Genomic DNA, 288,358 nt, shown 5'->3' on the forward strand with positions numbered 1-288,358 from the left:
CATTTACTGAATACGGGAAGAGGCGAACCAATTAAAGTGATCAAATATGAGGGGAATCCGTGTTTGTTGAGAGACGGGTTGACTTCTCCCCGCTGGGGTTGTAATGGTGTGTGCCAGGGTATGGCTGTTGATAGCCTATAAATATGCAATGTTTAATCGTCAGGAAGCAGGAAGCGTACTCGCGTATGATTTGACCAATACGTCGGAAGTTGGACGAATGAAGACAAACTTTTAGACAGGTGAAATAATCGTATTGAGTAAAGACAGCTAGCTTAACCAAGCTTAGCAAAATTTAAATAGCAGCTTTGACACTTGAATATACTTGAGAAGATAAGTATAGATAAGTATTTTCAAATTATAATAAAGTTCCAGACTCTAGAGTAAAGACAAAGGAAGCGATTACTTCTTCTATTTTTTAATATTGTATTCTGTTCTTTGCTACTCAAAACAAAAGGAGTCTCTACTTATAGAATTACTTTACAACCGATTCAACATTTACTTAAATATATACGTAGACACCTATATCTGAAAACTTTTATTGGATTTATAGGGGCAACCTTCGAGACAAAGTGTCCAATAGTTTCGTAACTCCACAGTCCATATTGAAAGAGGATTCATTCGCGACAAAACGAAGGCAGGAACCCGCATTCACGTTCCGCACGCAGCTATTACAAAATTTAATACTCCCGTATCAGCACTGGCAGAGCCAACAAATGCAAAAGGGTATTCCATTTGCAATATGATTTCATACAGACGGATACCCACAATGACTGAGTAGCAATTAGATTGAGCAAACACATGAAACCACTCGTGTGGAACAATATGAGAAAGGGTGCACAACCTAACAAACAAAAGCTTTATTGGAGCTTATGGTTGTATTGTAACCTGTGATATTGTGTATCGAATTTTCAACAATAAACGACCTTATTCCATTTCAATAAAGGTTAAAGTAGCAAATAATCATGCGATTACACGCGCTTTTGTGCTGATTCAAAAAATAATAACTTGATCGTTTCCACGTTCATTGGGTTGAGAGCAAAATTTGTGCGATTATTGCGTCGGTAATTATTTTGCATACGCAAAATGAAAGGTTCTGTTGTTGTTTGGATGCGAGTTTAATCATATTACACTGTGGGTAGTAATTAACAACAAAGGGAGATACGACTCATTAATTACAATTACTATGACAATTGCAAAACCAACTAAACTGAACTATAATTTTCGTAAGGCATTATTGTCAGAAATTCATCAAAAACAAATGAAAGCCTACATTATAACAACAAAACGTCTAATTTTAATAGAATTTGATCACGAATAAACTTGTAACTGAAACATTAACTAATAGAAATTCTATTTTCGAAAAGGTTGTTACAGCTGAGACAACCAAGTTACAATTACGTCTAACACAATATAAAATCCAAATCCTATTAGGGTAGAGAAAGGGTACAATTTGTATCGTGCCAGCATCTCGCTGCAGATGAAGCCTCAACAATGAAAGCAACTGTTAAGAACGAATAAAGCCAGTGGAACGGACGTAGTCTAAGAAATGTTGACAAATACAATATTATTGAATTGTTTTAGAAATTATATTTGTTATTACTCGGTATGTTTTTGACAAGATTGCAATTAAAAATAATTTAATTTGAAATGTATTATTTCCTTCGATAATTCCCTTGCGTTGTTTTCTCTAGCTCCATTTTTGCACTATTCTATCATAAATGATTGTGATACAATTTTTACACTTAACTTAAATTTGATGTAAACTATTTTGTTGTATTGGAGTTCTGTAAAAAAATCTACCAATCAAGGACCAGCATCAGAATATTAAATAAAAATAAATTAAAAAAAATAGGATTTTGCTATGACATCAAATTAACATAAACGTAACATTTTAAAAGTATTTTTTTAGAAGACCTATTTTGATGTAGACATTAATTTCTCATGGGCTTTCCCTATTTATGAGTTGTTTCACAACATTCGAATATCAAACCATTTAATTACATATCCAACACAAAACGCACAACGAAGTACGCTCCCCAGCGCCTCCCCTACAAGACAACCAGCCTTTGTTGGTCCGTCCAACGTAATACGTTCTATGACAAATTGGAATTTCAACTCGTCGAGACATCAGTGCCATTCTTGAGAGCCTCGATAATTAGTCTCGTGGACTATTTCTGTCGTCTTCGCCACTTTGAAATTTTGCTTCAGTTTCATTTAGCTGGTACAATAGAGAATTGTAGTAGTATTGTATTGTATTGAGAATTTTTAAGTTTATTTCGTTTGAAAAGAATTACTTTAAATTTGTTTTTGCTGTCTCAGGATTTTTAGGAACACAATCCGTTTGGTGTTTTATTTTTATCACGATACTGATAGAAACATTTTAGTTTAGCGTTGAAAGAAAATTTCTCACGTATTGAATATTTTTTTTTAAGAAATTTGTATAAAAAACTGATACTCTGTTCAATAAAAATGGTTTTAAAAATAAACTTAAAGAATGTATCCGTAAATCCAATAAACAATTAGAAGTCTGACCACGAATGCACCAGTCTGTAGGTATGTGTACAGATACCGGGACTGGACAGTATAATCCCGATTTACTTGCTACGTATAAGCCGGGAGTATCAATGTACGGCAGTGTCTGTAATGCAACGTTTATATGAATTCCACGATGCAGCTCTTATCGTTCTTATATCGGAATCCGCTCCATTTCGTTGGAACAGTATCCAATGTTTGCTGGGGCACGGTTTGCCTAAAAATGTAAAACCATGAATGAATTATATAGCTGATGATGATAAATAACAAATGAAAATCGAATGAATTTTCAAGTGAATATTTATCAGGCAATATCGTGTTTAGTCTTAGTTAAGAACAAACTTTTCAAATATCCAACAAGTATGAAGAATGGAAAGGAGTCATATAGCAGGCAGTGGAATATCATCTTCTTGATAACAAAAGATAGAATTCCAATGATATATCCAAAATAAGTAAAAGTATCCAAAGTTTAATTCACTGTAAAAACCTGGATAATCCATCAAAACGAATACTCCACAGCCAAGATTAAGTTCTCGTAGAAATTAAATGTTTCTTTTTTTACGTAAATCAACATGACATCAAGTCAAGAAATAGCTTAGAAATGTTACCAAACATCCTTAAGTAGTCTAAGTCTGTCTTCTTGTAGACGTATGCAGTCTTCAAGTTCTTTTTGGCAGTGGAAACGTGTTCTTAGCGCATCTCGATAAGTGCTGAGGCCAGCAATGGTTTTCGTTACACTCAGACGAAATCTAATTTACTCTTCAAAGTTTTACACAAGTCTAGACACTTGAGGTACGATAACACAAGTCTTTATGTTTAGTTTCAATCGAGATTAATACAGTTAATTGTTGGTGAGCCAATGATGTATAAAAAGTTATTATTGTTGTTGAGTGCTGGGCAAAAGTTACCATACAATGGGAGACTGCGTTGGCAGGTTCCATGTGGCCAGGATAGAGAATAGTGGAAAGATTGGGGGAAAGCCTTTGCTCAGCATTGGGACGCAGTGAGCTAGATAAAAACGTTGTTATTTTGAATGTTATGAGATGTATTAAGCTTCATTATTTAATACATAGAAAGTGCTGCGAAACTTATAATATTTGCAAAACAATAACGAAAAATTCAAATAACATTTTCTATCATTACTTTTTTTAGCCTTTCACTATTACTCTTACTATACATGTAACCAAAAATACACGTGTGTAAATAATCGGTCGTACTTATACGACTTTTACCATGGACATCTCTATAATAACCGTGTCTTGTTAAGAAATCCATAAGATAATATCTAGTTGTAAAATGTTTACTTTCAATTTAATAGTCAAGTATCAATCTACATTGGTTTTTAAAAATCACAAAGTCTACGCTAGCAAGTCTTTAAAAGTTTTTTAATAAACAAAGTTTGTACAAATCGAGGACTATTCGCCGACAATTTTGTTAAGAATAAACATTTTCAAGGATCGATGCATCTGCGACGATTGATTTGCAAGACGAAGGCAGTAAATAGCGAACGGTATGAAAGTGGACTCCTCTGGGGCCGGGGGGTTATTCTCAAAACACGCCTGAATTATTTATTACTGAAGCTTTTTTATTTGAATTAGTTTTCTTTGTGATTTGCGTTCGGTTCATCGGGTTCAAGTACATTTTTGTTTTAATATAAAACTATTACAAAGTCTATATAATCAACTATCGTTTTTAATGGTGCTTGAGACAAGATTATGGTTTAACAGATAAACTTTGAAGTATTTTTGTTTAATTTTTAATTGTAGTTCGCCGCTTTAATTATTGATAATTATTTGGTGCCAAGTTTTTTTTTATAATTTAAGTTTATGAACAAAAAAAACTTATTTCTTAATAATTTTGATAAATAATATAACAAGGTTAACATTCGGATTGGTAACATAACGAGAAAGGTTATTTTTATAAAGTCACCTTTCATCAAAAATGAATGTGGTAATCCGATTTAAAAATCACTTTTAAATTTCGAGAGCTACCATAATACGTCACCTTAAAAGGGGAAGTTTCGTCTAAGCTATCACACACTCCGCCCGACTATTCCGCCAACACTAGCGAGCTACAAGGATTTGCAAGCTCTTTTTACGGGTCTACTAAGAATAGAACTCAGTATAGGATACGACACAAGTTTCTGAACTTATTCCGTAAGTGAAAATAACCAGCTGACGATACTCCACTATCGGATATTGTTTCTTGAACGAAACGATTCGTTTGATAGTTTATGAAGCTGACGTCTTTAAATCGAGCTTTGTTTTTATTAATGTATTGAACTTGTGTTTGTTTTAGAGTTTCGAATTGTATTCTGCTTTTGTACGAACCATTTTCTTGAGCGGAATGTTTTCTTTTTTTGTGAATGTCGTTGTTTAGATATTTTGATGTCTAGACTTGGAGTTTCTTAGATTGTGTTTTTATAGCACTTAAATCTTGATTGTCTTTTTTTATTTACTTTTTAAGCTTTAGTCTAGTACGTTTGAGAATCGTTTCAATCGTAAAACTAAAGGGCAATCTAAATTGAGAAAGGCAGTCACTTGTACCCATAACATGTTTTTATTAATATTTCCTTTAAAACAACAATGTAGCGCTACTAATTAAAAAACACAACCTAAGTGAAAAAAGCAAGCTCTATATCAGGTGCAAAAATCGTAATAAATACAACGCGCCCAGTGCCCTACAAAGCCATGAATGTTAATTTATTAAGTGTAAAATATCTGCAGCGAGACACGCACACATTAGCACGGCCAGTTTGCCCGGCTCTACCCTGTAAACAACTTTCCTAGAAATAAAATACTCGTATTCGTCAGACAGAATTAACTTATCACGTTGACATACGGCACTTCCCCCCAAAATGGACATCGTAATCTGCATTAATTAATTAAGCCCTTGTTTAATATTGCCGCAGTATGGAAAAATGGAAATGTTTTTTTCTTTATGGTTTAATGGCGCACTGTGTAACTGTGATTTAACTTAGTGTGGAATATGAATGTATTTTGCAAGTCATGATTCTTTGTTTGTTGTTACAGATACAGAGTGTACATGGCGGCGGTATTTTTGTCGAAAAAATCAAATTGAAATATTATTTATATTGGGCCCGCTATTGGGCACAGGCCTTCTTCCGTGTAGGGAAAGTTTAAGAATTGATCACCTCGCTAACTCACCGCGGGTTTGCGATTTCGAATCCAGGTCTCCTCATGAAGTTTCCACCGTTTGTCATTGGTGTCTAATAATTATTAACAAATTAATTACATATTACTTCAACACATGCATATTATACCTTCATTACAATTATAAAGCTGAGTCATTAGTAATCAGGATCTCCTAACATCGATCTATCCATTTCAATCACTTAAAAATTCAAAATCATGACTAAATTCAATATCACGTAATAAACCTGAGCAATATACCAAAGAGGATACCATACAAAGGCAATAAAAGCTCAAGTAATTTAAACTTAAATCAAACATCGGTAACAGACGAGTTCGGACATCGTCAGAGCAACTACTGTCGCGGAATACTGATGACCCCCCGTGGTCGCATGCATTATGTATCCGCCTAAGCCCGCCCAAATGAATGCAACACCCAAGAAAAACAACGCAGACATGACAATCGAACAAATAATGCTGGAAGTGAATAGATTTGCTGTGGTAAAAAAAACCACCACCAGCGCGACGTGTCGCAGATTCGATCACAGTGTTTGACAAACGGACAAACGTTTGAGTGATCCTGGTTCAAAAGCCTGGGAGTCTGGCTGATTAAAATTCTTGTGTGGAAAGCGTATAAAAAATAATTTATGGGTTCTTCAGATCTAGCAGCTGGTATTATAAAACAATTTTAAATCATACAGATCAATATTCTGGTAGCTAAATTAATTTTAATGTTACACTAAAGTTAACCAAATATACAAACAAACCTAAATGCTAATGTATACAAAAATACCCAAATCAAGAATAGGCACTTTCAAAAACTCGCCAATTAAGAGCTTGTAACACATCTAGTAACATTCTAACTCTTGAAACATTGTCCCCTAGCTCCGTCTGTCGACGTGTATCTGAGGCTAAACGACGGAAATAAAAATCCTATAAATATTGAACAACCATATTTTTCTCACTTTGTCGCGTCGAGAACCCGCCGTGTCGTCCGTTTGTCGCCTTATATGGCCGTTGTAGACCATAGTAAGAGTGTTTACACACGACGTTGACTTCCCGACGACTCCTATCGACCGGTTGCCGACTGCAATGGAATTCGCTTTTTTGTATGCAGACGTTTAACGAGAATGCGACCAGACCCAAAATTAGTTATGCAGTCGACTGCGAAATTCACCTAACATGATTGCAGTAGAGAATTGAATTTGGCTCCATAAAACGAAATGTTATGGTTTTATTGGAAACATATTTGCTACTTAGTGAACTTTCCCAAGGTCTCATTGAGGTTGATCGTAATTCTTTTACGACACCTCTTAGTAAAATGTATGGAAACTTTTCAAATTTTAAATTTTATATTTGATATCGTTGAACGAAATCGCTGCGATTTTCTTCAGTGTGTTGCTCCTTTAGAAGTTAAGTGTATGCACTGCGCACACTGAGGCTTCGAATTCGATTTTTTAGGGTTCCACAGGGACTGCATTTGGTTTCATAGGCGATCATTTTCGGGGGATCAGAAGAAAATTGGCTGCCTTTGTACATGCGGCGGGTTTTACAAACGAATGGGACGATATCTTACAATATACCTGATCCTCTGAATGCAGGGGGACGGAGTGTTGATGAATGTTTATTGTGAGGCCATTCGCGTCAACTCTAAATTTTCTTTATAGAAATTGATGTGCGACTTCCAAAGACATCATTCTAAATCAAGTAACTAGCAAATTAGGAATCAGTTGCATGGATCCAGTTTTGTACCAATTTAGAGCAAGCAAGAATTCAAACAGATAAAAGGGAAGAATGGATAGTGGTACCAGGACTTAAGAACTTGCAGAAGAAGACCATACAAAGTTATCCAAAGAATAATAAATAGTCCGCCACGAACAGTGCACACCGGTGGTCGTAAATGATAAACTCGTCCTGTGGATTATACAGTAAATTGGAAGTTAGATTGTAAATCAATGTGGCCATGTTTTGGAATCACAGACGGATAAATAAATAATTTCGTAAATGTCACAAAAGTGTACGTTTAAATACACCTTATAAAATAAAATAAAGAAATCATTAAAAGCTAATCTAATTAAGTTATTTACAAGTCAACTTCTAACATAAGCAGATTTATTCACGGAGTACAGTTTAATGCTGCGAGTTAGCCTATGTACTTTATTTAAAAAGCCTAAGATTACAAAGAAACTTAAATTAGAGTAAAAATTCTAATACTATTTATTTGACAAGTCATTTGTAATATAAAAATTAGCACGCATATAAAGTAGTCCCTCCATTGTGGAAGCGAGACACCACTACGTGAGTTATAGAGCGCCATCTCGCTTTCTCAATAGTTCGCTGGACATAAAAGGTGTAGATGTAAAAGTTCATTGAACATTAAATCAGGTTTAAAAACAACATACTTTTTTTCCCAAAAGAAGAAAAAAAAAGTTATTAAAATTATCCGGAATCTTACAAAGAGTTGGTCGCCCTACAAACCGCGGCGGTAGTCCAGTAAACATTACGACTTAATCTCGACTAAATTGCCAGTTATCTGTTCTGGGGCACTGGCTTGCATAATTGCAACTTTTTAGTTAGTCTTATGCGGTTTAATTAGAAGACATTTGCCTTATAAATAAGATAAGTGTGACGTAATCGCTAGATGCGAAATTAATTACTTAATTCTGTTTAGGTCTGTGAACACATGTTTGTTTTGTGATCGTATTTGTTTGTATAATGGAGATTGTTCTTAATGTCGGTGTTTTGCTTTACAACATAAAGTACTGAAATATTATGTGTACCTACTAGTAAAAATAAATCAAGTTACTACTTCTATCATAATTCAATAATTATTTTGCAAAAAAAAGCTTTGTATAGCGATGAAATGCATAGGAAAATAACAATTTCACCTGGAATCTTACCATGTCTTTAAACAAACATTAAATAGATTTTAGATTCCTAAAACACAAGTACAAATCCGATAAAATAATAAACAAAATCATCGACGATAATCCCAAAGGAAACTCATAAGTAGAATTCCAAATAGCATTCATTTTAAGACATATTCACGTTACGTTAAGCGTGGAAAGCGATGTCTAATCAGCCGAGCGACAGAACGAAGAAGGCTTTTTACAGTAATGGAACTTCCGAGATATGATAACACTTGAGACAATTTTGTAGCAATTTAAAAATGTACTCCGCGCTGGCGTAGAATGGGTTTCTTGTCACACATTAAGCTGAATTGTTTCATTGAAAAGATTATTATGAAAAACAATTTGTGAATGATTTCAACTGATATTGATAAGTTTTTTTGATGAATTTGGTGGAGTTTTCCATGTTTTTATTTTATTTTTACTGCGTCTTTTGCCGCCTTAGGATAATCAGCAATGGATTCTGATTGCGTTTTTACCATTTGCACGCCATCCTATTCATATATAATAAACGTACTTCAAAATCTAAAGTAGGTCCTTACTGTCGTCTAGAAAAATTTCGATATAAGGTAATAGATATCGGTTGTCAATCTTATCATCCAGATTTTCTGAGTAAATATTTGGAATGTGACAGAAAAAGTCAAGAAAATCCATTACTAACACTATGAATATTGGGTATTTTCCAATCTCTTAAGTTCGAAGAAATCGAGTACATTTATGTTAAAACCGCTTTTCCTAATACAGAAGAATATTCCACTAATTTCACTCGTATTTATATAATGACTCATTAGGAAAACGATGGTTTTAAAATTCTGCGAATTGATTTGTTACGGTTTTTATTTCTATAAAATTATCAGTACCTCTACCATGAGTTGCTATCGAAAACGTCAATGACTTTACTACAGTCGATAGCGTATAAACGCGAATCGAGTAGTTTTCGCTTGGACTCATACCATGAGTTTAAAAAACCTTGACGCGCTCGCTATCGAGAGCTCGATTGTTATTGTAGTATTCGTGTTGTCATACTTGTCATGTTGTCGAACGTGCCTAACTTCACGCCTAATGTAGTTGTTTCTTTCTAACGTTGCTTAAAAGACAGAGTAAGATATATATTCCCGAAAAAGCTTCAAATCTACATTAATAATTTCATGCAGGACTACGGTAAACTCGATCGAAACCTTATATGAATAACAAAACATAAAAATATATTGATTTTGAGTCGACAACATATATCCGCAGATTTCGGATTATGGAGAATTTCGTTAAATTCCGATGGCAAAAAACAAACCGTTCAAGTCGCCATCTTTACCGTTGAAGTTTCGCAAAGTTTTTTTTTAATTTATGCGGTTGATGTAGATATACGAACTCTTTTAGTAATTTTAGTAATTTTTCATTATTAAATTGAAAGCGGTGTCGTGGGTACCTAGGAATGGTTATGTGGCGAAACTTTGGGGAGTACCTATGTCTTGCGATTGATCGCGATAGTTTTGTTGAATTGTTTCCTATACCGATAAACTGTGCATCTATTGAAACTAATATTATAAAAGCGAAAATTTATCTGTCTGTCTGTCTCGCTTTCACGCCAATCCAAATGAACCGATTGTATTGAATTTGACAGATAGCCTGATGGCAACGGGGACCACCGAACGCTATAAACTGAAGTCCACTTGGACGCAGTCCTGGGCTACAGCTAGTGTTTGCATAATCCTAATAATTTTAAACTTCATAGAGCATAAAATATTCAGTATATTTTAATATAATGTAATATTATTTAATAAACTATTGGTTGGGGTGGAGCCCTCTGTGAACGCTGACTTATTTCCAGCGTTTCCTTAATAATGAATTTATGTATGTTTCATTGTAAAAAAGTGACAGCGTGTATTCAATGTAAATTGACTTTTAACTAGTGCTACTTTATTTTAAATACTCTCTTGCCGACATGATTCTCACAAGAAATACTCAAAACTAAACAATTACTATAAACCGAATACCGTTTCACACCTTGTTTAGCAAGTGAGTTACTTAACTACAATCGTAATGGTATTTGTCGATACCATCTGTCAAATTTGTGACTCATGGTACCGTTTTCTTAGAGAAACCACCGCAAAACGTTACGCGCTCGCTACTCGCTGTCGAAGACGTTTTGAATGTTTCGATAGGTTTTATTTGTCAACTCATACTACCGATTTTAATTTGTCAAGTGACCGCTAGGGGCGCTGTACATTTTGTCATAGATATTTTTTACGCAGACGCTAGCGAGCCCGGTCGCTCAAAACTCATGGTAGAGGTACAGATCTCGGAAAGTGTCGGTTTTGGTGTTACTGGGAAAACCCTATGTACAGCAGCGAGCCATAGTTTGAGTTGATTTAATATTGATCTGATCTCTAAAGATCGTGCAGATTTTAAACATCTTAAAAAATATTTAATTTGAATAACGCAAAATATCATACATGCATAGCATACGTGCATAGCATACATGCATAACATACATGCATAGCATACATGCATAGCATACATGCATAGCATACATGCATAGCATACATGCATAGCATACATGCATAACATACATGCATAGCATACATGCATAGCATACATGCATAGCATTACATCGTCGCGCACACAACATAGTGCATGCAAAATTTCAGCTTACAGCAGAAATCGGGACGTGGTTCAAAGTAGACTTGCAAAATTTGATAACAGTTGTATCTCTATCAGCTAAAGTTGTATCTACATTACATTGTAGAGAGCAGAGTAGTACTTAAGAGAGGCAAGGGTTTACTCACTCGTTTTTGTCGGGATTGTCTAATGACTTTCATCAGCTCATGGTCTTACTCTAGTTGGGCCCGAAGCTATTAGACTAAAAAGTCGCATCATTTCAGTAGTATCATCTTCAAGAACTGACGAATATTATAAATTTATTCGTCAGTTATTTAATAACCATGTTTAATGTTATTAATCATAAACGAACTAAGATTACTATTGTAAAAAACAATCTTCAAGAAAGATAAATAATATAGAAAAATGGTAACAATTTCTTTTAAACAAACATTATCATAAACATACATAAACAATTTTTATAGTAGTAATATATTTAATGTCATGTAAGGCTTTGTTAGCACTCGTCAATAATATAACAAAATATTTCTGTAGAATTCAAATAGTATTAAATTACAGGAATCCGTCACGTAAAGGGATGTCATTAGTACTATAGGATTATTTTCATTAAATGCATAGTTGTCCCGAGCATTCGTACGTGTGTTGAATGGAACATGTTGTGACTTGCTTCGACGCCGTCTGCCTTAATTGTTATAGCATTTCTTTTAGAAAAGGCTTTTTCTAACGTGGGAACTATAACATACGCCATATGTGAAATTGCATTCATATTTTGTTAGTCAATAAAGCTATTATTTATCTTGAATACAAATTAGAAACCCAATTAATTTATATTCTACGAAATAGCTCAATTTCGTGTCAAATTCAAAGGCCAAATTTTGAAGCAAAAAAAAATCCAAGAAAATCGTTTACTCATTCCAAAACACCGCAAAATAACAACAAAAACATTTCCCAAGAACTGTCAACATTAAAAACCTAAGAAAAACAAACGCTAATATGACAGAGGAACACACAAAAAGATTCGTTGGAATTTCACCGCAATATATCGTGGTAAAATGAGGTAGGTCGGTCCAAGCCGGTGACACGACGCGGCCTCGTGACATGGGTCAACCTCGTTAAATTTATACGGTAACAAACCAGGTATCTGCGAGATGTGGATACAGAGATTTATGTACAGAAATGCTGCACTCGAAAAAGATACGACGAAATAAGGATACTTAAATCCCCACCTTTCCTATTTAGTTTCGGTTGACAGTGGAGGCAAATGTGAAATGAGATGATATCGAGATATAGGTCTATGCTACAGTAGAAGACTAATGACCTAAGGGCAGAAGTCTATAACTTCGTCAGTACTGACCAGTTCAAGAAAACCTGGACCTTAGTATCCATGAAGCTCTCCAGATCTATAGACCGACGATGATGACGTGGCTGCGTCCAGAATGCGGCTCGAACTCGTCCAGAAACGTCTGAAGGAAGAGGAGGTAGGTACACTTTTTCTTTGAAAAAGAAATGCATTACTATAATATTCTAAAAATGGTCTTATGCACGTAAAATATCCCTAGTAAGTTATTATTCGAACAAAAAAATTAATAAAACTAACATTTACAGAAGAATCTATAAAACGCCTTTAATAATACCTCATTTTATAGAATTTTTCTACAATATTCCTGTGGGGTAAAAGAATAAAGCTTGGGTTCTTGTATTTCTTTATTCGTACGGAAGAGCTCGCTTTGTGACCATCGCACCGAAGTCGTATAAATCTGTTTGAAGAACAAAAAGGATTCTCTTTAATTTCTTTGTAGTACTTAGTTCAAGGATTTAGAGTTCGGCTCGAGTTTTAAATTAATAAGGTTTGCAAAAATACTGTTGGCATGTCTAGTTTTAAATGAAGATATATGAATATTATAAAGCTAGAAAGCTTCTTGTACTTTTTAATTCTGGAACCACAAGGTTTTGTTACTTGTCTTTCATTTGTTGTTTTGTTGCTTTATTTTTAAAATAAACTTTTTATTTTAAGAATTCTTTTGTTAATATGACACAAATGACAGTTTAAAATACTGGGTTTTGTTATATACGGAATTATTTACCGTACAAATAGATAAAGTATTTGTATGGTATTTTGGGCGTAATAATTTGGTTAAAACAATGTCAATATAAACCGTAATTTTCGTATACCTCATCTCCGTTATGTATCTAAATATAATGTTCTTCCTCAACAATTTTTGCGGTTACAAAATAATTTGATTCTGTGTTTAGAAGAAGTTATTTTAAGTAGACCTTTAAATTTGACTTAATTAAGTTATCGCTTCTTAAGACTAAACATTCTGTGCTTTCATTAAATTGAATGTAATTTTATTTTATTGAAATTAGACAGTACTGAAAATGCTTTTAAGGTCAAGCTACCTTTTTTTTTTTTTTTTTTTTTTTTGTCCGGGGTGAAACTCTAATGACTTCAACCCACGCCGAGGGCACGGCGAGGGGATATGTCGGACTCCCACCGACTAAAAACACCCCGGGCCCCTTCAAATGCCTGAGCCAGAGCCACGGGATCGCTCGCGCATGCTTCAGCGCGACCCTGACCGGCCTATGTCCTTTTGGACTTCTTCGAAAGGTTGGTTTAAAAGCCAACCCCTCATTCCTCGTAAGAACGGACGTGCAGGACGACACGTCCGTCTCCTTCTTGGCCTGTTAGCTGGTCGGATGCCAGGGTGCCCTCCCTGCCACCCGCAGGCCCGACCTTACGGTGGTCGCAGGTCGTTTTGTCTTCGACGCACAAGCCGCCTGCGCCGCGACGGGTTGTCTGTAGTCACCTCCCGCTCGCGTTCAGCAGCTTCTTTTGCTGACATAACGGTTTCACAATAGGTGGCAACCGCTAGCCACGCACTCTCTCTCCCGACCATGGCTGAGATGATAGCGGGTAGTGAGAGCGCTTGCCCGTCTAGATTTGCGACCAAGTCGCGTCTGTCATTTGCCCACGCTGGGCAGTCTAATAACGTGTGTTTCGCGTCATCTTCTGGGTTAGCACAGTGGTGACACCCTCCAGTTAATTCACGTCCGATCCGACACAGGTACTTACCGAAACAGCCATGACCGGTCAGCACCTGTGTCAGTCGGTATGAGAAAACTCCGTGTCGCCGCTCCAGCCAGTCCCAGAAGACGGGGCGGATAGCAGCTATAAGTTCGTGCCCAGCGGTAGGACTTCCTAAGCTATGCAGCCAGTCCGTCAAGACTGCCCTACGAAGTTGTTCCCTTTGTTCCTTCAGCGACAAATCGCCGCCCCGAGCTTGGACCTGGCGCCATGTATAAAGCTGTGCCAGGACTCTAGCTTCATACTTCCAGGGCAGCGTCTGTGCGAGGAGTGTTGCTGCTTCCCCTGAGATTGTGCGATAGCCTCTTATAACTCTGACGGCCAGTGCGCGCTGTGGTTTCTGCAGAAGTGCAGCTTTGCGGACCGTCAGGTTATTTCCCCATATTGGTGCACCATATAGGGCCATGGATCGCACGATCCCGGTATATAGTTTTCTGCAGGTTATATTTGGGCCGCCAAGATTTGGAAGTAATTGGGATAGTGCCCCCGCTGTTCGGACAAGCTTGGGTGTTAGGGCTCGGAGATGGGGTCCAAAGTCCCATCTGCTGTCGAGAACTATTCCCAGGTATTTTAGGGTAGTTTTGATCCCGATTCTTACTCCCCCGACCGTAATAAAGGAATCTGGAGGTGGAGCATTCCGCAAGGTCAAGCTACCTAATGGTTCCTACTAAAAGACGAAATTGCATTACTTGTTTGATAAAAATAACCATTTAAAAACGTCATAAAATATTTTCGAAAATTATGAAATCACAGAACACCAAAAAAGTGACGAATTCATTTCGTGAGTTGAAAAACTTGGTCCATTTTTAAAAAGTCCAGCAGGGGCATGTCATTCGTGCCGTGGATAATGATGTGACATTTTAAAACTGGCAAGCCCGCTAATTGTATGTCAGACATTTAATAATATAGATTTTTCATGGCACGGATTTCCGTAACGACGGTAGTAAAAATACCTACCTACGAAAAATCAAGGACTGGTTTTTAGTGCACAAAAATCTGTTTTAAACTTTACGATGTAAAATTGTATCAGTTGCTTTCAGGACAATGTGAATGTCACGCGTCAACAAAATTTTTCGTTTTATTTAATAAAATCTCTAAAAGACAGTGTAAATTTGTAAGCCTTTTAAGAGATTACGTAACAATAGGGCTACATCACATGCATGATGGAAAAACATTATAAATATGAAGCAAAGCATATTCCTTAATTAAGCTTTTCAAGAAAATCGGTTAACTAATTGAATTACGTTTAATAAAATCGCTCAAACATCCAAACGGAAACGCACGAGTACGTAAACCCGGTATTAGAAACCATGATTACACGAAAACCATCCTTGTGTAATCCGCAAACAGGTTTGCATTCCAATTTCCGTACGAAAATTAAACACCAACTACTTTGTATTGTCTGACGTTCAACAATGCAATTTAATTCCCCACTCCAAATAATACTAGGTGGAGTTACCATTTGTCTCTCCATCCCTCAATAGGTATTATTCGATTAGACGGTCTAACTTCACAGTACAAATAAATCCGACTGCATTATTCGCTTTGGGGCGAGTATTGCAAGGGAATCAGGGTTTAATCCGGACTAAATTGCTTACCGTCTGCTTGAGGCCCGACCGATTATCTCCACGATGAGTCTTTAACACCCCGCCGAATATTTAACTAGGTTGTCTCAATTGTAGCGTATCTGTACTCAACCATAATCTATTTAGGTTTGTTTGTTAATACCCCTTTATGCTACTAGCAGATGCGATATGTAAGATATACTTCTTAGAGCGCTTAGTAGTCTAATCTTAAATAGGATGGACTTAAGAATCAGTAAGACAAAGTTCTATACATTTTTCGCTCATGAATCAAACAGCTCAAGTCAATAATAAAGACTACCATTAACGTATATCAATTGACATTTTTTTTAAAAAATACACTTCACAAAATACTTAAACTACTAAATTTAAAAGACACATTTTCCAAATTAATAACTTCCTTTAAAGAAGTTTCATTTCTCCCCACTTGGTTGGAAAACTAACTAAGATCCACGTACAATTATAATTGTTCCTTGTGTTAATATCAATTTCTCAACCACTAATGCCTAAGTTCCTATCCGGTACCGTAAAGAGGATTTTCTCTTTGTTTCTTAATTTTACGCGCTGGCGCACACGCTTGTGTCTACAAACAGCGCCATCGTAGTCGAACAAACGGAGAAAAAGAATGAATACCACTTTAATGTATTCAGGATCAAATAATAAGAAATGCAAGGATTTTAATGTTTTAATTTTGTAGGCGAACGTAAAAGTGCTCCTGTAATTTTAATGACTGTAAAAAGTAATTTACCTTATAGCTTAAGGTAAAATAAATATCGGCGAGGATTACTATAAACGGTTTTTTTTTCTCTCCATAAAACTGGACATTGATTTTGTTTTTCTTTATGCAAAATGTGAATACTTCAGCTTCTCTAACTATTTAAAAAAAAAACGACACCCACCCTAGCTTTTCAATCCTTAATAGCCGCGTGGAGTTTTAGGCACCCATACACAGAACAAGCATTCGTTGATCACATAAATGCTAGTCTTACGCGGAGGTCGAATCTTTCCCTTTCGGCTATCCCTGCAAGCTTCAGTAAATGGAAACTATCTATCATTTATATGGTCATCACCCAATTAAGTCAACTCAAACTACAATCTTCCAACCAACATGCCCATTTAATACAAAATCAATTACGAAAATAAAATAGAATATTATTTAAATTAAAAATAATGACGTAACATTTTATTCTTAGGTCTTTATTCTGAACAAGAATTTAGGTACAACGAAAAACCTTATATAAAGCTAGGCTTATTAGGAAGAAAAACGTAATCGTTGATCAGTTCGTATAAAAGTTGAACCAGAAGTGATATACACCGAGGATTAGCATAAGGGTCTCTTTCAGTAAGCCCGGGTAAAGGCCGTATAAAAACATATTAAAATGCTTATAAAAGCCGCTATCAAAAAGTCGGAGACTTTTCTTTATCCTAACGTATCTCGGGACTATTAATTGTGGTTTCTTTCGTTACGTAATCGTAGTACATTGAGTTTTTTTCCCGAATTAACATCGTTAAATTACATTGACGAAACAAAGTTTCATTTATATTTTCGTTGAATTCCTATTTACACTTTCTTTCAAGTCTGATTTTCAGATTGAACTATTTTCTGTAATTTCTAGGATGCGTGACTTTCCACGTCTATATGAAATCGCGAGACGGGAATTCAAAAGATTTGAATTACCTTAATTTTTCTTCTCATAAAATTGAGAATATTATTGTGTATCACATTTTTTTTTTCTTGATTATTTATTTCAAACAGAATAATATTTAATACTAGCTGTTGCCCGCGACTTCGTCTGCGTGGTTAGAAGATATAAGTTATGACTTTTTCTTCGCTCCTATTGGTCGCAGCGTGATGATATACATATAGCCTAAAACCTCCCTCGATTAATGGTATATTCAACACAAAAATATTTTTTCAATTTGAACCAATAGTTTCTGAGATTAGCGCGTTCAAACAAACAATTAGTATATACATAGTACATACATAGTATATACATAGTAATTAGTATATATATATAGTACAATTAGTATATAGATGCCAACGATATCTTCGCTACGTTTCATCGATTTTTAATTTCTCGCGCGGAGATTTTCATATTACGATAACTCATTACCTATTAACATTTTTGGCGTAGTGTAAAAGGCAATTTTGTTCTATATTACATGCATAATATATCTAACTTATTTATTTGGATAAGGATTAATACTGTATTGTTAAAAAGAGGTTCGTAAGTAATCAATAATTTTACTGTATTAAGAAAACACATAAAAATGGTTATTGTGGGTTATCCTTGGAAGATAGACATATACCACCGCGGACTTTTTTGTAGATCTATTAAAGAGGTACAAACCCGCCATACATTGTTTTGTTGTAACTCAAAAGGTTTTGGCAGCGTTCTCGATGAAAGCTCTCGAATGGCTTAATTTTTTCCGACATGTTTAACTAATATCGCTGTAATATCGTCAGTTTACACAAAACCTAAACTTATTATACACTAAAACCTTCCTCAAGAATTGCTCTATCTATCGTTGAAAACCGCATAAAAATCCGTTCAGTACTTTTCTAGTTTATCGCGAACAGACAGACAGACAGACGCGGCGGGGGACTTTGTTTTATAATATGTAAGGAATAAGGAATGAAGTCGCTTAATTAAAATAGCAACTATTCTTAGAGTCAAATACAAACATTTAGATTTAGTGAAGCAGTCCAAAAACCTCTCCGCAAAATTCCAGCTGCGTATGTCCTACAAACATCTTTATTTATAAGTTCTGAATAAACATTTGAAAGGGCCTTCATAAATACTGCTTTTACTTACCAAGTACCAACATCTTAAACGAAAACTACAAAGAAGTTTCTAACACGGCTATGTCTGGTGTCATATTGCGCCACTTTCGCGTCACATTCGATTACAAAGGGACAATCCTTGTAACAATAACTTTATCCGTGACCTTTATCTTCTTTAGTCTTTTGTTTTGTTACGTCGACGCGTTAAAGTCGGGCGTTTGTTGTTACATGACGTCTAAGGATGAGGAGAATACATTTTCTTGTATACGGTAACGATAGGATTTCACCCATATTGTGTGTAAACAAACGAATACTTTTGACGTGAGTCTTCACGTAATGTTTCTATACATTTGCGAGTGTATTCATTCTATAAGGATGCTTGAAACTTTATTAATAAGCTTTGCCTCAGAGTCGTTCTGTATCAAGCTAAACATTATTTAGATTGCTGAAATTAATAGTTGCCTGTAATTGTAGTAATATCGAGAATATTTCGTGTTACCCAGTTACCTTCCAAACAAACTTGCAAGGAAACGGAACCCGACCTTTAACCCAGAAAGGCAACTGTCCAGTCCCTTTGCCAGTCAAGTCGTCAATAGCAAGGGAAAATTTCCTCCTAACATAGGTAGGTATGGGATACACGTACTAAAGTGCAAGGTTTTATTTTCTCTCGAAGGGAAAACGAAATAGGCTTAGGTAATGTAAATACATGTGTCAGCGGCCTTCTATACACATTGCACTAGCTTCTTTAATATATCTCGTACTGAGAAGTATGAACATTTTCTAACAAGAAGAAAAAAATGTGTAAGGATTTACACATTCGATGAAGCTCTATAAACAATGTCTTCAAAAAAATAATATCGAGAGAAATTCTTCCTGAAAATGGTAGTGAAAGCTAAGTAAATTTCTTTTGCATCTTTTTACCGTATCTTTAGTTATCGGCGAGGAAGTATTGCTTTTTAATGTAATTTCCGAAACGGAACGCCGCTTTGCCGGTTGCCTCCTACGGGAATCGCCTAATGGATTTTGTTCATACTACCCTCGGAACTCAATCTATCAGTTAGACTTCACGCTTTAAGTAGTCCTCCATTTTTCCAGTATCTTTTTTTTTTCTTATGATTAGTAAAATATTGCTTGCCTTTTTTTCTTTTTGTTGTTTTCGTTTTTGATGAAGGGAATTGGATTTGTAGACAGGGAGTTATTTATTTTTGTTCAACATCATGTTTACCTTTTCGAACAATGTAAATAAATATAGGTATTTACAAATCAGCAAAATCCATGTGTAGTTTTTAACATATATCCAATTTTTTTTTTTTGGTTTTCAGAACTACACTTTTGTATATAACACGTTTCATTTTTATAAACAGTGTCCGAGATATAAAATTCACTATCTGAAAAGTCGTAAATTCAGCCGTCATACAGCAATAGATCTGTTCAAAAATATAACTACTCATATATATCGTTCAATTCAGAATTCAATTAAATTATAGTCACGTGTCGCTAAAACAAAATTGTACCGACTATATTGTATCAAGCTCCCTAGAAAACGCTCACCAAGGCTCGCCCAAGTACATTCAGCGAATGAAGCCCAAATTAAATTCCCCATTTTTCAAGTATATACGATTAAAAAAACTCCTACATTTCATTTCCAAGCTATTCTTATTATTGTGAGGACTTTAAACCGGGACCTAATTTGATCTCACAATTTTCTTCCCGTCGGGCGCTTGGGGCTCAGTGTCAACGTTTCATTTGGATTACACATAACCAACATACACCTTCATCCCACAACACACTTATAATAAACTCGTTAAGGTTCATTTTCGTTTGTATAAGTTTTAATTTTATTGTTGCGGTAAGTCGGGATGCAGTGCAGCGGTCATTCTGTTACAGCCGGGACCAACTTGAACATCTTCCAAGACTTTGTGTTGTCATTATTAAAAGAGAATGAGTATTGTTATGGCTGCTTTTCCATTTTTATTAAATCTAAGGAGGTTTAATATAACGCCACATACTGTATTGTATAAATTGTTTTCTATTTATTCGTCGTACGTTTCATTTTCGTATCATTGGTTTGTGAATTTCGGCTTGTTCTAGTGTAAGCATATTCTATATCTAATTTTAGTAATAACTTATTTAATTTCAATTTAATGTTGATATCAATGCAGACTCCAAGTGACTAACTGGGCATACAAATTAGCTGAATACGCTACACTATCAAACGACAATTCCTTTGTTGGTCAAACTAAAAAACAATAGAAAACAAACAACTGACCAACAATCCGTGCGCTAGATAGTTTTAAATATTGATGACAGCTCACCAACAACTCGCCAACAAAATCAAAGACGAGAAAGAATCTTAAAGGGGAAGTAAAAGGAACGGTTTTAAGACATAATCCCTTTGGGAACAAAGGAGACATGAACATGTTTGTATCCCAATTTTACGCTTTGCCGGGTACGCCGAAAAGAATCTACTAGCGAAATGAATTCTCTACTCGTTCCTCGTAAAGTTATGTTACTAGGAGGTTTAATTGAAAAATTGTTCACTGGTTATTCTTTAGACTATTCTGTTGTTTTCTTACAACGATTTTCGGTGTTAAGTTGTTTTTTTGCCGCTAATTTCTAACCATTGTTCGTATTTTTGTTTAAATAATGTAGAAAGATTCTTTCCTCTTCCGTCTTTTTCGTTTGACTCTGGCACTTCAAGGAGTTCTAACAGACCAAACTCAACAATTTTAAACAAATGTTAAGTTGCATTTGCGAATTCAAGAGATTTTTTTTAATGTGGCATGCCCGCCGCTCATCATTTCAATTTCTGTAAATAAACTAGTTTGTTCTAAGAAAACGATTCACTATCTTGAAACTTGCATCGAAGTTTATCAAAAGGAGTAAATATGAGGAGAAGGATAGATTATTGTCTCTTCTGCTAGCGAGAGCCAAAAACGTTTTGAAAAATTCTAAGAAAAAAAATCAGCAACTGACTTAGGTCCTGATCCCAAAGACGACTTCTAATATTTAAAAATATATTCGTATCCTAAGAGAGGTAATGCTTATACTAATTGCAAAATTTCAACCCAAACATTGTTTACAACCACCCACTCTATCTATCTTTCATTAAACACTATAAAAATATTCCTCCCAACTCTATCTCAAGAAAGCCTTTGCACTGATTACCATATAGAGTGACATTTACACTGTCTTTCCTTCAAAGACACGTCGTCTTGAAGCAGCCTTTGAGGCACACATTGATTTTATTCCCAACTGAATAAGGATTGGATTAGTTAGTGAATTAATTGTTAATAGTAGGGAATTTCAGCTCGTCTCAATTGCTTCTGAATTACTAATGTGCGTTGAACGTAGCTTGTCTTGGTGATAGCTAATTTTAGATGTTGTTTACTTGTGAAATGTATCCGTGCGTTAAAATTACAATACTACTTCATTCCAGCTTATTTGAAGGCTTCAGTTCTCTTAAATTATGTGATGTATTAGAACTTATTGTATCCGCGATATTATTTGAGCTGATTTTTGTTGTTTTTGTAAGAGACTCTTCACTGAGTGCTATGATAAACTTATATACCTAATTCGAATTAGACACGTCAGTAATAACCACAAAACTTCTGAAACCCCTGGCATATTTTCTGTTTTGTTTTTTTTTACCGTTTTGTGTGATACATAAACTTTTAAATTAGCAAAAAGTTCTAAACAAAGGAAAAATGCAATAACAGAAAAAAGAAAAAATCAAGCCAGTACTCATTACTAAACAAGGAATTCAATTGCAGTAACGGCTGTAAAAGCACTAACAGAATGTCTAATAAAAACGTAATCAAGGCTCAAGGAAATACAATCGTAGCTACACATACGTGTGCTATTGCGATTATAAATACCTAAGTACTGCAGTCTTACAGTTCTTTTAATACCAGCTTTGCTTGAAGCCTCATAAAAGAATTATTAATGTAAATTCCCTCAAAGCGAGCTATGTTTCTAAGTAGTTACGCATTAGAACGTAAGTTTGTAATTAGTTATTTCCGCATTTGGCCCGAAGCAATCGCTTTATACGGCAGCTCTCGCAATTAACCCTGTTCATGGTTGCACTGTCAGTTCGCACGCATTGCAAACTAATATATCTGTAGCTCATACTTAATAATTAGTTGCAAATATACACGGATTCCGAACTAACGGTTTCACGAAATTGAAATTTAATATTATGACAGCAAATATGGTGTTCGTTCGTGCCGTTTTAGTTCGTAGTTCTAACATCAATAGAGAACTATATACAAACTTGCTTTTATGTAACTCCGTCAGATTATATTCCGTTTGTACGTTTTAAAGAGGCATGTATAGTAGTTGGAATAAAAAAGAAGAAATATAAAACTCTATTTCTCTGGCTTTTTTTTTCACACACGATTTGTCAGAACTAAAGATTTTCAGAAAAGAATATTAGAGGTTGAGTTTGCACGGATAAGCTTTGAAAACATTTTGAGTTGTACTATATTTTCTTTAATTTAAAGCAACAACCAAAAATGAAATAACAAGCAGCCAGACTGCTTCTGCAGAGTATGTACAAGAGTGTGCTCCAAGCTATGAGGGCATTTTCTTTTTTTGGATTGCACTAAAACTTATTTTGCACGACTTCAATAGCGGAGTTTCACAGTTCGTCTATATAATATATAATTTTATGTTTAAAAAATACTGAAAATTGACATAGCGGTGAAGGGTGGGCGATACAGGGAACTGTCTATGTAAAATTTGACGTTCAATTAACACTAAGTAGCCTAGTTTGAATAAATAGTTTCGATTTTGATTTTGAGAATCTTATTATGAATGATACTTTTCATTTTTTAAAGACATACGATTTAAAAGAAAGCCACGTTTGAAGGCGATCAATTTAAAACATTAACACTTTTTTAAGCTTTTAGCCTTTTTAATATTTTATTCAAACTATCAATTATTCTACAATATACCATACACGTCACTCTCCACCACTTACGAGTACTAACCTTATTACAAGGTAAGGATAAATGGAAAGAAATACATTGAATAAATCGCCAAAAGCTCAAGTTAATCGAGAACTATGATAATATTATCTTGACGTTAGAACTCATTACTGAACCGTTAAAAAATACAAGCTGAAATGAACTAGACCCATATTTTAATTTCATGTAACACCGCGGTGCTAGAGATTTTATGGTCGTGCTAAGAACTGAGATGGGAGCGACTTTATCAGCTAAGTATTGCACTGACTAATGTTATATGCAACACCAAATATAACTTGAACTCATCGTAAATTGTTTTTGTTATGCGTACTTTTCGGTTTAGTCAACTTGAGCGTCGGTATCGACTAAAAGTTACTTAAATGCATCTGTCTCTACCATTCAATATAATTCCAAACTAAATGAATAAAAAGAAACAGTTTCTATGATAACGTTGAGTATAAATAAATTTTATTTTGCTCTTCTTAAAAATGAGATGCGAGTTGTATATGGAGTTCTCAGTCGTTTGTGTTTTGTTTCTCGTCATACTAATATCTCAATAACGGATACCACGTAGGAGCATCTTCCTTAAACTTTACATTAACTTACAATATAGAGAACTGAGTACAACAAACAAACACTCACGATTCGTTCAAGAATCGCTTTTGCCTCTAACATGCGCAATACAAGTCGTGGCAAGCTGCAAGCCAGTACGCAACTTCATAATTACCTATTTCCCATTTCGCCCCGGGGCCGCCGGCTTTACTGTGAGCCTTAATTAACTGCACTATGTTGTAATATTCCAAGCTTCAGTTATATTCCAAGGAATATAACAAAACAAACTCCATCGCTGTTGCTCATACGTAGACGTAAGTATGTACAGTTTTTATAGAATAATTTTCGAAAATAATGTTTCAATTAAAATGCTGGTTAGTAGGTAGAAGATTTTAATTTAAAAATGCATTTAAGAAAAAAATACCTTTTCGCTTTCAATATTGAACTAAACGCTATTTATTTTTTGGGGAATAAAACTGCATGGTCTTAAGTCGTTGATTGATTCTACTACGTCACATGGTCATGTGACCAAATACATGTCATTGTTCAAAAGCATATTACATTTACAAATGAGACCGTTTCCTCACATTTAATATACATTTACCTATATTTTTCATTTCTACAGGATTTTATATTTTATTCAAAGTTTTAACAACACAACCGAAATACAAAATGTACAAAGTCCACATTGAATTAATTCAGAAGTAGTTTTCTGCTATCTAAACAACAAAGATGTGACACAGTGTAGGAAGCTAATTGTAATGACTATTTCAGTAGTTGTGTGCATTTGTACGATTACGTAGTGCCTCTGTTTGTATGTGGAGTAATTAATTGCTCTAAGTTGTAACACATTGTGTGAGGAGATGCATGGCATTATTCTGGAGCTTTGCAAGCAAATACTTTTGATGTTAACTTTATATTTTCATTAAAACGATACATACACACAAACTACTTGATTTTTATATAGTATACAAATACATTATAATATCCAGGCAAATCTGTTAGTTGACAATTTTCAACGTCGCTCGGCTGTTTTTTAAGAAACACAGCACAAACAACACGAACAAATTTCTTGCGATTTAAAACTGTTTCTACACGAAAATATTTTTGAAATATAATTGAATATGAAAACAGAATATATAATTTCATAAGACGCCTATTAAAATATTACATAACCATAACACCGATAGCTTAAGCTTATCCGATATATACAAAAATAGATACAAGTTGAACTAAGTACATACACAAGCGAACTGACTTACCAAATAAAGCGAGGCGTTCTTGCTAACAAGTTAAAACAGTGGAGGCCAAAACTTTAATTTAGGAGCACGATATTTGCGAACGGAATACCCCACCCCCTTAACCACCCAACTGTCAACTGCAAAGGCTTTCGTGTAAGGAAATTTAAGATCGGTCACGCGGACCGACGCCAGTCTAGCACAGGATCTATAGATACTAGATTCGTTTGTATTGTTAACACTGGTGTCTACAACCACTATTAATGATAGGGTTGAGCTACACAATGACTGATTCATGCGTGTCGTATTGTTCTAGAGCACTGTAGTGCCGAATGTTATTGTGTGTGTGTTTGGGTGAACCGGCCTGTAACATTTCTAGGATTGACAAAGAAAACAGTCAGGCATTGGCATCAAAATTACGTTGTTTTTGTTCATGTGACTTGACTCGTTTATGAAACTCCCGTGATATAAAGAATGATTTCGCTACTGCGGAAGTCGTTTAAAAATACCATACTTTCTATATTTCTAACATTAAATATCCTAGACTAGGTCCCTGATTTCGGATTGTTTCTTACTAAACTATCAAGTTTTAGTTACAAGGACAATCAATCTTAATACATGGAAATAAAGACGTTAATGTAATGAACTTTTATAGTATGAGTGATTAAGCACATATTACATGCTTAATTCGCAGATAATTATGTTACTCGCAACACTTGGTCAGGAATCTGTAGCGGTTTAGTACAGCGTGTTAATACCACTGGAATTAGATCATTAGATTAATTGCTTAATGAATTGATCGATTACTCGCAAATATAACATTATTAGATATTATACGAAGGTGCGATGTTGATGAAATGGTAAATCGCCTGATTATTGACATTACATTACATTTATGCAGTTCAATTAATTGAGGCCTTAATATATTATTGCTTTGGAAAAGCATCCTTGTTTTGGTTGGTAGAATTAGGTAGAATTTCAAGCTTAGACGCAAAACACATAAAATAAGAGAAGAAAATAGGACAATGATAATGAATTGTTTTTCAGTAATAAACAGTTTTCTCAAAAGTATTAACACTTACTACTTCTAAACCCAACCAAAGCCTCTAAACGTGAGATAAAACTATTCGGGTAAAAAGAAAAAATAAAAAAAATATTTTAATATATGCATATACTTATGTAGGTCGCTGGCAGAAAACAGTTTCGTTATCGTCGAGTAACTTATTACGATTAACTTTTACCTTACGAAAATATTGTAAAAGTATAAAAGTAGTTCAAAATATGTTCGAACATACCTACTTCATTTTAAATGCACAGTATGGCCGCAGGCAATATCTACTTATGACATTTCCATTAAAACTGCAGATCTTTAATACTGTAGGTTAGGACAAACACGCTACGTTCACGTCAAACTGTCTCAGCTTTGAGATTCAGGTTTTAAATTAGCGCAGACTACTCGGAAAACAAGGAGGAAACCAGCCTTAATCTGTTTAGGTCACGCTATAGTAACGTAACGCGAATTGTTACGTTACCAAGTTACAGCGTTTGAATAACCAGATTTGTGGCAAGACGACCGCTGTTTGGACGCGGTTTCCGTTTTGATGCCAAAAAGCGAATCAGACTTAACACGTGGGTTTGTTATTAGCATAAAACACGCAGCGCCCTTTCTTGTCGAGTGTTTACAATTGTGTTTATTGAGTGGAGTATTATTAATTATGGGTTGAGGTTTCAAAAAAAACACAAACAGAACAAAAACTTTTGAACAACAATTTGTACATATTACGTATTTTTTATTACTTTAGAGACCCCTAATGTTTTTAGGTCAGGCTACGATAATATCTTCTTGTCAAAACTTTAACGTGGTACCTATGAACCGAGAAGAAATAATATTTATCGCCACTAATTCTGAATTCTCTTAAAGCGTTAATTGAATTCACACCAATCTAACAAATGATTAATTACACAGCACCAATAGGCAAGGAAACAAAGTGACGCGCGCACGCCTCACGGACCTTCACTGAGTTGACGACTATCCTTGTCTTGGATAAGGTAAATGTGGATAGTCGTAAAAACAAAATAGAATATCATTTTGAAGATGTGTCATGAAGAATATTTTGTATTAAGAAGTTATAATTTCTTTGCGTGGAAATGAGGTTTTAACGTATAATACGATGAAAACGATACTCGACAAAATACAACAGCAATATAAAAAATGTAATCAACAAATATTTAGTTACTCGACGATAACAATACTCTTGTCTGCTGCAAACATACTTTATATGCATACATTAAAAGATTTTCAAATCTTACGTAACTGACTATCCAATTTTTTCAATCTTAGCAAGTCGGTCTCAGTTATTGTCGCCAGCGTGGCGAATACAATCGAGTAGTTAATTACGCTGGCTCCTGCAGGAAGGGCTACGTATCGGAGGGTTATAGCCAATTATAAAGTTTGTACTCCCGCTGCCAGTTTACTCAGACCCCAACACGCTGACAAAACAGAGGAAATAAAAGAAAAAACTGGAAAATATAAAGGTCTGGATATTCTGGTGGTACGTTCTCCCTCTGTTTGCGTTTAGGTGAAAACCAGATCTGAAAGTTTGTCCTAAACACTGTTTCGTGTTTGCATTTTGTCGTTGGGTGCGAAAAGTGTAGTTTCGTAATTTGTGGAAATTTGAGCTGTGAGTTCGCAAGTGGAAGTCAATTTGTAACATGTTTTTGTTATGATAATAATTTTGGAAGGGAACGAAATAAGGTTTCGTATTTTGGTGAGCATGGGTGAATATATGATGTCGAAGTTTTGTTTACCCATTATTCTTGACAGTAACGCGCTTCCCCGTCTATTAATAATGCCTGTTTGTGTACATAAAGATTGAATATCACGTTCACTTATCATTTTATGTTATGAGAATAGTCAGGAAGTTTATAATGCCTGTTGTGATCTTTGTTTACGATTATTTGTGTAAATAATTGAATACTTAACAAAATAAAAAGTCACTAAATAATTTATTTATTTTATTATTTTGTGCGCAACGCACTGTGTCTCAAGTTGGACCACAGAGTCAAAAATATGAGCACAGACTAAGCAAGCGAGAATAATATAAACAAGGTGCGACAAAAAGCATATATCTATACAAGTATAGATTTTAAACCTTAATTACATTCACTGGGGTGACGGAATGAATAGATTATACCTTCACGTAAATATTTTTGACGTGTGAAAGGCCCTAATTGGTGTGGTAAGCCTTAATGTTATCCTCACCCACCTCATTAAAATTAACTTTAATTATCCGATACCTTTAGTGTAACTGATATTTTGCTGGTGTGTTTGAACTTTACGAAAACTTATAACGTTGTTGCTAACGATGTTAACGTAACCGCTTTGTTCAAGAAAATAAATTATATCGGTCAAGAGCGAGTTCCGGATTAATAAGCGAAAGAAACAAAAAATATTGGGTGACAAATAAATAGTGTTTATAATAATTTATGACCGTAATAACGTAGTTGAACCTCGATGTTTATTTGTATTTTAGTAGCTATTTGTTGTTATAGCGGCAAAAGAAATACAGTATCTGTTAAACCAACAACTGTCTTCCTATCATGGTTCTTGAGACAAGCGAACTGACCACCGGACAGACTGCAATGTCTCAGTATTAGGGTGTTCTTTTTATCCTTCGGATACGGAAGCCTAAAAATGATTTTTAATATAAAAAGTATGAAGCCAGAAATGTTAAACTCATGTTTTATAGTGTGATGCATTAGCTTTAAATTGCAGATCATAGAAGAATAAAAATACAAATTAATCTTATTAAATGAAATTATTAAAGGGGAAATTTTTAAGTATATTTAAATACGATTTATATCAACAAAAAATATAAGCAACTTCAAGTAGGCAATGCCTAAATATTAAAAAATATTCCGTAGCAGAAACAACTAAGACACAAAACGTGATACACAAAATCACACAAAAGTCATTACAGGAAATTCATACTCGCTCCATGATATAATAATGTAAGCGAAGTGAGAGCTCTGAAACGCATTATTTTAATTAAACTTGTATAAGACGGCATCGGTTAAGACGGTGCTTTACTTAATTAAAGCGATGTGCTTATGTTTTGTCGTAAAACAATGTCTATGTGTGAACCTAGCTTAGTTTTATATCAACGTTATAATAATGTAGAGCCACAAAAGATGTGATGTTAAAATAGAGCAGAAAATATCTTACGGATACTTTTTTTGCAGGATCCGGGCCCCTAGTAAGAATAATAAACAGATGCTGACTTCCTGCGACACTAGAAGACGAATCGATATTGTAAAAAAATAGATTATAATATAAAGTCTAAACAAAATTATAATTATTATTTACCAAAATATCGCATGGTTATCGCTTGCTGCGGTGCTGTTGCAGCTGTTAGCTGCCGTCTTTGACAAATTTATATGGCTTTTGAACGAAGGTACGCGTCGGTAACTTACCTACTTGCTATCAAACTTTATTAATATACCTGATATTAGTTTTAGCAATATTCGGTGACGTGGAAGTATTCGAGGGCGGATCGAAAATATTGTTTGTGGCATGAAAACAATAATTTTTATTAACGATATTGGTATTATGATATTTATGAAAACCTCAACCATATATACCATTTTTAATTAACCGAACACTTTTTTATTTTTAAGATTGCTTTGACTAACAATTTTTTTATTTATTTATTAAGTTACTAAAATCCCCTGGCATCGAGGCAAAGTAAAAAATCAATTTCTTCATGACTGTATCTATGTATGATTGCTATCCGCCACATCACATACACATATGTACAGCAAAACAAACGCAAGAGTAACATAAAACGGTATGCATACAATATTTCTGTCTAGAGCGAAACAAAACACGCTGTCCTACACTGGAAATAAATTCAACATGGCGTCCAGTTCGCAGTTGATGTAATGTTGGTTCAAATCAATTCATTGCTGGCTCCCTCTGATGTATGGGCGTCCAAGCTCACTCGAAGTACCAGTAAAAAAGGTGCGACTACGTTTTAATTACTTTTCTCTTTAGATTCTCTTATTTAGCACGATATTTTTAAAAACTACAAACTAACATATTTTACATAGATAAACCGTAGTAGCTTTGAGTAGACATTACTAGAAACTGTTATGATTAACTATAATCTAAACAAATTTTCAAACAAATTTAATAAACATTTAAAATAATTATCTCATTGTTATTAACTAAAATCGAAATAGTTTACAAATTCTAATTACCCTGGCTTAATTTGATTCGTTGAGACTCTATCGACAATAACAGAATAATTCGATGGAGCAAACTTCCTAAAGGATCGATTGACCGAGGTCTCAGATTGTTACAAACTATTCCGATATTAGTAATCGAAAACCAATAGAAAGGGCTTCGTTTCGATAGCAAATTAAGCGAAATTAATACTTGTGAGTTTATAGGGCTCGATGGGAGATCCTTGAAACTTGTTGATACAATTATTTCTTATGTTTGAATTTGATCTCTGTATATCCCGAAGGTATTGGTGAAGATGTACTGTCTCACACCCACGCTTAATACAAAATCCAATGTAATAAATGCTGAGTGTACTACTACTTACCAAGAACAATGCGGCAAGAACTTGGGTATTTATAGAAATAAAGAAAGTTATAAGGTCACCTTTAGTTTTCGTAATGACCATTGTTTATCTATAGATACTACAAAAAAATATATTTCTCCTTCTTCGTATCAAGTCGATAGCAACATAATATCGACCCAAAAAAATGCTTCGAGAAAATAATAATCTGCGATACCTACTTTGCAGATAAAGTGCATAGGGGATGGCAGACAAGTCATGTTAACCGTAAAAATATAAAAAATAGTAGTCAGTAATGAAATAAACTATATTTAAAAACTTGAAGCACTAAATGGGCCAAGATTATGCCATCTTCTCCGTTTATTAATGAAAGCAACTACAGACATTTCTCAGCGACGAAGCACTTATTCATTATATGACGTCAAAGGAATTAAAACGACGACGGTCGCGACAGTTCAACTAGTGTACGTTAATGCGTAAATATGCACTCTCTTTATCACATTGAAGACTTAATTGGTACCATGTAGAGTCACGTGGTGGGCAATGCATTTTTTATATAAATTAAGCGAGAACGAAAGCGCCTCCAAATCAAAGTTCAAAAAATCATTTTTATTCTTATAATAGACGTGAAGACTAGACAGAAACTAGTTTAAATAAAAAAGCCTTTTCGTGAAACCAAAAATGTAGAGCTTTGAAACTCAAAGGAGACTGAAAACAAAGCGTTCAAAAATGTCCTTCCAAGAATATGCCTCGATATATTCCGCAGACGGTAAGCTTAGACTATAATTTAGTTCAAAATTTCCTCGTCCCGGTCTCAGGGTTGTTCAATATTAGACGACCGATGTTTGTAGACAACACACAATTAGTATGAGTACATGAAGTAACTTTAAACAAGCTGTGTGCGGTGGGCACACATTTCCTTATGTTATATTCATCAGAGCCTAGAGCTTATTAGTGTAACAGATTTTATGCACTTACTGTTATAATAATTACTGATGAGAAATGAAACTGTTTCTAGCTTAAATTTCGTGTCTATTAAATGTAAGACATTTTAGATTTTAAGAAAAGCTAGCGATTTATGCATTTTTCCTAACTTAAGTTAAATCAATTTGAGACTAAACAAAGCTTGGCGTTATTTCAGTAAATAATCTTTCAATTAAGGTTAGAATTAGAAATGTAGAGTTAAAAATATATTTGTAGAGACATGTTCCTGCATCCACATTTCCAAGATAATCTCAAGATTTCTCACACCTCGATGGGAAAGAGGTCAGGGCACATGAACGTCTTCCATTTACAACGTGCTTAAACAGAATATTATTAGACCGGAATCTAGTTAGGCACACGCGTTCCACCTAACTGGGGACATCACCGGCGGCGGCACTCGTTATGCTGTGGATACATCGAGCTAAGAATATCGCTGTCAAGAACCTGCTCTATATAGATAGAACTCATTATAATATAGATGTTGGTCTGAACCAAATACAAGTGAAGTACTAATAATATATTGAGTACTGAGTATTATTAATTTGGACTTTAAGGAAACCTTGGAAATAAGTGTTTGTGTTATTCCCATTAGTGTTTGTAAAATGATTTAGATTAATGTGACGTATATTTATTGGATACTATAAACTATTTATTTGGACTTTAATGAAAAGAGAAAGTAGAGTTAACAATCCCATAAAATAACATTTTATCGCAAACTATGTACTGGATCAACAATTAAAATAATTTGAACTTTTAAGCACACGTTACACCATTTGCACCATCTAAGGCTAAGTGCTACTGTAATAATAATTTCAAATACGAATTACGTTAGCACTCGAGTGTCTTATTTTCGTAGCTCGTGCTACAAAGGTGACGTGCTACGTCGTAGTACGTAGCCTAAAGGCGTTGTTATACTGTTACTAAATTAGTGAGGACGTGGCATCTTGACCTATTTCAAGGCTTGACACGTTTCCACTTGTTAGTTCCGACACTAACGATCTAAGGCCTAAAGCACACGTAATTTTACCGTCGATTGGTTATTTTAGTAGCGGTTTTGCGCTAAATAACCGGTCGACGTAATACTGAAGCTAACCTTAGCAACACGAAGGGGTACTATTTACATGGCAATATTATTCTCTCCCGAAATAATGTTTTCGAGTTTAGTACGTCTATAGAGGGAACTATGATTAGGGCTAAATGTAGGTGTAAATAGGTGCACATAAAATTATTAAAGTAAATTACAGCAATTATAAATCACTCAAAGTGTATAACTTGCTTACTCTACAAAATTAGGTTAATATTCTCGCTCTACAAAACTGGATATTCCACGTTAATCACCATACACAGACTCTATCGACTCTTGGCCTATCTAGTTTTCTATCTTCCTTTAAAACCACTTTGATCATTTCAATGAACTTTGCTTGGTTCTAACCAATGAAATTGAACTTATATGACTGACCTAACATATAAAACTTTAGCAAAATTATTTTTTATCTTTTTAGTTTGGAATGTAATTGAAAGATCCGTACAATAGTTGTAAAAGAACGCATTTAATGAAGCAGCAAACAGTCTCCTTCAGTTGTATTCGGTCAAAAAAAAAAACCTTTCAAGTTTGACTTATTTTTAATAGAGATAATATAATTAATAAACTATATTAAATCTTAGCATCTTGTGTGTTTTAGGCCTTAACACTGTTATGTGTACACGTAAGCTAAATAAATAGATGCGTTATTTAATTTGGCGCCCCGGCCGGTGACGTCATTTAATGAGATGACGTCACGAGCTACGGATTACCATGGAGATGTCTTTTGAAAGTAAACGGAGGCATTTTATGTGAGAGCTCTTTTGTTTATGAATGGCTTCGTTTAGATGAGGGGTGTACACTTTTAAATTACTATTAGTAGTGAGAATGTTTATATGACTGTGATAGAGGGGAAGTTTTCAATGCATCAAAAACTATTTAGAAAAAAAAATAGGTGTTTTGTGTGAGTTAAATAAATATAACTCACCAAATGTTTGCATTCACATATATAATAAATTGTTGCTTAATTAATTTTAATTGTGATTTTATGTAATTAGACTTTTGGATTATTTGTCTGGAGAAGACTATTTTAGCCTTCAACGCTTAACTTAAAACGTTTATTACTAAAGAACAGTCATCATATAACTCACGTTCAAAGGCACAATCAACATAAGAGGCTCTTTTAAAAAGACCCAAACATTTACCTTCAAATGTTAACATGGGATTGTTGAAAAAATTAAATTTTTCATAAGTGGCCAGGCGGACATCTAATTGCCGGTTATATTGCGGCCTTAGCCAACCTCCCGCTGGTTGGAACAAGGTCTAATTAAAACGTTCTAACAATTACTTTACACGCAAAAACCGTGTGTATTATGTAGCGACGATTACATCAATTTTGTACCTGTAGAATAAAAAATATTTTTGTTTTGCATGTAAGCAAACATGAGCGATAAAAGCGGTCAATACTGTTTTTTTTTCGTTACAAGTAAGTATCTAATCAGAATACAGTAATATATCATAAACCTGTAATTTAGAGTTCGTGTCTGTGAAGGATTGCAACGCATTGCAATACACCGGAACAAAAACGTGGATGACGTAGCACGGCAGTTCAGATTTAGTCAGTAAGAGTCTGGCGATACCCGTTCTCTCCCCCGAGTAAGTGTCAATGAAAATTCCTCCGTCTTACCAAAAAAAAGAAAGGAGTTCGTGTAATAAGGAACACCATTCATCATAAACTCTCTTGGCTACTCACAAATTAGGTTTTAGTAAAACGCATATTTGGTTTTTTTAGGACATTGTATGTATGTTTACAAGATTGGATAACAAATACATTCAAATGTGCAAACTGGAAATCATTCTGTTTATTCCTGTTTGAAAAATCTGTTGACTCTGGTCAACTGAACGCAATTTGAAATTTAAGTTAGTACATATTTTCTAAACGAAAAAAGTAATCAGTAAATAGTGTTTAAAAGTACTAAGAAAAGAATCAAACATTTATATTTATGAGAACAATTCTATTATTATAAGGCTGTTTGATATTACTTCTATTAGCGCTTGTGTTTGTATTCCGAGGCAAATATCATTTTCTGTTATTTTCGTTTATGTTTTTTGTCTTGGACTGTAGCCAAACCGCTCTTTGGTAGAAGTTTCCCAATTGGTAGTGAGATAACGATTATTTCAGTGTCTTTGAGTGACTCTATATTCAAGACATAAGTATGCGAAGGTTATTAAAAGTCCCTAAAAATACTATGGAATTGCGTTTTACTTATACGGATGAATATTTTTTTTTTATTTAAATATTTCAAGATCGTTTCATAACATTATGCAAGTTTTATTAAGGCTGTACGGCCATGGTAATTGCAATGCTTATTTGATGATTGTTAAATTACTACTGACCTATTTTGATACATAAGTGTATACATACAAGTGTGTTTTTATTATTAAAATTGAAAGAGCAAAGTAAATAACTTTATTTGTTCTATTTAATGCCCTAGTATATTTTTCAATTATTATTGTGATTGTACTGATGTTACCGACCCCAACATAGTTGGGAAAAGGCTAGGCCAATGATGATGATGATTGTAATGATGTTTCAGTACACAATTTTATAAGAAAACCTTATATATACCTACGTGTAATTTAATATCTATATGCGGTTTGATATAAATACATAAATTAGCTCAACAATCTTTCACCCAACTAGCCAATACAGGTAACAACTAAGGGAGACGTTTTATGAGCCATGAGTATTATTTGATACAACACAGCGACTTCACGAAAGAGGTTATATATCAAACTATGACTACACGCCAATATAAAACAAAACACAGTATCTTACGCACCAAAAAGGTTTCACTAAGGAAACAACTAACTATGTAGCTACGTTACTTTGAGTTTATTGCGCGTATGCAGTTTATAGCGATCTTTAAGCCATGCCATTAAACAGAGGCAGTTTTATTACGTAAGTTAGCCGGGCGGTTGGTAAGTAACAAGTTGCCTCATCTCTAGCTAAGATGAATGGGGGTAATCAAATTCATAAAAGTGGAATGAGGTTAACGGAAAAAGAATGTATTGGGAAAAGGTGTTTAGTTTTACTGATATCTGTGATTGGATTTTGTAAGTATTGGTTTTTTTGTATGGTTGATGTAATGACACAACCAGGTGTGATTGTGACGTGATGCACACTCTTGAAAAGTGCTCAGATGTGATGGTTTACTCTAAATGTTTTAATTCACTAATTTAGGAAGTGATAATTAATATGAAAAACGCACATAAATTTGGACACATTTCTTCGTGCTGTGATTTGAACCTACAACCTTTGATATGGAAGTTCAACCGTCATACCAGTAGGCTATCACCACTATGACTATATGATGAAACTTTTTGATTTGAATGAAATTCAAAGTTTAATTAATCCTTACATATTATAAAACAAAGTCCCCCGCCGCGTCTGTCTGTCTGTCTGTTCGCGATAAACTAGAAAAGTACTGAACGGATTTTTATGCGGTTTTCAATGATAGATAGAGCAATTCTTGAGGAAGGTTTTAGTGTATAATAAGTTTAGGTTTTGTGTAAACTGACGATATTACAGCGATATTAGTTAAACATGTCGGAAAAAATTAAGCCATTCGAGAGCTTTCATCGAGAACGCTGCCAAAACCTTTCGAGTTACAACAAAACAATGTATGGCAAGTTTGTACCTCTTTAATAGATCTACAAAAAAGTCCGCGGTGGTATATGTCTATCTTCCAAGGATAACCCACAATAACCATTTTTATGTGTTTTCTTAATACAGTAAAATTATTGGTTACTTACGAACCTCTTTTTAACAATACAGTATTAATCCTTATCCAAATAAATAAGTTAGATATATTATGCATGTAATATAGAACAAAATTGCCTTTTACACTACGCCAAAAATTTTAATAGGTAATGAGTTATCGTAATATTAAAATCTCCGCGCGAGAAATTAAAAATCGATGAAACGTAGCGAAGATATCGTTGGCATCTATATACTAATTGTACTATATATATACTAATTACTATGTATATACTATGTAAATACTATGTATATACTAATTGTTTGTTTGATTGTTTGTTTGAACGCGCTAATCTCAGAAACTACTGGTTCAAATTGAAAAAATATTTTTGTGTTGAATATACCATTAATCGAGGAAGGTTTTTCCTTACATATTATAAAACAAAGTCCCCCGCCGCGTCTGTCTGTCTGTCTGTCTGTCTGTCTGTTCGCGATAAACTAGAAAAGTACTGAACGGATTTTTATGCGGTTTTCAACGATAGATAGAGCAATTCTTGAGGAAGGTTTTAGTGTATAATAAGTTTAGGTTTTGTGTAAACTGACGATATTACAGCGATATTAGTTAAACATGTCGGAAAAAATTAAGCCATTCGAGAGCTTTCATCGAGAACGCTGCCAAAACCTTTCGAGTTACAACAAAACAATGTATGGCAAGTTTGTACCTCTTTAATAGATCTACAAAAAAGTCCGCGGTGGTATATGTCTATCTTCCAAGGATAACCCACAATAACCATTTTTATGTGTTTTCTTAATACAGTAAAATTATTGGTTACTTACGAACCTCTTTTTAACAATACAGTATTAATCCTTATCCAAATAAATAAGTTAGATATATTATGCATGTAATATAGAACAAAATTGCCTTTTACACTACGCCAAAAATTTTAATAGGTAATGAGTTATCGTAATATTAAAATCTCCGCGCGAGAAATTAAAAATCGATGAAACGTAGCGAAGATATCGTTGGCATCTATATACTAATTGTACTATATATATACTAATTACTATGTATATACTATGTAAATACTATGTATATACTAATTGTTTGTTTGATTGTTTGTTTGAACGCGCTAATCTCAGAAACTACTGGTTCAAATTGAAAAAATATTTTTGTGTTGAATATACCATTAATCGAGGGAGGTTTTAGGCTTTATGTATATCATCACGCTGCGACCAATAGGAGCGAAGAAAAAGTCATAACTTATATCTTCTAACCACGCAGACGAAGTCGCGGGCAACAGCTATCCTTATCCTTATCCTTATCCTTATCCTTATCCTTATCCTTACATATTATAAAACAAAGTCCCCCGCCGCGTCTGTCTGTCTGTCTGTTCGCGATAAACTAGAAAAGTGCTGAACGGATTTTTATGCGGTTTTCAACGATAGATAGAGCAATTCTTGAGGAAGGTTTTAGTGTATAATAAGTTTAGGTTTTGTGTAAACTGACGATATTACAGCGATATTAGTTAAACATGTCGGAAAAAATTAAGCCATTCGAGAGCTTTCATCGAGAACGCTGCCAAAACCTTTTGAGTTACAACAAAACAATGTATGGCGGGTTTGTACCTCTTTAATAGATCTACAAAAAAGTCCGCGGTGGTATATGTCTATCTTCCAAGGATAACCCACAATAACCAATTTTATGTGTTTTCTTAATACAGTAAAATTATTGGTTACTTACGAACCTCTTTTTAACAATACAGTATTAATCCTTATCCAAATAAATAAGTTAGATATATTATGCATGTAATATAGAACAAAATTGCCTTTTACACTACGCCAAAAATTTTAATAGGTAATGAGTTATCGTAATATTAAAATCTCCGCGCGAGAAATTAAAAATCGATGAAACGTAGCGAAGATATCGTTGGCATCTATATACTAATTGTACTATATATATACTAATTACTATGTATATACTATGTATGTGCTATGTATATACTAATTGTTTGTTTGATTGTTTGTTTGAACGCGCTAATCTCAGAAACTACTGGTTCAAATTGAAAAAATATTTTTGTGTTGAATATACCATTAATCGAGGGAGGTTTTAGGCTATATGTATATCATCACGCTGCGACCAATAGGAGCGAAGAAAAAGTCATAACTTATATCTTCTAACCACGCAGACGAAGTCGCGGGCAACAGCTATCCTTATCCTTATCCTTACATATTATAAAACGCTGCCAAAACCTTTTGAGTTACAACAAAACAATGTATGGCGAGTTTGTACCTCTTTAATAGATCTACAAAAAAGTCCGCGGTGGTATATGTCTATCTTCCAAGGATAACCCACAATAACCAATTTTATGTGTTTTCTTAATACAGTAAAATTATTGGTTACTTACGAACCTCTTTTTAACAATACAGTATTAATCCTTATCCAAATAAATAAGTTAGATATATTATGCATGTAATATAGAACAAAATTGCCTTTTACACTACGCCAAAAATGTTAATAGGTAATGAGTTATCGTAATATTAAAATCTCCGCGCGAGAAATTAAAAATCGATGAAACGTAGCGAAGATATCGTTGGCATCTATATACTAATTGTACTATATATATACTAATTACTATGTATATACTATGTATGTACTATGTATATACTAATTGTTTGTTTGATTGTTTGTTTGAACGCGCTAATCTCAGAAACTACTGGTTCAAATTGAAAAAATATTTTTGTGTTGAATATACCATTAATCGAGGGAGGTTTTAGGCTTTATGTATATCATCACGCTGCGACCAATAGGAGCGAAGAAAAAGTCATAACTTATATCTTCTAACCACGCAGACAAAGTCGCGGGCAACAGCTATCCTTATCCTTATCCTTATCCTTATCCTTATCCTTACATATTATAAAACAAAGTCCCCCGCCGCGTCTGTCTGTCTGTCTGTTCGCGATAAACTAGAAAAGTACTGAACGGATTTTTATGCGGTTTTCAACGATAGATAGAGCAATTCTTGAGGAAAGTTTTAGTGTATAATAAGTTTAGGTTTTGTGTAAACTGACGATATTACAGCGATATTAGTTAAACATGTCGGAAAAAATTAAGCCATTCGAGAGCTTTCATCGAGAACGCTGCCAAAACCTTTTGAGTTACAACAAAACAATGTATGGCGAGTTTGTACCTCTTTAATAGATCTACAAAAAAGTCCGCGGTGGTATATGTCTATCTTCCAAGGATAACCCACAATAACCAATTTTATGTGTTTTCTTAATACAGTAAAATTATTGGTTACTTACGAACCTCTTTTTAACAATACAGTATTAATCCTTATCCAAATAAATAAGTTACATATATTATGCATGTAATATAGAACAAAATTGCCTTTTACACTACGCCAAAAATGTTAATAGGTAATGAGTTATCGTAATATTAAAATCTCCGCGCGAGAAATTAAAAATCGATGAAACGTAGCGAAGATATCGTTGGCATCTATATACTAATTGTACTATATATATACTAATTACTATGTATATACTATGTATGTACTATGTATATACTAATTGTTTGTTTGATTGTTTGTTTGAACGCGCTAATCTCAGAAACTACTGGTTCAAATTGAAAAAATATTTTTGTGTTGAATATACCATTAATCGAGGGAGGTTTTAGGCTATATGTATATCATCACGCTGCGACCAATAGGAGCGAAGAAAAAGTCATAACTTATATCTTCTAACCACGCAGACGAAGTCGCGGGCAACAGCTATCCTTATCCTTATCCTTACATATTATAAAACGCTGCCAAAACCTTTTGAGTTACAACAAAACAATGTATGGCGAGTTTGTACCTCTTTAATAGATCTACAAAAAAGTCCGCGGTGGTATATGTCTATCTTCCAAGGATAACCCACAATAACCAATTTTATGTGTTTTCTTAATACAGTAAAATTATTGGTTACTTACGAACCTCTTTTTAACAATACAGTATTAATCCTTATCCAAATAAATAAGTTAGATATATTATGCATGTAATATAGAACAAAATTGCCTTTTACACTACGCCAAAAATGTTAATAGGTAATGAGTTATCGTAATATTAAAATCTCCGCGCGAGAAATTAAAAATCGATGAAACGTAGCGAAGATATCGTTGGCATCTATATACTAATTGTACTATATATATACTAATTACTATGTATATACTATGTATGTACTATGTATATACTAATTGTTTGTTTGATTGTTTGTTTGAACGCGCTAATCTCAGAAACTACTGGTTCAAATTGAAAAAATATTTTTGTGTTGAATATACCATTAATCGAGGGAGGTTTTAGGCTATATGTATATCATCACGCTGCGACCAATAGGAGCGAAGAAAAAGTCATAACTTATATCTTCTAACCACGCAGACGAAGTCGCGGGCAACAGCTATCCTTATCCTTATCCTTACATATTATAAAACAAAGTCCCCCGCCGCGTCTGTCTGTCTGTCTGTCTGTCTGTCTGTTCGCGATAAACTAGAAAAGTACTGAACGGATTTTTATGCGGTTTTCAACGATAGATAGAGCAATTCTTGAGGAAAGTTTTAGTGTATAATAAGTTTAGGTTTTGTGTAAACTGACGATATTACAGCGATATTAGTTAAACATGTCGGAAAAAATTAAGCCATTCGAGAGCTTTCATCGAGAACGCTGCCAAAACCTTTTGAGTTACAACAAAACAATGTATGGCGAGTTTGTACCTCTTTAATAGATCTACAAAAAAGTCCGCGGTGGTATATGTCTATCTTCCAAGGATAACCCACAATAACCAATTTTATGTGTTTTCTTAATACAGTAAAATTATTGGTTACTTACGAACCTCTTTTTAACAATACAGTATTAATCCTTATCCAAATAAATAAGTTAGATATATTATGCATGTAATATAGAACAAAATTGCCTTTTACACTACGCCAAAAATGTTAATAGGTAATGAGTTATCGTAATATTAAAATCTCCGCGCGAGAAATTAAAAATCGATGAAACGTAGCGAAGATATCGTTGGCATCTATATACTAATTGTACTATATATATACTAATTACTATGTATATACTATGTATGTACTATGTATATACTAATTGTTTGTTTGATTGTTTGTTTGAACGCGCTAATCTCAGAAACTACTGGTTCAAATTGAAAAAAATATTTTTGTGTTGAATATACCATTAATCGAGGGAGGTTTTAGGCTATATGTATATCATCACGCTGCGACCAATAGGAGCGAAGAAAAAGTCATAACTTATATCTTCTAACCACGCAGACGAAGTCGCGGGCAACAGCTAGTTCCAGAATAAAATAGAGAAATGTATTTTGATTTAATTAAATACTATTTTAACACCAAGAGTCAGAGCGAACATTTGTCACCAAATTACACTAAAGTGCAGGAAGATATTTAGGAAAATAGCACAGACAGCATATTAATTACGTGACACATTGCACCAGTCACGAGCTTTCACTTAATTAATAGCGGACTAACCTACTGGTATAATGAAATTTAACTTTAGAACAATCTCAAGTAGAATAGAATTTGATTTATTGTATAAGAATTACAACAACGAATTCACGAACAATGTGGATGGGTGATGTGGTGTTCGTCAAGAGGGTTCGGATAAATAAAAGTTCCAACAACTTCACTACACGTAATATTTATATTGTTCAATCACACATAGTTCACATACACACAGTCTTATAGCACAAGCAGAGCTATAGAATAGAAGGAGTGCTTGAAGGAGAAAGGTGGATAGGCAAGCGATAGTGATGACGAAAATATTAACAATAACACGCTGGTGCGTGCGGTAGCCGTACAGCATTCGGTTAGCGGGCGACACAGGCTTCGCGAGCGAGATAAGTGGCCGACTGGCGCGGCGCGGTGAGTAGCGGCGCGCGCGCCGGACGTAAGACCGATCCGGTTCCAACCGGAGATGCAACGCGTTTCCAATGCGCCTCGCCGCAATGTGTATGCCGTAGTATTAGATAATTAGTAGTTTTATGTGTACTGATATTTTGTTATTATTGTAAATATATGTATATAGGTAATAAGGCTTTTTATGTATAATATATTTTAAATAAATATGAATTAAAAATGAATTTGTTACGTGTAGATATAAATATAGTAAATTATATATGTATTGTTTGTAAATGTGTGACTGAGTAGGCTACAAACAATTCAGGAGCGACATACGTCACTTTACATTTACAAATGACAGCTGGATAGTAGTCTTAAAGTTGACTTAAAACAGACTGACAAATAGTTTACATGAATAAGGTCGAATTAAACAGAAAACAAAAGATAAATAACGAAATGCTAATTTAAAAATAATAGTAGGCTTAGAACTCTACAAATACCGTCGTCGACGCTTCAAACAATCTAATTTCCAGACGAAACAAACACAAAACAAATTGAATTTCGAGTTTTTTACGTCCAGAAAGGGCTTAATCGTGTTTGTTTATTTTTATGAGTAATTAGTAGCACGGAGGAAATTTTGTGGAGTCGTTAGTTGCGCGGAGTTTACGGCGGGCTTGTGTTACGCCGACCGTGGAGTATGCAGCCACCGTGGAGGTTTTTACCGGCTGTATAATTTGTATATAGTTGGTAGGTTTTGTTTACGTTATAGTGAATTCGAAAATATAGTGATGATTCAAACTGACAAGAGTTTAGCATTGAATTTGATGCATAGTTGTCTTACTGTGGCTCACTGCTATGCAAACCCTATTCACTATTTACTGGTTTATCACTTAATGCTTGCTAAACATTAAGATTTAAAAATGTTAATTTAAAAATATAGTTTCATTACATTTTAATTTAACATTTTTTATGGTTTATTACTCAACATTAGTTTATTTTTGAATTGAACATTGTTTATTAAAATACAAGAAATAATCTCATTTTATGTTTAACCTTCTTAATCATCTAAAATTAGTAGTATCTAGGAACTAAACTAAACTAATATTTACATTTTGAAAGCTATATAATATAAAAAGAAAAATATGCATTATTTACAAAGCGTCAAAAAAGATATCCTCATCCCTGCCAAAGTCGGGAAACGTGCCCAGAAGGCTGGCTGCATTGCCACGTTGTATGGCAATGCTAATTCTTTGGGCAAAATATAGACCAGCCTTCTGATCACGTGTAGAGTCGACCAAACGCTTTGCGAGTTCTTTATAAAGAACTCGTGCACCTGGTCCCCATGTCCCGAACGTTTCGACCCCAAACGGCTCAAAAATATAATTACCAACAAGGTTATTATATTTCCGCCGTTTTAGGGCTTCCGCGGCTCCAGCAGCAGCGCCCGGCGAGACCGCTGAACTTAGAACATGGGATGGCGCGAGGGTGTCGACGCATGTCGCGTCCCACACCAAAGGCCGACCCAATTTCCAAGGCAGCAATGACATTCCGTCAGGTCTCTTACCATCGTTGCGTACCAAACCATTGGGTTCTAAAACGGCAGGTACACCAGCAGTGACAAGAGCACGACGAATGATGTCATTAATATTTGCATGACGCGGTATACGCCCCGCGCTCCTGCCGCAGGACAGGCCATGATGACCAAGGCAATCGACTCTTTCACCGCATTGGCAAAGATGAGATGCGACACATTGTACACCCAAACGCAAACCAATGGCGAGCCGGAGAGTATTGTTATCCAACATCGTACCTATGTTGGCTGAAGGTAATGCCTGTAACCAGAGGCCCGATTCCCATTCTCCCAGAGCCAAGAGACGAGCACGCTCTGCAGTATTGAGTGACGTTTCAACTAATTCATTCCGTATCAAACTGCAAAGCGGCTCATCCCATTGCCTCTGAGAAGAAAGTTGTGCGGGAAGATCCGTGCCCGGGCAGGAAATTTTCCAACTATTTACTGCCTCGGACATGCATAGGATCTGAAAATCAACCAGAGAAAATTCTAAAACTTCTCTTGTCAATTTTTCAGTGCTATGGACCGAAGACAGAAACGCTGGCAAACTCAAGTTGGTATTTAACATTTATTTTAAACACAATTAATTTATTTGTAAAAATAAATTTAAATGAGTAAATAGAACAAAAAGTACATCTAATAATATATTGATAAGTAGCGACGCACCAATAAAATGTTGTAAAGGTTTTACAGGAATGAAAATGATCAAAGATTTGTTCAGTTTTAAAAGAATAAAATAGAAAACACTTGGAACGTGACTTCTAAGTCCACCCGCTGCACTGTTGTCGTGACTTACTCCGAGACGAAGAAATATAGTTTCATTTGAAGGTTTGACAGAAATACTAGAGAATTCTATGTCTAAGTTAGTTGTTGAGAGCAGTAAATATTAAAAACATTCGTTTGGTAGAACTTGGTGACGTTGATCCAATAGATTGACTTAAATCTCAAAATGCGTGATGGGTTTGTCAATCATAATATATTGTGTACATTTAAATAATAATTTATAAAAGAAAAACATTTTAGAATGATTAAACTTTAATTTGATTGCTTCATTTTATAAACCGCTTTGAATAGAAATAATAAAGACAATAGTTTGTTAGAAACTAGATATAAAAAATTAAGATTCTCAAGAAAATATAACTTACTTGAACACTTATATTTGAAGTAGAGCTTAATAACATTCGAAATAAGAGGCCCCAGATACGTTCCAAAGATAAACGCTTGAAAGTTGATCATTCTGTGTTGAAGTCGGTCAAAAAATAGTTAAGCATTAATGGTCTTAAGTTTACTTATCCTTATACAGGCTAAACGCAATTTCTCGAGTGACAGCACTTAAAAAGAGTGTTACAGAAAGTCCAACACTTTTAGTTTTCATGAACCTCATGGTAGAATAAAAATAACCTTTTTTGAAAATCGTAAATGATGCCTGAAATTGGTGCTTGAAATAACTCATAAGACACTTAAATGCAATAATAAAATTTTGTGTGTTTTTCAGTTATAACATATTTAATAAAATCGTACTATTCACTAAAATATTAAATGGTAAAATTAAACCCCCGACAAAAAGAAAGCTACGGTGCCACTTAAAAACACTGGCAGACGTATACACAAAAACAAACACTAGCAGTCAAACTTATAAAAAACACCTTTTTAAGTGGGAAATAAAAATACAGTGTTTTAAATAAATATCAAATAATTCAGCATGTAAACTTAAACTAACATAAAACAATAGATTTATATTCCAATAATGTTAAAAGGTGACCCTAATAGGTACAATTCCGGGAAACCCATAACCCTTCAAAGTACTGATTTTAATTCCCACTCAAAGTTAATATCACTTATTATTTGTACATTGACAGATGCTGCTTTGACAATTTAATATAGAAACCATTACAAACGCTAGCGTTTCTAATATCAAACATTGTAAATATAATTTACCACAGGCATCCAATAAACTGGGGGCCTACCACTGACCCTTAAAGTAAGACTGTTACAATGGAGGAAGCGAGATGACGAATGACAAAGCGTAGAGTGCCATCTCTGTCCTACATATACAACATCATAGTTAAAGACGTAGTAGTAGGCTCTCAGTATCGCGTTCCATAAAGTCTCATGTTATCAAGAACAACTGCTAGTGGTGGTAATTAAGCAAGAAACGTGCTCCAAGATTGTGAACTACAATATATTGGTACACCTCAAGGGTAATGCCTATAATATAGATATGAATGTCGCGGTTCTCTTTTACTTCAGTAATTGGAAACAATATAAAACATTGCACTGATTTTGAGTTCCAGAAATCTTTAACGTTTTGTTTGTTAAAGCTATAAAGATAAAATACTTATATATTCATTGGTAAATACAAGTCGAGGAGTTACACGAGAGATGACATTAAAATTGCCATTCAATCGTACTGTACCTACCGTTGGGCATGCAACTGTGCTTTATTAAAAACAGCTCTACTACTGAAACTAAGGCTATATCCTACTCCAGTTCAGCCGGAGAGCATAGTTTCGCATAGGTCACTAACAAAAGATTCCATTATTTTATTGATATACCTTTACTTTGAATATAGGAGACTATAATGTCTTTTTGTCAATGGCAAAATATTGGTGCAACTTGGATGAAATTTGTATCACATTAAACAAACATTCTTTATAATAAACATGTAATAAAGCATTCGCCGTTAATTATCAATGAAACTCCTACTAAATTCATCTGTAACAAAAACAACAAAGATCAACGTTAAATTAAAGAAGCCTAATGAAAATCTTTATAAATCACAATTAGTTCTAAATCTTCTAGAAAATAACGATTTTGTACGATAAAACTGTGTTGTATATTTGACCTCCAAAAACTTATTAAGTCGAGGGCACAATATGGAAAGGTTATAGAATATATTTTACAGTCTAGCGATGTTTCAAATTGATTATTATATTGGATGTTAGTTGCAGAACGTGCGTAAAGACTTCATAGAAAATGTTCGTAAGTTTATTACACTCCAAGATATACAAAGTCGATCGACAAATACAACAGCTGCTCGTAAAATAAAAGGTTTTATTTTAAGTCTGATTACAAAATATACATGAAATTGACTTCTGATCAAAGAATAATGACATCATCTCAACATAATCAAAATACTAGTCAAATTGAGAACGTTAGCCTTCTAGTTTGAATTCGGTTACGAATATTTTAGAACGCATTAATAAGTACTACTACCACTTAAATATGAAGATATCTGAGACATAGAAAAAAATACATCATAATAATGTTGACCGTCAGTCAAAATTGACATTCTCTTAACCTTTGTTCTAAGCAGATCTATTCACCGTCAAACCAAAATCGAAATTCAAATACCTCCCAACAATTTTACACTCAATTCTCCTTTCAACGTTTTGACACGCCGGTAGACCATATTAAACGCTGAAATACATCTTCTAAAACTATAATCAGTTAGAGCGACATACAAGCCACATCGTCACGTCACCGCCCGTCCTGCTCGTACGTGCGACCGCAATATCCTGTCCGATGCAGCTTTGGTATACAAATTAAACCGACGTTAGGGAATCATGCATGTCTACATACATATTGCTAGATATTTATGTATAAGCTGACAGCGGTTTTTATCTGTGACAGTGTGACAGGACAGTTGCTGTTTAGTTGAAAATTTGTTAGTAGTTGTGTTTTGTTGTCGTTTGTTAGCTCGTTTGCGTTTATTTATTTGAGGACCTCCGTGGTCGAGTGGCGTACATACCGGTTTCAAGGTGTCGCTGGCTCTGAGGTCCCGGGTTCGATCCCCGGTCGGGTCAATGTAAATATTCAAATTTCTACATTGTCTTGGGTCTGGGTGTTTGTGGTACCTTCGTTGTATCTGAATTCCATAACACAAGTGCTTTCGCAACTTACTTTGGGTTCAGAACAATGTATGTGATGTTGTCCGCATAAATCGCAAATCGCAAAATTTATGGTGTCTCTTATACTTTTTCAATTCTAGATCTCAGTTTGAGATCACAACAGTTTTGAATTACGTTGTCTATTTTCTCTTTCACATAAAAGAATAGGTTAGGCAACCTATAAAAAAAAATAGTGATACGATTTTATTGCGATTTATCACAATTTATTTCCAAAATAGTTTATCCACAGCCATGTCTAAAAAAATAATAGTATGACATTAAAAACGACATTCTTTTATTCATCCGTTTCGTCTTCTGTGCAAATTATTCCATTAGCACTTTGTTAGTTTGTTCTGTATGACTACTTTACCATTCAATTGTTTTGCATCATACCCTCCTTTACCCAGGCACAAAGAGCTAAGACTTTTCAAAGAAGCCGTCTAATTAAACTTACTCTTAAGATTGTTCTCTACTCTTTGTTTCTTTTTTAATCTCTCCTCATAATTTACATACCAATCTCTAAGTGTTATGAAAGTTTTTAATGGTGCGTCGCGACCTAGTTCCAAGAAAAGACTTGATTCTTGATTAAGGACTCGTTATAAATTGTTTCTTGCATAGTTCTAGTTCATACTTTATAGAAATTAATTAACGTCGGAAAATATTTATGTTGATTCTGCCTGAATGTTTCTTTCTATAGTCGTAATGCAATTGTTATGTATATTTAAATGAGTAGATTATGTAATGAAGGAACTTAGAATTAAAACTTAATAGCTGACTGATTTAAAACATTTCATACTGCGTTGAAATTGTTTGAATAGACGTATAGCCGACTGGTATAGGTCACCAAGCCAAAGCCACTGTATGCAACGTGTCGTGGGTTCGATCCTCGCGCATGTCAAAGAAACTTGTAATCCACGAATGCTGTAAATTTTTACATTTTTTTTTGTTATATCCCCGCGATACAACAATTACTATGGTAAGTACAAGAGTTGTTTAAAAATGATCCCCATATTTGGTGATAGGACGAAACAGATGACGATCGTATCTCTAATCTATTTAAACACCTAATTTCCATAAGAATCTAGCTGTAAACAACATTCACATGAACAAAACCCAAATAACAAATACCGCATCGTGAATTGGCAAGTTTTGTTTGAAATATCTCAAGAAGTATATATTATGTTGAAACAAGTCATAACCTCCGGGATCGGTGAGTGTAACCTAATTTCCCCGGAGCGAATGCGTCGAGACATCACTTTGCACGGAGCTGTCTAATTGATCGTATTTCAAGCGGCACCCTCAAGGGTTTCGCGTCACTAACTCTAATTATTACGTGTTTCACCCAAAACCGCGCTAACTGAACGCAAATAACTTTGGCAGCTTTGTTTCAAGGATATTTTGATGCTTTGTACCGCTGTCGTCTTGTGTTTGGCAACTCCCTAGCTATAGGTCGGTGGCGAAACTGCTATATACCTGAAAAAAAAACATTTCATAACAAAACGTTTACTGTACAAATGTAATTGTTTTCAGATTTAATAATAGTAACATTGCGTATAAAGTCGAATAACAGACGAAAACGAAAACAGAAGCCTCACATTACCCCACTAACTTTTATCTGAAGGAAACCCAACAGCCAGTTACGTCCCAAAATAAATTCCACAAAGAAAAGTCAAATATAAATTCTTCGCCATTACCTTTTGTTGTTTGCGAGAGGCGACATTTTGTTACATACTTATTGTGCCTACAATTCTTTATAAAGCAGTAAATCCATTAAAAGGGGAACAAAATAACATCATAAAAGTTCCGAGAGAAAGGTAATAAGACAGCTCTCATCTAAGAACCGCCAAGGACCATTCCAGAAGTTTTTCGCATTCGTCCTGCCTTCATTTTATATTCTTAATGGACTCACCTGCGGGTTTACGTAATATTATAGAAATTACGAGCATTTTGCTTCCTTTATTCCAACGTCATTATCGTATATAAGGCGTTAAAGGATCCGGGGTTTGTAAACTGATAACCTGGGTTTGCAGATATCCCAAATTATGTTCGTGGCTTAGCGAATAACAAGTCTGTCAAGTTTTTTAATAAGCAAATATTTTTATAAAGTTTTTAGCATAAATATGTTAGCTTGAATTATTCCATATTGAAGAAGATAAATAGAAGAGCAGTGTATATATGCCTGCAGTCAGACGCTTGAAGCAAACAAACTACTGAATGGATATCGTATGTGAGTAAACATGGAAAACAATAGTTATACTATCCAGTAGCTATTTCCAACTGTCTATATTGATCTTCCACTATTCCTATAGAGATAGACAGCACGTAGCACACTTACGGTATCAAATAACCTCAGAGCAAATCACGAAAAAAGGCAAAAGAAAATTAACAATTAACCTCTAGTAATTTTGCGGCAATAAAAACAAAAGCCAACCGTCCCAGACTGTTTACATCACGTCTCGCACCAATCACAAAGGGCGCAAACACCTTTCGAGTGCCAAAAGCAATAACAAGATATCTTATCTAACATATCGTTTATTCTTTAGCTAAAACCATCCCGTGGACTGGCTGTGGGAATTTTCATGAGCACTTAGATGTAACGAGTTCCGTAAATAAGACTCCAGTTCAGTAATAAGAGTATGTTTGCACAAGTTACGCGGTTCTAGTTGAGTACCTTTTTTATTGTTTGCCGTAGAAGATTTTGAGGAGGCTGTTAGAGTTTATGCTGCCCTGGTACTTCTAGTTGGATAAATGAGTGGTAATTAAAACAGGATTTACGCTGATGCTAAACGAACGAAGTTATTTTAAGCTAAAAAGTTTAAAGTTGGCATAACTTAATGTTGCCTTTGATTTAAACCAGGAAATGCAATATCAATATAACATGATATCTAATGAGAAAAAACATCTACAGCTGTTATAAAATGTTACTGCCGTAGCACTATCGTAGAAATATCGTAGAGCCATCGTAGCAAACTCGTAGCATTAAACAATCCGATACTTGCTTTTCGCATTATTTCTTAAACGTGTCGAGTTTCAAGGTACATACTCGTACGCTCCACACATACATGAGTCTCTGCACGTTGTTGATACTTCATGAAGTTCGTGCTTCAAAATAGCCTGGAGATAACTCGAACTGTATAGAGGTCTTATCTATTGTATGTAACAGGCCGTTTACGAGACAAACTTCTGAGTTTAGATTAAGCGTAACAGAGTCGTAACGCGGAACAACAGACGCAATTATACAACTAACTCACTCAAGTCCTTCAGACTTGAAATAGCCTGGAGTATGAATAAGCTAAGGTTAATGGAAGTTTGAATATTGATTTTATTAGTTTGATTCGTCCCATTGAACATTGGAAAGATATTCGACAATTCAAAACAAGTGTCGTTTACGTAGATAAAATAAAATACAAAGAATATTAAATATAATGGTTATGTACATTTTTACAGTAAAGTAATTATGGCTATAAAAGTATGTAAAGTAAAAAATTACAGCAACGCCACTTTGTGAAGTCGGTACGGGTTAATTTAATTATGTTAATTTATTTTAATGAGTAAGCTTATACGTGAAAAACGCCCGTAGCTGGTGCAACGAACTGTATTAACACCTGTGCCCATTACAAAAAAGATACCTTCTGCTTTAAAAAGGTAAAACATAACATCGGTTTTTGGAACATTGATTAATTTGATCATCTGCTTAACCTCAATACGACTGTGATTTTCAGTTTTCTTTTTGTCATGGTGGCGTTGCGGTTCGAAATGTGGAATTGGATGGTAAGGATGAAAGGAGAATCGTTAAGAAGTCTGGATTCTAAATGTTGGCTTTTGCAATCGACAGCCCACAGTAAAATAGCTTTGTTTGATCAAGAATGTTCAAACTTTGTCTACATAGAAAGAGGCAAGTACCCAGAATTTTGAAGCTGGTTTCTTGGCTGGTAATATTTAGTATTTATTATAATAATATTATGACTGGTTAGTTAAAAAATATTACAAGATCATGGTGTGAAAAAGTGCTAATGTTTTTTAATCAATTACATAGTTGGGTGAACTAATAAGGTGTTCAACTAACAGTAATTTTATTACTCAGCTATCAAAAACTGTTTTACTATAAAACTAACTTAAATTGCTTTAAAATGTCTCATATTTTTGAAGCAGAAACATAACACTTTATAAGCACCTCCATTAACAACAACACTCTATACATCTTCATACTCAAAGTATTTTACACTAAAAAGTCCTCAATTCAAGAGAAATCGTTTAATGAAAGGAACAACAACAATACTTAATTACATTTCGAATTGAACAAACTTTCAAGTGGAATTCAATGAGAGTTGTTTCTTAAATACGGGTTTAAACGCAGTTTTATTGGACTCTAGTTTCTTAAATAAAATATAAATCAAGCTGCCCCCTAAAAATGAAGGGGATGACGCCCAACTGTCGCCGTTGTTTTTGTAAACCAAGATGGTGGGCTGAACTTACTTTAAGGAGGTTTTAAATTCGAATCTTTGGATTTAAAATATGATTTTTGAGATCTTCTTTTATATGGTAAGTGGGATTTTATAACAAGATATGAATTCTGTATCTTTTATATGTGAGACATCACTTTGATATATTCCAATGATCGATTGCACCTACTACTCTCATATTGTAAAGCAAAGACGAGTTTAATTTACAACCTGGAATTTCTACACCGCCAAGTTAGGCTGTTTCATATAAAAGATGCAAATAATACTTACGCAAATATCCCCAACTGCTGTCACTTAAAGCGCTCCTAAAAACTCTAAACACGGCGCCTAAAATGTCATGTTTTTTTTACGTTTTCCACAAAAATATGGCGTCGCATTTTAAGATATTAAACTTGTTCACATAATATATGCGCCCCCCTGCGCCTATTTCCTTCGGGAGGAGCCTATTTGTATTCACAAGGGAAGAACAGTGAATGCATTCGCCCGCTGCAAGCCGGAGATTCGTGACGAATTTTTCATATGAAATTTCATATACGAAAATATTTATATTATTTTTGTTTTGAGCTGAGAATACGTCGTATAAATACTCGTTTGTACGAATGCTGCAAGTAACGTGTGCTATCTAATATACGTTAAAAGATTTCTTCATAAAACGGGTCAGTGTTCGTTGAGATGAATGATATTAATACTCTATGTTAAAAAGGGATATTGTAATGTTGATCGAAATAGGTATATACTTTACAGGTAGACGTAATTAACGCCATCCTAAAGTACATCTTAAAATAGTATGCATAAAGTTTTATTTCCACTAAAGCATGGAATTATATGGCTTGAAATAATTCAAAAGCCTCTTAGTTGTTTACCAGCTCATGTTTATGTTGATGCACGCTAAACGCTGGCTGGATGGAGTTACCGATGCTCTTAGGCGAGCACCTAACGAATACTTATATACTTACTTCTTACTAGCATTAACAAACTTTACAGCTGATATATTTTTACTACTTTGAAGTCAACATATTTGGCTATAAAGATAAAATCGTTTGGAAACAGAACGATTATGTTGATGTATGTAAAGTTAACTGTAAGGGCTTTATTAATGACAAATTTTAATAAGTCCCATAAGGAAAAAAATATAATCCCAGTTAAATTAAAATTTTACCTGTGTGCAATTTACATCACTTGCGACTACCAGCAGTACAAATATTATAACGAGGAAAATACCTTATAGTTTGACGTTATTTTCAACAGACAGATATTAAATAATAAACAATAAACAAACAAATAATAAACAACATTCATCATAACAGAAGAAACATAATAGAATAAGCACAGTTACAGAACGGTATACGAGAACAGGAAAGTAAAACGAAAATAATATATCTCAGCGTGTGTTTTTGTACTAGTCAGTGTTTTTCACACTCCATAAGCTGGCTATAATTTATCATCATAAATACCCATTTATAAACAGGGTTCCCCCTAAGGACCACTACAGTAAACGATCCATGGAGATATGGCTATAGCGAGGCTTGTCATGTGGACTCATGTTTTGGTGCAAATTTTATGAAATCTTGAAACATCTGTCAATCGTTAACATCCAGGAAACGTTAAGAAAAAGCTCAAAATGCTATATTGACTCCACATTATTAAACTTTGACACCCATGATCGCTATGATGGTAATAGTCAATTGTTCTAGTGGTCCATCATCGTCCCATCAAAACATTAATTTAAACACCAATTGTCAAGTCACTAAATATTCAGATTATGATAAGATCTATCAAAATAGTTCATTAAAGAATAGGGTAACTGAATATTTATTTTTGGTATCTAGCCCACTGGGTCCCACTGCTGGGCAAAGGCCTCCCCCAATTTTTTTCTGTCTGTCCTGGTCCTCATGGAAGCAGCCCGTGCGGTAAGCGTAACTGAATATTAAAAACATTAAATAAATTTGCTTAAAGGTTCTAAGACGAGCTTGGATAGATTTAGACGCTAACGACTTCCCTGCTCCCACATTGATTTGTCCACACCTACAAAATACGAATGCAGAGGAATGCTTAAATACGTGATCAGTTCCCCGTTTTTCCTGCAACCCTAACCGCTAATAATGCTCTGTCCGGTCCATTGCGTCCGACTTAACGTGCTGGCAAAACTTATTCTGCCAGTTCGAAGCTATCTCGATGTTAAATCGAAAGTACTTTAACTTGCCTAAGCTTTCTGAATTCTTCAACACGATCCATTGGATAGGCCCGAGTTTCCTACTCTGAAATATGAGTTTACCTTCGGAAAAATTGTAGTTGAAGTTTGTAAGACTAAGAAATACTTAAATCTGATTTTTAGATAAAAATACCTGATATTTATGGTGATTTTCTGTCTAATCATAACGGCTTTCAGATTTTACGAAATAAGCTAAAAAGGTTGGTCGGTTTTAAAGCACAAATAAAGAAAAAGAAGTCCAAGTCTGAACTGAAAGGTTTAGAAAAGTAGGTTATATAATATCAGTAGATTTCTTTCACCACGCATCTTTGATGGCAGTAATATAATTTTATTTTCTTCATTTCTCATATGCACATAGTATTTCTCATTTCTCTCCTTCAAATATCCTAAAGCTTTCTCCTCTTCATCGCGTATGGTGTACGTATGGCGGTGTTTTATTACACCAAGTGCAGAAAGGTCTTGGGTAATAACTAAGGGTATAATAATAAAGCATCCCGGTTCACCGCACTTCTTATACCCGAATTAAACCCATACGTAATCTTGTTTTATGACGAAAATATAGACCCTTTTAGACCTATCATTGCCCTATTTCTAAATGTATTGGTTTTATTAAAGTTGCTCGTTGGGATTAAATTGTCAATGTAAGTTGGATTCGATTGAGATGGCTGTCAATATATAAAATTTCTTGATTATTGGAAAATAAATTGGATAAATTAAGAAAAAAACATAGAAATGAATAGCTATTGGAATTTGATCAAAAATTATAGCAATGATAAAAATGGCCTCAGAACTAAATCCTTTTACAAAATCTTCTAATATGTGAATATCAGTAACAGGATTCGCACAACATAATCTCGTTAGATCGCAGAATACGTTCGCCGTACTAATGAGTTTTAGCCCTTTCAATCACCTCCCCTCCATGTAAAAAAGATCAACCCTTGTAAACGCACTTCGCTGATTAATTACCGACTTGCTTTATCCAGTGGATGTAGGGTACGGGGGAGTATGTTTTGACCCTTATTTTATTCTTTTTTTTTATTTTGTTACTGCAGTCATTTATTGGCAAAAGGCATGATTTTAATTTTTGTAATGCGTTTTTGCTGGACTTGCTTGCCTTTGAAGTCATTCATGACTTTTTCATTTATGTATAGGTTCACTTTGACTGCTCGACAAAGATACCCCTTCAAAACATTTACATAATCTGAGGATTAGGAAATTTCGTTTATAGTAAAAATCAAGCAACAATCATAGTCAATCAAATAACATAAAATAAGAAAACTGTTATAAAATACCTTAAAGTAATAAAAACGCATTTAATTATTGGTGATTGATTCTACGTCTCCCACTATTTTCGGGAAAAATCAAAGAAAAGCAATTCACTCTGGTTTGTTGAGCAAATTTCGTGCGGTCCCTAATCTCCTACTTATTGGGGTTAAACCGATGAAGTCATCAATTTAAATGAAATGTACTCCGACCCTCCCCTGTTCCCGTTTCCATTCGGCTAATCAATGAACAGAGGTACACTGCAAAGGCACCATACTCGTTTGAATAACTTAACTGACGCAGATTTTTTAATCCATTTTCACATTACAGGTACGAACACCGTCAGTTGTCTTTTTGTCCGCAATAAAATGATAAAAAGTTTTTGATTTACATCAACACATATTTTAAAATCTATTTAAGAATCTTTTAAAGACCAATTCACACCTTTAAAATCGTATTTTTCATGAAAACCAAATTTTAAAACCAAACTCTACAAATTTAAAACGTACACATCTCCTTTCTATAGCATATACGTAAAGTTACACCATTTTATTATCGAATCAACTCGAAATACAGCGATCACTAACCCTTTAACAACCAAACAACACAATCCATTGTAACTTCAAAGGCGTGAAATTTGACCTCCCAACTCTCGGTCCTCCGTCACTTGAAGGGCATTGACACCTCACCTGCAAACTACAGACTATCCATTGACATATTGTATTTATTCTCATGTTATAAGCAACGTTGCCTATCTACCGAACCTACCAAAACTTCTTCAAGTGAAACTATTCCACTTGTAAAAGCAAGACGTCGCTCTACAAAATGTATTCCTATCTTGCTTCCACAACCACAAGTCACATTTTGTCAGGTAATGGTAGCTGCCAGTTCGGACTTGTGATTTCCCCTGGGTAGTCTTGTTTAATAATTCAAGTCGTCCCATCTCCGAACCTACCTTAGTTACAACGATGCCGAATAATTAATTTACAAGTGCCAGAACAACTTTGGGCTTGACCCACTTGGTACGTGCTTGATTCATGTGTTTGTTTATAGAAGTAGATAAATTATCCACATAATTTAGAACTGAATATATCATCAAAGAAATATCACAAAGATTACTGATATGATTTCAGTCCATATAATCAAATGTAATACCTTCACATTCTGTTCTGGCTGTTGGTTGACAATGCTTCTCTCAAACATGTTTCATTAAGAACGAAAACTTGAACTTTTGCAAAAAACATAACTTGAGTGAAACTGTTAAAACTTTACATCTAAAATATTACAAAATAGAGAAATACCAATTCACCTTCAACGAAAAAATCCGTATGTTCAATAATCATATCAGGGCATGCCAACCCTTGTATTATAATACAAATAAATTTAACAAGGTCCCTTTGAAATGTGTTTCATACATCAATAACTTGAACGCATTACATACAAATGTAGGGAATATGTCATAGGATAGGGTAACCATCAATATGAAATGTGTTGGGACAGGTGTGCTTCCGAACGGACGGCTTAGATTGGATGCCGAATAAGGATTGGTCACATCTTACCTATCATTGAATGACGGAGTGAAGAATGAAATTCTTGATATTTTTTATGTATTTTTTTGTTAGAAACCGAAAAATATTGATGATGATGATTATACTCACATTTTTGCACATACAAAACATAAAAGCGTATATTGTATGTAACGTTTATATCAAACAAAAATACACACAGATATCCGTGTTCTTATTAAGCGTTAAGCTAAGAACTTACAATATTAAACTCATTTAATTGTTAATAATTATTCATATTCGTAAATTTAAAGCTCCTAGATTTAAAAAGATAAAATAACGTTCAATCAAACTTAATTAAAATTAATCACTAAATAAGGAAATTATTATTAATCAGTGAACAAGAAAATTCTTCTCTTAGGCAAAATACTTTGCGCATGTCTTAAACTGTGTCTATATATAAATAGTTAAATAAATAAATACTCCAAAACATAAATTCATAGTCACCTATCTGTTCTATCACACAAGGCCCTTTACCTATAGATATTCAGCCCCCGAATACAGCCTCAGGTGCAATATTGCATGCATATCACATGCGCGCATGACAAAGATACGCCACCTTTACATTACATTTTCACTATAATGTCACATTTATTGCACCTGATTTTTTTAGGTATAAAAATGGAAGGCTTTTTCTAATTTAGAATTCCGTTATTTATCGCTTCCAATTTGGGTATCGGTTTCGTGTCACCCTACTGCATAAATCTTTTTAAATAGTAGGCGTGTGTCCAAAAAGTCTGAATAGAATTTGTGAAACAATATTTCGGTACTTTTATATGTGTGTAAGCAAACTGATATTCAGAGTCAGATATGATAAGAGCTATGCCGAAAAATTAAGACAATTACGACGAACGTGTTTGCCTCAAAAGCCTTCCCCCCTGTAATATTGAAAATCTATACGTAACACCAAAATAACAAAGTTATTAAGTTCATTACCCCTAACCAACCGAACAACCAGTTTGAAGTAAGCTACCAACCAGCGGTACATTACCCCTCAAAAGATAAACAACGCCAAATAACCTTGTATTAATAACACGTTATAAATACCGTAATTATGGTACAAATCGATTGGTTCAAAGCTTCGTTGATTAGTTGACACGCAACCGTTAAAACACTGAGCTGTCAAAGGGAACAAATAGGGGGTTATTTTAATTGGGTCTCAAATTATACTGGACAGTGTCTGTTAGAAAACAACGGGGAAAAAAATGATACAATATTTGTTATCAGACTATCACTAAGATCTTTTGTACTTAGATAATCCTTACATATTATAAAACAAAGTCCCCCGCCGCGTCTGTCTGTCTGTCTGTTCGCGATAAACTAGAAAAGTGCTGAACGGATTTTTATGCGGTTTTCAACGATAGATAGAGCAATTCTTGAGGAAGGTTTTAGTGTATAATAAGTTTAGGTTTTGTGTAAACTGATGATATTACAGCGATATTAGTTAAACATGTCGGAAAAAATTAAGCCATTCGAGAGCTTTCATCGAGAACGCTGCCAAAACCTTTTGAGTTACAACAAAACAATGTATGGCGAGTTTGTACCTCTTTAATAGATCTACAAAAAAGTCCGCGGTGGTATATGTCTATCTTCCAAGGATAACCCACAATAACCAATTTTATGTGTTTTCTTAATACAGTAAAATTATTGGTTACTTACGAACCTCTTTTTAACAATACAGTATTAATCCTTATCCAAATAAATAAGTTAGATATATTATGCATGTAATATAGAACAAAATTGCCTTTTACACTACGCCAAAAATGTTAATAGGTAATGAGTTATCGTAATATTAAAATCTCCGCGCGAGAAATTAAAAATCGATGAAACGTAGCGAAGATATCGTCGGCATCTATATACTAATTGTACTATATATATACTAATTACTATGTATATACTATGTATGTACTATGTACATATATACTAATTGTTTGTTTGTTTGAAAGCGCTAATCTCAGAAACTACTGGTTCAAATTGAAAAAAATATTTTTGTGTTGAATATACCATTAATCGAGGGAGGTTTTAGGCTATATGTATATCATCACGCTGCGACCAATAGGAGCGAAGAAAAAGTCATAACTTATATCTTCTAACCACGCAGACGAAGTCGCGGGCAACAGCTATCCTTATCCTTATCCTTACATATTACAAAACAAAGTCCCCCGCCGCGTCTGTCTGTCTGTCTGTTCGCGATAAACTAGAAAAGTGCTGAACGGATTTTTATGCGGTTTTCAACGATAGATAGAGCAATTCTTGAGGAAGGTTTTAGTGTATAATAAGTTTAGGTTTTGTGTAAACTGACGATATTACAGCGATATTAGTTAAACATGTCGGAAAAAATTAAGCCATTCGAGAGCTTTCATCGAGAACGCTGCCAAAACCTTTTGAGTTACAACAAAACAATGTATGGCGAGTTTGTACCTCTTTAATAGATCTACAAAAAAGTCCGCGGTGGTATATGTCTATCTTCCAAGGATAACCCACAATAACCAATTTTATGTGTTTTCTTAATACAGTAAAATTATTGGTTACTTACGAACCTCTTTTTAACAATACAGTATTAATCCTTATCCAAATAAATAAGTTAGATATATTATGCATGTAATATAGAACAAAATTGCCTTTTACACTACGCCAAAAATGTTAATAGGTAATGAGTTATCGTAATATTAAAATCTCCGCGCGAGAAATTAAAAATCGATGAAACGTAGCGAAGATATCGTTGGCATCTATATACTAATTGTACTATATATATACAAATTACTATGTATATACTATGTATGTACTATGTATATACTAATTGTTTGTTTGAAAGCGCTAATCTCAGAAACTACTGGTTCAAATTGAAAAAATATTTTTGTGTTGAATATACCATTAATCGAGGGAGGTTTTAGGCTTTATGTATATCATCACGCTGCGACCAATAGGAGCGAAGAAAAAGTCATAACTTATATCTTCTAACCACGCAGACGAAGTCGCGGGCAACAGCTATCCTTATCCTTATCCTTACATATTATAAAACAAAGTCCCCCGCCGCGTCTGTCTGTCTGTCTGTTCGCGATAAACTAGAAAAGTGCTGAACGGATTTTTATGCGGTTTTCAACGATAGATAGAGCAATTCTTGAGGAAGGTTTTAGTGTATAATAAGTTTAGGTTTTGTGTAAACTGACGATATTACAGCGATATTAGTTAAACATGTCGGAAAAAATTAAGCCATTCGAGAGCTTTCATCGAGAACGCTGCCAAAACCTTTTGAGTTACAACAAAACAATGTATGGCGAGTTTGTACCTCTTTAATAGATCTACAAAAAAGTCCGCGGTGGTATATGTCTATCTTCCAAGGATAACCCACAATAACCAATTTTATGTGTTTTCTTAATACAGTAAAATTATTGGTTACTTACGAACCTCTTTTTAACAATACAGTATTAATCCTTATCCAAATAAATAAGTTAGATATATTATGCATGTAATATAGAACAAAATTGCCTTTTACACTACGCCAAAAATGTTAATAGGTAATGAGTTATCGTAATATTAAAATCTCCGCGCGAGAAATTAAAAATCGATGAAACGTAGCGAAGATATCGTCGGCATCTATATACTAATTGTACTATATATATACTAATTACTATGTATATACTATGTATGTACTATGTACATATATACTAATTGTTTGTTTGTTTGAAAGCGCTAATCTCAGAAACTACTGGTTCAAATTGAAAAAAATATTTTTGTGTTGAATATACCATTAATCGAGGGAGGTTTTAGGCTATATGTATATCATCACGCTGCGACCAATAGGAGCGAAGAAAAAGTCATAACTTATATCTTCTAACCACGCAGACGAAGTCGCGGGCAACAGCTATCCTTATCCTTATCCTTACATATTACAAAACAAAGTCCCCCGCCGCGTCTGTCTGTCTGTCTGTTCGCGATAAACTAGAAAAGTGCTGAACGGATTTTTATGCGGTTTTCAACGATAGATAGAGCAATTCTTGAGGAAGGTTTTAGTGTATAATAAGTTTAGGTTTTGTGTAAACTGACGATATTACAGCGATATTAGTTAAACATGTCGGAAAAAATTAAGCCATTCGAGAGCTTTCATCGAGAACGCTGCCAAAACCTTTTGAGTTACAACAAAACAATGTATGGCGAGTTTGTACCTCTTTAATAGATCTACAAAAAAGTCCGCGGTGGTATATGTCTATCTTCCAAGGATAACCCACAATAACCAATTTTATGTGTTTTCTTAATACAGTAAAATTATTGGTTACTTACGAACCTCTTTTTAACAATACAGTATTAATCCTTATCCAAATAAATAAGTTAGATATATTATGCATGTAATATAGAACAAAATTGCCTTTTACACTACGCCAAAAATGTTAATAGGTAATGAGTTATCGTAATATTAAAATCTCCGCGCGAGAAATTAAAAATCGATGAAACGTAGCGAAGATATCGTTGGCATCTATATACTAATTGTACTATATATATACAAATTACTATGTATATACTATGTATGTACTATGTATATACTAATTGTTTGTTTGAAAGCGCTAATCTCAGAAACTACTGGTTCAAATTGAAAAAAATATTTTTGTGTTGAATATACCATTAATCGAGGGAGGTTTTAGGCTATATGTATATCATCACGCTGCGACCAATAGGAGCGAAGAAAAAGTCATAACTTATATCTTCTAACCACGCAGACGAAGTCGCGGGCAACAGCTATCCTTATCCTTATCCTTACATATTATAAAACAAAGTCCCCCGCCGCGTCTGTCTGTCTGTCTGTTCGCGATAAACTAGAAAAGTGCTGAACGGATTTTTATGCGGTTTTCAACGATAGATAGAGCAATTCTTGAGGAAGGTTTTAGTGTATAATAAGTTTAGGTTTTGTGTAAACTGACGATATTACAGCGATATTAGTTAAACATGTCGGAAAAAATTAAGCCATTCGAGAGCTTTCATCGAGAACGCTGCCAAAACCTTTTGAGTTACAACAAAACAATGTATGGCGAGTTTGTACCTCTTTAATAGATCTACAAAAAAGTCCGCGGTGGTATATGTCTATCTTCCAAGGATAACCCACAATAACCAATTTTATGTGTTTTCTTAATACAGTAAAATTATTGGTTACTTACGAACCTCTTTTTAACAATACAGTATTAATCCTTATCCAAATAAATAAGTTAGATATATTATGCATGTAATATAGAACAAAATTGCCTTTTACACTACGCCAAAAATGTTAATAGGTAATGAGTTATCGTAATATTAAAATCTCCGCGCGAGAAATTAAAAATCGATGAAACGTAGCGAAGATATCGTCGGCATCTATATACTAATTGTACTATATATATACTAATTACTATGTATATACTATGTATGTACTATGTACATATATACTAATTGTTTGTTTGTTTGAAAGCGCTAATCTCAGAAACTACTGGTTCAAATTGAAAAAAATATTTTTGTGTTGAATATACCATTAATCGAGGGAGGTTTTAGGCTATATGTATATCATCACGCTGCGACCAATAGGAGCGAAGAAAAAGTCATAACTTATATCTTCTAACCACGCAGACGAAGTCGCGGGCAACAGCTATCCTTATCCTTATCCTTACATATTACAAAACAAAGTCCCCCGCCGCGTCTGTCTGTCTGTCTGTTCGCGATAAACTAGAAAAGTGCTGAACGGATTTTTATGCGGTTTTCAACGATAGATAGAGCAATTCTTGAGGAAGGTTTTAGTGTATAATAAGTTTAGGTTTTGTGTAAACTGACGATATTACAGCGATATTAGTTAAACATGTCGGAAAAAATTAAGCCATTCGAGAGCTTTCATCGAGAACGCTGCCAAAACCTTTTGAGTTACAACAAAACAATGTATGGCGAGTTTGTACCTCTTTAATAGATCTACAAAAAAGTCCGCGGTGGTATATGTCTATCTTCCAAGGATAACCCACAATAACCAATTTTATGTGTTTTCTTAATACAGTAAAATTATTGGTTACTTACGAACCTCTTTTTAACAATACAGTATTAATCCTTATCCAAATAAATAAGTTAGATATATTATGCATGTAATATAGAACAAAATTGCCTTTTACACTACGCCAAAAATGTTAATAGGTAATGAGTTATCGTAATATTAAAATCTCCGCGCGAGAAATTAAAAATCGATGAAACGTAGCGAACATATCGTCGGCATCTATATACTAATTGTACTATATATATACTAATTACTATGTATATACTATGTATGTACTATGTATATACTAATTGTTTGTTTGATTGTTTGTTTGAAAGCGCTAATCTCAGAAACTACGGGTTCAAATTGAAAAAATATTTTTGTGTTGAATATACCATTAATCGAGGGAGGTTTTAGGCTTTATGTATATCATCACGCTGCGACCAATAGGAGCGAAGAAAAAGTCATAACTTATATCTTCTAACCACGCAGACGAAGTCGCGGGCAACAGCTATCCTTATCCTTATCCTTATCCTTACATATTATAAAACAAAGTCCCCCGCCGCGTCTGTCTGTCTGTCTGTTCGCGATAAACTAGAAAAGTGCTGAACGGATTTTTATGCGGTTTTCAACGATAGATAGAGCAATTCTTGAGGAAGGTTTTAGTGTATAATAAGTTTAGGTTTTGTGTAAACTGATGATATTACAGCGATATTAGTTAAACATGTCGGAAAAAATTAAGCCATTCGAGAGCTTTCATCGAGAACGCTGCCAAAACCTTTTGAGTTACAACAAAACAATGTATGGCGAGTTTGTACCTCTTTAATAGATCTACAAAAAAGTCCGCGGTGGTATATGTCTATCTTCCAAGGATAACCCACAATAACCAATTTTATGTGTTTTCTTAATACAGTAAAATTATTGGTTACTTACGAACCTCTTTTTAACAATACAGTATTAATCCTTATCCAAATAAATAAGTTAGATATATTATGCATGTAATATAGAACAAAATTGCCTTTTACACTACGCCAAAAATGTTAATAGGTAATGAGTTATCGTAATATTAAAATCTCCGCGCGAGAAATTAAAAATCGATGAAACGTAGCGAAGATATCGTCGGCATCTATATACTAATTGTACTATATATATACTAATTACTATGTATATACTATGTATGTACTATGTATATACTAATTGTTTGTTTGATTGTTTGTTTGAAAGCGCTAATCTCAGAAACTACGGGTTCAAATTGAAAAAATATTTTTGTGTTGAATATACCATTAATCGAGGGAGGTTTTAGGCTTTATGTATATCATCACGCTGCGACCAATAGGAGCGAAGAAAAAGTCATAACTTATATCTTCTAACCACGCAGACGAAGTCGCGGGCAACAGCTATCCTTATCCTTATCCTTACATATTATAAAACAAAGTCCCCCGCCGCGTCTGTCTGTCTGTCTGTTCGCGATAAACTAGAAAAGTGCTGAACGGATTTTTATGCGGTTTTCAACGATAGATAGAGCAATTCTTGAGGAAGGTTTTAGTGTATAATAAGTTTAGGTTTTGTGTAAACTGACGATATTACAGCGATATTAGTTAAACATGTCGGAAAAAATTAAGCCATTCGAGAGCTTTCATCGAGAACGCTGCCAAAACCTTTTGAGTTACAACAAAACAATGTATGGCGAGTTTGTACCTCTTTAATAGATCTACAAAAAAGTCCGCGGTGGTATATGTCTATCTTCCAAGGATAACCCACAATAACCAATTTTATGTGTTTTCTTAATACAGTAAAATTATTGGTTACTTACGAACCTCTTTTTAACAATACAGTATTAATCCTTATCCAAATAAATAAGTTAGATATATTATGCATGTAATATAGAACAAAATTGCCTTTTACACTACGCCAAAAATGTTAATAGGTAATGAGTTATCGTAATATTAAAATCTCCGCGCGAGAAATTAAAAATCGATGAAACGTAGCGAAGATATCGTTGGCATCTATATACTAATTGTACTATATATATACTAATTACTATGTATATACTATGTATGTACTATGTATATACTAATTGTTTGTTTGATTGTTTGTTTGAAAGCGCTAATCTCAGAAACTACGGGTTCAAATTGAAAAAATATTTTTGTGTTGAATATACCATTAATCGAGGGAGGTTTTAGGCTTTATGTATATCATCACGCTGCGACCAATAGGAGCGAAGAAAAAGTCATAACTTATATCTTCTAACCACGCAGACGAAGTCGCGGGCAACAGCTATCCTTATCCTTATCCTTATCCTTACATATTATAAAACAAAGTCCCCCGCCGCGTCTGTCTGTCTGTCTGTTCGCGATAAACTAGAAAAGTGCTGAACGGATTTTTATGCGGTTTTCAACGATAGATAGAGCAATTCTTGAGGAAGGTTTTAGTGTATAATAAGTTTAGGTTTTGTGTAAACTGATGATATTACAGCGATATTAGTTAAACATGTCGGAAAAAATTAAGCCATTCGAGAGCTTTCATCGAGAACGCTGCCAAAACCTTTTGAGTTACAACAAAACAATGTATGGCGAGTTTGTACCTCTTTAATAGATCTACAAAAAAGTCCGCGGTGGTATATGTCTATCTTCCAAGGATAACCCACAATAACCAATTTTATGTGTTTTCTTAATACAGTAAAATTATTGGTTACTTACGAACCTCTTTTTAACAATACAGTATTAATCCTTATCCAAATAAATAAGTTAGATATATTATGCATGTAATATAGAACAAAATTGCCTTTTACACTACGCCAAAAATGTTAATAGGTAATGAGTTATCGTAATATTAAAATCTCCGCGCGAGAAATTAAAAATCGATGAAACGTAGCGAAGATATCGTTGGCATCTATATACTAATTGTACTATATATATACTAATTACTATGTATATACTATGTATGTACTATGTATATACTAATTGTTTGTTTGATTGTTTGTTTGAAAGCGCTAATCTCAGAAACTACGGGTTCAAATTGAAAAAATATTTTTGTGTTGAATATACCATTAATCGAGGGAGGTTTTAGGCTATATGTATATCATCACGCTGCGACCAATAGGAGCGAAGAAAAAGTCATAACTTATATCTTCTAACCACGCAGACGAAGTCGCGGGCAACAGCTATCCTTATCCTTATCCTTACATATTATAAAACAAAGTCCCCCGCCGCGTCTGTCTGTCTGTCTGTTCGCGATAAACTAGAAAAGTGCTGAACGGATTTTTATGCGGTTTTCAACGATAGATAGAGCAATTCTTGAGGAAGGTTTTAGTGTATAATAAGTTTAGGTTTTGTGTAAACTGACGATATTACAGCGATATTAGTTAAACATGTCGGAAAAAATTAAGCCATTCGAGAGCTTTCATCGAGAACGCTGCCAAAACCTTTTGAGTTACAACAAAACAATGTATGGCGAGTTTGTACCTCTTTAATAGATCTACAAAAAAGTCCGCGGTGGTATATGTCTATCTTCCAAGGATAACCCACAATAACCAATTTTATGTGTTTTCTTAATACAGTAAAATTATTGGTTACTTACGAACCTCTTTTTAACAATACAGTATTAATCCTTATCCAAATAAATAAGTTAGATATATTATGCATGTAATATAGAACAAAATTGCCTTTTACACTACGCCAAAAATGTTAATAGGTAATGAGTTATCGTAATATTAAAATCTCCGCGCGAGAAATTAAAAATCGATGAAACGTAGCGAAGATATCGTCGGCATCTATATACTAATTGTACTATATATATACTAATTACTATGTATATACTATGTATGTACTTTGTACATATATACTAATTGTTTGTTTGTTTGAAAGCGCTAATCTCAGAAACTACTGGTTCAAATTGAAAAAAATATTTTTGTGTTGAATATACCATTAATCGAGGGAGGTTTTAGGCTATATGTATATCATCACGCTGCGACCAATAGGAGCGAAGAAAAAGTCATAACTTATATCTTCTAACCACGCAGACGAAGTCGCGGGCAACAGCTAGTTACATATAAACGTATCATAAGAAATTAAAGTTAAGCAAGACTTACATACAATATGTCAAAACTTTTCACATCATCCATTATCTTCATCAAATACTCTAAAATTATGACGTTTGCATCATTCATACGAAGAATACAGAACCGTCAAAACTTTCGGCAAAGATCAACGAACCGTGTATCGATGGGATCACGAAGCCACTCACACTCCATTGATTTTCACAATAAATGTCATACTTCGAATAGTTGTAACAGATGTTATTCTAATCCGCTGGCAAATTATTCTTTTGTTTTCATAAAACAAAGATTGTTCAATTGGTCGTAAAATTGAACAAAGGTAATATCGGAGTCGAATGACTCGACGGAATCGATTAAAGAATTATTCAATTTTGGGGAGACGTTTTCTCTCTTTACTGCAATGTCATGGGTATGTTTTTGCCTTTATCCAATGATCCCGAGCTTACCCTACAGTCAACTGTCAAGTGCAAAATGACAGTGTGCCAAAGGGCGATTGAGCTAATTAAAAGACTCAGTGACCAGTTTCGGGCAGTGACCTTTACTCAGTTAGGGGATAGCCGATAGTCACTTAACAAATAACTTTAACTCGTTCAAGTAATTTGTGGTTAGTTTTGTAAAATAGGCCTGACATCTAACACCGCAAATCAAATTAGTTTCAACTTCTACCAGAAGTTTGTTTTCATTTAATTAATAATATCGATTTTCCAGTTTCAATGATTATTATGATATTTACTACCTAAATTACTATTAGAGCTATATTGCGAGTGATTGCTATAAAATTAAAATATTCACTGAAGTCTACTCAATGTTACTAAAAAGCGTATTTATTCTACATCTCCCTTTCACTCCAGACCTAATAATTAACCCCCGAACGAGGTCTACCGTGTCGAAGGGTGAAAAGGCTAATTAAGAGCCACTGGAATAAAAATGAAAAACAAAACTGGGTGACTAGATTGGCAAGTAAAATTTTTTTCTTAATTTTTGACACGGATTCTCAAATGCCAATATCATGGTTTGAATTTTGAAAAATGAAAGAGATTATGGATATAATATTTTACTTTTTAAATATTTTACAAATATAACTCTTTTTGTCTTGAATTACAAGTTTATTGATACGTTCAAAGTTAAGGGTTTTAAACAATAGGCTACTATTTTGATTACTATATATTTTTCAACGTATTGCTCTCTAAATTCATGCTAAATTGATAGATACCATTAGCATAGCGGCATTTGACAGTTTTGCGGCGAAGACAACTCCTGAATCAAGATGATTCGGTGTCGGGAGTTCACGTTTGCATGCGGTTGTATAGAATGCCGTCGAACTAAACATAATTCCATGAAGAGTGACCGGCGTCTGCGTTCCTGGACTGTATTTCTGTCGGTTAGTTGATCAATATGAAACTATGCGCTTGAGAATTAAGTAACGAAGTATTTACTAGTCTCGAGTTGTATTAGGAACTTGAAAAACAATCGTAGTAATGTTCGTAGCGATTAATAATAAAGCTAAGCTATTAGAATAAAGTTGTAGTCGTAATATTTTCATATTAACACGGGCTTGAAATAATGATTAATATTTTTGCCAAAAACCTTTTTTTAATAAGGAAATAAAAATGTAAACTCTAATACTTGACTACACATGTATTGGACAAGATTTAATAATACGAGTTCTGAAACTTTGTCCAAAACTGGGGAGGCCATTGCTCTCTCATCGTAGGCGTATTGTCAATAAGAGAGGTTATAACCGAAACGGCAGCTTATTTACAATCAAAGTTAGAATAGACTTTACTTAATGTCGGCCAGTTCAAAGACCCATTTAATGCCATTAGCCGGGCTCGTGTACAAAAAACATGCCATAAATTAACAGGCCACAGCTATGTGTCTTCCTCCCCTCTAGTAAATTTCATTGCGAACGATACCCCGTATTTAGTGCTAACCCATCGGCTGTTCGCCTATACGAGTACCATTATTGGATTGATGAAACCATAATAGAAGGGATTTATCTGTGCCATTGTTCGGGAGTATCTTCGTAGTGTATCCATGGGGTGAAGTAAGGTCTGGGTAATATTGATGTAGGGTAGGTAAGATCCTCTCTAAATGACTGCTCGTAAAATGCAGTGTGTTTATTAAAGTGTTTCAAGAAAGAACTTATTTGACAATAGAGTAATGCATGGACCTTGTTTGGGTTGTATTGCGTAATAAAATGTACAAAGTTAGAGCGGTTCATGAATTGATCAAAACCGCTCAAGTTTAATTCAAGACTCGCAACGCAGGCTTTTCTATACAAATAAACAGAGTAATATTGATCACTCATCATATTCATAATCGTACTAGCTTGATTAACTTCATCTATTTTAAGTATTTGTTGTTATAGTTTCGTTCCATGTGAAAATTTCATCGGTAGATATTGCGGTTCATAAGAAAAAGCCTAGTAACAAAGCGAACAGACAAACAGATAGACAGACAACAGAACCTTAGTAACAAGTTACTGTTTTTACCATTTTGGTACGGAATATAGAGGGTCATAATTCAAATCTAAAAGAATATACCTAACCTGGATCGTAATTCTGGAATCCAATAAAGGTGTGACATAAAAGCAGACCGAAATCCTAACAATCACAAATCCGGGTCGCCAATAATATACGCAACAATGGGTAAAGAAAGTCTATTCGTTATATTCGATTTTATATAAGGATCAGTTGGTAGCATTGAATAAATTTCCGCAACTGGATGTCAGGGCCGTGGAGCCGTTATATAAATCTCTCAAATTATATTCATAGACTGACAAACCGAATCTGATGTTATCGTATCACACAACGTACCTTTACCGCCAGCCTTGAATACTAGATTAGCCGTTGATCTGATAAACTAAATTATACGTAATCTTCGAAAAATACTTCCCTTGTAACAAAGAACAGGCGATTTTCCAGCTTTTAATCCTAATATTTGACGTTTCACGGTCGACGTTCAACGTTTTATTTTCGTAAAGTTTTCTAGTAGCCGCGTAAAATGAAATTGCTTGTCTGACATTCAAGTTAGTTTTGAAGATTTATTCATTTTAAACTGGTATCTCTACATCAAAGTAATGGAGCCCGTAGACTGTGTACATAAAGTCTGTTCACCGTCTAGTTCATTGTTTTAATAAAAACGTCATTCTGTTATAAAATAAAATGTCAGAGGACGTGCTCGTGTCTCCAAGTCCACGCATGAAAAACAAACCAAATGACATTTCATTTTATTGAAATATATTATACCTTTGAACTTTAGAAAACTCTACAATATTCTTATTATATTATTGATAAGTGTCTTTTATGTCTAAAACAGATGTTTGTTTATTTGTCCTCCGTACTTCCCGAAAACAATACTCAGTAAAGAAACTTTGTTGTAATTTGCGAATCAAAACAGTAAGTTACCCGAAAAACACTGGATCTGCTACATTCTTAACATGGCATCGCAACACATGTCAGATGCAACTACACAGAAATAAAATAATTTATAACCTTAAAAATTATTTTTCCGCAGTTTGAGGACATGATTTTAAAATTAATTTATTGAAAACCACGTTAAGCAGATTACTGAATTGAAACCATTACAGCGAAGCGATTCCGTTGAATTATTGAGTAGTGTACAAATTAACTGATTGGGGCTGATAAAGATAGGCTTGTTTGTATTCAGCTTTAAAACAAGTATAGTATGTATTAAAAATGACACCCAATGCTACTAAAAATAGAATTTCAACCCTTTCCAGCTTTCTCGGACCATTTAATTGATAGAGTACTAAGCACGATCGGTCAAGCAAAGACTTTTAGTAACTGTTAAATGCCTCACAGGTAAATAAATCAGATTCTTATAGGCATACATCTATTTTAAGAAGCACATCTATCTAGAAATAGAGACACGCGCGACAAAGTTGAGCAAAAAAAATGTAAAATAACTTCTCAACTCTGACTAGAACACATACAAATATATTTCTTTTAAAATTCCATATAAAATAGGACTCCAAAACTACTCAAAGAGCATTCATTCGCTACGACAAACTTCACATACAGTGACGTCAAAAATCAAACGAGACAAGTCAAACATTGGTTACAAACATTTGGTAAACAAAGTCGGGTGAAAGTCAAGGCACGTGACAAGAAGTTCTTATCGTTTGAGGATCGTTTGTTAGTGTCGTGACGGATATGGATCGGGTCGCTGTTACCCGAAACATGTGCTCCCGGTAATGTTAAATGTTACGCAGTTTTTGCGTACGTAGGTAAAATCAAACATTGGGATTGGCAAACATTTGTAATTCGGTAAAAGAGTTGTGTGATGTGGTTGTTCTATTCTTGTTTCTCGTAATAAGACAGTCAAGTGCGAGTCGGACTCATGATGCTAAGTAAAAAAATACAATAAAAAAATAATTGCATGTTTGAAAATCTCGACTGTCTATCTGTTGCGGTTACAAGATAAACCTTTAAGACAGACATGTGGACAGACTGTGCAGCCTTATTAACAGAATCCCGGTTTGACCCCTTGGTTGGTAACAAGACCTATAATAAAAAAGTGGTTTTGATAGGAGTATCTGCAATAATATTTAATTAGAAGAAAAACTTTAAGTGAAGACTGAAAAACAGCCAAAGATACCTAAAGTTTTAATACAACATTGAAAAAAAAAACGTTTTACACCTCTATCGGTCATGTAAGAAGGGTCTTACTGAAATGTAAAAGTTATGTAAATTGTTATAATACACGATGGTTGTGACATAAACATACCCATTCCAATAGGATCACATCAATTTTTCCCCAAAACACAATTCACCATGCAACATAAACAACATGTGAAATATCTTTAAAAAAAGTATCAGTTACTTCGGTAACTACATTTTGGTCGGAAAATAAAATTATAGAGTACCTTTTCGACGGAGGAGAGCGAAACACACTCGGATCGCGATCCGAATACTAAATGTGAGGAAGCACCCACGTAAAGGTTCCTGTATCGATTTCTTGAAATTCTTACCCTAAACACACATGCCCAGATAAAATATGTATAAATACGTTTAGAAAACTACAAGATTTAGCGAAAATAAGACGCTTTGGGACGTGCATCAAATGGATTTCTCTCTATTCCTTAGTTATTATTTACTACAATCTTGTTTTCTTCACTACAATATTCCTTCTACGAAATATCTGGTAGGATACAAGAGTTTAAGTCTGCGAGATTTTTGTTTGCTTATCGCTGGTTCATATTTTACATTTCTATGTGGACAGTATTTTTCAAAATTGGGCACTAAATACACAACATGCTTTGTGATAAATTTTCAACGTTTCCCATTTGAATTAGATGTTTATAACGGACCTCAAAATTCAGACCCCAGTCCAATTAACAAGACCACTTTAATCAGTATTGTCTCAAACACTGTGTAATTCACAAATCCACATTGAATCCACTTAAGTCTGTGGATCTGTCTGTAGTGACCCAAAAACCAACATGTCAGCTGCTTGTTTTCCTACGCTGCAAGACATTCAAGGAAAATGGGTTAGTGTGTTTTTCATGAGCTAACAAACATATCGGGTTTACGGCAAGAGCTCCCCAGTGTTTACTTGAACATCTTAGCAAAGGGTTTGACGATCTGAATGTCCAAATACATGGCAACTGAGGTTTCAAAGCTAGAATTAACTTTAGAGTCTAATTGAATATTGTTAATTCCTCCAGTTTGTAGGTTTATACACGAGAATATATTATCAAACAAAAACTGTCTTATGAGAACTGACTGAATATCGAAATAGAGAAAAAGCCAGCAAAAAGGGTGAGCATATAATCTAAACCATGTATGTAGGTATAAGCAAAATGCAAACATCAACACATTTTCTATTTATCGTATTACACAAACACTTCGCGAATGCTTTGAATTCACATCCACGAGTCCATGACAAAACCCCCGACGAATGCGTGACACATTTTGCAGTCATTCTACATAACGTGAGCTAACTGGCTGCAGGGGGATCCATCGCAGAGTTTCCTTTACAAAAAACAGTCGCCGGAAACGTTCGCACGAGAACTATGAGGAAAAAATAAAGGAGCAAAGTGAAGTCCCGTGTCCACGGTACGTGCTATACCTGAATACAAACGACAAATAACAAAATAGCTGCGGTTGGAACATTCGGCCTTGGCTTGGGGTCAACCCTTTCAAAGCGTGAAATATATGCGACGATTCTTTGGACTTAATTTGATGGCTACGAAAAAAAAAGCTGCAACAAGCGTATTTTATTTCAATGGATAAGGCTAAAGAAACAAAAGCACACGTAGAATGTGTGGTTATTACATAATGATGTATCTCTGAGGAAACATATTCTCATAACATTATGATCTAGAATCAATTTGCTATTTCCCCGAACTGTCAAAAAGAAGTGTCTTGCAGATCAAAGTTCTACTCGTAACGTTTGTCTCCGATCACCGTGGCAACGATTTATTAATACTTCATGCGACTCATATACCCATATAACAATTTCCTCTCATTTTGAGACCGTCACAGATATAACAATAAAAAGGAAAATAAGCGACGAAAAATTACGAAGCAAAAACGTTTTAAGAGTTAAGCTTCGCTCCTGATTGAGTGGGATAAGGTTGAAGGGAAAAGAGCAAAGGTAAATCCCTCCTGACCAAACAGCACTTAAGTATGTCCACTTAACGTGGGAGAGTACGAATGAAAGCGGCCTGAACCCAATAGCTGGGACCGGCCAAAGTAAATAGATGAAATTTCTTTTCACTTGACTAAAGCTAAGTGAATGCGGACTGTGTTAATAAAATAATAGTGCCGCCTTATCGCACATTTCTCCAAAAGACTCCAATATCGGCTCAGAAAGTGCGTTTCGAAACTTATTTCAACGAATTACGCTTCCAAATAGAACCAGACTTTACTCACCAACTTGTAACTTTCAAACTGTAAATTAAATTCGCTTGTTTAACTTACTCTTTTTAACGCAATTTGTAATTTTTATCTTTGAAATAGTTTTAAAATTACCAAGGTTTTATTACCGATCTAAGATTTCCAAATTATTATGAAACAAAATCTAAACTAAAACAGCTATATAACAGTACCGGTAGAAATTGCTAAAGTAAATGGAAAAATACTGCAACCAATTATAACTTCTTCCCTCTCATAAATAAAGGTTGTTATCGCGTAAGCAATTTAATTAACGGTTACATAAACCTAACAGTATTCAGTGGTTTCCTTTTCCTTTAATTACACTTTGATTAGAATCATGAATCTTATACGTTTGACCTCAAAATAAAAAACTACCTGCGTAAGGATGTTGCCTTTTTTTCTTAATTAAGGTCACGTAACTGAATTTACTTAGAGTGAGTGGGACTAGGAAGGTAGAATAAATGAACTTAGGATTAAGGGTGATAGGCACTAACATTCAAACGACAAACGCTAAATGAAAAAAACAAAACTGGAGCAAATGTTTTTTAAAGAAAATACGAGTAATAAGTTTTACTGGAATTTTATTGATAAAAATTTATCGGTTATTTACTATACACGAAAGTACTTCTAATGTAAAACAATATACGAAAACGCTATTTATTATATTTTACTACACAGACTATTAAATACAAAAAAGAAACATTATACAAACCTCTGCAATAAATGGATGATGTACGTCATAAAGAAAACAATTTTCCCGTAACGAAAAACAAAGTACACGAGACAATTACTTTGCCAACTAAACAGAAAACGGGTCACCAAACAATTTTATTAACAGTAGGTACAAACAGGTAATTTAGTATCGTTCTCTTCCCGAGAGATACTGAATGACTACTCAGGATTCGTGATAAAAATTGAGACCTGGGGGCCTACCATTGCCTCTTAAATCAACCAAGTAACAACTTTGAAAGTGATGCCGCTATACCGCGTAGAGCTCTCTTTCTCGCTTCTACAACTGAAATAGAACAGCTTTAAGGTGTATGCTATGGTAGTAGGCCTCCAGCAATGTTCGACATCGCCCCATCACGTCCCAAAACTTAACCTGGGAGAGTTAGGGCGTTTACAAACAAGCCTCTATTTACAGTGGCACGGCCCGGTTCGTACGCGAACTAAATCTTTTGGGAACACACGGCAAACGAGCGATTGTTAAAAATTTAACAGACAATGCGGATAGGAGACATCGGCGTGCCCGATGTGTTTTGTTTTCATTACCGGCTTCGTTTATGTTTTGGTTTTGAATCAATGACTGGCGGTCGTGCGTTATGGTTTTTTTATTTGGAATTCAATATTCGGTTTATTTTCTTTTGTGTATATTTGTGGATAATCTATCGTATGTGTTTTGTCAATTTTTGCAATAGGGTATTTGGAAAAAAAAAATCTGATAGACAGTTGGGGAGTCAGCATGTGCCTTTGCTATAGGGTTTCTTTACTCTAGGTATTGAGACCTAATAAAGAAAACACAGAACAAACGAAGAATGTAATTGCGGTAAATGCACCAATAAAACTAAATCGATTTACATTGTAATCAAACCACAATAACAGATAAATGCATAACCAACTAGAATACTGTATTATTATTATTGTACACCACAAATTATTATTCAAACGTGATTCAAAGGCAGTGTACGGACGGGCACAAACTTGCTAATGAAATTGTACAAGTAATTACATTAGCGTAATACAGTTGTTCCCTAATTGCAATAACTGCTTGTGGAAACGGCAACAGACGTGGCGACAAGCCGGTGTCTTGTTGCGACTATTAACTGATCCCTTAGACGTGATACGTATCGTTACCTTACAGGTTCAATATGAAGTGAAGTGATAGTCAGTCACCCATACCGTTATTGTTATATGTTATATGTTCATTTGACTTCAAAATATAGTCCAAAGTAAAATAAAGACCAAAAAAATATTCCAAATGGTTGATCATTTACGACAAATTATATATTTGTGAATAAATGCCGTAGTAGACTATGAAAAGCATTTTGTCGTTTTTTTTTTTTAATATGCCTTCAGAAAGTTTTGATTCATTTGTATTATTACCAGCATTTTTTTATTCTGTTTATTTTTGAATTTTATAAAATAAAAGGAAGTATAAATATCTTTGAAGGATGTTGAAGTAATTTTACTCCGCCGTTTATTATGAGTTTGCATGCAAGACTCCTTTCTTTTCCCTGTCCGATTTTTAAACAATTGAGTTCAACGCAACACATATTACTTGCATATCTGCAGCAAGCGAACACAGCTAAAGAACCTTTTATTCTTAAATCTAAAACTTCACCCATCTGAAATTCGAATAGCAGATACATTTCTCAGGATTCAAAGAATCAAATAAAATAAAATTCAATTTAAAATTCTTGCTTGTATTTGAATCATACATGGTAACGGAAATAAAGCTTGAACCGTGTCCAAAATGGTGGAGTAGCAGACACATGTCGGTGTTTAGTGCTGGGACGTGTCAACCTGTGTCCTCTGTTAAATCATGGGGCTATTAAACCAGCGGAAGAGTATAGAAGATAGGACTAGGGAGTTTATTAAACGATGTTAAGGTTCATTTATTTATCGGGGTTGCCCGACTAGTTTCGGTCCCAACCGGAGTCCTTAATCATGAGCTGACGCGGCGGAGTCGCGAGCCCGAGAACCGTTACATCGTTTAATAATGAATCATTGCCACGATAGTTAATATCAAATCTAGGCAGTTTTCCTTCAGTAAGATACAGACCGAAGAGTGTGTGTCAAAACATAGACCGTATTAATGTTAACAGATGTATTACAGTATTACATGAGAATAAGTAAGTAATTTTCACTATTTACTTTCATTTGTTTTTTTTTTTATTGTAGGGGATATCCTTCCCTTCCATGATTCTACTCTGTACCTTCAATTGTTTTATGAAGTCATGTTTATAAAAGGTTTAAATAAATTTAATTAAGCCGCTGGTAATCTAAACATGTTTTTAAATATCATACACGCAATATGTTTCCAAAAAATATCGAATCCGCTTATTCTGAAGCCTAAAACTTATTGCTCACAATTGCGGGCAACAATCTCATATAAATATATTACTTTTACGTTTCACCGTTGTTTGTATTCCGCAACACAAAACAGAAATAAAACTAATATATGTCGTTTCTAACAATAAAACGAAAATGATATTATTTTACAAGTAAGCTGTCGCAGTGTACATACTTCAAGACATAAAAATTAAAACAAAACGGCTGAGAAATTGCGTATCGCAAAAGTAAACAAAAAATATTACAGAATTAATTAATACCCAGAATGTTATCGCGATGCTTGTGCTATTTTGACTACAATGATCGCGAAAATCTGGTGAAAGATTAAGTTTAAAGCAATGCACGTTTCAAGAAATACATTTAGTTGAATAAGATACGTCCACCATCAATACATAACTACTTTCACGTGCTCGTTAAATTTTCGTTACAAATGGTATCATTAACTGACATTCGATAATCAAACTTAGCGCGCCAAACCTTTGTCCGACGTCAACGAATCGATTAAAAATTCAAACACTTTTTGGAGACATTTAATTTAAGTTGAAAAGTCTTTAGCCTCTAGTCATGAACTTAAATAGTTTGGAAAGGATTTTAGTTCATTTTATTCGTTCATAGCAGCAAAGTTAATCGATATCGTTGAAAGTTAAAAGCGTTTCGTTTAGCGAGCAACTAGTGAGAGGTGAACGATTAGTGGCACTCAATCAGGTTCCACGCTGACCAGCTAGCTGTGAAATTTTAAACATTCTTTTTTTTTAATTAGTTCTGAAATTTCTGCAATATTCAAAATATTTGCTGCGCTCTCCGTTAACATAATAATTCTACTTTAATATTATTAACGTTTGAGTTTGTTGGGATAGATGGATGTTTGTTACCGCTAGATGGATTTGGACAAACTTTGGTACACATTAGATAGTTTTTATCCTAATTTTATAGTCCCGTATGATCGTTTTTGAAAAATGCAAAATTTATATGTATTTACGTTTACAGGGAAGTTGGAAGCCTCGTTTTTCAGTAACATAAGTAATCAAAGATGCTCAGATAGTTCACTCTCATAAATGTCTTATTGATAAATCAGTCCAAAATACTCGTAAGAAGTTAAAACAACTGTAACTTCCCCTCTTCAATAAATTATTCACACAAAATAAAAGAAGCCGAAGTAGTTGAAACAAAAGCAAAACTACAAACGAAGACTTAATTCTCGCAAACGAAAATAGAGTCAGAAATTCAGTGTTATTGGAGCACCGCTTCAATATTTCGTTCATACTGTATGTGCACTGTGGGTACTTATGTAATTATTTCCTAAATATTTAGACGGGCGGCGAACCTTACCCATAAACTTGGCTAAGTTACGGCCGCCCCGACTCGTAACGAGAACGCCGTGCCAACCATATTGCGTACGCCCCACTGTATTTTTTTAAACCTTCATGTTTTTCCCTAATAACCGAAGTCACTTTAATACCGAAGAGGATTTATGCGCGCCTAGTACTCGAAATATTGTAGTTAGGTTTTGTGAATGACGTTTATAATTAAATTTTAGGTACTTTTCAGATAATCTGGGTTGGTTACAATTATCATTTCTTGTAAATTTCCCAATATTGTCATTGTTTTATATTCTTACATCTTTTAGCTTGTTGCCTAATGGAGTGTATAATCTTAAACTAAATTCTTGCAGGTGTAACGCAAATCGTTCTTCTATAGATTTACGTCTTATTTACTCACCTATTCTTTCATCATAAAGAAGCTATAGTAAGACATTACATTGTAACAATAGGAAACGTTTTATAACGGTGTAGACGTCTAGTCTCTATTTTAATGAGAATAGCAAGCTAGGAAATAAGTGCCAGCTAACAAATTGGTCACGAACTGCGCCGATGCAAAGTTTTAACTGCTTTTCCGTACATCAAGTTTCATTTCCGAGTAAGTTTTAAAAATCAATCGTTATACCTCGCCTTTGCAGTGCTTCTTGATGGCTAAATCAACAATTTATATTCATAAAGATTTGAATAATAAATTGAAATGGATCGACATCATTTTAGTAATAAATATAGCATAAAATTGGTAAGTTTACTTAATTAGATAATCATACGAAAGTGTTTGAGTGTGATTGTATGTTTGTTACTTCTTTCCGCTCAAATGGCTGGAACGATTTCGATAAAATGTGGTATGGAGGAACATACTGTTCGTAAAGAAAGGTAATGATTTTGCAGCTATAACCGACATCCAGGCGGGCAAACAATTGTAATTAAAATAAAAAATTGAATCCATTTTAACATCAATTTAATACGCATAATTAGAAAAAAAAACTTTTAATTTTGTACCTCCGATGACCAAGACAATTTTAGACCATCCACGCTAAGGATAACTAGCAACTCTACAATGTAACTACAACATATTACGACACGCAAAAAAAAGGTACACGCAAAGGTACAAATTGTATCAATGTGCAAATGAACCGAAGCCGCCAGACCAATATATCAGAACTTGGTACCGTGGTTATTAAACTTTATATCACACGTGTATTACGATACTATAAAGCCGGTCATAAATTACGGCTGTACATTTTACGCAACAATTTGCTCCGGCGTCATAGCTTCTCAAGGCCGTTAGGCATGCGATATTTCGCCAGTCGACAGAACCACCTCGTAAAACCATCCCAGTTATGCACGGTCACACGCTCCCGTGGCCACTAGCCCATTCCAAATGTTTACTTTAACATGCAACTACCGGAATTTCAACTTCAGCCAAAATTATTAGTGTCGGTTGTATGAACGTTCTTCATATTTACGTTCAATTCAATTTGAGTTTAGTCTGCACGTGGAAGGTAAGGCGTTACATATTCATACTGGTCTATTATTATTTGAAGTGTATTTCAGAGTCATTGTCAACCTGTTACCAAAAATAAATTTATACGTTCCCGACCCTAGTAATTCGTTGTGAGAGTGCACTGCTCTCATCCTGTTTCAGTACACATTACCCAGGATAGCCGGGAATTGTTCATGTAAATCGTTCTAATAAACACAAGTTTCGCCAGCGTACAGCAATGAGAAGTAATGTCCACAGCGCCGCGCTTAATGCCGCTTAAACAAAAATAACTTTCCAGTGACCACAGCATAAAATGCACAAACGTATGTCCGCAGTTTAGAATATAGTTAACCTAAAAAGTGCAAACGAAAAAAATCGTATCGCGACTGCGAGGCGAGATTAAAACAATCTACAACACAATTCCGGGCGAAAACTCCCGTTTTACGTAGAGGGTTCTGTATGGGTGTGTGATGTAGGCACGGGCTTGTGTTGCACTAACTTAGCCGACTTTACGATTTGCGGCGGCCGCGGTGTCTCCGAAATTAGGGCCGTGGTTGTGTTTCAAAAATAGTAGCGACTCTGCGGGGCCGCGGTGTGCGGTGCCCGGAATTTGTAAGTCGAGGTGAGAATGAAAAAGTAATGTTCTGTGGTCACTTTATAGTACGTTTCGCGTCGAATTATGTGGAATGGTGAGTAAGGGATTTATGTGGGACTTAGTTTCTACATTGTTTGTAAGTTTAACTCCATACTCAGTACTTAAACAAACACTGTGCTTACAAATACATTAACCTGTGTTACATGATTGCTACCAATTTATTTACAAATGATTTCGCCCACTGAATAACAATACTAAATCTGTTCAAAGTATGTGCGGGCTTGTCACACACAGTAAATCCTTTCAAGCTTTGAATTCATATAATTGTTGATACGATATTACGATTCATCTGTATTTTACAATCTAACAATGAGGTAAAATGTTAACAAAGGATCACCTTGATTATGAATATATTTAGGCAAAATTAGTTAAAAAAAGACATGGAATTCTAATTTCAATTTTCCATGAAATTGAAGTAATAATCATATAAAAATAAACAAAATGAGCATCAATTTGATGTATTATTATTGAAAGGCATTTTTAAAGTAATTTCGTTACTCAAACAAAATTAGAAGTTAATTGTAATTTGACAAAACGCTTACTTATCTTCGGCAGGGCCTGGCTATCAGTGAGTTGTGACAAACATCGTCACGCCAGCGTTCGTGTCAATTACACTTAATTCAAATTGAAAATAAGGGACAAAACACCAGAATACTTAATTGGATTAAAGGTTATCGATCCGGGAACACATCGAGGATAATTTACATTAATAGAGAATAAATATCAGGAGACTTTATGTTCATGTTTATAGTACCTGAATTATTGCAAATGTGCGATATTTTACGACAACGTTTTTTTAAACTAGTCGTCTTCTTATTCATTTTCGGACAAATACGTTTATGTTTTTATTATGGCTTTCTGGTCGATTTCCAACTTAAAAATGACATATAATTGAATAAAATGTCTAAAATAAAAGTAATGCAAAAATATAGGCAAACTAAAACAACAATAGACATATTTTCACAGAGATATTTTTCCTGTTGCCTTTTTATTATTTACAAGTAATTTTATTTGTAGTATTACAAACATTTTTACTCAAAGGTCTTGAAGAAGATTGTCTATCCTATATTATTTCTGGTTATCTTGAAGAAAACTTTCATGCACGAAAATGCTACATAAATAATATCGGAGGTCTATTTAAACACGTATGTATATAAAAGCAATCTACTTACTCACGCAAGACATAACAAAATCTGGGTCACTGCAACCCTTACGTGCACATCTCAAAGTCAGGCACGAATAATATTTCGATACCTGTGGGGCAGCCACCACTTCTATAAGAAACTCTTGCAGTTGTAGAACAGAGATGGCACTCTTCGCTGTGTACGCTGTCTCGCTCCCACAGCCGCGACATGTTTTCTTTAAAAGGTGGTGTATAGTGTAAGTCTATATTATGTAATACATATGTTATGTATTAAGGCCGCGTCTTCACTAAGCTATGAATTTTAAGTCGGATCGGTGTCACCTCCAGCAAACATCTCAGATATTATTATATTGAAATATTTAAGGACTAACATGAAGGTGGAAAATGTGAGCGGGAAAGTCATTTTTTGAGAGAGCCTTTGCTTATCTTAGTTTAGGTATCGTAGTCAAAAATTTGATGCGTGAATTTAATGTTTATACGTGACTGTATTATTAATTTTTTTCTACAAATGACGCAAAAAGATGTTGACGTGTTATAATTTTGACGTGTCCTTCTGTCTGTCTATCTTTTATATCATAGATTACGTACGGATTGTTAATTTTGTGAGTAGTTTACGATTCTTCTTAGAGAAAAATACGTTGAACCGTTTAAAAGTTGTGGTGGTGAAAGTGGGCATGAATAACCGAATATCTGCAAAAATACTCAAATGAGAGCGCACTGAAACAGAATATTGATGATTTAATCAAGAGGGTGCTTTGATGATTGTTTGATGAAAAAAATTATATGGGTTACGGTCAAGGGTACTCTTAAGTTTTTCACGCACTTTCCTAAAACATATTGCACAACAATAAAACACAATTATATCACTTGTTCTTCATCATAGGACACTGCAACACTGCCGCCATGACTTTATTTCTTGATACAAACTCAATAAATTCCACTTGCATTTCTCTAAACCTCTCGTGACGTCAGTACAAGAAACATTTCCCGAACCTTTGTGCTCTTTGTACCAGCCGGCACAATCTCGTCAGCCATCATCCATTCTTCCTACCTATTTGTAAGCAATAAAGAATGCAAATTGAAGAATCCAATTTGTTGTACAAAACGGTGTGTTTAAATATGCAACGGGGGCTTGGTAAAAAATGCTGTAGTGTCCTAGAGGGTAACACAAGGGTCATTTGCAGGGGTTCAAATAAAAAAATGGATTTATGAGGTCATTCTATTTTATGCGAAAGGATACCGTATTCATATGCTAATAATTTAATTTCAATATTAGGTAGTGTTTTATTGTCTTTTTGAGGGTTTAATTTAATGGTCGATATTGTTGTTCACGTTGATATTATCCACGATTTTATGTGACTTATTTCGGACCCAACGGGGTCGCAAGTCGAACTATTTGACACCAAAAACCATTTAAATATGAACCAAACCAGAATACGAAGGTATAATTTTACGAATTTCACGAATAATTTTTAAGTGCCTTGTTCCTTGTGAATCTGACATTGTAGCACCGATCTAGCATCGTAGTCATACATATATTTTTATCAATGAATAATACAACTTTAACATTTTAAAAGCTCGATGCGACCAAAAAAAAAACAATATAAGATTACTCGCAGGAACGTCAATCAAAACCGCTTAATGTTACATAGTCTTGTTAACCGTATGATGGATGGGTGAATAGGTGCCACCGCTGGCTTGCTAACTGTGTCACAAATCGATCGCAAAAGACAGAAGGTGAACGACTTGCAAACAAACCTCCCCTTTTAAGTGAACATGTCTTTGTTTCTAGTGTAACATAGAGAGGGTTTGTTTTAACTGAACATTGTACTCCTTTTGAACGTTGACGATGTTAAGTAGCATTCTGTTCTGGGAATTTGAGGAATTTTGTCACGAAATTCATGCTGATATTAACGTTTTTAACGTTTGTTGTGAACAAAAAAACAAACAAATTTTTTGTCATTTTCAAAGAAAAGAAATGCTTCAAAATCTATATGGCTATAATGTCGATCTATATCTCTACATCTCAGTACACATATGGACAAGAGTTCTGCGTATATCTTGATATTTACGAAGTACGCAATATCCAATAGGCAACAGAATATTGACTCCCGCATTACATATTCAGTGTAGCACGTCCAGTAACATTTGACACACGATCCGGTCAAACAGAAACGCGCTCGTATATCACAAAACAAATAATAAGATCCGAAGCTCGGACCCGAACATCATTCTTCAGACGCACTACTGAAGTGAAAGATAAAACAAAAAGAAATAGGTTTATTGTCCCACTGAGATCGAAAGTACGGAATCCTTTTAAGGCACGAGAGTAGGAACGACACCGTTTTGTCAAAACCTTTTTTCGCTTTTTCCGGGTCGAGGATGTGAAATTTTGATAGGGTCCACGCGTTACCACTTAAACCTGCTTCTTGCATATTGTATACTAATCTTGCAGTCAGGTGTTGTGTTAAAGTCTCCTTATGCGACCCTTGAGTTATTTATTCTATTTAAGTTTGCTTTACTACCGGGATTGCGAATTTTCCAAGCTTCAGATTTATTGAACAGATAATTTTCCATTAAGTTAAAGTTAATATTTTTTTTCGATTTCGTTATTACCCAAGAATGCATCCTCCTCCTAAACATTAGCTTTTAAAACATCGACGCCTTGGCAAATCGTAGAATGAATTTCACAAATGTTAATCTTAACTTACAAGCATAAGTGGAATGGCTTTCGGATGAGAGAGTAGAATAGTATAATAGTTTTAGTATCAGACTAGCTGTTGCCCGCGACTTCGTCCCCGTGGGTAGAAATATAAGTTATGATTTAGGTGTACCTGCCCGGCTTTTTTCACATTTTCCATTGTATCTTAGCTCCTATTAGTCGCAGCGTGATGGTTCATAGCCTAAAGCCTTCCTCGATGAATGGTCCATTCAACACAAACATAATTTTTCAATTTGGACCAGTAGTTCCTGAGATTAGCGCGTTCAAACAAACAAACAAACTCTTCAGCTTTATACATTAGTATAGAGTAGGATTTCAAACCAGCAATGACGATTATGTTAAACTGATCTGAATACAACATTATTTTAAAAATGACTGGGCAGTAGACAAAATTGTCAATCACGATAGAAGCCATTTTTAGGTTTTCGTACTCAAATGGTAAAAACAGAACCCAATCACAGGTCCACCGGACCCACTTATATATGGAGTTAACTGGTCATACCTGGAAATACTCAAATGTGAATCAAGTTTAAGTAAGTCTAATACCAACTTTAACACTTTTAGTTGAAATCCTAAACTTCTCCTTTCGGTTATCGGGTTTCGAATCCAGATAAGAAGTCCAATTTCTACCACATAAAATAGAAGTTTCTAGAAGGGTTAACGAAGACCAGATCTCCGAAAGTATTTCAATAAGACGAACTAATTAGGCCGATTTGAAAGCATGTAAACAAACTTCCTTCGATAAGGTAACCTAAGAAGTAACAAAGTCTTTGTATTTATCTGATCTCATAGCACGGATCCCTCTGCCGTTAGGACAAACAAATCACGATTAAAGGGCAACTCCACTTTCATCTCATTAATGTCCGTAGACGCATTTAATTAAAATTCACCCTCTGAAGCTCTGACTTTATCTTGACAGGGTTTTTCGATCTCGTTATTAGCACATTCCGTAACTGAGATAACGTCCTTTCACCCTTAACTTGCCCTAAGCAGCCAATTTTCGGGGAAAATATTTGAGTTGTTTGATTTGATAATAGTTTCGTAAAAGTTTTATGAGTTCGCTTTAATTTTGACGTCGGTAAAGAGTTTTAGGTATAAATATATATCAAGTATCGTAATGAGAGATTGAGATCAGTCCTAAACCTTTTATACGCTAAAATACAATGAACATATTGACTACGAAGAATTTAAGCATTTTGTTCTGTCAAGTTTTCCCAAATCTTTGCAAAGCAAAAACCAATTCTATTGCAAACTTTTATCGCCCGAAACAAAAACATCCTGAATTCGAAACAAAGCCCTGAAAAACTGCTTACTATCCAACAAGAAAACCCCGATCAGAAAAACAAATATTCTAATTTATAAGACGGAGGAAGGATTGTGATTAATAGCGCCGTCCCGTCCTTTCCCGAACGAATACAGCCTAGTATAAGACATATGGCATCGCTTAAAAATTGAGGTCGGCATATAATCCACGGTTACGTTTTCTGTGATTATGCGGGTCTGAGCAAGATTGATGACGACTACCGATAGCTGGACGGACTTAACCCGCAAAATCCCACGGATTATGACCCATAAATAGCTGTTCGTGTTTGTCCTTCTAACAGTTCCTTATTTTTGTAAGACTTTTTTAAGGTATTGACTTAAATTTCTTTGTTTGTACGACCTCGACTCAGGGTTTAGTAAAAATAGGCAAGGTTAAAATAAGTTTCAAGAGTCAAGAGACCATGTTTTGTAAACATTTGTGTGACGTAACCTCCAACTTTTAGCTTAATATTAAATATATTCTTCATTTTAAGATTAGAGAGTTTTCTCGAAATGTTACAGCATTCTTATAAAGGTTAAATTAATTTTACTCAGAAACACTTATTTTATGCTTATACCATACCAAACTTGACTAGCCCTATATCCTTTTATATTACTAACAAGACACCTATCTACCCCAACAATACGAACTATTTAACTTCAAAACCCGTAATCGAAACACGAGAAAATGTCAACTATTTCGTCGCATTCCTACATTGAAAGCCTGCGTTTGAAGTCGGCTAATAAGAGTAATTTTCTATTTCACATCGGTTCTGTACGATACGTGGGTTGGGGAGGGATTACTGGAGCCAACTCTAAGCCTTACAAACGGTGCTCGGAATCGGCGTTATTTAGCAAGCGCCGCCAAGCCTCCCTAATTAAGGAATACCCTAAGTTTTCTTGACGTATCAACTGAAGCATTCGTGTGTCGGTTCTAAGCAGATTGTTTGGACAGATGATGGGCAGACACGGATTTAAAAGGATTTACAGGACTTTGTTTAGAGTTTAGCGCTGTATTTACTGAACTTAAATAGATTTTGGGTTAGAGGATTATCAATCACTAAACGTACTTTGATTTTATTGGTTTATTAATAAACGTAAAACTATGAATAAGACTATGCTTAGACAAACCTTAAGTTTAAAGCGTTTAGAAATTTGAATTCATGGAGACATCCTTTCAGATTTTCGAATTCAGGATTATTCTTAACGAAGTTTGCAACAGCTGGCATTTATATGTCATGTGAAAGAACTACAAGTATTTTTCAAACAATACTCAAATTTTATAAACATAGCGCTATAAATAGGTAAGTACCTATGTATAGTGTTATATTCTTCATAATACAGACATCTTCATACGCCTTCAGCTCTCAGTAAAATCGTCTCGACTTGTTTATTAGTTTGGCCATTCATGCGATTTCTTACATTTCCTTTATGCTCGTCAAAGGCCTCTGGCTGCTCTTTGCGACTTAACAAACATCGTGAACGGCGTCTGACTTCTGTTCAATTGCGACCGTTTTCTGTATTTTATTTTTTATGAAGACGCTTTTAGCAGACGGTAAAGATGCCATCAGTGGCATGATATTAGGGACCTACAAAGAAGTTAGGTATTAAATATTTCTATATTAAAATAGCTGACTATACCTACCTTTAACAGTCTTACATTGAGATCAATACGGGAGACAAGATAAAAAAAAATTGTAAACGAAAACAAACTAAACATTCTCGTGAACAATCTCCGCTATCAAAGCTAACCAAGCACTAAACATGCGAGGGTGTTACAAAAAGTTAATATTATTAACCTTTAGCGAGAAAAAGGTAAATTCATTCTCACAATCACGTAAAAAATGGAACAATTGATACGTGACTGACCAATAGTTTCAATTGAATGCGTTGCTAAATTTTTATAAGGGAACGGGCCTTCGTCTGTTGATACAAAAACCTATATCTGGGACCTCTGGCCCCCGAGGGCGCATTTAACCTATTTTCATTTCGTTCGTGTTTTTATCCCCTCAAAGCGATGCGGTGAGCGATGCGGGCCCGCTGTGGTTTTCAATTTACTAGCTTTCAACTTCGTGAAGTTTCTTCATCTACTTATGTGGTGCCGGTGGTGCGCTACAATTACTGTGCATCGGTTTTTGTTTGTTTAATTAGTTTCGAGGCGAAATATCCGGATTTTGAGGAACGTATTTCCTTGAAAATTTTTAGGTCCTAACACTAATACAAATTGGTGTAATCTCCATCAGAATCTATTATCCGATGTAAACACAAAGCAGGAGGTGAGCGGCCACCGAGCCTGAATACGTACCGATCGATTCACTGTTTGGAGACCCTTGTGTGAATGGGCCTTTACAGGCAAATCTATGTTAGCAATTGTATTACAATTGTAAATGCTTTGTTATCAAACGTGATTATTCGTAGAGGTGCCGATGAATTTGGAAAAAATAAAATAGATATTGAATTAAGGTATAATCCCATAAGGGGTTGTAATTTTGAACTAAAAAATAAAGAATCAAATAAAAATCCAAAGAAGCGCATTATGTAAACCGAGACAAACTTGAACCGAAACGATTACAGATATAGATATATTGATGCCATAGCAACTCAATTCAATAACATCAAAGAGAGATAACCCACGAAATACAATACTAAAAACAAAATTACCAAACCACTTTATCACCAAATTTTTCATTTCTCAAAGCAATTTCACGAAGGGACGCTCGAGTTACTCAATAACCAACGACAAAAGGCATCTGAGTATAAAATTCGCCAATTATACGCAACCCACTCACGAAAACACCAATATTCGAAACGGCGGTATTAAATACCCTCCCGACCAATTCTTCAAAGTAAAGGGATGATTTTAATTTAAACCTAGCCCTCCTCTACAGCGCTCCATATCTGCCCATCGTTATTAGCACATTCTAGTGAAGCGATGTCGTCCCGTGACCGCTTTTGAGAACCACATTAACGATTAGTCCTTTTTGCAGTATAATCGTATTCAGTTTTGCGGGGGCAAAGGGACTGGCGTAAATCAAAGAGCGGGGACCGTGCAGTTGCCCTGGCTACAGGAATTTCGCTCGGTCGGCTAGCAACGGCTGTCCTGTTATAAATTGAATCAAACGGAACACTGACTTCGAAAATTTAAACGAACTAGCGAGCAAAAGGTAATCGATTGTTGGTTCATATGGTACATTTAATGATTTCATTACATGAAACAAGACAACGTGATGTTACTCAGAAATGTCGGACCTATATCACGCGAAAGACGTATTTATTTATATCTAGCTTTTCGTTTCTCTTTACGCATAGGTCCGTCGCTATCTCGCCTGGCTATCTTGAAATATTCATTGAATTGGACGGTCGAACATCAAAGAAGCGCCATATACTATTTTCTCTATTTCTACTCACTATTTTCTTGCGAATACGCATAAAATATGATTTACTTAGACTGGAGTCACCGATTGCTACAAAAAACATCACAATATTATTGTCCGAAACACCCCGCATTTTAAACAAGACCAAAGGCCGGTTTCGACAGGCAAATAGAATTAAAAAAACAAACAATTCGCTCGGGAAACATTCTATAGCACTTTAACGTTATTATCCCAAGACATCAAGTCACATTAAATTCTTTATTCATTTTATTTTTGCGGGGTCACGGGCTCATGGCCGGAATTCCTGCAATGTCTTTGATCTAAGTCAGACGAGAAAAAAAAACATGAACGAAAATGCACTTCAACTGTCTTCATAAAGGGGGAAAATATAATTTATTCACGAGATAATTTTCTCCTCCCTTTTAAGGATAGACGTCGTTTGAAGTGGGGTGGGCACGAATGAATGTTTGCACAAAGCCGGGCTTAGGCTGCACTATGCTCTCGGGAAGACTTTGTCTTCAGTACAGCGCAATTTTTTTATGTATCGCCATTTTAATATTCAAGATCGGGGAGCAGGCGGTATGTTTCGGGCTTATACGTAATTGTCCGGGGCAAAGTTGAAGGAAAATGCAATGTTGATAAGAGATGGTGAGACATTTTTCAGTTTTTTTTTTACGATTTGCAAAGGTAGGTACATATATATAATGTAGAGTTTTAAAACTACCTTCCTACTAACAATCAGACGGGATTCGTTCAAGTTCATTCAAATGAAAATAAATATTTCATAATAAAAATCGAGAACTTGAAATAACGAATCGTTTCGTAGCTAAGCAATCTATAAACTAGCTTTAGCCGGACGTACCCTAACTTCTTCACCAAAAATCCAGTGGCGTAAACAAGCCAAAACAAAATCTTACACAATATTTACTCATTCAATTTCATCTAAACGCAATTTCCATCAGATAAACAACTGAAGAACAAGACAATATTCAAACCCCGAAACTGTTATTATTTATAGCTTAATTAATTTCAATTAGGTACCGATTCGTTTTGAACAACAACTCTCGAACTAGTAGAATAATTCAGACGATTTACTTTCTCACAACAAACGCACTGTGTACCTCTCAATAACAATTAACTCACTTCACTTAAGTGACCTCATCGAGGTCTCGGATAATTAAAAGACGTCTCAACTGGTAAATTAATCAAACCTTAAGTAAGTTCAAGAGTGTTTATATTAAAAACGTGGGTTTTTGGCTACAATGAACGTTTTGGGCCGAAAATAACTTTTTTTAACAAACACTTATTTTGAAAAATAATGTTAACTTAACAGGTATTCCCTTATCAGAGGGTCTACCGGCACCGTTAATTACTACGGCGGTTGTGAAACAGATACGGCCGCGGCGTTCTAAACTGTGTCCCACCACAACTATAGTAAAATTATTGTTCTAAAAATTTCCGCACAAAGAAACGCGCTGTGTCGATGAAGGCAAGTCGCATGCACACGAGAACCAAAATCGGAACAAGCATCCTTGAATAGAAAAACGCTTGTCTTACGCGGGGTTTGAATACGGACATGTATAACAGGGTATTGTTGTGGTGACAACTTGGCTAACCGCCTAAAATGAAAAAATGTGAATTTGGACAAATAATTTATTTTATAAAACAAGCTAAATAACATTCTTCATTTAGAAGCAACATTCATAAAAATATACTGTAAATTGGAAAACAATTTTTGGATGTATCGTCGTATTCAAAGTGTTTTACAGAATAGTATCATTTAAAAAAACCTTTTTCGTTACATACGTCTTTTTACAGAAAAGCATTTATTTTATAATTTTGTAATGTCGTTTAAACACCTAGATTATCTTTAAGTCTAATTTGGCACAACGTAGTCCTACAATATTCATAAATTGTGTATTTTGGGAACATTCTAATGGTTAAGATTAAGAAACCTACCTACTTTGATTTCGTAACAGACGTAATGAATATGAAATTGGTATCCCGATAAAATAGTAGATTGTCAATCAAACGTTCATATGCCAAAAAGACAAATATGTTAAAATGCACCGAACGGTAAAATATTTCACATTGATTTACTTTAAAAAGTATTACTAAACTCGTAACATTTTTCATATAATCCACTACGAAATATGGAAAACTTTTTATTCCTATGAAAATTTTGCATCGTTGCAATAATTTGACATCGATTTAATACACTGACAGCCACAGGTCAATTACGCAGAAATGACATTAACACGCTGTCATATCTGACAGATACAAATAGATTTTCTAGTATTACTTCCATTACATAAGAATTGACCTGTGCTTATTTACATATATTTAATATCCTAATGTTATATTAGGCCGAAACTATGAGGCCACGTTGCTAAAATTCGATATTTTTATTCCAAAAATCCTTTGGACCATTCGTACCACAATCAGTTAAATTCCAAAACGTTGTCAGAAGACACGAAAATTCTAAATTTTATTCGACTGAAAGTTAACATTGGTGTCTTATTTTTGTTTTATTAGGTCTACATAACATGCCTCTAATTTGGCACATAATTAGTGCGTTAAGTCTGTCCAGAATGCTCGCATTTGCAGCACATCTTCCCAAATAAGTTCAGGCCCATAGTCACACCAATTGATCAATCTACCGATAAGTACGGTCGCACCCTTACATTGTTTTTATCGATTTGGTTATACGTATGTAGCGTATACTCTAAACTACACTTGAAGACATTCAGAACAATAAGACTTAATATAAAGACATAGAGTTCATTATTCTAGGCCGTATCGAATATCAACTAAATGACATCATAGTACACGTATATTACACGAAAACTTCGATACACTCAAGACGAAACCAGTATTCAACAACATTTTTATTTACCCTTTCAAATCCGCGTTACGATCATATTCTATACACATATACATACCTACATTAAGTTAAAAAGAACGAACTGTAGCCACTCAAAACTTTTAAAGTTTATCGAAAAAGTCTCGAATATTGATGTTAAATGCTCCTACCACATTGCAGCTATAAAAGGGAGACAGCTCTACGTCATCTCACTTTCACATAAGAATTACTAATTAGCCGCGAACTGATAGACCGAGGCACTGCGGCTATGTCCGAGGCTGCCTCGTGAAGCTGTTCGCTTGATCAGTACGCGGCTAATAGTGGTAGGTCCGTTGAGCTCACAATAGATAAATGTCACGTTAATAATAATTAGCTCAATATAACCTTATATGTGTAATTTTAAATCTAAGAACATTTAACTACCCTATTCATAGGTATGTTTATTTTATTTAACACATTTATTCTTAACTTTAGTATGACTGAGACTCCTTGAGCTCGTATTCCATTCATTTTACTTACTCTTAAAATAGGAAACAAACTAGTCGCGTAAATATTTATAAAAAAAAAACATTCATAATCAAGCCCTTTTCTTCTTTTAAAATAATTATGGCTTTATGCCTCTTTGCTTGGTAGTGGATGTACGTAAAAGTATTAAAGAGCAGGTGTGCGTAGACAGAGTGCACAGACACTGTACTCACTGTTGAGAGACAATAATAGTACACAAATCTTGCTATTGAAACGTTAAAAGCTGGTGCTGCAAATAGAATTACGATAAAAGTTTCGCGTTTTATTGACAACAGTTAATCGTATACAAATATAGTGCATACTCATGATAGCAATCCAATTCAACACTTATGTACAAAAAATTTACAGGAGCTCAAAAATCCAACAAATGCAATTACGCTGAAATACGCGGCACACATGCGCGGTTCAATGCGACTACGACCGTGATAAGAAGCAGTGCAGTGCGAAAGAACAAAGGAACAAACTATTCACTCTCTGTTATTATGCTTGACGATTCAGTTATGAACTTGTGTGGTTGAATTTATTGAATTGCCCACTTAGGACGAGTCGACGACTAAGCACTACACGAAATAACACTAACACACTGTCTGTAGTCTTCCGGCATCACAAGCCAAGCAGGCAGAATGCCAGTAGGTTGGAACATCAGTCATCCGCATCAATCTCTTCATCACTCATGTCCTCCTCGCTGGTGCAGTCCGGCTGGGAGGACTGCAGGCTGCAGCGCTCACACCAACAGACAAATAGGTAGTTTTGAGCTAATTCCTGTGAAAAAAAATTGTATGTAAGTTTAGTGTAGCCCAACTTCTGACTGAAACATTAATTCATTAATGAAAAAAATTATGTGCTCAGCAAATGGAAGACTTGTTATTTTTGATACAAAATGTTATTAGCATTCATATGGCTCCAGTGAATATAGCAACAAACCTTTTGCCTCGAATGCCGCGACCTCTGCAGAGCACATTCGTCTAAATAGCTGATGCATATCTCATCTCCTGGCAATATAGGTTTCAAAGCCTTCAGTTGCACTCTGTGGTTGCCATAGGGAAATGTAGACTCTGCATTAGGAGCACAGCTGTGATTGCAGGCACTTTGCAACTGGAAGAGTCCTGACCCTTCTGTGTTTAGAAATGTGCCAGATTCTGTAAAAAAAACATGACAAGTTATTGTTCACACCAATTCACGTATATATTTGTTTATGTATTAATGTTCATTTAATAAAAAAAACATTAATTTCTTGTTTGTCATATCCCATGTGTCTTTAAATTATTTTTAACCCTCACAAGTCTGATTAATTTCTCATTTAATTGGCTTGCTCTTATTAATTTTTTCAGAATTACAAGAAGAAAAAACAAGATTTACCTTCTTCCACATACTGATACAGTTTATCAATAAACAGATCCAACTGCTGCCTCTCATCATCTGACATGGTGAGCTCCTGCACAGCGTTCACCCACATGGCCAGCGGACTGGTGCCTATGCCTTGCCCATTTGTACCTACTAATGCCATTAATGTGCAGAATCCCTCAGGAGTCAAGAACTGAAATATTTAAATATGATTTAGTATAAGTCAAAATGTAAGCAAACAAATATCGGTTCAAAAAAGGTTTATTTGATTGGTTTCTACAAAATATCATTCTGTTTGTTAGCTTCTACTGAATGATATTTATTTATATATAAGTCTAAGCACTTTTTTTCTGACTATTTCAGTTTGTTCTCACTAATCTTCTTAAAAGGAGTTATAGGATATTGCTGAGAGTTAGGTTGCTTTAAAATGGATAACACAGAGTAATTTTTTAATACAATTATTAAGTAAATGATGCAACCACGGGCATATTGTAAAAAGAAAAATCTTACCTGCTGAATATGTTCACCACTAATAACATTAATAGTCAATTCTCTTAAAGTATTTAGTTGATCTGTAAACTGTTCTCCAAGGAGTTTGTGAACCAACTCAGCATCTTCATTGACTGTGCGGTGACAAAACTGTTTCACTTTACCTGCGGCCGCAGATGGGTCAGGACTCTGAGTGATGTAAGCCAGTATTCTGACCAATAACATTATACTTGTTGTCTCTGGCGGATAGTGCATTTGCCTGAAAAAAAAACATTATTTTTAAATAGGTTCTATTTGAACAACAGCTTGCTACAATAATGCCAGTGCTCACTACTGTTTTTTTTTCTATGTTTTCAAATTACATATCAAAAGATATTAGTCAGTTTTTAAATATTTTCTAACTTTAGACTTAGTATTATTACCCTAATAAATGAACAATATTAAATAAATATTGTATGTTTAAGATTTAAAAACTGTATGGTAAAATTAAGTAGAAGACTGCATTGTATGTGGAGCAACAGCTTATTTAGGTCTAAGTAATAATAATAACAATCATATGAAATCTTCTACTTACTTCCAAGCTTCAACAAGCACAACAATTGGATGTTGAGCATCACTTGTGTCATGGCATAACAGCCTATGGTAGGTCCCATAAGCCCTCTGTCTGCATACCTCAGAGCAGTACTGAGTTCCACAATGATCACACATCGACATACACTCTATATTAGTTTCATAACAGTCAGAATATGGAAGAATTATGTCCGGCTTGCAGGATAAACGTCGCACATTGCGTTCGGGAGTTTCTAGAGGCCTGAAAATTTATATGAAAGGTTAAATTAATTCAATTAAATAATAATGTATAAGCTAAACACGTGTTTTGTATCTATTGTAAGCTAGATAATAAAAAAATTGTACCTCATGCAATGGTCGCAGGCTAAGTATCTGTAGGCTGCATTCCAAGAAAACTGACACGAAACTAAAGGATCCTCCTCTAAAATAACATCTCCTTGGTCATATTTCTTCGTTGCAAACAGCCCTTTACCCTGAAATTCAACATTTACCTATAAAAAACGTTAAAATTAGTAACATAATAATTTCGACAAATATGGCTTACCTTCTTGCTGTTCGATGTTCTAATCTCGAACCCATCCATATTAAAACGGCACTCTACCAAGGAACTTAATCTTTATTAATTTAATAACGCAATAACAAAGTATTCAAGAATTATAATGGAATTGCACTAAACAGCGACAAGTTTAAGGTTAAATAAATCGGAACAACACAATACACATTGACATTTGTAGTAGAATGATGTAGACTAAAAAAATAGACATTGACAGATTAATAATAGATGTAAGTTCGGTTAAAATTCTTGTAAAAGACAAAACAAAGGAAATAACTTATGCGAATATTTACGTTAAATATTTATGAAGATTAAATAATAATCCCTGAGAAGAGACAGATCATCATCGCATATAAAATATACAATTCAGAGTAAGAATTTAACTGGGGCAGTCAGTTATATATATCTCTCTAAAATAACTCAGGAAGTTGCGGCATTATCTTTAAGCAATAAAAAACCTGAAAAATATCGGTAACAATTTAATCGTAAAATTAAGTAATACTTATCTAGGTACTACAACTAATATTAGGCGTCAGCTTTACACAGTATTTCTTCCAAAGCTAGTTGTTTGAAAGCTTCTATTTCAAAATCATAAATTCTTGAACATCACTAAAAAATCTTAAACCATCCTAGTCTATAATTTCGTGGAAAATATAGTGTCATCAACAATCGAGTCATCATTATTTTTTTGTGAAATTTTATACAGTTCAATTTGGGCAATGGTGTCGAACATCGGTAATGATTTGGTTTCAGGTGTAAATATTAACATCACTGCAGAAATCACGGCAGTCAAACAAAACAAGATCGATGGCAATGCTGGGAACTCTGTTATCTGCAACGTAAAATAATTACAACATTAAACTCGTTTCTGTTAAGTGTAAAAAGTATGGAAATTTAGTATAACAATCTAGCACATATTATATATGGATGGTGGCAATTAAAAATTAAATACTTATTGTACAAAATTAAGCGAACAATAACTTAGTTGTGCGCATTTCTAAGAAATTCTACATAATTAGTGCAAAGTTATAGTTGCTAGTCTGCCCTGGTATTATAATGAGTTTTATTCAATGCCATTTGCATGCAAATTGGTATCAATAGATAAGCTAAGTTTACTATTACACCACAATTTTATCCTACGAAAAAAAAAACAGATGTCCGAAATTCCGAATAATATCTAATGTTTGATCACTAAATATCAACAGTCATAAGTAACGATGTAGTTCCAGTTATGTAGAAACTGACGTATTTTTTGTTGAAATACTAGTTTTATAGAACGGGTTATATGCCACTAAAAACATGAGGAATCTTAACATATTTGTTTAGATTAGTGATTTACGTACCCATCAAATAAATTAATGATACGTAAGTGAGCCTGCGTGTGGGTATGACATCGCAGTTAAAACAGCTTTAATCCTTTCTTGAAACTGCATTTTACCCCTTGACGAGACGTACCAAAATGAATTTTTGAAGTTTGTATTATACTAATTTAAAAACTTTGTTTGATTCCGTTTAGAAATTGACATTCGAATAATTAATGGTGGATGAAATGGTTTAAACCCTGGCTTTCATTGTTCCACTTATTATTATAAGATCTAATGAAGCTTACCAATAATGGGGTTAGGGGTGCCAGCACACCCCCGATCCTAGCCGCAGTATTCCCGATACCGAATAATGTTCCTCTGACACTGGTAGGGAACAGTTCCATGCTGTATGTGTAAATTCCGGTGAAACAGATTACCACTCCAAGTTTGGATATCAGGAAAAACAAAACTTTCAACCAAGACAAAGCTGAAAGAAAAAATACAATCAATATAATTAGATTGTCTTAATATAAAATGATGTCTTCACGTACTCGACATTCACGGTTCAGTTTTAAAGTTAATTACTACATATGCTTCTCGGCTATACTTACAGTCAGGACTATAATTCTGAGCAATAAGGAACGAAGCTGATACTAAATAGCCGAATTGCATGGTTATTTTCCTTCCATATTTATTAAATGTGTAATAAGCAATCATCTCTCCTGGGAATGACGTCAGGGCAGACAGAATAAAGTTAACATATTTATCTCCCGGTAGGAGCACACAGTGCACTAATGCGCCGTAGTAGAGGAAGCTGGATGTGAAGAGGCAGAATGACGTCACAGTCAGCCGTGTCATCATCTCCTTCGAGGCTACAATGATCTTGAAATCTTCTTTCTCTTTTTCCTCTACAACATCGAACATTAGACGCAAGTCATCATCACTTGTCCCAGTGATTTCTGCCTCATCCATCTCTATCTTATTAACTTTCGCGATGATCTTCAGAGTCTTCCGCGCTTCCTCCATGCGACCACGAAGCATTTGCCATCTCGTACTCTCTTTGAGCAGAAATATGTACAATACGAAGAGTATCATTGGCGAGTATACTACCAGTACCAGCCATTTCCAATATTTCAGGGACATGGCTAAGAAAGCGAAGACTATTTCACCGACGTAGACCGCATAGGAGAAGACAATGCCTGTCAGTACTCGTTTGGAATTCCCTCCAACTTCAATCACTGAAAGGAGCAATAAAGTTATTAATAAATCCCGTAACAAAGAAACTCTCGATATTCAACAGACTAAAAATATCTTACTTAAAACAACTCCAACTGTATATAGACCGGCCCCCATGACAGCTTCAAGAAATTCTAGTACAATGTAAGGATAGTAATCTGTTACGAATAATTTGAATAATCCAACACTGGCACCAACGGCACAAATAATCAACGTCGGTTTTCTTCCCATTCTAAAACAGTAAAATAAAATTATTATTAGAGAAATAGGCAGTATAAAGTATGTTTATAACATCCTGATTAAATGAATCACTAGAAGCAGTTGATGTAGGTAACAGTCAATGAATTATAAAGATGGGTAAACAGTTCATCTTCTACTTAGTTAGTTCCAAACAGTTTTACCTACATTTAGAAAATTACGGAAAACCAGTTAGTGATAACTATGCTAGGAATTAAGCTAGAATTTACCGTTTTAGAATAAGATAATATTGACTTGTATCTTTGAAAAAAAATAAACCAGTAATGCGCCGTAAGTTCTAGATAAAGTGAAGCAGGTAAATAAAAAGTACGAGACTAAAAAATAAAATGATCTAAGTGTAGTTTAGTATAGAACTAGTCTCGAATTTAGAGAGAAGTATTTACTAGAAAAACGTCAACTGGATAGTCAAAAACAGTAAATTATATACTAGTACGTACTTGTCGGCTAACCAGCCAGCGAACATCATGGAAACTATCATCCCTGTGTTATGAACGCCGCCGACAAAATTAATTTTCAGTGAATCACACGCGAGGTTCAGCTGAAAATAAAACAAGATATAGAAACATACTCGTGACTACTAAAACGTAGTGTAATATTATCTAACTTTGTTACTTCAATTGAGTAATTTTAAAGAAATACTTAGTGTTCCATTTACCTAATCCACCCATTTTCAGGACTGACATTAGTAAAGACTTAATCATAATAGAATACGTTTGATATAAAACAACTATTAACAGATGGATGTTACACACATAGCCTTAACAAACGACACAAATAATTCTGAATTTGGCCATTTTTCGCCTTTGGCCTACCACCCTAAGCACTTGTGGAGGCGAGATAGACAGAGCGGCGTATAGCCTCGTCTCTCGCCGATAACTACATTGACAGGTGATAGGACCACTGTCCTCTGATATAATACATATTTTTGTTCCGGGTCTAATTACAAGAGATATAGAGGAAAAAATCAACTAGGTGCTAAAACGTATTGACAGATATTGCTAAAATTCCTTCAAATATGATTAGCTTCTACTGAATGACGTAATGCTGATGTTTCGAATCTTCTTTTGTTTTTTAAACGTCTACTGTAACCGTCCCGTAAAAAACAGATGAAGTTGTAAAAACCTTGCAATACGCGCAATTAGTAAATGATTAAAAAACTTGCATTAGGAAGTACAACACATAACAAGTGCTGAGTAGGAAATTAGTATATACATAATAATATTGTATAGGAATTAGTATATTATACGTATTCGATACATAACAACCCAAATATTTGTATTATTAAGATAAAAGGCAAGTAAAAGTGAATAAATCTCGAGACGTTGGGGTGACTGTGCGATTGTGACAGCCAAAATTAATAACAACTATAAAACGTATTAATATAGATTAAATATTATGCATAGGACAAATATGCAACAAAGGTTGCAGTTATCAAAATAGAGTCAGCTTTAGCATTCGCCTATAATAATTAAATGGCAAACATTTCTTTATTTGTTAAATGATAAGTTAGCTTAAATATAGTGTATTTAGGAATTATTTTTTAAATCGTCTGAGGGGGTAACCCCACTCACATTTAGATGACTTGATAACCTTTCTTATCGATCACTTAAATTTCTATTGTCTGACGAAAAATCTAGGAGTAAAAGGGGCATTGACACTGGTTGTTGTCATTGGGGATGCAAGTTGTTTAAGACTCAGATTGTAAATACCGTTACGTACGTACTTTGATGTGGGACTATGGCTAATATGCGTAGAAATTGTATATTTTTATACCCTACGGATCTTTGGTGTCCATCTCATGACATGATTCTGCAGGCCTCTCTACTCCCAAAAGCTGAATCGTTTTTGAAACCCATAATTCGACTGGGTTACATTTTTTTTCTGAAATAGAACTATCGAACCAGACCAATATCTAGTGGTGTTCAAGTATTTATTTATTAGTGTCGGTAGCTGCCCATCACGAGTAGATGCAACTCGTATCACTGCACAAATTAGCACTAGTACCGGCTTGAACTCAATTCGATTGATACGAACTCTTCGAACGAAGATCTCAAACCTCAGACAGGAGACGGACTTGTGACTCCTGGCTTAAAGCCTGGCCAAATTATTGCAATTGTGGAAGCTAAACTGAAATTATATCACCTAAAGAGTAGGTGGTAGGCTCTCTTAGGGCCTTCCAATACCTGACTGTTAGCCCGACCCTCCAGTTCTGTCTCTGCTTCTTAATCTTAATCTTACCTCAGCAACAATAGAATCATTGTTCTCATAAATCCATTCCTGGCATTCTTCTATAACACCAGTAAACGAAGTGTTAGAACAGGTTTGATTTGAAAAAATATTTGTTTGATCTTTCAACATTGGCTTATAACATTTCGAATCAACATCAGCTGGCCACCACGATGGTGTTGTTAGGTTCTGGCTGGCGTCTTCACATTCGGGCATGCGACATCTGTTTTGACAATAATTTCGTTATTCGAATTTGCTCGAAGTTCATTATAGCAAGGAGACAATTAATTTACACAATGAGTTCAATTGATACTAACAGTGGAACATTCAACCGAGATCTAGATCAATTGGATCGTTATTAGAATATTCTGCGAATGTTTAGTTTCAAGGAACTTATTATAAGATATAAATGCGGCTGCCATATAAGCATATATTCATACCTTGATTATAATCATTCAGTTTGATTTCAATAAATTTCAAAACGTTGGTAATTACGTAATAGTAATAAATGGTATAGTTTATTATAACATCTAGGTATGTGGTGTATCTGCACTTTGATAATATATACCTCATTTTAAATTATTCTTCCCTCTTGATTTAGAGACATGTACTCTTAAGTATTTTTCATATTAACTTAATAGGACTTCATCGTTATCAGAAAAACAAAATTCTTTCTGGTCGCTTCTATTTGAGTTCATTCTGAGGTAACCCCAAGAAATTGTAGTTATGGACTACTAAAGACGTCCTAAAATGCAACACACCAACTTAACCACCTAATGTACCTAGTGCAAAGCTGGTGGGCCCTATTCGGGAAAAGTTTTCACTACATTCTTAGCTGTTTGCCTGAGTGCGGAAAATTGGAGAGCAATTAAAGGATAAACGGTGGTTATCTAATTAATTAAAGATTTCCTTACCTGTAGTTTACGTGTTCAGCCACAAAAACATAGTTCACATGAGTCATAGAAACCATAAGAAGTGATAAACAAATGTATAAATATTGTATCGTTTGAAATACACCGAATTGCTGGATTTTTGTAAATACGTCGATCTCCTCTTTTTTCTGTATTGAGATGTTTTTCTGGGCCGTCATTTTTAAAGTCAAAGATATGCCTTCATTCACTAATATTATTTTATCCGACTGATTTCCGATTTATGAAACTTGTTCTAAGCGACGCATATACGTCGATATCAAACGTCGAGTCGGTACTAATAAAAATGTTGAATCTAACGTACACCTACTATACATAGATAAACATTTAAGTACTTATACAGAAGACTCAACTTATTATTAATACGACTTCGGAAAACCGGTCAGACGTGAATACGTCGAGACAGAAGGGTTCAGTAGTAAAAACATTTTCAGATAATGTTTTCATTCCTTTTCAGTTAAGTCACACTTTACGGTCTGTAGAGTTATGAATTATGTAAGTATTCATAAAGGTTAGATAGGACGGGAAAATTACAACCATTTTCTTGTCTTGATACCTACAGTGAGTTAGGTTAGGTACCTACCTAATTTCACAATCTAGAAAAAAAGTTACGATACTTTTGTAAATGGAACGCATAAGATAAATAATTGACTGCACGGATAGCCGAGTGGTTGAGGTCACTACGCCAAAATCACCACCGCGGGTTCGATCCCCGCGTATTTGTGTGATCCACAAATGCTTGTCCTAATTCTGGGTATCATTGTGCATGCGATTTGTATTTTTGTAAAATCCCTTTCGACACAAGGATTAAATTACTTACTGCGGCAAACATGAATTGCCTTTGAATAATAAAAATAAATTTAACAGGGCTTTAAGCTAAAACTTGGATTATATTATAATAATATATCTTTAAACATAAGTAAGTAGGTACCTTTTTATTAGTTTTGAGATTTTGTAGTCAATACTTTATTTTATTTTATACCAGAAACCTTAATCTATACTTCTATACTATCTATATCTATACTCTATATACTTATACTAATACTAATATACTTTACTTACTTGACTAATATATAAAGCTGAAGGGTTTGTTTGTTTGTTTGAACGCGCTAATCTCAGGAACTACTGGTCCAAATTGAAAAATTATTTTTGTGTTGAATAGACCATTCGTCGAGGAAGGCTTTAGGCTACCATCACGCTGCGACTAATAGGAGCTAAGATATAATGGAAAATTTGAAAAAAAAACCGAGCAGGTATACCTAAATCATAACTTATATCTTCTACCCACGGGGACGAAGTCGCGGGAAACAGCTAGTAGTTCATATCTGCCGACTACAAAACATCACGCTGGTAAAAATTGAAGTACCTATTGCTGACGGTTTCCGCTCAGGCACGGTGGAGAGATGATCTGCGCAGGATGGCTGGCAGGAGCTGGATGCGAGCAACCACAGACAAATCTCGATGGCGTGCAATTGGGGAGACCTATGACCAGTAGTGGATGAATATGGGCTGATGATGGTGATGATGATGAACTGATTTTACCGAACATGTCTAAGAACACTCGTTCATAATAAAATTCATCTTTTATCCACAACAAACTAAGTTCGATCAGTCCATTCAAGAGCTATGGTGCCACAGACAGATAGACAAACCCCTTTTTTTTCTTAAATTAGATGTAGATCAGTTGGGATTTTAAGACTGCATTATAATGCCATATCGCTGCGAATAATTAAGCTTATTGACATTGACTATTGGTCGTTTCGCAATCGGATCACGGAGAGACAATGTAAATAATTTTTTTTTTTATATATTCTACATCAATTAATATGGATGAATTCCTAAACACATTCCACCTGATCGAGTAAACAGGTATAGATGTATTTTTCCTCTTTTCTTAAATAATCCCATGTTACACCAACGTCAACGTCAATGCTTTCCGGAGACCGTTGCAGGTTTTCGTTGCTCTTATAAAACTTTAATCGTACATACTATTCCTTCTGAAGGCTATATCGCCTTCTATGACGTTGCAGTAACAAATGTGATAAAAAAATAAAGTATGTCGTGTATCCGAACGCTAACATACATATTTTGTTTAATCTGTGAACGGTATGAAACGTCAATTTTGGCATTTCGAAATGGCGGTCAACGTTTCACTACTGTAAACAATAATTAAAGTTATCGTATTAACGAACTATTAAAATGCATATTAAACAGGTAAAACTTCGAGTCTTATATGGCTTCTTTGTAACCAATTAATTACTTCCACGCTCCTGCGTGCAGAATCCCTTGTTTTACAAATGACGCTATGTGAATGCTTCTGTTTACAGGTGATAATCCAGGGTTTTAAGAGTTATCGGGAGCAAATTGTTGTGGAACCGTTCGACAAACGACATAATGTTGTGGTTGGACGTAACGGTTCCGGAAAAAGTAACTTTTTCCATGGTAAGAACTAACTTTTTTAATAACTACATAATAGGCTATATTACTTAAAAAAACTCCTTTGTTTTTGTCCAGAATTATGAATTCTGCTTTTAAATCCATGGTTAGATAATATAGACAGGTTCGTGCATCTTCCTTTACTCATGCTTATAATGCTTAAATCTATTTCAGCTATACAGTTTGTGTTGAGTGATGAGTTCTCTCATCTAAGACCTGAACAGCGTCTTGCTCTACTGCACGAAGGTACCGGTCCGAGAGTCATATCCGCTTTCGTCGAGATCATATTCGACAATTCTGACAACAGAATACCTGTAAGTACAAATTGTACACTACAATATTGTGTCATAGACTAAGTAAATCCAATAAACAATAAGGTCCTCTTTTAATTATTATCTTTATAACAGCTTACTTATGTTTCCAGAATCCCATCAATGATAGTAGACAAATATATTCTAAAACTTTAAGTTTGATTGATAAAATAATAAGATATATTTTTTAAGTTTTTGTAGTGTTCTATTAGGAACAGCAGATACAAGACTCTTTCATAACTTACACATGTATTCATATTTTCAGATTGAAAAAGATGAGATCTTCCTTCGGCGTGTCATTGGATCTAAGAAAGATCAGTTCTTCCTCAACAAGAAAGTGGTGCCTCGGTCAGAGGTACTGAATCTTCTTGAGAGTGCCGGTCTGTCTAACTCCAATCCTTACTATATTGTGAAGCAAGGAAAAGTAAGTAAAATGTTATTTGTTTTGTTCAACTATACAATTACTATTAATTTTAGATTTGCAAATTTAATTTTAAACTCAATTAATATGCAATTAGAAATCCAAGATTACTTTCAAGAGTTAGTAGAATGAGATGTAATTGATTTTGGTGTACTTATAATTGTTATAAATGCAACAGTATTGTTTGTTAGCTTCTATAGCAATATACTGTGTGCTAATTTTTCATATGGAATCAGAATCATCTGTGTTATTTTAAAATACTATTTGAACTAACTAACATCAGCCTTGAATAACTCTTGTTCATGCCATGCTTTTGTCATGTCCTGTTGTCATCTTCCTCCTGTTGTCTTGAACTGGCATACATATAAAAAACTAAAATCATTAAGTCATAATTATGTACACATTGTCATCTTCAATCTTTTACAGATTAATCAAATGGCCATAGCTCCAGATTCACACAGATTGAAGCTATTGAGAGAAGTGGCTGGTACCAGAGTGTATGATGAGCGCAGAGAAGAGTCTGTCACTATTCTGAAAGAGACAGTAGGGAAGGTAGGCTGGTTTTTATTTGTAATATTTATCTTATTTTATTGATAACAAACAGAAAACTTATTTTGTACTAATATAAGTATTTTTAATTCTAATACATTAGATTGCATGTACCTTTTTCATACCTAAACAGTATTATTTATTACCTTCAAATTGAAATTAAATATTTATTAAACTTTTTCCTCACTTACTTTACGTATTTTATGTCATCTCAATAAACACGAGACAATAAGAATGGACTCACACATAAAAGTGCAGAGTATTTAACAGACTTTTTTCACATAGGTCGAGAAAATCAACGAATTCTTGCAAACCATCGAGGAGCGTCTTAAGACGTTAGAGGAAGAGAAAGAAGAATTAAAAGAGTATCAGAAGTGGGACCGAGCGCGGCGCGTGCTAGAGTTCATCATACACGACACGGAGCACAGGGAGAACAAGAGGAAACTGGAAGAGGTATGACTTTATAATATGTTACTATGAAGTTATAAACAAAAATTCATATAGTATTGGGGTATGATGGGGGCTGACTTATTTTTTTAAAAAGATCCTGACTAAAAAATGAAGATTGAAGCTCTTCTAACAAGACATGCTCTAACAACATGTAAGCCACGCACTGTGATGTAGCCCTAGACCTAAGTAATTTATTGTTTTTCCATACATTTACACTATTTTGTTCATACACTATGTATAGTCACTGACGAAAAATGCCATTTAGTTTCAATTTCAAATGGGCGTCGCTTGATCATATTTGCTTACTGACTATAAAATTTGGCGTGACTGAAATCTTTCTGCTTAAAATTATGAATATTTAAAAAATCATGTATTTTTGTTTTTATAGTTGGAGAAAATGCGGTCTAACAGTGGCAAGGAGCAGCAACATTACGCCGACATGGTGAGAGAGGCACAGGAACATGTCAGGGAGGCCAACAGGTAATGTATCTAATGGACACAAACAATATTTGTGGAATTAGTTTGTCTCATTTAATACAATCTGACAAAGACCGTGGACCCAAAAATATAAAAAAAACTGTTTATTTTTTTACTCACTGGTATATCCTCAAAAGTTATCTTAAACTCGAATTAGCCCGCTGCTGTGCGAAATACTCTTCGTTTTTTCTTTGTTATTTTAATAGTCCTAAAGTCAAAGTACTAAACTACTATACAAAATCTATCAAAAACTGTATAAACAACATTTTTCTACTGTAGAAAACTCAAGGAAGCTCGTAAAGACGTGGCCGCGGCTCGTGAAGAGAAAGACATTCTGTCTACTGAACAGCAACAACTATTGAGGGAGAAGACCAAGCTGGAGCTGGGCATCAAGGACTTGTCTGATGATGTGGATGGAGACAACAAGTCAAAGGTACTTTGAAACTAAAATACTGAAAAAAGAATCAAATCAGGAATTAAGTTCTGCATGAAAGGCGCATTCTATGTGAAAAACTATGTCACTGTTTATAATTGTTAGCCATCCATCTGTACATTTTGTTAGGTTGTGTTGGTATTATAAATGTTTCTTACTGGTCTTACATGTTTGCAGTAAAAAATATATAACCATCCTTTACTAATTTTAAGCACTTCTTTAATGTTTTATATTAGGAAAGAGCTGAAGCAGAACTCGAGCGTCTAAGACAGCAGATAGCCGAAAAGGAGCGCGAGCTTGAAGAACTGAAACCCAAATACGAAGAGATGAAGGCGCGCGAGGAGGAGTGCACGCGAGCGCTCGCCCTCAACCAGCAGAAGCGCCAGGAACTGTACGCCAAGCAGGGCAGGGGGACACAGTTCACCTCCAAGCAGGACAGGGACCGCTGGATCGAGAAGGAACTCAAGTATGTATGACCGACGGTAGCAAATTCATTGCTTTTGTGATGATTATAAAGGAGAGATTTAATATACACTAGAGACAATACACATAAGATTAATATGATATTCCATAACTTTCAAACAACGCCATCTAGTCTTAAACTAAGCAAAGCTTGTAAAATAACGTGTAATATTTTTCAAAATTGTATCTGTTTGATTATGTCGATAGTAAGATCTTACTATAGACATTGTATCTCATTTGAACTCAGATAATATTTTTTGTATAATCCGAACTAAATTGTATGTTTTCACCTTCATTAACAATAAATGTAGTCCAAAGAGTATTTCTTTAATGAAAATTTAACCCAAATAATAATTTTCTAACTCCAGGTCTCTAAACAAACAAATAAAAGACAAGAAGGATCACGAGACGAAACTCCGTGACGACCTTCGCCGCGACGCGACCAAGCTGACGGAACTCGAGAAGAGAATAGAAGAGACCACGAAGGAGATGGAGAGACAGAGAGTGGCTATCGACGAACACAACAAGCAGTACTACGAGTGTAAGAAGAGGAAGGACCAGGAACAGAGTGCTAGGAAGTTAGTAGATTTGTCATATTACTTTGTATACTAAGTATTTGTTTGGGAAATATCAAGACTTATTTTTATACAGATTGTGGGCGCGTCAGTCCATTTTCAAATAGGAAATAGCTTGCTTATAGTACACAATTTTGATGGTAACATTTTCGGAACAAAGTGCGATTTTCTGATTAAGAGGAAAAAAAAAACAATTTTTTCCGATTATAAAAGACGGAAGAAGCAAATTGTTGAAATAATATTTTGTACGTTTTTGTTACTACACCAATATTTAGGGCAAGAAAATGTTTTACAATTTTGTTGATAATTTACAGTGAGTTATGGCGTAAAGAAACATCGCTTACACAAAACTTGTCGTCACTGAAAGAAGATTTGGCTAAAGCTGATCAAGCACTGCGTTCTATGGCTGGCAAGGTAATGTTTACTCGTATGACATTACTCATTCTTAAAAGATCCTAGAAAAGCGAAACATACGAATATCAACCATAAAGTATATTCTTTAAATCTAAATTCCTTTGCAGCCTATCTTGAACGGGAGGGACAGTGTTCGCAAAGTACTAGAAACATTCCAAGAGAGAGGAGGAGAATGGGCCAAAATAGCAACACAATACTACGGACCCGTGATCGAGAACTTCACGTGTGACAAAACTATTTACACTGCTGTTGAGGTAATTTTCATCTTTTACTTTTGTAAATATAAATGACTTTTTCAACTAGATCTCCAACTTCTAATCTCCGGCACTTAGCTAAGTTTCGTTCGCATACGGCTGTTAAATTGTCTAATTCTGAATATATAAATATTTTATTAACTTGTTTCGGAAGGCACGTAAAAATGATTATGCTGCGCCTGATCTCTCTCTGATCGGCTTTCCTACCCTTGGGATCGGACCCTTGATCTATATTACAATATGTCCCGCTCAGCTGCCTGGTGACTTACGATATTATCCATCGCGATCGCAAACGGTAAAGACATTATATATTGTGTGTATATACTGTATATTGTAACAGGTGACAGCAGGAAACAGGTTATTCCATCATATCGTAGAATCCGACACAGTGGGTACTAAGATCCTGAAGGAAATGAACAGACAGAGCTTGCCCGGAGAGGTCACCTTCATGCCGCTCAACCGACTGCAAGTCAGAGATATGGTGTACCCTACAGATAATGTGAGTGTTTTAGTTCATGTGAAATGAACCGTAATTCTAAAGTGATAAGGTTTATTTTTGCATGAACGTCGTCAACATGTAGCAAAGTGGGGTCCTTAATGATTTAAGGTATCGTTTTAGTTTGTGTTCAGTAGTTCCATAAAGTAACTAAATAGCTGCTGATTTTAATTGTCCAGTGTTTCAGAAATATCACTACACACAACGTTACTTGGTTTACTTTACTATTATGCCCTAAACCATCAGCTTAACAAACAATGGTCATACATTAATATCTACTTACTTTAACACAGAACGCCATAGCTATGGTTCAGAAACTGAAGTACGACCCAAAATACGCGAAGGCTATGAAGTACATCTTCGGGAAGACTCTCATCTGCAGGAACTTGGAGTGTGCCACCGAGCTCGGGAAACAGTTCCACCTGGACTGTGTCACGTTGGAGGGAGATCAGGTAACATAGCATTTTTATTTCACTTGGATAGAGTCATAAACCTTAGTTTGAGTTTGAGTTGTCTTAGTAAAATCCTACTAATATTATAAATGCTAAAGTTTGTATGTATGGGTGTATGGATGTTTGCTCCTCGTTCGCGGTTAAAACCATTGAATAGATCTAGACGATAGTTTCAGCCAGATTTTATGTTCATGTGGGATAATTTTCGATTTGGGCAACAGCTACAAGATAAAGTAAACTATTTAACATTTAAGTAAATGTCTTGGATACCTATTTTTTTCGTCTACCTAGGCATTAGCAACTAATTTTCCAATATTTTTTATTAGTAATTCTTATAGACAGATATTTCTTGAGTATAAAAAAGGTGCATTAACTGACCATAAATCCAACAGGTCTCATCCAAAGGATCTCTTACTGGTGGTTACTTCAACCAATCGCGGTCCCGTCTTGAAATGCAGAAGACTCGCTCCGAGCTCATGGAACAGATAACGACATTGGAACAAGAACTCAGTACGTTGCGGCAAGAGCTTAACAAAACTGAGACCAGCATCAACTCCATCGTGTCTGAAATGCAGAGAACTGAGACCAAGCAAGGGAAGGCTAAGTGAGTAGTAGTTTACTGTTTTTATGTTCAGAAAGCTATGTACTGTATAAAATAGTTGATGTAATTATCTGAGCAAATAGTTTGGAGGTTTTGTGTTTTACTGATAATTTGGACCTATTGAATTTGGGTGACAATGTCACCCAAATTCGAGAATTTAATTATTAAAAAAATCGTTGTGAAAATCGAATTATTAAATTTGAGTATAAATATTTTTACCTGTACCTTTGCGACTGCAGTTGTTCGTGAAATCTGAGTTATTTCAATATTTGAATTGGGTTTCTCGGTGTTTCGTTGTTTATCAAGACTACCGCTTGTGGAAAGAACGGATTTGATGATTAATTTTTTTATCATAATTTCTACCATCTGCACTATATTAAAGTAAAAAATATTCTCCGTTACTAATAAAAATACCCTCTTCCTAGGGATATATTCGACAAAGTGAAAGCCGACATACGTCTGATGAAGGAAGAGCTGGGCTCAATAGAAAGGTTCCGTGGCCCTAAGGAGCGGTCCCTGGCGCAGTGTCGCTCCAGCCTGGAGGCCATGCAGGCCACTAAGGAGGGACTCGAGTCTGAACTGCATCAGGTAAGATACTGTTAGAAAGATAGATTTTAGACATTGTAACCATTTAGTAAGTAAGTAATGAAAATTAAAAACTGTTACGAGTTGAAATTTTAATATGTGGCAAGACTGCATAAAAATAAGATTGGATTGATAGTTTACCCATGAGATATTCTTAACAAAAATTAAAGATTTTTAGCTGCCTGTTGACCGCTTTTGCGTGCGGATGTAATATCAATCTGCATTTTGATTCTGAATTTTACTCGATGATTTGCACAACGACTAAACAGTTGGCTGTGTTATGCAGTTTTCATCACTGCCAAGAGAAACGTAGATACAAATAGACATTCAAAAACATCACTTAGTAAGGTCTTAAATAACGTCAGTGTCTTAAATGTGCAGTTTTACTCACACCTAAGTTTCAAATAATCTGAATATCCACTCACTTCTAAATTACCCCATTAGGAGTTAATGGAGCAGCTATCGACCGCGGACCAGGGTAAGGTGGACGAGCTGAATGATGCCATCAGGCGGTTGACGCAAGAAAACAAGGAAGCCTTCAGTGCTAGGATGAATCTAGAAGCTACTAAGAACAAACTGGAAAATCTCTTGACTAACAACTTGATTCGGTGAGTTTTGATATCTATTGAAGAATCTTTTTTCGGTCAAGAATTCTTTAAAAGACTGCTCCTTTGGATTGAGCGGAAGAGGCAGTGTCAGACTTTTACTGGCTGTACCCCATGCATGTTACTTCCTTAGCACTTTTGTACTGTACCGCAATGTGTAGGGACTTGAGTTTGTATTTGTGTCACGCCAAAACTCATCTCGATTTACATTTATTGGTTTTACCAAGTAAAAGGCATGGTAGTAAAGTAATCGTTCCACATAAGACTAAAACACACATCGACTAAAAAAGTGTGCGTCGGAAGGTAGACAGAAGTGATAAATAAAAGTAATGTGAGAGAGGGGCTTGCGTACCACTACAGTATGACTGAGAGAGCCAGACAAAGTTGCATCGTAAAGCGTTACGTTACAATGATGTTTCGCTCCCAGAAGAAGTTATCTCTTCCATACAAATTTGAAATCAACAAGTTCTATTTCTAGTGATAAATTAATAAAAAAAAAATCTATATTAACAGACGTAAAGACGAGTTAGTGCAAGCTCTCCAAGAGATATCAGTAGAAGACCGCAAGCGTCGTCTAGCGAACAGCAAGGCCGACCTGTCCGCCACAGAGAAACGCATCAAACAGATCAACAAGGAGCTTGAAGAGGTCGAGAGGAAGGTGCAGGCCGCCGTCAAGAACGAAAAGGCTCTAAAACTTGAACTTGATAAGTGGAGGAATAAGGTTAGAAATTTAATCTGATGCTGAATGTCCGTCTTAGTGTGACTGCACGGATAGCCGAGTGGTTGAGGTCATCACGCCGAATCTACTGTGCACGACGTGTCTCGGGCTCGATCCCCGCGTAGGATAAGCATTTGTGTGATGCGCGAATGCTTGTCCTGAGTCCGGGTGTCATTGTCTTTGTGCATATGATTTTGATGTTTGTGAAACCCCGCGACATAAGTATAAAGTTTCTACTTTATACGTTATCAGTCATTCCAGTTCTACCATCCTTGAATTGAGCAAGAATTACGTTTTATTTTTTAATTATTAATTAATATTAGTTCCATGCCTTATTCATTTTAAATCTAATGTAATTAACTGCAAATCATATGGTGAAAGTTATGCTTCTTTTTTGTCGACGTTTTACATCTCATCAGCCCACTATGTAGAAATAGTATCTTTTGCAGCTGATTTTGATACCGAAACAGAAATGCGGAAAAAAGTCCTTTCAATAATTTAATCAAATAAAAATTCTTTAAAAGGAAAAAGAAGCTCAAGATAAAATGGAAGAGGACGCAAAAGGCTTGGAAAAAATGGCGTCTAAAGAGGTGTTATTACAAGAGAAGATTCAAGAATCTCTGGACAAAATAGCGGCGCTCGGTACATTACCGAATGCGCCAGAACTACACGCCAAGTATCAGAAGCTATCGCTCAAACAGGTAGGGTAGTCAGACTAATTACAAATTAATGTTATTACTAATACCACAGTTACTAATGGATTCAGGAACCATCCTTCCATTTATATCGTTCTGTAGAGAATAGCAGCCAGTTTCGTAAAAAACAATTTACTGCAACTCGCTATTTTGCTATGCATCAGAAACTAAGTCAAATATAGCATTCAAGGTCTTTGAAGTGTCTAATGGTTTTTTTTCCAAATTTTTATACACTCACTTTCTTGTTTGTTTGTGTTTCCGGTTGGATTTTTGTAACTCAATTTTGAGGCACTTCCCGATAAGCTAGCAGGCTGAAATTTTCAGGGTAGCTTCAAACCCGATGACAATGTAATTTGCAACAAAAAACGGCTGGACCGATTTTGATAAAATTTTAATGGAGTGACATTTAAAAACGTGGGCATTTAGATTTTTTGAATCTATTATTTATATTTACAATTAACGTAAAACCATTAAAAATCATAAAAGAATGCATGCAAAATTGTAATTTAATAATACCTTTGTTTACTTGAGTCAGTTTCGATATCATAATTAAATACCGTTCAATGTTTTTAGCTGTTCAAAGAGCTAGAGAAAGCTAACCAACATCTCAAGAAGTATAATCACGTGAACAAGAAGGCTTTGGACCAGTTCATCAGTTTCTCCGAACAAAAAGAGAAGTTGTATAAGAGGAAAGAAGAACTTGATATTGGGTAAATATACTATTTTTACATACTTTTATATAGTGGCTTCTTAGGTTTACGCGAATGTAAGACATTGAAATAGAAACTAATTTTTATAGCGGTTTAATTTTAGATTTTAGTTCCCGACGTTTCGTCACCATTGCAGGTATCACGGGCAGTGACCATGATACCTGATACGATCCGTAAAAGTAGTTTTATTTCAATACTTGTATATACTTCATATTATACAGCGTGGCGCTAAAATGGTGACATTAATGATGACACCATTGTATCTATAATATTTTGTGTCATAGATAATGTACTATACAAATTGCTTTATTATCTTATAACATGATAAAAATGTTACCATATGTTTTATTGTAACATACCACTTAAGAGGTAAAATGAAGTGAACAAAAAGAATGAAAGTTTTCACCCCCAAAGGATCATCTGATCACAATTTTGATTTTGATAAACACCGAACTTCTGAAGTATTCAAATAACAATTACATATTTACGTCGTGAGAGTGGAACATACGATTCATAAATAGATTTTTTTGCCGCTTAATTTTGTGTGAAACGCATTGTACGTACAAAATACAGTAAACATAAAGGTTACTTAAGAAGTTACTCAAACAAGCGATTAAGTATACAACGGTAAATAAAAATCAATGCATTTACAAAAATGAATTCACATTTACAAATATGGTAGGGATAGATAACAATGAACCAACAAATAACGTTGTCTTAATCAAGAGGCTTTATGCTACTGTCATTAGATTCTTTTGTCTTCATACCTCTAGATTTCACATCCAAGTAATGAATACTTTCAGATATTTCAATATGTTCGATAATCTTATCATAAACAACTTCTTTCGCTTCTTCAGCATAAACATAGTCTATATGAGTGAAGTCAGAGAGGTTAGTTTCATCGTACACGTTTGGTAGATGATGCATCAATATGTTGACGTCGGCCGGAGCAGACAACCAATCCCTGTTCCCATGAAATAACACGACTGGCACAACAACATTAGTCAAATTGTAATCTGGTGGATTATTCTGTCCATATACTTCGAAATTTCTAGAAGTACCAAAATCGTACCGACAAAATCGTTTCGATTCCACTAGTTGGCCGTAATGCACGAACTGATACGTCGATGCCCCGGTAGGGTAGTGTCCTAATATAATTGCCAAAAAAGTCGGACTTACTTTGGTTTCATGCCCAGATAAAGAGTGCAATATATTGTCACATCTTGTTGGTATCACAGTGCACACAAAGGATGACATTTTGTTAAACATGTCTAAACCAGAGGTATAAGTATTGAAGTCCTTCAACGCATATGCTAAAACATTGTAAGCAGGTGAGAACATTTTCACCAACGGGCTTTTCACGTTTCCCATCCAGGCCACGGGCGCGAGCGAGAACATCATTCTTATATAATTATTATATTGCGGTCTCATAGCACACAGCACGTAGCCGCTCGTAGTTCCTTGCGAATGTCCCACGTAGTACATGGAGTGTTGTCTGGTCGTTTCCAAGATGTAAGAGATCATCGCAGGTAAATCGTATAAAGCGATCTCTTCCCATGTGAACTCCCAGAAGCGAGACATGGTGGTGTTCATGGAGACGTGCTTGTTGGCGTGTTGGTTCCCGCGCGCGTTGCCCATCCACACGTCGTAGCCCTGCTCGGCCAGCACGTAGGCCAGCGCCTTGCCCGGGCCCAGCAGCACCCAGCTGTCCGAGCTCTCCAGGATGCCGTGCATTAGGAACACGATCGGCCCTCGGTTGGGGATTCTATGAAAATTTATTATGTACCCATCGATCGTATGCACCTGATGCTCTTCAAGCGGGTATTTATATTTAGCCGCCAATTGACTTATGTTCAGTCTTCCATCTTCAGCCGCGTACCTGCTGGCTGTTTCGTCTAAGGCGCCTTTTATAAATGACCACAAACCCCCTTGAACGGTCCTAACCAAAACAACTAGCGACAGCAGAATATAAATATTCATTTTAATAGTTTGCGCCGAGTGTAACACGTCTGCAAACGAAATAAATAGTTCTCCTATATATATGCATATTACTAAAACCCATGCTGTTCAACTTCACCCCATTGTTAATGGCCAATAGGTAATCTTGACACACATTTATTTGGATTTTTAGCACATGTCATCAGTGTTAATGAACTATTCGAATTAGTGTGAGGAGTAATCTACAAGTTATACTATTCCTTAATATTTATACTACTGAGAAAACTGTTATCAATTTATTTGATGTGATTAAATGGTTGCGTTAGGGATTCGATACGCTTACCTGAAACATGGATTTGTTTTTGCTCAAGGAAATTATGCGGAAATCGGTGGAACAATGATTCTTTTTTTGTTATGTAGCCATTGGTATAGCCATTATTTAATAAAATTAAAATAAAAAAATCTTTTATTAAAATATAATAGACCAATTGAATACCACTTTTTGAAAGTCAAATTCGACGTTGAAAAGCACCCTGCTCGCCCACCCGTCACCGCTCCATAATGTTCTAGCTGTGAATTTCGACAACGGCACAAGAGCACAGCAATATTTTTTAAATTATATTTTGTTTTGTGATGGATAAGTAATACAGTTTGTAATTAAGCTGATAAACCACGTAATACACGACACTAAGTAAACTAGAAATGTATTTAGTTGTGTATTTAACGAATTTTATTCCTATTTTACAGTGGCGAAAAGATCCGTGAGCTGATTGAGACATTGGAACACAGAAAGCTAGAAGCCATACAGTTTACGTTCAAGCAAGTATGCAAGAACTTCACCGAGGTGTTTAAGAAACTCGTGCCTCAAGGACGAGGCAGTCTTATCATGCGAGTCGCGACGGAAGATGGACAGGAACCCACTACAGAAGTAAGTTACAATTGACTGCTTAAATAGTATAGAATGTGTCGCTGGTTCGACACTCGCATAGGACAGGTGTTTGTGTGTTCCAAGTGTGAGAGCAGTTTGTAGTTACTTAGACACGTACCATTAATAACTTAGAGTAGAAGAGCTTTTGTTTTTTATGGCCTAAAAGTTGACTTCATCATTACCTTTCAAGGTGAAAACCAAAAATATTACGTCTTATTGGCAGGTAAAATTGAGTACAGTTTCATCTGCCATTTAACCTGCCTGGTTAGAAGTTATTGTATTATACTAAATTGATTTAACGCCAATCATCCTTAATTGTGCTTGACGTATAAGTTTGTATTTGACGTATTTCTATGGTACCTTGTTGCTAACAAGTTCATTATTTGGTTTCGTAATTTACATATAAGCATGGTTGCGCTTAACTAACGCGTGCGTCAAATAATACATTTATTGGATAATGTTAAATTTTACGAAGCTTAAATGTTATTGTTACATTATAATTTTCTTTATTTTTGTCGATAAAAGTATTTTTTTCGAGTTGAATGTCTTGAGACTCCAAAGGATACGTTGACAACAACCAATATTGGCATGACGATTTATGTATGACGGTGTTAACGTTTCCCAAACATCTAAGTTTACATAACACGGCTAAGCATTTAGAAACTAAATCAGTGAAGTGGTCTCTACCACTTCACTGATTTAGTTTCTAAATCTAAAATAAATTTTTACCAACATAGTGAAGCATATATTTATTTTATCTTTCTCTTTTCAGCGTGCAAAAGCGGATCCGTTTACCGGCGTGGGTATCAAGGTGTCGTTTACCGGCGGTGAAGGCGATATGAGAGAAATGAACCAACTCTCCGGTGGACAGAAGTCTCTCGTCGCTTTAGCACTCATCTTCGCCATACAGAAGTGTGATCCTGCACCCTTCTACTTGTTTGACGAAATCGATCAGGTTAGAGAGGACTTCTTGTCATCTTACTTTTGTTTTAAAGTACTGTGGTCGCATCGAAGTCATGCCTTATATCAGTTGTAGAATTGAGACAGCGCCTCTCTTCCACGCCTTCTAAGAGAGAAAATCTAAATTTTACTTAAAGATTATGGTGGCAGTACTAATATAAAGTACCTATTGCTATTGTTTTTGTAAAGAAAAATACTCGTTTTTTTATTTAAGATAACAATCGTTGTTATTCAACAATTTGCCACTTGATTCGCCTTCCCACGATTTTAGGGTCCCACTGAAAGAAATGTCATATTTATAATATTTATTCTGGCTACCAACGCATTCCAAAGGCTTTTTCTTGTGATTGAGCATGTCTTCCTATAGATTTCCATTTATGTCTTTCTGGTGCACATAGCTACTTAACTATTTACCTGCTCCGTAAATAACAAATTTTGAACAGACTAATTAATCAAAACCATATCCTCGAGCAAATGTCATGAGCCAACTTTTCTCTAGTAGACCAATATGGAAACTGCTACTCATCATCATTCCCCTGTCCTTATCCCAATTCTTTTATTTGGAGAAGGCGCAACATATTTTCTTCTTCCATACCTTTCTATCGGACGTCATCTGACAAGAAACATTCTTTGCAGCCATATTGTCTTTACATAATCCATCCATCGTTTCTGTGGCGACAAAACTCCTACTAATTTTAAAATAAATCCCCAGGCTCTAGACGCTCAGCATCGTAAAGCGATAGCCAACATGATCCACGAGTTGTCGACGTCCGCGCAGTTCATCACGACGACGTTCCGTCCCGAGTTGCTGGAGCACGCTCACAAGTTCTACGGCGTCAAGTTCCGGAACAAAGTGTCGCACGTCGAGTGTGTCACGCAGGAAGAGGCCAGAGACTTCGTCGAAGACAGTGCTACACACGCCTAGACATAACTATTGGATACTTTCAACGGCTGCCTTCCAATTGGCTATTGAATTCTCTCTGAAGGATAAGTCGACTGGTCTCATAGATTTGTCTCTCAAACCGATTGCCTCTCAATCTCGAGATCCTTACAGATAAGAAAAAGGGCTAAAGAGGGGGTTTAAGTCACTACGCACATTGTCAAATTCGTTGACTGGTAATTAAGTGACTTTGTTTTTAATATCGATGACGCTAAAAGTACAAAAGCGTTAAATCGTCAGCTGTTTTATATTGATTTAATTTTTGTTATAATTCTTAGAAATTATAGTTATATCTGGACATTAGCAGGAATACGTTTAGCAATGTTCATTACCAAGATTAATTTGGATTTCCGTGACTTTGTTTTGTAAAACCTAGCAGGACTATAGATTTACTTTATTTAATTCCAAATTATAGTTTGGACATATTACTAAATTAAATAACTCCGATAGTATTTTATTTCCATGTCTATAAATTTGTTGACATTAATTTCGTATTAGGCTAAGTAATATTAAATTTGTAAACATCAGATAACGTTTGATAATATAATATTTTTGTACCGGTATGAGAGATGTCAATGCAATGTGAATTAAATTCTCTGTCTTTCATTTGTTTTCGACATCACTGTCAACTGTTATTTTGATGTTTTCTAATGTTTGATGATGAGCGGTGTTAAGAATGTTTGATAAATATTATATAATTAGTATTAGACTCTTTTGGTGTTTTATTTCACCCAAACATAGAACTGAACTAAATCACAGTGTCTGATCAGGTATTTTCTCTATTGGTTTTACTACTCAAAAAACGTAAACAACCTTGGAGTGCAGATGAAGATTAAGATTTATTTATTTTTTACAAGGAGACACACCACGATTGCTTGCCCACTTGCAAGCGCCAATGGAGTATGGGATTGCTGATGATGGATCAAACTATTAGATAACTGAATTGCCTGAATCTGATTGATTGATTACATAAAAAAGTAAAAGAAACATTTATTCAAACAATTTTATTTAAAAAGGAGAATTTAATGAAACCATTAAATAATTAAGTACTTTTTTATTAATAACTCCATCGTTCAGCAGCTTGTGTCACGCGTATTGTCCGTTTGATAAAATATACTATTGCTTTTTGCTTTACACTAATTAAAAGTTCTGTAATATACGGGACAAAAGACATTAGTTTAATTATAATAGTTTATGTATATAAAAACTGTAGAAACAGAACAAAAAAAAATACAAAGGGAGGTTTTAAACTTTATAAAGAGTTTAATTAGGTATTAAGTAGCTTGATAAAAATTTATATTTTTGTCCTGTATATTACTGAACCGAATATCTATAATAATAATATACATTTTTATTTGTTCTTTATACAAGTAACTACATAGACTTGATATGTATAAGAAATCTATTGCAATCTACTTTACCTACTGAATTACGTACTGCAATATAAATGAGTACATTCTAACGTAACAATAATAATAAAAATGTTAATATTTGGCGATTTTAATTTGAAACACGCCATAATCTTACTTTACATATCCTAAAAATAATATCAAGTACCAATCAGTGAATTTTAATAACAGGTAGAGATACATTTTGGAATCGTTAACCTTTTTAAATAACTCCGTCCAACGGTGATACTCTCAATGACCACAGCAAATACTCTGACTGCACGGATAGACGAGTGGTTGAGGTCATCACGCCAAACCCACTTTGTCGCGGGTTCGATCCCCGCGTAGGACAAGCATTTGTGTGATCCACGAATGCTTGTTCTGAGTCTGGCTGTCTTTGAGCATGTGAGTTGTATGTTTGTGAAACCCCCCGCGACACAAGGATTAAATTCCTTAGTGCGGGAGTCGTTTTTTTTTTAATGCTCATTACATCTTTATTTCCATGATTTCTCATTTATATTGAGTCTTTCCAGTAAGTTAACGATTACAAAGATGACACTTAACCCGATAATTTACTACAATATGATTTTAATAAACGTATTTAGGAAGATGCTTGGTTAAGAGTTTTCGTCTCGCTTGCAAATCGACGTTTACTGTATATCGTGTTAGCTAATATTCTACAGTCAATACTGAAAGAGAGCTGACATGAACGAAAACTCGTTGCTAGAAACTGTTTTATAAAAAAAAGAAACTATATAGGAGTGTATAGGTTTTAAGGGACTATTTTATTTAAAAAAAGAACGTAGATAGCTCTCCTTCATAATTTTTGTACAAGTTTATTTTTGTCCTACTGAAAATATTGATCGAACATGATACTAACGAAGTTTATAAAGACAGCTTTATAATATTGAGACGTACGTTCCTTTAAATTTTACATTTATAAATCTAAAAAGATATAAAAATCTACATTCACATATACCCGAAGAATCCATTCGTTCTTCAAACGACACTCGAACTAGAAGGCACAGTCACACAATTATACAAATTGTTTAAAATTTATTAATACTTGATTTTCTTTCATAAATTTGATATAAGTATAATAGCGAATTATATTCCAATAAATAAGTTTTGATTTTTTTAGTTATAATATTATATTTAAGTTTAGAAAGCCTGATCAAAAATTACTTAATTAATTTTAATTCAAAATACAATTTACATTAAAAATTAATATGTAATTATGTACTTCTAGGTACTATTTGGAAACAGCTTTTTTTTCATCAAGTAGGTCACTATGAAAGAAAAATAGAAGATGTTTACTTATCTACTCGAACACAAAATTTCCCGAAACCCGTATTAAAAATTGATCCCAAACAATTATTTAACGTAACAAATTCGTATACACAAACAATAGAGTCATAACGCAAACTTTGTCGCATTATGAAGACATTTAAAACATGAGTCTAAAACCTTCATAAAACGACATAGTTCAGCCTCAAATTGTTCAACTGAAGTATTAAAAATACTCGACTTAGATTTAAAAGCAAGAGAACTCACTAAAGGAAGTTACTTCGACATCACACGTCACACTGTACGCTATAACCGCCTGAGGGGTACCGCGTATGGAGAATTCCAGTCTCTCTCAAACACTTCTTGTAGATCTTTCCTTATGTCTCGAGTAATGTTCTGGAGGCTTCCTTCCGTGTTGAGGTCTTGGAACACGAAGGCGACGCCGGCAGTAGTTGTGAAGTAGTCGCCGGACCAGTTAGACGTGCCGATGTACGCGCTGCGGTCTGTCACCATGTATTTGTTGTGGTTGACGCGCGCGTATGGGATCTTGTCTTGCTCAGGCGTTGACGGAACCACGAAACGTTTCTAGGGATTAATGGTAGATTTACTTAGTTAATTTGAATAGAAATGTGGACATTCGGTACAATTCCTTAACAAAAAAGTTTTAAAAGCTCTGAGAAATAACTAAAAAAATCTATTACAAGTACACATATAAAACAGGTAAGGGTAACGTAAGGTCGCGCCACTAAAATGCCCTCAAATCTTTGTATTACATAACATACTGTTTACCCACTAATAAAAGACATATAGAAAAAATAACTTTGTACAACGCAAAAAACTTTACCGACTATAAAAGAAATACTGACCACTTGCAAGTCAACCTTCGGGTATGCCTGCGACAGGTCAGTGAGGGACCTCAGGAAGTGGTCCTCCGCCGGCGACGAGTGCTTCCACCAGCTGATCAGCAGTTTCACCTTCACGTTGTTCTCGAGAGCCGCCTTGCGAATCGCATCGTCTATGTTAGGCCAGAACCTAGAAGGTATTGATATTGTTGATATTTAGCTGTCCAAGTAAGTAATACAAAATTAGATAAACGATTTAAGCCTGTTCTACTATAGTGATAGTATAGTTGCGTATTAGTAGGTCCAAAATAATGAAGCTCGGAATAATATAACGTTAAGCAGTACGTATTATTAAATGGAAAGAAATACGCGCATCTTAAAACTATCGTTCAAGCTCGTATTGCAAGACATGTAACAACCATTCTAACAAATGTGACCAATAAGCGTATTACTTTTATTAATAAGTACCACTAGTTTATAATTTTAAGTAACTTACAGCAGCTTGTGCGTGAAAGTACACATGGGCTCGTAATCCATGACAGATATGTAGACAAACTCTTCAGCTGAGTCTATGATGGAGACGATGGCTGCGTCGTCATTCGTGCGGCCAGTTGGACTAAAAGGAGGCGGTGAGCTCTGTAATAATACATGATGGCAATCTTTAAAAGAAATAATTTTGCAGTTGTGGGAATGGGATAGCGCGGATAGCGCACTTCATGGCTTAAAGTTGCATCCCTTGCTTTTATACGTAGCAATAGGCTACCAACCAGTTCTGTATGTTTTAAATATGCAAGATTGCAAATATCATGGCTAAGATTACCAATCGATCCTAAATATCAAACATGGTGGCGAAAAAGAAAAGTGGGCAAACAAATTTCATAATGATCAAATATTTTTAGACACTATTATTCGGTTACATGAAAAATGTATAATCCGGTGTTACAAACAAATGTTTACTTTACATGTTTATTTTTCATGTTATTTGACTGACACAAGGTCGTGTCACGTGTTTTTGGTATATTTGAGTGGTTCTCCGTAAAGCAAACGTTTAGGTTGGGGCTAAACAACCCGTAATTTGTAGCATGATGACATGTATTAGGTAAGTAGAAACTATTTGGATAAGTAACCATTTCTGAATTTTCTAAATGGCTTTGCAAAACCCATTCGTAAAGCGTTCAGACGAACCATTTATTATTCAAGGTACATGAATAAAACAATCACGCATAGTTTGCATATAAATTATCTCGTAGGATCTGTGATTTAATATTCATTTGATTTGGATGAGGGAGTAGCAGTACAATAACGTACAAACAATGAACAAAATGTTAAATTATTTTACATGTATAACGAAAGTATGTATATATCTGTTAAAAACTGTTTTATCATAAATCATTTCAGCATAATTACGACACCATTGCGCAATAACGATGTTTATTTCATGTATAACAACGTCTAAAAATCTGCTCAAAAATCCATAAGCACATTTTTAAGGGTTGCCTTTACTAACGATTCGATCGATCTATAATGCCAAACACCACGATGAGACACGCCTACTGCGATAAAAATCGACCATTGGCAGCCCTATTATACACACGCGCTGTTTAGCCGTCACAGTAATTATACAACACGCACTACGATACCAGGTTATCGCATTGCTCTGTTTAGGGCTGCTTGTGAAGTTCTCTCGTTGATTTTTATATCTTTAGTTTAATTTATTCGGAAAAATATGTTTCAGGAGTTGTTAATTTTAGTAATAACTTAGTATTTTTTTTAGTATGTGAGGAAGTTAGAAATTCGTTTTTTTTTTAAACAATGTATACTGGTTTTGGAAACAGATACGAAATAAAAACTCAATGAGAAACAAAATTTTATTCGTTTTCTTCATTTATGCCAGAATCGAAATAAAAAATGAGGTAGGTTAGACTGCGAAACAAGATCCGTTACACTAAAATACACATGAGCATTAATCATTTACTTTTAAATAAAAAAAATACATGTCGAGCTACTTATACAACGGTATTCATGCGCCTGCGCCTCTTGTAATACCACTTCCAGTGAGCACGTGATGAGGCATTGAACAAAACACAAGCCGCCTGAGGGACCAGCCTGAAGTAGAACCAATTTTCCATGAAGTCACTCTCCCAAAAGATAAAAGTAACGAAATATATAACAGTCCCTATATCACACAATATTGCAACTCCCACTAAAGCTATAACATGCACTATATTTCGCTTAGACATACGCCGCTTACAACAAGACATCACTGAGATAATCACTCTAATAAACAAAAGTAAAATAATATGTAAGATTAAAAATAAAGGGTACAAGCCGAACAACATGGAATCAAATAATTCTAAATGGTACATTCGCCTAATTACAACGACGCACACAAATTTGATTCCGGCAGTCAGGGCATACACAAAAATCGTTACGCTCAGTTTTTCACTGTGTAAGTCACTGTTGTGTAGTAATGCTAGTTTCAGGTACGCAAGTATACTCGCCGCCAATGACCAACATATTGATGCTTGAAACAGAATCCCACGGAGCAAGTCGATTATGTTTGAATTAATATTTAAAAAAAATGGTATTGAAGCGATCAAATGCAGAGTACCTGCAGTAATCTGGTTCACACTAATGTAGTTGTTCAAAGTTCGCCAACGGGGTATAAGGTACCAGGACGTCCATAGTACCACGACAAAGGCACTTGAGAGAGCTGCTCCAATGTATGATATTATATTATCATCGTATTCTAAACTCATTTTTTTCGCGTTAGCTCAAGCTCATGTTGATTCAGAGTGATGAAAAAGTTTTTAATAAGCATTATTATGATTACGCCATGTGTTATTTTTTTAATGAAATCAATCTCATTAATCTTGTTACTAAAATTCCAATTAATTATATTCACTGATATTAAATAATGTTGAATATGAGATATGTTTTGGATGGATATGGGACGAGAGAAATCAGAAGCAGCGTTCTCGGATATTATGTCATGTAGCGAATTGGAAACATGAGTTGTCCCGGCGTGAAAGGTCAGGAGTATGGTCTAAGCTAAGTTATACTGTAAGAATGCAAACGACTTCCATGAGAATACCCGTAAAGGTGAGGCCATAAAGTACGAGTGGCCTTGACCTAGCCTAGCAGGCAGTCCACGGGCACCATACCGAACCCCACGAATGTTAGCTACAGTTAATATTTCACTTCGTCAAATAACAATGTGATTCCATAAAGATTAAGTTTTATGAATTTGTGATTAATGATTTTGTTCAATAATCTAAATTAGGCAAAACAAAAGTTTTCTTAAAATTATTTTTTGATAATCAATTAGTAAAGCCGTAATTAATATAACACACTGGCTCTCAGTTTTGAGATCAAGAAATCGATACAGATATTTAAAAAAAAAGTTCAATTGAGAAGCAGTCTTTATTTGTACAAGCCAAAGATGTCTTGTCTAAACAGACGTTTTGCCTAACAGCTATATAACGGTATTTTAAGTAATATCTAGATCTACTTCAAGAAAATGATGACACTATCTCTAGTTTTCCACAAAACGAATAAGGAAAACGACTCGTAGAATTTACGGCTAATAAAACCTTGCCTGTTGCTGGTACGAGCCATTAAATAAACCTTTGCCTTCGTAGATATATTGACTTTAACAGGCTATAAATTCGTCCATTCTATCATTATTAGTTGATCCCACAATTTATTTGAACACTGACCACGTAAATACAGGTAGCCTCGAAGCCGTCCTTCACTTGTCTTTAATTACACTCGGTCTAATTTGTAATCGTTACAAAACTTGATAGGAATATGCGGACTATCATTAAATCTTGTTCGAAATAGTGAAAAAAATTTTAATTCTTTATTATATTTAAACATGAAACACGTGTGGCATATTTTTTATAGTGATATTTCCTGAAGCACTTACTTTTATACATTTTAATGATTTTTTCAACAATTACATTTAGTAGAGTATTGACTTAATTTAAACAAATACCGTTTAAGCGGTTTCCTAAATTATCCGCTTATTATATCCCATTGACAATTAGGTAGAGAAAAAAAGAATTGATGCTAGGCAGCTGAGGATGATTTCAAAATAATTAAAAAAAAATATATCAGTTTATTTTGATAGAAATAACTTAAGACACGTTGCCTTTTAATTGTAATGAATCGACGTTGCCATTTGAGGTATAAAACACCTGTGTGTCACCATACTAATATTTATTTCGGCATTGAGACAATACTACCTTGAAGGTTAACATACCATACGGTCATCAAACTGAACACTTTCCAAATACACCTGAAATGGCCCATTATGTAATGTTAATGGCGTAGTCAAATGCCAAAATCTAGGTCAGGTAAAAACCTAACAGCTAAGCCCTAGTCTGACACGATCTGGAAACGGTAGAGCTACGTACCTAGGTACAGGCAGAACCGCTTTCCGGGCAGTTTGCTGAGTCAGCAAGGTACTACGGCGCAAAAAGCCGACATCAGTCGTTGAATATAAACCAAACACCGTTTTGTTAAGGAACCTTAGTGGCTTTCGTATTTATTTCCAAAGCATGAATGTGATTAATATATTTAAGCCCCAAAGGAACAAACTACCTAAAAGTGTTGCAGAGACGCCCACGTTAAATTGTTTTGAAAACAGACGGGAAATATTCTCCAAAGCGCTATAAACACACTCATCAGCTTATTAAGCTGCTAGGGTGATTACAATATAATCATGATATTAGTTTTAATTTGATCCCTAATAACTTTTTACTCTTGCCACTTTTTAACAATATAGGTTTTAGCCATGAACGTCCTCCTGGCATAAAGTGGAGGTGTGATTTTGCAAACACTGAGACAAGCACAAACAAAACATCCATTAAGCGAGCCATTTAGTCAGTTCCGACCCGAATACTAGAGGAAACCACTAAAACACTTTTAAACGTTTTCCGCCGAAATGATAAATCAGCGAACGAACGAATACGCTTACAAAAGAACAAGGTGAAGTATTTGATCTTATTTTGTTCGTTTTTAAAGCTTCTTTCGTATTCCTGGCTGCATTTTATCTAAACTTATTATTATGATAACTTTTAGCGTAGCTCTAACTACGGAAATAAATCAAGATTCAATGCAGTGAAATGTTTTCCCATCGCCATGTACTAACGTATGTTTACAATGTAATAATTTTACATTAGAATATAATAGTATACACGATTTTTATGCCTCTTGCCAATTTTCTCGTTGAGAATGACAGTTAGAAATCGCGCAACTACAAGTCTCAAGATAATAAGAGTATGAGATATCGCTGCTAGAGTATCTAAAAAAGGCAACTTGAAATAAAGATGAATTAAGTTAATCTTTTGCAGCACATAGTTTCTATTCCAAATTAGACCAACATTGCACCACTTCTGTAAACCAGGTCGACAATGATAAATACCAGAGAGTATCAAAGCTTGTCTGACATAGAATCAGGAAAAAAATTAAGCACAATTGATTCATAAGATGTGGAAACTACTTACTTTACGCCTTACTTATTATACAAAAATATTGCAAGGCGGTAATGACAATAAAAGGGAAATAAATTGGCGACTGAGATAGACCCAGACGTCAAGCATCATAGACGCAAAACGGATTCATCTTATCTCATCGATGAATTACCTCAATAGCTTAATCACGGACGTATCGGAGTTTAAAATGTTTAGGTGTTAAATCATTTTGCCCTGGCTTGAAACACCAACACCCATTAACCAAAACCTGTTCTGACCTGATTTCCAGAGGAAATAGTGCTATCCAACACTATACGTTTACAGCTAACCACTATCAAGGTTACCGGATGGCCGCTATAAAAGCCTTAAATGGAATAGCCACAGCACTCGCGATATTGCCAATTTAAAACGTTCCAACGCCATTCTGTCTAGCTTTAACGACAAATAAAATGTTACGAGCTTTTTGAACATACAGCTTTATTAGCCATATGGCATCTCGAACCTTAAAGGTCCTTTCTGTAAGTAATTCATGCATCACATATATATCAGACTATATACGTTCCACCGTTGGGCACAGGCATCTTCCTGTGCAGCATAATTTAAATGCATTAATGAGCACACTAATAAAAATTTTTGTTAATTTTTTGAGAAGAAAAATTGTTGGTTTTAATAAAGACACGAAATATGGCAATTGAAACCTACTTTGTCATTTGTACTTAAGATTTTTGCTTTTTAACATTTCTAAAGAAGTATTCAAGTAAAAAAAAATCCACGTCTATACCAAGAATGTCAAGTACTTTTGTTATGAGCGACGAATCGTAAATAATAGGTGCAAAGGCATCGCGCAAATTGAAAATGCCTGTAAGTACTAAACGATTTTGTGAGTGCCAATATCTATTGAACAACGTTTACAATAGTTTACATTTCAGGTAGTCTATAGTTAGATAAACATTTCATTTGCAAATGAGTAAATAAATCTATTGGGAGTTATAGGTATTAAGAGTATATTTATGATGGTTGAGAAAAGGCTTACAAAAAAATGGAAACAATAGTTTCAAGTGTTTTTAAACCTATTACTCATAAATATGTAGTGTTTTTGCAGAAATGATTTCTTTAAGTTTGGGCTATCATTGGCGATAGCTATAGAACACTTAAAAAATAGGAAACAATAGTTAAAGTTCCTGTACCATAACTGCTTTTAATCTCACGATTCGTATGTTTTTTTTTTCACTTGAGCTATCACATTTATAATGTCCTAAGTTACAGTTTTGTGTACAAATGTAATTTTTCTCTTTAAGCTATCACTGGTGTAATGACATAAAAATACGTGTTGTACTTACTGTAATAAAAGCCCCGTAGCTGTGTTGAGGGTCGGATATGTTAATGGGGTGTTCCATATTGATATCCGTGCTGAGCTCATCGGGCCAGCTGTCCGGGACCACCGCATCTGGAGCTCCAAGACTCCAGTATACCTGGGAATAAAACGTACTTCTGAGAGATCATCATAACCAGTCTCGGGAATGTTTGGAGTTAATCAAATTAGGGATGATTTAGTGGATGGTTCCATAGAAAAGAAGACTTCTCTTTTTGTTAATTATTTAGAGGATTTGTTAATTACTCACTCTTTCATATTTTCGAAAATCTGATGGGATAGACCGCGAATTCAGTATAGAAAAATGTTGCGAATCTTCCCCGCAAAACAAAAAGGTTCAACGAGAAGAGAAGAAAAGCGGAAACTTGCTGAGGTGCTTAGCTCTATTCAAAGAAGAGCATCTGAAGTTTATATTGCTGAAATTTTAGTAGGTAGTAGGTCCAATACAAAATTTCAGCAACTGACAAGACGCGACAAATCCTTTAACATCTCAACTCGTGGCTTCGTGTGATAACAAACTTTGAGTCATCCATAAATTATTCAGCTTCGTCATACTATAAGTTGGCGAAGTTGACTGAGCATCGTGTAACACCGTAACAGTCGCTATCTAACTTTGACAATTACTTGATTGCAAGTTTGTATAAGATAATCTCCCTTTGTAAACTGTTGGGCGTCTTAAAGTCCTATCATAGAATTGTCCAATAAAACGTGATAGTCGACGAGACATGGCAGAGAAGATTAAAGATCATTGAGATATTTTTTTTCAGTTTCCAGAGATTTTTTCTCAAAGGTAACTGACATTAATTTTTATATAGTAACTTAACAGAATGACACAAAACTATTACATTGAATAAATTAAATTTTAATTTTGTCAGTCACAAGGTATATATACATATTTGGTAGGTACATAAATTGGAGTGAATTGTCAAATTCAGCATGACATAAAGCGCAAACAATAAAATACGTATCCTTGACTTCCTCGAACAAACCTAATTCACGGACGTACCAAGAGGAGACTGACACCGTGACTTATAACAAAGGAACAATTTATTACCACACATCAATTTCCAATTAACCTTTAATTCATGTATATCGATCATAGTTTTGTTGTTCGAGGCGGCGATCCATATTAAATTATTGCATGCATTAGGAGCACTAAATATGCTGGTAACATTGGCGACAATGGCGTGCAAGGTCTGTCCTCGCTCTTGACAGATTGGTGTGTTGTAGGTCTTACTCATGGATGAAAGTCATGTGTTATGTATAACTGTTTTATTATTCTTTCACAGTCGGTCCAATCGTTTAAAATTTTAAACAAACAATAATTGTACATTGGTTTAGAAAGATATGATTATTTTAATAGCAGAAATCGGGACAAGCTCGATTTCTTATCCCAGATAGATCGTGACCATTGGGAAGGAGGGAAGGGAGGCCTTTGCCCTGTACGGGGAAACTAATATCTAATCAAAATAATAACTAATAATGCCCCATCACATTTTAGATTAAAGTTCTTAACAAAGCCTCGGTATGTTGGACCTGAGTCCGGTGTCCTGTAGTCTCTACCCATGAAGTTATGAAGTGAATGAAAAGAGACAAATAATAATGATAATTGGATAGGTATCTGAGAGCACGAAAACTGAAATGTTTGGCTTGGTATTGTATTTCAATACTTATTCACAATCTCTGGTATAATCGTTGTTTCTCAGAATTTTCATTTTAGCTTAACTGCGCGGGTTTCAACTTAAAATTTATTTAAAAGGAAAATCTGGAATTTATATTATTATGCACCTACCTCCTTTTAAAATAGAGAAGAAAGGGTTACAAGATGGAGGAATTGCAGTTAATAACAAATATACAATGAAAAAAGATAAATTTTTAAATGAGTATTTTAAAACCCTTACAGATTAAACCATTTAATTTTGAACCTTATCTTCTAGGACATAAAATCTAAAGATGATTTTCCAAATAAGAAAAAATATTTTAACCGTACAGTACTTAGCTATGAAATATTAACACGCTAACTTGGCAAGTCTGGGCGCTAATTAAAAGCTGTTCTCTTGCGGATGAATGCTCCGAAGTTTGTAAAGCCGTGAATATTATAATTCATGCACGAAAATGAGTGACGAATGTTTTAATGGTGTTAATTAGTTTAATTTTCCATGTTGCGTTTTTGGTTCAGTGAGTTATGTTCAGGTACACGCAATTAAAGCCTCCTTGATTAATCCATAGGCTGTTTCAATCTATTTAGTATTGAGTTACAAAAAAAATTGTTTCATTTGAAGACCAATACATATTACGAAGGCTAGAACGTACTACTATTTCATGGAAAAACTATGTCATAACGAAAATTTATGTCTGTAATATAAAAGAAACATTAACGTTACAAACAGAATGTTCACTTCCTTTTAATAATGTTCCTTTCTCAAGTGCTGTTACAAGTAAGTACAAAGAAAACAAGGACTTGAACTATCTTGAAGGTCGCAATAAAATTGCAATTTCTTTGTGCTGTTCTTTACTTGTCAAAAATGTTGGATAGGGAAAATAATGAAAATGAACTTACGTCGAAAACTTTTCCAAGGTCAGATGCGAGACAGGAACAGTTTAAAGCGACTATTCCCAATTCTTTCACCTAAAGAAAAAAAGGTGTTATTTTATCTTTGGTAGACATTAGAACTAATGTTTAGAAATACGAACATTAAGTACAGGCTAAAAATACTCGTTATAATATTCAATCTGGGTATCATAGGTATCATTGTGCATGTGATTTAATTTTCTGTAAAACCCCCGCGACATAAGGCTTCAACTACAAAGAACTGGAGTCGTTTGAAAAAAAACAAATTTGAAGTATTAAGTCATTTACGTATATTATTTCAATTAGTTTAGATATTAAACTTATTAAAATATAGATAGCCTTTTCTACAACTGTAAAGTGGTACTTCGAAATAAGTTCGCATTACATTATCTCAAGTATTTACTGACCTGAGTAAGCGCTCTCCAGTCCATGTTGGCACTGCCGATGTAAAAGTGTTTTCTGTCTATTATCCAGAATTTTGTGTGCAATATGCCATTCCCGAGTAATTTCGAGAAATTCAAACTCCGAACCTAAACAAAAATATAAATGTAAAACAACATTTGCTGTATGAATAAAAAAAAAACAAAAAATAGGAATGTAGAACTTACTTGTGCAGCTTTTTTCTTAACTAAATATTCTGTATCTACATTAGGAAATTGTTTACTGGGCCAATTTTGAGCAATTTTTAAATCTATATTTCGTTTTGACCCGGCAGCATATAAAGCTTGGAACACTTGCTCACCCTAAAAGAAAAAAAAGGTTTTAAATAAATATTCAAGTTCACATGTATTTAGAGCAAACATACATACACGATAACGCCATCAGTTTTAATTATTAGCGATATGCAAATTACAGGACCTTGTCCTAATTCTTTAATTAGCATTCTGATAATACTGCTTATTGCTTTTTAATATGGAAAACGTAAACAGAAACCATAATTCATAACCATTGTCTCAAGCCAAGATCTTAAATAAAAAAAATAAAAAATTGATACAAACCTCTATAGAGGAGTTATAAGGATATTCTTCATTATATCTAAGAGACCAATAAAACGATGCTATTTCTATTTGTGTTTGAGCTTCATCTATCAAGTCTAACCACACATTTTTCGTAGGTAAATGCGTCACGTTTGGAGGGTACATGTGACCCTCTGGTATACTTTCAACTAATGATAACCTGAAACATTCAAAGATTCATTAATCACAATATTTAAGAGTCATTCTCTACCACCCCATTATTATAGCAGCAAAACCTGTAATTAGTATGGAGTGACTTTGTGCTAGCAAATTACTTACAACAAAAATTGTTGAATGAATTTCAACTCTAACCACAACACACAAGGCTGCTAATTGTATCTGAATATTGAATAAATTATTGATGTTTTACACATTTATGTATTTTGTATGTACAATTATTGCTACTAAAGTCAATTTCTAGTTGGCCTTGTTTGTTTCCGGTACAAATGTGTATCTATGTAGGAATTGAAGCACAGCCATGACTTAGTTACACTATCAATATTCCATTAAGGAAATGCATCTGTTAATTTTCAACAGGTTATATATTTATAGTATATCTATATGTCAAGTAAAGGACCTAGGAGTTAAAAATATTCGAGTACTGTTTACCGTTACTACTATATGGTCAATACACTTACCTACACTCATCTGAGCAATGTAAAGAAATGGGAGCACTGGTAGCGTTCATCTGTACTATGTTAGGTTGGTCGAGCAAGGGGACCAATACAACTAAAACTATAAGAACTATGACTATGGAGACTGGGATGCACGAGGGGCGACACCAGATGCTGCGTTTCTTTCTCCTGTTGACAAATAGAAACAATATAATATACTAAAATAAAATACTAGATATTCTGGCAAAGTTCATGCCGCTCGGCAGATTTGTGAATCTATATCAACCACCGCACATCTCCTGTAATCTGGTCTTCCGCTTAGGAGTTCACATACACAAGTACAGTAGAATAACTAAATATTATACATACAACAATATAAATGCAACAATATCTTTAACTTTAGCAAGTTTAATAACAGTATCTCATCACCCTGTATAGAAAATGGGATATTAAATAGAAAGTATTCATTTTAACCAAGAAATTCTATTATATTTGGCAGGAAATTAAACTTAATAAGCCTTGAATTATTCTTATATTCAATTGGTTATCATTTGCAAGTACTTTGTAGGTTTAGGAACTTAAATAAACAATATTAAATAATGACAAATATATATCTGTTGTATATTTGGTAATCATTATTGTTGAGCGACATTGGTTTGAAGTCAAATTCATTTTATTTTAAAACAGTTCTTAGGCACCAAAACACACCAAGATTATATATGTTTACAAACTTGGTGCCTTTTGTTTGGACAAGTGTAATATATGGTAGTGTTCTATTAAATTGTAAAGAATAAATTATAAATATTTTTTCTTCACAAACACGGTGTTGGTGTTGAATATCCATTAAAAAAAAAACTTTAAATTTAGAACACCGGGCATGTAACAATATTAATGTACCCAAAAAACTTACTTATCATTATAACTGTTTCCGTTTTCATCGCGCATCATGAATATCTGCTCCCACTGCTCCAGTTCCTCATCAGACGACGACGCGTTCCCCACACTCCCAGATTCTAGGACCGTCTGCAACAAATATCTTGAAAATAAACTACACTACTTTTGATACACTACACTGAGTGACGACCAGTTCGTGTAATACCGTGTCCTAAAATGACTACAATAAACACGGAGTACACGGTACACTGTAATTATATACGAGGATAGTCATATTTCGTTGTAATAAACAAAACATTTACTTATTAAAGTGGTAAGCCGAACTAACCTTAAAATGTTCCAACAAATATTTAACAAAAGAAATTAAATATCCCATTGTTATTAATTACGTGCACTGACTAGCTGCCGCATAAACTGATTATTTAAAACAAAGGAAATGTAGTTAATTCACAGAGCAATATCGTTTGTTTTTGTTTCAATTATTTGACACCCCACACAACCTATTTTGACATTGTTGACAATTAAACAAAACACTGGTGGACCACAGTTGCCGTTACACGCATATTGAAAAATCGATGAAAAAGCGCGAATATTTAAAATCAAACAAACAATTCATAGTAATTTCTCATTCCACACTTTCATTGAAAACAATAAATTGATACAAACCATGATTAATTTAACCTCACTAAGTAATCACAGAATTTAAATTAATTATTAAACTAAAAACTTCACTGAGACATCTATTTAAAACGCAATCACGAATACAACACGTAATAAACTGCATTTTTGTGTATCCTGGCGTTCCTTTACAAACCGTGCAGGCGCATTAGTAGCAAAAATATTACTGCAAAGTAGATGACGTCGGCAACCACCGCATTGTGCATGTGCATTTTAAATACTAGGTTAGTATAAACCGTTAAACTATTCAGGGCAGAACTGTTGGAAACATTGTTATTACGACGATACTAGATAAAGCATAATTGTTGTGTAAAACAGTTTTAACTTTAAACTTTGTTACGTTTAATTAGAAACTATTTTGTACTTTGAAGAAACGAACTATTGGGTGTTTAGTATTTTACAGTGTTAGTACTTAATACAGTGAAGTGTTTAAAATAATGCTTACCTCCAGCTTTTGCCTTCAGCCGCAAATGATCTCACTTTTCTACAACTATACATTGACACCTCACAAAGTAAAAATGCGATATATAACTAAAAACATACTATAAATCGATTGGTAATAAAAAAAAAATGATTATTGAAATATTTTCAGTGTTGTGTCGTGTGACCACGCCAACTCACTAAATTATACTGTGACAAAATATTTTGACCGTGATATAACAGAAAATACACATTTTACGCGACATTAAGCCCGGCACGACTGAACTAAATTGCAAGAAAATAAAGCTGTTACCTAGCCCCAATGGATAGGCACTACATCGGCAGTAAATTTGTTAATAGTATAGTTGTACGAGGTTGTAATAAGATTAAAAGGTTTTGGTGGCAAAGTAATCTATTGAATAGATTATGTGTGTGTGTGATTTCAAAGCCTTTTTCATAAATATTTAAAGTAATTGCTTTTATCGATTGTGTACACATGTACTTATTTTAATCTATGTTTTGCACAACATCATTTTGCAATGGTAAACAAGTCTGGTTTGTACAGTAAAAAAGTGGTATATAATGTGTTTGTACTTAATAAAGCCATTGAAAAAATAGGTTTACTTAAGCTGCTAATTTCGATAAAGTATGAAGTACGTTATCGGAATTAACGATTTGAGAATGTGATAATTTTAGAAGCAACTGTTTGTGTAGAATATAGGTGATTACCTTGTAATAACACTAAATTACATAGCGAAAAGTAGGTATACCATGTAGGTATTTATAATAACGATAAAGTGATCTAATAATGATAATATTAGGATATAGACCACAGACTAACATATAAAACCTCTTAGCTCAAAACAACCGACGCGTTCCATTATACGTAAAATGGATAAAACGTATTTTTCGGCCGACCGGGGACGATGAACCTTATGCTACTTATTTGTTTATTTACCCCTCGTGAAATAGGTCGACTTACGATAGGCAGTATTTCGGCTAACTAACATCAGTTAGTACTATTAATTAGCGTAGGTAAAGTTGCATAATTATCAATACCACAAAAAGGATTGCCGTAGCCTATGCGGTAACTATATTTAGACACGGTATTGTTTATCGCCCGTGCTTTGTTTCATTATGAAAATTGGTTGCTAACTACAATTTACAAGTTCTAACTTTTTGCCGTCGCACGACTGTTGCACGAAAACAGAACATTAAAATAGAGTTGTAGACTTATAAACAGCTGACATAATAGGAGACATGCAACGGTTGGCGGTAGGTATTCCAAGAAATATCTATAATGGTGTCAAGTTTTGTAACGTAATCACTGTTGCTGACTCAATTTGTTCTTTATATGGACAGTATAGAAATTGTTATTACGCTTTAAACTTTCTGTTGGTATCTATAAGGTAGAGCCGATAGCGCAGTGGTGAGATAACTCGTTTTTTTTTTTGGCGCTGTCCAAGATGTATCAGATACACAACAAACATTTTATTAATTGGTCCCCGAAACTATTCATCGAATTCCATGTTGAACAAATTTAATGTTGTTATTATAACAACATTTAATTTGTTCAATTTTTTTTCAAATTTGGTTGACTGGACAGAGTGGAAAAGCCTAAACTAGGCCTTCGCCCTGCAGTGGGACAGTAATGGCTAAATAAAAAAAAATAAAAAAATAACACGCCAAGTGTAACCAAGGATTTTGACTCTCTCAAAATCAATGAGAATTAACTGAAGTAGTCTTACTGCATATACATAGTTAAGCTTATCGTTTTAGCGAACAATTGAAACTTCACATAGGGAGTAAGTTCATGCATTTTATAGATGTTAATCTATTAGAGTATGCTAGCGCTTGTTACTGGTGGCCAATGTAATAGAAAATTGGTTCGGACCACTCTAATCAGGCTCCCGCTAGACTTGAGCTGAACGAGACGTGAAATGTCGTGGGTATCTATCTTTTTACGTCACCAATTTATACGTGAATTCACTATTTTCACTTTGTATTGTTCTTTTGTCACTGGCGATCGATAGAGTGGAATAAAAATGTTAATAACTTTATTTAAATGGAAATTTATTTTTCTGTGTTTCAGTATATCTGCGATGACACAACAACAAGTCAAAATAAAAAGATACAAACTATTAAATTATCTTCCCTTAGCATGATCTAATTCTTTAGTACTGTATTCAAGTAAGTATCTACTCCTGACTTAAGTTTACTTTAAGTGGTACAGCTATAAAATTTTGGAAGAAGTATAAAAATATTTGTCGCTAAACCACAGCGCAGGCCAGCCAACCACACATTACATTTATGATAAGGTAAGATCCCTTACCCCTTAACATTCTCTTATCCCTTATTCCCCTCGGGACTGAATTTAGTAAGTCAATCAGCCATGAAATTACAAGTCTTTCTTTCTTTGCCGCATTGGGCATCCTAACTTGACTACGAATTAAAAGTATCGATCCGTATAATACCTAAAATTCGAATGTTGTATTTGTAGTAAGTTAGTAAGACTGTTCTTATTAATTTTAAAAACGTGCCATAAACAAATTCCTGAGAAGTTTAAACGTGACCAGCATTTCGTAGGTTCCAAACAAATCCATAGATCTTATTTTTTACTTTGCACTACTTACTTTGAATATAAAGAATTTTCATAGCGTTTAATTATATTGTAATGCAACTATTGTTTCCTTCTAAAAACACTCCACTCTCAATGAGAGATTTAATTGTGTCCCCGTGTCACGATTTATTTTTTAGCAAACTTCAAGTAATACGCAAAAAAAAATCCCAGATCATGGATCACACATATGTATGCTTATCCCAGGATCATACCCTCGAAAGTCACGTGCGTGCAGTCAAAAGATAAAAAAATTACGCACCGGTAACAAAACGATAACTCAAAAAAAGCTCTGGCATTAGGTGTCAAAATTAAAGACTTGAACGAGAGCAATCCTACTTCTCTATCCTCATGTATCCAATGACTAGAACACGTTCATGATAAAAAAATAGGTATTTATGAGATCTGAATAAATTTAAAAAGCAATTTTTATTCAATATTATGATGCAATTCGTCGTTTTTAGAAATACAGCTCTGTTGCGAGCGCGGTCCGGGCCTTGTAACAATGGTGAGGGGCGCGGGCGGCGGCGTTTTTATCATTTTTACGAGTATATTTCAGATTTATCTTGTTTAATTTTTCTTCGTACTTATTATCTTAGTTGATGATAAAAAAATAATAATCGCGCCTAGGGATATTTTACGTCGGATACATGAACTGAGCTACTTTTGTAAGACGACTAAAAATTAACGATTATAATCCTATCAGACAGTACAAAAAAAATTGTAATACCTAATATCGTCCCACAGGTGGGTGTTATTGCCGGAGGTAAACAACATTTATTTGAACAAAAATGTAAAGCGTTATGTTACCAAATATGCCACGTACCAAGTCCATGAACTTTTGTGAATGTAGGTCTGTCTCGACTGAGTTATATATTCATGAGGCGTAATAATTATAGAAATTAAATATGATATTATCAAGGTCATGAATTTTTTGTATTTTTTTTTATGTCTGCTCTTCTTGATTATGATTTGGCTATGGTCTTGTCCCACGAGTCATAATATATACGAGCATCGTTGTAAGCGAGACAGCGAAATTTTGCTTTCAGCATTTCTCTAATATTTTATCAAAAATAAGCAATAACATCGGGTAGTAACTCTACATTACTGATATAGTTCTGAGAGTTCAACCAATGTGAATAGATTTCCACCTTTAATACGTAACTTTTACGCTAGAACTTACGTTACGTTGGTTGCCGTTTCAGAAATTTTATCTTAGCAAATTTTCAACAAAAAAACTCACCCCAATGAATAGAAATAAGAAAGTCACCTTCACCAAACGATAACAGAAGAACACCGAAATATTAATTTCAAATTCCGAATTCCTATAATTTTCACGTCACGCTACAGCACAATACTGTTTTAAACACGCTTTCTAAGAAAGAACTGTATTAAGGAACCGGTTTCAATAGAACTAACTTAATGATACAACGAAAAAACAAAATAATGGGTGAAACAAAAGGTCATCAACTTTGCGTGTGGCGAGCAAGTTAGTAGATAAACATTTCACTCCTTACTGTCTATCGATTTACAGTCTTTGTTCCAATGTTTTAATCTATTGACCTTTGGGGGATCCACAAAACAATCCTTTGTGGAGCGAAGAAATTACTTTAAACAAATACAACTTTAGTCAAGTATGTCAACATTAAGGGACAGTCACGGAATAAACTGTTTAACTATAATGTCTGTCAATTCTTATATTGTTTTATTATTTCACGTCGAAAAGAAATAAATAAATAAGAATTTACAATTTTACTTACTAAAACTAGTTTTACGCGAATGTTAGACATTGAAATGAAACTACTTTTACGGATTTTATCGCGGTTTAATTTTTGATTTTAGTTCCCGACGTTTCGAAACCTTTACAGGTATCATGGGTCGGGACAAAAATCAAAAATTAATCCGCGATAAAATCCGTAAAAGTAGTTTCATTTCAATAACTAAAACTACTTTTATCTTAGGGGCCTGCGTACGTACAAAGGTACTACTTATTTCCGCAGCGTAAGATGTAGCAATTGTAGTCCTCGTAGACCCTGCGTGTAAAATTGAACTTTTGGGCACAGGTGTACCGGTTTTTTACGTAACCTGCTACAGTAAAAGTGACATGTAATTTGGAAGGTTTCATAAATTAAAATAATAATACTTGTTTTATATGAAGACTGACGTAGATGTAATTGAACCATAATAGCCAAATTAAGTCAAATTAAGTCATACTCTTTGCTTAGAGTTTAGACACCAATTTCACATCCTTTATAACATCTATATGGACCAACCCTAAACAATGCTATTTATTAAACTTCGTTGTAATAAAGTAAGATCTTAAAACAACAGAAACGTCATAAAACAAAATCACGAGTTTTCATTTACCGCGTTCCTTGAACTTGAAATGTCGAGAAGCTTGATTAGTTTTCTCAATAGCTGAAGAAAATAGTCTATTAAAATGTTATTGAAGAAAGTCAGAGACGTTGAAACTAGCTTTGGTCTTTGACTGGTCTGTTGATCTAGTGGTTACTGGTCCTGACTGCTATACCGGAGGTCGTGGGTTTAATTCCCAGCCAGGACAAACGTTTGTGTGTTGAGCACTATCATTTGTTTTATGTCTGGGTGTAATTTATCTATAACTAGCTGTTGCCCGCGACTTCGTCCGCGTGGTAAGAAGATATAAGTTGTGATTTATATCTACCCTGTTTTTTCCACATTTTCCATTGTATCTTCGCTCCTATTAGTCGCAGCGTGATGGTTTATAGCGTAAAACCTTCCTCGCTGAATAATCTATTGAACACAAAAAGAATTTTTCAATTTGAATCAGTAGTTCCTGAGATTAGCGCGTTCAAACAAACTAACAAACTCTTCAGCTTTATATATTAGTATAGAAGTATGGATTTAGAAATATGTAGTAAGTTAGCTTTTGCTAAGTTTGAGACTAGATAGCGTTGTGGAATGTTATATTATATTCTCGCAGTAATTTAGTTATACTTCATTTGTTTCTTGTTGTAATCAACGCCATATTAAAAAAAAAAACAGCCTGCGTTTATAACGAAATCCAATTATACATTTATGATCGTAAGTAAAAGATTTTATGAGCTTATTTCATTAGGTAATTAGCATGGTTTATTTGAATACTCTGCTGAAAGGCTGAAGTAAAAAGTTTATTGAACTTAATATTATGAAATTACGCGGGTCAATGATAAAGGAATATAAACTTTTAAAGGTTGTGTCAAGGGCTATTAAAAATGTGCCTATAGGGATAGGAGACATTGTAAATCAGTGTAAACAGTTTTGGTAAAAGGTTCATTACCCACGTTGGATACATATATATTTGTAAGAACAGCTAATTATAAGCTTTGAGTAGTTGTGAGTTTACAAGTTGTTAAAAAACCATTCATACGAACATTTAACACATTTATCTGCATAACATTTAGCTTGGTCCATAGTACATGGTATATAGTAACTCTACTCTTAAAAGTCGGTAGCATATAAAACGTCACGAATAATATCTTTCGCCATTTCGTTGAAATAAACTTTTAAGAGCCCAAGACGAGAGATACCGTGTTTGTACAACCTCAAAGGAAACGTTTGTCGAAACTTGGTGCACCCGGGGAATTGGACATAAGGAGCTACAAAAATGAACCTTATTCCCTCGCGATAAAAGCGCTGAATTGTAAAATACTGGCCGTATTCGCACAATAATAGGATCTCCAAGTAAGATCTAGCGTCATTGTCCGAGAGACCTTCATATAAAATATACATCGCAAAATTTCAAATTGCGAACGTGCGGACTTTTGTTGGAGAGAAATAAATATAAAACTGTTTAATAAAAATATACTGACAGTACTTTGTGTGAAATATGAAAACCTCCTTTTCTTTTTAAAGCTTTTATTTTATACTAGCTGTTGCCCGCGACTTAGTTCCCGTGGGTAGAAGAAGATTTAAGTTATGATTTATAACCGTCCTGTTTTTTTCACATTTTCCATTGCATCTTCGCTCCTATTAGTCGCAGCCTGATGGTTTATAGCCTAAAGCCTTCCTCGATTAATGGTCTATTCAACACAAAAAGAATTTTTCAATTTGGACCAGTAGTTCCTGAGATTAGCGCGTTCAAACAAACAAACAAACAAACTCTTCAGCTTTATATATTAGTATAGATGCGTGTCAAAATAGTCTTAAGGGAAGCTTAATAAAAAAAAATCTGTTTATTTCCATGAAAAAATAAAATAAAAGTAATTCTAAATATTACATAAGTAGCAAAAATCTATTAAACTAGATTGTAGGCCCTTATGGAGTCACAGTCTTATGAAAATATGTTTATAGTAGGTATTTTTCATAATATTAATTTTATTTTGTTTTGTTATTTTCTTTCTGCAGGGTCGGTTGGAGAAATCAATCTCTATTATATATTTTTTTGTGAATGGAACCATTTTAGGTTTATTAACTCGTCTCCTGTTTTAACGACCATCACACATGATTTGATTGCATTGGATACAAGTTGCTAAACTAAAACCATTTAAAGGAGTCTAGAACACTTAGCGCTTCGCAAATTGCTTATTGATTATACATGAGGTCACTTTGTAAGTTTGTATATTGTTATTCTTGTTGCCATGACAACGTGTGTAATAACAAAATTAGGCAAATATTCGAGCCCTCGGCTGCGTTATTCGGCTGATAATGAGCTGTGACCTCGGTTCGTTGGACAAATGTCAAAAATATTCGCTTTGTAATATACGTGATGGGTACTATGAAGTGCCTATGGAAATGCCAGCTACTAGAGACGACTGAAATTAGTCATGTCTGGACTGTTTATGCCTGACTTCTAAAAAGTCACGCAAGACATCGCTTTGCCCAAACAACCATCAAAATGAAATGCCAATGAACCGGGTAATATTTTTTGTGATATTATTTATTTATTTATTTATTTAATCTTTTACGTACAATTGTGGTACATAAGGCGGACTTAATGCCGCGAGGCATTATCTACCAGTCAACCTTTGGGTATAATGAAAGACAGTTGGGATAGGTACAACAGTAGAAAACGAAACAATTATTATTGTTTTCTTCCTAATTATATTATACATAATACCTATATATACCACCTTATATCCACATCATTATGAGTGTTACGTAACATGTATCCTTGTTTAGTAAATTATCAATGGTCAACTGTTTTTAAACCTTGTAGTTAAACACGTTCATTAAAGGTTTCTAAAAAACGAATTAATTCTTTTCATTCATTATTCATGCTTTATCTTTCATTCACGAGTCTACCCCTTTTGTGTTTCTCTTAGTTTTTCTTGTCCGTCCATAGGTTGTCCGTCAGAGATCGTTGTTGGCGATAAAAGCACTATTGTGCAGTCGCTTTTTGTTATTTTAATGATATACGACGTTATACCAGAACGTTCATAACTTAATGAAGTATAGCACTGCCTAGAGGTAAAAAATAAAACAACTTACAACAAATTTCATCTAGTTTCAAACTAAGCAAAGCTTGAATAGCAACTGATAAACATACTTATGTATTTCTAAATACATTTATATTATACAAAAATTAAACCCAGATAGAGACAATGATCGGGCTTATCACACTAAAATATGCCCTTGGTGAGATTGGAACCCACGTCCTACGGTCCAGCAATCAGAACCACTAAGCACTAGGCCAACAGGCCAGTAATAAATTTACTAATTTGGTAAATTCAACGATTTAAGGACTAACGCCAAATTAATTATAACTTTAAATAGTACCTAGAGAATACTGCAAGCGCATGCCAACGCCGGAGATGATGAATAGGTATTCATATATTCAATTCATATTATATAACAAAACCATAAAATATTTACTATAGGCGATATAAACATTAATAAAACCTTATTATGAAAGCTATCTCTAAGTTATACGCCGCCTGTAAAATAGCGATAAAGTGAAATATAATGGCTATCGGAGAATTTACAACGTTCATGTATACACTAGATGGTCCATCTGATAAATGTCATCGGTTTATTGTTTTGCTTCAAGTACCTAATCTATGAAATGAAAGCATTTATTCTGTAGGTAGGATATATCATCACTCATGTCTTCTTTTTTTTGAGAACGCTGCGCTGCAGTCGTCATTTCCTATCTGACTTTCCTGAGAAGAAATGTCGAAACAAAGTCAGGTGTCACAGTCTCTATAATAAGGTCCAACGTGACGACCACGATGGAATGTCAATCGATGCTAACCTGCTTTTTAGGACTAATAGAACAGTGAAATGAAACCATTTATTCTGTAAACAGGATATACTTCATCACTTTCACATGTCATTTTTAAGCTTGTTGCAGTCGACATAAATAATGAACATCAGTAAAAGACCATTTCAATATATTATCTCCGAGCTTTAAGTTATTTTTTCATATACATAACAGATAATTTACGACTGCTGAATTGTCCCTTGTAAGTCCAAAAAATAACCTAACACAGTTTATCTTTATAAAGGATGATCAAACAACCAGAATTAGGCCAATGAACCCATAAAAATGTTAAACTGAATCGTAAGACTATCAAATCGTATCGAAAAACATCGCATATAAAACAATGGAACTCTATAAATAACGATAGCTTTAGACAGAAGGTCGTATCAAGCAATGTTAATGTAACATCTGAACTACAAAACATTTGTTATCCGAACTTCGTTTGTTTGTCGGAACATAATAGAAAGTCAACGAACCTTAACATACATACACTGCGAAAACTGACAACGTGATCTCTTAACGAGGTACACTTATTAATTAAATAGATGATGAAATAATATCAAAACATGTATATGTTAGCAAAAGTAATCAAAATTGTTTGTTTTTAAATGTCATGTTCCACACTTCAAGGTTTATGCATTGTTATATGTTCAACTAGCTTTTCGCCCGCGGCTTCGCCCGCTTCGAGGTCGGTTATATCACGATTCCTAGAGAACTCTTCAAAAATCCGCAATAAAAACTATCCTATGTTCTTTCTCAAGGTCAACTCTATCTCTGTACCTTTCATTAAAATCAGTTCAGTGGTTAAGACGTGAAAGCGTAACAGACAGACAAACAGAGTTACTTTCACATTTATAATATTAGTAGGGATGTTTACTGAAAACTGAGTATCAATACAGACTTTCCGTTGAACTTTCAACATGCTTCTGTACTTGCATCATGATACGGCACGTGTTATCTTTCGAAGCGCGATGAGGTGAGGGAAAGAGATAGAAGATGTGTGATGTAATTTCCCCAGAGACGTTCTTTGGTGAAACTGAAGTGGGCATTACTCAGCCTGAATGGTTATTTTTATGCTTTATGACTGATACTGGACAGTTGGTCGGTCGCTTGGTGAATATTGAACTCCAGAAAATTTACCAACGTGAAAAGCTAAATTAAAAAAGACAGCACTAGGAAGTAGATAAATCATAACACTACTACAAACTAGGTTGAGGCGTGCGTTTTGCCAGCTTCTTTAGTATTTGCATCTAAAAATATATTTTTCAAATGAAACTTGAGATTTACTCTAGCAAAAATCTTCATGGCTGCATAGGCTAAAAGAAAGCGTAAGTATATGAAAATGTTGAATAATTAAAGCGTCATCATGATCATCAATATTCCCCTTCCCTTATCTTATTCTTTATTCGGGATCGGCGCAAAATGTCGTCATCTGCCATACCTTTCTATCTGACGTCATCTCACAAGTAAAACTCTTTGTAGCCACATCTATCACGCAATAATTAAAGATCTCTTCTGTATTTCCGTTCAAAACCCACGCTTACACGAAAAGCTAGTGAAAAATTTGCTGAAGCTTACTATAGTATGTGTCATTATCTCCAACGACTTTGTTATTCGCATTTTGTGAATCACGTATTACATAATGTTGGGATCACAGTTCAGACACGTCGGTCCCATGACTTGTTTATACTTTGACCCAGTTTTGGGACTTCCCATTCGAGGATGTTGACCGGTGTATCATAAGCTATGAAGATTTATCAGACGCTTACGTTGAAAGAGGTTTTACTGATAGCAGTAAATTTTAGCGGTAAGACATTGGACTCTGATTCTCTGACTCTCTCTTGATGGAAATTACTGACTAGGACAACTACCGACAAGACACATAATGTAAATTAAACTTACAACTTAAATTATAAAGTAAATCGTCTAAATGGATCGTAATATCGGAAAGTAATGCTCTGACACAGGTATACTTACTGAACAAATGTAAAAGTACTCGCTAGAGATAAAATTGTCTTATTTCTCATAATTTATTACGATGAAAATATGTAATCTTTTTGAAATCAACTTTAGTAAAGTACGCCAGTAGTCCGAAAAATAAGACACCTTACCTTGACATCTTGTTCTCTATCCAATAATTAAGGCTAAGTTAAACAGGGCGATATCCTATATACCTTCGCGAACCAGGATTGAATTCAAACGATGACTGGTCTGTGTCATTCAGTTTATAGCCTTATTGTAACGCTAAGGCGACGCTTACGATCACAGTAAACGTCTCCCAAACGACTTCCACAAGATAAAGTATCCTTCGTACTTTTATGATTTCTAACATAAATTATTTTATCTGTCTTATGTATTAGGTGTCTCTTACAGAACGGTGACGGCATGCATTTATGTCCAATTACGTACGTTATGTTTCATAAAGATCTGTCTGTGAAGTATCGTATAGTTAGAGAAAATGTTATTTGAGTAGAGGTTTATGTGTCGTTAATAATATTAGCCTTTGTTTTAGGTTAAGAGTATTTGAGAAATTTCTAAGGTGAAATAAAATTGGACTTATACCCAAAAGTTGCCAAGCTCTCGCTATGAGAAACTCTCGCGCATGATAGCTTTTTTAGTTAATGTTTGTCTTGTATTAAAAATAGAGTAGTAAGACTACTATAATTAAGTAAGTAAGGTACGTAGTAAGGTAGGTAGTAAGGTACCATAGAAATCTTAATATTATCTAAAATTGTTATCTATTTTTAAAATACATTAAACTAAACTAATATTTACATTTTTTAAATACATTAAACGAAACTAATATTTACATTTTTTTAAACTATATCAATATAAAAAGAAAAATATACTTTATTGACAAAGCGTCAAAAAAGACATCTTCATAGTTCCAAAGTCGGGAACCGTGCCCAGAAGGCTGGCTGCATTGCCACGTTGTATGGCTTTATCTTATTATAGGTATTGTATTAATATGTGACTGTCGATATTAATCGTGACCCAAGAATACAATAGGGATGATGCCATTTTTTTTCGGCAGTCTTGTAGGTTTTTAATAATGGATACGTATTCTTTTTTGTCCCGCTCACCTAAATTGACCAATTACAGTGAATGAAACTTACGCGTGACGTCACGATTGAGTATAAATTTTACTCTATCGTTACGGCACAAGCCCCCCCCTCTCCTAAACTTTAAAGCAGTTAATCTTTGTCAATTCTAGTTTTTCTGAAAAGGAAAAAATACGTGTCTCATACTTTTCAATTATCTAACTGAGGGACTAATGAGATTTTTTCTTTTTATACCCAGATCCCTATTCAGTAGCCCGGGCTTCTAACATCTATTTTTCTTTTTTTTTCTAAATTAAATAGGTAAGTATCATCTATACCTTTGGTAAGTACCAATAATCTTCTCGAAAATATTAGATATAGGAAAGCCTGAACTAATAAAAACAAGGCTGAAATATTATTAGGTTTTTGCTTTATACATCAAGTCGCTTTGTTTCGTAAAGTTTCTATACAGGATCGTATAAGGCCTCAAAACCTTTCAATATAATCCATGTTAAATATTAAAAGGAGTTGTATGCGAAGACGGATCTAATTAAATATCCGACAAAGGATCTTTTGTTGTATTATAATGATGAACTGTACAGTGGTTACAAAGAGAAAGGATTAATGACTAAAGCCCTATAGAAGTATGAAATTACGTAGCAAGATTCTCAAGGATTTTATGTATTCGTAGGGTTACTAAGATACCATAAAATAATAGGTATATTTCACAAAAAAATATCACACACTTTCACATAAATTATGTAAACTTAAGGGCCTAACAAATTGTCTTGCCGACTGTACATTCACTATCATGACAACTGACAGGCGTGTCGCATATGGTAATGTAAACAGTGTTAGTATAGTACAAACATTCACACAGAACTTATGTAACGTTGCCTGCACACCATGGTGCAAGAAAAATAAAAAATAATGATATAAATACTTCTATGCCTTTATTACGTAGCCACGCTACGCCGTAGCTCCGTAGCACAACTGCTACGGTTCATAACTGAAATCGTTTGGAATTTTTGTAGCACTATTAACGGTCTAGGTAATCGCTGTATAGCGTGATTTTATACCCTTATGTTTGGAAAGTCGATGTAAAATCAAACGAAATTCTAATAAATGATGGTAATTCTTTTAATTTGAAAGCAGTAAATATATAGAATGGGTCTACACGCGACTTGTTAGACGACAAATGGCATGTGATTTTACGTAATTAGAGTCGATGCGTTATTTTATGACTGCATAATTTAAAGTATCAGAATTAATAAATACGACCTACTTTGTCACCACATTTTAATGCTTATCGCCTTTATTAAATGTTCGCAAACCGGCAATAAAATATAATAAGCACTTAACATTAAAAAATCAACCTATTTTTTAAACATTTAGAAATTAAACGACAATTATAATGTTACTATTAATAAAGTACAATAAAACAAACAACACATTATTGTCTCTACACGTTTATTATTTCAGGCGCGTATTCAATTGACAAAGCAATTTTACCGTCAATTCTCGACCTTGTAAGGTATCGCATTTATTAATATGTTATCGAATGCGGACAAACGTTTACTTATCACTTGCATTAACCTATATTTATAGCTCAGTCTATAAAGATAGTCAAGTACGAGTCAGCCTTGCGTATAAACAGTTTCATATCTATAAATATACTAACAAATATTATTTCAATGTGAGCCATCTTAAATATAATTTTAAACTATGTTTTAGTATTTTTTTTGTAGTTTCAGCAGAAATATATGTAATAAATCTTAGTGACAAATTGACAGACCACGAAGTCTTAGTAATAGAGGCTCGAAACCCTAAAAACAATTCTAGTTCAAAGCCCTGTCATAATTCCGTTCTAATGTAGAGTAAGAAAAAGAAGCCTTTATAAATGTGTGCAAAAGGACTCTAGTTGGTTTATGAGAGGCTATATACCGCAATTTATTTAAAGTGTGATACTTATTTTAAGTACAGTCAGCGCCAAAAGTCGATGAACAGAATCAACTTTACAAAACAGCTGTTCACAATAAAATGCCATAAGTTATAGTCGCAACTAGGAAACAAAATAGAATGTATACCAGAAATTTACAAAAGTCCTTAAACACGAGTATTTCAAAAGTATCTGTGCACTAGTATTCCTAATGTCGCTGAACATCATTCTATCAAAAGTCACTAAACAGCAGAAAAAACAAAATTAGGCTAACAAAGTATATTTTTAATGTTGCCGTGACTGTGTTAATGTACCTACTTTTGACGCTTATGTTGTTGAGCTACTTTTGGGACAGTGCTTGCTGTATCTATATCAATACAATTTATAACTATAAAAATGCTGGACCGATTTTGATACAATTTGAGTGGAGTGACATTTAAGAACATGGATATTTAGAATTTTTAATCCATTATTTTTTTGTAAAATATTAAAATAATATATTTTAAATTAAATTTATTATTTCACATATTTCATTTATTACTTTAAGTAATAATTCAAATGAAAATATTTTAGATATTGTTAACGAAACCTTCTTCACAAAGTGAAACCTCCTTCAAGATCCTTAGTGAAACCTCTTTCGAACCTGGGATTTGACAAGCAGTCCGCTATAAAAGACGGAGCGCCCTTAGCAACGGCCTCTCTCCGCTGTCTGCTGGCTTCGCTGGAACATCTCCGTGACCTTCGTTGTATTTATTCAGCATAGCAGCCATATTATTTCGATAATTGTCATTCATATTCCTTTGCAAACCTGTCCTCCCTTCTGGTTTCTAAGATCAGAAGTGGGATAGACCACGTGCTTTGTGCTCATCACACCATCTCAGTCTGCCCGTGACCATGATACCTGCAAGGGTGTCGAAACGTCGGGAACTAAAATCTAAAATTAAACCGCGGTAAAATCCGTAAAAGTAGTTTCATTTCAATGGATTAAAAGATTCTAAATAGCCATGTTTTTAAATGTCACTCCATTCAAATTGTATCAAAATCGGTCCAGCATTTTTATAGTTATAAATTGTATTGATATAGATACAGCAAGCACTGTCCCAAAAGTAGCTCAACAACATAAGCGTCAAAAGTAGGTACATTAACACAGTCACGGCAACATTAAAAATATACTTTGTTAGCCTAATTTTGTTTTTTCTGCTGTTTAGTGACTTTTGATAGAATGATGTTCAGCGACATTAGGAATACTAGTGCACAGATACTTTTGAAATACTCGTGTTTAGCGACTTTTGTAAATTTTCTGGTGTACATTCTATTTTGTTTCCCAGTTGCGACTATAACTTATGGCATTTTATTGTGAACAGCTCTTTTGTAAAGTTGATTCTGTTCATCGACTTTTGGCGCTGACTGTACCTCTTTAAAATTACCTTACAGCCTTTTCTGTCTTCCTATTAGCTCCAAGTGACTCTATCTCTCTATCATTTTTATTGTTCCATGACTCTTAAAACATAGATGACGAGAAATGAGTGCCTATACCTAAATAATTAATTACAAAAGATTATCACAAAAATTAAGAGCAATTTATAAACCATTACCATATTGAGGTTAATATGACAAATGGTAACCAATAATAACGTAATTCAAGGACTCAAAAACCTTGAGAAGCATTGTGACTGTTTCACATTTTAACGTAAATTAGATTCGATCGCGGTTTAGTACACACGATTCAATCGTCCCGTTGATAAATTGTCAACAATGTCGCGTGATAGCTGGTTATATGAACCGCTTGGCTATACAGTAAAGCCACAGGTTATGTTGGTGCCTGACAACAAAATGGACAACGTTTATTGGTTGCTCACTTTCACAATCGATCTCTTGATTTTTTTGGTCGCATACACAAATGACTATTATTCTTTCAACAAAAACTGAAACGGGGTATAGCTGCGAATGTTATAGCTCTGGAGAGAGGAGTTGGGAGGAGAATTGGTGTTGGCTGTACCTGTGGCGGTAGAAATATATATATCTTCTATTCTATCTGGTGTTTCTTTTAAATGTTTTTGTGAACGTGAGGCCTCGCATAAATAAAATAGAATTATACCTAAGTTGAAGTTACATAAAGTGCTTGTTAGTTAAATTATTAAAAGGTATCACGAGAGCGCCGTCTGCTAAATATTTCAAAGAAAGCTACTTTACAGTGAGACGGCACATAAACAAGAGTATTAAATTACAGTATGCTGTAACACGTGTTAGAATGAACTTTCTGTAGAGTTCATCTACACTTATATTATAAAGCTGAGAGTTTGTTCGTTTGAAGCCTCATATCAAGAACTACTGGCCCGGTTTGAAAACGTTTTTAATTTTAGATACCTCATTTGTCAAGGAAGGTCATATGGTATAATTTTACTATCACGCTATAATAAATAGGAGTAGAGCAGTAATGGAATATATTATAAAAACGCTGATATTTAGCGTGAACTGTAAAACTATTAATACGATTACATATTGTATCTTAACCTTAACCACGCGGATAGAGTCGTGCGCAACAGCGAGTCAACGATAAATATGTTGCTTTGTTAATCCTTCGTAAACTAATTCTTATAGGTCAGTCTTACAGTTGTTATTCATTCATTGGTAATTGCAAATAGCAGTATTGTCGCCCTGTTGTTTATCTAACAACTACCAATATTCAACATTTAAATATCATTGAAGGTTAGGCTATAAGGTCTCCAAACCCAAACTGCACAAGAAGCCCCATAACCATTTAAATACCCAATTCAAACGCAAATAAAGCGATGAACTTTGAAGGATGCCCGATGTACCTTGTTCGAATAAAAGATAAGTGTCCCGCTGAGCAAATAGCTTACTATTGTTTTTGTAGCATTCTCATGTAGAGTTCAAGTGACTCTTAATGTCAAAGGCATTGAAGTCAAATCTAAAACCACTTTCGCCTGAAAGTCGGCCCTTCGGCTAGACGAAAACGAATTAAAATTTACTAAAATTTACTATTGGAATTGCAAATATACGAAACGTGTGCCAAGTTTCGTATATTTGCAATTCCAATAGTCGTCGCTTAACTCGATAGCATAGCTCCAATGCTTACTATATTAAAAGTACATTGTGTTTTCTTCATTTGTTTAAAGATTTTATCGGATAAGTTTGTATATTTAAGAAAAAGCATCGTAAACTAACTGGTTCATGGCCAAAACCTCAATAAAATTGCTGGATTTATATGGATTAAACTCATAATATAAGAGAAAGCAGTGAATTTAGTTTGTAAAATTAAATCTTAGCAATAAGCTACTGCATATTGACTGTAACAATGGGGCAAAAACATTTGATTCAATTTTAAACGAAAATAAAAATTCCATTCGTAATTTTATGTGATAACTAGCTGTTGCCCGCGACTCCGTCCCCGTGTGTAGAAGATATAAGTTATGCCCGTTATACGTTATACCTGCCCTGTTTTTTTTTACATTTTCCATTCATTTAGTCGCAGCGTGATGGTTTATAGCCTAAAGCCTTCCTCGATGAATGGTCTATACAACACAAAAATATTTTCTCAATTTGGACCAGTAGTTCCTGAGATTAGCGCGTTCAAACAAACAAACAAGCAAACTCTTCAGCTTTATATATTAGTATAGATTCCAAAAATCCAGTTGTAAATCATTAAATTCAACACTTCTTCAGAGATTATCGGTAGCTACGATGTAACATTACCCTTATGTCAAAAGTAGGTGAGGAATATAAACACGAGTGTGTTTATACTCTACACAATTACTTGTAAATCAGTTAATGTTCACGCTATATCGCCATTAAGTAAATAAATGAGTTGGCCTTAAAGTTTAACAGATAGCTTTTCAATACAATGGGTTTTTACATCGTCCTTCCATTTTACTCGTCGATACTGTCCGTCAATCACTCAAGGTGTCTCATTAATGTTTTCGGTTTTCTAATTCCTTGTTAAGGATAGTTTTTTTTTCTATAAATAGTAAGGTGAATTAATCATGTATGAAATAATGTTGTTTTAACAACAAAAACATACAGCCAACTACAAATCAAAAACTACGGAGCCAAACTTGATGATTTTAATGGGACATGTTTAAATAAAAAAGAATCAAAACATTTGGTCCAAAGTTCAGAGGTAAAAAAAACAGACGCATTGAGACCGCCTCTTCCTTCATTTTTTTGTTATTTTGATATACTAGTACCTAATGCAAAAAAAACTTTTTTGTTTTTTGAACCCAATACTAGTAGCAGTAAAATTATGTATTTTGTTATGCTTTCAAAACCATACTGCTGCTAAGATTTCAATATAATTTACCACAGAAGACGCTAAAATGCCCAAAATAATCATCATGACGAACTTATTTCCGACCTCCAAGGAACAAAGTCGCGGACAAAAGCTGGTATGACAAATGAAAACAATGAATTCAACCTTGTCTAAACAATAATATTGACTGTTTTATGGTCAATACTTCTTAAATAACAAGTTCGCTCTTTAGTCAAAAACTCAAAAGAACAAGCTTTACTTTCTAAATTAGTTTAAGTAATGTTCTTATGTTACTTAAACAATGTAAACATAATATAGATCGAACTTTTTCTATAGTCAACATACGGTAAGTTAGAATCTTGATAATCGTTATTTTTTTAAACTTGTTACCTGCTTTAAAAACAGTTGAATCTGCTTCTACAAACAAAACAGTATCGCGTCATTTTATAATGACATCTCGCTGGAACACAGTTGTATTTAGTTGAATTTTTATTCGATCATCTTTACCAGAAATTCACAAAATCAAAATATATTTATTCCAGTAAGTTTCAAGGTTATGAATTATCAAAAAATCATATTATATAGACAGCATCCTGTATCGCCCACCGTTCACCGCTTCCTAAGCAGTCTGGCTGTGAAAAGACACGGCGTAACAAACTGATGATGAGATATGACAACTGAATGTGACGATGCTTGGGGAGTAATTATTTAAAATAGTTACTCCCCAAGCATCGTCATATTCAGTTGTTAAGTAAATAACTCAACTTCAACCTCCTTCATTTTCACCGCAATATTATAACATTTACTTTTAAATATTGCCCAGAGCGTTATCTAAGTCACACATAACACTACCGACATAAGCTTGGACAGTTAAATTTTGTGTCACACGATACTTTTAGTGCTGGCGACTCTTCGTTTACGAGTTGGAGTTACGTGTAATAAAACAATTGGGTCAAGAATAAATGATAAAAGCTATGATTTGGAAGAAATGGGATAAATTCTTCTCCTAGAACGTATTATGCAGACTTGGATGCGAAATTTAAAAATGTGCGCTAAAACAATGTAACTTATGAAGTTGGTAATAGGAGAATGATTTCCTGCTTTTTCCCATTCAGGGAATACCTTAATGATAAAAACCTGGTCTTTTACGAGGTTACGTAGGGACACAGATCTCATAAATAACCTTGATGAAAACTTTAATCAAAAATGTGTATCGGTTAAGCACTTGCACTTCAATTGGAATAAAAAATATTTCGGTAACTGAACTCATAAACCAAAAAGTAATTAAACAATATTTTAAATCAATTATCACAAAGCTAACCATCCAATCAGGGTAACAATCACAAATATTACATGATTTGAGTGAATAATTGATATGTAGAGGGAACGCAATTAATCGCGATTCAATTAGTTCATAAAATATTCGACGTAGGGAATGATTGCTTCAGCTGGCACGTCACTGAGTCTGAATGTTAGGAACAAAGTTACGTGCTAGAGCTTTTCATCTGTTCCACGCTTTTGCAAGCACGTTAAACTTGGAGTTTGTTTAGTGTGACAGGGCGAGCCGCTGCGGTAAACTAAACGAGGCTTGAGGGTGCTTCAGATTGTATGCTTGATATCTTAATGTCTTATTTTAATCAGTTAGAAAGTTATAGTGAAGTAAGTATATCACATTTTTACTTATATCAAGCCATATTATAAACATCGCTTTTAGTAAGATAATAGGGATGATGACCGGGTATAAAAAGAAAAAATCTCATTAGTCCCTCAGATAATTGAAACGTATGAGAAACGTATTTTTACCTTTTTCAGAAAAACTACAATTGACAAAGATTAACTGCTTTAAAGTTTAGGACGTAACGATATGGAAAAATTTATACTCAATCGTGACGTCACGCGTAAGTTTCATTCACTGTAATTTGGTCGATTTTTGTTTGCGGGACAAATTAAAAAATACGTATCCATTATTATACAAAAAACTACAAGACGGACACTGCAATAAAAATTGTCATCATCCCTATTCTGCAAAAAAAACCCTTATTGTTATCAGTTAATCAAAATTCGTCGAGAGGACCAAGATTTTCCTATAAAGTATACTTGCTTACTTTAAGAAAGTTGTTCTATGCACAGAATTATTAAATGTATGACCTCTATTCAACGGCCCCTTTTTATAAAGTTAGCTAGAACGTTCTACGAAAATTATACAATTTAACAAAGATTTTCCAAGTAATGAGTTCTTAGTTCAAAATGTCAAGGGATGCACATAAAGGGATTATCTGCAGACCTTTAACAGAAAGCTTAAGCGTCTCCAACGTACAATGTACTCGTACATGCCTCTACAATTTCACAATTTAATTTACCGTTCTCTACAAGAGAAAGTAAATTAAATTCTAGATAAGCGAAAGGATTTAACCTTCTAGGATTACGTTAGACCGTCCAATTGAGTCACTACACGATTTACGAGTTAATTCGCTACATTTGTAAATGTAGTTTACTCGATAAATTTCTCTCAAGTAGTGCCTTCAATTCTATTTAATGTTCCTTTATTTCACTCTTAAATAGGATCGGTTTGAGAATCAAAGAAATCGACGGATAACTTTGGCATTTCACATATTACTCAGCAAAATATTTTTTGTTTTAATTGGAATAGATTTTTATTTTTATCATAAACGTGTCTTTTACCCTTTTCCCAGTGAACGGCTGAAGCTGAGACGTCTCTACACTTCCAAACTGTATGATAAAACATATTAGATGTTTTATTTTCCCTTTATAGGTATTTGTCTCACCGTAGGGCTGGTCCACCAGTTTAAAGTCGCTCAGCGAACTATTGAAATAGCAATGCTCGGAGTTTCTCTGAAGGATAGGATTCGTAATGAATACATGCAACAGAGAACTAAAGTTATCGACGTAGCTCTTAGAATTAGCAAGCTGAAGTGGCAGTGGGCCGGCCATATCTCAGTAAACGAGTTCATGAGTGGAGACCGCGACTCGGCAAACGTAGTGTGGGACGCCCATTGGCCAGGTGAGATGACGACTGGCGACAGACTGCAGGCGGATGCTGGATGCGGCAAGCCGAAGATAGGGCGCTATGTCCAGCACATTGCACTCTGGGGGAGGCCTATGTCCAGCTGTGGACTGCTAAAGGCTGATGATGATGATGATGTTGATGATTTGTTTTCATTCATTACAAAAATTCAAAAGCATTCTCAAATATTTTGAGCTAGAAAAGTCTATTTAGTTTTTTCGGCCCGTTAAATATGTCACGCAAGTGATTAACTTTGTGATTCGTAATATAGTTTATGCCCGGTTGCGCTGCGTGGGTCCAAGGGACGCTACGGTGACCTTGACATTTGTTGTGTTCCAATACTATACCAAGAGAGATATATAGTTGGACGTCTAAATATTAACTGAGCAAACAGAAGAAAACATATTGGTAAGTTTCGATTTATATGATACTTTGAAAGTAGTACAAGTTAAATTGGCATGAACGATTACGTACATTTGTATGTTTACAGCAGTTGTTATGGATTTCTCTCTCCTATTGGTACATGCGTGATGATGTACAGCCTACATTATTTTGGATAATCTATCATACGAGGAGGGTCCTCGATAAATAGACAAGGCAAAACCTTTTTTTTTCTGAATTCATTACTTCCACAAAAATACGAAGAATCTTTTTAGTTTTATAACTCAAGTATCTCTCGATATTTTTTTGTGTCCACCTATACCGTATCGTTCGATACGGTAAATAAACTCTTGCATTATTTAAATCAAAATGGAAGCATTATATCGAACATTAACGACTCCACGTTTCACGGACAACTCGTAAAGTTTCTAATCATGCAAATGCATAGCTCGGTTTTGATGACTCATCAATTTTGAGAGAATTGGAAAACAACCTTGAAACCGTCATTTGTTTTCGCCTGTTTATTTTGGTATGGCAGTCATGGTTCCTAGTTTTGGTACTCTGCAGTATTTAAACGAAACTTCATGCAAGGGTGGAATAGATAACCCTATGTTGTCTGAGATTGGCACGTTAGTTTCAAATTATTGTTGTTGTGTTTTTTGTACAAATCCATGAATGTCACGTGTAAGACATGAGTCGAGTGTGAGTGAGACATTTTATCACATTTATTTAATTACATACACTCTAAATATCACTCAAAATTTATAATGAAATGGTGTCAAGAGTTGAAGGTTACAGGTGTTGTTATCAGAAAATTAATGTAAGTATAATAATTTACTGAAAAAACTAGGTTTAACTTGACCTTGATATTGTCCAACCTGAAAGCTATATTTTCTTTATCTTCGTTTTGTTTAGTACTGTTTAACATTCACAAACACCAGTTAAAAGGTAAAGAAAATATTTTATAATGTTTTATATTACACAATAACGCATGCGAGACGGATGTTAGTAAATTAAATAGGAATATTTTGTGGAAAGCCTTAGGCTGGTTTCAAACATACTACTAACTGCTGGCGTCTTATTATGTTACCTACAATGTCGATCAGTTCGATCATGATTCAGATTCGTAATTGTTCAGCTATCACAAAATTATTATTCTGCTAAATATTTTGTTAGGGCAATGACAAAACTAATTCTCTCCCTCCCTCCATACCTTACATCATCTTTCATACCGCGTTCAGCTACTAATTCAACCAACAATTTCGTAATCATTATGAAACCAAAAACATTAATTTAATCTTTTATTTCATTTACACGCCATTTACGTAATGCTGCTTACAACCAATTGCATTTAACCCGTGACGTCATTCTTTAATTACTTATCAGTAAAGCTTTTTAAATGCCAAATACGTCAGCCAGTTTTTATCGATAATTTAAAACAAATTGCGTTCCAATGAAAATGTTTAGTCATTGAAACGTAATTTGGAAAGGTTACCCTTAAGGTAACGAATACCTGAAAATATATAGGTTAGAACTAGTTTCTTATGCGTCACTTTAGGTACAGGTTTTTTAAACTGATTGCTAGTGTTTAAACACTTATTGATGAATACGACCTCTCTTAAATCTGGAAATATCACAATAATGATTGTAAACGTCAAAAACACAAATAAATTCATTCGTAAAGACAGCTCTTTCAATTGTTTAGTAATTCTTAATCTCGAGCAAAGCTGTGTTCCCTTTATTTCAGCTGGTGAATTTTAAGAATAATCCAACACGCATGTAATGAAAATAGTGTAATGTAAATATGCACGATTGAAACCTCTTTTTACATCCAAATTAATTAAAAAGTGGTATAGGTTCCACAAACAACACAGCTCAGTACAAAGCCTAAACATTATCATAATGTAGAAAAGATAAGCTTAGGGCTTAAATAAAGTTAAAGAAACGTTACGTGTGACCGACATGCAACGTTACAACCAAAAAGAAATAAAGGTGAGCGCTCGAACTTTAACTCTTTGAACTTATGGTGCTTTGACCTACGGGTACACATGTATTTTAGTACGTGCACTTGTATAGGGCTGTAGTAACATCTTAACGAAACACAATGAAACTAATATTGTGAAAAACACATTATAAAAATATTTTCATAAGACCGTGTGAGTCCATAAGAGCCTACAATCTAGATGTATTAGATTTTTACTACTTATACATTTGTGTTGTTTTCTCTAGACAATTTTTTTTTGGAAATAAACAGTTTTTTTTTTAAACCGAATATTCTATTTATGAAAAAAGCATTCATATTATGCAATCGTGACCGATTTACTGCCTGCACTAATGACTTGTAGTAATCTAGTAATAGTATAATCTATATCTATACTAATATATATAGCTGAAGAGTTTGTTTGTTTGTTTGAACGCGCTAATCTCAGGAAGTACTGGTCCAAATTGAAAAATTCTTTTTGTGTTGAATAGACCATTCATCGAGGCAGGCTTTAGGCTATAAACCATCACGCTGCGACTAATATGAGCGATAGGATAAGATAGGTACAATGGAAAATGGGAAAAAACAGGGCAGGTATAAATCATAACATATATCTTCTACCCACGGGAACGAAGTCGCGGCCAACAGCTAGTGACATATAAAAGTCATTGTACTATTGAACTTTCCATTGATTAAAACAAAAGCTCTTTGGATACCTATCTCAATTTTTTTTCTATCAATCGATCAACGATTGAGATAAAATATCTAAAATCTTATATTGCTTTTATTCACGTTATTCAACTACTTAATTTTGTAAACTTTCGATATTCAAGGCCCGATTTATTGGCTGTAAAATGTATTAAGCATCACGTCATCGCTAAAAACAATTTCAATAAGTCCACAATAAACATAAAAGTTTTAATCCCTAAGAGGAATATTCCGATAAACATTCCGAACATTATTCTCTTTCAAATATGAACAAAAGCTTTATCGAACAAAGTAAAGCAAAATGTTCACAAGGCTTGTGGAAACTGCTATCTGAGCACAACGCTGTGTTACACTACATGGGCCTCATTAAGAATACTGTTTTAAAAGTAAAATAATAACAATGTACCGTCAGCGAAAAATAAAAGCACTTTCCAGTAGTTTCCAGTACAATATTAGCTTATTTTCAGCAGAATTTTCGCGTAAGTAGAGTGAGTCTTTAATGTAGAGTATTTATTAATGGTACTTAAAATGAGCAAACTCGATTTTAGTGTTAAGTTCTTTATGATTTATTTTAGGATTGGAGAAGATGAAATATAAAGAATTTCTAAGACATATTCGATACTAATCTTAGTTTTTTTATATGATCCGTAATACCCTACAGTTAATTGGAAGTACTTACATAAAAAAAAAAACAAAATTAATGCTTAATTTAACTATATATACTTGCGAAGACAATTTACAAAATAGGTATTCGGAAAAGCAATTTACATACCGGGTTAATAGTTAAATATTGCTTAGAAACTACACGCAAGGGATAATACGATTAAAAATACATCAGCTACAATTTATACGATGTTTTCGTTTATTCGATTTTCAGGCTAATGGTTATAATTGATTTAAAGGATTTGGCAATGACCTCAATATAAATCTGTTAAATTTTGAATACCAGCTTTTGTTATCGCAACCACAAGAACACGAAAATTTTAAGCGAATGTATAGTCCCAATTTTATCTACAAGATAGAGCAAACTACAGCTCCATAGATAGCCATCAGTTTTGGCTGCAAGAAAGTTCTATCTATATCTATACTTATAATAAATCTGTAGAGAGGTCAATTCTGTACATAAAATATATTTAAAAAATAACTATCAAGGGGTGGTTAGGGATCGCTACTGATGCCAAAAATGCAATCAGTAAAATTTTTGTCTGTCTGTCTGTCTGTCTGTCTGTCTGTATATTCGTTATAGAAACAAAAACTACTCGACGGATTTTAACGAAATTTGGCACAATTATTCTTCATACTCTTGGGCAGGTTATAGTATACTTTTCATTACGCTACGACCAATAGGAGCAGAGCAGTGAAGGGAAATATTGGGAAAACGGGGTAAGTTACTCCATTTTTTAAGCTTCCGTCACGTGTGCAGGCTTATAGGTTAAAGCTACATAGAAATCATGTATGACGGAAATATTCTCCCTAAAATTATATAAAAAATATTCCTCGACAGCATATGTCTAACTTTTATGGTTGACTCACAATAACACGTGAAACTCCCGATAGCTTAGCAATTCGGAGATTTCTGATTGTATTTGTCTACTCTAACGTTTACAACACTATCACTCATCCCCAATTAAAAAAGTTAACATTATTACCTATTCAATAAAAAAAGAATCATGTAAATCGGTGTAGAAACACCAAAGTTATACATGAAATAATAAGAAATCGCGCGTGAATACAGAGTCATGCTATAAGGATTATTTTTGTGTATCGGTTGCCGCGCTCGACGCGCGTCGTGGCGGGAGGTATAAAAAGGCGGGGGGTCCGCGCTCGAGCGTCATACAATATTTGGCTGTTGATGCGAATAGACGTTCAGACTGTTCGACCTTATTGACAATCAATAATTGTTATTTGCAAACCGTGCTTATCAGCACGACTTTTAGTCTTTGAATAGTTTATTTTTAGAATTGTTTTGTTGTTAGTTTATATAATAGGTATTAGATTAATAGTATTAGTAGTAGGTACACCTATTAGTTATTTTGGTAGTGTTTAATTGTATTAATAGTTTATTTTCGTAATTGGTAGTGTTTAATTATATTAATAGTTTATTTTCGTAATTTTTATATTATTTATTTTGGTAGTGTTTAATTGTATTAATAGTTTATTTTCGTAATTTGGTAGTGTTTAATTAAATTAATAGTTTATTTACGTAATTGGTAGTGTTTAATTAAATTAATAGTTTATTTTCGTAATTGGTAGTGTTTAATTATATTAATAGTTTATTTTCGTTATTATTATATTAGTTATTTTGGTAGTGTTTAATTGTATTAATAGTTTATTTTCGTAATTGGTAGTGTTTTATTATATTAATAGTTTATTTTCGTAATTATTACATAATAACTATATATAATTGTAAGTGTAAGGTAGCTTCAGTTACCGTCGATTAAAAATACACAATGCCACCTAAAAAACGACCATCTTTATCTCGAAATTCGAGAGATGCTAAAAGGATGAGAAATGCGCGTTCTCAAGAATCGGCAGAAGAAAGAGCACATCGGTTAAACTCTATGAGAGTTAGTGCCTCAACCTCTCGAGCCAACGAAAGCTCTCCAGAGAGAGAGATGCGATTAGCAGCTGACAGAGCGAGACGAGCTACATCACGGGCGTCTCAAAGCTCTTCTCAACGAGAGCTGAGGCTTACCATTGACCGAGAACAACATGTGTTATCCCGAGATGCTGAAACTGCGTCACAACGAGAATTGCGTCTCACTGCTGACCGCGAACGGCATACATTGTCTAGCGAGTCAGAAACCTACACTGAGAGGGAATTGCGTCTCACAGCTGACCGCGAACGTCATATATTGTCTCGCGAGTCAGAAACCTTCACTGACAGAGAATTGCGTCTCACAGCTGACCGCGAACGTCATATATTGTCTCGCGAGTCAGAAACCTACACTGAGAGGGAATTGCGTCTCACAGCTGACCGCGAACGTCATATATTGTCTCGCGAGTCAGAAACCTACACTGAGAGGGAATTGCGTCTCACAGCTGACCGCGAACGTCATATATTGTCTCGCGAGTCAGAAACCTACACTGAGAGGGAATTGCGTCTCACAGCTGACCGCGAACGTCATATATTGTCTCGCGAGTCAGAAACCTACACTGAGAGGGAATTGCGTCTCACAGCTGACCGCGAACGTCATATTTTATCTCGAGAATCTGAAACTTTAACTCAATATGAAGACCGTTTGACAAATGATAGGGTGCACCATAATGTTATTCGATCTCTCGAAGACGCACATGAGCATGAACAACGACTAGAGTCGGTACGCGAATATTATAATTCTTTGAGACAAGAACGATCAGTAAGTTTGTCTAATGAAAGATTAAGAATCGAAAATATTCGGTCTCTTGAAACGGACGAACAGCGAGAGGCCCGTCTTACTGCAGACAGATTTCGACATAGCCTTAATAACTTAGATGTACACATAGAAGATCAATCTAGAAATTCGGTGGCTTGGTCCGACAAATATAAAAGTGGGTTTGCTTATAACCTCACAATTGATTATGGATCATCTTCTGTAATAGGCGATATGAACGTGGTATGTCGTTTTTGTAATGCTTCAAAGTGGAGTAAGGAGTCAGCTGGTTTCTGTTGTTCTACAGGTAAAATAAATTTGCCTTCATTCGAAGACCCACCGGAACCTTTGAAATCACTACTTTTAGGGGAACATATACAATCTAAACAGTTTTTAGATAATATTCGCACTTATAATAGTGCATTTCAAATGACATCCTTTGGCGCTCAACAAATCTCAGAAGGTCATTTCATGCCTACTTTTAAGATACAAGGTCAGGTTTACCATTTGATAGGATCCCTTTTGCCTGAAAACCAACCTAAGTTTCTTCAAATATATTTTGTATCCGACTACAACGAACAGTCGAATATAAGAAATCAATATTTCCCGAATTTAAATACTGAACTCATATCACAACTTCAGAACATGTTGCATCAGGTTAATTCGTATGTATGCAGTTTTAAATCGGCATTAGAAGCTCTTCCTCGAGATGATGATAACAATTATAAAATTGTTATAAATGCCGATAGGCGTCCAACTCAGGAACACCCTGGGCGTTATAATGCTCCATCCACGAATGAAGTTGCTGTGGTATTGGTCGACCAGGAATGTGATAGGCGTGATATCGTTATCCGTTCCAGAGATAATCGTTTGCAACGTATTTATGAAACCCACAGGGCTTACGACAATTTGCAATATCCTTTGATATACTGTCGAGGGGAAGATGGTTATAATTTTGCTTTATACCAAACTGATCCGCGTACAGGCGCACCTAATTATAATAAAAAGATTTCATGCCTTCAATTTTACTGTTACCACTTGCAAGTAAGACGGAATAGGTTTGTATACTTTCAACGTTTTCGTGGCTTATTCAATCAGTTTATTGTAGACATGTACGCAAAAATTGAAACCGAAAGATTAGTTTATATACGATCTAATCAAAGGCAGCTGCGCGTTGAAGAATACGTGCACCTTCGCGACGCCATGCAGCAAGATAACGATACGGTGAATATGGGTCGTTTAGTTATTTTGCCCTCTTCTTTTACTGGTGGTCCACGATACATGCACGAACGTACTCAAGATGCTTTTTGTTACGTAAGAAAATATGGACGTCCCGACTTATTTATTACTGTAACTACCAATCCTAAGTGGGATGAAATTACTCGGGAGCTTCTTGAGGGTCAAGCACCGCATGACCGCCATGATATCATAGCAAGAGTTTTTCATTTAAAATTAAAATCAATGATAGATCTACTTACCAAAGATAAAATTTTTGGAGAAGTATTGTGTTATATGTATAGTATTGAATGGCAAAAACGCGGCTTACCTCACGCACATATCCTGCTTTGGTTAAAAGATAAGGTTCGACCTAATGATGTAGACAGTTTAATCAGTGCTGAAACTCATATGATACATGGTCCACGTGGTTCGTTTAACGGGAATTCTCCTTGCATGCAAGACGGTCGTTGCACTAAAAGATATCCAAAAGCCTTAGTTGGATGGCACTGTAACAGGACATGATGGATACCCATTATATCGTCGCCGTTCAAGAGATAATGATGGTTTTACTGTTGAAAAGCGAGTGTCTGGACAACAAGTTACTTTAGATAATAGGTGGGTCGTTCCGTATTCTCCTGTGTTGTCCAGAGCATTTCAAGCTCACATAAATGTTGAAATGTGTAATAGTGTAGAGTCAATAAAATATATTTGTAAGTATATTAATAAGGGCAGTGACCAAGCTACATTTGCTTTGAGAAATGAACATGATGAAGTTACAAGATTTCAGTCAGGCAGATATATAAGTTCTTCAGAAGCTGTGTGGCGGATCTTAAGTTTCAACATTCACGAAAGATATCCACCTGTGACTCATCTGGATGTTCATCTTGAAGGCGGCCAACGTATATATTTCAACGCCGAAAATGTCACAGAACGGTTAGAGAACCCTAGACAAACAAGTTTATTAGCATTCTTTCGACTTTGCCAAACTGATGATTTTGCAAAATCTCTTTTGTATGAGGAAGTTCCATCGTATTATACCTACGATAAGCAACGGGGTGTCTTTAATCGAAGACGCCGTGGCAGGCCTGTAGATGGCGAGTCAGGTATTTTTAAAGAACATGTTCTTGGTAGAGTGTACACCGTTCATCCTAACAACGCTGAGTGTTTCTATTTGCGATTATTATTACATACCGTGCGAGGACCAACCTCATTTATAGATTTGAGAAAAGTAGACGATGTTGTTTATCCCACTTATCAAGCAGCTTGCCAAGCGCGTCATTTGCTTGAAAATGATCAGCATTGGGATGACGCTTTAGCAGAATCCTGTGTTAGTGATAATCCACGACGGTTACGCCATTTATTTGTAACATTACTCACATTTTGTAATTTGTCAGATGCTGTAACATTATGGGAAAAATATAAAGAAAAATTTTCAGAAGACTTTCTTAGAAATATACCTAACAATGATGAAGGCACAACTAATGATAATTTCCGTGATCTTGCCATAAATCAGTGCTTATTAGCTCTTCAGGATGACTTAACAGCAGTAGGCGGTAAATCACTCTGTGAATATGGTTTGCCAACACCAACCTCAGTCGGAGAGGTAACTAATAGGGAATATTCCGCAGAGATTGGTTACAATTTAACGGAACTGCTGACAACATTAGAAAACGGTGTCCCAATGATGACTGCAGAACAACGTTCAGTTTATGACCGCGTGTGCAATAGTGTTCAAAATAATTTGGGAACAATATGGTTTTTAGATGCACCTGGAGGAACTGGAAAAACCTTTTTGACTAAATTAATATTGGCTTATGTTCGAAATCAGCGTAAAATTGCTCTTGCCGTAGCTTCATCAGGGATAGCTGCAACATTGCTACCAGGAGGTAAAACTGCTCACAGTATGTTTAAAATACCAATTGATTTAGATCGCACGGAAAATCCAACCTGTAGTATTTCAAGAAATAGCGACAAAGCTAAGGTATTACGCGAGTGTAGTTTAATCATATGGGATGAATGTACGATGGCCCATCGAAAAGGAGTAGAAGCGGTAGACAGAACTTTAAGGGATATAAGACAAAATGATCGACCAATGGGCGGTATCACGGTTTTATTTTGTGGTGATTTCCGACAAACCTTACCGGTAATACCACGGGGAACCCGAGCTGATGAGGTTAGGGCTTGCCTGAAAAGCTCTTATTTATGGCGAGATATACAATCGGTGCATTTGACTATAAATATGCGAGTGAGAACTGGAGATAACCCGGATGATAGTCAATTTTCTGACACATTATTAAAGATTGGTGAAGGTACCTATCCACAACTACACCAAGGAAAACTTATACTGACGCCTGAATTATGTTGTATGGTGCAATCTCAACCACATCTTATATCGTCGGTTTACGGTGACGTAACAAATATATTAAATAGGGACAATTCTTGGCTATGCGAAAGATCTATTTTAACTCCTCGCAATGACCAGGCATCTGAGATCAATAACAAAATACTGTCGAATATACAGGGGGAAAGCAAAGTTTATAGATCAATAAATAGAATGGTCGATGAACAAGAAGCCACTAATTACCCGATAGAATTTTTAAATTCTTTAAATATGCCCGGACTTCCCTCTCATGAAATTTGTTTAAAAATTGGGATACCGATTATTATGCTCCGAAATTTAAAACCACCACAACTTTGCAATGGAACTCGACTAAAAGTAACCCAGTTGCAACAAAATATAATCGAGGCTCAAATTTTAACAGGTTGCGGTGCAGGAGAAACCGTCTTTATTCCCAGAATACCCTTAATACCAAATAATTTTCCATTCCAATTTAAAAGGACGCAATTCCCAGTATCGGTGTGTTATGCAATGACAATTAACAAGGCTCAAGGGCAGACTTTTCGTGTTGCTGGAGTAGATCTCAGTGTCAGTTGTTTCTCACATGGTCAGTTGTATGTTGCTCTTTCCCGTGTTAGCAGTTCTAAAAGTCTTTATGTTCACGTGCCGGACGGGTCAACTTTCAATATAGTTTACCCGGAAGCTTTGCACTAAAGTATTTTCGTTTTATAGGTACCTTTACCTTACCTTTATAAGGCAGTGGTACTTATATTGCCACCAGAATTTGAACCTTAACACATTATTATAAAGTTTAAAAGCTATAAATATTTTTAAGTTCTGTGTCTTATAAAGGGTTAAGCCTTATGTGAACGTGATCTAAACAATATTACCAATATAAATAATAATAATAAATATTACCAATACATTCTTTCAGTCTGTATTGTATATTTTGCATAATGCATTCTATTTTCGTACGGACTCGTATCGTATCGGCAAGACGTTCAGTTAAAAGAAATTTAGAACAGTTTAGGTCGAAGTAGGCCAGGGTTGAGATGAATCGATTGATGGCTTATACTGCAACATGCTAGGGTTGTGCCCGTGAGGTTTATCTGACAGCTCAAGACCTGAAGATGTTCAATTGTTTATATTTAACCAGCAAGAGCTGCTTTATTAAGTGAAAGTAAAGGTAGAGACCTCTTCTAGTAGCAATCGTAATACAGGCTTAAAATATTAGACTGCTAAACTTTTATAGAGAGTTTTTGAGCCAGAAATATGATTAAACTTAAAGAGACATAGAAAATGATTATGTTTGCAAAGAAAGTTTACGTAAATTAACTTATTTCTTCAACTTTCTGACAAATTATACTTCTTTATAATCAAGCTGCGGGAGAATTTGTCTCGTTGAATTACATCATTTTGAACAAGAATAAACTTAGCCTGTTCAAAAAGGACATACTGGGCTTGTACCCAGTATGTCCTTTTTGAACAGGCTATACAACAATATATTACAGCCCTTTTGTCTTTATTTAGTTCAGGAAAGCTTTCTCCTACATGCTGGCACGTGTCACAAGGAGTTTGTACTTTAAATGGCCAATTTAATTTAACATTTCACGAAGTCTATAATAGCGCGTACACGTGATGCATAGGTAAACATGCTCACGGTCCCTGCAATTTGCTGTATGAGGCAATACAATTATGCATGCAAAACATGCAACGTTAAGGTGTGTCTGATAGATTACGATATTAAATGACTAACTACATTAAATACATACACGTTTATAAATAACGTTCTAAATTACGAGCACTAGTAGGTAGGTAGGACAACCCTTTTTTTTTGGTTAAACGGGAAATGCTCTTGGCCACGGACCACGTCGAGCGAGGGAACTGGTGGTGACAGACTCTTACTGACTAAACCTTAACCGTGCAAAGTCTCAACGCATGTAATCGAAGCGCGGCAAAGCATAATGCACGGGTAGTAAGTCCCTGCTAAACGTAATAAGTATGTTAAATAATTGTTTTTTTAATTATTTTTTAATTCACACATTTGATTCGATTAAATTACAGCCGTCTTAAATTACATTCTTATTTTTAGCCGTTACTTATCTGACTTCCAATGTCCAGTGCATGTTATATTCAGATATAGGTACAATAGATAGGTACTCGTACTGACCTGTCTATCAATGTAAACCATGAATAATAATATAATAATTATGAAACACGGATTAATAGAAATCGGCAAGTAATCGGTCATCTTCTTCTTCTAATATATAAAATTCCCGTGTCACGATGTTAGTTACCGTACTCCTCCGAAACGGCTTAACCGATTTTTATGAATTTTTTTACACATATTAGGTAGGTCTGAGAATAGAACAACATCAATTTTTCATACCCCTAAGAGATAAGGGTTGCTAACACTAAAAAAATATATATTTTTTGAATGTGGCATTAAAAATACGTACAACTACAAAAAATAATATTCGGCAAAACAACAACAACGTTTGCTGGGTCAGCTAGTAGAGTTAAAATATAAAATATTTAATAAGATGTACTTAGAAATAATTTGGCTAACAAGATTCGTGCTCAACATTGAGTATTACGTATAGACGCTCTTCAAAAACATTTATCAATTGAAATTCTTTTTACAAAGTAATAATGTTCGCAAATAACCTTCTCGATCTCAAGTCGGAGCCCTCTTAATAAATAATTTAAAAGACTTTCGTATAGAAGTTAAACGTTTATCTCTTACATAAAGCTTACTTTGCCGCCGTTTGCCGCTCAGTATTTTTAGATTCGCATTATTATTTAAACAGTACCGGCATAAAGTACGCTTTCAACTACGTGTGTGACGTGTGTTTCTCTAACTTATTCAGATGGGCTTAAAATGCGAGATTATGGGAAAACCGTAAAAATAAAAATAACTCTATAAGTGTAAAATTAAATTTCAACGTTTTTCGTCCATACATTATAATAATACCGGTAATTAATGAGTTTTGGAAAAGACTCTAAACCCACTTTCTTTGTTCAAGTGAATAACTTTCGTTACTTGAATAAGTCAACTGAAATGTTGTCGCCAATAAAATCATTTTACAACGCATCTATAAGGAAAGACTTTAAACCTGCGTGCAAAACGCAGGCTGTAGGCATTTCGATTGTGGTTTATTGTAACCGTAATTTAATTTACAATCAAACATTTATAGAATTTCATGAGTAAAGAAAATAAAAATTGTCAGCAGTTGGTTACTATTTATCTATTATGCTATTTATATCTGATATTGACAAATCAAAATAAAAAAGCATGTAAAAAATAAAACTCTATTTTAGACTCTGATGCATATTATGTTTGAAGCATTCCTTCGCATTCGCATTTTTTTAGTACTAAGAAAACTGCTTTGATATGAAGTTATTCCATTATTTAATCAACTCATCCAATTTACCTTGTAATTCCATTTAATTATTTTATGAATATGTAAATGAAACAGCTATCAAAATTATAATCTAATATGTACAGTACACATTAACAAAGTCTAAATACCTACATGACAACAATAGCTACAAAATTGTTTTTTTGTTAAAATTTAATTAATTCACCCTAAATTCTGAATATGAGGGAGCCTTTTGTCTCGGGTATTTTCGAAACAAAACTTTCTTACATTCAGCCATATACTTGTAGGTAATTTAAGTTCCCAATCCCAGTTGGAATCTAAAACGAAATTGTTGGCTCACGTTATTCTCACAAATTATATTCTCTGTACAACACATAACACTAACTAACTTAAATCAAAATTATTTCTCAACTACAAGATTTCTCAAAAACTTTTTGATAAATTTAAACTTTCAAAAGCCCCTAAAGTTAATGTTCGCAAGCACTCATGTTTTATTAAAACACATGAATAATGTGTAAAATCAACCATATATTAAAAGCGTCCTTATGTAAAGGTAGTAGAGTTGATATTCCTACTTGGTATATGACTCTTCGACGCCTAGATCGTACATTAGAGTATAGTGTACCATGCATGAAAGACAAAGTGTTATGCAAATGTGTTGGATGGCGGCACGCGACATTAACATGTCAATTGCCCTTCACTAGAACTACTATCGGAGTTTTAGTAATATTAAATTCTTGATACATACTTAAAGTGAGGTACAACATCGATCACAGGCTATCGCACTAGTGGTATCGATATATCGAGTCATTTATGAATGATGGGATCAACAAGTTCGGATTCCAAGATTCAAGTTCTGCTATTGTTTGAATTGTGTTTGGCTCATACTTGTATACATTTTAGGCCAAGGGTATAACAGACGGACAGGTAGCCAGACAGTGGACCCATAGTCATATGCTTTGTTACTATGGCTCCACTGTTGGTTTGCGTGCCTGCTATACTTAATTAATCTCATTAACCGTGATAGTTAGTACAAATTTTCACAGACGATGATTTTTGATACCCCAGGTTGGTAGGTTCATTATTTGATAGACCTCAGGGTCGCGGGCCTCAATCGTACTTGATCGATTTTTTTTAAACGTAACCACTCAATATTTACTCATTATTTATGCGAGTAATTTAGATTCTACCAAAGCTTTTAAATGCCTAGATTGATTTTAAAGGAAATTAGAGAATCCTAACACCACAGTGTGCCAGCAGTAAGAAAGATCGCAAAAGATTAGTGAAATACGGAGCCTTTAAATTAAATGTATGTATATATATATTTTACAGTTTGTATTTCTAAATATGCTAAACGCAATAGCAATCAAATCAATAGAATAACTTATTCTACTCTCTTCCTTTGTCCCAAAATTATCTCACTTACAAAGGTCTAAATGAAACAGGTTTTATTTTATTATTAGTTCGCTACTCTACGTTCAATCTACGTACAAGTGTTCATTACCTACGACCACATTATAGTTACCGCTGGCCATTAATAGTTCTATTAAAACGAGCTACTAATTCTAGCAAAAAAAGGTTGGTTATAATTGCTTCAATCTCGTTCGTGGAATCAATGTTTACGCGGCATAATTATAGGTAATTTTAGCCTGCAATACAGCCTGTGCTAGCGTGCCTATACAATTGTTATCGTAAAAACCATTTTTAAATAAGGTAAATATATAGGGGTATGTCTACTGGGCTTCGATAGAGATTTTATCAATGATATGTTGGTTCTATATCGATACGAAGCTACATGTTATTGACTTGGCATTTAACTGCCATAGTTCTCTTTATTGTAGCCACAAATGTCTATAATTAAGTTAAAAAATTCGCGACTTAATTTTTAACTCTTATAAAAACTCCCAGAAAAATGAATTTGAATAACTCTGTTCTTTAAAAAAACAACATCATAAAATAGGTGCTTACTAGTAATTTGGTTAACACTGCTACGAGCACGTAGCGGATTACTACGCGCTGCTACGAAACCACGTAGCTTGTGTCAAACTCTGTAGATCGTAGCTTCTAACGAGAGAGCTTTGTCACGACTTCACAAGAATACGCCTTTCTTTATCCAGTTTTTAAATCAATGTTTCTATATGCCTTAGCAATATTTTAACAACTGTTTCTGTATTACTCCGATAGCATTGGTTTTTGAAGTTGGTAAGAATTCTTATTGATATTGTAAACGAAATACAATTTGATTTCACTAAGTGGCGATTCTTATTCCGTAGTCAAACTTGATGATTTAATTTAAATATTATAGTTTTATCCGAAAAGCAAGAGTAATAGTATTAAAAAAGAACTGTAGGTATGTGAATTTGCATTATTCACTCCAACCTGTATTTTAGAAAATAAAGTGTTAAAATCTATTACTGTCTATTTAAAAAATAATAACCCATACTTCTATCCTCAACCGCTTTCAGCGGCTAGCAAGTACTGATTAACTGTTTATTTTTAAAGTTAAAACATAAGCAAAACATTATTTATATTGATAGCAATACATGTCTACTATTAATTATTATATCTATAAATATATAGTGATGTGTTCATTTAATATATAACTGTGTGAACATCAAATGAAATCCAAATAAATACTTAAATCAAACAGAACCTCAGATTAAATATAATTGGAACAAGGTTGACCGACGGGCCCGACAGCGTCTGCTGCGACCGATGTCTTCCTTCACATAAAATCGATATAGAGGCAACGGTCGCATCGCCACACGCCACGATAAAAAAAAACAATATAAACACATAATCGACACTAAACTAGCCCCCACCTCAAAAGGAATCAGCTTGCGTACGTTGCACAAACGCCGACACAATTCACAACGCGATATTGCCGATATAGCAGGTATATTGTGACTGTTATTGAATATGCTTTATTACCAGAGAACAACAAAGGTGGGCTGCACATGCCCTGCGCGCCTATGCATCTTTTACACTGAAGACAAGGACGTTGGTTATTGGTTCAAAAAGTATCGATATGGCCGCACGGACGGGCGATTGACCGGGCCCCCGTTACAACTCCACTATATTTGAATATTTATTACTCTACAGCTACTCTACACATATTAATTTTGATGCCACATTAATTTAATATGCAGTACAACCCAAGTCGCTATATTACTGATGCGAATACATTAGTTGTAAGTTGACCCACTTTACGCGCGTTGGTTGAAAGTTAATGCCGCTAAACTTTAATTTTTGCCAACAATGTAAACTATTTACAACTCTCAATTATGACTAAAATAACTTTATTTAAATTAAGTGCATAAGTAACATTATAAAAAAGTTTGGAAGTCAAAGTTCACTCACCGAAAGACCTGGATTGCAGCCCGACGTGATCGAATTCTTCCTGAACTTGGGCACGCAGATCTGCATGGAGCTCTTGCCTTTAGGAGGACCAGCACACCCGTACTCATCACTCCTATTGTTTCTTGTCAAATTTATATTGTTCGTGTTGTTAACTTTAACCAAAATATTGCAGGTCTGCGAAGCGATTTGGAAGAGGCCTTCCTCTAGGTTCCTTTTGTTTTGGTACTGTCTATTGAAATGTAAGTAATCCCACCAGGAAGGCATTTTCTTTCACGAAACGTGTTTAGTTGCGCCGGGCGGTGGACGGAGACCGCGTGCGCCCGACTGTGCCGCTCAAACGAAGTGCCGCCTCTAGCCTTTATGTAAGTCTCGACGTGGACTTGCGCGTTAAACTTTAGTTTTTGACAACGTACTGTCGCGATGTCAAGCATGGCATTTGTTTTTGTTAGATGCTAATGTAGTTACTTGAACGGCTATGTGTTGTTACTGCATAAGTAGCTAGGAACTTTGTCTGTAAACGACTTAACATACCTACCTAAATAGGTTATGGTGTAGGTAAAGGTATCTACGTTCACGATCTACATTTGATTTACCTACCTATTTAAACATTTGGTTTCTTTTAATTTGTTTTAGCCTTTAGATGATTATGATTATTATGATATCTTAAATATTATCGAAGTTATGATACTAAATCTAGCATATCTGCTGATCTGCATAATAAAAGTTTACAAGATATTGCCTCTGCTTGCCAAAAAATTAAAAGGTGTTTCTTCACCGACTGTACGTTCCGCAGGTGGATTATTAATTAATCGAGTTTTATTGACTTTTCGACAGTACATCACGATAGATACATTAGGGAATAACTGAATTTTAGATGGGACACGCAACACGGTAAAAATGTTTAATACGTAATCGTGTAGGACTTGCCCATATCTCTTATTTAAGCAGAATATTTGTTGCCTACCTACACTTGATACGATCATATTTCAGGCATTCGCTTTGGAATAAGTTTGATTAAAGTTGTTAATATTCAATTATTGGTTGAATATGTCGTAACTGGTTTTCTTAAGTTTCGAAAAAAGTTTTTTTTTAATATATTGGGGCTGAGCTAAATAAAAGTTAAGTGCCTACTTACCTTCTGACATCATATTTTAGAGCTCTGAATAATTCAAAGCATAATTAATCAAACCATGTTCTAGTTGGCCACTTTCGCCCCTTTTTAAATAGTTTGATAGAGCAGCTATTGCATTTAGGTACCTATGTAAGATTTATGGGGCTTCTTATTAATATAAACGTGAAGAATATACAAATGTTTTATTAAGTGAAACAAATTTAAAACAAAACCTAGTGCCGAGACTAAACCCGCAATTCTGCGCGTGACAGTTTTCGCAGTTTCATATCGTGAAGTAAGTCTTAGCATTAACCGCACGTCCATTTACGTAGGTAGGTTAGGTATGTAAGTTAGGATCAAAGTAACCGCGCACTTAGCAATGCGGGTTAGCTTTATCTCCCCTGCCTAATGCTGTCTAAGTAACAGAATACATAATGTAGATAGGTAGTAAGCCACATCACTCTCGCTCTATATTAGCGTTTCACATCGTCAAGGTTGGGTTCCATATAGGTATTTATTGATAACATGTGTTAGCGAAGTCTAGATTTCCTTATTTTATTATATACATTTTTCTAATAGCGATAAATACGTGTCTATAAAATCTTATTTCAGGATTCCGTAACCAAGTTAAAAACGCTAAACTATTAAATTGTAAATTATTAAATGATGTAGCAGACAGCGAGATGCGCGGCCGCTGACGTCAGTTCGACTCGCGATCCCGCCGCGTCTGCTCATGATTAAGGACTCCGGTTGGGTTCGAAACTAGTCGGGCTACCCCGATAAATACGCGTGAGTAAACCGTTACATCATTTAATAATGAGTCATTCTCACGACAGTTACTATCAAAATATTAAATTGTAATTCAAGAAATTCTCAATTTGAGAGTACTCGCGAATGTATTTGTCACCCATTCCACTTCTTTATCTTTGACCAATTTCTTCACATTCCCAGGAATATTTTATTATTGAATAATTTAAAAAAATGGTAGACACAAAACAAGCAGACATTTAGAACTAAAAATTCATTAGTAGGTACTGTGACCTTAGTTATTCCCCAGGGTATATCAATGTCAGGAATTATGTCATTCATAATGCAATGGAGTAAAACAAAACATTTGCTAACCACATGTTGACATTACTATGTTTGTTCATGACAAGGCACTAAAGGGTAGAGGTTACTAAAACCATAAAGGTTAGTTACCAAATTAACAATTAACACATAGGTTTGCCAGAAAATATCATTTATTCTTGAAACTTTACAGTTCTGCACTTTTGTATTGAGCTTATTGTCATCACAAATTTAAATGAATTCAGTCTACACTTTTTGGTGTGAGATGCTGTCAAAAACTTTTAGTACAAGAAATTAAAAACTCTGTAATAATTATAAATTATTTAGTAGTAAATGAAAGTATTTTTCCTTAAACACATGTTACATTTAACATTAAAACTAATTTATGATTCATTTAAAATGTCTTTCATATCTATGTCATCAGATACTGATTCTGTGTCATCCGGCTCATCTAATAGAGCTTGCAATTGGTGAATAGAAGTAACCAAGACATGAAACTGCTTCTTCCTCAAAGCTAAACGACTTTCCAACTGCTGTTTTATGGCTTCCAAACTTGATAAATCAGTTTTCAAGGTGCTCAGCCGTTCCAAAGTCTCTTTTCTATCTGGCTGTTCACTAATTACCTTTGCCAGAACATCATACTCTATGCGATTTTTACGGACTGTCTTTGCTTGAACAAAATCTGCTTTACTCTTGTCTATGTTATTTTTGGCAACTTCGATAGATTTTTCGAGTACTTTAGACATGGCTTCGTAACTTTTTAATTCTGCAGACATCATTTCTGAGGCCAATTGAGATTTCGTTACTGCAAATTCGCACTGTGCTAATTGCGCCAGCATACGATCATGAGTAGCCTTACTGAAACATAAAGTTATAGAGTAAATCTTTAAGTTGCAACTACTCACGGAATTAATGGCATAAACACAACAGTCCTTCGTGCAACAGATATTCTAACCTCTCTTCAGCTTTTTCGTCGGTGCTCGTTGACCATTTTATCAATGTTTTCAGTAGTACGTTAAGTCTCCTATCATCGCCTGTTCCATCACCATCTATTAAAAGTCTTCTACGAATTACATCTTCTGCAAATTAATACATTAAACATTGAATAAAACCGAAATGATAGCCGGTAACCACAGTTTAGAATATAAATTATATTCAACGAACCATCTCCCATTTTAAATAAATATACTTGTGTATTTGTTATTGGTAGTCGTAAAATTAAATTGCAAATCAAACACAAATAATTATTTACAAAACAACAACGCGGCTTCCCTAACGTCGAATTTTAGGTGACAGATTCGTTTCAAACTTCGTTCGTAAAGGAGTATTTTTTGAATATATATATTTTTTATTAAATTCTTTTGAATAAACAGAAAAACTACTACGCTTATCTTCTATTAAATATTTGCATTAAAGTAAAGCATACACGGTAATATTTAGAACAGTTTTCTTCTTCAGATTTAAAGATTATAATCATGTTTTTAGACGAAAAAATTTCTTGTCAAATTGTCAGAATTTGTTTTGCCGTTCAGGCTGTGTAGAGAAAGATATGGCTATTTATTATAAAACCTTGATTATCCTCGAGGATTTTATCCAAAACATTACTATTTCTAGCTAAATAACCGGTGTGCACATATGTGAACAATGGAAAACCCAACTTTTAGTGATAAAATTGAATGTTACTTTTCGGAACTCGGGCGATGGCCAGTACCTTTGCATTGATGAGTTTTATTACTTGTTTTATAAACAATAAATATACTAATTATACTGTTGTTTTCGAATTCAGGAGGGTGTGGCGAAGTATAATCCTGGGTCAAGTGTTATCATTGCTGCTTAGTGGTAAATGTATATTGACGACCTTGTTACAAAGTGCGACCTGGCAGTTTCCCACCACTGGGCAACTTGTGGTCCCATACTTAGCACTATTTATATTATTCACTCCATCCTTGCTCTGTAATGGTCTGAAGAATTTGTCTAAGTAAGTACATATTTTTCTCTTATATATTTTACAAATAATAATATCTTTTGCTCATAACAATGAATCTCTATTATTCACTAAAATAAAATTAAGTCTTTACTAAAGCATAATCTTTAAACCTAAATTTGTTGTCTTGTTGATTTAATTTTTTATACAATTTTTAATAAAAACATGATAACTTATTTTTCAACCCAAGAATGATGATTACTGAACAACAAACATATTTATATTTTAGAAAATGGTGGGTAATTATACTAGCCTGTACATTGGATGTGACAGCGGCTTGGCTGCTGGTTCTCTCCCAGCGTTTCACATCAGTACTGAGCTGACAGCTGCTAGCCTGCAGCGGTGTGGGTGCCGCTCTTGTTGGTGGAGCGTGGGGAGGCCAGAGGCTTGGTGTGGTACATGTCACTGGTGCCACCATGGGGCTGATGGCTGTAGTGTGTGTTGTATGGGCTGATGTGGAAGGAGCCCCTACTGATGGTATGTTGTATTGATTTATTTACTTAACAATGAAAACGTAACATTCATAGTAGTTAATTGTTTTTCTGTATGTGTAGCTGGCTGATAAATGTATGAAAAAAAATATGACCAAAAATAATTGCGGTCTTACTCTGCATTACTACTCTCTGTCAAGCATTATAAAAAGACAGACAAAGCTTTTTAAAAGAAAAAGACAACTATACTCAAGATTTTTTTATTTTTTTTTATGTAAGATAAAGAAAAATAAAAAAATGACTCCCGCACTAAGGAATTTAATCCTTGTGTCGCAACATTCAAGTTACATGCACAAAGACACCCAGTACAAATGCTTGTCCTACGCGGGCTTCGATCCCGCGACAAGTCGAGCAATTAAAAACTGCAACGCAAAAGCGTGCCCAGCGCGGGTTTCAAACCCACGACACATCCATTACAATCCATCATTATCCATTATTGTAGTAACATTATATTTGTTTCTTTTTCAGGGAAAAACCAGTTGGTTGGTGACATGCTCTGCCTCGGCGGTTCCCTCCTATACGCCATGGTCACAGTAATGCAAGAGTTCATGCTACAAACACTATCCTGTTCCGACTACCTCGCATTTCTCGGTCTGATCGGCAGCGTAGTATCTTGTACACAAACCTTCTTCCTAGAGTTTACTGAACTTATGGAATTTAACTGGTATGATTTGGACACTATAGTCCAATTGGCCAGTTATTGCGCTGTGCAGACAATATTTCAGGTTTTACAATGCTTCATGCTGAGGGATGCGGGAGCTATTATATTGCATTTGTCGTTCCTGTCGGCGGATTATTATACGCTCATAGCTGGAATGTTTATTTTTCAGTTTAAGGTAAGTGGAGTTTTGTTTAGTTTACACTTTGCAATATTATAAATTTGAAGAGTTTGTTTGAATGTGGTAAACTTAGGACCTACTTACTAGTCTGAAAAATTCCTTCAGTATTACATACATAGAATGGAACTATGATAAATTGAAATTTGTTACAAAAACAGTTAAAAAATGCGCGCATTCTTATTATATTAATCCAATTTTAAAATTCCTAACTTATAACCACGCAGACGAAGTCACACGCCAGTTTGATATATTTCATAATAAATACTTCTTTATTTCAGTTCCATGCACTGTATTTCCTCTCGTACATGCTGGCTATGGTCGGAGTGTTCCTGTTCAGCTCTCGTCTGACGCGCCAGCCGCCGCCACAGCCAGACCGACTACCACAGCTAGTCAATGATTCAGTGCAGTCACAGGATAATGTTTCTATGTAAGTATATTCAACATATCATTTTGTCTTCCATATTAGATACTGACTTGATCTTGTCGTGTCACAGTCTAATGCTGGGGCTACACTAGTGGCTAACGTCATTAACGCAATAATGATTGCTTTAATTTTTTGATGTACCGTCACTTGAGCTAGTCCATAATCGCGATAATTAATGGAATTTCTCGTCAGTGTGGCCGCTGCATTATAATGCGCAGTTACCTAATACGCTCAAACTTTTTCTATGCAGGGAATACACAGTTCCTACACTGGACTGTATACCGATCGAGGGTCTGGAGCCACCGATGAGCAGAGACACGACATTCACATCGTTCCTCGGTGGACCGCAAACTATACAAAATGGCGTCGTCACTTTCGCGCAGACCAACGGTTCCCAGATCGCGAAAGAGGTTTGTTAATGTTAGCTTCTAATGTTAGACAAGTAGAACTTATGGCTGGGGACTGCAGAAGTTATTTATATTTACTATTCTTTTTTATATTAAAGGTTTAGAGCTCCTGCGTTAGCCACAGCCTCTGTTGTTCGGAATTATTTTCGTAATCATTACTAACCCGAAATTGTTTCAATAACTACCGACTAAAACTTTATATAGGCAGATAGGCAGATAGGCAGTCTCCAGTTTTATTGTTCGATTTAGGGACTGTATGTTAAACTAGTCATTTAAAATTATTTACAAAATTATTTCAAAGTTTTTATTAATAATTAGAATCCTGCAGAATTTCCTAGTAGCTATGAATGGACTTCAAATTATTTTTATCTGTTACATGCTGTTTATATTTGATATTAAGTATTATATACCCTATTATAAGCACTATATCGTCCTAAGAATCTATGTTATAGTTTGGCTAAAGTCATTTAAAATAGATTAAGAATAGTCCGCCTTTTATTACCTACTCATTTTCAGCCATTCGCCGATAATAAATAAGATTTACAAATACCGATCGGTCCACCTGTTACTGTGACTTGTTAATAATTGTTTCCAAAACATTACTATGGCCCTACGAGCCAAAGGCTTTTTGTTTTTTTACCATGCAAGAATAACTGTAATACACGCACAAATAGTATCTTTTTGTTATTATACCTATACTTGATTTGTTTCGGTACTGAAAATTTGTAACAAGCTTGGTGTCTCTTTTTGTCTAAAATTCATTCACACTCAGTTAAAAATAAAACGCGGCTACACAACAAAAAATATTACCAAATCGAACATACCAGTGCATAAAAACCGCACATTTAATAACAATAAATTCTTCTCTATCATAAGATTTTATACCTTTTTTAAGTACCCAAACAAATTGATAATAGTCATTTTATCGTGTCTCGTCAGAAAGAACTCAGTGACATGTGTTGTTAATTAAACATTGCTAGTATGATTATAGTAGTTCTAATTACGAGTCTTGGTAATTGCGAAAAATGCTTTATTGAATGTAGATATAGGATTTCTTGTGATACAGACTTCGTATATTTTTTTCCGGCAGTGTTATTTATGTCCAGCCTAATAGTTTCTTAAATGTTTACGAGTAAAATGTATCAAGTAATTTAAGAACTAAAAAACAATTTGACTGGAAGAAAAGAAGTCTAAATAACCATCTAAATATGTAATCATTAAAATCGTGTTTAATCTCACTAAATACTAGTTATAGTAACACTGACTATCTAGAATGCTAGTCATTAATAAATAGTTTAGAAAATTATATTAGCGCACATTAAAGTTAAATAGTTTTAGTAATTGATTATGAACGCTCCATTTTACTGCCTAGCAATAACTGACTAATCTCAGTAAAGAAAACGAAAACTGCCACATATTCGAATTTCGACTCAATTTTTTATTATCAGTATTAAAAATAGCAATGTTTGTATAAAATTTTAAAATGTAGTTTCTATAAATTGAGAGAAATTGTATCGAGTTTTTGTAAGGTTTAGAACATTTAAATATAGTCAAATTACCGCATTTGGTAAGACTTGATTACTTAATAAAATACATACTTAACTAAATTGAAAATAAAGTTTATATAGACCGTATAATATTGTATCAGATTGCAGTTATAATAATGGGCATATTAGAATTATTTATTAAAGCTATTTCCTCAATATAATTGTTACAATAACTCCGTTCCGATTTGTATTTTTAGCTAAATATATTTCATTGTTGATATTATTTTTATCTCAGATTCTAGCAACGTTATAAAGCTCAATTATTAAAATTAAGTATTTAAATTTTAATAGCGAAATTTAGTCCATTAGGAAACTATCATTACTTGAGATTGTCACTTTGGAATTGACTTAACACTTATCCCAAGTTTATATTTGAATTCTGAGACCAAACTATGTTTTCAACTAAGCCATCAAGATATTGTAGGGAATAAAGCTGCATCGATTTATTTCAACATTATAACATCTATGCATAAAAGGAAATTGACCAAATTTAACTTATTTTGGTTACAATGTAGTCTCACTTAGTTTGTAATACATCTTACTTTTTTCATTCTCAGGATTTATGTATTAAACTTGGACTGTGTATTATAATTTCATAAGAGTTTAACATGTATAGTTATTTCAATATGATGGTTGTGTTATGTTAAATATTAAGCTATTTATTAAATTGTTGCAAGTTTACGCTGAACACCATCAATCTGTGTATAAATTAGTTTCCTTGAATGTACTCTTAATTGGGACTTAATTATACAATGTTTTGATAAAATGGTGTACTGTTTTTTATTTTTGTCTGATTCATTTAAAACCAGTATTGCTAAAACTTATATCGTTATATTTGATACCATGCCGCATTTTAAGCTTGTTCGTCAAAATTAGCACAAAAAGGTCTTTAATTTTCCTTATCTAATCTAAAAGTTGAATTTATATATAAAAAAGACACACATTTTGTAGTTTTCTGTTTTATTTTATACTATACATCGCTGAATAAAATGTCAGAACACAATACAAAGTTTTAATGGGAACAGATAAATAAGTAGAAGTATATAGGAAACTACAGTCAGTAAGAGTCCTTGCAAAACACATTATGTTTTTAGGAAGATATGGTTTAGAAGATAGATACAGTGGTAATATATATTTCTAACAGTAATAATATCAACATACATGACATTTCTGTTCACACAACTCGTGGATATATTGCAACATCCATTGACATTAATTAAACTATCTACTTTAATTCTTCTATATGTAAGGTTCAGTGTACGTTTACTCCAGTGATTGGACTAAGGGCGGGATTTGTAAAGCATTTCCGTAGTTTATCCTCTATGGAATGCAGATATAACATGCATTTGTTTATAAATCTAGTCTTAAATTGTTTCTGCATTGGTCAATTATTAGTCAAGTCTATATTTTCGTCTATTTAAATTAAAAGTAAGAAATCCCAGCCCCGGTTTTTCTTGTCAATAAACTTAAAAAAACTAAAGTAAACATTTAGTAAATACTTATGAACATTGCAAACTGAAAATTGTCTTACCTTGTAGGTAATGAAAAGTAACGTAAAACTAAAGGACTTATATTCACAACTTAGTCTAAGCTTCATCTTCACTAGCGGATACGGACTTTCTGGAGACTGGTGTGTCTGGTCTTGAGTTTCTTGAACCAGATCTAGACCTGGACCCGGATCTAGACCGGGACCTGGACGCGCGGGATCCGGACCTGCTTCGAGACCCGCTCTTGGACCTTGAGCGAGACCTCGACCGAGATCTCGATACGCTCTTTGATTTTGAACGAGATCTGCTCTTTGACCTAAAAGAAAATCATTATTTTTATTTGTTTTCGTTAAACTGGATATATAGTCGGTAAAACACAGATTATTCACTTGTCTTGTTATTGTAAAAATAAATGATTCAACCCAAGACATTGAACACAGATAATTTCATTCACTTGTATTGAAAATATTGAAAAATACATATCAAAGATTACCTAGATCGAGATCGTGAAACACTTTTAGATCGGGAACGGCTCTTGGAGCGGCTCTTCGAACGTGACCGACTTTTGGATCTAGAACGACTTTTAGACCTTGACCTGAAATATATATAAATAAGTAATTATTAGAATATTTTTTTTTAGATTAAGTTGATAATTTTTGCCCAAAAACAAAGACTCTTGAAAGAGCTACATTTTGTCAAATCTAATATCCACTTATTTGCTTAAAATGAAGTACGGCAAACTCACATTTTCTGTAAAACACGCAAATTTGATGGTGTTTGTCGAAACAAACCAACCATTAATTTCAAAGTATTACGGACGTTAAGAGAATCTGTATTGTTTAAGGTACACAATATATTAATTCACATAGAATTCAATTGGAAAAAGCTCTTACCTGGATCGGCTTTTGGATTTGGAGCGGCTCTTCGAACGAGATTTGCTTTTAGATCTCGAACGGCGCTTGGAGCCTGACCGCGATCGACTGCGAGATTTCGACTTAGATCTGGATCGCGACCTGAAATATATTGGTGTATTAAGTTTATATGCGTAGATATTTTTTAATACATGGGCGTGTCAGCTTGCAATTTCATAGCATCATCGGCCTAACCTTTTTCCAACTATGTTGGGGTCGGCTTTCAGTCTAACCGGATTCAGCTAAGTACCAGTGTTTTACAAGGAGCGACTGCCTATCTGGCCTCCTCAACCCAGTAACCTGGGCAAAACGATACCCCTTGGTTAGACTGGTTGTCAGACTTTTCATTCAATTCCATAGAATAAATGATAAATAAGATAGTGTTTTAACAATAAAACCTAACAACAAACTTGAAAAAAAGAATGAACAAAATTGGTTCGTTCACATTCCGAAGTACTTAGGTAACAAACATAAAAAATCAAAATACAAACGAATTGAGAACCTCCTCCTTTTTCAAATCGTTTGAAAGTACAACGTGTTCATTGCCGCCTCTTATAGATGGCATTACTGCGGTGGTAAAGTGTAACAAGGTTTCATTTGCTCATTCGTTAAACTAACGAATAAGTAAAATATAATTTACCTATCACTGTCCGAGGCAGACATAATCCTCTTCCGTCCCTTGTTGGCGGGAGGACTGCGACTTCCACCGCTGCGGCTGCGACTACCGCTGCCACTGCGACTTCTACTGCGCGACTTGCGTGAGTTATCAGACTCTGATTCAGAAGTCGATATGGTTTCCTTAGAAACAATCTTCGCGCGTTGTTTCGCGCTAAGTTTTTCGTCGGCGGCTTTAGCTGCTCTTGCTTTCTCTCGTTTACCGATGCCTTTTTCACCCTGTGAAACAAATATACATTATTTACGTTTCCTTGCGTTGTGTAATAGTGAATTAATTATTTTTTTCGATACGATCGCGATACGAAATCAGATCGTTTCGAGGGCCCGATTATAGATAAAACAAATCGAATTAATATTTCTTGCGATTGTATTTAATGTAGTATTTCTGTGTAGTAACAAAAAATGCAACAAAAGTACTCGTGACATGTCGTTACCACTGTAGCTTTGATCACTGCCGTGTTCTTAAATTACATTTAAACCTAAAAAAAACTAGTAACACTGATATAATAATATGAGAGGAATGAAATATATAGCATTAACTGACCTTCTTTCTGCCACGCTTCTTGGGCGGGTCGCTGTCGCTGCCAGAGCCGCGGTTCTCGCGTCTGTTCTTACGCGACTTGCCTTTACGACTCTCGCCTTGCTCGCGCTTGCGTTTGCGTTGTTTGGGCTCCCGACTGGAAAGAGTGATTACAGTTATAGTTTGTTGTAGTATAAAGCTTTAGATTGGTCCCTTAACCAAACCAATTTCGCTTCATATTGATTGAACTTGAACTGAACAAGAAAGTATTTTCTAAGATCACTTAAATAAAGTTCCGTACATCACATACATTGTTCTGAACCCAAAGTAAGTTGCTAAAGCACTTGTGTTATGGAATTCAGATACAACGAAGGTACCACAAACACCCAGAACCGAGACAATGTAGAAATGTGAATTTTTACATTGACCCGACCGGGGATCGAACCCGGGACCTCAGAGCTAGCACCTTGAAACAGGTGCGTACGCCACTAGACCACGGAGGTCGTCAATAAAGGCGTTATATAAGCAAAAACACTACGAGTGAATCCTCAAATGTCAATTTGTCTATGACACTTCACAACGAAAACGACAACGTGATATTTTGCTATCGTCATTATGATATGAATTATATGAAGTTGATTATCTCACCCCTCTTCCCTGGGCGCGGCGGCGTCGCTCCCGCTGCCGGGCGAGTCAGACACGTACTCGTCGCGGCGCCGTCCGCGCCCGCCCTTGGACTTGTTCTCCACCGGCATGTCGGCGAACAGCAACGCGTTCTTCGTCTTCTCTTTGTACTCTTGTCGCTTTTGTAGCATCTCCACTGTACTCTTTTGTGCTTCTTCTTCGCGACGTTTGCGTTCGTCTTCCTGTGTGTCAAAGGGTATGGGTAAATAAAAAAAAAAGTGATGTAAAGAAGAATTCGTGTGTAAGGGTTTTAGGTTGGTATAAGAAGTTTGGAATAATATTAACCAATACACTTATAGTTTCCTGTTAGTAGACCCATTGCTCGAGATATGTGAGCAGTGAGTGCGTACCTGTTGCTTGCGGAAGGCCTCGCGCTGCTCGCGCTGGCGGTCGCGCAGCGTGAGCTCCTCGTCGTGCTGGCGGCGCGCGCGCGCCACGTGCCACTGCGCCTGCGACAGCAGGTCGGCGCAGACGCGCGCCTCGTGGTGCTGCGGGCGCAGGCGCGCGAAGTGCGCGTGCGCCACGTGCAGCTCGTGCACGGCGCGCAGCACGCCGCGCAGCGCCGAGCGCTCGTCCTTGAGCACGAGCGCGGCGCGGCGCCGCAGCGTCAGCATGGTGTTGTAGGCCAGCGCGGGCTCGTGCGGGGCCACGCGCCGCGCCCGCAGCAGCGCGGCGCGCGCCAGCCCCGCGCGCCCGGCCAGCGTGGCGGCGCGCGCCACCCACGTCAGCCACTCCACGTCGTGGTGCATGCGGAACTTGCGCACGCAGTTCTCGTACTGCCACACGACACATACATTATACACAAGTGAATATCTTGAGATTCACATAATCGCCAATTAAGCTAAGTCCAAAAATCAATTCTGAACTTTTTGCTCTCTATACATAATTAAGACTTAGGATAAAATCACAACCTAATTTCAATGACATTGGGACAACTCTTACAGCACACTATTACACAATGCTATTTCGTATAAATAAACACTATGGTCATCACAATACCACATTACAAACCCTACACAAAGCTAAATAAATACACCTAGATAGCTACAATTTCAATAATAAAATGCAAGCTAACTAACAACAAACTAAGTTATCACTTACCATTTGTATCGCATTAATATACTGTTTCTGTTCAACATAAATGTGCGCAATGTTCATCCACACATCAGGAAAATCAGCCGTCGCTTCTCGAACTTGCGCAAATATATCGCGAGCTTCGTTCACACACCCCTGTGTGCAACAAAACAAACAAATTGTACTTTTAATTCTATACACTGGAATTATTGTAAAATATTAAGGTTCACATTGCTATCCGAATTTTATTGACGAGTGTATTATAATTTATACCTTATGTGCGAGTACACAGCCAATACCATTAGCTGCCCATATGTTTTTAGGATCATTCTTCAGCACTTGTTTGTACATGGCGAGAGCTCGTTCTTGGTGCCGCTTCTCTCTATCTTTCTCACGGCATGGCTGGTGTAGAGTTTGGAGCCACACGTTGCCTGAAAGCAGAAAGTTTATTAGGTGATTTGTACATTAAAGTAAAAAGATAGTATTTAGAAACTAAACTGATTTTTACAAACTTTTTTTATGTGATATTGGATATGGTGTGTTACACTAGGGTGTTAAGCTACCTACAATGTATTTTGAAGAAACCAAATACCAGCCACTTTTCTTCATCAATTAATCAGTTCTATTTTCAAGCTACTGTCTCTTCAGCTTCATTAATTATACTAAAATAGCAACACACAGTTCTCCTTAACTTACCAAGTGCAATAAGAGAATACGCATCGTTCGACGTGGAAGAGTTTTGTAATATTCTCTCGAACTTCTTTTGTCCGGGTCCCCACTCCTGTTGCGCTAAATGCAGATTGCCTAGCAACGACCACGTGTCGGGATGTTCCGTGTTTACTTTCAAAGCTTCCTTGAACCAATCCGACGCTTCGTAGATCTGACCTTTGTCTCTAGCCATACAGCCTAATCTGTAGAGGAAACAGATTTTTTTATGCATTTCTCAACCTGAAGAATTCAATCCTTAGTCTTCACACACAATCATGACACCTAGAACAAGCATTCGCAAATCATGCAAATAACACCTGTCTTCATTCGTTGCGATCGGATCGCACAGTGTGATAGTCACTACTATTGACCTATACCACTCGGCTATCCGTGTAGACTTACTAAAGTTGATTTAGCTTGCTCATTTCAAGAAATATTTACAAAGCTTGATTAGCCAATGTTTTATAAAAAAAAATGAGTGGAAAAGTTCATGCTTCAACATTTGTCGTTCAAACTCGAGCTATACTGTATTTAAAAGGATATCTTGTATAAAGCTAACAATCAACCAAAGACCTTACCAGTTAAAGGATAAGGTAAAAATTCAAGTGACACTGGTGATTTTAGGCTCTTACCTTAAATAGCAGTCAATATAATTGGGATGTTCCTTCAGAATATCCTTGTAAAGTTTCTCAGCCTTGTTGTACATACAGAGTGCTTCATTTAGACGCGCTAAATTATACATGGTGGTCACTGCTATTGAATTGTAATATTGTGCGTCCAGGGTCTCGGCGTCTGCTTTCTCTCTAAAAAAATATAGTGTATATTAGAGACATTATGATCAGTTATTACTTACTATTTTTCAGTATATGAATATTGCTATGGTTTGATGACCTTTCCCTGGCAATATGTCTACTAACATGTTATGCCAATGTGTAGAACATAATTAAAGGGTATCACTGAACTATTACTAGGTGAAATATTAGATAGGTGATTTGAAAGTTACAAATGATGATTATCTTTCCTCTTACCTCTCTAAAGCCTCTTCTAAATAATTCTTAGCATCATTTAAATTACCAAGTCTATAATGTAAGGCAGCAACATTGTTTAGTATTTCGGCCGGAATATCTGCATTAACTTTTTCTTTAAGAATCTTCATTGCAGTACTGTATGCATGTAGAGAGCCCTAAAACGTTATTACTTACAATTATATACATATTACATACACAAAAAACAAATTACATTAGCGTGTTTATATACGATTACTTATGTTGGTATGTCACTTGCATACAAATAAAAGTATACCTTTACGCATGTGATATAAAGTTCATTTTCGCTTACCTGCAGATCATTTTGTTCCAATATTTGAGCCAACTCAATCCAAGCTTCAACATCGTCAGGAAACTGTTCCGTAACTTTCTTCAAATGTTGGCGCGCAATGTCTCGCTTGGATTGTGACGGTGAGTTAGCGTAAAGAGATCCTAATATTTTCATTGTTTCGTAGTTTCCGGGTTGGACTTTTAATACTTTTTCGAAACACTGGGCCGCCTAAACATTACATAAATAAATATAGGTACAAGGTGCAACTTCAAATGATTATGACAAAGTTACGAAATTATAAGAGCACTTTTAGAAAATGTAAATCCCGAACATAGTTTTTGTAAGATATACCTTCAAACTAATATAACTACTTCTCAATAAAGCTTGGTTCTATACACAATCAAAACGTATCGTACACAAATTAATGTATAATTTTTTATAGAAGTTAAGCCTTAGCAACAAAGCCAAAATTCTTCTAGCAATAGTTCTACCCAAAACCACTCACATTTTCCGTATCCCCTCTATAGATGTACATCTGTCCGAGCCCATAGTGAGGTAACACGAAGTTGGGCGGCGCGAACTGTGTCGCCTGGTAGTAATACTGGAAGGCCTGGTCACAGTCGCCCTGCGCGTGGAAGGCTCGAGCCAAGTGGTGACAGCTCTCAGCTCGCATCGCCTCGTTCTCTGTGTTGTGGAACGCGTGCAACGCTAGATGCTGGACTTTGCTGTAGTCCTAGGAAATTTGAATTGAGCTATAGTTTCATAACCGAGTAGTTTAAACTTTTGTTGGAGACACTTTCTATCTTTCCCAAATATGACCTCTCCTTTTACTGATGAAGGACGACTAAAGATTTTTCCTTCACTGTTTTTTCAATAGTTTTGCAATTACATATAAATTTGAAATAGTTACGCGTTTCAATCGAAACCTGCACTTCGTGCTTAACAATCATACATAAATGATACAAAACGTTTTTTTTTTTTAATTAAAATTAAGAACAACAACATAAAGGTGTTAAAATTAAATCTAATATATTCCTCTACCTCTTTACATCAATCACTATAATAGATTCTAAAAAGGAATAAAATTTATAAGTAGCATAACTCACCTTTTTGAAAAAGAAATGATTAGCTAAGTGATTTAAAACCATAGGATTCTTGGGGTCTATTGCATACGCCTTTGACAACATAATGACGGCCATTTTGTTTGACTCACTCTCCTGCAAGTTTAGTTTAAGAATAGACAGGCCTACAAGAGCTCCAACACACTGTGGGTCCAGTTGTAAAGCTCTCTCAAATGCCATCCTGAAAGAAATGATTTACATTTGAATATTGTCTTTTACAACTTTTGTAAAAAACTTGTTATAGAAACTTTAAAAAACTGATGAGAACTGATTATGGTAATTTTCAGTATTTTTCCCATTTTCTGGAGTGTTGCAAGCAGCTAAGTTGTAACTACTTTTAACGGCCGACGCTAAAACTGGCGTGGATGATTTTTTTTATTTACTCTCAGGGTTTTTAATTTTATCTTGTGTTTACTGTAGTGATTGATAACTAATGAAATTTTCTTAATGTAAATTTGTCTCACCTAGCCTTCTCCTGGTTGTTCAGCTTCATAAAACAGTGTCCCATTCCCAGTCTTAAAGCTGCTGGACTATCCGGGTTAGTTCTAAGAGCTTTTTTATAAAATGCCAGGGCTCCTCTGTAATCCTTTCTGTTAAAGGCAATGCAGGCTTTACCAAGCAATGAGGGCACATTGTTTGGTGACTGATTGAGGACAAAGTTGAATTGAGCATCAGCCTGCTCCATTTTGTCGCCTTCAAGAAGACAGAAGTATGCTCGGCCAAGGAGATGGTTCTAGAATTATAAGTTTAGATTAGTTTCATGCAATTACTGTTCGATTTTCTTTATTTTTGATTAAGGTATGTGACTGTTTGCTTACTTGATCATACATGATGATTTTATCAGCCATAGTGTACAAGAGTGTTGCCTTCGTGAACAATTCCTTTTTCTTGTCCTTCGACTTTTCTTTGTTGGCCTCCTGCACATAGTATGCGGCCAGCATATCGAGGGCTCGCATTTGGTCTCTCTCAAAGTCTCTATAGTCAATGTTGGCGTCCGTACGGGACGCCTCCAGTATCTTGAGGAAGTCATCGATCTTCTTTTGTTTGTAATATGCAAGCTGTAATAGATGATGATGGTAAGTAATTAATGTACATTTATTTAAAGCTGTTAATAAACTCTATTAAGTCTTATTATGGTCATTGTAGATATCAGTAGAAGGAGAATAAGGTGATGGAACCTTAAAACATAAACACCAAGTAAAGTGAGCTTTTATATCAAACATAAAAAATCTACTACAAATACATCTTGATTTCATTACATTTAGATAGTGGACAGTATTTTTATATCAATTTATAGAAAAATAGGCATTGCCTGCGAGCCTGCATGCTTCTAATAGGAAATGATTACACTGAAACATACAATTAGGATAGAAACATATTAATCTTGGTTATACAATATCCGTGTACCAAGTTTCATATAAATCTGTTCAGTGGTTTTTGTGAGAGAGGAACAAACATCCATATACCCATACATACAAATGTTCGCATTTATTATATAAGTGGGAAGAAAACCACAAAGTGTGTGCACAGCATCTTATATTAAAGACTAAATAAGAATACTACAAAGTGTAAATCAATATTAAAAGTTTGAAAAAAAACCAATATCATGAGAATCAACAATTATTACATTGTTATGTATTTTTTGTTATTACCATATGTTCCTACCCCTAGTTACCTCATACCATACAACCAATGTCAACACATCAAACTTACAAATCTTTTAGACCAGCAACAAATTGATAATTCTGAATCAGTTCTATAGGGGTAAATATTTCAATGTTATTGACCTTGAACCAATCATAATGCAGTATGCTGCTTTAGACTAATATTTATTTTACTATTGGTTGTAAGGTATTCATAAAAACTTTTTATTTGTATTATTAATATATATGATGATATATAGGATGTTGCGCAGCAGTGTAATCAAAAAGTGTAAAAAATACAGTTTTATATACAAGTCAATTTATATTTCCAATTACTATTATATTATGGTACTATGTAACATAAATATTACCACGTTATTCAACAAATAATGTTCTTAAAAATACCAAATTTATGTTAATATTCGATTCAAAATTAAGTGGAACTATTTGGAATGGCAATAATACCGCAATTATTGGTTTAAAATACATATTGAATAGAATAATTGTAGTGAAATGTGTTTGCCTAGCAGTAAATTTATTTATAGCATATTATTGATCTAATGAGTTATAATTTATTAGGCCATTCGCAACGTATATGTGACATAAACAAAAATGTGAGGTTAAGTTTACTTACACCAACGTTAATCCAGACATTGAGCTGCGATCTTTCCTGTTGCAATATGCTAAGCACTTCATCTCCGGAAGGTAATGAATCCGGATCTAGCTCAATCACCTAAACACACAAAAATAAAATTTGATTACGCCACTGACACTATCGAACAAAAAGTTTTCTTTTGCCATATAAACAACACAGTCACCTCATCGGTGCTCATCAATGGTATTTCGAGCGACATTTTGCTAGTTTTTATGCACAATCCGCTACATTACAATAATTAAATCCACATTTTAAATTTAAACAAAATCACTGTGTAGCGACAAGCGAACTGCAAAGTTAGAAAACTCAGAAAACTGCTACGTATCAATGTTGCCAGTTATCTTTATACAAATTGAAATGTCATAGACAAGAAAAGTAGTTTTTGATGCTGGCAAGTGGCTCTCGATCTAGTTTATAGAATTAAATACAAATGTAATTGCCTGACCCATAATCACCATAAACAGAGTCCCCTCGCATTTGATTGCATCAAAAATATTTAATAAATTATTCATCAGAGACAACAACCGTCCATTATTGATTATTTTACCATAGATATAGAATGTGACTTTGTTGTGTACTACAGACAATCACATTTTAGTCGATTTTTTGTACGAACCTAGAACGTAATTTATACGCTAAAATACTGAAACACCAATGTATGCTTCAGATCTTGAATCTTCAGATTTTTGTAATGCAGACTTTGACAGACTTTCTGAATTGGAATGAATTCTGACTTGAATCAGTTGTGATGGTTGATTGATTTGTGAATTTTGTTTATATCATTGATTGGATAAAGTTTCATGAAACGGAATTAAATTATGTTTTAAAATAAACTATTAATGATAAATTTCACATAAACAGTCATACAATTTCACTCACTCAGGAGTCATGATAATATTAATATCTACATAAATGAAGATTCGCAGGTCGATCTCTGTTTTAGAAATATATATTTGAGTATTGTGCACAAAATGTCCAAAGTTATAGAAAGGAAGGTAACTCTCAAACATTCACAACCTAATGTTTTGATACAAACATGGTTATTACAGTTACTAGAAAATGCTAGAAAGACGAAAAGTAAGCTTACGCCTATGCTGGAATTGGCTCTGGACTCGCTCTCTAAGTATCCAGTACAGCTACATTCAGGAGCTGAATGTATTATATTGAAAGGTTTTGGGAAGAAATTGTGCAATATTTTGGATCAATGTATAGAGAATTATAATGCTACAGTAGCTGGAAACTCTGACCCTCTCAGAGAGTTAAGTGTAGAAGATCAGAATGGTCATTCTGACTTTCCTGTAACAGTATCTTCATCATCTTCCTCAACACAATTAAACAAGTATATTCCTCAGAGCAACAACACAAGTCCGACCCCTACTCTACTGGTTAATCCGGAGAACCTAATGAGACATGACAATAGTCTTGATCATTCTGATACCCCAGTAAATAATGGTTCACAAGAAGTAGATGTTATTTCTGTAGTGAGTACTAATTCAGTCCCACATCATCCAACAAGCTCAGTATGTTCTAGAAGCAGTGCCAAAAAGTCATCAGCAAAGAAGTATAAACCAGCTTTGATATCTGGGGGATATGCAATATTGTTGGCACTAAGAGAGCATGCTTTAGAAAATTTAGATGAACCAGCAATGACTAAAGTGGATTTGATTGAAAAAGCTCAACTATATTCTAAAGAATCATTTGTGAGGCCTAAACCTAATACTCACTACACAGCTTGGTCTAATATGAGTAAACTAGTAAAGAAAGGTTTAGTTCAAACTAAGAAGCAGTTTAGGAAAAAAGCACAATATTCTTTGACTCACGAAGGTATGGAGTTAGCACAAGAACTGTATGAAAAGGCGAAACATAAAGCAACAGATAATGACATAATTTTTAATAATGATAATGAGCCACCAATGGGGCCTGAAACTTTGAACCAAGAAATTGAAGAAGATAATAATGATTTAATGGACGTTGATGCCCATGAACCTTGTACATCGCAAAATGTACAGAGTGCTTGCATTGACCTGGCACCTGGTACATTTGATATAATATTATTGATTGATAAATGTGAAACATCTGGGTGAGTATTTAATGCTTATCACAAGGCAGATGTTGTTTACAAATTTAAAGTTAAATAAAAATAATGTGTTTAATATACATCTAAAAATAAACCTACACTGGACTGGTTCCAGTGTTTTTACTCGAAAATAAAAACGTGGTATTATTAAATTTTTTGCTCAAAAACAACGAATTTTGCACCATGGAATTTAATCCTTGGCATACATTCAAGTCACAGTCACAAAGACAAATGTTTGTTCTACACTGGGATAGAACCCGCGACACTTCGGGGACAGTGGGTTTGATGTGGTTACCCCACTTGGCTATCCATGCAGTCAGAATTATTGAATGTTAACTTTTTTATATTTACTAAAACTCTTTGTTCACAGGTTTAAAAAGAGAAATGACCCTACTATTGCCCAATTCAATAAATATCCTGATATGAAATATGAGGTCCGAAGTCTTAAGGTTGGAGATTTCACTTGGGTAGCTAGACACAAACAAAATGTAGACCAAGAGCTTGTATTACCTTTTGTAGTTGAAAGGAAAAGAATGGACGACTTCGCTGCTAGTATAAAGGATGGTAGATTTCACGAGCAAAAGTTTAGATTACGCAAATGCGGACTTGATAATGTTATTTATTTGGTAGAGGACTTTGGGAGCAACAAGAATGTGGGATTGCCTCTACAAAACTTAAAGCAAGCTCTGGCTAATACTAGCGTCCAAGATGGATTCAAAGTTCATTCGACTGATTCCTTGACTAACTCGGTTCGATTTTTAGCTATGATGACTAAAAGACTGATTATACGTTTTAAGGTAATATAAACTGGAATATCAGTGTTTCTACTTTGTGAAAAGTTTTTATTGATATGATACTGTAATATTACATTTGTTTTTTTCTAGGATAAACATCTACGTGGCCGCAATGAAGAGCCCAGTGGTGATTATTTGACGACTTTCGACTACTTCAATAAATCTTCAGCAAAGAATAAAGCGCTGACTGTAACAGAAACATTTATAAAGCTGCTTCTTCAATTAAAAGGTGTATCTGTCGAGAAGGCGTTGGCGATTACACGTAAATATCCGACCCCGCGTTCTCTAATTAAAGCCTACCTAAAATGTGATGGTCATGAAGGCCAGAGCCTTTTGACATATTTAAAATATAGTGATCTCAGTCCAAATGTTGGACCAGTAATCAGTAAAGCTATCTATAATGTTTTCTCAAGCCTTGATGCTTAAGAAAATTTGATTCGTTTCTTAAAAAAAAATTAAGTTATATGGAAATGTTTCATGTGAATAAATAAATGGTAATCAATGTTTAGTAAGAACATGTATTTGAGAAAGCAAGTTTTTTTTAAGTAATACTTAAAAAAATCGGACGTTAAACGAAATTTAAGCATGGTCACTTTTTGCAGTATTTACTTCACATGTAATGTTATAAACGACTGAGGAGATTACCAAATCTTTCAGCTTATAAATGGTATCGTATGACCGAATTTTACGATTAAGGTTAGGTTACGTTAAATCTCGAGAATCTAGCGAGAGAAAATGAAGAGCTCAGTGTTTTAGTATAAAAACTTCCTTTCGATAAAGTATAAAACTAGTATTAATATTCACTAAGTTTTAAGAATGGTCAGATAAGTAATTGTAAGGAATTTCGCGTGCTTCTAGCGCCTATGGTGTTGAAATCATGCATTCACGAGTAAATATGCATATCCATAACCCAAATGTAAAAATAAGGTTACAGTTCTTCTGAATGACTGCTGTATGAAGCAGGCACTTACCTAAGTAATTATTACAGTTTAAATTCTTGCATGTACAAAAAAAAATTGTTCATAATCTCATAGAATGACTACCTACTATAACTAGTATTCAATATAGCAATCAATTTTTTAGAGGGTAAGAAGAAATTTAGGTTTATCCGTGTATGTAATCATTCAAATTATAATTAGTAGGTGTATTAGCACAGTGCCCTTAAAACAAGGAGTAATGTCGTTGCGTCACGACAATTAAATCAAGATTTTGAAATCGTAGGCAGATCCTTTTTTTGTGAGATTCTATGCATAATTAGGTATTAAATTAAGTAATATCACGCGTCTATCTAACTGCCTGTAGAAGACTATTCGCGTGAAAAAATTGTTTAGTTAAGTATACTGACATTATTTATTTTTAGAAAAATTTTGCTATCAATTTGCTTCCTATTTATAATGAAGATAACATATTTACTTTTATAAGCTTAAAAATATATTTAAGTTAATCGCATCTTTACCGGTATTTTACCAAAAAATTGATCTCAATTGAATTGTTATTTTTATAAGTTTAGCTTGTTTAATATTTACTCATAATCACCTTACGTTTTTCAAGATGTGATTTTGTTTATAGTGTTTATTACATCGTAATATATTAGTCATAAGATACGAATTTAACAAGATGGTTAAGCGATACGATTGTAAGGAAGGCTATAGATAGACGGACCGCACTTTAGCTGCAATCCTACTGCCTAAATATAAGTAGTAGTCTTTTTCTTGTTCAAAACTAATTGACCATGTTGAGTAACGGACTGCGCACACTTATACAGCTCTGCTACTATCAGCCGCTTACGGTGTCGCCGTGTCGTAAGAATGATGATAGGCGCCATAACGTGCTATCTTCTCTGAAATGCTTCTGTCCACGGCGCCGAATATGCTCTCAACACGGACAGTTCTATGTGCGATATTTTTGGCGTTTCGCTTCTGGTAGAAGAGATAAAAAACAATAAACCCCAATTAGAAGAAGATTAAAGTCAAAGAGCTTTTAGAGCTGAATAAATTGCGTAGTCCCTAAGGTACACTTAAAAGTGAATAATTTACCACTGTAAGTACCTGTCCGTACATGAATATACATTTAGTAAGACGTTAAAAAAACTTCTGTAAAACGTAGTTTTGTGTGACACCTTTAAAACCTGTTTAATATTTAAGACTATTATGAATGTAGTGTATACCAGTGTGAAAATAAAAAATAATATATTATAATTATGTATACCTTTATTTAAACATAACCATTGACAGACATGAGTAAGTAGCAGTAGTAAGATTGACAGTTTTTTTTTAAACCATTCGAAATACTATCCATAAATAGTTCAGATTTAAGAGCACTTTAGGATGGAATCAACTTTTCCCAGTTTACGAATAGCGTGTTAAAATCACAAATAAAAAACAAAATATACAGAATTGGTAATGATTTGGCACAAAAAAGTTACGATAGTTCAAACGTAGAGATTCTCTGGCAAGATGTGAGATGTAAAACGAGATTGTAGTCGAGTATAGAACGAGATTCAATGAACTTGATTATGCCAAACCAATATAGGTACTACTTTAGACCCTTATTTTCATCATCACATTGCGTTTCCTTACAATAACACTTAACATTAATAAATATACTTAATAGCTATCTCTTTGAAATATAGTGTGTACGAAGCTGCAGGTATATAAATTTTGCCAAATGCAGTGTTCCACATTGAAATCCGAAACATGGCACAGTTTACAAGAAAAAGAACAAACACTACAACTAAATTGCACACAGCTATGAATGCACGATGATAATCACCAGTGACGGATTCAAGTTTTAATATAATACTTTAGAATCTCAAAAATTCTGTTTATAAACATTTTTCAATAGATGCCAAATTTACAAATCACATTTTTTTCTATATTTTATTACGAATGTTACAAGTAATTAAACTCTGGTATAAAACTTGGTCGAATAAAATTGTAGATACCAACGTTATACCCACTAAAAGTAAAGTATGCAAAATAGAAAAATAAATGCCGAACAATCTACTACAAGTAACAAAACCTTAAAGCTATAAGAGAACAAATTTTAAAATTCGAGTCGTAAATTATGAACTAACGACCAACCACCTAATTGAAATTAGGAAAAGCTAAGTTACGTTATTAAAATATTTGAGAAGTTGAGAATTTACAAGTATATATAAAATAATATTCCTGTATTTTACTAAAGTGCACGCAATATTTGAAAATGTTAAATAATAATAAATTCCCCATTATAAAATAATTCTTATACATAAGTTGGTGCACTTAGAATATAGTGAACTAAACAAACATTTATTTAGAGGGTGTGGTAGTTCCTTTCTGTTTGGTTCTTGTAGTACTTGAAGCCCATGAAGCCGATGGCGAGGAGGCCCAGCGTCAGGATGATGCCGCCGATGAAGCTTGGCCCATCGAACCTGAAAAGCGAAAAAGTGTTTCATAAGTAATACAATGAAACGATATCAGAGCGATACTGTGTGGGTCCTGTTAACTACTGTATTTTTCGCTGTGTAAATAATTTGACATCAATTTTTTGCGTTATGATAATGAAGTGGGACAATCTCAACTCTACGCTTTTCATTGTTGTAAAAAGTACTCAAAGTATGGAAGAGCCAAAATGCCATATTATAAAAGTATATAAGTCATGTAATAATAACTGAAAACATTGACATGGTCAGTGGCCTCGAAAAAGGCACGTCTCTCGGTTAATTAATGCTAAGTTGACGGTCGTTTAGATAAGTTTAGTCTGCAACAGCGATAATGGCGACTTTATGCATAAAGCTTTTATTGCCACTTCAATATTAATATTTGTATTCGAGAAATTAAACCATTTAAATAAATACAATTTTAAGATGATATTTTTTTTTTAATAATCGTATAGTCGCAAATAACTGATAAAATGTGCTCAATAAAGTGAATATTTGTTTACACTTCGAATAATGTACATTCGGATGCGGAAAAAACTATTAACGTAAACCGAAACTAAAGGAGATTTAAAACTAGTTAGTTTATTGAAACATGCGATATTTTGTATGATGACGTAATCGTCATCTGTGTGGTTTATTCTCATCTCATTTATGTAAATTTTGTAGATAATAAACAGTTTACGAACAATAACGGCAATTATACTGTCTGATAACCTTTGTTTATCATTAACTTCCTGCAGAATAATGTCGCAACAAGCAAGCTCGTCTTTTCTTTTTAGTCCCTGATAAAAGAATTAAAATTATCTACAGTGCTAAATCACTTCATACTTGTATTAGCCATTTTATTGCAAAATCTAAGTAAGTATTCAGTAATTGAAGTTGTTAAGTCCTAGCGAAATAAGGTAAAGAAACTGGTTTTCATAAAAATCACAATTCAATGTACGTGCTTGTCGATTGTTGTGCTTTGCAGTAATCGATATAGCAACATGAATTACTAATAGACTCGGAATAGTAAGGCAAGCGTGTGCCATTTCCCTCCAGAGTGTTCGTGTCTCAAATGGTGGACTTACGAGAATTGACGCTTAAGGCTGGCTACGTAATACATGGAAGTGTACCAGTTGTGTTCGATGAAATACTACAATTCTTATGAACTGGGGTATAAAAAGTTGTAGCAGCTCACGCGCGGTCTGAGCATGCAAATAGTTAAATGGGTCTATTTTACCAAACAATTTTAGATAAACGTGATTTAAAACTTACGCTCTGGACTTCGCCTCTACTGGTGCTACAGTAGGGTTGACAACTTCACCCTTGGGTGTTGTAGCTTCATTCTTTTTGTTGTCAGGTTTAGTGCCGTTGGCCGTAGCAGCGGAGGGGGCTACTGTCACTGCTTCAGTTTTGTTTTGCGGCGCAGCTGTTTTATCTTCGATAGGTTTTGGTGCATCTTTGTCAGACTTGGTGTCGGTCTTGTTGTCTTTTTCAGTTGGTATAGTTTCATTTTTCGTGGCGGGTGTTGCGTTTGTGGATGGTACGGTTGTTGAGCCGTTGGCTGCAGCTGTGGCATTCGATGCCGTCACTGTAGGCGTGTTTACTTTAGTTTCATTGGCTGGGCTTTGTACTACAGCTGTTGTAGCCTGAGCAGGCTGTGCTGGCGCAGCTTTGGCTGCTTCAACAGGGGCTTGTGCACCTATAGTAGGCGCAATTGGTGCGCCCGCATCTGGAAATGACATGTAAAAATAAATAAACAAACTTTTTAAGATCATTGTTTCTTCGTACTGGGAGCCTTATTTAAACACTCATTACTTAAATAAAACACAGAGCGGACGAGCGGTTCTGAAAAATAGACGTTCCATATCTTAACATTACTTTTAGTAGCTAAACTATTATAGGCTATACACCGAATGTAACGTATACTACTAATGGACGAGAGGAGATTACGTCACAAAAACATAGCGTGCTTTACATTTAGTTGGTACGCACGGTGCCACTGTACTTTCACCTTGATCATTCAGTCTAACTGTAATACCACATGCGAACGTGCGAAAGTAAATTAAAATATTTTAAATGTAGTTTATTAGTCAATCGTCTGACAAAAGTGGAGCAAAAATAATATGTTTGAATAATGAACGTCCTACTTTTCTGTACGGCAACCATAGAATTTCCGCGTATTGTTTTAGGTGGAAAGTTTAGTTACAAACAAAAATAAATAAGCGATTATTGTAATCAGAAGTCAGTTTTTGCGAACATAGCCGTAAGTTGGTCGTATATTTTTTATAAACAGTGAGTATAATGATGGTAAAATCGTTTACAAACAACGGAACGAGCGCCATTGTGCTACTCTGCGAAACTAACTTAGCTACTCAATAGTCCAGTATTCTTTTGTTTTGCTAAATTTTTACCTCCGCATACTAAACGTTCTAGATTGTATTACTCACTTACAATTCGCTAACTTTTTAAGGTCGGCCGAGTTCAATTCGCGTTCATTGTCATAATTATTGATTCAATTTTCTCTCGTGACTTGATTTGAGATTGGTGCGAAATTAACATAAAATTGCATTCAGTTTTAAAACGCAGTAAGTTCGTCTTAAGAGGCGCACCTCTTAAGACGAACTTACTACGTTATATCAGTGCAGTAGCTTAGGCGCTGTTGCCTACCCGGTGCCGAATTCGGCCCGTAGAATGTTAATACGCCTAATTAAAAGGTTAAGACATAACAGGTTTGGTGTTTGGACTTGGAAAATACCACATGTTTGGACTACATTTAAATAACCTGTTACGATTGAATTTCCAATCATGTAATACAAAGTTATAGACATAGAAATTAACATCCGAAAACGAATTTTGTTTTTAAATCTTTTAGTTACGGTTAAAAATAAAAACCAAAGAAACTCGTTTCAAATTCATCGATAATGTATCAGCACAACACTGACATACATATTATCTTGGTATCAAATACCAAACCAGTTATTACATTCTCGACTATTTTAGCCTTAATTGAGATAAAGATACCTGTCGTATTAGGAATCTGTATCTATTTATACTGACCACCGAATTCGTAGAAAAAACTTACAAGGTTTTGTTACGTTTAATATTCGTATACTATTATTGCGCCTTACCTACGAACATTAGAAATAATATTACGCTATAGTTATTCTAACTTTCGAGGCGTTAATGTAAAGTAGCAGAAACAACTTGACACCTAACAAATACTTTAATTGAATTCTGTTTGTGTATTCAGCTATTAGAGACCGGGTGTTCGTTATGGCGGCTCAACGCAGGGCTTCTGCGTCATCCATCCTCCTTGAGGAGAGATGGAGGGGCCGGGTGAGGCGCGGGGGGGGGGCCCTTTCTATACTGATGTCGTTAATACATTTACTACCGCCTATCAAGAATATTCGAGATTCCTCTGGATCATTTGTACATTATATTCTTTGTATATCATATCAGGGTGTTCACAAATTTTTACTAAACACAGTACCAGAGAAAAAATATTTAAGTAGATAATACTATTAACATTGACTAGCTGAGTATGCCTTATATTAACTTATTTATGGTTACATTTTGCACCCAATTTAAATGCTTTAAGGGTATTACCCAAGACTATATCAAATTAAATATAACAAGATATGCAAACATTATTCTGGGAATTGTTTTCATTTGTTTGTATGATAAAAAAATTCTGACAGCAAACATGAAAAAGTACAGATTAAAATATATATAAAAGATATTAGCTTTTGCCCGCAGCTTTGCTCAATTAGAGCCACAAATAGCTTATGTTTTGTAGTATGTTCATTGTAACATTTTTTTCACAAATTTAAATGATCATAAGGAACAAATTAGGATTAATAACAAAACCAGTTGTTCTGTACCTAAAAGGTGAATACAGAATCCTGTACACCAATAATTTCAAGATCCCGAGGCCAACACAGGCCATTTAAAAAATTATACAAATATAGACAACTGCGGTAGCTTAGGTTAAACTAATGGCTATATAACAATAATACGTTATTTTGATTTACCAAGTTACTTAAAATATATTCCTACTTATATTATAAATGCGAAAGTAACTCTGTCTGTCTGTTATGCTTTCACGTCTAAACCACTGATTAGATTTTTTAGTTTGGTACAGAGATAGAGATGACCTTGTGAAAGAACACAGGATAGTTTTTATCCCGGGCGAAAAGCTAGTAATATATAAAATACTATCATAAAAACATGTGTCTTCCTTTATACAGTTTTAACAATGCTCTTTCATACTGATTGTTGTTAATACCCATATCAACAAGTTTGTTTGTTTAATATGAGTTGTTTACATTTTGTTATAAATGTGAACATTGTAGTGAACCTTACAATAACCTAAGTGTTCTTTTTTTTAGATTTAATTACTCTTTGGAATAAAATGGTTTCTCCTATGGTGAGCCTGGTTTCTTATTGGTTAAATTTAAGGTTTTTATGAGCATATTTGACTTCTTTATCATAGAACACTTCAAAATATAATTAGAAAAAAAAATATACCGTAAATAAATATTGCGTATATTGTATACCATATCGAGTGATTATGGTATTTGTGAATATATTAACAAATAGTTGTGCAATGACGACGGAGACTTGATCAAACATTAACTGCTACTAATGGACAAGTGGTTTGAGTTTTATAAATAGTTCCAAATCGATTACTTGGTGTACGGCTGCGTACAGTTAATGAATTATTAAATATGCAGCATTAAACGCTATTGCCGCGTCATTAAGAAATAACAGTGTTCAACTGGTACAGGAACTAAAAATGCTTCCTTGACCTTGAAAACACTACGAATAAGTCAAATCTGGGCATTAAACCAAATATCGATCGAAGTATGCTTATAGAAAAATGCCACACGCTCATTATTCAACAAACACAACGTCAGAACTACGCATCTTAACGTGAGAAAATTCTTATGAAACACATTGATAAATCAAAACGTTTGCCAATTAACTTACCTTGTGGACTTGGCAAGCTGAAGCTCACAGACAGCGACAACAAACAAACAAATATTACGCCCTTCATTTTTGAATATCGCTAAATATCAGTCAATTACAACAATATTTATCGAAAAATCTATTACTACGCTTCGACTGATTGCCGACAAGAGAAAAAACGTTCTTGCATTCACAATAAAAACCAGTGATGTGCCACAGAGTAAAAACTAAATCAATTTAGTCGATTTTTATGACGATACTAATACACTTTGTTTCTTAAATGGATAAATAATAGAACTCGATAAATTTATACTGCAATAAAATCCATGAGCCTGAAGTTCAAGCAGAATAAGGAATTTTGACTAAAAATACGAATTAATAAGTTTTTCTTAAAAAGTAGTAATTGGTACACCAACATTTTAGAGTTTTTGTAAGACAACTATATGTAACGGTCTCCATTTGCCTGATAAGGGTCATTTTTTAGTACTTTTAATTTTTGTATTTGCGTGAAAAAAAAATGTAAATGAAGCTTACAGCTTCTTATTTAATTTTGTGAGTATTGTTTGATTAAAAAAAAACAGGGTGACCGCTTGATTTGACCATTTGAAAATAAGTAGCTCAATTTATGTCCATTATCCGGCAGGTAAAACAGAAAGAAAAAAAAAATAGTATATTTTGTTAATACTTTTCTTATTCAGTGTGCCTTAAAAAACGTATAAATTATTTTAACTGGAAAACTTGTATAATATGGGTAAGTTTCTTAAGTATAGAATTTACCTTAAAAATGGGAGACTGATAAAATATTTGGACATATTATATTTGCCGGAACTGTATTCAAAGGGCAGGATTTCGACTCGATTTGTGTTTTGTTTTTTAATAGGTAGGTACCCTAAAAATATTTTTTCTAATCAAGTTTCGTCAATAGCCCTAATTATAATAGTGACGACAGTTTCTTTGCAGGTAGGTAACTAGTTATTGCTAACTAGTTCTTAATTAAGTAATATCGCAAAATGAGGAGTGCACAGTCTACATCTAGTTAAATTGCAACAAATTGCGGTTCGTCTCAAATAAAAATCTCTTTTTTACGATCTAGGGTAATAACGATTTATGGTCCTGCTAACACAATTTTTTTCCGGGTCACGTTTGTTTTTATCTCGGTTTTTTCAAATTGTAATTCATGTTTGAGTAATTCAGATTTAAAAGCTTGACGAAGGAAAAATGGCAATGGAAAGAGAAATAAATTTAATCAGTATAACTAAATAAAGCCGTGGTGTAGCGTCGACCCTAAGTGAATTACACATTGAAATTCACGAGCTCATATGTATGAAGTGCCCTTTTCCTACTGACTTCTGTTTTCCGGTAGCACAATACTTGTTGTGACTTGAGTACGACATATCGATCGAAATTACTTTTTTATTGATGGCGTTCATTCAGGTACCTACAAATTGACTAGCCGATGAGATTCACGTTTAAGTATAAAATAAAATTATAGGTACCTCAGCACAAACCAGTAGGCCGAGGGTATTTTTTGTCAGTACTTTTCCAACACTGTTCTTAATACCCTTATAAAGGTACCAAGGTATAATTCAGGTACCTGAAAAAAAACGTGTTTACGGCTCATTCAAATCTATCTAGGATTTAATTTTCCTGGGAGTTTCGTATCTTGACTGTAAAATTTGAAAAGTCAACAAAAGATACTATATAAGTGTTTAGGTCTTTATTCAATTTAACCTCAGTTAGGAATACATCACGTGGCCGAGGTATATTTATTGATCAATATACAAAATTTATTTATTTATATAAATTGGTCATTAGGACTGACCGCGCCTGTGTAGTCTACTCAATAACGAAAGCGTTTGTAGGGTAGTTTGTACTTTTTATGGCTTCGCTAAGCGAAGTGTTTGCTTAACTCACGGATAACTTTTCAAGGTTTTTCCTGTATAAATATCTTAAGTAGATACGTGGGTGCCTAGACTGCCTATATTGATGATATATGTTATCGATGTTCTCATCAGCATAAGGCATTTTCCTTAGTTTAATTTACTTTAAATTATGACTAACGTGACTAAGTATGAGTTATTCCAGTAGGTATCGAAAGTTTCTATTAAAAAAAAAACAGGGAAGTTCACTATTTGTTGCTCATGGTTTAATGATGATGAAATACTGTCATCAGGGACATAGGGCTCGCAGAAGATTCTTCCGCTCTTTTCGATCTTGAACAGCAAGTTCGATGTCTTTCCAGAATAAACCAGTTGAGGCAGCCTCCTTGTAATGGCTCATGGTTTACTAATTAAAATTAAATCTACTTCATTAAAATTTCTGTCACTAACTGGTATTTAAGCTTCTACTGCATAATCACCAGCAACGCTACATCTATCAAAGGCTAAGCTTCAAAGCCTGGGGCTTCTATTAATTAATTCGACGGTCGTAGAAATTTGATTTTCATTGACGTCCTTTGTCATTTCTCAATTGCCATAAAAAATAAAGTCCATTGTATCGCGAGTTAAAAACATTTGCGTTTTGTAAGCAAATATTGGTTGACTGAAATTGAATTGACATTTCAACGGATAGTTTCACAAAAACTTGTGATTCGTGTAGATCTGTATTTTTATAGTGGACTTTTATTATTATATTGTTATTTTAACAAGTTTTGTATTTTTGTTTCGATCTATTAATATTGTACACTGTAAAATTAATCACTTGTCTTCTCAGAAGTAAATACCTGATATACCTAACAATTCTGTACACCTAATATTATATATATTGTGTTCTATATTTTTGAAAATTATAACACACTGATATTTATTTATTAAATCTAAGCATCACCAGAATTTATGAAATCATTTCGCGTAACTATTGCACTACAATCAAACCTAGTTAGTTATATAAAAATACCTTGCATATTTAATTTAAGCCCTTTCAGCTTTCTCTGACACGGAAATTATATACTACTTGCTCATTCCTGTTATTTGTACCCGCATAGAACCATTAGAACGATACTGCCTTTAGCTTGCCTCACATTAACGTTAATAAGCGAAGCTCAAAGGGGACCAAACGCCAGCAATCCACTTGAGCCCAGAAAGCGAAACGGCATAACTATTGTGAGATTTTATAAAGAACCAAGACTTTGAGTCTGGATAAACGTTTTAAATTTAAAAAGGTATAAAGAAGGGCTTTCGAATCGAGATTTAAATAGTTCTTGAGTAAAATATTACTAAGTGCGATTAGAACTTTCAAATTTATTAAATCAACGTCCACAAGTCATGGTATAGGTAAATGTAATTATCATAAAATTCATTTGGTAATTGAATGTCATAACATACAATATATCGTATTAAATTCAATTATACATATGAATTCAATATATCCTCCAATTAGCAGTAGCTGCCAATCAATTCGTCTGTAGTCTCAAGCACATGTCAATGTCATTTGCAAATATGAATATTTAATTGACTCAAAGCCGTGTAATTGAACCATAACAGTATCCAAATGTTTGTTTAATCAGTTACGATTTCATTTCTGTCTCAGGAGATATCATATACCGGAGTGTGATCGTATGACGTGACCAATCTACTTCCAAAATGGACTTGTCTTCACAAAGTTGCTAGGCCTACTTTTGGGTAGGGCCCAAGGCGGTCGTTCAGAAACTTAGTTACACGAGTTATAATGGAAAAGGCTAGGTTAAATAGAAACACAGCGGGGGTACTGCTGTCCAAAATGACGATGCGTTGAACGTAAAAGATTTTCACTTAGACAAAAGTTTCAATGGACTTGTTGACTTAGATTTTTTAACTCCTACTTAATATTCTTCTAAGGTCTAAAGCGTTTGCCTGAACCTTTTGAAGTACCTATTCTATAAATTCATTATTTTTTACTCGGTATAAGTAGGCCCTACTTATACCTAAAAACTAAGAATCTATTCACAGAAATGCTTAGTATTCTGTGACCTCTTTTCGTTCAATTAATTAGATTTACATTTTTCTAACTCAAGTAGTTTATATTTATTTCACTTCACTTTCTCATTCCGTTTTTTTATGTCTTTATTTAACATACTTTGTTGATTTACTGACGATGTCAACAAACGATCAACATTTGAATTGTATGGAACACACGAATGGAAACAAACCAAATAAATTGAAATAAAAGCTGAGTGGATGAGCAAAGTCCCTTTTTAAAAGGAAACGAGCAAACTTTTCTGTGTCAAGGCACATCGCCTCTTCAAACGAAGCTTCTCAAGTCAGATTGAATATATAAAATGCTAGGTGTTGAATGACGGCACACATTTTGGCTTTACCAAGTAGGTCAAATTTGTTTCCTTATGTCTAAGCGTGTGATGGCGAATTGAAAATATATAAAAATAATAATAATAAAAATAAAATGCGGACAACATCACATACATTGTTCTGAACCCAAAGTAAGTTGCTAAAGCACTTGTGTTATGGAATTCAGATACAACGAAGGTACCACAAACACCCAGACCCGAGACAATGTAGAAATGTGAATTTTTACATTGACCCGACCGGGGATCGAACCCGGGACCTCAGAGCTAGCGTCACCTTGAAACCGGTGCGTACGCCACTCGACCATATTATGATACGCCTTTGTGTAATTAAGGGGCTATGTAAGTAGTAAGTATGTTTGCACATATATGGGGTCAGGTTCGAACCCCATCGCAGGTTTTAACGTGACTTTTTCATGTACTTTCTTAATTGTTCTGAAACATATACAAATGGTGATGAAAACACTGTAAAATTAGTCACTTGTACAAATATTGGACGCTGACATCGATAGCTGACACTATTAATAAATTTAAAGTGGCTGGATTAAATGCTAATTACGGTAAAATAAATTATGCTTATCAGTAGAAAATTACATTATAATTATGATGAGTGAGCCTGAAAGTCGATTAAAAGTACTTAGGTAGTTAGGTCACTAGTGGCAGCAACCGTGGACATAATTGCTCTAACATTAATAATGGATGGAATTCTTCTGAGTCTAATAGTTCATTCGTTATAATGAATTATTAAGATCTATAAACAATTAATTGGAAGCTAATTTAACTCATACCCACTTGCGCGCAGCGATATTTGCACATTACCCTTGTAAATATAGCTTCGTGTGTGTAGTGCATGTGTTTAGTGACGTTGTCTAATAACAGCCTTTTACGTGTGTTACTGTCACACAAATTCACCGTAATAAAAAATCACCGTCAGTCACACTGTACCGTCGCGCAACGCATGTGTGAAATATCTGTTGCCAGTACTTATTTAACTTTTGTTTTATTTTTGGTTTTAAGATTTGTAAGACAAGGATAAGGAATACATATTGTTATGTTTATGGCCAAAATAAAGAGCTTGATTAAATTATGTTTTTTTTTAAGAAAATGTAGGATAAATAAATAGTCCGTGAATGCGACACGTTTATCAGTAGATATCGATGTTTTTCGTAGCTTTATTTTACCTCTAAGGGTTTTTTTTATTACATCTTGGTCCGAACACGTCTGTAGGTACCCACATGTCTCGTTTCCGTAACCTCTCTGCATCAACGTCAAATATTACGTGTTGGTCTTCACAAAAAGATATTTTTCTTGTGTTTGCAGTTTATTGTTTTGACGTGAGATCAGTAAACGTCAATAACTCATCAGTTTTTTTGAACATCCTCATAGAACCTTTCTGAAACATTGCACGTTTGAATTATTCTCAAGGTTGGTTTAAAATAGAAGTAAAAAGAGTCTTTCAAACAATTCCTCACTATCCGATACAAAATAACGATATGAGTACACCTAATAGGTATGTTGCTAAATGTGCAGTTGGTGTCTAATTAGAGGGCTTAAATGCCTTACACTAGTTAGCCCGCACCCCTATTTTCAAATTCCAAAAGCCTCCGAGCTATTTAAACCGTTCTCTATTCTACTAACTGAAATGTTCCCTTTTGAGAACATAGTAAAATGTTTATGTTTATAAAAGTAGCAAAATTTTCATGTAATATTTACCCAAAGCCCCTTTACCACTACAATAGATAAAGTCTACGAAAGCTGTTTCTGAGTTAGGGTTAGGGTTTATGTTAAGTACTGAACCTTAAATATGTTCGTAAAGATGTAAGGAATCTTTATATTTAGGTACCAGCTTAGTGGTCGCTGTTACTATTTGATTTTTTATCGATTGTTTATATTGAGATTAAGTTAAAAACATTGTATGCCAATTTAAAATAAGACTGACAAGCAATAGTAACTAATTTATTTCTTCAAAACAAGTCTTTTGTCCATCACCTTAGTACTGCGATTCTTTTAACATTCCTATTTCCATTCCATTTTTTACGTTGTACCGTGTACGGGACGCTGAAATCCCCATTAATATTCAGAACCAGTAGATCAATATCGTAGAAATACGAAGGTCTTTAGCTATTTATAAAACGGTCGAAATAACGCGTTTATGTATCTTTCATTCTAAAGGCAGATTTAAATGTGTATGGTCAGTGAAAGAATCTCTCGCTCCTCTCATGAATATAATATCATTCGTTCAGTCCGTTCCGCGTGAATCTGACGGCCAACATTATTTGTATCTGGCCCAAAAGCCGACCGAAATCCTTTACGATCTCTTCTATTCAATTGCTGAGCTTTTTGGGGGAATTCACTTCGTTTGTAAAGTAAGAAATCTGGGCCTGTGTATAAAGGCAAAGTAGAAATTAAGTTGTGTATTTTCGTTATTTTTTAAGTATTACATTTGAAATATTATAATGTTGTTAAGTATTTATTTGATAGTTTATTTACACAGCAAGCAGTAGAATAACATAAAATAAGTGCAGGGGTGTTTTCTTCAAGAGAAATCTTAATAATAAGTCTCATACTAAACTATAATTAATTTTATAAGTTTCTTAAAAACGTATAATTCGTATAATTATAAATAAACGATTTGCAATAAAAATCACAATTAAGTTTTTCATTGCACCGTGCATAGTCAATATAGCAAAGTGCTTAGAAAACAGCAAGCTTGAAATAAAAACTGAAATTGAAATTGTATAGTAAATATGTATGTCAGGTATACTACTAAAAATAGAAATTGTTTACTTCAAACCTAATATGGGTTAACCTTGGCTTTGTACTACATTACGTGATCCAGTTCTCGTAAACCACGAACAGATATTTTTATTTCAATTTTTCAATTGAACCCTCTATGTACAAGAATACGTGTTCAATTTAAAATATGTGAGTCTTAAAGCTATCTCGATACTTCAAATTTTATACCTTTAATCATATGATTTAGAATGTAGCTCAGCTCAGCACAGAGTTAAACTGTCAACGTTAAGAACTTTTTATAAACCAACAAAATAATGGATTATGAGAAAAATACTGGCACTAATGAAAGGTTTAAGAAAAAAAAGGAAAAGATACAATAAAAAGGAAACAACAGTTTTTTGGTATGGCCTGTCCGTACTCGGTCAACATCGTAACAAAGATGATTTATTTAAACAATAATGCACCGTGATCCATCTCGTTGTTATTTATTAGAGTAATATACGCGTTGACCTTCTCATTAGGAGCATACACGTGATTGATAGTGCGGTGAATTGATAAATTAAAAAGCAAACTCCCTGTGATTGCTGTCGTAATTCACGGTGCTGCGTAGTATACTGATTAGAACTCTTGCTGTTGGACAGTTGTGACAACCTATTCGTTTTCAACCTCATTCTTTTTCATTGTTATTAATGAACTGGCTGTTTATTCGGGAAAAAACTTTGAAAAGAGGTTTTATTGATTGATAAATTATTGAAAAAATCTTATTCTATAAAAAAATATACATTTATTTTTTTGCTGTGTCACAGTCTAAGAAAGAAATCAACAGAATACCTGTAACATCTTCAGGTATCGAAAAGTTTTGTTTGCCTATTTTAGGTGAATGGTTTTGTTCCATAATTCATATACTAACGACCGCTTTCTATATTCGATCCCGAATCTGAGATTCCGATCAATCCAGATTTTACTCAATCCCTCGATTGAGCTTGAATCTGCATTTCATTAATCGATCTCGTCTCGAAATCCATCGAAAAAAAACGGATAGATCGCCCTGCTAAACGTTTTGTTTTACGCATGTGCAGAAAAAGTACTTCAGCGATTATTTATGAGTAAAAAAGTGGCTTTTTTTCTTAAAGCTTATCTATTTTATGTATAATCACTAGAAATTGCAAAAAATACAAAAATAAAAGATTGGGAAGTCGTAGCGGACAAATACTGTAATTCTACCTCAAGATTAGAAAAAGCATAAACGACAATAAACGTTTATTGATGAGCAACGGAACGTCAGTCAATCAAAAAGTTGTCAGTCAGTTTGACATTAACATAATATATTTTAAAATCGCAAGTTTATTTGTTGTTTGTTTTTCCGATGTCTCAGTTATAGAATAGAATACAGCGGTAATATTCGAGCGCGTTCAGAATAAGTTCACGCGCCATCTGTACAAGAAACTGTATGGGGTGTATCCTTTCTACCTACTCATGGATCCCACTCTATTCTGGGCATGGTTGGCAATAATCAACTGTATATGAGACGGGAGGCTGCACTGGTCGTCTACTTGGTGAAGGTGCTTCGTGGAGTGGAGAATCACCCGGAAGTATTGCAGCGCTTGAGTGTGTGTACCGGACCGCTACGTGTGGCGGCGGCGAAGCCCGGATCTACTGATAGTTCCTACAGCGAGAATATATTTGCTCGCCAAAGCACCTCTTACAAGAGCTCTCCACACCACCAACTTCTTCAAAATCAGACTGACGTGTTTATGTGTTTTAAATAATGTAATGTGTTTCAATTTTTGTTTAGTTTAAGTTCTTTGCTGTCGCATTAGGGTAAACCCTGTAATGATACTTCATGATTTTAAATAAATAAATCAAAACGAGAATATTATAATCGTTATCTATTCATTCCAGTATTACAGATATTGGTAAAAGTGTACTTAGTACACAAAAACTATAATACCGAAAGCAAAAAAGTTTAAGCGTCAGCTTATGCTTAGCAATCCAAAAGAATTACTGAGCGCTGGTCTTCAGCTTAAATCCTTGACTCCCGTTTACAAGTAAAGTACAGAACAACCACTCGATACCTACATCACAATCACAATTACAAATTTTAAGGACAGAGTTTGTTCTACTTCGCTGTCACTACTATCCCAGTCCGATAGCTGAGCTAATACTTCAAGATCGCTATCACTATCACTTGAAAATATTTCCATTTTAACAGATTTCTCATTACAATCCGTAAAAAATTGGGGATCGCAATTATAGATCAAAAACGTCAAAAATCGATTTGTCAAAACCAGAGATCGGTTATAGAAAACGCATAACTGTCACTTTCATACAAATACCAATCTAAAATCTCGATCCGCCCTCCCAAAGATAGATTGAAGAAAAAGATCGAGAAAACGATCCATGGATCGGTTATAGAAACACTAAAAGTTGGAAATGGATTCAAATGTCAATCTCGATCCGTAAATTAGGGATTGAGATCGAATATAGAAAGCGGCCGTAACTTACTCTTGTCTCTTACTCTTTTCATCTTCAAGTCCAGTCGTATCCGAAGTTTTTGTTTCGTCTTAAAGAATACTTCTAGTGTACTCAGCCAAGCTGCATTTTCATACTTTAAGATACAAATTTCGTCTTATTTTTTAACTAAATTTTTCTACAAAATTTCCAAATAGTCTGAGACTTAATTTTTAAGTGAAAAAGGTTGGTACACCTAATTCCTTCAACATCAGAACTAATTCTACATTGTCTGAGCATAGCACTTCTTTTGTCTCAAAGGAAATCTTTCCTTGAAGCTTGAAAAGGTGAGAAAAATATTGCAACTTCGTAGATAACTTGTACTACTACAAGTTAACTTGATAAGTGAGTAGATTGTGTTCATCAAAAATCTTCCAGACAAACTATAAAAACAAAATAATATTGCAATATACGGTGTTCAATGGTGTGTTTTTTTCTGGTCTTTTAAGACCTTGTTAAATTGTATCGGTTAACCATAAATAATTAAAAAGGAATGATATAATATTTTGTTATTATATAGTTTATAGTGATTGAAGTATCTAATCGGATTTCTAAATGCAACATTTTAATTCAGATTTTAACTAACTGTAAAATCAGTACCCGGTTTTTTGAATACACAGTGAACCATATTCTGCGCTGCTCCGGTTTGGAGATTCCGGTAAATTGCAAAAAACTTTTAGATAACTCTTACGGAAGTCCTGTTAATTACCTCTTTTTGCTCGCGAACTTAATTAATGAAGGTAAAAACTGGGAACATTTTACCTGAGACTGTAAGGGTTCTTTCTACTTTGGTAATATACTTTTTACACCTTGCAAATAGGGTTATGACGAAGTTTTTGGAAAAGTGGCTTCTTTTGTTATTTTACTCTGAAAAGCCTCCAAACGCTGTTTTCGTTAATTCAATAATATATTTGTATGTATCGAAAATGTATAATGTATATGTATCGTTAAGAGAAGTCAACAACAGGGTCCATATTGAACTCTAACTGCTATTTATTTTCTACCTTCTCTGTAACATATGAAATGCAATAAATGATTGAGTATTGAGTATTGAGTATTTTCTAAGGTAAACAATATTTTCTGAGAGTTTACTGAATATGAAAGCTACAAACTTGGATGTATCACGTATTCTACCAACCCCATAATGCAAGTCCTCAGTGGTTTGAAGTTACGGGGTGTTACGCTAAGTAATTTGATCGCATGAAGGCATTTACTTGGAAATACTTTAGCCAACTTGCATCAATATATTGAAACTCAATTGATTCAAAGCTCGATTGCTTACTATAAAACAGTATAACATAAAGCTTATGATTTAACAGATGTCAGAACGAAATTCACTATAATCTTTACTAATATATAAAGCTGAAGAGTTTGTTTGTTTGTTTGAACGCGCTAATCTCAGGAACTACTGGTCCAAATTGAAAAAATCTTTTTGTGTTGAATAGACCATTCATCGGGGAAGGCTTTAGGCTTCCATTACGCTACGACTAATAGGAGCGAAGTACTATGGAAAATGTAAAAAACACAGGGCAGGTATAAATCATAAATTATATATTCTACCCACGGGGCCGAAGTCGCGGGGAACAGCTAGTTAGTTATAGATGCAGAAATCTTATAGCCTGGGGCATTTTACTTTAAAAATATTACCAGTCACATTTGGATACGTATTTTAAATTACGATTTAGTAACAGCACTTAGTCTATTCTGACTAAGTACTGCTACTAATTAAAAATGTCGAGGACAAAACTTCATTAAACTTAACTATGTTTGCATTGTAATCCTGTTCAGCTATACTATGATTGCTCTTCTAAATAACAATACCTTCAAAACGGTCACAATCTATACCTGAAAATTACAGCCGCCATGTTGTATAATATATAAAAGATCAGACTCGTGTGGAACGTCAATTTTTGCATCGGAACGTCTTTGCCTGCGGCCGGCATCGGTTATCGAAATTCCATCACGTATTCGAATAGGCAAGGAGCTACCTGTGCAAATGGAGGATTATATGGATCTCATAATGCACATTATTGTTTTATAACGCGAAGTATTTCTACCTTCATCAGTTTGTCAGAACTGGATTTATTAATGCTTGTTATAACATGTTCATTTTTTAGAACAGCGTTTAACTGCAAAATATTTTTAATTGCTTTCAGGTTCATTTCATTTGAAATTGCCGCCTGATATTACAATTCTAGATTACTTAAATTCGTTATAAATTAATGTAACTTTTCTATTCATACTATTTAGTAGTATCACTGTATTTGAACACTACTCTAGACAAAACATGTATTTTTGACAAATAAATATCTTATTGTTAAGTTATAAGTTAACTTGATAAACCAAATATGTATGTTATCAATAACCTCTTGTTTCTCAGGAACCCTGTATACTTGATATAATAAATACTAGCTTTTATTATGTTCACATCAAGGCGGAAAGGTGATAGATGATCGACATTAGGGACGATTTATCGTTGACAAGTATAGCTATTCTCGTGAGTACTAGCAGTAGGTAATTAAATTAATAATATCTATCAAACAATATTAAGGGGAAAGCCAAAGTTTGGCTCTTAACAACTTCAGGCTAACTCACTTTGCATTTCAAAAGTTAGCCGCAGTATGATATTGAATGATAATTTTCAATTTCAAACTTGACTATGGCTTCTATAATTGATTGTTTATAAAAGTGCGTGCGACTGTGAGGATCGTTTCTTCTGTGATTATAAGTTAACCTCGATTTGAATTCGTCTGTTTTCCTATTGTGCGCTGAATATAATAATAGATAATACAAAATATCATAATATGAACAGAACATCTGATTTTTTGTGTATAAGACTAGTATTTCGGAAAATAAGACCAAACTTAATTGAAGTAATATGTTAACAATTGTACTATGTTCAACATTGCTTGTATTTTAATCCCATTAGCGACAAATCAAATCTTTTGGGAGACTATGTCCCGCTTTTTTTAATTAGTCAGGGCTCAGGGCTTCAAGCGCTAAAGTGTAAGTGAACTCATCCCGTGAGTTTTATGAAAACTTTAAAGAACTGCTTTCATATATGAATTTAGACAATCGCTAGACAATAAGTAGTAGAATGTAAAGGTATTGTGCGTGTCTGATTGAATTGTAATTAAGTTCGGAAACGGTATTAAATTTTTTAGATAGAATTTTCGGATAATTCTATACTTCATGAAGTCCTTACTTTTACATGATAATTTTAAGTTCTCTCATTTCAATTTTGAAATTTAACTTATGTAATAAACAAAATTTCCATACTACGACTTGACGAAATTGCTAAGGAATGAGAAAGCACACCGGTTTCGTAGAAAATGAGGTAACATACCTTATTTATATACGTCATATGAGATTGCAACGCATTCAAATACGAATTTAATGTAGTAATGTAATTTAGTTGCAACTTTTGCAATGTACTTCCAACGTATTTTTATTTATACCAAACACTCTTGAAGCTATTCGTAGTTTGCAGGTACTTATAAACTATATAAAAGTGATTAGAACATAAATGAAATGTTCCTTTTAATGTTAAGACTTTGTTTATCAACTAAAAACGAAAGAAATATGAATATTTTGTTCAATCACGTTCAATCTTTTATCGTAGGCACCTTCAAAATTAATTAGTCGTTCTTCAAGTGATTCAGTGATATAGCTTTACACCTAAAGCTATTTAAGTGTATAAGTTCGTGAGAGGGTTGTGTGATCGAATCTGAGTGTTGCATTCATGTAAAAGGTAATGAATCTAAGTTATGAATAACCTACCGACTTTTGTCATTTTTTCTCTTGCATCTAGAGCCTTGATTAAACGACGTTCCTCTCAACACTGGGGTAAACAGTTTGCATTCACAGTAAACTCGAAATAACTGATTTATTTGTAACATTAAATGTAAAACTATCTAAATATCTTTTATCAGCTCAATTCAACAAAAGTAAACTAGCAACTTTATTATTACGATTCCGCATGCCAATCAGTAATGCTTGCATTTATTTCGCAACAACTGTGTCAATGATCGTTCGATAACTCTCGACAAAATGCAATATGTTGAAAGTGACACGCTATATACACTCGCAGAACATTTGCATAAAGCAAAAATGTATCCGATCGAAACCGCCACTATATTTTTAGTCATTTCAACATTTTCAATTCCGGACAGCCGAAAGCCGATAGATTCGATGTACGAGTAAAAAGAATTTGTGAAAAAATACCTTACGCAATACCGACAGTTAAATGGACTTTATTCGACGGACATAAAGTTGCTAATGCGGTGCTATAAATTTTATAGTGACGTACCACGCTGTGACTGACCTGGGAATTTTATTTATTGCAATATTTTTGCTTTATGGGTGGGTAATTTATACATGAATGTCATGACAAAGTCTAGTTATGAATGAGAAATATTCGTAAGTTTTTTTTATGGGAGGTACCTTCTATAAAATAAAATAGTTTTTATTTCAAATACCGCTTGTACGTACCGACACTTATGATTGCAGACTTTGAAATTTATCGTCACGTAAATTTCACTGTCATAGATTTTACTTAATTAAAACACAGCTGCATAACCAATTCGGTTATATTATGAGTAATTATAACTAATGAATCAGTGATTCATAACTCCATAGGTCGACTAATTAACCGAATAGTCCAGATTCCGTTAATAACGTCATTTGTCAAACCAATAAATTTGAACTTCCCCTTACTTTTCACATTATCAAGTTTAATAATTTCCGCCCTTTAAGTTAAATTTGCTAGAAATTTGGTCTGCAATTAATTAATTTACAGAAGTATTCCGCTGTTTGTGTTGTGTTTCATGGCGGTTTTCATTTATTTTATCTGTACTAAGGTAATATGCCGTTGACTTGTTGATATTACTCTTATTAAAATAAGCTATTGACTAAAAAGTACCACTTAGTCCGTCAGTTCAATCTTCACGTCGTCACCGGAATTCTTAAAGATTAGAATTCAATAAATTTATAGTGAAGAGGTTTGTCAATCTCCTTTATTCATCTAAAACCGTTGACCTTTCACAATAATTGCTAAAATAATATAAATTAGCATTTTTCTCTTTGTTCCCAGTTGAAAATAGTAACGAGAAAGCCATTTCAAGAGAAACAGATAACAGCGTTATTTATTTATTATCTCGGCATGATTACTGAATAACTTCGAAAGCTTTGAGTCCAACAATTACGTAATAAATAAAAACAGTCTAATTTAGTGAATACAAAGGACTTTGATTTACAAAAGGATCGTGCTTGCAAATAATTTCACATAAACAGTAAAAGACTGATTCGCCTTAAACATTGTCAAAGTTTAGACCAATAAAAAAGTCACAGGTTTGAAGGGCAATTCAAGCACTAAAATGACACTGATAATTTTTGCTTTTTAGCCCCATAAAACTGTCTAGGTGAGTTACATTTAAAATATATTTAGTAATAGACAAGCTAATAAGGAGGAGCTCGTGGCTAAGCTATAACCGCATAAGTGATTCGATCACAGGTTAAGCTATGCTTGACGCGGTTGGTCCGTGGATGGGTGACCATCTTTGTCATAACGAGTTCCTCCGTGTTTCGGAAGGCACGTTAAATTGTGGGTCCCGGCTGTTATTCCTACGTCTTTGACAGTCGTTACAGGTGGTCAGAAGCTAGGAAAACTCTGACAGCCAGTCTAACCAAGGGGTATCGTGCCCAGGTAACTGGGTTGAGGAGGTCAGATAGGCAGTCGCTCCTTGTAAAACACTGGTACTTAGCTGAAACCGGTTGGACTGGTAGCCGACCCCAACATAGTTGGGAAAAGGCTAGGCCGATGAGATAAGCTAATAAAACAGAATACTTATATGCTATAGTGTATTGGTTTAACAGAGGAAGAGTGAGATTATTTTAGTTTACCGTTTATAAAATACCTAAGCTTCAAACGCTAAACATAAGGTATGTACGAGTACGTCAAATGCTGGCTCGTTATTTATCAATCCTAAGACGGGTTTACTTTACATCTAATCCACTAGTCAACAAAACTCCTTGCTATTAAATATTTTCATTAACAAAACATTTCAACGAACGAAGGTGAATCTTGATTTGCGGTCTCATCATATTTGATTGAATTACTAAGTGAGAAATTTGCAAAGTAACAAATGCCTTGACAAATCTATGGTTCAGCAGAATTCGCTTTTATCATTTTAATCTTTATAGTACGAGTCCCGAAATTATTTTGTGTAAATTCGCAGCAATAAGAAACAAAAGATGGCGAATTAATTATTCTGATTTATGTCGTTCACGAAACGAAAATCACGACTGACAGGAATTTTCCGTTTCAAAGAGAACGTTGTACTGTTTCAATTGAATTAATCATGAATAATCTTCCAGCATTAATCTGTGTCGTATCATATCGTTCACAGTATTTGCTTTTACAGGAATCATTATTTCGGACGGGATTGAGTGCTACCCGACGAGGTTTGCTGTTCCCCGGTGCAATGTTAAACAAGGTGGAGCACAGATTTAGGTTGCAGTTAGACTGATCTCGTAAAGGAGTTTGTTCATCTGGGAAATACCCTGCTTCCCCAGAATAGCTTCTACATCTCCGTGTAAATGGTTCGTAAAACTTATTTATTTGCTAGCTTGCTATTAAGTTGAATTGCACATACGTCAGTCTAATGTTTTTCATTCTGTACTCTTGGTGAAAGTAGTTTCTTAATCGCAAAAATGGTAATGGAAGGAATATTTTGTTTTTATCTGAATTTTGGAGACTATCCTTTTTTTAACATTATACATTGCTTAAGACGACTAACCAAATGTACTGCATATTTACTCTGACTACTATTTTTAAGAGCATATTTTTTTATAATTATATCTTTGCTGACAGTTCCTACTTTCTGCACTTATCATAGCTAACCCAGCATCGTAAACCCGACAAGGAGGTACACTAAGTTAATGTAGTAGTAGCGGGATTGCACTTTAGAAGCGGAATGTAGAGCTCATAACAAACAGAGAGTTCCAAAACACGACATCATAAAGAATCATAATTCTGGTTTCAGTCGAGGCTATTACGTACTTTAACCATGAGTCTGCCAACCCGAGTCTATAAATAAAATGTAAATAAGCAGAACATACTGATCGCACGTTGCATCCAAACCGTTGGCTCTCGGTAGCTCCTGTTTTATTCAATACTACCAGTCGAATCGAAATTGAATCCACACAAAAACAAATGTTAGTTTTTAGGAATTCAATGTTCATTTTGTTTTTTAAAGTGCTTTATTTTGCGTTTCAATGTTGATGTTATTGGCTCGCCTTTTCTATTGTGCAGAATCTAGTCTAAACATAGAGACAGCCTTATTAGTCTATCTGAGGGTTCCCGACTCAGGTATTTCTAGAAAAATATTTTATTCATTTGTGTTCCGAATCTTTTATTAGGATGTCTAAAGTGAAGGATTATTCTATCTATACGTCTGGAAAGGTTTAAAGCTTGAACTTGAATAACAAAGAACAAATAAATCCACTAGCTGTTAGTAGTTATTAATTTTTGAACGGAATGATGATGAATATTTTTCCCCGTTTTTGCTACATTTTCCATTGTATCTTCGCTCCTATTAGTCGCAGCGTGAAGGTATATAGCCTATAACCTTCCTCGGTGAATGGTCTATTCAACACAAAAAGGGTTTTTCAATTTGGACCAGTAGTTTCTGAGATTATCGCGTTCAAACAAACAAACTCTTCAGCTTTATATATTAGTATAGATAGATGTTAGTAATATAGATACGTATTAGTAATTCTGAAGAGTGCGTGAAAAAATGTGCCCATATACCGTGTAGTAATTATTATTGTGTGCGCTGAAATTAAATAGCACGTATGAATAATGTATGTCGAGCGAGGGAAGGAGTGCGCGTGGCTGGAGGAATGTAGCGATACATTAACATATTTCCAACTCAACGCATTCTATTAAGGGAGAGGGTCAGTTTTATTGTTCACGTTCCTTTTATATTTTACATTGTAACTTGTTGCTATTCGATGTTTCATATTCACAAGAATAAGACAGGATAATTTTGTATTTAATGGGTGTAACAAATAGCCTTTGTCTAAAATACTTTAAAAGCAAATTGGACTGGCATCGAAATTTAAAGCTGCGTTCATTTGCATAAATGTAGTGCACCGGAGATACAAATAGGATTTAAGATTTTTTTTTCTCTAGCTCACTGTGTCCCACTGCTGGGCAAAGGCCTCCCCAAATCCTTCCACGACTCTCTATTCTGGGCCGCATGGAACCAGCCTGCAGGGTAAGCGTTAAGGTCGTCTCGCTGCCGCTTCCTAGGTCGCCCACGACGACGCCGTCCATCCGTTGGCTCCCATAGTGTGGTGACTTTGGCCCAACGATCGCTTTCCATGCTGCTAACATGACCCGCCCAATCCCATTTTAGCCTGGATTTAAGAATACAGAGATGCAAATCAGAGGTATCTAATGAGAAAGTACGTAAAATAGGTGTGATTTAACTTTCTACTAAAATATGTAGTAGGTATGGTCTTTAAACGGAAACTCTGTGAATTCATACCATGGAAGTCTTACAAAACGAAAAATAAAAGAGTAGGCCAGTTTGAGGCTCTAATATAAGGATATGATAATATTCTTTATGATAAAATATTGGTCTAAGTAAGAATATGGTGTTCAAGGAAGCTATAATATTGCAAGACAAGTAACAACGCCTATTTGCCAAGATCCGTAGCAAATTGCTACGCCGGCGTAGCTACCGTAGCAGTCTGCTACAATTGAAGGATTTGAAATTGTATTTGTTTTGAGACGCGCTTTTCTACAATTGAATATACAGTTATATAAGAACATACGTAACAATAAATTATTTTTTTTTTTTTAAATAGAAGTCACATTTTTGTTTTCTCTAAAGCCCGCAAGGAATGATTTTAAAAAAGCACTGCTTGAGATCTCGTCCTCCTCAGGGTGGCTATTGTTTTCTCGGCTCCCATTGTTTCTCGCATGTACACGTAAAATTATAACAACATTGACCTCAGCTCAAAACATAAAACGGTCGAGTAGTGCGCGCCATGCATAAACCAAGAGTTGCAGCGAGGAAAACGTCAGACTTGACGTTAAATATAGCTGCGACGTTATTTATTCTATGAAAAAATCTCACCACTCCTTATTTAAAAGCTTTTGAGGTTTTGGAATTTTTTTTCAACTTTTTTTTTGGTAAAATATTTTATAGTAAACAAAATAAATGTACTAATAGCACGTTATCCGATGATAGTGCTGATTTATGGGAGTCTGATAAACATTATACAGATAAAAATAATGGCATGTAACATTTGCTACAAATTGCTGATATTAGACAAAATACGCGTTCAAATAACATTATTATTTCTTTATTACTCTGTGGTAAATTTCAAGCCACACGGAATAAGAAAAAGATTTCAGGTCCAGATTTAAGATTATATTTGGAATCAAAATTATAAAAAACCGATTTGGCTTCCAAATACATTTAATCAAAAGTATTGACCTATATCAGAAAGTATGTTAAAGTTAAGGGCGTTATAAACCCCACACATAATACAGAATTTCTGGTTACGCAAACGAGATCAGAAGATTGTCTTGACAACATTGACAAACTTTCCATTTCGCGTACGTACACTCAAAAACTTTATAACTAAACCGAAAAGTTACGGGTTAGTTAGACATACGAACAGCGTTTTACTGCAAAAGAAGTCTTAAAATATTCGTCAGAAAGGATATTTTCCATTGAATAGTTTCAAATTCTAGTTGTAGTTTCCTCTTGATAATATAGAGTGAGATAGGGATGAAATATGTAAAGCTTTAATGTAATTCTGTACAAGAAACTCGTCGGGTACGGAAATAGGATTCTTTATGAGAAAAACTAATCCAATCAAAGAACGTAAGTACTTCTTTACAGCTGTGAATGTCACCGCTAAGATTAAATTTAAATTAAGTACAGGACTTAATTTCGATGTTTGTGATATTTCACAACCTTACTCGTTCATTTTATTCACTCGAGAATTTGAGTTTACTAAAACTTACCATAACGTGAAAACCTGTAAGTGCAAACTGAAAAACAATGTTCGTCAAAAAATCGGACTACTCGTTTTGATATTTTGCCCAGCCTTATTATTAGCTCTCGTAAGCCTAAATCCCAAAAAACAACAAAGCATAAAACTTTAAATAAATTGATGTTAGAAGTGCTTACAATGATTTTTATAGACGATTAAAATATCTTATACATTCTTTCACATAACCATTTTATCAATCAAAATGTTTCCAAAAAACAAAATTGAAGTTTTGTAGAAAAAAAATAGATAATTTCCAAAACAGTCCGAATATCAGATGTAGCATTTGTTCTTTCTAGCAAACTACATGGAGACTGTCACTTTAAGTCGAAGTAAAACTTGGTTGGAACACTCCTCGAAAAGCGACGACTGAGATACAAGTTTTAGCTCCTATTTATCACAAGTAAGGGTTTCAAATGTTTTAAATTTCGTTTATAAGTATCATATTATCTGCTGACTACTTTCTTCTAAAACGTTTAAGCCTATTTGGCAAAAAAATATTGAAATTAATTGATGAACCTTGAATGTCAGAATTACGTTTGAAATTGAAAGTAAAAATATTTCATTGTTAGTTTTCCAACTAAAAATATCTATTAGCTATAAAATAAAGTTGGTAAGTAAGTATAAGAAATAAGCTCTAATATTTTCTCGGCTAATAGTGGCTAGTTCAAATTGCAAACAATAAATAATGCCCAGTATGACTTCAACTTAATTTCACTTATAATAAAAGTTCTCGGTTACAGCGCCTGGAGTTAATAGCTTAATAAATTGCATCGAAATCATTCAATAAAATTCATTGAAAAATTAGAGTTTTTCAAAAGTTTTACGATAAAGGTTGTGTTAGTTGAATTATTGCTTGAATGCCAAACTTATAAATGATTTCAGAGGTAAAGGTACCAGTTATGTTTCGGTGATACATGACCTTTTACTATTGGTTTCGGAAATTAAATGTAGTCACCATTAATCTAAAAAAGTAGGAGGCATTTCGATTTTTTATTCGTTTTTTTTTACACAATTTATCATTGTGGAAAGTTATTGAAACTAAGTACAATTCAATAGTATCCATTAAACAAAATCTAGAGAACTTGTTAAGTTACCTACGCATCACGTATGGTAAAGGATGAGTAGGTAATTGTTTCTATTACTAAATTAAAAATGTTCTAAGTTTCACCCAGAAGCTTAATAGTCTGCATTACAATTAAACAAGGAAGTTTATACACCGTCAAGAATGACAAACCCTAGACTAATTACAGTGTTGCGAGAAAAGTAAGTTGTTAAAGTTTGTACCTTTGTTATTTGTGCTCGAGACGAGAATGAGGAACGGAGGCAATTTAATTAACGTCATGAGTTAAATTCTTAGGGTATTTAATTTATGTGAAGTTGTATTGTTTTCGTAACCGACTTTCCTTAAATGCGTTCTCCTACTCAAGTAGTTTGTCGCTACTGTACTTTATTGTTTTATACTTGTTTTAGTTATTGGTATTAACTAACACAAGGTTGTTATGCCTGTGTCCTTTGTCCAGCAGTGGACGCCCGTGCACGACTAAGATGTTTAATAATAATATCTCTTCGACGGTTTAAAGTTAAGGTACATTTTTAAACATTACACAATACGTCTTGTTCATTTTAGATCACGTTAAAATTAGATAGCGAGAATTCGTTTATTATTATCTCGTGTAAATGCACACGAAGCGAAGCTAATGAGGTTTTTGTGTTAAGCTTAGCTGCATGCAATTATGCGGTTTCATCCGTAGGGAATTCATGCCAGAATTTGTTATGCAGTGTACAAAAAGATTAATTAAATTGTTTTGAACTTTATAATACTCTCTTGTATCGCAATCTCACTGAATTACGCGAAGAATGTATGAAAAATCATGTAAGCAACAATGTCTTAAGAATGTCTTGAATCTTGGTAAACTTATTAACGAAATATGTAGCCGAGTTCTCGTATGAATATTTCCTAACTTCGTACAGAGATACATGGAGATGTGACTTGACATCACTATTTTAGGAAAGAAGCAACCTTAAAACGTTGGATTCATGATGTCATTTTTCGTAGAAAATTTTTGAGGGACACAAATTTTATCTGGTTCATATTTGCTCTTATGGATGGCAGCCAGCCATAGTTTAGCTTCGGAAAACATGAATTACTTGCCTTTGGTGCACTATGTATAGATTTCTATGGAGCCCGTCGGGATTAGAGGCGTGAACCGTGAGCTTAGTGACAGGGGTTCGACATTAAAAGGATACGAAAATTTATAGCTGCATGATAATATACATATTTTAACAGAATACCGCTCGTCTTTTATTGTCCTTTCGTATTTTTTTAAAGTAATGTTTTAACTTTATATCTAATGAAATTATTATTCAGTTCTCGTTAATTCAACATGTAAGAATTATACTAAACTAGCTGTTGTCCGCGATTTCATCTGCGTGGTTAAAAGATATATGTCAAGACGTTTTGTTGTTTTACAAAAAAAAAAATCCTCGGGGACTACTTGAGAAATCGGGGTAAAGGGCTTTTCCAGATCAATGCATGCCAAATTTCATCCCAAACCGTTCAGCCGTTTTTGCGTGATTGAGTAACAAACATCGAAACATCCACACATTCAGATTTATAATATTAGTAAGGATTAAAAAGCATGTAGAAGCCGCAACCTCCAATTGAGATCTACATTAAATTTATTACATAAAGATGTACTCATATCTCGGTACTTGTTATAGAAACCTCAGTATCATTGAATGTGTGTTCATACAATTCGTTAGATATTCATGAGTTTGATTTCATCTGTAAATATATGGTTATTACATGTATTTTTATGGAGATTCATTGCTGTGAGATTTTGGCAGTAAAAACGTTGGCTTTTTGATTCTTTGATACTTTACGAGCATTTGTTTGTTTGATTACCTAATTTTAAGATAATTTTTCAAATGTACCAATATACTTTCCGCCGCGTAAAAAACGTCCCTCACGCCGTCAAAGAAACACAATCCTTTAACATAACTGTTTGTTCAAACGAAAAGCACTTCCCTCAACGTTTTTACATAAAGGGGTCTTCATTTTTTATGAGAGTTTATACAAGGGACAAAAACAAGGAACTTCCCGAGAGCCACTACAAACATTGTAAAGCCCTTCCCGGCTTAAGTTTGCTCACGTATGTAGTACCCATAAGATTAATGTCGGAGTTTCTTTAATCCTCTCTAATACGCCACTTTTGGTTCGCGGTTTGAGCAGATTTGTGCAAATCTTCTTTGGGTAAAAATGCTTTTTGTTTTTTTGTGGCACGTTTGGGGCTGACGGACATAGATAAGAAATTATTAAGGAAAGGCCGAGGTACTTGGAAAGTGAATCTAAGCGACAAAACAATTTGTGAACTGTCTTACTTGTTTTAGAACTTTCTGGTCGATTTGCTTTCGATAATTTTGTCCGCTTATTCTTTTTTCATTGGCTGTCTATTTCAGCTACATTTATTTAAAATTACATTATTTTTAAAACTTTTTTTTGGGCGAGTTTAATATAACGTTTCAATCGTTTAGAAAACGTCTACCACACTTCGGCCAAAATAGATTGCCATACCGAAGTCGCTTGCCAATCCTGTCAACACGAGGTTTCGACCAAATCGGTCCTTTTCAGAGGCTTGCAAACACTCAATGGTATCGATACAAACGGGTAACAAACTTTCTAAAAAGGTATTTTCGTTAACATGAATGTAGTTTTAGCGACCAATACTCTAGGGATTTAAGCCTAGTGCTTTCATGCCTGAAGTAATAGAATCCTTTTACTTGTTTCGCAAAAGAATATTATAATATAGAAATACTTAACATTAAAAAAAAACAGTGAATTACACTATACACGAAAGTTTATAACTAGAATTATCACATCAGATAGTTTTTATTGTAGCGGGCGGGCCAGCGGCAAGCGCTTATGTTTGTTAAATATAAAATTAAATAATTTAATGTGCCTGATTGATATATCGCAGAAATTCTTGATAACAAAAAATCTTAATACAATTATTATATTTCAGTGTAAAATGCATGTCATTGCAAAGAAGGTTACGTTACAAAAGACGAAGGGACTTATCTTCCTGCTAGTGGCCACTTAAAACGTTCAAGTTTTAATAGAAACGAGATGAATGGAATTTAAAACTGTTTCTAAGTCGCACCATGATATTCAGATTTTTAATTAAAAACTTTCACGTTACGCTAAAGTTAATGAGTAATGGATATCGCACTAATGTTGTAAGATATAGTTAATAACAAAGCAAGTACTGAAAATGGGATGGCCAACGTTTTGGGGTTAAACTAAAAGTATAATACGTTATGTAGAATTATTAATGAGGGTCTTCGTGCGTGATTTGTCTGCAAACTGTTGCTAGAAAATGAAATAAATGAACATTTTAACAGGATAATGCCTTTGGTTAAATATTAATGAACTTAGCGGACAGGAATTCATAAGGGTAGATCGAAACTAGTAGCATTAAATTCAATATATAACTTCTCCGAGCAGAACTTCTCTTTTCGTTTTTAGATCATTTTTTTATTCTTAATCATTTATTGTCCATAATTAACACTAACATAATTTGTCCTCATTGTTCTAAAAGAATATTAAGTGTTTAACCACCGTCTTTTAACTTTAACTTCTGAATTCCGCAGAAACTTGCTTATCCAAGCTGGTTTAATTTAAACTTGACTTCTGAAATTTGTTATAAAATAGTTTCGCATTTATAACTTTACAGTAAACTTTTTAGTTTAACAACTAAATACATTTTCCACTTTCCACAAGGAGCAACATGAGCATTGTGTAAGTGGTCTCGAGAATAAAAATCCCTTAAAAGCGCGGATAGGACTTTCGAAAATTAACCCTTATTTCGATAGTTTTTTATTTTAGTTAGTATATATTTGTTGTTATTGGGGCAACAGAAACACATCATAGGTATGTGAAAATTTTAACTGTCCGGCAGTTGCGGGTCTTAAGATACAGCCTGGTCTCGGGCAGACTCAGACAGAGAGCAGAGTCAGTACCAGGGTTCCGTTTTTACCCTTTAGGTACTCTAAAAGTTAAAGAATTATTGTTGAGACGCTTTTTGCGCAATCATTCATCATCATCATCATCATCTCAGCCTATAGGAGTCCACTGCTGGACATAGGCCTCTCCATAATTTCTCCAGCGCAACCGGTTCGTTGCCACCTGCATTCAACGGGACCCAGGTAAATAATATTAATGCGCAATCATTAATATTATTTATCTTTTACCTTTCCGAAATTATGCTATAAGGTAGAATTAGGAAAACGTCAGGTTCTAGTAATACTATGACTAAGTAGGTTAGAAAGTTTAGGCAATTACGTAATCTTCGGCAGAAGTATATTACACGAGGCAAGTTTCTAGGGATTCGCAATTTAGTACAGGTATGAGAAAATTGTGACTTTTAACTTAGAAGCGAAGTAACACGGGATTTAAGAAGTTAAATTAGTTCACTTCGTATACCATTCAAGAGACGAAGTGCTCACACGTATATGGAATATGTAGCTACTTGGAGGAATGAACTTAAATTAAACGAACTGCTTCATAAATGTTTTAATAACTTAGTTACTTAAAAAGTTTAATGTGTTCAGAAACTAGGCTGCACACGTTTCAAAGATCTACAACAAACTTTCCTTTTTCTCAGTTAATCCTACAAGTCACACCCACATGTGGCAGGACAATGTAACAAAACACGAACAGTCCAAAACTCAATGCTTCCTTACTTAAACGAAAGCTGAAAGGCCAATCGTTTTTACTGGAACGTATCAATAATCCGTGTCCGTTTTCCTAAGTAATACATTCATGAACAGGGACTAATATAGTTTTAACATAACTCCAAAGAAACTGCCTGACTAAAAACGACGAACAAGTAAACAATTTTAATAATACTTGAACTTGGCTTAACACAATTCCGCGTGTATTCCTTTTAAATCCCAATTAACCAATCACCTTTGAGTGCAATAACACGTATCCCGTTGTTTCTCACTCCAATGATTTCATCCTCATCCAGTTGCGTAACATATGCGTGTCACACGAAATAAACATAACAACATAATGGTTATGTTTATCACACTTATGTCACAGACGTGTAAGTTTGTAAAGGTAATTTACTGTCGACGTGACAGGAAAGAAGGGTGGATCGGAACGTGTGAGGTCGACGGCGTTTGTACTTAGCTTTCTCTGCGCTTTTCTTGGTGCTTATAAGATGTACCCAGTTTGGATAATACCTAAGATGTATTGCAATAATACGCAGCTAGGATACTAGTGCTCTACTCAGAGTAAAAACTCGTGACGTCATTTTTTTTTAATTCAATTGGGTTTTAGATCTAGAGAGAGAGATCAGAGCTTATTTTATAAAAAAATATTAAATTACACAATTAATAATCACGCTGTAGATTCTTTTAATTAAATATTTGATGTCACCCTCATTATAAATTTGATAAGCCAATCTGTCCTCATACATGATTACAAAAACTCCGATATTGAGTGAGTGATCCAATTAATCGCCGTCGATAATTTAATTAGACCCCATCGGGCTGGACTATTGTGTACTGACCCTATCGTCTGACATTTTGGACACATACGCCATCCACATTTCATTATACAAACGGCAATCAGGGTTTGACATATTAATAGAAGGTCGTAATTGGTAACTTCAGGTCACCGACCATTTGTAATAGGCGCGCCTCGTGATTTATTAAATGGTCCATTCATGATCCATCAAAACTTCACATGTGTTTGACATCTATTTTAGAAACGTATTCAGCCTTTTTGTCAAATATCTTGTTTGTATAAATATTCTGTCAACATTCATGACATACATCAATCAAAATTAATAACAAAAATATATAAAACCCAAAAAAATTACAAGTTTGAATGATAAATTGAAGAAATATACATAAAATGGCTTGTGCCACACCGTGTTCCCTCTTGATGCAGAGTTACTTTTTGTACTCTGCGTTGCTAGCGCTAAAGCTGCTTGCATTAGCTCCTATGGCAGCGATTGTGTGCCATCCTGAAAAGGTGCAACGTGCTAATATCAGTGATCTGAAAAACTTAACGCCTTTCTGGCTGGTGGCCGCGCTGTACATGACCACATCTCCTGACGAAGCAACAGCGATAGCACTTCTTCGTGTTTACGTAATAGCTCGATTTATAGCTGCCGTAGGATACGTCCAAAGACTGCCTAAGACGGCAACTGAGCTCGCGTTCTTCGTGTCGTTCGCAATAACAAGTTTTATGGGCTCATGGGTGGTATATACTTACAGAGCAGCATTGTAAAAAATACCGGAATTGTTAAACAAAAATGGTTGTGCATTTGGAATTCATATGAACAATGTGTTGTACGATTTATGGGGCCATAAAAGGAACAAAAATCATGTATATTTTTGTCAATATAATGTAAAACTTTATCAAGAGCGGCGTTGTTTCTTATTTTTATTTGAACTACATATCATGTTGGGTCTGTCTTTTTTCAAATGTTGTATATTAATGGCGTTTCATAATAATAATACCATCACAAGTGAATTGACTAATTAATTAATCAATACGTGGTTCTTATAATATACAGAAATTAGATTAATTGAAAGTGAAGATATAATGCAACGAATTGAGAGATCCAAGTCCAGACAGGGTCTTGCCCAGCGGTGGGATACAATGACTAGTGAAAGCTATTCGTAAAAATGAATTTTGAGAAGGTCGTAGTTGTAGTTTATGCTAAATTATGTATTAAACTACTTAATAGTTTAAAGGCTTAAATGTAGATTAATTATATGAAGCCTAAACTATAGCCAAGTGTTCATTGTAGATACATATATAACTATGGATGGAAGTTGGGTGAGATATGAGTTTATAACTAAGTTGAGAAGGCAGAGTTTGTATGTAAATTTATTCTAAATAAGTTATTGAATTATTTATAACTTTCTTAATATATACCATCTCCCTGTATTCCCGAAAGGATATGTGTATGATTTGATATTGCCTAACTTATGTCGCGTGCGATTAACATTATCAGTTTCATTTGAAGCACCTATTATAACAGACATCTTACTCTATGTGACTTCGCATATTAAAAAAAGATTAAATGAAAGAAGTGTTATACTGAGACCTACATTGATATATTTTACTTCACTAAATCGGGTCCCAGTTTGCCCGGTAGGTACCTACGGAACTAAAATCACTTGTCAAACACCAAAGTTTCGAGATTTCCCGATGGATGAGTTCACTCCTAGTTTAGAAACCATTCATAATGTTCACTTGTTGACTTTCCTTTTAAGACTTATTGGAGGGCAAAAGTCTTTATAAGTAACAAGAGCGGATTTTTGAATTATTCATAAGTACTAGTAAGTACTTTCTTATCATATTACTGAGACTAACTTAGTAAATGTTCTGAAACTCTTTTTAATGGTTTGCGTTAAGTATTTAATGGTAACTAGTTAGTTAGCTCTTAGCTTAATTATTGTGACGCCTTTTCGGTCGTGCACTTTAATTTACTTGCTGGGTAATTTTTGCAGTACCTCTTATCTCTTTGTAAGTATATTAAGAGATAAACAACTGCAATTTGCACAAAGGAAACAATTTGTAAGAGAAGTCTTTTTTGCTTATTACACTCTCATATGTATGTTAATTAGAGAAAACTTGTTAGCACCCCTGTGGCAAAGGAAGAATAATAAGGAAATTGGTTACACTAATTTACTACTCTTGTGACGTTTGTCCTACAAGTTTAGAGCTTCCTAAAGAGCTAGTCTTAAAAATGATAATTAACGTGAAATTTTTTGTAGAAAATTCTTACTTTAATTAGAATGAATCTTCTGTAATAAATAAAAGCTCTGTTTGCGGTAAAACTTGAAAAAATCTAGAGCATGATTTATCTTTTCAAAAATCGTTTGAAACTCGGAATTCAAACTATTGCGGCTTTAATTAAATATGTTGTAATATTTGACCACTTCTTGTGCGTATATAACACAAAACAATGAACTTGTTGAATACATATAAGTAACCACACAGTTTAGGACTCACACCTGCTTATATTTGAGTTTAGATAATTACGCTTGATGAGGTAACGGAGTACTATACTCGTACCACAATACATTAAGTTGAAAACTTACTTGTTTCGTAATTGTTGTGTATATACAGCTGCCTACTGTAAACTGAGAGTTCCTCTTTTGGGTAGCCTTGAAGTAAATTAGGTACTTACTCTATAGTTTTTAGTGTAAGTCTACTGCGTCTTTACCTTACCAGACCTAAAATTAAGATATACGGGGAGTTCAGTTATGATTGCATACAGTATTTTAAAAACTGATTCAACCATTTTAAGTGCAACTTTAAGAAATAATAATCAATTACATTTTAAGACTTACTTATGCAATATAAAGAATTGCATAAGTTGTTGTTTTTTTATATATCAAATACGCTAGCTCTCACCTAATGCTAATTATTTATGAATTCTACGCTTCCATATACCTAAGCTTTCTAGTACCGATTTTTTTTATATGGAAGTCGAGAATATTTCTTTGAGCTACTTGCCTGCATATTTTCCCACTCGATACCAGAACATTGCTGAGGTGCACTTGTTTAAATTAAAACATGTAGAGTATTGCGTCGTTGAGTAGTCTGTGATTACGTCTGATCAGCAAAAAGCAATTAATTATTTTGATCGAATCCAATACCGATCGCGTATCGATAGTACTACGCGCCGTTTCGGTGTTAATGTTTTTTGTTTAGAAACGAATAAATAGTCAGCATTAAAATATTTTTAGGGCTGGAATATCTAGAACTTTTAAATAGCATTTCTTGTAAAGTTTCGAGTGAATAATAAAATTATTTTAGACCGTACGTACTCAAGGACTTGTATGAACATTCCTAATGCTTTATGGTTCTTTAAAATATTTCACATTGACATTTGACGTCAAAATTACAAGTAAATAGTGAATAGTAAATAATAAAAAGTTAACAAAAAACAGTGCTTATGACGCTCACAGTAAACATAGATCATCCTCTAATCCAGACGTATATGGTCCATTCGGCTTTGCTAGTTATTAAACTTTTAGCCTTAAGTCCAATAGCGGCAATGACATGGGTGAGAAAAGGTATTTTCCCAAACCCTGATATCGTGCGAAGAGCCTATTTATCAGAACTGAAGAATCTGGCGCCGTTCTGGTTGGTCGGAGCACTCTATGTGACGACAAACCCTGAAGAAAGTATTGGAATAAGTTTATTCAGAATGTTCACGACGGCGAGATTGATTGTCATTCTTGGTTATGCGACGAAACCCGTTCCGCCTGTGTTCACTGACTTTGCTCTAATATTGTCGTATGTAATCACTTGCTACATGTCCTTATACGTTGTATATTACTATAGAGATGCTCTTTAAAATTGAAAAGTATCCTTCGAATATGGACGTGATAGATTCAGCATTGCAAAGTCGTCAAGACTCGTTTGAGGCAAGTAAATCGGTGTGGAAATTGCCTTTTAGATTGTGTTTTCTTCAATCGCGAGTGGGAAAAACGACTGACTTTGTATAATTGTGTAACAATTGAGAGACAGAATTGAAAGTGTTTTATTTTTGAGTTGTGAAATTTGAAAGTAAGTGCCTACAGTATTCTTTTCTTACATTTATTGAGTCATAAAATTAATGTAAATAAGTTAGGTAACATGAAGTGTTTTATTAATAGTGTTTACAAGATGTTTTGTATAAAGTATTTTTTGATGGTAAAAATATATAAATGTTGAACAGTTCTCTATGTGGTTTGTAATAAACATCACTTCATGCGCCTGATATTTCGTTAGAATAAAAATATATTTAAAAAATCCAAAGCATGTCTAACAACAATTTCTTAAAAAAAAATCCTAGCTTAGTTGGAGCAAGGCCTAATTGATCAAACGCGTGAATATCTATTGCACCTTCTCAAAAAGATGTAACAGACCTGAACGTCTTCTGAATGAATAGTCGAATAAACTAATAGCCAAAATCCACTACATATTGGACCATTTATCCCAAAAAGGTATCAATAATGGGCGGTTGATTGTACGATTAAAATGCCTTCAGAGCCGCACGACGGCTTGGCAAAATGTGGTTGACGGGGTCATCCGTTTCGGCGATGAGGGACGAATAATAAGTGTACATCTTTACTTTTCTTAAATCGATGGCTTTTTGATGGATGCTTCGCAATAGAAAGCATCAGTTTTTTGCAATACCATCATGTAGAACGGTTAGTAGAGCAAAATCCCCCTTACCCCGAACGCTTCAGTTACTTAACCAATTCCTGGACTCAACACCTGAGTGTGACGTGTTTGCGAGTGAAAAGATGCTATTTTTGTCTGAATGTTTAGAGTTTTGTGAGAGAACTGATTGCTGAGAGGTTTATGTTATAATTTTGGAAGTAGTTATTTCTGTTATGATTTTTATTTTTCATTTGAACGTTTATATGTTTTGTTATTTTGTTATTATTATTTTTATACAGATATTTTTTACTTTCTTTGTTTGAAAGCATTTTTTTATTTTATTTTTGTAATTTTGTCATTGTTTTTATTGAATAGTGTAATTGGTGTTGTACCGTCTATTCAAATAAATAAATAAATAAATAATAAATGGAGTCAATAATAACCAGTTACAATTTTTGAACAGATTTTTTTTTTGTTAAAAAAGGTGGTCTGCGAATCGGTAGGTAAATCATTTCATTCATGGCCTAGCCTTTTCCCAACTATGTTGGGGTCGGCTACCAGTCCAACCGGTTTCAGCTAAGTACCAGTGTTTTACAAGGAGCCTATCTGACCTCCTCAACCCAGTTACCTGGGCAACACGACACCCCTTGGTTAAACTGGCTGTCAGACTTTTCAAGCTTCTGACTACCTGTAACGACTGTCAAAGATGTAGGAATAACAGCCGGGACCCACAATTTAACGTGCCTTCCGAAACACGGAGGAACTCGCTATGAAAAAGATGGTCACCCATCTACGGACCAACCGCGTCAAGCATAGCTTAACCTGTGATCGAATCACTTATTCGGTTATACCTTAAAGCCACGAGAGCTCCTCTTTAATCGGTAGGTAAATAATACAGACAAATATAAGTTACATACGCCTTTTGCTCTTGTCACATGATTTTAGTCTAAAATGTTACTAGTAGCGATAATTTTAATGATCTTACTAACATCTAACACTATTTGTCACAGAGAGAGGCAGGCTAAGCCTTGATACTATGAATACGACCCTCAAGGGAACGTCGTACTTCCGCGAGCTCGTTAAATCGCTTGCACATGTCATACGAACACTGTTTCTCGCAACGTAGTAAAATTTTAAACTGGAAAGTCTGAATATCTAGCTTTAAAAGTATTGAGTTGTGACGTCACCTGAGCTACAAACTCTTTAGTTCACGATTGTCATTGACGTAATTGTATCACCTCGGATTTTAAGGGGCAAATAATCAACCATAAATTTAGACTATCTAGATCCTCATATATATACATGACATAGCTCTGCCGTCCTCAAGTTACGCCATAGCTCCCGATCCTCCGCCTTTCGCATCCAGTCCAAGCCAGTCACCTTTGGGCCTTTCGAGATGGTAGACGTCCTTTTTTTTTTTTTGGTTAGGCGGGGGAATCCTCAAGGACACCCACCTCCTCGGGGGAGGAAGTGGGTAGTGTCAGACTCTTACTGACTAATCCTTAACCGCAGTACAGCGTCCCCGTATTTAGTAGGTGCGCGGGCATGCATAGCATTTCAACACGCACCGACTGCGGGGCACCGTCGGCTAATAGATGCCGACGGCTTCCTTCGTTTCGGCAGATGGTAGACGTCCTACTAAGTTTGCGTGGTGTCCACTCAAGGCCTCGTCTGCTCCGACGGCCAGCGGTCCTTCGACAGACATGGCCAGCTCACTGCCATTTCAGCTTGCTAACACTACAAGCTATGTCAATCACTCCAGTTCTTCTCCTAATCATCTCGTTTCAGATTTCATCCTTCGAGAAAGACAACCAACATTCTTTGCATAAAACAAACACTTATGATAACTATATGAAGAGTCAAGTGACGCATAAAACCTCTTACGTTAACCAAATCGTATAAGTAACATTATATCAGGAGAACGTTCAGCGATCTATCGCGGGTGATGTATGTAGGTACTTTAGCGATCCATTATATCACACTACCTGCCGGAGATTTCCCCTTCCGTAATATCGCCGGTCATAAGACGGCGTGCGAGCCATCCATTTCCCACGATATTGATATATAAAATTATTAGTTTCCCGTTCTAGTATGGGTATCGCTAATAGCTTGAATAACAAGAGTCTATTAGTGTTAATGTATTCGCACTTGGCGTAAATTAAACATAGAATGAATACACATAAATATTTTCCGGCCCCAATCTACTGATTTGACATTAATATTAACATGATTTTTCATCTTCTAGAAAGAAACTAAGATAGTTTTTATTACAAAAAGTTCCCCGTTTAAACGCCGGTAACACCGCAGGAGTAAATCTAGTATACATATACGTTTAGTTGACTAAAAGAGATGTTGGCCATTCAAGAGTTCCAATAAAAGAAGACTATAACTAAGCTTTTGAATAATTGCTTCCAAATATCCTAACATTGGAACGCTTAAGGAGCCAGACCACTTTGTTTGAGTCGCTCACATTCTTTTGTAGCAACAATCAAAATGCTCGTCAGAACTGCATCATTTGGTATTACACGGTCTTATCACTCTTGTATGGGAGTTTTATCGTCCCTTTACGATTACGGAACACTTGAGGAGTAATGTTATGTTGTTCTTGTTATGGCACGCTTTACTGTTCAGACGTGGCACGCGTTTTGCAATTTAAAAACAATGTCGTTTAGTTGAAAGTACAAATATGACTTATATGTCGTAAGATGTGCTATTCCTGTTGCTATAAAGATGAACGCAGAGCAAATGGGTATGTAGGAAAGTCACTAAGTTTAAAAAATACGGTGGTAGTTGGATCCTTCTCAACTAAGGAAAAATCAAAGCATGTTAATGATAAGTACGAAAATTGATGTAAATTTTATATTAATTGTCATTACGGATGGTCAATGTTGATTAATTTGAACTGCATTGAGCAGTTTAAAAGTTTCTAAACCCTCGAAAATTACGGCACGGCCAACTTGTAAGGGTGGCATTAACCCTTCAGCTTGCTATTGTGATTGCAGAGTCCTCATGTAAACCATGGCCTACTTACCAACTTGTCTAGTACTTTATCACTTACTCCCAAGAGGCCTTGGAGGCCACGAAAAGGGGAATCGTTGATAGTATTCACTGGCTAAAGCGTAATACGATTGAAATTATAATATCTGGTCGTGATGTAGTAGAATAGTGGTAGGAGTTAGTCTTTTAAGGTTTGCGATGAAATTAAACGTAAAATCAAATTGAAGAATTGTAAATACCAAAAAATTACAGTTGAAAAAACATGTACTGGATTTTAAATGAGTAAAAGTCACGTAATGAAATAGACTATTCAAAAAATAAAGCGTCAAGCCTAAATGGTCATTACTTCCAATGCGAGGCAGAAGATTGTACCAAAAAACTCTAAGCAAACGCCAATCGACACTAGAATTTGACTTTTTGTTCATTGATTCGTGTTAGTAGTTAGACATCAAAAATACATTTCTACTCAATCTTTACACCGAACCCGGATACATCCTTGTTCATATAAGGTCTAATAGGGATGGACAGTGAAATATGCTCCATTCACTTTTATCTAACTGCCAATTTGACCCAAATGGTCAGCCTTAACGAGAGGACCACGTTCTTGAGCAGATACTACAAAGGTCTGAGAATGTCTACAAGTATTTAGAATTTCGAAATATCTCTTTCCCTTCTGTAATCATTTTAAATCCACATTAAAAATATCCTTGTAATAAAAGAGAACGTCCTTGCATAAGGTTTTACATTATCATGCGCTTTTGGAATGTGTATTATCAACGAAATTTACAAAATAACCAATTACTAACTAATACAAACTGTATTTAATTAAATTTGTACGCGTAATATAACCTAATTTTAACCTGCCTAATACTAAGGGACTAACTCGTTACAATAAAACGCAGAATGCTTGTCCTTATTACATTACGTTCACGTGAGACTTATATACAACGAGATGTTAAAGGGCTTAACTTTCACCTACCTACCCCTTTTCGAATGACAGCGTAAGGTAATATTTATTCTCCCCTTTTGACTAGCAGAGTTATTTCAATATCTTGTCATACCAGCTGTTTCTATTTTAAAACAAAATTTTCATCTAAATCATAGTTATCCATCAAAGTTTGACAGTGAAGGTTTCCAGTCAAACTTATACAGAAACCAACCTTGTCTGGCAACGACCGCTTAATATCCACCGTCACGAAGGAGTTAGAAAGGCACCCATCTCTTAATTAATCATGACCGCTGCAATTTATTCTGTGCAGTTCTCGACAAAGACAGATCGTACCTCCTCCGGCTGAAGTGTCGTTATAGGTGACTAGAGAATTAGTTCTGCTCAACTGCAATCATAAATCTGTTTGAGAGAATTCTTATAAATTCTAGCTGTCGTAGGGTTTCCATTGAAAGCTGGTGAGAAGTTATCTTTTAGAAATTCTCATTTCAAGTATCGGCAAGTGAGATTGAGTAATCAATTTGCTGATTTCTTGCGTTATGTTATTTCGCGATTAAAGGAATTAATTCATATCATGTGAATCTGGAAGGTCAAATTATTATTGATATCGCTTGACAAACTAATATAGAGCAATATGTCGATGGCGTAAATTTGAATTCACGCCATACCTATGTCAAATTTCCTTTGCCACCGGTCGCATTTCCGAAGCCGAAAACAACGCTATTATGGAGGGTTGCTACAAGCCGTATTAGAGACAATCGAATGTTCGAATGTTGCGTAAATAGGTTGTTATTGAGTAGTTTATACGCTAGTGCATTGTTATTATAGAGTTTGAATCGCATACATTGCAACGTGGTATAGGTTTTGAAGACTTTGTGTTATTGCGAGGGCAATGCCATTGGCTATGATTAGCGCGCACATAGTTTTTCTTTGTAACAAGTCGGTGTTTACGTCCTAAGTGCTACCAATATTCTAAACGTTTAGTAGGTACGGATGTATGGATGTTTCTCTTCTTTCGCTTTTTTCATGAAAAAAGCACTGGACGGATTCAGACGAATGTCGGTACATATATAGTTTATAACCAGGATTAACACATGGATATCATTTATCCCGTTTTAATGTAATCGTGGGATCATATTCGATTTGCAGCAGACAAGGCCCTGGGGTGACAGTTAGTTCAGTATACTTTTTTACTTTAATTATTATTTCAGTTTGTCTTATGTTTAACGCATGAAAATATCTCATTTAGCAGGCAATGTTTGAGTTGCAAAAACCAGTAAGTGCCGTTTTACCGCCGACCCTAATCACTTACCATAACTGGGCGACCGCTTATTCATCCCTAGATTAATGACGGATTAAACAAATTACCTTTTACCCATTTCAAAACCCTAGTTTTAAGTTTTATTCAAAGAAACCTAAAACGTAATAATAAAAGTTCCTTTTTTGCTAAACATGCTATGTTTTAACACATTCAATTATTTTTAGGGTAATATTTCAAATGATATTTAAAAGCCGAAGCTCGCAAACCCACCGAGCAAAAAACAAAAGCGTAAAGTAATATTTAAAATTACGGCGTTAACACCTTTTATTTTAAACCTCTTTTCTGTAGTAATGGACTTTATTCACTTGAGAATACTAACATGTTAGAAGAACAATAAAAGTCTTTATTTTTTCATTTCTTTCCCGTTTCTAGGGTCAAAACAAACAAAACGCTGTTTCAATTCCATTCATGATTTAAGCCGTTGGGTGTTTAATTAATGTATGAATGCTTTTAATTTTAAATTTAGCCCTGAATAGTGGATCAGATTTCCATTTTGGTCTAAGAATTTTCTTAAACATTTTTCATTAAATATTCAAACAGAGTATACCTATTTACTCTAATTGTACTAAGAGATTTATTTGGGAGAGTATAATTTTCATTATACGAAAGTTTAATATTAACTAATGTTGATATATTAACTAACAGTGGGTCAAATCTTACCTTTGAACATTGAAAGAAAAAAGACAGGTAATTGATTTATTTACAATATTTTTAAAAGTTATTAGGTAATACTGTTTTTGTCGTAGGGTAAAGGCAGCTATTAATATACCAAGGATTTTTTTTACCTAAAACTACTGTGTCATATACTGTGTCATAAGGCTTTCGACAAATCCTTCCACAATTCTTCGTTGTGGGCCACATGCAAGCAGCCTACGCGGTAACCGTTCAAATCGTCTCGCCACCGCTTCCTATTGCACGCTTCCTCGCCCTTGTGCACGCACATAGCTATTAAATGCAAATAAAGGAAGCTTACTTAATGTCTAGTAAGGTTAGATGGAAACAGTTTATTCATTAATTTACGAATACTGCCATGATGTAATTTCGTCCAAGTCGCTTATCAGTTCAGCAGTAAGCTAAGTCTAGGCAGTACAATCAATCATCGGAGCTAGCCCCGATTGAAACAGATTAAGCTATGCTCAAAGCCAAGATGGCAGCCGTCGAAGGTTAGATTAGATACTTAATCATATTCTATCAATACGTTATTTAAGAACCTCTTCTAGTCTTAAATCTGTGCCGAAGTATTTGTGTCAAGTATTGTTTTGATCGATGGTTTTTTTTTACTTCATGAAAATTCTAGGGGATTACCTCGATTTACATATAGTATTTTTTCTCTCACATGTGAAAGTAGAACGGCATCTGTTCAAATGTAATCGAATAATGGCTTTGCCTCTGAATGAATTCAAACGTCAATCATTATAAAAGGCTAGAAGGCTTCAAGTAAAATTATTATTACTAATGTCGTTATTCGACTGAAATACTTAAAATATAAGAACAAAAAAAATGGTGAATGATGTAGTACTGTACAGAGAAATTTTAAAGAAAACAAATTTTAAGTTACATAATCGTAATACGATTTTTGGTTCAGATTATAGACCATTTCATAACACTCCCAGCATTTTCAACACGTATCAAGATGGCTCTTGCTGCATCAACTCATATAATACACGGGATAAATAAAAACGTAACATATGACGTCACACGAAAATAGTCGTGCACTTTGCGACGATTTCCGACGTCGCCGTCTCAAAGCCATTGAAGTGTGAAACAGAACGCACGTCCGATATACGGCTGCGGGGTCACCACTCAAGTGTGAAAATTACATTTGAAACTCCTTGGATTTCACTCCGAGTATTAGCGGTTGCTGTTACTTGTGATAAGAATGTGACAAGTGACGTCACATGTTGTCGAAGTTCCTTTGTTGAATCTCATTTCGTTTATCTTCTGTTTGATTAATTTGTTTCCAGTCGGTAATTAATGGGTTTATCTTTTTTTGAGAAAGAAGTAGAGTAACGGTATCGGATGATATACACGTTTCGTATTAGCTTACACTAACATACAGTTTTCTTTATTTTAATTAAAATTATTCTCGTGTAGCGCATTATAGTGTCTTATAAAATAGATAACTTTTTTTCAGAGGCTTGTTTATTATAAGAGAGTATATCTTCTCTAAGTAATGTGTAAATAAGTATATTTTGAATTTTATACAACCAGCGTTCAGTGTTCCCAATAAATTTCACCTAAGGTGTGGCCAATAAATCTTCGGTAAGTGCAATAGAAGGTGGACCGTCTGGAGTCTACAAGATTCTGCACTTCCACACAAAATATTGTCGCAATTGATGCCGGCATCAAAATAGGTCACATGTAACGAACTGTTTTGTGTTAACTGTTTGCGGGCACGGTATAATTACGTCACGAAATACTCGAAAACGACACCCTAAGGAGTATTAACGTTTCGAAATAAAGTCTCTAATACGATGCTTAATTTTCATATATTTGAGATGTTGGAAATTTTATTAAGTCATTTGAGATTAGCATTAAAGTTAATAAGTGAGAAATGAAATTTCTTTGTGGCTGTGACTTTTACGTTGGGGAAAAAGTTCAGTAAATATTATATTAAGTGTAATGATCGTATTTAAACAGGCGTTTACTGAGTAACCATTCATTGAAAATAAAAAGTTCTTATTGATAATAATTATATAAGTCAATTTAAGAAACATGTAAAGGTTTTCGCAAATATGCTTCGTACTAGCAGTTACTTCAGTTTATAAGAAACGTACAATATAATAACGAATGTTTAAAACTACAAGAGCGTGAAGTAATCGCCACAAACAGATGTGTTCCATGAAAAACTACTATTTAAAGAGACTTTTATAAGCGACATACTTAAAGATGAAAACTGTACCGAAAGTGGACGGTAAAAGTTCATTACTTTGAATTAAAACACAAATGGTTTTTCAAAGAATGTGGAACAGTTGGACTTATAACAAAAGCTTTTGTTTCTGTTGATCAAAGTATATTACAATTAAAAAAAAATATTTTTTGTTATGAAACGAACTCTGATTTTAAATATATTATCCGACAGTCGTTTATCAAGACTATGATCAAGTAAAACATGTATACAATAGATACATAATATAGGACTATAATTATACTCTTTGCACTCACTAAACCTACACCTTTTTCACCTCCCTTAAAAATATATAAATCTAAGCGTCACTTATTTGCGGAACAGGTCAACGTGTTAAGTAAAACATGACATGTATAAAGTACTTGGCACGAACGTAAACTCAATCAACAATAACATCATTAATGGATCGTCGTAATTGCCACACAAGTCGGTTAGCATCTTCCAAGACAATCTCCTACCATAGTTCATTTTTCGTTTTCGCGTGAAAGTGAGTCGAAAAGTCGTGATTGTGATCTAACCTCGTAATTCATTTGTTTATTTAAGGGTATGGCTTACTCGAACTGCAAAATTCGTAAAGATTTACTACTACATTGGTATACCTAAATTTAGATTACTTTAAGTACTTTTTAATCTTACAATGTAAGCTATTTCCCAGTATGCATCATACCTACGTACGACAGTACAAAGTAAACTTGTCAGGTGATGTCGAAATTGCAGGTAAGTAAACTTCTTATAAAGAAGAAACTCGCTCTATGTAACTATTCTACTGAATTGTGCTCTATTATCCTAAGGTTAAATCTTTTGTCATACGGTTTAGCTGAAGTTTTCTGTTCGGATGTGTCACAAATGTATTTGTAAAACAACCAGGAACAAAGGCTTAACGTTGTCTGAGAAGCGCCTTCGGGCTTGAATGTGTAAAGCGGCTTACGTTCCAAGACCGATCGTGCTAAACATATACTCCTGGTACTTTAGCTATTGAAAATACATTCTATTGATTTCTGAAAGTCACTCTTAAGATTTGGCAGAAAACTTTAAACAAGATTGAAACAATTAATTGTTGATTATGGCTATACGAACCACAAATAAATGAATATTCTGAAAAATACGTGTACAATGGTTGACTCAGTCAGATTTTGGTTCTATACCTAGATTTTTCTCACAAATGATGTTGCTAATCCACTCTTCATACGATTGCGATTGTTTTACAAGCATACGGCCATCGAAGCGGTGACGAGCAGTCAGTTTGTCGTATTGACCTCAACCACTCGGCTACCCATGTAGAATACTCTCTTTTATTCTATTTAAAACATTCACTAAAAAATAAAAACAAAAAAGGTCACACTGAGTCTAGCGTAGGTCAGTTATTTTAGGACAAGAAGCCCGGAAGTCTTGAGACGGACGTGTAATCAGGACAAGACGTGAGCTCGAGCTACATGTGCAGTTAGACGAAATGTTAGTAAACTTTACTTTAAATCAAATATACGTAGCTAGAAAATCAAGGAAAAGATGCTACTCTAAACTCAAGCAAATACTAATATGTATTTTAATTATAATATCAACCAAATGCCGCAGATGGGCAACTGGACTCCTACAGAGGGAAGATATGATACTTGTTTACTGAAGGGTGGCCATTCTAGATTCGATTTCAATATTTGAATCCAAATTTAGTATTTGAGCGTTTTAATCAACTAAGCTCTTTCAGAAATTTTGAATTTGATAAAATCTGGACAATTGAAGAGTGTGAGAAGTAAAATTAATGAACGATGTGATTTGTGAGTTCGAGAAACAATAGTAAGGAACCAATTCTCGGCCAGTAATAGCCAGTTAAGTAATAAACTCACTCCGTTGCTTCTGCAAACAGCAGAGCTTGTAAGTTTACGTTAAGATGGTCGTGGGTAATGACTCTTGCGGTATTTTAATTACACATAACATTTAGTAGAAGCTCATCCAGTTTCTAGATGCCAAAACTTAAAGTTGTGCTTAAATTATGCATATTACTTTCGTTTCTTTTACGTTCGGTTGTAACAATGGACGATTTTTATAACTATTACATTATAACATTAAAATTAATCCTAAACTATTTAGTAAACCCAATTACTTTCCTCAGAAACGACTTACGCCTTTTTCAAAGTGAATAAGTAATATCTTCTATCGGTCGTTGCCAAAAATAATTATTTTCAGTAAACATACTGAAGCTGCGTTTATTTCCCTTAGGCATATTCACGGACCTGTGATTTCCTCCGATATTATACTGACCGACGCCTTATTAAATCATCTCCCATATGCTCTGTTATATGTTTACTTTAAAAAAATATGTTTTTAAAGATAAATATATTTTTTTGACATCATATTTTATTATGATACTAGCTGACCCAGCAAACGTTGTTTTGCCTAATAAATTATTTCTAGCTGCATGTATTTTTAATGCCACGTTATAAAAAAATAAAAAAAACGTCCAAAGAATAAAATATATTATTATAGTGTGAGCAACCCTTATCACTTAGGTAGATATTGGTCGATTCTCAGACCTACTGAATACGCATATAAAATTTGGTAAAAACCGGTTAAGCCGTTTCGGAGGAGTACGGTACCTGACATCGTGACACGGGAATTTTATATATTAGATTTCAAAAAGAAGTTCGTTATTTTATTTTATTTAATTATTTAATTTTAAAATCTGAGATAACTCGCAGGCAAACAAAAATTGCAAAGAAAAACATTTTCTTAATATTGCTTACTTAGGTACCCAAAACTACAAACTAAAAGTACTATAAAGGCGACTCCAGTCGACATGCTGTAAGTGCTGAAAAGAAGATGCCATAAACACATACTCTCGTAAATGTATGAGTATCGGCCAAAACTTCCTCACTACTGCACTTCGGGCCTCTAAGTTTATCGGGACAATAAACATAAACCAGTTACCGTAAAAATGTACTGGCGGTGCCCAATAGGTGAGAGAATGGGACACAAACTATTCTACTGACAGGGAAAAGTATTTCCCGTTCGTGAAAATACTTTAGTATGCTTTTACTTTAGAACTTCAGTATTTTGTATTATAGCTTAACATAGTGCATAGGGTTTAGAGGATATAGGTTAGGATAGAGGAGAGAATGTCGGACGCATTAATTACCAGAAAATGAATTAGGGTAGGTAGGTAATTATAATTATGTTTATGTTTAATTTTGTCATTTATAGTCCAGATATTCATATAGTTCTAAAAATTTCGTAACACTTAGTGGAAAAATGTATGGTTACATATTGCCACACGAAGTTCTGATTTAAAAGTTAAGAGTTTCCCTACTCGATAATGACGTATCCCTGTTTTATCCACAGTCCAAGGGATTAACCAACATAAGCATAGTTTACAAGCCACCTAACTTCGTTACGGTTCACGAGTTTCGTCGAATAGGGTTTATTTCGTTTTTAGTTTGGTACTAACTCGGCTCTAATAGGTGCTAAAGTTTTTTGTTAATCCTGGATTAGCTTTGCGTTTTGAATATTTTGTACATTTCGGTGCTACGGTGTGGCGTGGGTTGATTATAAATTTATTAGTTTTAGTGAATTTAGATTTAAGTAGGTTTTCAACTGTTTTCGAAAATAGCAACAAAAATGTAAGTAGTTCGAGGAATTATACGATTAGTTTTGAAATAAAGCTGTATACCTATATCATCAATATTTTGTTGTGTTACTAGAAAAAAACACCGCCTGAGAATTATTTATATCTTGCAAAATTTCAATGCTTAAAGCACACCCGGCTCCCGAACTTGTGCCCAGAAAAATACATTTTATTCTAAAATTACTCTAGGCAGAGCCGACGGCGTAACTCAGTTTTAAAAAATAGAAAGAGCGATGTATTTTGAACACGGATTTAGGGAGGCCGTTATTTTCAATGGACTGGTTTAAAAAAATACGTGTTGTTAGTTTTGCGTTGCTTCTATTTTTGATTCATACGTTTTGAATATTTGACGTTATTTCTAATGGGGAATGAATCTTTATGAATTGATTTGTTTCTGAATGTATTTTTTTTAAACTTTTGTTCTCTATAAATCAGGGCTCTGGAAATAATAGTGTAACTTTTTTATTTATATTGATTTATCAGGTTTCAAAACCTATTTATTGAATTGTAGTCACGACTTCTCCCAATATAACTACGGAGAGGTGCAGCTTGATTGCCGCGTGTGTTGAATTGGCGAATGTTTTTCGTACTTGAAGATCAGGAGACCTACCACCTCTTCAATTAATATTAGTGCCGTTGCGGAAGTGAGAAGCTGCACTATACCATGTAGAGCGCTCTCTCGTTTTCGCAACTACAGTAATAACTAAACTTTGATTGGTAGTGGTGGGACTCTTGTACTCTGACCGTATATCTGGTTAAGCTGTGGCCGTCACTTGGCTTGCATCCAGAAAATTTACCGTCTACATAAGAAAAACGTGTGAAAAATTGTTTGGTTAAGCTAGTGGAAATTTTGTTAAAGGATTTTAGTTAAATTCAATATCTACTAGTTATTTTAAAAGAAGCAAACCTTCATATTTCATTTGTTCCTACCAGCCTCAGTTCCTATCAATGGACGTAAAAAAATCTTTATAAGTTGATAGTGTTGAAACTGTTTATTAAAATTTTCTCATGAGTTCAAATGTCAACAAAAATCATTGACGTGAGAGCGCCATTTCTGAGCCTGAGCTCGCTTGATCAACTGGTACAACCTGTGAACTGATAACGATGTATTGAGGTGAGCTATGCTTGCTCTGACTCTTATTAGGAAGTTCCATTGACATTTGATTGAATGGTATTAAAACTTGTATAACTTTGTATACATTCGTAACACCGCGGGTCGTAACGGGATAAGGCAACTTAAATGAGAGGACAAATTAGACTAACAGTTAAATACAATTTTCTAGAATTAAATGGCGATTTAGGCCTGAAAAACTCTTTGTATGTTGCTTATTACTTTCGCAACTTTACAAGAAATTATATATCTATCTAATCTAATATTCCTTCCAAAATATATAAAATATTCTCGCGGTGAATTGCTGCTTTGCCATTTATTTGTTACTTGTTTAAAACAGAAGCTTTGGTGATTTGTGACTCTAGACTTAAACTCTAAAAATGTAATGCAACTTTCGAACAAGATATTGGAAAAGTTAAAAAAAGATATCCATTCTCCGTTAATTTTAATTGTGGCTAAAGCTTAAACTACAGACTAACTTTTTAATTCAAATAAAAACAAATTTTGCTTTGATAGTGTTTAACTGAAACATATTATAGCACACGAAATTAAACTCTAAGACTAATAGGATTACTAAATTAATACAAAAATATATCGTATTGGATTAACAGATTTATCATAAAAACTATTTTGGTTCGGAAAGCTTTCAAATTAGGTATGAGCTGTCTAGCTAACCCAAGCCACAGTAACTCCATTTCTAAACGATGTATTAACGAGCTAACGAGTATTCAACTAGCACAGCTTACACTGCGACGGGAGACGGGAAAAGTTTATCCTAAGTTTGAAACTAGATAGCTAATAGTAACAGGAACTGAATCCTATTGGTGATTGATGTATCGTTCGTAATTATATTTTAATGGCTTTCCAATGTGTTGTAGAAATGTTAATGTATGACGTTTCCTGATATCCATTTTTTTTGTACTTTCCCAAGCAGAAAGTGAGAGATGATCCATAAGTCGCGTGGTATTCTGGTGTTATTTAATATCGTCCTATTTGCAAGGCTTCTACCAACTGCACGGATAGCCAAGTGGTCCAATTAAGCTAAGCGTACTCCGTGCGGGTTTGATTCCGCGTAGAACAAGTTTTTATATGATCCACTATTACTTTTCCTGAGTCTGAGTGTTTCTGTGCACGCAACTTGAATGTTTGTGAAACCCCCATGACACAAGTATTAAAATTCTTTGCACGGGAGTCATTCCTTTTTTTAAGAAAAGGCTTATCATATACGTGGAAACCTAAGTCTGCAGTGCTTGATAATTTTAGTCTTGGAGCGTCTAGGTACTATTCTAAAATATCTGATAAGTGTTCCTAGACGCATCACTAAAAACTAATATGCGTCTGTAACATTCGCAGGCAACGACGCAGGAAAAACCTAGTAATAATTGTGATAACGCTGCGGCTTCATTTCACGTAAGTAATGAAATTCATACTCACAATCATTATTATCACGCGTGGCGGAGCACGTCAAATTTTGACTGATTTACGACTTTGAATCAGTGAATCAAATCCATTGCGCTGCGTAGAAGTAATTGCTTATCATTATGACGAACTGAAACGGAGATGTTCACATAAATCGTTTAATTTATCAAGGCAAGTGTAAACTGACCCTAGATAGGGTGAATACGTGTGAGTGAGCAATTGAGTTAGTGATGCGAATGGATGCGTGATTTATTGACGGAGATGGCCTTGAATATACTATGGATTCAAGAAAACCAGCGATAAGTTATTATTTAGTTGCTGTTTCTTTTTCTTTTTAATAATTTCTCCAACATAACGTTATAGGATAGTTAACACATGATATTGTTTAAGAGAAATACAAATTAAAGCAAGTGTGTCTGGATGAGGCTAGGATAGGACCGTGGAAATTGCCACAAGAAAGGGGAGGCCTATGCCCAGCAGTGAGAGGACAAAGGCTGTGCATGATGATGATTTTAGTATGATTCAAACAAGACATTCAATAAACCTACGCGAATAATACTTAAGTACTTATATAGCTTGCCATTAGTTATTTGTTTACCATCAAAAATGTTTTAACTCGAACAGGGAAATTGTTTTTTATTAAGCCAACGTCATTGCTTCCAAGCCATTTGGGATCAAATGGAACGGAGCTATGCCGACACATAGTTACACAGAGTACGTTTGTACATATACAGTTTTATCGTGTATTTTTTCATGTCGTATAGGTACCTATATAATGTACAGTAAATTGGAGAGTGGTGGAGCACAGAACAAGTAAAGGAGTGGTGGAGGTTAAGCAAGCCTTGCTTAACTGGGTTGAGGATTCGGACTGTTTAGTTTACTCCTGGTAAGACACTGGCACTTAGCAGCGTTCGGTTAGAATAGAATACGACCTTAACATACTTGGGAAAGGCAGAGCTGATGATGATGTTTACGTATGGAATTTAAAAACGAGTTTCTCGGTAACTATTTTCTCTATTGTACAACACGAGAAATAAAATATGTGTGATGAAAAGCTCTGAACTTCATTGATCCCTAATAATACCTTCGTCGGCCTACACTTGGCTACGAGAACTAGAAACCTAAACGTTAAATAAGTATATAGTATAGCAATTCAGAAACTAAGTACAACCTTAGTAGCAATTTTATTCGTATTCAGTATTTTTACAGGGCGCGATAAAATATCGTCGGTATCCTTTACAAAACAGGTGACAGCAAAAGAATGGGTCTAAATAAAACAGGGATGGGACAATAAAAGTCAGGTGACATTCCACCGCCAATGTTGCTATGTTTCAGAGTTATTTAGTGAAAATTTAATAGCAGTGTATGGGGTTGTTCAAGGGCTGTTCGACATGTGAATAAACGGGGTATAAAGGGACTTTTCCTGCTTTGATGATAGGTACTTTTATTTGTTTTGTTTTGGAATTGTAATGTATATAAAATGAAAATCCTAAAGTCGGTAAAAAAAGACTTGCGTTGCTAATTGTTAAAGACATACAAAATTAAAGTCTGCTATAGACAGTAATTCACGCAATGCTTTATATTTTTTATTAAAATTATCATCAGGTGAGAATAAGTAGTACTTACAAACTATATTAATTCATAAATTGCTTTTACCAGCCAAAACCCAAAATTACCTATTTAAAATAGGGCCAAACTGGGTTAAACGCTCCCGTATTAGACAAACTTTATAAAAATAGTTAGTTTAGTATAATAGCGCCGTCATGTTTACAAAATTGATATACTTTATATGCGAACAGCCTTAATTGTGAAGGAAAGGATCCCACCCTACCCTAAGGATCACAGGATAGCTCTGTGGAATATCAAATGGCTTTCACTTAACTAACGCCTGGATTTTATGTATTTACTTAATATTAGGCTAATTTTATTAAATTTATACTCGTATTATAAAATTTATAAGACACTATTTAATGAAACATTCTTATGAAACTATCTAAACAAAATATGTGAGATATTTAAAGCGAAACGAACGAAAATAACTTTATTTTTGATCTAATTACGCAAACCGTTCATCAGAATACCACATAATTGTTTGCTGTAAACACATGGGTCAACAAATCCAATTTAATTAACTCTAATCAAGTTGTATCTGGCCGGATACTTCTAAAGTAAATTTGAGTTCGCTCATCCTAACAATGATCTACTCATAAACTAGGATAAGTTAGACCTTTTAACCTCTTACAGCGTGCTCCCCTGACGCGTGCGTTGCGGACGCTTAATACGTTGTCACAACGGATAGACATATCTAATTGTAGCCTGAATGATTTCACAAAAGCCGCTTATTTGACCTGTACCTACTCAGATTATAAGGTAATTATTATGAAAGGTGTTAAATAACTCTTAATTGGTCTATCGTTTATTAGTATTAAGTAATAATAATGTAACTACACTATTGCATTAGGTATTGTCCTGTTATAATAGTTGTAAGTTGTTTAAATAAATAAAAACAGATTAAAAATAACATTGCGGTTTTTGTAAACCTTTATTAAGAGCATATTCATTAGTATTGAATAGTCAAGAAGGTTTAGGCCTTCTTAACCAATCATGTAATGGTAATGAGTTTTCTACGTCAATTTTCCTTTTAGTTACTCGCTTTTTTTAAAGTTATTTCGTGCTTTTATAAAACTTCAGTATTCTGTTGATCTATAGAAACATACTAATAATTGGAAATTTCGTGTTAACGATATTTATTACGTATCAAACCACATGCATGTAAATTAACAACAGAAACATGCAGCCGACTTTAAGTAAAAGCTACTGAGAAAAACTTATTGTTTTTTTATGGGACATAAAATATGATACCTTTGCACGTTAAATGAAAAAAGAAAAAACTAAATCGATTTCTCCAGTCCGAAGTTCTGAGGTAACAAACACCAAAAATACGGACGAATTGAGGACCTAAGTCGGCTGAAATAACTTATAGCATTGCCATTCCATAGCTATCATTGTTTGAATATCTGAATTCGTAATTACCTAAATTGGCAACAGATTTACGCGCGCTCATCAACAAGAATCCATCTTCTAATATTATTAAACCTATGACATCTACGTAATTTCATTATTTTGCGATCACTTAACTATTATCGTGAAGCGTGATAATGAGATTACTTCGTTGTGTGAAGCCTTATTACTTCGAGTTACTAAACAGTTGCGGAAAAATACGACCTAGTTATGCAAACCATTCCAGATACTGCAAATAAATATTAAACACATTTAAATATTTATTAAACACATTTCAATATTTATCGATACTAATATATAAAGCTGAAGAGTTTATTAAACGCGCTTATGTCAGGAACTACTGGTTTAAATTGAAAATTCTTTTTGTGTTGAATATACCATTAATCGAGGTAGGTTTTAGGCTATATACCATCACGCTGTGACTTATAGGAGCGAATATACAATGGAAAATGTGGAAAAAACAGGGAAAATTATTCATCTTCGAGGGCTTCCGTTCAAAAATTCCTAACTTATACCTTCTAACCACGCGGACGAAGTCGCGGGCAACAGCTAGTCTTCTAATATATAAAATTCCCGTGTCACGATGTTAGTTACCGTACTCCTCCGAAACGGCTTAACCGATTTTTACCAAATTTTTATATGCGTATTCAGTAGGTCTGAGAATCGACTAACATCTATTTTTCATACGCCTTAGTGATAAGGGTTGCTCACACTAAAAAAATATATATTATATTTTGGACGAAATTGTTTGTTTTTTTTTTAAATGTGTCATTAAAAATACATACAACTAGAAAATAAAAATATTCAGCAAAACAACGTTTGCTGGGTCAGCTAGTTACAGTATAAATGCAAACATTACAGAAATACAAAATTACTTTTGAATGTATTTATAAGGTACATTTTCTATATTTGCATACTTATCTGGTACTAGACCAGATTATACTCCTTCTATTTTATTCTAAAGACAATTACTATTTTTCATAGGTAGAAATTATCTTAAGCACTGACGCGTATGATTCATATTTCATTCACCACCTACGTCTTAACTGGCTAAATGATAACAGGTTCCTATATTTAGTTTTAGCCTTTAGTTACGTCCTTCTTCGAAGAAACTTATTTTGAGCATCCCTTAAATAGATTTTTCACACCGATCTCAGAGGGGTCATGTTTCAAAATAATCACTTGTTTCTTCTATAAAAGAATGCGCTTGATGGAAGACCTCATTATCTGAACGCCGTAAAAATACAACACCTCGAGAATTCTTTGTAGGAAATTTGCATTGAAGGTACATGATACCTTTCTTGGGAAAATGAGATTTTAACCTCGTGATGATAATGATTTGTTATTAAATTTGTTCTCCTACAGAAATGAGAACCTTTTTTGTTTTAATATCGTATAGTGTGTTCTTAAGCTTTGATACAAACATCATCATCATCTAAATGTATCTATACAAACATATCTAGTCACTAAAACAATGATGCCACTGAAGTACATATTGTACTTGGCAAAAAAAGAATAAGATATCATCGCACAAATCACAATGTTACAGAAAGGATGAATTCTGATTGCTGTACCTAACTTGACAAACCACTACTACGAAAGTCACTCCCTCAATGAAGACACTCATACATTTTCTCACTTTAGTACGCGAATCACATTCGGTGTGCCATCAAATCCCGGTGCGAAGCCACATGTCCCACGAACACAGTCAGACCCTGATTGTAATTTCATTCAGGTCTAGATTCTAACCTAAAAGACGGCTACATGACAAGGGTTCGCTTTCAACAACGTCACTTGTGTCAACTTGTCAAGCGATAATCCGGGAATTGTCTGCGTGCGACCAATCTCGTTTCATACATTATTCACTGCAAAAAGTTTAAATCTGGAATTTCAACCTTATGTGTATGTGTTAAGAGTGTGGGTAAAGTTTGAGGATCGTATGTGGTTCATTGTGTGGCTAGAAAGGTAAATGAAATGGTACGGGGATCGTGTTTTAATTAGATTTAAGTTTTTTTCTTTAATGATTCAAACTTAGAATTTGGTTTTTTCAATCTATCCTGACGATAACTATAGAAATAAAGTTGGCCTGCTTACTTTCCATGAAGAGATTTATATAGAGATTTCGTTAGGCTATTGTTTCTTTCAGTAAAGCTTTCCAAACCTTTTTCTTTCAGCCAGTAGATCTTTTTCTAGCAGTAACAACCTCGTTTCGGGTTTAAACTTTTTCGTTTCCGTCTAAAAGAACAAAGTTAGGAGAAAGTTACCTGAAGCTCAATTACATCGTGTATTACCAACAAAAGGAAGTGTAAATGGGTATTTTTATTTGGGTTTGGGATAAAGAGCATTAAAGTAGGTAAAGTTCTGGGTTACTGGTACTTAAAATATGAGCCCATTATGCGAGAACTTAGGTTACCTAGTTTCATATGAATAGATCTGAGTTTCACAACTATTTAAGTAGTTACCAAGTTAGATAAGATAAGGCTTAATTTATTAAAATTTTATTTATATGAGATGATATTATTATATGGTAAAAAAATTCAAAATTTGGCATGGCTGTTTCAAATTATTATACCTACAGTTACTCTGTGTTAGAAATGAATAAAAATAAAACATTTATAAATGCTGGCATTGGGATTTGTGAAACTAAATAAATATCAATTAAGCTTTTGAAAAAAACGACTTCCAAACTCGAAAAAGGTTTTTAGAATTTTGTAATTAAATTCAATTTGGAAGCAAAAAGGTTTATGTTTCGTTTAATTCGGTTCTGCAAACGGAGAATTGGTAATTTCCCTAATTCTATTATGTTGGATAGAGGATTTTATTTATTATCTGACCCTAATAAATTTCAAAAATAAGGGTTTGATTACAAATGGCCCAATAATAAGTTAAGAATAATGCGGGAATCTGGACTTCTTCTAAAAGTCAAAAACATGAGTATTGTTTTCTATCAAAGCCAGTGATTTAGTAATTATGACACTTGTGTCTTCTTCTCAACATATCTGGCATAATATAAATATACTATATATATAATACTTATAAATATAAACTTTCCAAACTGGCCCTTTCCTAGATTTTAGCTTGTAGAAGCGCCATATGGATACCTCGAATAAATATTTTTAGCAACTGCTCGCTTCAAGAAAATTGTATATCAAAATCCATGGAACAACAAAAACAAGATATTTTGATTTTCACCAATTATTTATAAAAAAAAAACAATTAATCTTTTTGAAATTCCAAAAGTAAAAGTTTTTGTATAGGTAGGAAGAATTCAGGATAAGTAAGACCAAGCTTCTTAAATGAGATAAATGCGAGAGATTGCGCGGCTCCACCAGTCATTTACTATAATATGTGCCATTTAGATAAAAAGCCTAGGTTTTCAAGTAAACTGTTACTAAGGGTGAGTTACTCTTCCTAGGTAAGAAATGTCACGCCATTCTTGGAATATTGACGTAGTGAGTACGTGATTTGACTTCTATGTTACAGGTGACAAGGTCAATAGTCGTTTGATCTGTAGATAAATCTTCATTGTGGAAGTTGTCTCTATATTTTAGATAAAATAGGTATATATTAGAGGTTCCTGTGGTATTCGATAGAATCAATATTTTATGACTCTGCTGCGAGAGTATATGTGAATTGTAATCTTATTTCATGAAAATCTCGGCGTACTTCGATCCGTACCTGTACGTTAAGAACATGCTAATCTGCAACTACATATTTATATGGAAAGACATTGCAGATATGAAGTTTATTCAAAATAAATTTGTTTGCCACCGATATACACCACTTGAGCTCTGTAGGTTCTCCTAAAACTGATTTCACTTGCTTTTTCACCGTAACATGGCTATAATGTATGGAGTATATACCTATACGTAATTACGCACCTAATACCAGTATAATATTCTCGTAAAATATTTTTTCACATCCATTTACTGCCTCGGTAAATTTAGCTCCATATCGTTCTTCGTAAATCAAATAATGCCTACCTAATAGTTTCGCAAGGAAGTCGTTTAGACAAGTACCTACATTGCAAATAATTGCGAATTGTGAACAAACGGCAACCCATAATATAAAAACAGGGTAATACTTAAATTTCGTAAAGGTAAAATGTTTTATGAGCCTCGACATTAGAATGGCTATAAAAAGTCTTTGTTCAGTTTATTATCATAACATAATATAGATGATAAATGTTGTAAATGGGAGGTTAGAGGACAGCGGAGTGCTTCCGATACTGGCTGATTCTAAGCCTTAATTCTTTCCTAATATATTTTTTTTTAATGCCGAATATGATTCTTAAGAAAAAAATGTCAACGCCATCTATTGTCAAGACCCTATAGGCGTGTATATTAATTGGTTAATTTGTAGAGCTTGTTGCGCTTGCAGTCATACCTCAGTTGCCTAGAAATATTTCATATAATTACTGCTGGTGAGAACCTGTTCAGGCTTTTTAATTTAAAAACTATGCGTGACTTCCATGTTTTCTAAATAATATTACTTTTTCAATCTTATCTCTCGAAATTTTCTGTTAACAGCACAATCGCGTAACCTAAAACTAACACCAAAGACTTGGAACATGCGAAATGTTTGGATTGAAGCTGAATACTGTTGGGTATTCCTATACTCTTAAAGCCTACCTTGAAGACTACATCAAGAGTAACACTCGTAGAATTTATCCAACCTTTATGATTTACACTAAACGGAGCGTATTCCACAAACGTCAAAGGAATTTAAAACGTGATTACAAGAAATAGAGTTTAAATTTCTGTTAGCAGTTTACTGTTCTGCAGAACGCGTGAGAATCTGGAAGCAGCGAACCAGGTACTATAACGTGTGGGTTTAATCTGACTTATTAAAAAAAGCAACCGGATTTTCTGCTTTGTGTAATTTTATTATAACATAACAAACTGTATTTCTCTGTTACTATAAATTAAGAGGCTTTTAGATTTGTTTGGTTGGCAGGACAAGTTCCTCAGAAAATATTGTATTTCAATGTTGTATGGAATGTAAGCAACGATTTACTAAGATTGTGCAAGGCTCTTGTCGGATTCAAATCGTTTAGTGTTTTGTTTTTTCAGCAAGAATAACCTACGATTATTTTTTTTATAATCTGAAAATTTATCGTTTTCTTCGAAACGTAATTCTAATTATTTCATTTTAAAGAATATACGTAAACAGTTTTTATTTCATACAATTGGCTGCTAATGTTAAGTTCTTTTCAGAAATGGAATCTAAAATATAATTTTTCATGTCTATTCCAAGTAGGCAAAGCTTGAATACGAAGTAGATTCATATTACGGCTTTATTTTATTGTAGAAAATATTAAATTTGTACCTAATATTCAAAACAAATGGCTGGACATAACTCAAATTTATTAGTAGTTAAATGCAATAATAGAATGAAATATGTACGTTAACATCTCGGTACGAAGAATACTATTTATATTTGTTTGAATGGATTATGTTTTATTCTATATCTACTAAAGGGATGATGGCTGCGTATAAAAAGTATTTTTGTGCACACATGTGCTACAAGTTTGACCGAATTTGTCAAGAAAAATGTATCGTAACTCCCAACTTTGCGATACACTGAATCATCAGAGTGACAATAAATTAATAAGTTAATGGACTGGGAATGAAATATTCTGCACACCGGTTCATATATTCACTAAAAGGAGCATAAATCTAAGCTGTTGCGTGGTTGCCATACTTTTGCGGCAATACGTGTCGAAGTGGGAAATGAATTGTCGTTCTTTTATCAAATTAGTGAGCCATTAATGACGGACATAAAGATAAGATTGTAATTAAGTACAGTTCCTTCCTTTTAGTGAGATGGCACGTTAAGTCAACATAACAAACGCACAAAACAAATCACAGATAGGTGGTACTAGGTCGAATGGACCGATGACGTAAAGCAAAAAATTTAAATAAGTGATAGTTTTTTTCAGTCTGTAAACTATATTTTCTAACAAAGATAAAGTCAAGGTCAGATTCTTTATTTCAATTAGACCAGTATATGACACTTTTGAACGTCAAACGTGTCAGTCTCCTATTGAAGCTACCGCTCGTTCGGAAGGTATATTCCCATGGAGAAGAACGAGCAAGAAACTCCATGGTTAACCCTTGCCGCCTTATCGTATGTGCAAACTAATAATGACAACATTCCGCTAAGCGGGTGTTGTGAAATGGCCAAGAAACACAACCAAAGCCTAAGACGTTCCGTGGCGTGTAATCCGACTTAATACTGATGTATTCATGAGGAAGCTACGGAGCCTTTGCAGCACTTTGAAGGCCAAAGAGATCTTACTGCGCATCTTTTCAAAGCTTCTTAATCCACTTTCCCTAATTATATACTTTTAATTTAAACTGAAAGCTTCTTTGCTGTCCGGACACTATGTATTAGCGTTCTTAATCTTTTGTTCCGTTCATGAAACATTAAGAAAATACTGGCCGTACACATTTTTCATGTTTCCTTAGCTTCGAGAATAATGCATTCGTGCAGTAATTAACAGCAAAGTTCTGTAACGAACTTTATTGGAACGGAATATTATTCAACTGTTTTACAAATCAAAGGAAATACGTGATTAGTATGTGGGACTTGATTTAAAAAGCAAAGCTTTTTAATGACTAATTGGCGTATTGATTAAGTGCTTGGCTTTCAGTTGCAAGTATCTATTTTAGTCAAAAGATTGCTTTATATTGGTTGTTCCAGTTAGAGGTATTAATTTTTTCCAGTACTACAATATTTCCAACCTACGCCAGAAAGGAGGACCTGCCTACCTCAGAACTTCGGATTAGACAAACCGATTTTGTAAGTTCTTTTTTATTTTACGTTACTTTGTTCGCAAGTTTGACTCATTAGATTTTTATTGGAAGACGTTTCTAATTTTGTTGTTGTAAAAAAATATCTGAGTTTTTTTTTATAACGGCATTAGTACAGGAATTATCCGATCTTCTTAGTAATGGTCGTATACCTTTTTTACAAAATTGAACTCGTTATTCACTGGTCCAAATGCAATCTCAAGTGCAGCTGCAAAATTTCCCACGGGAATGTTAATATTAAGGTTTTTAAGGATTAATATTGTTTGAGCCAAAATGGAAATATGTCCGTGAAAAATCTTCTGTCTTTTTAAATAACAAAAGCTGCGACATATGTAAAAAGCAACAGGTTTAATAAACTATTTTCTCATTGGTAAGACAAATAGATTCATAAACAATTAAGAAAAGTCAATCATAGTCAAATAATAGAAGGAGGAAGTTGTAGTAGTTGGAGTAAGTTGAAAGTTGTAATGGCTTTAACGTACTGTGTATGGTTAAATGATCAGGATTTTATAATATCAACCTGTTCAGAATCTTATTATAATCCTAAAGCACTACTCAAGTTCTCGCATACTTCACTAACAATTTAATACCAGCTATTATGAAATTACGTATTGTTTCATAGAAAATGAACAAGTTGACGTAATTACCATGACGCTTTCTGTTCTGAATTAACAATGGGGATGCATCTAGCGCGTCTAAGTGAAACTGGGACACTATTCAAATAGCGTATCGCATTCGTCTCCCGCCATTCAACGCGACCATTATTCACGAACAGACTATTCTATTTGATTTTTTATTTATGTTTCTTTACGTATCGTATGACGTGTTCCACCGTTTTGCTAAAGTGCTCGCTGTTTTTGTTTGTAGTTCTTGCTTGTTTATTTCGAGCACTCTGTGAAACAATCTTGGATAAACGTTCGTGCACCACTTAGGCGAATTGTTCTGTAGTTCATTTTGTACTGTAATTTCTTAAATTATAAGTTGACTTTAAAAATATTTCGAGGAGTCGAGTAAACGATTTTTTGAACTATGTACTAGTAAAGACTCTCGTTATTGTCTTGAGCTGCATGAGCATTTTCATGGTACGCATGCCGCTTAATGGATTATGGCATAGGCTTGCTCAGATTGATCTGGCTTCGTCTTCATCCAAACCCAGTCTAATAGAGACAGCTTTTGCTTAATCGGGGCGATGGCTCCTTAATTTGTTGCGACCTTTTTCCTCAGGGTAGCCATTGAAAACCCTGTCGATAAGTTAGCTTCAAGATGTATTTGACATGTCACAATGATCCCATTTATTTAATTTTCAGAATAAAGTATTTTATTTTATTACGCCATAAATGGAAAAAGCAATACAGAACTGCAGATGGTACTAACACTAAGAACTAGTTTTATGGAACTAGTTTACTCGATAAAGCAGTTAGATGTAAAGTTTCGTTGCCATTTTAGTTCCTACATCCCTGTGGCGCCACCTGTCGTAAGAGGATAAAGTTTCTTCTTCACTACAATAAAACTGGTTTTCCATGATCAGACCTATACATATATTTTATGAGTATGTCGTGTTTGAGAATTTTGGTTAAACATCTTTGGATCTATAACGGAGGTTTAAAGCTTTAAGGCTTTATAAGGTTCAAGGTTGGTTAAACGTCTTTTAAATAATTATAACGAAAATCCAGTGTAGGTGGTTCTATAAAGGGTTGGGGATTAAATATATTTTTTCTTGATACATATTTGAGTTAACAACGCTTAAAAAATTAAATCGGTACATGAAATATGTTAGAAATCTAAATGTTATTGAAAGAACTCGTGAATAACCACTGTGAGCGCGATCCAAACTTTTGATAAAAAATATATCTAAAACTGCTGCCAACTTTTATTTTCCCTTGTTTTGAATATTTTAGCATAATATTGGGATAAGGTCCGGATAAGGGTATCGGACAAAATTGGCGCCATTAGTTGAATTGTTAAAACCTAATTCTGCATGCGCCATTTGGTTTATGCAAATAGATTTATCAGTTCAATTATAGAGAATTTATTATTTAACTAACAATTTTGAATAATTAATGATTTAGCACCATTTTTATGTAATGCCTCAAAATATTAATTTTGTTAGTGTACGGGTTTATGTAAAGGTAATCTGAATAACATTTGCCATAATAATTAACTTTGGTTTTGTATCAGTTTCAAATAAACCAAATAAACATAGTTGTAAAAACAATCTAAATATTGTTACACTAACGATGAAAACACTTCAAATATTGTTTGTTATCATAAAAACATTTCCCGGAACAACCTTGATAGAAAAACTTTAATACGATTTGAAATTATAATACTGTTTGATACATAAACATGATAGCTTCCGATTATAATATAGAAAGCAACAGGCTTGAAACTAGGGTTATCGAGGAGCGCGGTTTGAAAAGCGATGATTGGAGTTATGAGAACGATGCTTTTCGAAACGTTAACGAGTGGTTGTGTTTTGAAATAAGTATTTTTTTTTTCAAAAAACAACTCCCGTATTAAGGACTTTAATCTTTAAATGCCGCAGGAGTATCACAAACATTTAAGTTACATCCACAAAGACACCCACACTCAGGAACCTGCAACACGTCGCGCTCCATAGGTTTGGCGTGATAGCCTCAACTACTCGGCTATCCGTGCAGTTTAATTACATTATTTAGTTGTAAAATGCAAGCATACATAGGTACTTTACTTACATACAAACTAGATAAATCGCACGTTTCATATAAAACTATCCTCTATATCCCAGTGGAAATCGATTAATGATTGTTTTATTTAGAATTAGTTTCCAACATAATTAATTTTTACATTTCATTATTTTTAATTTTAAAATGTACTATATTTAGAACAGTATTTTTGGCAACCCTAAAATACTCTTCGCAACTACGTTTGAGGCAAACATTAATTATTTCACGGACCTTTTTGTAAAACTAATATTGACTGTTAGGAAAAGGAAAAACAAATTAATATCTGCTAATTTTATTAGAAAAGTTATAATGTAATATTTTGTTGATTGTTAAATACGTTTTATTTTTTGATATTAAAAAATATTCTTCTTTTTTGTATTTTTGGAACCATTTTCTTATTTTTGAGCGAAATAGCCTAGTTCTAACTTCTAGTCTGGCTTGGAACAGTCGTTTAACAGAATGGTATGAAAGCTTTTAATTAGGCGATTAATATAGATGACGCATTATAATTTACAGCTTCATGTCTATTGACATAGAGTTGATCGTGTGTAAGATACTATACACCTCAGTTGAAAAACTCTTTTTAATACTAAAGGAAGCTGTATCGCAGCTCTTGAAAAATAAAAATATGAATTACTTAGCTGAAAATTTTCTGTATTCTGCCTCAACGGATTTTGCAAAAATTTCACGCTGGCCCCAGTATTTTTAAATCAGTTACTAAAATCTAGCAAAAGAAACCTTTTATAATCATTGTCAAGACATGGTTGTCGTATAAAGTTCTTTAATGCAGCGTACGATCTCAATCTTATCTGTACTGCTTTGAAACTAGATCGGATATCGTAGTGTTCTAAAAGTAATTGAATGTGTTGGAAGTGTTGGAACGTTTTGACCCAGCTTCAAATGCTTTGGACAAACAAAGGGGAAGCTTTTACACTTGGAGTAAATAAAAATGTTTGCAATTTCAGCTGTGAGATAGAAGGTAAAGGGTGTAGGTTTCTAGGGTCTTCGAGAGTAGGATTGCTATAGAATTGGTCAATGCTGCCCTGAAGTGGGGCGTGGTTAATTGCTATGCATTGCTGCGCACCGACTAGATCGGGAGACGTTGCACGGGTCAGGTTTAGTCAGTAAGAGTCGCTTCCTAATCCAAGGAGTTGGGTGATCTTGAGGATTCCCAAATCAAATTCGCAATGTAGTTCGTCTCCGAGATCTAATTTACTATATATTAAGGTGAGATGTTTCTATACGAGTGTGTAAACATATATTATAATTATTTTTACCGGCCGAAACAAAAGAGGGATTTTATAAGTTCCCGCTTCTTTGTGTCTGTCTGTTCTGGGTGAACCGATTTGGATGGGATTAAAGGTAGAGGTAAAGAGAGAGGCTAGAGGTAAAAAAATACTCTTAATCAGTGTATTTTTTCTTTTTTGGTACTTGTATTATCCCTGGTCTTAATTATCAGTAGGTCGTCAATATTTAATTAAAACTAATAATAATCCCAGACAATTTAACTTTAAGTATGCGAAAATTTATTAAATGTTTTTTAAAGAGTTACTCGTTAATACAAGGAAACTAAATTAACCTTATTTTCTTAATAAAGGAAACGTATTACTTAACTAAGAAACTTACGTAGATTTCTGGGATAGCGTTAAATTGTCCGACAATAAGTACAGATTGTTTCCTGACCTTAAAGTATGAATAAACTGAATACCGCATTTGCGAAAAGCCTTATTATGTACAGTATAAAGTTCGTTTAAGAAATAAACAAAAAATGCGGTAAGATTGGGTTCGAAACTAGTCGAGCAATCCCGATAAATACGACTGAGTAAGGTTTACTCAGTCGTATTTATCTCTCACGACAATTACTTTAAAATTTTTAAATATTGACTCATTACAAATCATGGGAACTGTTCATATTTGCCTCAACATAAAAAAGTAGAAAAAATAACCAGTTTTCCAAATTGAAATTTGCATTTTCTGAATAGAATAGGACGCATGTTGTTTAAAACCTAACAGCCCATCGCATTAACGAATTGGTCTTTCTTTAAGACCCTGCCTAATTCATACTCGTTAGTATTTACCTTAACATAATCAAGCGATTCCAAAGTTTTCAGCGAACACTTCTTGTTTTCATTACGCGGAAATAATTTACTTTTGAAATAATCTTCGAATTAATTCTGCGTCGTAGTTCGTTGTGGGGCTGATCCGAGAAATTGAAGTCTTATTATTTTAAGGTAATAAGAGAGGATCATATTGTTCCTTTTAGGAAGAAGACTTGTTAAAAGTGAAATAGTAGAAGCGTGTTATTAAGTAATTAGCTATATTTATCGACGACTGATATCTGTTGTGGCAATTGTACTTATCGGAACCATTAAGTGAAATACAGTTTAGTTTGATTTTAAGTCTATAATTGATAGTGGTTTTTACCCAAAATAGGATTCTGAATCCTTTTACAATGGCTAAGCTGTCTGTCCTTCCGGTTAAATTTCTTAAACAGTTATTATATCAATGGTTCATTTAGAAAAAAAATCTTATAGCGTTTAAAGAAATACGCTATAAGATTTTACTGTACTTATTGTCAGGCAATAAATTTGATTAGTAAACATTACCTTTACATATTTAATTTTTTTTCGCCTAATTGTACGGATTCTCAAATTAGACTCGCACTTGGCCGGTTCTGTATTGACACAATCTAATAAATACTTAGTGCTTCTGTACAAGAAAGTCTAGAGATAATACTTTCCCTTCATTAAACTATAAATCTTTAGCACTCTAGTTACCAAGCTCTTTAGTAAACAACTTAATACCGAAACTAAAGCACTAACGTGACCAACAGCGTCATTACGCTGGACTTTAGTTCATACAAACCAGGATCATTAGCAGTAAATGTTTATGTTATGATAACGGCATACTCGAACCCACCCACAACTGTTCGCCATGCTCAAAATCAAGATTGATAAACCGATCCCAATTTTCCACTATATAAAATCTACCGGTCATGTCACATAAGCCCTCCCTTATAATCTCTTATCATCAAAACTTAAGTCTCCAAATAATTAAATAGTACATACACGAGTGTATCTTATCACAATAGAATAGAGTTCAAAATAAAACGCTTTCCATTTTTTAAGAGTCAATGGAAGAAGGCGTTCGGCGGCAATTTGCTTCGACAACGAATACCTAAATAATTAATTTTACTGGCGTTTGGAAGTGAAAGAACCTTCATTTGCACTTTACTTGCTTTGCTTTGCTAGTAGATATTGGTCGAGAATTCAATTTAAGTTCGCTATTGTAAAATAATAGTGTTACTGTGGCACTCGTATTTTGTTTGTTAGTCGCAAATCTTTCTGTGGAGATGTAAAAGATAAAATTGGATACTGTGACGTATATTTTTATATTGTTTTTTTTTACGTCGTCGTGACGTTTATGGTTGAGCCATGTGGGATATAGGGAGTTCCTATTGGTTTTTATGAAATCCCGCAATAAGTGAAAGTGTTTCTTTTGTTTTAAAAGAAAGCATTTTTAGCAAGCGTCTTTTATTCATGTATTTCTAACATAAATGGAATCATCTAAAATTGAAATTAGTTTAAAACGTAATTAAAATTATGTAAATCATAACCGATACATCTAAAAATTTTTCCCCATTTTACTTTTACGGGTTTATAATAAAATTTGCATGCAAAAATAGGCTATTGTCATCACGGTATCCTACTATTTTATGATTATGTTCCAAAATAGCAGATTAATCTATTTTCATGTTTTTATCTTGTTACAGATACCTATTGAACCAAGCTAACGTAGGTGTAAAATGATAATTTTTATTTATTTTCCGTTCCATTGTGCTCAACCATAATATATTTCTCATTATGTCTTCCGGTTTTTGCTGGGCTATCAGCCGTTAAATGCGTTGTTCTCTTGTGTTACACGTGCAATGGTCTACAAATAAATTTTATAGGCAGTAAACCTTAATTCTCCAGCTTAATTCATTAAAAGTTAGAGGCAGTAAATAAAACTATCGAGGGCTTAGGATAATTTAACTTCATCGAATAACAATAACTTAAATTTATTGAGTTAATCTCGACTTTGCAGACAAGTGTTGCAAAAACTTTTATTTGATGTCAAATAAAACAACTTTAGGACTTTCAAAAATACTCTTATTATTTGAAGTAGAAATGTCTGTCTGCTTACAATTAATGTAACTGTTGTTATTATTCTAAGTTGTAATTCCAAATTAAATCTCTCCAATTTTCACCAAAATAACGTAATCTCGTAGCAATCAATTGTTTGGCCGAGTTTAAGCCGTTGGATCCAGGAAATCAGACTGTCTAACTTTAGTAAGATGGAGTTCGTCTAGATCTAGACATTGGCTTATCTAATACAGTTGCTTGTTGGAAAGTTCAGCCAATGATCCACTGTAATTGGGTGCGGAATGTCCGTTAATACAGATTTACATTTTAACGCGGTAATTATGGAGGGAATTTTAATCACTTGAAGAAAGGCCATCCTTATCTGTGGGCTAATTCTAACTGAACGTAAGTATGATGGTTAAATAAGTGAGTACAATAGAAGCCCGCGTTTGTTTACTGAAAACATAAAATGTTGTTAAGATATGTATAGAACATAAAATGTCCTGGTATATTTAGTAGTGCCCATATGACCCATTAATTTCCACACGTTTTTGTACACTCACTTTTCTTGTTTGATTGGTCAGATTTTTGTAACTCAATTTTGAGGCACTTCCTGATAAGCAGGCTGAAATGTTCAGGGTAGTTTCAAACCCGATACCAATGCAATTTACAACTATAAAAACGACTGAACTGATTTGGATAAAATTTGAATGGAGTGACGTTTAAAAACGTTGGCGTTTAGATTTTCATAAATCTATTAATTTTAGTTAAGTATACGCTGTATGTAGCGCTATTATGAAATATATTTTTCAATTCATTAATACCTTTTTGGAATTCTACGACTTTTGCACAGCTAGATTTAAAAAGTCACCACTAATATACAAAACCTTGGTAGGTATTGTTATTACAATGACTCTTTAAATAACCCTCCAAGCTACATAAAACTGGTCAAGGTAATAAATTATGCGTACTAATGTTCATGATGAAACTTATAATTAGCAAGAAAAAGCTTTTATACAAACAAAGTTGTACAAGGTAAAGCACTAAGCGGTGTAATGAAAGTACTACGCTTATGTTATAATACATTTTCCTCACTAGAACTTATACACGGTGATTTTTTAGTCGTCTTACAAAAGCAGCCCAGTTCATGTATCCGACGTAAAATACCCCTAGGCGCGATTTTTTTTTATCATCAACTTAGATAATAAATACGAAGAAAATTAAACAAGAGAAATCTGAAATATACTCTTAAAAATGATAAAAGCGCCGCCGCCCGCTACCCTCACCATTGTTACAAGGCTCGGACCGCGCTCGCAACAGAGCTGTGTTTCTAAAAAACTACGAACTGCATAATAATGTTGAATAAAAATTGCATTTAATTTTTTTTCAAATCTCATAAATACCTATTTTTTGTTCATGAACGTGTTCTAGTCATTGGATACATGAACTGGGCTGCTTTTGTAAGACGACTAAAAAATCACGGTGTATATCTTTTAGGAACTAACATGTTATTATACCTAACAACTACTTTGAAGGGCAACTTTAAGCCTCGGTTTGCCGTCAATCGTACAAAGTATCAAATGAGCGGAATTATTAGTAGCGAAATGGATAAGAAAATGTTTTGGTATTTATTTGATGATTGACATGACATTGACAAAAATCTTAAACACCAGTAGATAAAGCAGGAAAGTCAATAATTGAAGACACAGACAAAGTTTTTAAATTGTGAATTTTGAAAAAAAATGTTTTGATTCAGAAATTTATTAAAAATGAAATTAATATATTTATGTTATTCACTAGTCAGAAATGTCACGAATGCGTCTTTATGAAGTTGATATAGAGATAAATATTTATAAAGTTTACACTAAAATTTATTAGCCTGCCGCAAGCACAAATTTACCACTTTGTAGAACTACTCAGTAGAAAATTTATAATCGACCATTTTCTTCTGGCTTTCTATTTACAAAAAATATACCTTCCAATCGTAATAATATTAAGGTTACCATGGTAAAAGGATATAATGGTAAAAGGACTTTCAAGAACTTTTAAAATTTAATCTGTAACACGAGATTTGGAAGTCGCGATACTTTTCACCTTTTATTTATTGCCCTGGGGAATTTAAAGTGGATCGAATGACCCTTAAGGAAAACAGCAATACAATTTAAATTGTATTCGAGGAAAATATCTGAGGTAAAATCCTTTCTTTATTTACTTTTACAAGGTATTCCCGTGGCTTCTCTTTTAGAAGTTTGAAGATTATTTTTATTTAAAAATGTTCGACTTAAGTAAAGAATGATTATAGGTCTATTTCACAATGTTGTTTGTTTTTTTAAGTAAATTGTAATTTTAATGTTTGATATTTTTCCTTTATGATTAGTTAGTAGTTATCTTAACATATTTTGCACTGTAATACTTTATTAGTGTGCTAAATCTATAATAAACATCCTGTTTTCTGACAAACTAAGTATTATATATAGTAGTGTTGATCCCCGCTTTAGAATCTGTTGGTAGAGTTCGTAGCAGCTATGATATGTATGTAGTTTACTTTTATACATAGGTCCAGGTATTGGTAATAGGCATACACTCGTGACGATAACTGAATGAGGTTTTAAATGACCGCCGCTCTAATTCAATCCTTGTATCGCGAGTTTCACAAACATTCAAGTCACATGCAATAAGACACTTAAAATCTGGACAAAGGTTGTTGGATCCCTTTGAATTAACCGTGCCGTCTTTATTTGGTTTTTATCAAATTTAATGTCACTTATTCTACCGATTCTTTTAGCTTAATGCGGTGTGAATGTCTAAAGGAATTAGCGAGCTAATTATAAGTTTCTATAGAAGGTAAACCTAATTCAGAGGCCTATTAAGGTTCATATTTTATGAATAAGTCTTCAGAAAGTAAAGGTCTAGGCTGTTTCTTATTGTTGGATCTGTGAGAATATTATAATTTCATTTTGAGTTTGCTTTAATACAAAGTTAATGAATTAAGCTAATTGTGTGAGATGATTATATGACATGAATTTCTTAATTACATTAGTTATTAAATAATATTTTTTAATTAATTATTTTGTCCGTTTAAAACTAGTTTTTGATCGATATATTAAGATAGGTAAGTGCTATGTAGAAAGAGTTTTAGTTTTAAGAAAACAGCCGTGGTGAGCAGCTGGAAACGGTGAGTTCATTTTGTGTTAGCCATTTTAATTTAACATGGACAGAGGTAAGATTTTAAAATAGTATGTACAAAACTTGGTTAAATAGAAAAGAAAATGTGTGTGAATAGAAAAATATTTCAACGCTCTCATTTAAAAAGAAAAAAAAAATACAATGAAAGAGTTAAAGTAAAAAGTAACTTAATTGTCAGTGTGTGAAAAGGTAAAAATAATTATTCATTAATTTATATTAAATTGCTTTGACAAAATTAATTTTTCAACTGATCTCCGTTTTATAAGTGTGCATTAATATTTGTGTAATTTAAGCAGAGTTCTACATTCTGATGGTAAACTTCTATAAATTATTTCAGTCCTTACAATGGCCTGGCTCGGCTAATCTCTATTATACCAGAATATTGGCGATTAGCCAGAGGATGGACCTCACTAAATACCTGGTTGCGCTTGACGTTACCGCGAACTCTTTAATAATTTATGTTTGAACGAAATCCGTTTTGTCTTATATTTGGCTTTATGGAAGCTTAGCTGTCATTATTAAACTCTACTGATTATTTTAAAGAATACCAATGTTTCTTTTTAACTCTAATAAATAAGGAGTACGAAAGAACCATACACCTCATTTATTCGAGTTTTTCCGCTATGTAATTTGCCGCTCTTTTTAGCTTGGAAAAAAATTGAACTAAGCTACATAGTTCGGCCCATCCTGTGGGTAGGTACCTAATCAAGAAGTTTAAAGCAGTATTTGAAACGAAAATCTGGGAATCCCACAATTGAAGCCTTGGCACTATTACTGGATAGAACTATTTTAGTACCGCTTAGCTACAACTATATTTACCACAACCGTGTTCAGTTTAGTTCACAGGAACTAATGGTACCTTCTTTGTTGTACCTGTACGAGTAATACAAGCTGAAATTGTATGAATTGTGATTTAGCACATGTTCGTTCTGGGAGCTTTTAATTTTTACGCACGCCTGCGCTTTTGTTACTACTCTAGTAATCTATGAGGAGTTGAAGTAGCCTAATTACCTGATGACATTACTAAATTAATCCTTTAAGTATATGATTTTGATATTATGTATCATCATCGGCTAGGATTATCACAAAAATTAAATTCACATGCATAAAGACACCTGGACTCAGGACAAGTATTCGTGGTTCGTCAGTATTAGTCGTTCACAAAAACGCTTGTCCTAAGAGGGGTTCAAACCCGAAACACGTCGGAGTTAATGAGTTTAGCTTGACCTAAACGACTCGGCTATCCTCACAGTACATACATTAGAGGATGTTTTAAAGATTTATAATATTTTTTATGGAAATATAAATATTGCAAATTGAACTATTATATAATAAATCGGTCTTGAAATTATAGGAAATATAAATTTCTTTTAATTATTGTTTTTTTAACCGATTCTAGCTCAATGATATACACAATAAACATTCAGTATACAATAAACCGTAACATACCACATGGTACAAGTTTCTACAACAACAGAGTTCCCCAGCTCAAGACAAACAAACGTGCTTCAGACATCTCACAGTAAGCTTCCCTCGTTCTTAATTTCCTACTCTATACAACACAAATCTACTCGTACTTTAATTACGTCTCTAGCAATAATACCGCGTCAGCAATTAGCGTCAAATATTAAGTATTTGAACTTTCGCGTCATGTAGGCCACAAAGTGTCTTCCAAAACGTTCTATTCTACAGTACAACTTTTAGTGCCCCAATAGTTTAATTTAAAAAAATATAGGTATTACATGTCGAGGCACAGGTTACAATTTTCTTTCCACTTTCAAAAAAATGAGTATGAGTTTAGTCTAATTCAGCAATTTTTTCTAACAAATTGTTGACTTGTATTGATATCAGGTTTGAAAATCATTTTGAATAGCAATATTTGTGCAGTCTTTGTCCACTCTTTGCTTTTCAAAGATACGCAATACCGTCTTGGAATTGATTAAGGTCCCTCTCGGTATGGCAAAGTTTTTCTTATCCCAAAAGTAAAAGTAAATAAACATCCAGCATTTTGCCGAGTGATTAGGATGGTCATTCATGAACTTGATTTTCTCCACTGGCAATACTGTTGGGAATTTAAAAAGGTTCTTATTTTATGAAAAATGTAAAGAATGAACTTCATTTAGATTGAATTGAATTCACGAAAACACATTATCAGGAATAAGCAGACATTACCATCACAATTATTAAAACAGTACAGATTATGATCTACTTAAAACAGTTACAAATTTGCAGAGACCTTTTCCGCGAATAAAATAGCAACAAAAAAAAATTATAAGTACTTTACCGGAATAACTTAGTTGGCAGACGAATACAGTTGCTCCCTCATTTATAACGCTCTCTTCAAAGTGTTTTGGCGTTCGTTAAAAGTTTAATTCGTCCAAAAAGTTTTCATCTTAAATAGTTTTGCTGTCTGTATAACTTTACAGGTACGTCAAACTTTCTTTTCATGGAGTTTGGAATACTGAACAACTTTTGTTTGAGCTACGAGTTCCTATCTCAAAATTTCGCTCAGAATACTGAAACTTGGCGATCAATCTTTAATGATCGGTAAGATCAATAAGTTTAAGTTCGTAATTTTATTAGATTACGGTTTAAAATGGTTAATTTTTAATAGCAATGAATCAAAGGTCGCAATTCATGTGCGTAGTATCAAGTAATGGAGAAGAATTAAAAAAGTTTTAGTGCCCCAATAGTTTAATCAAAAAAATATAGGTATTGCATGTCGAGGTACAGGTTACAACTTTCTTTCCACTTTCAAAAAAATTAGTATGAGTTTAGTCTAATTTAGCAATTTTTTCTAACAAATTGTTGACTTGTATTGTTATCAGGTTTGAAAATCATTTTGAATAGCAATATTTGTGCAGTCTTTGTCCACTCTTTGCTTTTCAAAGATACGCAATACCGTCTTGGAATTGATTAAGGTCCCTCTCGGTATGGCAAAGTTTTTCTTATCCCAAAAGTAAAAGTAAATAAACATCCAGCATTTTGCCGAGTGATTAGGATGGTCATTCATGAACTTGATTTTCTCCACTGGCAATACTGTTGGGAATTTAAAAAGGTTCTTATTTTATGAAAAATTTAAAGAATGAACTTCATTTAGAATGAATTGAATTCACGAAAACACATTATCAGGAATAAGTAGACATTACTTTCACAATTGTTATAACAGTACACATTATGATCTACTTAAAACAGTTACAAATTAGGAGAGAACTTTTCCGCGAATAAAATAGCAACAAAAAAAATTTATAAGTAGTTTACCGGAATAACTTAGTTGGCAGACGAATACAGTTGCTCCCTCATTTATAACGCTCTCTTCAAAGTGTTTTGGCGTTCGTTAAAAGTTTAATTCGTCCAAAAAGTTTTCATCTTAAATAGTTTTGCTGTCTGTATAACTTTACAGGTACGTCAAACTTTCTTTTCATAGAGTTTGGAGTACTGAACAACTTTTGTTTGAGCTACGAGTTCCTATCTCAAAATTTCGCTCAGAATACTGAAACTTGGCGATCAATCTTTAATGATCGGTAAGATCAATAAGTTTAAATTTGTAATTTTATTAGATTACGGTTTAAAATGGTTAATTTTAATAGCAATGAGAACTCAGGTGTTTAGGGTGCCAAGTCAAAAGTCGCAGGTTAAAAATTCATAAATTTCTATTCTACTTTTACATCAACCATATGAAAAAAAGCAGTGGTAGAGTGATTAATTGGACACCGCTGACTCATTCGCTAATCCGTCATCCAGGTACTAGTTAGCTATGAGAATAGCCCATACGCTCTTGATCGTCCCCGACCTATCCATCGCCAGCATTCAGTTATAGCTCGACACCATGGGTCGTATCATGTCTAGTAAGGAGTCTGACAAGATAGTTGATTAAGAGTCTATATTTTTGTATTGCACCTAATTGTTGAAGACTTGAAAAAACATTTGAAAACTATAATAAGAATTGAGATAATAAAGTTCACTGGCCTACCATTATTGATTAGCATTGTTACAAAGGAACTTGTATTGCTTTTGTTGTCCAGTTGATAAATGATTGCAGATGTTTATCTTTAACTCCTAAAAGAAAGTTAGCTTGTTACTATTCAGACAATGTTCTTAGGGTACCTTTCGTTATTTATTATTTCCAATAAATTCGGATACTAAACAAACACGGATAACTTACGATGTGGAAATAGGTGCTGATATTTCGCTATTATTTTGTATTAAAACTAGTTAACCCTTACTTGTTATATTATTGTCTTTTATGTTTAAATATTTATGACTAAGGAAATATATCTAATCAAAAATTAGTTTATATTTGCAATTAAACACAAAAATGAAAACCCCAGACTTGGGACTTCGGGATTCGAACTTGCTACTTCTGGTGAAACACACCAGCTTTTAGCGTTTTAAATAATAAAGTAAGTAGTTTGGGTTCTGTATTTTCATTTAATGTGGCTGTATAAATTATGCTAAGAGTTATAGACCGTAATAAAGGATGGGATTTCTTAATGGAGAATCACAAATCACTGCTTAACAGCGATGTATTTTTTGTATACATTTATTCATTTATTTAGTGGGTAATCTATATTTCTATACTAATAATATTATAAAGAGGAAAGATTTGATTGTTTGTTTGTTTGTTTGAAACGAATAGGCTTCGAAACTACTGGACCGATTCGAAAAATTATTTCACTGTTGAGAAGCTACATTATCCCCGCTGAACATAGGCTATAATTTATTTTGAAAAATATTAGGGTTCCGTAAGAAAATTGCGATAATGTAACCAAAGATGTAAAATCGAAACCTATTTCTGCGTACGATGCTAATACTTTTGGCAATAGAACAAAATGATGTACTACGGGTTTGTTTACCACGCGGACAAAGTCGCGGGCAACTGCTAGTTATACATACATAATGTGAAAAATACTTTGACTTCTTTTTTGTTCTTGCGTGTGGGCAGGGCTACAGATTTTATTTGTTCTACGATTTTAGTATTACATGGTAACTGTAACTTAATAAAATTGCTTTTACGTAAATAACGAAATTCAATAAGCCAGTCGTGTGCACCTGAACATGTTAAATAGTAATTTTCTTTTAATTACGTTTGTAATTAAAATATTGTTTGCTGTTTATTATTGAATACGTAGAAAGGGAAGTGAAGCGCATATTTGTAATTAAGTAGCAATAATACAATGAAAAATTACAGTCATGACTTGAACTTGCGACTCCTGGCTATCGAGGTCAGAGAACTAAGGGTTTGAGTTTGTTCATTGTTTAATATAACGTCTTATGGCGGATGTGTGCTATAGCTAGGAGTTTTAGCTTTGAGTCCAGACTGAGGTTGGATTTTTATCAGTGTCTGTTGAATATAAATTGCTTAATTGTTTTTTTTCTAAGGAACCTATTCATAACTCTTTTATAAGACTCTTCTAAAAACCAATAATATTAATATTAACATCGCAAAGCTGTCTAATTCTTGGTTTTGAGTAGATTTAATGCGTATTTTATTAGAGACACTTTACATCCTCAACTCAGTTCAGACTCTCTTACTTCTTACTTCTGACTACCCGAAGCGACTGTCAAAGATGTGTTAAATAACAGATGCACAATTAAACGTGCCTCCCAAGATGGTGACCCGTCCACGAACCAAACGTGTCAAGCGTAGCATAACCTGTAATCAACCCACTTGTGTAGTTGCAGCTTAGCCACAAGTTCCTCTCCTTATACTACAGACAAACTTAAGATAAATATTTTCTCTCATCTAACTAGCTGTTGCCCGCGATATTGTCCGTAGTTATGTTAGTAAGGATTTTTTTTAAACGGAGTAGTTTTTTAAAGTCCACGCAATTCTTGCCCGTTTTTGGAATAAATTAATATGGAATAAATTTATAATAAATTAATTTAAATTCTAAACGGCTCCCAAACAACTCAATTCATATCCCTAACGAGATCACTTAGCGGTGTCTGCGTCAAAAATGCAATAAGAGAAGGAATTGCGTTCACCGTCCTCGAAATGGAACCCACATTATGCGGATTATATTATCTATAGCACGACTATGTCACGTATCTCACAGGCAAATCATTAGGAGCATTTTCTCACTTATGGAGGAAATATTGAATATTTCCTGTTAGCAAGTGAAAATACGTATATAATATGTATTTTGATGAATGTGTAGTAACAAATAGCCGTATGGATTGTCTACTAGAGAATTATAATTTTTAGAAATAAATATAAGACTAACGGCTGGTGGGAAATGGTATCTATACTCTATACTAATATATAAAGCTGAAGAGTTTGTTTGTTTGTTTGAACGCGCTAATCTCAGGAACTCCTGGTCCAAATTGAAAAAATATTTTTGTGTTGAATAGACCATTCATCGAGGAAGGCTTTAGGGTATAAATCATTACGCTGCGACTAATAGGAGCTAAGATACAATGGAAAATGTGAAGAAAACCGGGCAGGTATACCTAAATCATAACTTATATCTTCTACCCACGGGGACGAAGTCGCGGGCAACAGCTAGTAAAAGATATAAAGCGACCTTGGTTACTTGCGACAAAGTAAGTTATTGCACAAACTTTAGTTTCTTTTTTGTAGAAAACTGTTTTCCTATAACAACAAACATTATAGACTACTATATCAATGACAAACAACAATGCATAGCATTTCGTCAAAGTCGAAATCAAATCGATGTATAATCGTCATCAGTGTTAAGTGCACCCCTAGAAGCCATTATCCCGATGAATGCACAATTGTAGTTCTCAAAGCTAAATTAATGATCAAAAGACGCATAATTGACCGTTAAACCATTGTAACGGACATTCGAGTTAAGTACATTGTTTGTTTTGTCATCAATTAATTCTAGCTAATCGTGCTGTCTTTATACAAATACATCAATAAGCCAACATGAAATTAAAACGATGACATTGTCTTCAAATGATACCGACCATCAAAATTCAAGGAGTCTTTTCATGCTCTAAAACGTCCATTCAGAAATCGTTGCTGGCTTTACGAGTGAGCGACAGTTGAGTTCCAAAGTAATATTCCATTCAAAAGTACTTAAGTTGAAACAAAACCCGATAATTGTATTATTTCAATATGTATACCGCGGCCCGTTTGCCCTAAAAGTGTTTCCACCGCGCTGTTATTGAAAAAGTTCTGTACAAAGCGAGTGCACTCGAAATTTCATAACAAACGTTATAGACTGAGCTCGTGAAACCTGTAATCATTATGATGTGTTGCTGCCAGAACTTTGTTATTAGTATTCTGTATTCTTGCGGAATAATACGAGTCTAACGAAATACAATGATGCTGTTTTCTGATTCCTGTTTGATCAGCAGCCTTCATAAAAGATTTAGCTAGAGTAAGCAAAATTTTAGCTAAGTCTAGAAAGAATAAGGAAAATATATTGTGTGATATATTTATAGTAAATAACTATTTAGCTTAATTTCCTTTCATAGCATAAATTACCGATGTCTTGATATTATTTTTGGAAATGTTCAATAGTTACGACATCAAATTTTATTGTGAGTGTGCCTCGTTGATATTTTGTTAAAATCAAATTAAGTGTTGGCCAGCAAATACACAGTTCACAAAAACTGGCTCAAACTACTAAAAATACTTTTTAGGTTTGGTCTGAGATAAATGCAGCCAATATTGAAAGAACAAATTTCTTGTGCTCGTAGCTTCACAAACAAACTTTGTATCAATTTGTAGCCGTTGGAAAGACTACAATGTGTGAGGAACGAAGTCTCTGTGAATTCAAGTTTCACATTCTATTTTGTAAGGCTGCTTACTTTACGTTTAGCCCAACATTGTGTCATCATAAATGCAGGAAAATGTGAGTAAAAATATACCTATTTATTACACTACACAAAAAATATAAAGTAACTATAAGTCTGCAAGCCTAATGATTAAAAAGGTAAAGAAAAAAATACGGTATTCAATTAATGCAAATAAATAAATCGTCACTTCAGTCGGAATTACTTTTACCAAAATCACAAACGTTCAAAAGCAAACATTTTCGTAACAACCTTTGAAACGCATATTCGTGAACCAATGCATGCAAACCTGAACTAGCAAAGAATTTGTCTAAACATTCTAAACAAACATGGTCGTCAAGCGTTGGCAGCTAAAATGTTTGCTAGTTAGGCTTACGAGAGCAGTTTCTGTAGGATGAATACGTCTCGAGCGACGATGCGGGCGAACTAGGGGCGATGGAAATGTGTAAAAGCCTTTCTGAGCCACCTTATTGTCTGTACGTCACCGCAACGCAACGCTACAGCTGTGAGAGAGCTAAGCCAAATAGGCACCAAGATTTTAATAATTAAATTACGAAACATGTATGTCACAGTTAATAACGACCAGTGCATTTTTTAAATATTAGAAACGCATTTATCTTATATTGTAGTCATAATTATATGTGGCCAGAAATCGCAAAAGAAAGAGCGATCCGGAAGAGAAAGGAGGAAGCCTTTGCCCAGGGTCTGAAATAGGCTATATAAATATACGCTTTCTGAATCATATTTTAGCTACATTGATATATAATAGCCCAAAATCGCTTTTACTCTAGTTGTGTTTGATTTAATCTGTGATTTGCACTAAATTTAGAATACCACATAAGTTATGTATCATTATGTGGTAGGCCATTACGCCGGCTGCAGCCGATCGATATCTATTTCACGCATCAAGAAGTTAATGCAGCCAAATTGATTGACCAATCACTAGCGTAGAATTATCGTATTTGAACCGGTGTTCGGTTAATTATAAACTAGTTATAAACCTAACATTAAACTGAATTAATGATTAACATAATTGAGTTTTAAAATTTGAACCCTAAAACAAAATTCGCGATAGGTTTATAAATTAAAAAATTATACATTTTATAAGTCGTCTTTTTTGTTGCATATTTTCCTACAGGAAGTATTTTACTTCAGAAACTAAAACTCTATCTATTAGGTAAACCACAGCATGATTAAAAAAAATGGTCACGCTTTAAGCACTTTCTGACGGCTTGCAGCGACACGGTTAAATAAAATATTCAGTGATCCAGTTCGATATATTAAAGCACTTTTTTTAAATAATTGTTTTATACTATACATTCGTTTTTATTTCATTACTATTTCATTGTAGAATGTATAAAGATAATATTGATAAAGATTTACGTAAAATAGTATGTATTTAAAATTGTCAGTCTGATGCGTTGCGAGATTTTTTGTATATTTTAATCCATCTAATTCAATTGTTTATTTTGTGCTGGTGCTGACAATTTTACATACGCACCGTTACCGTTTTATACAAATTAATATCTTGAGTGACCGACATGGCTCGAAGAGACTCGATAAACACAGCTTAGGTCTTTGTACTGAGTCTTTGTACTCCTGCGTCTTGTTATTTCGAGCGCTGCAGCGAGAAGTAATTAAGTGTATCGATACGAAGCTTAGGAACGGAAACTAAGGGTTGTGAGCACAGCATCAATATTTGTATGCCCCAGGCATTAATTGATCCAGAACTGTGTACGTTGAAATTGTTTGCAATTGCACTTACAATGTGTGCTTAGGTACAACGCTAATGGATTCGAGAAAAAACCAATTTGAGTTTTCAATTTTCTCTACCGGTTGGTATTGCAGCTTGAGTGTTCTTTAGTGCTTTTATACCAATTAAGTGGGAAGAAGGCTTGATATGATTTAAGTAGTGTAAATTTAAATTGAATGCCATTGGATGACTTATTATTTCGGGGGTCAGCGTTGAGGAGGCCAGCCGGGCCAGACAAGTAACATTTCTAGAAGCGCTAACGCTCCTTGATCTTTTAAATGGAGAGTCACAAGACAAATCGAACAGAAATGGTTTCTCTTTACATTCGAGCGGCTTGGCTAGCGGTAAAAATGGAATTGGTTCATGTAGGTAGAATCTCAGTGGAATATTTTAAGGGAGAAGTAAGGGTTAAAAATCCAAACCAGCAAAGTTATATAAACTTTATATGTATTATCTAACATCTCAATTATTAATAACTTTGAATAACTAAACGCACACAAGCTCACTCCGACGCGACGTAGCTAACAGGGCGCTTTCTTCAATTGTAATTCGAAGATCGATGGCGCCTTATTATGGATTCATAATAGACCCTCGAGGCGACCGCAAATTGCTATCACCCAGTGACTAGCATCCGAGCGATCGATCTACAGAACTTATTGTAAGACAAATTGGATCCGGACATTTTGCCGGCGAGACCTTGAAGTCTAAACCTACTGGGTCAATGTTCCGAGATCATTTACATGGTTTGTTTGGAGTTCGGTGTTGATTGCATTAGGATATTTATCACCAGACCAAGGGTTGAAGACATGTTGTTAGGAAATTGAATGCTAAAATAACAATATTGAACCCTACAGTTTATGGATGTGTTAAACAAGAGGGATAATATTTTATGCAACATACATATGTTACCAAAGAGAGGTTTGTTCGGAACTTAAAACAAATTTCAATTATTGGTTATATATTATTTATAAAAAAAAAAATAGATTTTTTATGTACTCTACTCAGCATTTTTCAAAAGAAAATCAAGTAATTCTGTTCGTTAGTCTCGTGTTAATGTCACACGGTGCCTGACCTATTTCTGAGAACCGGTCAGACCATTTCATATTGTGATCGATCCATCATCTGGCTCGACCATTGTAACCAATTCGCTTGACATTGCGATGGATCTATCAAAACTACCAAGGATTACTGATTTGAAATCATACACTCAAAGGAACCAAAATTTATTTTTCAAAGAGTCACTAGCCCTCTATTATCGCTAAATTTTCTAATAGATTTGCCCAAGTTAAGTTTTTCAAAATGGAACTTAATTCGTTTTAAAAGAATAAAATGTGAAAGTATTTTGTCCGTCTATGATCGCTACTAAAACTGCTTAAGTGATTGATTGAAGTTACATATTGTGAGAAAATTATTTTGGTATCGGAAACGTTCTCTATGGTATGTATTTTAAAATACTTGAAACCTTAAATTATAAAAAGTGGCACAAAAAAGATCGCGGAATAAATAACCCTAATTACATTAATAGCACCAGCATTCACATTGTAAAGTAACGAATACTGTATTTATCTAGCCGTTGGTTGATAAGTCAGTACCCGAGGGACCAACTTAAAAGTATCAAGTTCGTATTTAACAAGCGACTATTTTCCTCGTGTTGACACCGCCCCTTAGTCCGTCACCCCTGAACAAATACAGCTGTTTACAACTACTTTAATTTTTGACTTTGCTCGTTATAACCTTTTAACTTGTTTTTTAATAGGGAGATTGGAAACTAACGAAGGCAATATTTAAATACCCTTTTTCGCTTTGGTTTGGGGCCCGTACCCAAATTGGGTAACCTCCTTTGGCTCCGCTGTTTGTCCATCTTTCTGTAGCTTTGTCTCTTGCACCGTGATAGATAAGCAGCTGTTTTTTTAATGATGTATTACAGATGAAGTTATTAAAAAAAAATTAAGCTTTTTGTACGGAACCATCTGTAAAAGTCCGCCTTGCAATTGACCGGTATTATTTATGGATTACTTAGAGAGGTACCTATTTTTGAATGGCTAATAAAAGTTGTAGTACTTGTCTTAGGTAAAATGTGGTGTAGAAATATTATGTTACTAACAGGGACCGGACAACCCCACTTTAGAGTTAAGCCGTTTGACAGGGTAACCCGTACACGGGGTAACTCATATCGCAGTGTTACCTTTTGTTCGAGTTACATCCTCGAAACCCAGCGAAATGGTTAACACCTTGATTATGGTAACCACGTGAAAGGGTTAACCCCTTCAATAACTTAACCCTTTGAAGTGGTTACCTTCACGAAAGGCTTTTATTCGTGTTACCCTGAATTACCCACTAAACTTGAGCTGCATACTTGCACCTTAGTGGCCCCTCATTGCTTTACTAAGACTACAACTGATTTTCTTCCATCGCCGAGGCGTCGCGCCGCGACTCGCGCCTCTCGGACAAACTACCTACGCGCGAAACGTCGCTTCATGTCAGCATGATAAGAAAACCAGCCATATAGGTAACTAGCTGTTGCCCGCGACTTCGTCCGCGTGGTTAGAAGATATAAGTTAGGAATATTTGAACGAATGCCCTCGAAGATTAATATTTTTCCCCGTATTTGGCACATTTTCCATTAAATCTTCGCTCCTATTAGTTGCAGCGTAATTTTATATACCTAGCCTTAAACCTTCCTCGATTATTGGTCTATTGAACACAAAATGAGATCAAATTTTTTAGATGAAATTATTTATAATAATTAAAAAAAAAATCATATCAAATTCATTTTTTGCATTTTCTGAGAAGATTGACGGGTGAATTTTCGATTGAAAATTAGTGTTTTTTTTATATTAATTCAAAATAAGGTGAAAAAATAAATATTTTTAATCAAATAAATTACAGCGTATTTGGGACACAAAAAAGTAAGATTTCATTAAATTTGGTTACAAAAATAAATTTTTGTAAAAGATAAAAATAAAAAACCACAATCTTGGTTTTTTGGATTTTTCACATAAATTTTGAGGTTATGTGAAAAAAATGTAAACACAAAAGTTTTAGATCTTTTTATTACGGCAAAACGGGGTGAATAGAGTTTCAAGGGGTGAATAGAGAATAGTGTTTTTTAGGGGGTTACATGAATATTTTCTTACATTAAAATGCTTAGACACAGTTACATTATGAAATACTTGTGAGTTTGCGTATAATCTTTATGTTTTGTCTAGTTAAACGTCCAAATTTTAATAAAAACTCTGTTTCTATCCACCCCAAAAAACCCTCTATTCACCCCGTTTTACGGTACCTACAACTTTGCCATTTGACTTTTTTTGATACGAATTTTAGTTTTGCCGGAAATCGAGAAAATCCATTTTTTACTCTTCAAACGTCACTCTCACCCCCCTTCCCGACCTCAGATCGCCCGTAAATTATTTTTCCTTTCATTTTTATAATATTCCCCTCCTTTTCTAATGGGTTTCATCCTACTATTATTTTTTTTGTTTATAAAAATTATCGACCCTGGTCTACAAGAATAGACACGAAAAATATATATCACAACGTTTGAAATGTGCGACAAGCAAAATTAAACTGTAAGATCATATCCACAATGATTTTTATTCCATGTTTTACAAGTTGCTCGGTAAATGCAAAAATGGCGCCGCTGGGCGGTAAGATGTCACGTGCGCTCGTGGTTATACTATTTTCAAACTAATGTCTATGATAAAGAGTGCATATTACACTGTCTTAGGTTGGAGTGGGTTACCCTGTTACAGTGTTACAGGGTAGTGAAAGGGTAACCTGTTCGGAACAGGGTTACAGTAATCCGTTCGAAGGTGTAACATATGTCATAGGGTTTTTTCTTGAAGCGCTTAAAAAAACCCCTTCAAAAACCCTTTCAATGAGTATCCGGCCGGTCCCTGGTTACTAAAAACATAATGGAGTATCACTGTCATCTCTCATTTAAAGAGGCGATTGATATCTGACCTCTTTAGCTGATTACTCTAGGGATAGACGCAGACTGATTGATAACATTAAATGTTCAGCCTTATTACTAGCGCGGAATCATTAGGTTCCAATTATATTATAGAAGCGTAAGTAAATATTAAAAATATGATGGTAAATGCTCCATTTTTTTTTCATGTTATCTGATATTTTTTCTAAAAAGAGTGTCTTTTTAAGTGATTTTAGCGCTCACTATGGTATAGGATTTAAATCTGTTGCCTTTCACTAGAAAACAACCTAAGTGAGCAAGCACTCAACTATAAACGTTTCACATTATGTTAAATGTACGTACGTACTCAAGTTTCAACCCACTTGATCTTTGCACTCCACCGACCGTCATAAATACGAATTAAGTTGCATCAAACAACAGAACTATTACAAAAGCAAGCAGTTTAAATGTGGTATTACGCAGAATATATCGCTGTGATATGAAGTTCGGGTTTTAAGCTGGCTCTGCTTACTCTAAAAGGATGGAGGCGAGACATGTAAGCGTAGCGAGAGCGGCCATTGTTCGAGTGAACAATACAAAACACTATTGTTTTGATTTCAGCATTAACTGAAGTGTATGTTCCCGAACGAGTTCCGAATTTTGGGTGGAAATTTACGTCAGATTTGTGGAGATTGCTAGCATATGTTTTGAGTTAACGGTTTTTATGTAGAACATCATTTTTTTTTACCCATGTTAACAATGAATGGCAGATGCTGACGAGATACTAGTTTGGCCATGTTTATTTATTATAATTAAAAATAAAACAATAAAATTCTTCAATTCGTTACTTTATTTGACATTTACCTGCTAAACTTTAGATCATACTTTAGTCCATTCTAAGTAAGTCTTGTGGAATTCCTCACCTAATCCTCCAATTTAATTACTTTGGTCTAAATGAGTAAAGTTTGTTTTCCCAGTTTTCTTCTTACTTTAGAATCAGGTGAATAGCCTGCGTCCGATTCAGCTGATCATGGTCGACTTTCTTAATACTTCAAGTCATCTAGTTAAAGTGGCTGGTGAAATACTGGTGTAATCATACATTTTATATACGCTATAAATAAACCATGACATTTCTCACAGATTACTGAGATTAAAACCTTGGCCTTTTCTTTTCAGTGAAGTAAATGGTGATGGAAAATCAAGCTAAGAATTTTAAAAACAAATTCATTATAGAGTAAATTCTTCGTAACAGCAATCACTTAAAGAATAATGTTCCTTTAAAGGTTTTGTAGAGAAAATCTCAGAATAATTAAATAAGGAAGATTACAAAGAAAACTGTCTTTACATTCTGCGTGGGTTGCAGCAAAAGTTTCTGAACACAAACAGATTTAATAAAAACTTATCTTACGTAAATGTCACATTTTTAAATATAAAAAGCTATTCATTTTTGTATAGCAACAACCACTTTTCTTGGGATCCGTACCCAAGGCTATAAACAGGACCCATGAATAAGGCTTTCTCCGTCAGACACTAGCTATCTCATGACCGGTTAATGCTATACAGATAAAAAAAATCACGAACGATATGTTTAAAGTGGTATCTTAGCTTTACGCGAATGTAAGACATATGTTTGTGTTGCCGCAAACAAATAGTAAAATTTTAGGTTGAACATACGTCATCATTGTCATAGATAACATGTTTATTTGTAAATCTGCTTTGCTCGTACCCATTTCTACGGAACAGTCGCGTCAGTGTCGCGAATGTGATCCGCACTGCACCGTATTATGGTCTTTCCCAAACCAATTGCCTTCGTCCTCTGTGTTACTGAGTGTACCGTTCAATTTCCTTCAAGTCCAGTCCTATATTTTCAATGCAGTTTCGATCAGTTCACGTGTTTATTGGTACAACGACAAATGTACTCTATGTTTTAGTCCAATAGCTTTTATCTAGTACATTCTCTTTTGTGAAATAAAAATCTCTCACATGAAATGAAATTGCACCTAAAAATATCATCGGCAATTTTATTGCTGACGTTGTCAATAATTCCAGTGTAGTGGCAGTTTTACAGCGTTTTATTTTCTGGAAACTGTCACTGGAATTTAACATCATAAAGAAGTGAAATTGGAAATTGAAAGTTGTAGCATATTGATATCAAATGAATCTGATAAGAACATGAGATCTGATGAGAAGTAATGAAAATGAGTGATAAATAATTTATTCGGCAATTAAATGGTAGTTTTCAACGGTTGAAATACGACTTCTAACTTTAGCGAGGCCACCAATACAAATGAGTGATGTAAAGGAGAGATGTTACATAGATCATATCTCTTGTTTTCTGTTAGAGCAAATACATAATTGAAGAAGAGTAGCATTTTGTTACAAAACAAAATATGTGGTGTGTTTGTCTTTAGCTCTTCCTTAAAACAAACATGCCATCTATAACCGCCTACGTCGAATTAAGAAAAAAGGATTTTAATAACGTCACAATGCACGATGATTAATTTGCTGAGCAAGCCATTTTAAATTTTCTTCATAATCCATTTTACTTACCTACCGTAGATCTTAATCATGTTATTAATTATTATATCGTTAATATGATAAAAACTAGTCTCAAAAATTTTCACAGACTATCTTAAATACTTCGCTATTTAAGACTTTTAAAAGTGATTCTGATTTCACCTTTAACAATTATTTTTTCTATGAAATCTACAATGTCGTATAGTTTTCTCCTACAGAGTAAAGTGTAAGATTTACCGGCAAACTACGCGGTCAATTTTGTACTGCGTTTTGCACTTTACTGCCGTGAGTGGTTTGCGCGCTGCAAGCTCATTTTATAGGTAATGGATGACATTTTTCTTTTTAATACGGAATTTATTTGAAACGGACGAGGTTAGGTGTTTTAAAAATTGGATCCCAGGATGTGAAGTGAACTAAGTGTGTGATAAACTATATAGCTTTGCTAAGTAAAATGGCTGGAACTCGATTTTAAAAGTCGAAGTTTTTTGCTACCTTATAGCTATACACCGTGATTTTTTAGTCGTCTTACAAAAGCAGCCCAGTTCATGTATCCGACGTAAAGGATCCCTAGGCGCGATTTTTTTTTTTATCATCAACTAATATAATAAGTACGAAGAAAATTAAACTAGAGAAATCTGAAATATACTCTTAAAAATGATAAATTTGCCGCCGCCCGCGCCCTTCACCATTGTTACAAGGCTCGGACCGCGCTCGCAACAGAGCTGTGTTTCTAAAAAACTACGAATTGCATCATAATATTGAATAAAATTTGCATTTAATTTTTTTTCAAATCTCATAAATACCTATTTTTTATCATGAACGTGTTCTAGTCATTGGATACATGAACTGGGCTGCTTTTGTAAGACGACTAAAAAATCACGGTGTATAGGAATTATAGCAATTTATATAGAAACAAAGTTTGCTTTCGATTTCATTGCATTTGCTAACTTTTTTAGGTGTTTGCGAGTAAGCCAACGCTTGCTGTAACACGGCTAAAAAGGATCTTCTGTTATTATGTAGCATACTACGTGATCCTCTCTTTAAATTATAAACATCATCAAAATCGTTGTTAATGAGGGTATTTATTCGAATGCATATTTAAACATCTCGAATGACACCCTCATTAAAAAAACCGAATCATTTTTAATGAACTTCATCCAAACATGAGATTTATTTAGCAAATGAGGCATCTATTCAATTAAACGATGGATTTCATAATCAACCATCCAGCTTCATATTCTGTGGCTTTCAATTCTCATAACCGAAAATTATAATCTACTAGCATGTAGCGAGTTAGGGACCGTCAAAAACTGCCTAAACGAATTTCTGTTTGCTTTTTACGTCAAAGAACATCCGAAAGTCCACTATCAGTGACACGTAACGTACGCGGGCTTTTTCAAATTGTATTGGATGTCACAAGCTTGTTAGGCCTTCTATCTGCTTTCAGCGCCTAGTAGAATTGCCACTTATACAATTGTAAAATTTCGGAGACATAAAAGCTAGGTCTATTCTCAATGTTTCATTAAAGGAGGGAGCGTTTGGTGTCAGACGTGTATGACTTAATTATACTGAGTTAAAGATTTTTAACGCGACGATGCTTAGAAATTAGTTGTTGTTTACAATATTAGTAAGCAAATGCAAAATGGGTTGTCAAATATTAAATTATAACAACAGTTGAAAAATAAACTTACTCAACTTAATAATTTAAACTTGATTTGTTGTCAAAATTTCTAACGAATTGATAAATATTTCTGTGAATTCAATTACAAAACTCTTGAAAATATTTGTCAAGAAAACGATTAACAACCATTTCATTGTCGTAATTTCATATTTCAGCCCTGAAAGTATTCCAAGAGGCACCGAATTTGAAAACAATTGAATTTCCTTCATACCGGCTGAAGAATTCTAACTTCGCAAGATATCTTATTATGTTAAATAGACTCACGGAACGAGTTGTTTTCTACATCATTTTTGGTACTTCATAAACCTAATTTTCTATTTACAATATTGAGAAACAAGGCCACTTAGTTTATTCGATTAGGTTTATTTATTTGTATCGTGTCGAAAAGTTGTTCAAAGAAATAGCAGACGAGAGTCTGTTTTAAGCATAACGTTTCTTGAAATAAACAGAATGATAGTAAATTTTGTGCTTCCGTGTTGCATCAAAGTTAACTTTTTTTTCGAATGTTCGCAAGTCTTAATTTTTTTTTTATTAATAATACAGTAGTATCAAAATAGCTAGTATAGTAACTACGCAGAAAACGCCCGAATAAAAATCTGTACTAAAAATTCTGATAACAATCTCAGTCAGCATGCATAAGCTTATCAATGCTTGGTCATTTTCCAATTCAACAGCCTGCAAAACGGAAGTAAAATAAATATTTGTTTCAGCACAAAATATTATTTGGCGACTACAAAAATATGTGTCAGACGTATCCAATTGCGTTTGCTTTTTAAAAATCACGTTTTACATTCCCTTGGTTTCACTGGTCCACTTTTAATCTGTAGTATAATAAAAATACGATTGAAACAAAATGATTAAAAACAAATGTTTGCACGGACCGATTCCATTCTTTTTGATCTGGTTTCTTTGGTTATTGGCTTTGCTATAACATTATTACGGGTCTCTACTTTGTGAGATTGGAAAAATTCTTGGTGTTTTCATTCAATTTCAATCAAGTCTCTTTATTCTTCCTTGGTAGCAAATGCGACTGACGAGCGTTCAATTACCAAGAAATTCAAAGTGACAGCAATTCAATAAGTTGACATAATTATTTGGAACATGAATATACCAACCAACGGAATTCAAAAATAAATTATTCGAGATTCTTTGAAAAAAAAAACCAGCGTAAAGTTTCAATGTATACCTACTTACGTAGATGCGGTTATAGATGTACATGTACTCTCATTGAACGCTTTTGTATACTTCATGTGAAAGCAAACCAACGCACGGCACCAACGTAGAGGCGAAGCCGTGACGTTGACGTGTGACATTAAAGGCTGTTTGTGTTTAGCTGGACTGGACCGACGCCATGTCACTCCAAAATTAAAGCTAAACACTCGTGAGTTCACCGCACAATTTTCAAAGAGTAAAGTCGATGCTGAAAGTACTTTGTTCTGCAAATATTTAGTAGCTTTTCACACTTTTTCATGTTTTAATATTGCCTAGTCAAGACTCAATATTATGCAGAATATATAAAAACCTTTATGTGCAGAGATAAAACAATCGTTTCAATCCAAAGGATTTACCTTTTAAATTAATAACTTTTACAATAAAATTACATTGCAAAACAGTAAATCTGAGGGATTTATATACTACCCTGTGTTCAAAAGAATCTACTTTTAACTGAAACATTTGCCATCCATGTACTATCAAATATTTTACTCCAACAACAAAATGTACCGAAAAATATTCGACATGACAACATTGACCGAACGACTCGCATTCTTCAACGTATTGAGGGGCAACTTTATATTTGCGGTCGGAAAAATTGTTTACCTGTACTTGACGTTTGCAAATCAAGCTCCAAACGCAGATGTGGCCAGCAAAGATAATTTGGTCGGGACTCCAAGAATTTTACCCTTTCTGCGAACCTTTCGGCCATCGTAAGCACCGAAGATGTATTGCCTCGCAATAAATTGCTCTTAGGTATTGGAAAGATAGGTCTTGTGTTGTGGGTATTTTTGGTCATTTTGATGCTTCACACGCGTCTGAGGGACCTTTCACCGTGTTGCCTCAACGGTGGAAGGTCGTCCTAGATATTGGGTGTCATTTTACTTTCTGTACATGTTGAATTGTAGATGGATTTATAGAGGACCTAAGTTGGGTTTATTTGAAGCCTTTTCGGCATGTAAAGTAACGAGTTAGTATTTTTATAAGTCGTCTTCAGTTGAATTCAAAGTACCCTTATCCACCCATTACTTTAAGAAGGGAAAAAATATATGTATTTGGATATTCGTCTACTAAGACTTCCAGAATCACTATTCATCTTGCATGTAGAGTTAAGTTTTATATTGAACAATCATTTTATACTTATCACCTTTCTATATTGCATTCTTGTTAATCAATTCCATACATCTTCAACTCATTATCTACCATTCAATTATTACATTTGAGTATAACACAGTCCCAAATTGGCTTTAACGCATACCTATAACTCGTTTGGAAATCGTCTAATAGCTAATCAGACTTGTCAGTTACGTTAAGATGGCAGAGCCAGCTGCCACTCAATACACTACAAGAAACTTCCATTACCACTGCTGTGACTTGTTTCAGACACTCATGTATTTACTTATCAATCACCGTGTGATATTCACGTAACTCTAAAATGTGGTAAGGAAAAGGTACAACATTGCCGTCTAAAGTGATAGTTTGTCTAAAAGTGATCGTTTTATCAAACGAATATTTCAAATAAAAAAAAAAGAATTTTAAGGAAACCAAAAATAAGCTAGCGTTTCCAGGAGATTGTTAAAGTCACAGATGTTGTCCATTGGTAAAGGAAAAAGGAGCAAGAAAGATTAAGAAACCCAATAACAGTTCTATAGAATTGAATTAAACTACATAACTAAAATAAACCATATCTCTTCCAGGATCATAAAACTCGATTGAGGGGAAAAAAGGGTTATTTGGAATAGTATCCGCGTACCGAGAACTGTCGTAAATCCTTGTAATCTTGGAGCTGAGCAGTTTCCCCTATCGCGTCCTTATCGTGTACTTAAAGTAACATTAATCCATACTAAAACTATACAGCTATGTTATGACATGGAGTTTTATGGAGATAAGGATGGCAAGCTTAATATAGCGCGGGTA

General features: G+C 34.4%; 12 protein-coding genes across 17 annotated transcripts; 4 read left to right on the forward strand and 8 right to left on the reverse strand.

The window, feature by feature from the left end:
- Nucleotides 1–13,714: 13,714 nt before the first annotated feature.
- Nucleotides 13,715–15,768, reverse strand: LOC113505747. Its single transcript, XM_026888553.1, has 2 exons — nt 15,754–15,768; nt 13,715–14,958 (listed from the first exon to the last, which is right to left on the reverse strand). The coding sequence occupies exons 1-2, from the start codon at nt 15,766–15,768 to the stop codon at nt 13,945–13,947; spliced, it is 1,029 nt and encodes a 342-aa protein (XP_026744354.1). The 3' UTR covers nt 13,715–13,944.
- A 75,506-nt stretch (nt 15,769–91,274) lies between these two features.
- LOC113505835 (SET and MYND domain-containing protein 5) lies at nt 91,275–96,371 on the reverse strand. The gene is made up of 7 exons (XM_026888671.1): nt 95,971–96,371; nt 95,772–95,899; nt 95,431–95,667; nt 94,878–95,115; nt 94,383–94,560; nt 93,948–94,162; nt 91,275–93,785 (listed from the first exon to the last, which is right to left on the reverse strand). The coding sequence occupies exons 1-7, from the start codon at nt 96,007–96,009 to the stop codon at nt 93,666–93,668; spliced, it is 1,155 nt and encodes a 384-aa protein (XP_026744472.1). The 5' UTR covers nt 96,010–96,371; the 3' UTR covers nt 91,275–93,665.
- Nucleotides 96,372–96,445: 74 nt separating this feature from the next.
- Nucleotides 96,446–102,228, reverse strand: LOC113505834 (organic cation transporter protein-like). The gene is made up of 7 exons (XM_026888670.1): nt 101,918–102,228; nt 101,016–101,226; nt 99,215–99,315; nt 98,600–98,751; nt 97,895–98,521; nt 97,589–97,770; nt 96,446–96,811 (listed from the first exon to the last, which is right to left on the reverse strand). Exons 1-7 carry the CDS (start codon nt 102,091–102,093, stop codon nt 96,614–96,616), a joined length of 1,647 nt encoding a protein of 548 aa, XP_026744471.1. The 5' UTR covers nt 102,094–102,228; the 3' UTR covers nt 96,446–96,613.
- Nucleotides 102,229–104,037: 1,809 nt separating this feature from the next.
- On the forward strand, nt 104,038–119,054 carry LOC113505843 (structural maintenance of chromosomes protein 3). Its single transcript, XM_026888679.1, has 23 exons — nt 104,038–104,146; nt 104,260–104,374; nt 104,543–104,682; nt 104,945–105,103; nt 105,527–105,652; nt 105,935–106,102; nt 106,488–106,579; nt 106,856–107,009; nt 107,246–107,475; nt 107,840–108,049; nt 108,361–108,460; nt 108,568–108,714; nt 109,055–109,213; nt 109,504–109,662; nt 110,055–110,266; nt 110,689–110,851; nt 111,293–111,456; nt 111,967–112,174; nt 112,696–112,872; nt 113,440–113,576; nt 116,262–116,442; nt 117,215–117,397; nt 118,115–119,054. Exons 1-23 carry the CDS (start codon nt 104,132–104,134, stop codon nt 118,325–118,327), a joined length of 3,612 nt encoding a protein of 1,203 aa, XP_026744480.1. The 5' UTR covers nt 104,038–104,131; the 3' UTR covers nt 118,328–119,054.
- LOC113505844 (lipase 3-like) lies at nt 113,585–115,978 on the reverse strand. The gene has a single exon (XM_026888680.1). It carries the CDS (start codon nt 115,554–115,556, stop codon nt 114,294–114,296), a length of 1,263 nt encoding a protein of 420 aa, XP_026744481.1. The 5' UTR covers nt 115,557–115,978; the 3' UTR covers nt 113,585–114,293.
- Nucleotides 119,055–120,533: 1,479 nt separating the features above from the next.
- On the reverse strand, nt 120,534–174,773 carry LOC113505848 (phospholipase D3-like). Of its 6 annotated transcripts, XM_026888685.1 has the most exons (12): nt 174,736–174,773; nt 172,737–172,965; nt 133,821–133,933; nt 132,935–133,099; nt 132,279–132,456; nt 131,889–132,023; nt 131,688–131,810; nt 131,269–131,337; nt 128,677–128,808; nt 122,356–122,495; nt 121,884–122,049; nt 120,534–121,602 (listed from the first exon to the last, which is right to left on the reverse strand). In XM_026888685.1, exons 1-12 carry the CDS (start codon nt 174,756–174,758, stop codon nt 121,324–121,326), a joined length of 1,752 nt encoding a protein of 583 aa, XP_026744486.1. In that variant the 5' UTR covers nt 174,759–174,773; the 3' UTR covers nt 120,534–121,323. The 6 variants fall into 6 exon arrangements, with proteins under 6 accessions (XP_026744486.1, XP_026744484.1, XP_026744490.1 ...); XM_026888683.1 differs by lacking the exon at nt 174,736–174,773 and having other exon boundaries at nt 172,737–173,015; XM_026888689.1 differs by lacking the exons at nt 172,737–172,965; nt 174,736–174,773 and adding an exon at nt 135,632–135,724.
- A 293-nt stretch (nt 174,774–175,066) lies between these two features.
- Nucleotides 175,067–176,210, reverse strand: LOC113505851 (THO complex subunit 7 homolog). The gene is made up of 3 exons (XM_026888692.1): nt 176,080–176,210; nt 175,871–175,994; nt 175,067–175,773 (listed from the first exon to the last, which is right to left on the reverse strand). Exons 1-3 carry the CDS (start codon nt 176,087–176,089, stop codon nt 175,299–175,301), a joined length of 609 nt encoding a protein of 202 aa, XP_026744493.1. The 5' UTR covers nt 176,090–176,210; the 3' UTR covers nt 175,067–175,298.
- A 987-nt stretch (nt 176,211–177,197) lies between these two features.
- On the forward strand, nt 177,198–181,376 carry LOC113505849 (solute carrier family 35 member F1-like). The gene is made up of 4 exons (XM_026888690.1): nt 177,198–177,376; nt 177,859–178,226; nt 178,508–178,656; nt 178,904–181,376. Exons 1-4 carry the CDS (start codon nt 177,316–177,318, stop codon nt 179,070–179,072), a joined length of 747 nt encoding a protein of 248 aa, XP_026744491.1. The 5' UTR covers nt 177,198–177,315; the 3' UTR covers nt 179,073–181,376.
- A 174-nt stretch (nt 181,377–181,550) lies between these two features.
- On the reverse strand, nt 181,551–191,826 carry LOC113505846 (RNA polymerase-associated protein CTR9 homolog). Its single transcript, XM_026888681.1, has 19 exons — nt 191,566–191,826; nt 191,382–191,480; nt 189,923–190,162; nt 189,569–189,837; nt 189,090–189,285; nt 188,489–188,716; nt 188,005–188,211; nt 187,695–187,849; nt 187,299–187,469; nt 186,655–186,869; nt 186,232–186,389; nt 185,986–186,114; nt 185,235–185,660; nt 184,849–185,066; nt 184,225–184,357; nt 183,646–183,899; nt 182,988–183,107; nt 182,588–182,689; nt 181,551–182,410 (listed from the first exon to the last, which is right to left on the reverse strand). Exons 1-19 carry the CDS (start codon nt 191,599–191,601, stop codon nt 182,194–182,196), a joined length of 3,573 nt encoding a protein of 1,190 aa, XP_026744482.1. The 5' UTR covers nt 191,602–191,826; the 3' UTR covers nt 181,551–182,193.
- Nucleotides 191,827–192,106: 280 nt separating this feature from the next.
- Nucleotides 192,107–196,220, forward strand: LOC113505847 (crossover junction endonuclease MUS81). The gene is made up of 3 exons (XM_026888682.1): nt 192,107–193,482; nt 193,850–194,276; nt 194,364–196,220. The coding sequence occupies exons 1-3, from the start codon at nt 192,374–192,376 to the stop codon at nt 194,697–194,699; spliced, it is 1,872 nt and encodes a 623-aa protein (XP_026744483.1). The 5' UTR covers nt 192,107–192,373; the 3' UTR covers nt 194,700–196,220.
- Nucleotides 196,221–196,463: 243 nt separating this feature from the next.
- Nucleotides 196,464–202,844, reverse strand: LOC113505850 (sialomucin core protein 24-like). The gene is made up of 3 exons (XM_026888691.1): nt 202,669–202,844; nt 198,952–199,408; nt 196,464–197,685 (listed from the first exon to the last, which is right to left on the reverse strand). The coding sequence occupies exons 1-3, from the start codon at nt 202,733–202,735 to the stop codon at nt 197,568–197,570; spliced, it is 642 nt and encodes a 213-aa protein (XP_026744492.1). The 5' UTR covers nt 202,736–202,844; the 3' UTR covers nt 196,464–197,567.
- Nucleotides 202,845–228,662: 25,818 nt separating this feature from the next.
- LOC113505778 (microsomal glutathione S-transferase 1-like) lies at nt 228,663–229,793 on the forward strand. The gene has a single exon (XM_026888591.1). The coding sequence runs from the start codon at nt 229,170–229,172 to the stop codon at nt 229,545–229,547; it is 378 nt and encodes a 125-aa protein (XP_026744392.1). The 5' UTR covers nt 228,663–229,169; the 3' UTR covers nt 229,548–229,793.
- Nucleotides 229,794–288,358: the final 58,565 nt, after the last annotated feature.

The sequence above is a fragment of the Trichoplusia ni genome, chromosome 27 (assembly GCF_003590095.1).
Source record: "Trichoplusia ni isolate ovarian cell line Hi5 chromosome 27, tn1, whole genome shotgun sequence".
NCBI lineage: Eukaryota > Metazoa > Arthropoda > Insecta > Lepidoptera > Noctuidae > Trichoplusia > Trichoplusia ni.

Bases quoted from the DNA above. Each gene is read 5' to 3' on its own strand.
- LOC113505835 (XM_026888671.1), bottom strand. From the start codon at position 96,009: ATGGATGGGTTCGAGATTAGAACATCGAACAGCAAGAAG. The intron at 94,561-94,877 runs GTAAGATTTTTC...TAAATATTTCAG, and splicing joins GTGGTGAACATATTCAGCAG to TTCTTGACTCCTGAGGGATT. The intron at 94,163-94,382 runs GTAAATCTTGTT...TTTTTTTTACAG, and splicing joins GTATCAGTATGTGGAAGAAG to AATCTGGCACATTTCTAAAC.
- LOC113505834 (XM_026888670.1), bottom strand. From the start codon at position 102,093: ATGACGGCCCAGAAAAACATCTCAATACAGAAAAAAGAGGAGATCGAC. The intron at 101,227-101,917 runs GTAAGGAAATCT...TTGTCAAAACAG, and splicing joins GCTGAACACGTAAACTACAG to ATGTCGCATGCCCGAATGTG. The intron at 99,316-101,015 runs GTAAGATTAAGA...TTTTATTTTCAG, and splicing joins ATGATTCTATTGTTGCTGAG to CTGAACCTCGCGTGTGATTC.
- LOC113505843 (XM_026888679.1), top strand. The intron at 106,103-106,487 runs GTATGACTTTAT...TTGTTTTTATAG, and splicing joins ACAAGAGGAAACTGGAAGAG to TTGGAGAAAATGCGGTCTAA. The intron at 111,457-111,966 runs GTGAGTTTTGAT...CTATATTAACAG, and splicing joins TTGACTAACAACTTGATTCG to ACGTAAAGACGAGTTAGTGC.
- LOC113505844 (XM_026888680.1), bottom strand. From the start codon at position 115,556: ATGAATATTTATATTCTGCTGTCGCTAGTTGTTTTGGTTAGGACCGTT.
- LOC113505848 (XM_026888683.1), bottom strand. From the start codon at position 173,000: ATGCCTTCCTGGTGGGATTACTTACATTTCAATAGACAGTACCAAAAC. The intron at 131,338-131,687 runs GTCAGTAAATAC...TTTTTTCTTTAG, and splicing joins ACTGGAGAGCGCTTACTCAG to GTGAAAGAATTGGGAATAGT. The intron at 122,496-128,676 runs GTAAGTACAACA...GTATTATTACAG, and splicing joins GCTACGGGGCTTTTATTACA to AGCTCACCGCCTCCTTTTAG.
- LOC113505851 (XM_026888692.1), bottom strand. The intron at 175,774-175,870 runs GTTAGAATATCT...TTTATGTTTCAG, and splicing joins GACGAAAAAGCTGAAGAGAG to TAAGGCTACTCATGATCGTA.
- LOC113505849 (XM_026888690.1), top strand. From the start codon at position 177,316: ATGGGGCTGATGGCTGTAGTGTGTGTTGTATGGGCTGATGTGGAAGGA. The intron at 177,377-177,858 runs GTATGTTGTATT...TTTCTTTTTCAG, and splicing joins GGAAGGAGCCCCTACTGATG to GGAAAAACCAGTTGGTTGGT. The intron at 178,227-178,507 runs GTAAGTGGAGTT...TCTTTATTTCAG, and splicing joins TGTTTATTTTTCAGTTTAAG to TTCCATGCACTGTATTTCCT.
- LOC113505846 (XM_026888681.1), bottom strand. From the start codon at position 191,601: ATGTCGCTCGAAATACCATTGATGAGCACCGATGAG. The intron at 189,286-189,568 runs GTGAGACAAATT...CATTTCTTTCAG, and splicing joins AACAACCAGGAGAAGGCTAG to GATGGCATTTGAGAGAGCTT. The intron at 183,108-183,645 runs GTAAATTATATT...AATATATTTCAG, and splicing joins TCTGCCTCGGACAGTGATAG to GTCGCGATCCAGATCTAAGT.
- LOC113505847 (XM_026888682.1), top strand. From the start codon at position 192,374: ATGTCCAAAGTTATAGAAAGGAAGGTAACTCTCAAACATTCACAACCT. The intron at 193,483-193,849 runs GTGAGTATTTAA...CTTTGTTCACAG, and splicing joins GATAAATGTGAAACATCTGG to GTTTAAAAAGAGAAATGACC. The intron at 194,277-194,363 runs GTAATATAAACT...GTTTTTTTCTAG, and splicing joins GACTGATTATACGTTTTAAG to GATAAACATCTACGTGGCCG.
- LOC113505850 (XM_026888691.1), bottom strand. From the start codon at position 202,735: ATGAAGGGCGTAATATTTGTTTGTTTGTTGTCGCTGTCTGTGAGCTTC. The intron at 199,409-202,668 runs GTAAGTTAATTG...TGTCATTTCCAG, and splicing joins CAGCTTGCCAAGTCCACAAG to ATGCGGGCGCACCAATTGCG. The intron at 197,686-198,951 runs GTAAGTTTTAAA...TTCGCTTTTCAG, and splicing joins GTAGAGGCGAAGTCCAGAGC to GTTCGATGGGCCAAGCTTCA.
- LOC113505778 (XM_026888591.1), top strand. From the start codon at position 229,170: ATGGCTTGTGCCACACCGTGTTCCCTCTTGATGCAGAGTTACTTTTTG.